We start from the raw sequence: 288,358 nt of genomic DNA, 5'->3' as shown, positions 1-288,358 counted from the left end.
AGGCTGTTTGCTGTTTACTGCAAGAAGGCAAATTGCCAGGAGGCAGAGGCAGATTTTTTTTTCTTGTTTTCATCCCCAAAAGCTAGGTGTGCCTTATAGTGTGAAAAATATGACATTTCAGATGGCTAGGCAGAATGATGGGATCTTATGGTTGGCATCTTGTGGAATACATCATGAAATCTTAGGACTCCAAATAAACTACATTTTAGTGAACCCTGCAAAATAAAGTATACATTTTAAATTATTTTAAAATCAATGTTATTGGCCCCCCTCTTCACCCAAATCTTCAACAAATCACTAGAGTTGTGCTGTGTTCCTTCCTGCTTCAAACACTCTACTATCACCCCAGTGTCGAAGAAGCCCTCCATCAAGGAACTGAATGACTACAGACCAGTTGCTCTAACATCTGTAGTTACGAAAACCTTTGAAAGGCTAGTGATGTTCCACTTGAAAATCATCACGGATGCACTGTTAGACCCCCCCCCCGGCAATTTGCATACCGAGCAAATAGATTGACAGATGATGCTGTTAATATGGCTCTACACTACATCCTACAACATCTTGAATCTCCAATGACCTACACTAGGGTCCTTTTTGTAGACTTCAGTTCAGCATTCAACACCATCATACCGGACATTCTCTTAACCAAACTAAATCAACTAGTGGTATCTGAACACACTTGTTAGTGGATCACAAGCTTCCTAACAGACAAGAAGCAGCAGGTGAAGCTAGGAAAAATCACATCAGATACATGTACAATTAGCACAGCCCCCCCCCCCCCCAGGCTGTGTATTCTCACCACTTCTCTCTATACACCAATGACTGCATCTCAAACGATCCATCTGTTAATCTATTGAAGTTTGCAGATGATACAACAGTGATCAGACTCATTTGAGACAATGATGAATCCATATATAGACAGGAGGTTGAACAACTAACCTTGTTGTATGACCGGAACAATCTATAACTGAACACACTCAAAACCGTAGAAATGGTGGTAGACTTTAGGAGAAACCCTTCCATCTTTCCACCTTTCACAATACTAGACAACACAGTATCAACAGTAGAGACCTTCAAATTTCTAGGTTCTATCATATCTCAAGACCTAAAATGGTCACCTAACATCAAAAACATCATCAAAAAAGCACAACAAAGAATGTTCTTTCTGCGCCAGCTCAGGAAGCTCAAACTGCCCAAGGTGCTGCTGATTCAGTTCTACAGAGGAATCATTGAGTCTGTCATCTGCACCTCTATAACTGTCTGTTTTGGTTCTGCAACCCAACAAGACCGACACAGACTACAGAGGATAATCAGAACTGCAGAAAAAACAATTGCTGCCAACCTGCCTTCCATTGAGGACCTGTATACTGCATGAGTCAAAAAGAGGGTGGTGAAAATATTTACTGACCCTCACATCCTGGACACAAATTGCTTCAACTCCTACCCTGAAAACATCGCTATAGAGCACTGCACACCAAGACTACTAGACACAAGAACAGTTTTTTCCCAAACACCATCACTCTACTAAACAAATAATTCCCTCAACACTGTCAACTTTTTACTAAGCCTGCATTTCTATTTCTTCTATTTTTTTCTCATCATTCCTATCATCCTTTTCCTCCCACTTAGGACTGCATGACTGTAACTTGTTGCTTGAATCCTAAAATTTTTTTTAATGTTGATGTTTCTTCATTGCTTATTTGACCCCTATGACAATCATTAAGTGTTGTGCCACATGATTCTTGACAAATGTATATTTTTCTTTTATGTACACTGAGAGCATATGCACCAAAATAAATTCCTTGTGTGTCCAATCACACTTGGCCAATAAGTAATTCTACTCTATTCTATTCTACGTTATTTATTAAATATGATGGTGTACATATATAGTAAATAAAAGCTAAATGTGGCATGATTATTATTTATTAAGCTACAGTGTTCTCTTCCTAAGTCTAACATGTCACCTAAAATATATATCACAAAGAATTTTCTAAGACAATTGATCAAGGAGTTCTTAATTCAAATCTTTTGAATTAGGTGTTAGGCCTGAAGTCATCTCAGATCTCTCTCTCCCCACAACCTACAATGGTGTGATAACACAGTTCTGCCTTCATCAATAAGCCACTAAAATAATTTGTGTTAGATTGTTAAATATCTGACTGCAGCCTACAGATACTGCTTTCTAAATGTGCAAACCTGTAGTTTTATATATTTATTTGTTTTCTGAGAGATGGGTCTTTTGCCTTTCCAGTTCTGTAAAGGACTACTTAAGACTGCATTAAGAAAAATACTACTTAACTCTAAAACACATCAGGCTATAAGTTCTGGGCTGCAAAAATCTATATCGCCATTAGATGAACTGGTATATCTATAGAACTATTTGCATATTATATTTCTAGAATAATATCTTGACCTATCTATGATGTAGGATGTAAGTAATGTCCAACAGCTTTCATAATGTTGCTCCAAATGTTATACAGTGATCCCTCGATTTTCGCTATCTCGATCTTCGCGAAATGCTACATCGCGATTTTTCAAAAAATAATAAATTAAAAATACCAAGAGTCACTTCTCTTTCTTTCCTGTCATTCTCTGCTTCAATCATTTCCTCATTTCTCTTTTTTTCTCCCCTTTTTTCTATCATTTCTCTCTCTCTTCCTTCCACTCTTCTCTCTCTCTCTTTCTTCCTCTCTCTCACTGTCTTCCTTCCTTTCTCATCTTTCTTTCTCTTTCTCTATCTTGCTTCTTCCTCTCTCACACTCTCCTCCTCCCTCTCTCATCTCTTTCTTTCCTTCTCTCTCTTTCTCTATCTCTCCCCCTCTTGCTCTCGAGCGGCAAACGGCGGGCGGGCGGGTGGGTGAACAGGCGAGCGGCAAACGGCGGACAGGCGAGCGGCAAACGGCGAACAGGCGAGCGGCAAACGGCGGACAGGCGAGCGGCAAACGGCGGACAGGCGAGCGGCAAATGGCGGACAGGCGAGCGGCAAACGGCGGACAGGCGAGCGGCAAACGGCAGACAGGCGAGCGGCAAACGGCGGCCGGGCGGGCGGGTGAATGGACAAGCGACGAACGAGCGGCGGGCGGGCGAAAGGACGAGCGGCGAACGGACGAACGAGCGGCAGGCGGGCGAAAGGACGAGCGGCAAACGGACGAACGAGCGGCCGGCGGGCGAAAGGACGAGCTATCTAATACTGTATTAGTCGCTCCCTGGCTCCACCATCTGCGCATGCGCGGCCATTGAAAAAAGGGCGCGCATGCGCAGATGGTGTTTTTACTTCCGCACCACTATATCGCGAAAAATCGAGTATTGCGAGGGGTCTTGGAAAGTAACCCTCGCAATACTCGAGGGATCACTGTATAGCTTTTTAAAAAAACTTGTATCTTTTTATTGTATTGCATTGCTCTGTTCATAAATGGAATATCATTCATACACTCTCAAACACATGCACAAACCTTTTTTTGTGTGTTTTTTTTTGTTCAGTTCCATCAACTCTCAGGTTCATTTCCCACAATTTTTCCATTCTGGGAAGCCAAAACAAGCTTTCTACACAATCTATTTTTGAAGCCTCATCTGGTTCTGAGCTTACCTTGGCCAATTGGAAAGTATATTTCCTTTACCCTAGTAATGACCTCTCCACAACAAAATACCTCTGGATTGTATTAATATGTTACTGGAGACTTATGAACAACTTTAAACAGATGCTTTAAAAACACAAATAGCCAGCAGCTGTATTTTCCATATTGACAAAGAAGCTAAATATTCAGAATATTTCAATAAGTGAATCATTTTTGCTGCTATTTTCTTCTTAGTGAATACAAATATTTCATGTCATCACTATTTGTGATTATTATTAAAATAAGTAAATATGATATTATTATTATTGTTGTTGTTGTTCACACAATCACTTAGATGTTTAGCCTGGATTTGGCATTTTTATCCACTCAGTGAATGATGTTAAACGTATCATTGTCACAGAATATAAGCTGTTCCAAGTAAAGCTTCCTTTTGCAATTGACTTATGCAGATTTTGTTAACGCTGATCATGTTCAAGTAATGCTTCGGATATTTTGAGATTGCACCTAAGTGTTGTGGCCCATCTGCATCCTGCACAGCTAGTCACAGGTCCCAAGGATAGAGAGAGAGTTGTGGCATAGTATCATAGGCCCATGCATTTGGCACCTGAGTCTGATAGGGAGGAATTTGGAAAGGATGTGGTGTCAGAGGCTGAAAGCCAACCAGGGCCTTCTGTACCTCCCGAGATGCACATGAGTGACTCAGAAGAAGAGGAAAAGCCACTTCTTGATGCTAGGACATGCAGAGCTGATAGAAGGCAGGAATGGTTAAGGAAGAGGAGGTCTCTGCATGAATAGATCTGTAGAACAATTGGCCATGGCCTTAGACTATTTAAGGCTTGGTCACATCATGATTCAGTGCAGAAGTCAACTTTCATGTTGTTCTAGCTGTCCACTCAGATTTCTCTCTTGGATATTATTGTTCCAATGATGAATTACAAACTGACAAGTTGGATTAATTATATCCGGGCTTCCTGCCAATTCAGAGTACCGTATTTTTCGCTCCATAAGACGCAGTTTTTTTCCTCCCAAAGTAGGAAGAAAAATCAGCCCCATCTTATGGAGCGAAGATGCAGGCAGGGAGGGGGGGGGAGGCTGCGAACTCGGAAGCGCCATCCCGCCGGCTGGCTGGCTAGCTGCTGCCTGGCCCCCTCGGCACCACCAGCGGCGCTCCCCCCGCCAGCCAGCCAGCCAAGCCCCGCGCCCGCCAGAACCGGCTCCTCGCTCTTCCCCCGCCGCCCGCCGCGTTTGCAGGAGGTGGGGAGGGTCGGGTGGACCGCCAAGGCCAGGAGGGACCCTGCTGCCCCCCCTTCCCTCTCTCCACCCACCGCTGAGCCTCCTTGACGCCGAGAGGAAATGCCGGCAAAGGTTTTTCTCAGCGGAGGTCTTCAATGTCGGGGGCGCACGGGCGGTTGCGCGCGCTCCCTATCTCCCTGCTAGCCCACTCGGAATATTCAAAATAAGAAAAGCCTTTGCCGGCAAAGGTTTTTCTTATTTTGAATATTCCGAGTGGGCTAGCAGGAAGATAGGGAGCGCGCGCAACCGCCCGAGCACCCCCGACATTGAATATCACCTTCGCCGGCCCCGTCACCGCTGAGAAAAACGGAGAGAGAACGAGAGTGAGTGAGAGCAACAGACAGCAAGATAGAGAGAAAGTGAGAAAGAGAGAGTGAGAGAAAGGGGGGGAGAGAAAGAGATAGCAAGAGAGAGAGAACAAGAGAAAGAAAGAGCGTGAGAAAGAAAAAAGAGAGAAAGAGTGAGAGAGAGAGAAAGCAAAAGAGACAGAAAGAAAACAAGAGAGAGAAAGTGAGAAGAAGAGAGAGAAAGAGGGGGAGAGAGAGAAAGAGAGGGAGAGGGAGAAAGAGAGAGGGAGAGGGGGGAGAGAAAGAGAGAGGGAGAGGGGGGAGAGATAGCAAGAGAGGGAGAGAGAGAAAGAGAGAGGGAAAGGGGGAGAGAGGGGGTTAGAAAGAGAGAGGGAGGGAGAGAGAGGAGATAAAGGAAGAGGAGAGAGAGAAAGGAAGAGAAAGAAAGAAAGAAAGAAAGAGGGATAGAAAGAGAGAGAGAGTGAGAGATGCTCAGTGAGCCTTTCTTTGAAGTTGCCTTTCTTTCTTTCTTTCTTTCTTTCTTTCTCTCTTTCTTTCTTTTTCTCTCTTGCTCTCTTGCTCTTTCATTCTTTTTTCTTTCTCTTGCTTTCTTTCTTTCTCTTGCTTTCTCTCCTTCCTTCCCTCCTTCCATTTCTTTCATTCCCCCTCTCTATTTTTATTTCTCTTTAATTTTCTTTCTTTCTCTCTTTCTTTCTTGCTTTCTTTCTTGCTCTTTTTCTTTCTCTCTTTTACCTTCCCTTCCTCTATTTCTTCTTTTCTTTCTCCTTCCTACCTTCTTCCCTCCCTCCCTCCCTTCAGTCCTTCCTCTCTTACTCTCCCCTTTCATAAGTTTCCTTGCTTCCTTCCTCTGTTCCTGTCCCTTCCCCCTTTCTTTCTTTCTTTCCTTCCTTCCTTCCTTTCCTCCCTCCATTTCTTGCTTTCCTTTTCCTTCCTCCCTTCTTTCCTCCCTCACTCCCTTCTTTCACTCCTTCCTCTCTTCCTCTCCCCTTTTTGGCTTAAAATATTTTTTTTCTATTTTCCTCCTCTAAAATCTAGGTGCGTCTTATCAGCAGGTGCGTCTTATAGAGCGAAAAATACGGTAAGTCCGTGAATGAGATCTGTATGATCAAAGAAATGATCTGTTTCTTTTGGTTTCTGCTTGGATTCTGGCCCACTGTGGGAATACTAATTAACAGCTGACACGGAAAAGACTTATATTTCCTGATTTTCTGAACTTTTAAAACAAACCTCATTGCTCATAAAATGTTATAGTAAAAGCTTAAATCTTGTAAAATCATTGTCTGTGGATCTATTTCCTGGGGGGCTCGTCACTGGGACAGAACAGTAAGGCACCTATTATGAGTAGCAGTATCTTTGCTTTCTTTTGTCATAGTAATTCAACTTCTATTTAGGTCTTTTGTGATTTTTCTTCAGTGGTTTCTACCCCCAATTTTGCTTTCTCCAGGTACACCCACATCCACTTTGCAGACATTTTTGTCTTTCTTATAGACAATTGTTAAAATGGGGGTTAGGGGGCAGGTAATAAGTGTTTGTCTATTTGAATGCTAAAGTCCCAGAGCCCTTTATCTTCGTCACTTTCTATTACTTTGTTTTGTGATCACATTGGTTCTTGTGTACATTCTTGCATACATTCCAATGCACCATTGTTGCTACTTTGTTGTGCTGTTGTTTGTAGTCAATCTGTGCAATCTTCTTGCAGCAGTAACTGTGATCCACTGTTTTTTCAATTTCTTGCTGAGGCAGCACTTGTTGCAATCTTCTCAACTGTTGCTTTGTATGTATGCTTAAGGCATGGTCTTCTGCAGACAGAATTAGTCCATCTATCTCTTCCAAGATATATTTTATGTCTAGCAATTATTCTATCATCTCTCTCTCCGTCCATCCGTCCATCCGTCCATCCGTCCATCCGTCCATCCGTCCATCCGTCCATCCGTCCATCCGTCCATCCGTCCATCCGTCCATCCGTCCATCCGTCCGTCCGTCCGTCCATCCATCCATCCATCCATCCATCCATCCATCCATCCATCCATCCATCCATCTATCTATCTATCTATCTATCTATCTATCTATCTAAACAAACACATAAACAAATGAACAAACAGGTTTTCCCAGGATTGTGTAAGAACTTTATGTACAAAACTCAGCGAAAGAAGATCCAACTGTTCATCTACCCAAATGGCAGACAAAATCACATTCTCTTCCTTTTTAGTTGCTTTCTATAAGAACTTTCAGAATGAGAAATCAATATTTCATGGTTTGAATGCCTCAGTGGTAATGTTGCAAATATCCAGAGCCAGAATTCCCATTGCAGGTTGAAAATAGTAGCTCCAGGTTTTATTCTTTCTCATTCCTCGGTACTCCTTAATATAGGAAGATGAACTAGGAAGAGAGAAAAATGAAGTATGCTGATATTGGAGTACACAATATAATTTTCCATCCATTACAGATGGAGGGAAGGCAAAATCAACATAGCTCATTTTCAAAAGCAATATAAAGCATATAGGGTTCCTTCCACATATTTTGCTAATAGCAGAGGAGAGGTTCAGCCCAAAGATTTGAATTTTAAGATGAGAGCATCTGCTTGATTATTATCATGCTGTCTTAATTATTTCTTAACTTCGCAGATGAACAAAAAGTGCCAATAAATGAAATGTCTTGCTTATGCATCTTTTTCTCTGGGCAAGTATGTGTATATGAGAGAGAAACAGAGAATATGAATAGTTTTTGTTTATATATATATATATATATAATTGAAAATTATATCTGAGGTGTTTAGGATGAAATTTAACTGAGATGTTATATTGGTTTTATTTTGTTTTTGACTCTTGTTTTGGCTGGCATCTTTAAAAATGGAGTTTGGAACAAATGTGCTGAATAAATGTAAGAAATCTTTGCACTTCAAACAGATTCTGACTTGGCATCCAAAGCCATGCATTCGGAGGTGGCAGACGCTGCTAATTTATCAACCTTGCCTAGCTATCCTTGGCCAGATCTTTTTAAGGAGGGATCAAAAACTCAAAACTGTTTCCCCAGACCTCAAACTGATTTAAATCAGACATTGCCACACTGTGGATTTATCTCTCTCTCTCTCTGTTTCCTCCAGAATCCTTGACCACAAAAGAAAATCCAGTGTGTTCTTTTAAAATACACTGTTTAAAAGAAACTTATCCTAAAAGCATATACAGTGTTCCCTCGCTTTTTGCGGGGGGATGCGTTCCGAGAGCGCCCGCGAAAGTCGAATTTCCGCGAAGTAGAGATGCAGAAGTAAATACACTATTTTTAGCTATGAACAGTATCACATGCCTTCCCTTAACACTTTAAACTCCTAAATTGCAATTTTCCATTCCCTTAGCAACCATTCAGATTATTATTCGGCATGTTTATTTATTAAGGTTTATTTTAAAAAATATTTATTAAAGGCAGACGAAAGTTTGGCGATGACATATGACGTCATTGGGCCGGAAAAACTGTGGTATAGGGAAAAAACCCGCAAAGTATTTTTTCATTAATATTTTTGAAAAACCATGGTATAGACTTTTCGCGAGGGAATACTGTATCTTCATAAGGTCTGAGTAAAGGGGAAAAATTACAACAAAACCCCATGCATGAGTCTGCAGAAAGAGGTATATGTTCGATGGGGCTTTCTCCTAAATTTGCTTAAGATTGTTGCCTTTAAAAGTAGCCCTTGATTTATGACCAGAATAGCAACTGGAAAATTCACCATTAAGCAATGTGTTTCTCCCTCAACTGCACCTGATTTTTACAACCTTTGTTCTGCCCTCGTTAAACAAATCACCATGGTCATTAAGTGAGATGTAATATCATTGCAACTTCCCTATCAGATCCCCAATTGATTTTTGCTCGTTGGAAGTTGGCTGGGAAGGTTGCAAATGGCAATCATGTGACCTTAGAGTACTGCAGACATCTTAAATCATGAGTGTGAAACTGGCGAATGTGTCATGTGTGGACTACGCCCACTCCAGCTCCGCAAAGGGGAAAAACAATGCACAACATCACATGACAGCAACATGGCATGTGTTAAATGGTTGTGAAGCACCCAAATCATGATCACATGACTGTGAGAATGCTATGATAGTTGTAAGTGTGTGGAGCAGTTGCAAGTTATTTTGGGGGGGGCACCATCACAACTTTGAACAGTCGCTAAACAAAAAGACAAGGACTATTTGTATGTACCAGAAGCAGGTTTAACTATTTTAATACCCAGTTCATTCAAATAGCTGTCTCTTTTGCTGTAGCTGGGAGTAGTAAAGCTGCCTAGCCAAGCTGAACGAAAGGGGCCAGTTCAAGCAAGAATCACTTTCGACTCTAATACTTTGGGCCACCAATAGATGACTTTTCTCTATATGGAGCTTTAGTAAGCTTTCAGGTAACTGACTGAGAAGCCAGCTAAAAAGTTGCATCCAACTTTGAACTAGGACCCAGCAAGACAATAACTGAATTAACAAAGAGGAAAGGAGTTGTTGCTTTCTTGAAAATGCCTAAGGGGATGGTAGTTATGTTTCCATTGGTCACCTCTTATTTTGAATGAACTACACAGTGAAGGGCTGCAAAAATTTTTACTACCACACTGTGGCCGTGGCTTATTTTGTGGATGTGGCTTGCTGGCCAATTGACAAGATGGGAGTGGCTTGACAATCATGTGACCGGTGGGTGGCTTAAAGGTCATGTGATTGGCTTAAAGGTCACATCACTCACATCAAGAGTTTGGGTTAGGGTTAGGGTGCCTGGCCCCTTCTCGCCTCAAAGAGATACAATTTCCCTATCTATTTACTATTACTGAACATCCAAAATATACTATTTAATTCTATGTATATATGTCATATGTGTACATAGATATTACACACAGGCACCACAAAAATATACATTACCTACAAAAAGTTATTCATAAAATTGAACGGGTCCAAAGATGGGTACAAGAATGGTGGAAGGTCTTAAGCATAAAACGTGTCAGGAAAGACTTAATGAACTCAATCTGTGTAGTCTGGAGGACAGAAGGAAAAGGGGGGACATGATCGAAACATTTTAATATGTTAAAGGGTTAAATAAGGTTCAGGAGAGAAGTGTTTTTAATAGGAAAATGAACACAAGAACAAGGGGCACAATCTGAGGTTAGTTGGGGGAAAGATCAGAAGCAACCTGAGGAAATATTATTTTACTGAAAGAGTAGTAGATCCTTGGAACAAACTTCCAGCAGACGTGGTTGGTAAATCCACAGTAACTGAATTTAAACATGCCTGGGATAAATATATATCCATCCTGAGATAAAATACAGGAAATAGTATAAGTGTAGACTAGATGGACCATGAGGTCTTTTTCTGCCGTCAGTCTTCTATGTTTCTATAATAATGATAATTTGCTGCTCCTCTTTGTGCTTCTTTTCTGTGCCACTTCCTGGGCAAACCAGGTGCCACATCACTAGTATCAAGTAGCAAATTGTCCATAGGACACCTCTGGATAGGTGGAGCAACGGGACCAACGTTCTCTCAGATGTGAAGCTCACTCCAACCACCTTCTCCCAAATCTTATAGCACGAAGGAAAGACACTTAAGTTAGTTTTACTTGTCCAGTCAATTCTTTGGATCCATTCCAGACTGTGATGGGAAAGACAATTTGGCGGAGGTAGAAGTTTGCCATCTACCTTTCCAAGCCTAAAGCTAGGGAACTAATTCTATCATCAGGTAAAGGATAAAAATAAATAAATGCACCTCCCTTAACTCCTTAGGACTTTGCCATCCTTCCTGCTAGTGCTTGTAAATGCCCTGAAAGGAGAATAAACTGTCTGGTATATTACTAGGGATACTGCATTTTAATTTTCAGAAAAAGGGAGTTTTTTGAGTTTCCTGACTCAACTACCAAATTAATATGATCAGATTGTACTCTAATGGTAGGGGGTGAGGGGTATGGGGAAGAATTGCAATTTGCTTTTCTGCCTTAAGCAGCAAAATGTCTGTCTCCAAGGGCACCAGCTCTCCTTCATAGTTTAATGGAGCATATTCCCAATTAAGCATGAACGGGATTACGCGGTAAGGCTAAGAATGTTTACAGAGAAGTAAATCTTATCCCACTGTGTTCACTGGAGCTCATTTCCAATGGCTGCCCCATAGGATTGCAGCTTGATATTTGTATCATAATACAAATATCTAACACATCTATACTTCCTGAGAAAAAAATACGCAATTTTATTGCAGTATTAAAACTCCATTGGAGTTCTTGGCAAACGGTGTATTCCACATTGGTTTCCCACAATCAAGTTTTACATCAAACCATCTGGTGCAAATATTACTTGAAATGACTCAAACTACAAACTATTACACACAGTATACATTATTTTGTCATGTTGGGACCCCCCACGTAATTACCAGACTTAAAGGAAAGCCCACACCCTCAAGGTAGACTTTGCTACTCAAAATTCTTATTTCTCTTGAGTTGGTTGGATTCACTGTTTCCCCTGTTTCTTGTTCATGTCTTGACAGCTTAAATTAAGACAGAATTGACAAAGATGTATGGATGATTTATTCATGGAATAAAGATTTGGGGGGAAAAGCCTCAAAGAGCAGCTTGTCAAGAACTAGGTAGCACCTTCATTTCTAAATAACATCTTCCTCTAATGGTTTTATATCAATATCTAAGTACAGTGAAGATGTCTCCTTTTAATAATCTTTCCTAACACAAGAATGTCTTACACTGGCTTCCACAAGACAGCTATATAAGATTGCAAGCTTTGTACAATACTAGAAATATTTCTCAGGAATCTTGGTGATCCAAGTCAGGAATACCACTATTATTTTCGGTTATTTCTTTTTTCTTTTTACAAGTCCAGCGATATACTTGCTCAGTATATCCAATCTTGAAGCTGAGGGCAGAATGCTGGCTGAGTTGCATGCTTTGCATCCATTCAGTCCAGTGATCCTCTTCCAGTATCTCCAACTAGGCCTAAGAAACTTTGGATTTAGGTGGGATTTTTAAAGTGGGATTTTATGAATGCTCAGAGAGCCATGACAGCATGCATGAGATTCACAGCTCAAGAGTCTGACTTTCTATAAGCAGCTTCTCATGCTGCAATGTCAAGAAAAGGCACAGGACTTTAAAAGTTCATCCTCAGAGGTCAAAAAGATTGGAAGTTCAGGCTTCTATTTTCCTCTTTCTTGTTTTCGCATTCTTTCCTGTTTTGTTCTTGACATCTGATTTGCATTTCAGATATTCTAAACATCTTGCAAAAAGAGGAGTTGCTTCTGAACAAGGCCCTAAATCAGGGGGGAAATTCAGCAGGTTCTGAAAGGTTCTGGAGAATTGGTAGTGGAAATTTTGAGTCGTTCGGAGCAGTGATAGGATTCAAAATGTTTTACTACTGGAACTGTGGGTGTGGTTTGATGGGTGTGGCAGGGGAACAATATTGTAAAATCTCCATTCCCTCCTCACTCCAGGAGAAACTCCATTTCCTCCTGATCAGCTGAGGTTTGGGAGGCAGAGAATAGATGGGGGTGGGGCCAGTCAGAAGTGGTATTTACTGGATCTCCGAACTACACAAAATTTCTGGTACCAGTTCTCCAGGACTGGTCAGAACCTGCTGAATGCCACCTCTGGTTTGGAGAACCCATAAATTTCACCTCTAGTTGGCCCCAGAGTGGGGTGGGAACAGGAGTTTTGTAATATCCTTCCCCCAGGAATGGGGAAGGAATGGGAATTTTGCAGTATGCTTCCCTTGGAGTGGGGTAGGAATGTAGATTTTGCAGTATCCTTCCCATGCCATGCCCACCAAGCCACGCCCACAGAACTGATAGGGATAAATTTTGAATTTCACTCCTGCCTTAAGTCGATTAAGGAGAAAACTCCTCTGGATTTGGGGGGTACTGCGAGTGTTACTACACCAGCCTAGAGTCTTTATGTGTATTTGTCACTGTGTGTATGTGTGTGTGTGCATGTGCACACCACGTTACATTTCACCCTTTAAGTGTATTTTAAGAGAAGTCGCTAAATTATTAAAATTGTTTATACTTGTGGGGAAGGGGAAGTAATCTTTTACTGAATTCTTATTTTTTGTTTTCTATTGTTTCTATTTTCTTTGTCTTTTCTGCTCCTTCTATATTTTATTTTGAATTAGCTTTTTATTGTTATCATTATAACTTTTAATACCATTCATTAGAGGGTTTAAATTAGGTGTCATATGCACATTTTAGTTGTTTCATAGAATTATATGCGTTACAGTGGGTTAAAATAACTAAATGTAGGTGAAATCAAAGCCAATAGGAAAATGGGAAAATTAGAGCCAAGTGTAAGGCATCTGACCAGTTTATTATATTGTCACCAACCCTGACTGATTTCTGTATTAACAGGAAGGATGTGTCAAATACTGAATTTTAATAACTTGTCACAGGCAAAATTGCCAGCATGAACGCTCCAGCACAGATACTTTTTCTCCTGTGCATTCTTCATTTTTTTGCACTCTTCTCTCTGGAATGAGCTTAGGGAACAGATGTACATTCTGGGAATTTTTCCAGGAGAGGTTTCCACATGCATGAGATGCTTTCAGCATTGGCAGTCAGCACTCTAGTGTCCATAGCAAGGCTGTCAAGAGCATAAGTAATGCACTTTGGATGTGTCTGGTCAATGGCCAAAAAGATTCATCTGGAAAGTGGTGAACAGTGCCTGCTTTCATCAATAAGATTTACAGGGCTAGACTTTCTTCTCAGGCACTTTGTGCTGAGTTCCTATACTCAAGAGACAGGAGACTGGTGGCGTGACTTCAGCTCTTTATTGGGTAACAGGGAGTGACTTCCAACACCAGTATACAAAAGGCAGGGGGGTTAAATAGGGAGCTAATCTGGGCAGGGAATCAATCAGAAATTTCCTACTTTACTTCCCTGTCAGACTCGTGTGAAAACTTCCCCAGTTCTTCCGGACATAACACTTTGACTTATCATTGGGATGCTCATTCCTGAGAAACTATGGTTAAAATTGCTGATCAGTACAGTTTGAGCTTTGAAGTTCTTCTACCATTCTCTTGTGAATAATAGTTTGTGAGTGTATGAGATCTAGACACTGAAATCTCTCCTCCAGCCAGATGTTCTCATTAATGTTTTTTAAAACTATGGTACAATGTAAGGTTACCACCTCTCAATTAAAAAGGCAGCATGTCTTGAAATGGAGATGTTTATGTGATGGGCTGCAGGTAGCACACCATGCAATATATGAAATTACAAATGGCTCATTAAGTCCATGATAGGTGCTTTGGTGGCTCCCTGAAGAGCTGGCCATACCTGAAGCAGTGTTTCTTAATCAAAACTCTTCTTTGCTAAACTGGTATTTGTTTTGCAAAACCTCAACTCTCTGCTACTTAAACCTCTGCACTCTCTTTTTTCTAATAGCATGCCATTATTGAACCATTGTGAAACATTTTCCATTTTTACTTTCTGCTATACAGTGATCCCTCGATTTTTGCGGGTTCAAACTTCGCGAAACGCTATACCACGGTTTTTAAAAAAATATTAATTAAAAAATACTCCGCGGTTTTTTTTCTATACCACGGTTTTTCCCACCCGATGATGTCATACGTCATCACCAAGAGTCACTTCTCTCTCTCTTTCTCTTTCTTTCCTGTCATTCTCTGCTTCAATCATTTTCTCATTTCTCTTTTTTCTCCCTTTTTCTATCATTTTTCTCTCTCTCTTTACCTTCCACTCTCCCCCCTCTTGCTCTCTCTCTCTTTCTCCCTCTCCCTCTCTGTGAGAACGCCTGCCCCCACCTCTCCTGCAGCCTCCTCGCTGATAGCTGGGACGAAAGTGCTCTCAGCTAAGGGACTGTGAGAGGGGCGAGGCAGGCATTCTCAAAGCGCTCAGAGTGGCTACCGGCCGAATGAGGAGGATGAGAAGCCGTAGCCGCCAGTGCTGCTGCAGGAGGACCCGTGTCCGAAGAAAGCCGGTGAGAGGGGTGGATCGGGTAGGCGGGCGGTAGCGGCGAGGGGGCCGGAGGCGTTGGGGGGGCGGGGGCAGCCGACATTCAAAGCAATCTTTGCCGGCCTCCGCACTTTCATCGCTCCCTACCCTAATTTCAAGCCCGGCTCCTTGCGCTGCCTTGAAAAAGGGTGCGTGGGGGTAGTTTTTGGCTGTCCATAGCCAAAAATGGTGTTTTTACTTCCGCACCGCTACTTCGCGGAAAATCGACTTTCGTGGGAGGTCTTGGAACGTAACCCCTGCGAAAATTGAGGGAACACTGTACACTGGTCTGTAGGATTTTTTAAATGAAAAAGGGCAAATGCAATCAATAATAAGAGTAACAGTTATAGTAATATAATGCTGGATATGTTTCTTTATGTGTTGGTTGAAAACATGACCAGAGAAATATCTTTGAAAGCTTAAATATGAGCATAGAAGGCAGGGTATTCTTTACAGTTTAATGTAAAGGGGGTCAACTTATTCTCCAAAGCACCTAAAGTCATGACAATGGATGAAAATTAATCAAGTTGAAAAGCATCCTAGAACTATATAGAAATTTCCTGACAATTAGAACAATTAATGTAGATCAACTTGCATCCAGAAGTTGTGGTTGCTTCAACCTTACAAAATGGGAGGTTTTAAAGAAGAGTTTGGACAACCATTTGTCTGAAATGATATAGGGCCATGATGATGAACATATGACGCACGTGCCAGAAGTGGCGTGCACAGCCATCTTTCCATGCGAGCCATTGACTGTTACTCTTCTGGGATTCCAGCATGCCTACCAGCTGGTCTTCACACATACGGCAGCACTGGAAACCAGTAGAGCAGCTGCCCAATATGCATATGCACACTGAGAAGATGATCTTCCAGTTTCTGACGTATGCATGTGTACTGGCCAGCTGGTCTTCATATGCAGATGCACACCAAAAACCAGAAGACCAGGTGGCCGGTGCACATGTGTGCACAAGAAACCAGAAGATCATCTTCCTGGCATGCACATGCACACTGGGCAGGTCCTCTTCTGGTTTCCGGCATGTACACGTACACTCCTGTTCCAGCACTCGGTGCCAAAAATGTTTGTCAACACTGGTATAGGGTTTCCTGCCTCAGGAAGGGATTAGACTAGAAGACCTGCAAGGTCCCTTCCAACTCTGTTATTCTTTTGTCCTTGTTGTCATTGTCGTTGTTGTTGTTGCCATTATGATTATAATTATCATTTTATTATTTATTTATATTATTATTATTTATATTATTATTATTATTTATTTATATTATTATTATTATCATTATATTATTATTATTATTATTATTATTATTATTATTATTATTATTATTATTATTATTATTATTATTATTATAACAGCCTGTGTAGCCCTTTGAGATCTTTGCCTCCAGTGCAAGAATTTTTTTTAAAAAAAATCTTTGTTTGCAAAATTCTACCACCTCCTTTTTTAAAGCAAGAGGGGGCACTTTGCATTTTTATATGTTAAGTATAAAATAATCGGATGGAAATGAATGCAGACTCAGTATTGCAAACTGCAGTTTATTTGGGAAACTGACATTTAATGTGTTAAAATATATATAAATATAAGGATAATGATCCTTAGCCTGCTGTGCCAAAAGGAGGAAGTTCAGTGGTAGAGATAATACATTCAAGCTATTACTGGAATGGAAACTGATAACACAATTTTGGCTGGCGTGCTAAATGTATCCTTTGCTTGAGGCAAGCAAGGCATTTGACTGTGTTAATTTACGTCTGGATTATTTCAATGTGTATATTTGATAAGTGTTCAGAAAGTGCAGTTCAGCCAAAATACTGTGGCCAGAAAGTTGATAAACGCTCATTACAGGGAGCAGGTGATCTTCTTGTTTCAATTTCTGACTATTGATCTTTTCCCAAGCTTAGTCTTTGTTTTGATTCCAGCTTTACCTTCTAAAGCTCTAGAAATGCTTGGAACTGGAGTAGCTGCTGGTTTTCTTTTTCCAGGATAAACTGGTCCAGTCATTACATGCTTTGGAATTTCCTTGGCATTTTACCAGTCTTGGAGGGGCCTTTGGCAGTAAAATCAGGATAGGAATCATATCAAAATTTCATTTTAGGTGTTCATCGCAACTACCAGAGATAATTTTTATATTACACAGAGATGATTTTGTGCTGTTTCTGATTTTTACAAGTAAGATGGTAGGCCAAGATCATTGCATCATCCTATGTAGTTCTGAATAGAATCCAGGTTAAGTGGCTTTAAAATGGTGTTGGGCAATATATATAAGGGGGTTAATTAACAGTTACTGTTCTTAGCAGCTACATGAGGCCACATAGGCTCATTGGCAGCCAGTGTTCTACTGAAATGTGTCCTTGAACGTTCTGAGAAGTGTTCTTTCCCTGAAAAAGAAATCTCTATTTCTGTATCTTATTGTCTTACCAGTGATTTTGAGCTTACTTTATAAGAGAAAAGGGCTTAGGGACTGCTGCTGCTGCTATAGCGCCCCCCCCCCCCCCCCACAATTTTTTAAATCATTTGGAAGTAGTCCATGTAGTTTTCAGTCCAACAGAAATTCTTCCCTTGGGATTTAATTGAAGACAAGAAAGCCAGAGTGAATATACACAACTGAGAGATGCTTGGGCAAAGAAGGGCAGGAGAACCATATGTGGCTCTTGGACACCAACTCACTAACCAAGTGAAGGGGAATTACACCCCATCCATGAGAATTTCATTAATCATATTTTCTCCTTGAAAGGAATTTTCAAAAATAAATTCTCCTTTATCAGACTCCGTGCAATTTGGGGGACTCAAGTGCAAGATAATTTATCTACATAGGTCTTCATGAGTCTAGCTAAAGAGAATATCTGGATTTCAGCTACTGAAGAATATAGTAAAGAAGAACAGAATTATCCCCAGGAACATGTTGAACAAAATAATGAAAGCAGTAATAAACTATGCATTTTTATACATGTGTGTGATGTTACATGGAAGGACTTGAGCTTGCGCTTGGGTTACAAAAGCAACAATTCTGTTTGTGTTGTTCTACTTCCCCTTGAGTACCCTGTCAACTTTGAAACCCTTTTGTTTCTTAGTTGCCACTCTTGGGAGGAGTGGGGAGTTAGAAAGGACTGGAATTCAGTGCTTAAGTCCACTAGGTAAAACATTGACCAAATGCAGGTTGTGAACCAAGATCATGGCAATGGACATCTACTGAGACTGAGGGGAAGCTACTGCTGTACTGATTAGTTAATATGACCCAAGATACCTGAGGGGGGTGGGAAGTTTCTACTCTTTTTATTACTCTGAAGTGTGGGAAATACCCATAGCTAGCTTCACCTTTCTAAGTGCCAATACAATGTACTCAATAAAAGGTCTTTCAAGCCTGAATGCAGCTTTCGAATCCTGATTCAATTGGGTTCATTTCTCGGAACCATGACATACACCCTCAATAGATGTTGTGGAAACTTATCTTTCTTGTATTCGTACAGGGGTTCTGAAATGTCTGATTGGCCTCAGTTGGAAGCAAGATATCTATGTACAATAGATGTACCCTTCACCTGACCTGACAGAGATGCTGTTTTCTTATGAATCTCCAATACTTTTCATCCTCTCATTTTCTACCTGTCCTACACTAATGGGTTAGCATTTAGTTCACCTACACTTACTGAAAAATAGAACTGAAGTAGACCCAGACGCAGGGTTCAAGCAATCGGTACTTTTTATTCAGCTCAGAGAACAAGTGACAGCTCAGCAAGGTAAAGTGACAATTCAGTGAGTACCGACTGACTCTGCCTGGAGAAACCGCTCCTTTTATACATTTGCGGTTCCCGCCAAAGCTAGAGCCGGCCGCGTCTGAGCCAATCAGGAGCGACTTCCTGCTTCGGCTCAGACAGCGCTGGAAAGAGGAACAAACTATTTACAGGAATTACAAGGTAGCCATTTCAGGATACAACACCCCTCCCCTCATAGTTGGACACATCCATCACGAAAGCCATGTGACAAAGTCATCCAATCGGTGGGGCCTCCGTGGAGCTCGCGCTGACCTGCGCAGTTCAATTTCTCCTTCGACACCGACTGTGGAGGATGGCTCGCCGCTGTTCTCCCGGCGCGGCGGACTTGGCCTGGCGGGCCCAACGAAGGCTTCGGAGGACGAGGATGGCTCGGCGTCGCTGGATGGTTCCCCCTGGCCCGATAAGTCTCTTTGCGTGTTTCTTAACTCGGGCAATGTGCTAAAGTCTGTTGAAGGGGGAGAGTCCATGTCAGCGGTTTGTGTCAATTGATTTTCTGTTCGCTTCCGAATGTGGTCTATGTGTCGTTTCCACAAATGACCATCCTCTAGTTTTACAATATAAGTCTTTGGTGCATTTTGCTTAACAACAATTCCTTTCATCCAGTTTACATTTCCATCAAAACTTTTTACATATACATTTTGTCCCAAATACATTTCTCTTTCAGGTTTTACACACATTTGGTTATTATTAACACAGAACCTTGGGTTCAACCTGTCTAGTGGTGACCTCAATTTCCTTCCCATCAATAACTCCGCAGGGCTTACATGTGTGTGCGAGTTAGGGGTAATGTGTTGGGTGAGTAAGAATTGGTCCAAGTTTTGTTGTACATCCCCAGGGCCTGACCTGCGCAATGCCTCCTTTGCCACACGAACGTAACGTTCTGCCAATCCATTAGCCCAGGGCGAATAAGGCGAGATGAGGGCATGCCTGACCCCTAGGCCATCTAGGAACAACTCGAATTGCCTGGCTGTTAGCTGTGGCCCATTGTCAGACACTAAGATATCTGGGCAACCATGGGATGCAAACAGTCTACTCAATACCTTGATGGTGGCACTTGTGGTTATGTTGTTCATTGCTATTATTTCCACCCATTTGGAGAAAGCATCAACCACTATTAAAAAATACTGGGACCCCACTGGACCAGCAAAATCAATGTGGATTCTTGACCAAGGACCAGCAGGCTGCTCCCACTCAGCCGGAGTTGTTTTGGGGGGACTAGGCCGTGACTCTTGGCATGGTTCACACTTTGAAACCCAACTCTCAATGTCAGCATCCAGACCTGGCCACCATAAATGCCCCCTTGCTAGGCTCTTCATCCTGACAATCCCAGGATGACCCACATGTAACATTTTGAGTACCCTTTCCCTTAGGCTTTTGGGGATGATCACTCTATCTCCCCACAGCAGACAACCCTTTACATAAGATAACTCAAGTCTTTTGTTTTTAAAATCACACAATTCAGGTTTCACAGCATCATTTTGCCATCCCTTTAGTACACAGTTCACCACTTGTTTAAGGATTTGATCTTGCTGCGTGTGTGCAGCTACCTCTTTGGCCGTGGTTAGTGGGTTATCCTCGAGTTCTATCATTAGTACATCTGTGGAAGGAACAGGGTCCTCCACTAAGTCTGTTATGGGGCACCTGCTGAGGCCGTCTGCGTGATTGATTTCCTTCCCCCCCTTGTGGGTGAGATCATACTGGTACCCTGAGAGGAAAAGAGCCCATCTGATTAGTCTTGGAGACATAAAAGGCGGAGTGGGCTTGTTGGGGGCTAGCAGACCTAGTAGGGGCTTGTGGTCAGTGACTAGTTCAAAACTTCTTCCAAAAATATAATTGTGAAATTTCTTTACCCCTGCCACTAAAGCTAGAGCCTCCTTGTCTAACTGGCTATAATTCCTCTCTGTGCTGGTCATGGTTCTTGAGAAAAATGCTATTGGGGCCTCTGTCTTATTAGGTAGAACGTGAGCTAGGACTCCTCCTATGCCATACGGCGAAGCGTCGCACGTGAGCCTAATGGGTAGTGAAGCACTATATTGGACTACTACACTTTTAGAAGTTAATAATTGCTTTATTTGAAAAAAAGCTTCACGTTCAGTTTCCCCCCAGGTCCAGCGGGCTTCCTTCTGGAGTAAACGATGAAGAGGCTCTGCTACTGTTGCCTTCTGTTTTAAAAAAACGGAATAAAAATTAAGGAGGCCTAAAAATGCCTGCAGCTCATTCTTATCTCGTGGCTCTGGGGCTTCTCTAATGGCTCTCAGCTTCTCTGTTGTGGGGTGGATACCTTCTTTGTCTATTTTATATCCTAGGAATTCTATACTGTTGGTTCCCCAGACACATTTGTCAGGCTTGATTCTTAAACCTTTGTCCTGTAACCTCTTAAGTACTTCCCTTATTCTTTTGTTTACTTGTTCCTGGTTTTCCCCTGCAATTAAGATGTCATCAAAGTATGGAATGGCCCCATTTACCCCTGACAATAGGCGTTCCATAATGCTCTGGAATATCCCTGGGGCTATGCTTACCCCAAACTGTAACCTCGTGCATTTGAACGCCCCCCTGTGCGTTACAATTGTTTGTGCGTTTGCTGTTCGTTCATCGACCGGGAGTTGCTGGTAAGCTTGCGCAAGGTCGATCTTTGCGAACCTTTTCCCCTCCCCCAGGGAGTGTAGAAGTTGTTGTACAACCGGGATGGGGTAGGGGTGGTGTTGGAGTGCCTTATTCAGGGTAGATTTGTAATCAGCGCAAACCCTTAAAGAACCATCTGGCTTCAGAGGTGTAACTATGGGAGTTTCCCATGGCCCCTGTTCCACAGGGACCAAAATACCTTGGCTTATGAGTTTATCCAGCTGCAGGTCTAGTTTGGGGAGAAGCGGAAGGGGGACCCTGCGAGGTTTTAGCCTGACCGGTGGGACCTTGGGGTCAATAGAGAATGATATAGGGGCCCCCTTATACAATCCTAAGGTGGGGCTGAACACTTCAGGGAACTCTTTCACAAAGTTAGGCATATTATCACAGTTTACATTACACACACCCGAAATTTCGATCCCCAACGGTTCCATCCAAGCTAAACCCAGAAGAGAGTGCTTAGCCCCCGTTACAATAAGCATGGGAAGGGTACATTTAACATTCTTGAATGCAATAGGTACATTTGCTGTTCCCAGGACCGAGATTACCCCCCCTTGAAAATCTCTGATCACTAAAGAGGTTTGATTTAGATCAGCTTTAGACATATTAGGCATATACAGTTTAAACTTCTCCCAAGGCATGATGGTATATCTAGATCCCGTATCAAGCTCCATTGAGCAAGGCTGGTTATTTAGTAACAGTGAAATAACAATTTTAGCCCCCTTTTTTGTTGCCGTGTTATTCACGGAAAATTGAGAGTTACCTCTATAGTAGTCGCGGTTAGCGGTTGAGTAGTTTCTTTGACCCGAATTGCGGAACGGTCTCTTTTCTCGCGATTGGGGGGTCTGGTTTTGTGGTCGTTGGTATTGCGGTGTGGCGAATGTCTCTTCTGGTGCCGTTGCTCTGCATGCGATGGCGATGTGGCCTCGACGGTTGCAGCGGTGGCATGTGGCGTCTCGGAAAGGGCATCGATGGCGCTGGTGGTTTCCCCGGCAGCCCGCGCAGGGGGCTGGGTGAGTAGCTCTGTGGTGTCTCAGCTGGTCTTGTACCAGGAAGCAGTTGTCCCCGTTGTGAGCTGGTTGGCTGGGGTCGTCTGATTCTACGGCGCGGGGAGACGCGGAGTCAATCTTGGCAATGAGTTCTCGCCTTCCGTGCTCTTTCAATTCTCTAGCTGCTGCGTCGGCGGCTTCTGCGGTTTGCGCTAGTTTAATCACGGTTTGTAGAGTCGGCTCTTCTTCGGTGAGGAGTTTATTTCTCACTGTGGCGCTTTTCATGCCGAAGACCAGGGCGTCGGTGAGGCGAGCTTCCGGGTCTTTAAACTTGCATTGAGCAAGTACCGTTCGAAGTCGCGTTGTAAACTGGTTGATTGACTCAGTTTCCTTCTGAGCCATCATGGAAAACTGATGCCGAAAAACCATGGCTGGTTTGGTCGGTTTGAAATGGCTCGCTAGCTTCTCCTGTAGGACGTCCCAAGCTACGGTTCTTGCTGGCTGCGGGTCGGTGAGAGTCTGGGCAAGGCCACGGATTTCTGGGCCGCAGTAATTAAGAAAAATAGCCCATCTGCGATCGGCTTCGGCGTCCTGTATTCCCGCCGCCTCGAGGAAGATCTCGAAGGTGGCCATGTAGTCGTCCCAGGACGTTTTTTCGGGATCGAAGAGTTCCGGAGCCTGGCCGATCTGGACTTTGTTCATGTTGCACGCGATGTTTCTTCCGTCCGTTCGTCGCCAGTGAAGTAGACCCAGACGCAGGGTTCAAACAATCGGTACTTTTTATTCAGCTCAGAGAACAAGTGACAGCTCAGCAAGGTAAAGTGACAATTCAGCGAGTACCGACTGACTCTGCCTGGAGAAACCGCTCCCTTTATACATTTGCGGTTCCTGCCAAAGCTAGAGCCGGCCGCGTCTGAGCCAATCAGGAGCGACTTCCTGCTTCGGCTCAGACAGCGCTGGAAAGAGGAACAAACTATTTACAGGAATTACAAGGTAGCCATTTCAGGATACAACAAGAACTGTAATTTTTTTTAATAGTAATCATTTGTTAATGACCCTTCTGTGGGTTTTAATGATAAACCACCAAAGAGTTAAGTAAGATCATTTTAGAAATCAGAAAATACAGCTTTTTTCTAATGCTACTGAAAACTTAGTGGTAGTCTTGGGGAGATGAATGACTAAAAAATAAAGGAAGTAGCAAAATGCACTGACTAATGAGTTGTGCTGAATTGCTGAAGTCTTTAATCAATTCTTTTCAATCAAGGTCTTGATATGATTAAAGCATGAAAGGAAAGTCCCCCTTAAATCTGGCAACCAAGAGCAAAACATTTTCCTGTTGTTCACATTTTGTAAATTAAACTTGATTTGAGAATGTAATATTGTATAAATAAAATCTTCAGGGAGGAATAATAGAAACATTCAGCGTGCAGTTATGAAATCAAATTGAACAAAGAGCAATTGCATCCACCCTTCCTTTGAACTGATATAGTCAATGGGTGGATTTGCAAAGACAGAATGAGAGAAAAACCATGCGCCTGCCCAGTCATTTCCGTGTTTCTTAATTTTTAAAGAATCCTCTAAAAATGGTGAACAAACCATAAAATTAGTTTTGACCTTTGCTTTGTAGCTGTTTATCTTGGAGATATTAAATGTCAGGTAGACTGTCAATGAAGGCTAGAAAAGTGTGAAATGGCCTTGAAAATTGTGTCTCATTTGATGGATGGCCCAAGGGAAAAAATGGTGGGCACACTCAAGTTGCCAATAGAGCTCTTGGACAGATGCATCACTTGATAAAGCATATTTCTCTGTGCCTATTTAAGCCCTCAAAGCATAAATGGAATAGAAGTCTTGATCTTGAAGTATTTTGATCCCCCTCCCATTGTAGCTTTCATGTTTTTATCATGCAACTCTATGCTTTATCCTGGGACATTTGATGGTGGTGGTGGAACAAATGTCATGGAAGCCCATTAAAAAAGAAGAAAAAGTAGAGCAGCTCATGATGCATTGCATCAAAGGGGGAAGTGGCTTGCATTCTGCTCCCTTTTGTACATATTGAAGCTAATTGTACAAAGAGTTAAACATTATTTCCAGACGGAATTAGAGACAACTCATTGCAGGATGGAAAGATGTCTGACTGCCTTCACAGTGTTTATTGCTTGTATACAGTTTTCCAAGCAGCAAAAGGCAGAAGAGAGCAACAGCATTTTCACTGGTGAATTTCCCCCCCACACTTCAATCTCCCCCCCCAACCTTCCTATTGTTGCAACCTTGAAGAGATCATGTACCAGCCAGTGAAGGTGTCTTAAATCATTCCGGCTATGTGAACTAGGTGAGATCATGTAGGCATGAGGGACCTGCTTAAGGTAGGCAGTATTCTACTCACACCCTCCTCAGGGCCTCATCCCTACATTCCCATATAGATGATGCCATAACTATCTCCAATGCAGGCAACACAGGGTAGATTCTAGGCAAGCTGCATGGTGCATTACGTCCAGTCTTCAGATAGAGGGAGCTATTTAATGGACATCAGGATATTGCTGCTGTCCCACCGTACATGCCACTTGAAACAACATTCTGCTGGATGGCAGTCAGAAAAACTGAGCACTTAAAAGAAACCTTTTGGTGCCAGGAACCTTTCAACTGAAAGCAACTGGAATTTGCTGGAAAACATGTATGGCATTGTAGGATAAGTAAACTTATCTGGGTCCCGTCAACCAAACAATGTCGCTTGGCGGGGCCCGGGGGAAGAGCCTTCTCTGTGGCGGCCCCGGCCTCTGGAACCAACTCCCCGCAGAGATTAGAATTGCCCCCACCCTCCTTGCCTTTTGTAAGCTGCTTAAAACCCACCTCTGCCGCCAGGCATGGGGGAACTGAGATACACTTTCCCCCTAAGCCTTTAAAATGTTATGCATGGTATGTCTGTATATATGACTGGTTTTTATATAATGGGTGTTAACTGTTTTTAGTATTGGATTATACTGTTTTGTTACTGTTGTTAGCCGCCCCGAGTCTGCGGAGAGGGGCGGCATACAAATCCAATAAATGAATGAATGAATAAATTACTATATCTTTTTTAACACTGCCCTTGGAGCAAGGCAAATGAAGACGATCAGATATGCCCTTATTTGGTGCCAAAAAATCTCATACAACTCAAGCAATGCCAGTCAATTCACAAAGACATGGAGAAAATGGGACCACCAACCCAGCCCAGAGTTTGCGGAGAGGGGCGGCATATAAATCCAATAAATCTAATCTAATCTAATCTTTTGGCTGGATATGTCAATGTTCCAATTAACATCCAAGAAATAAGTCAGAGTCCAAACCTTGGCCTTCATCCAAGTTCCAATTGCCACAAACTGTAGGCAACCTGATACTAACTTTTTTTACAACCCCACCCCCCAGGTTAAGGTTCATCCCTTGGCCCCACACCCATCACATGTACCACTCTGGTTCTCTCAATGTCCACGATCCTGATGCTGAAAAAAGATGACTTTGAATCTCTGGAAAGAATTTGTTGTGGCTAGTAATTTTACCTCTCATGCAACACCACCACCACCCCAAATTCCCACAGTATTATTATTATTATTATTATTATTATTATTATTATTATTATTAAGATTTGTATGCCGCCCCTCTCTGTAGACTCGGGGCGGCTAATCTACTTGTGGCAGGCCAAAGTCTTCAACTCAAAAAAATGGCTTTGGCCTGACAGGATGATATCCTCAAGCTCAAAAGCATAGAATGGAATTGGGTAGAGAGCAAGAAGATGAAGGATATTTAAAATCTAGGTTTGGGTACATAAACAAATTCTTGTTGCAATGTTAAATAGCAGCCGAGCATTTTTATGAAGGGAAGTTCAAACCAGTTGGCTGCTCCAAATGTACAATCAGCCTAAAGAAAAGCTGTAATCACAGAAGGGTGCATGCTGGAGGTATTTATCAGTGCAGCTCTTGCCTTGGCAGTTAATTAATGACTTGGAACCTTTCACTGGCTCTTAGGCAGTTGTATGCAGAGAGAGCCTGATGAAGATGTGCCTGAAATATAACGAAGGGTGGAGATCCAAGGTTCTTTCAAAAACTCTTTCAAGACTGTCCTTTTTAGAGGCGCCATAAAATGGTAGCTGTTTTAACTTTCTCACAGAATTTGGCCTATTGTGATGTGAGAAATAGCCAAGCTCTATTCATAGGTGAGGCTTTTTACAGAAATCCACTTCATGGTAGACGTCTTGGCAAAGGATTTAACCATGAAAGCCAGATGGAAGCTTTGCATAACACCTTGAAGGAGCCAGTCTTCTCGCAGGTGATGGAGTGCTGAAGTTGCTGCTGGCAAAAAGGTGTGAGAAGAGGGGGAGTTCAAAAAGAAGCTTATAAAAACTTTAAAAACTGAATTAAAAAGCTTAGTATTAAACGATAAATATTGTATGGACTACCGGTATGGAAAGGCACAATAATTTTTGCTTTGTTTTGTGTTTTGGAAGAAAGGAAAAGCCATTTGGAAGAGTGCCATAGAAGCTGAGACAACAACACAGTAGGAACACATCATTCATCTTTTCCCTATCATTTCTTGTGATCTTTTTTCCGCACTAGAAAGCTTGAATGGTATCCTATATTGCATATGTGAGACCCTAGTCACACTGAACTCTGGAATGGAAACAGTTAAATACTGATTAGCTTTCCATGGTGATGCAGTGGTTAGAATGTAGGAATTCTCTCCCAACTGACTTGAGGTTGATTGAGCCTTCCATCCTTCAGAGGGGAAATAAGGACCCAGATTGTTGGGAGTAATATGCTGTCTTTATAAACCACTTAGAGAGTTCTGTAAAGCACTATGGAATAGCATATAAATTGTTATTGTTGTAAGCTACCCAGAGTCCTTAGGGAGTTGGGTGGCATATAAATCAAACGAATGATAGATAGATAGATAGATAGATAGATAGATAGATAGATAGATAGATAGATAGATAGATAGATAGATAGATAGTGTTTGTCTGGGTCACTCCGGAGGCTATGATCAACCCAAAAAGATAAGCCAGACACACCGGTTGAATCCAAACACAGTTTTATAATGGTAAAGAGAAAAGAAGCCAACAGAAAATGTCATTACAGATCAGGAAAACACTGGAACTCCAAATAGATACACGAAGGCAATTGTTCATACAGAAACACAGGATCCTTAATGCCAGACGAGGCTGTTGAGCTAACAGACACACACACCTCCCACCAGTCTTCAAGGCTGCTGGGCCACAAGCCAGGAACAAAAACACTGAGAGAAAAGGCAGATAACACCAACTCCCCTTTGATAACACTCCACGCTGCCGGAATGGTTCTCATGCCTTATAAGCCCTTCCCTGCTAATGAGGACCACGCCCAACCCCCTGGTGTTCCTCATTCAATGCTGATAATATCTACACAGTTGATTTCTCCTTTGAGCTATGCATCTCTGCCGCATACTAATGATAGCTTGTGCGTCATCATCATCCAGGGACTCCAGGGAATCACAGCTACTTGCTTGAGATAGCCCTTCCCCAGGACTCCCAGGCCTTGCATCACCTTCACTTTCATGACTGCTGTCTGCACTGTCTGACTGCAAAGAACTCTCCTCTCCGCTTTCAGCCTCCCCCGGGCATGGAGCCAGCAGAGACACAGCTGGTCTTTGATCTGGCTCAGGCTGAACCACAACAGATAGATAGATAGATAGATAGATAGATAGATAGATAGATAGATAGATAGATAGATAGATAGATAGATAGATAGATAGATAGATAGATAGATAGATAGATAGATGTCTTTTTCCAGATTGCTGAATCCACCCAGAAATGTTTAGTCTTTGGACAATAGTAACATGCATATGTTCCTAGACATGGATGTACAGCCCCCAACCAAAAGCTGCAGTATCCATAGGGAGGTCCAAATAGTTAAGGTGGTCATCATGACATTGCTGCATATACAAAACTGGTGGGATTTTGATTGTAGGGTTGTGGGTCGCCATCTTGAATTGTTATTTTTTAATCTCTGCCCAAAATTCCCCAAACAGCAATTACATGTGATACAAGTGAAAAGCTATTAAATGTATGGCATGTGTGGAAAAATGGTTAAATATCTGACAGATGAGTAAACCATTGACAGTATTTAGCATTCTTAACCCTGCTGTTCTGTTTAGAAAAAAATCCCAATCTTATGTTCCCGGGTCTATTTGACCCAGACTGCAAATTGATCATTTTAGGTACTTATATTTGGTCTTTTTGAAAGCTTTTTTCACCTGGAAACAAGTTTGAACATTTCTGCACACAATGGAATGAAAATTGAACTGAAACAATTAATCCTTATTGGTTTATTTTGCACATAAATGTGCCTCCCCCCCGTTTTTGTGAAATGTTTTTCAATTTATGGATAGTTTTGCTTGCAAAATGCATTCTATTTTACTGAAGTTGGTGTGGGATTGGTAGCTTGAACATTTCTGCACACAATGATATGGAAATTGAAATGGAAAAAGTAAATCTTATTGGTTTATTATGCTGATATAATGCATACCCCCCCGTTTCTGTGAAATAGTCTTCACTTTATGGATAGTTTTGTTATCAAAATGCATTCTATTTTACTAAAGTTGGTGTGGGATTTGTAGCTTGAACATTTCTGAACATAATGATATGAAAATTGAACTGGAAAAATTGATGCATATTGGTTTATTTTGCACATAAAGTTATTTCAATTTATATAAAAAATATGCTGTTAATTTCAAACTTACATACTTTTTTTTAGTAAAATGGATTTCTTTCATAAAATTAGTTCTCTGGCTACAATGTGGTTGATTTTCAAAAGGATATTCCAAATATTTCTAGCCAAATATGTATAACAAGTGACAATAATGGCACACAGCAAGGCCGAGGGGGGTGGCCCTTTTGTGGCAAAAATAAACCAATAAGAACCATTTTTTTCAGTTTATTTATATTTTTCTTATGTTCAGGATTGTTCAATTTAGTATATCAAACCTTTTGGGGGAAAATTCCTTAGGGATTTGTAGCCTTAAAAAATATAAATTGACACGAAATTCAGAAAGGATGGGGGGAGGGGCTTTTTGATCAAAATAGAAAAATAAGTCTCAATTTTTCCAGTTCAATTTTCATATCATTATGTTCATAAATGTTCAAACTAGTTTTCCAGTTGAAAAAGTTTTCTAAAAGACCAAATTCAAGTACCTAAAAAAAATCATTTTGGTCCGGGTCTATATGACCCGAACAGACTAAACGTGACTTTTTTTTTTGCCCAGAAAAAAAATTTTTTCCCCACCCCCACAAATATTTTTTTGATGATCAGCATTGTTAAATTGAGTAAATGAATGCCTAAGATTTTAAAGAATATTTTGCATTTGGAGCATAAAAAAATAAAAAGTGAAAATGGTTGCAAGTAGCCGGGGGGGGGGAGGCCTTATTTCTGATGTTAAAAAACCAGTAAGAATCATTTTTTTCAGTTCCTTTATATTTTTCTTATATTCAGAAATGTTCAAGCTACCAATCCCACACCAACTTCAGTAAAATAGAATGCATTTTGCAAGCAAAACTATCCATAAATTGAAAAACATTTCACAAAAACGGGGGGGAGGCACATTTATGTGCAAAATAAACCAACAAGGATTAATTTTTTCAGTTCAATTTTCATTCCAATGTGTGCAGAAATGTTCAGACTACTTTCCAAGTGAAAAAAGCTTTCAAAAAGACCAAACATAAGCACTGCAAATGAAGAGTTTTCGGTCCGGGTCAGGGTGACCCGGGAACAGAAGATTTGTAACTTTTTTTGCCCAGCAAAAACTAAGCCCCCCACCCCCCAAAAAAAATCTCATAGAGAGAACTCCTGAAATGATGAACAGTCATGAAATTTCAAGTTTCAGATAGGCAGGGAAATTTTTTTACAGGGACTCAAACTTGGCTTCGGGTCACATACGACCCGAACAGAACAGCAGGGTTTTAAATGAAGGTGTCCTAAAAATAAAATGGTGTCAAATTTATTCCCAACTCCAGCTCTTATTTTTGGAGAGTGGCTTTGGTATGGTGGTCGAAGACATAACAAGGACACCCTTCAGTCCCCCCCCCCCGCCAAAAAAGCAGTGGCCCCTGAGGAAACACGGCTCTTCTATATCTTGGTAGGATACAGAAGCTGGCCTAGACAATGGCACTTTTCACCTCAGAGACAAAAAATGCAGGTCCAGAATAGGAATATAAAAGGAGTGTAAAGCACTTTCCCCCCTCCCACTCATTCCCATGACCATACTCATTGCTCCCTTAGTTTGCATCTACCCACCTGAAATCTGTACAAAGAGGTTTGTTGTGCTGATCTGGACTCAGATGTTCAGAGGTCGAATGGCATGGAAGGTCTGTGTGAGTTCAACTGACTGGGAACAGTTGGCAAGGCCACACCATAGATGAAGACGCAAGCCTCTGGGAGCTAAGGCAGACCTGGACAGAAAAGGATCCCTCAAGCAGAGAGAGAGAGAGAGAGAGAGAGAAAGCGTAGTCGCTATTGCTATTCCATGAACCGGTAAGGAGGGACAGAAAGGGGGGGGAGAAATAGAGTCTCTCTTTAACACACACACACACAACACAGAGAGAGAGAGAAAGGAAAAGAATTAATGAAAAGGAGAGAGTGATGGGGGATGGAGAAAAGAATTGAAAAAGAAGACGGCAATTTCCAAAATGGGCTGCAAGAGAGAAAGCTGGTGTGGAGGGGTGGTCAGAATGAAAATAAAAAGGAGCTGACAATTTTTTCTTTTTGTTTTTGGTTGGTGGTTCATTTATCACAAATCACTGGAAATGTCAAGCTTGCCTTCCAAGAGTTGTCTTATAATCAGAGGTGGGCAGCAGGAAGGACGGGGTGGAACACTGTTCCACCAGTGGAAATGAAGATTCCTGCGCAGCTCCAGCTGATCGGCAGCTGTCACTTCCTGGATTACTAGTCTCAGCTCAGCTCCTTTTTCCCCCTGCTGCTGCTGCTGCATCTGCGCTCCTTGCTTTTTTTCCTCTTTCCTCCTTCCTGGCCTCAAACGAGCTTCCCTCTCTCCTGCCCGGCTCCCGTCCAGCCTCACGTGGCCACTTCCTTCCTGAGGTGCAAGCAGAAGGCATGGGTGGAAGTGGCGCTGGCAGCATTATGCTTCTGGCAGCACCTGTTCACCTAGCTACCCAGCCTGAAGCGGGGAGCGACCCAGGAAGAAGAGCACAGGAAACGCAAAGCAAATTGTCAACCCAGCAAGCAACACTGGTAAGGCTGTAAGTTGAGGACTTAACAGTTCACTTGAACGATGATTGTTCAAGCCACTCCCACCTGATTATATGGTCGGCAAGCCACTCCTACCCAGTCACATGACCATTAAGCCACACCCACAAAATAAGCCACAGAGTAAAATTTTGGCTGCCCATTACTGCACCTAATGTACATGGATCAGGAAATGTGAGGAGTGTACAGCTTTTGGGATAAAAGAGCAGGAAGCCCATCCTATTTTGAATCTCCTTCTGCATGCCACATGGCAAATCTTCCCATTCATAATTTATGACACATATCTGTGGAGCTCTTGTGAAAGGACACAGTGGGTCTCTGAGCTCAAATGAAAAGTCAAACCTCTGTTTTCCTGGTTCTGCTTATATTACAGTAATTCTGGGCTGTATCTGAAAAATGATGGCTGCGTCAGAACATCTATTAGAAACCTTTATTGTTAGAGGTTTATATCCTGGCAATAGAAAAAAAAAAACTATCTGAGTTCTCACACAATAAATTGTATTTGTGAACTGCAGAACTGTTGTGCTTCTAAGCTGACAGACTGGTATTTCAGTTGCTTTATTTAACCATGAAGGGACCAAGCAGTGAAGGGCAGAATATATAATTATCTACCTCTATCTCTATCTATCATCCCTATCAATCAACTATCTTTCTGTCTGTCTGTCCATCCGTCCATCCATCCGTCCATCCACCCACCCATCCATCCATCCATCCACCCAAACACACACCCACCCACCCACCCACCTAAGGGGAATCCCAGCAGCGCAAAAACGGGCGTTTCGGCTGGCAAAAGGTGTGAGTTTTGGGTTTGCACGTATTAATCGCTTTTCCATTGATTCCTATGGGAGACATTGTTTCATCTTATGAACCTATCCCCTTATGAACCTCATCCCGGAACCAATTAAGTTCATAAGACAAGGTATAACTGTATGTTGAAGTATATTATTAACCTTCAATCAAAAGAACAACTATTACTTCCCCTGTTTCTACTTCTCTTTTGGGAAGTCAACAAAGTAAAATTTTCACAGGCTACAAGAGCAGAAATCACTCAACTAGCCCTATAGTTTCAGGCTGCTTCTTTTAAAATAGTAGTAATATTGCTCATTTTTCTTGATTTGATTTGACTTCAATTTTATTCTGTTAGAATATGGATTCTAAATTCTAAATAATCAATTTCTGCCCTCATCTGAAGATGAATGGATGTCCAGTTGCCTTTAGAATGTACTTTTCCTCAGTAAGAGCAGTCAGGAATAAGAAATTCCAATTGTGCCTAAAAGGCCATAGTGTCTGACACCCTTTGCTCTACAGGGTGTGATCAGTGATGCAAATTGAGTATCATCAGAAAAGAAAACCCAAAGACATTTCTTCCATCAAACAACTCGTAGAATTTACCGACTTACAGGTAATTCTCAGTTTGCTGCGGAAGACGGTACCTTAACAGAAATGGAATAGAAAGTGTCATCTTGATATGAACAAATTATGGATGGATGCATAGATGGATATTACATACTTGCATTTAATGCAGTGCCAGAGGTTTCCCAAATGATTGCAGAACTTGTAACCTTTCGGTATCTCTAATACTCTGGTGTAAAGAAGACTATAGCATTAAGGGTGTAATGAGGAAGGTGTCTGCTTCTGAGTGGAAAAGGTTGACTCACTGCATAATCAGGCCACTTATATATTTGAAACCAATTTGGGACTGGCATTTATGTCCCTAATTAAACTGGCAAGAAATTCTTGCAGCTGGTCACATGCCAGACTAGCAGATTGCTAGGCTGAGAGCTAAGCCAAGAGTATGCCTTGGTTCAAGATGAAATTTCTAAGTCTGATAACTGGAATTTTGCATGCGAACAATTTTGAAAGATGCTTGTTTCTGCTTTGGAATGTGAAAACTACAAAAAGGAAAGGCTATTTGTTCTGTTTAAAGTCTGACTACTACTATGGAAGTCACATTTCATAAATGATAGGACAGATACTTTAAGTAAAATATATTCTCCATCTTAACCACTATAGATAATGTTTTTCTTATAAAGAGATTGCTGCTTATACCATAGTTAGATGATTAGATTGTACTCTAATTGCCCTATTTTGTCCCTGAGAAGAAATATGTCTTTTCTGCTGGTTATTATGCCATGTGTACCTATTGGCAGTAATTCTGCCAGTGGTGAAATTCTTTTTTTTTTACTACCAGTGGATGTGGCTTGGTGGGCATGGTGAAGTTGGTGGGCATGGCATGGCAAAATCTCCATTCCCACCCCACTCTGGGCCCAGCCAGAGGTGGTATTTGCCAGTCCCATGAACTACTCAAAATTTCCACTACTGGTTCTCCGAACTACTCAAAGTTTCTGCTACCTGTTCTCCAGAACCTGTCAGAACCTGCTGCATTTCACCCCTGGGTTGTGCCACTACTAATATTAAGCAACTTTGCTTCCAAAATTGTTCCAGATTCAGAGTTTCTCATTTTTAAAAAAAATCTAATTGTTCACAGGATTACTTAGCTACTCTGGCTGTCTATTCAAACAATGAAATATTAATCTAGGAATTCCCCTCAGGTTCTGTTCTGTCTGGCTCTCTGATAGGAACCTCCCGAAAATTCAAGGATACAAATTTCAGACACACACACGTTTGAAAATTTCAAAACAATGTTCTTTATCACAAAAGTAAAAATAAACTAAGCACTCTTTTTGTATTGCAAAGAGCACTCTTCCCAAAACAACCCCGTAGTCTGTACAATGTCCCTTAAGCAGTCATTAAGTACTTAGCCAGCAGCTGTGGAGAAACTTCACACCCCTTCTTCTTTCAATGAAAGGAGACACACACATACATGCTGCTCTGCTTTGGTTTCAAAAGCGTGAAAAAGCAACAAAGTCCAGCACACAAGAGTCCTGATGAAACTGCAACAGATATTCTTCCACAACGGCCAAACCCACATGTTGCTATTTATAGCAGCAGCTCTAATTACTGGAGCCCCACCCAAACACAGGTGGCCTTCCTTATTTCCTGCAATATGTTCTTACTTGGTCTCTTCTACGCATAATTCTGCGCTTGCGTGGGTCCAAAATGTCATCATCTGAAGCAATAGAAGATAAGGAAGATTGACTGCCTTGGCTGTGTGCCAAGTCCTCCTCTGCCGAGTCACTCCCACCTTCTTCTTCGTCCGAGGAAACTAAACTCTGATCTGATTCTGTCGGCAATAACACAGGCCTGTGACATGTTGAATTTTCCCCTGCATCCACCTCCCCATTCCCTGGGGCAGGAGCTGGGCCAGAGCCAACCACAACAGGTTCCCCCTCAGACCTACCAATTAGGGCAAGTGAAAGAGTTATCAACCTAATGCAGCAGTGGGTTCGGATCGGTTCTAAGAGCCTCCACCCACCTGCTCGGGATGCTTCTGTGCACGCACAGAAGTGTCATGCGCATGTGCAAATGCATGCACGAACAGGTAGTAAAGGCTTTTAGAGCCCACTACTGCCCTAATAGTAACCGTCTCCTCTGTCTGTCTTAAATGCCTGTTGAATAACTGGGTTAAGATGAGTGGCTATAGAAATCTATAAATAAATGGCAAAGGTGGAGAATTCTGGAGATGCACTTCTTAATATCTCAAAAGCCTCAGGTAACAATATCCTGGTTGTGGGAGGGGAAAGACAGAATGGGGGAAGCAGAGCCCTTATTAATTAGTTTTAATATATACTTTATACTTGTTTAAAGGCACTTGAAACTTATCTTCAGGTTGTATTTTCTATGTAATGTACTGTTGCTGGAACAGAACAATGAAATTAAACTGAGTCCTTTCTTGGTATTTGTAGATTATGATTTATACCTCCTCTTCAAAAATTAAATATCCTCCCCCTCTAAATAAACAATGCACCCTCCTTCCAAACAGTTGCTCTTGCTTACTTTTATTCTGCCACAGAAACTTCAGTTTTGCAGAGTTTCTTCCTGAAAAAGAAGGGAGAAGAGAGTACATTTTATATCTCATGGACATCCAGGTGAATGACCCTGACCCATCTTCATTTGTCTACAGCAGTTGTGATTGGATTGCAAGAAGTCTTATAAGCAGGTCTATTCAGCACTTTTCTGCCAATTACAAAGCAAATGGAAAGGGTACAGGCTTTCATTGCTAGCAAAGCAGCAAAGTGATAAGAGGAGCAGGTGGCAGCTGTGTCCAAGAAAACCATTGTGCAACTTCAGTTGAGTGTGCCAATTGCACCCTTTTCTGGTCATTCATGCACCCTCCTTCCAAACAGTTGCTCTTGCTTATTTTTTACTCCCTTACTCCCTTAGTCACCTCTCAATTGGGCTACTGCAATGTGTTCTACATGAATTTCCCTTGAAGGCTGCTCAGAAGCTTCCATTGGTCCAGTGTGCCCCCCACACACACACATTGTCCTGCAGTAAATGCTACTTAAAATATTACAAGAAAATGAAGACAAAAATTGTTTATTACATTTATATCCCGTTATTATTCCAACAGTACCAGGCTGCTCATTGTAATCTTCTCAGAACATGGTATTAACATGGTTGATAGTTAGGGGATTATTTATTTATCTGTTTATCTATTTATCTCTTTATTTCAACTTCTATGCTGCCCAATCCTAAAGGACTCAGGGCAGCTTACAACAATGTAAAATACAAAAAACAGTAAAAAGAAATCAAATATAGAATCTAAGCTATAAAACCTTAATTAAAAGCCATAATAAACTAACCCAGGATGCATACTTGACATTCGTACAATTTGGCCGTGATTGTTATTGGTTCATGGCCCCCAGGCCTGCCGGCAGAGCCAGGTCTTCATGGCCTTATGGAAAGCCAATAGGGTTGGAACAGTATGGACATTGGGAGGGGAGAGTTGATTCCATAGAGCCGGGGCGGCAAAAGAGAAGCCCCCCCACCCCATGGTCCCACAAACCTGCATTGCTTAATTGAGTAATGATGATTACTATCTATTGTATTAAATGTCTTGTTAGCCCCCTATAGTCTCTTTGGCAAAAGGATGGGTATATGAAATATGATAAAGAAATAAATGTTCTCTTTTGACATCAATGTCAAAATCAATCTTTTCACTAATGCTAATTAGAAGAGCATGAATTTTAAATCACATGTCAGCTAAATCAGCCAGTAGATAAGTGGAGGAAATAGTACCTACCCACCCACCTACTGAGCAAAATTAGGCAATCAGCATTCATTTGTCCTGAATAAATAAATAAATAGCTCATTTTCTCCTTGTTCCCTAATAATTCAAATTCCGATAAACGGAAAACAAAGGAGAAGTTTTTAAAAAGTTTCTTCTTCCCCGCCCACACACAATCCAGAGATTTGCTTCTATGAGTTGGGGAGCATTTATTGCTTTGCAAAGCATTGTCAAGATGGTCTGCTCTGTAGGTGGGTGTGATGCTTAGGTTATCTCGGGGAACTGCAGCAAATGTTGAGAACACAGACTCAGCTTCTTCTCTTCATGAAAGCAAATCAGTAGTGCTAGGAAAGTGTATTTTCAGTGGAAATCTTGTTGCATTGTTGCCGGCTTTCATGCTCCATGCTCTGAGTTTAATTGGGAAAACATCAAATGAGAGATTGGGGGTATAATGGATAGTCTCTCGAATCAGCAGATGCCAGCAGATGTTGGAAGGACTCAAGCTTGCTCAGAGCAGAAATGAGAGGAAAATGGAAACAATTTCATGTATAAAGAACACTGGCTAAATATAATCATTAAGATTTTACAGCGTGTTATTGTTAGAATATTTTATTCCAAATCTACTTGGGAGCTGAGCTCAAGAAACCAGGCAGATGCGTGAAATTACCATAAATTATTTATTCTTCATTTAATAACGATGACAGTAAGTTGTTAGTGGTCAGCTGCAAAAACCCCTTCTTCCAGCACAGATTATATGCATTACTATCAGCCTCCTTTTCAATATTTTCCCCTTACTCATTCACCCAATTCCATTCTTATCATACCATCTTCTTCCGCATGCCAGGGCCTCTAGGTTTTCTTACAATAAAGGTAAAAGTTTCCCTTGTCCAGTTGTGTCTGACTCTAGGTGGGCAGTGTTCATCTCTGTTTCTTAGTAGAGGAAGCCATCATTGTCTGGAGACATTTCTGTGGTCATGTGGCCAGCATAACTACCTTATTTTTCGGAGTATAGGATGCACCGGTGTATAAGACGCACCAAGATTTCAAAAAGTTAAGTAAGAAAAAAAAAAGTTTCTCTCCTCTTCAGCCCCAGGAGCATTCTGCAAGTCTCCCAAAACTTCTGAGCGGCCCATTTTTTAATTTTTATTTTTTAAATGGGCCTGGTTTTTTGCAAAAAACAGGGATGATTTTGCTTTCCCCCAGCCCCCAGGAGCGCTCTGCAGGCCACCCAAATCCTCTGAGCTATCTGTTTTTTTTAAAAAAATGGATCCATTTTTCACCTGTTTTTGCAAAAAAATGGGGCAATGTAGAGGGTTTGGGAAGCCTGCAGAGTGCTTCTGGGAGAAGGCAAAAGGCCCCCATTTTTTGTAGAAAACCACCCATTTTTCACCTTTTTTACAAAAATGGGGTGTGTAGAAGGTTTGGGAGGCCTGCAGAGTGCTCCTAAGGGCTGGATGAGGGCAAAAATGCCCAGTTTTTGCAAAAAAGGCCAATTTTTCTTTAAAATGGGATGCAGGGGCAGGGCTTCAGGAAGCCAAAAATGGCTGTATTCGGTGTATAAGATGCTCTGATATTTCCATCCTCTTTTAGTGGTGTGTCTTATACTCCGAAAAATATGGTATATGCCAAGGCGCATGGCAGGGTCAAGGACCACTTGGTGCAGCCAACTCGGTACAACCAACCCACCAAGGCTAACTCACCACAGCCAATTCACCATATGGCAACTTGCCACAGGACAAGTAGGAAGGTAACACTATTCCACACATGGAATGGTGTCACCTTCCCACTGAGAGGGTATTCTTTACCTGCTTAATGTCTATAGAGATTGTCAGTCATCCAGGTCATTGTTCTGCTGCTGTGTCTCAACCGCCCGTAATTACAGGGTAATTAGTCCAGGAAGACACACACCACACGATAAAAGGAAAACCCAAAAGTTTTTATAAACAGAAAAACAGAAACAGCTCCCTTTTTAAATGTCAAAGGGATTTTCTGGTACACACAAGGCACAGGTTAAATGCAGTCCAATTGCTCACCCAATAACTGGGAAATTGAGTCCAATTCTAAAGTCCAGAGAGTCCACACACACAATCCTGAACAGCAAAAACCATGATCTTGATGAAACAATGAATCAGATGAACTGCCATGAGGCTGAAACCCCAGGCTGCACTTTTATCTGTAGACTAATTACAGCAGCCCCAGCCAACCACAGGTGGCCTCATTTTCTCTTGTAATAATCCTTCAGTTGTTGTCTCCTATGCATCACTCTATGCATGCGTGGATGTGTCATTAATTCTTGTACAGAATCCAGGGATAATACAGATGATTGATCTCCTCCTGGGCTATCTGCCAAACTCCCCTCCTCCCTGTCACTCATGTCTCCTTGGTCAGAGGAGGCTTCGTCGGCAGTTTCTACTGGGAGCAAAACAGGCCTGCGGCATGTGGATGTCTCCCCCACATCCACCTTCACATTCCTTGGGGCAGGAGCTGGGGCAGAGCTAACCACAACAGATACATAGTGCTTTTTTTTTCAAAAGGCAACTGCCCTTTCTGTTTTGTTTTTTTTTGAAGATGTTTTGCTTCTCATCAAAGATAGCTGAAAAAATTGCCCCTTTGAAAAAGAACTTTTGGGATATTTATCTGCTTGCATTTGCATGCTTGCAAACTGCTAGGTGGGCAGGAACTGGGGCAAATAACAGACACTGACCCTGTCACACAGAGCTCAGGCCTCAGCTTTGCAGCTGACAAGCTCAGTGTCTTTAACCACATTTACCTAATGAAAAGCTATCCTTGGAATATGCCTCTTATCTCACTTCAATAGATAAACTACTTTCAAGGCCTAAGAACAGTGAATAGTAAGGAAGCCAACAAATCTTAGAGTAAAACTGAGACATGGTTACATAGAAACATAGATTGACGGCAGAAAAATACCTCATGGTCCATCTAGTCTGCCCTTCTGCTATTTCCTGTATTTTATCTTAGGATGGATATATGTTTATCCCAGGCATGTTTAAATTCAGTTACTGTGGATTTACCAACCACGTCTGCTGGAAGTTTGTTTCAAGCATCTACTACTCTTTCAGTAAAATAATATTTTCTCACGTAACTTCTAATCTTTTCCCCAACTAATCTCAGATTGTGCCCCCTTGCTCTTGTGTTCCCTTTCCTATTAAAAACACTTCCCTCCTGAACCTTATTTAACCCTTTGACATATGTAAATGTTTCAATCATGTCCCCGCTTTCCTTTCTGATCTCCAGACTATACAGATTGAGTTCATTAAGTCTTTCTCCCTAGGAGTGTAAGTGCTGAAATAAAATATTCTCATATCATAAAACAATATTCTAATTCACCCAGGCTTATTTGCTGAATCTGGTAAAAAATCAAGATGGTAGCTAAAATGATACAATTGAAGTTGTGCCTTTTTTATGTGTAATGCACATACAGCCACCATCTTGAGTTTTGAACAAGATGCAGACATGCCTACCGTGTTTCCCCGATTGTAAGACATATGGGGGGTTTCAGGGGGGTCGGCTAATATAAGCCATACCCCGAAAGTAAGACAAATGTCTTACTTTCGGGGAAACACGGGGGTATTGCGGGGGGGGAGCCCGATGACCCGCCGAGCAGGTGGGAGAGCTCGGCGGCAAGGCACAAAGGATTTCCCTCGAGAGAGAGAGTGGGGGATAGTCGTCGTCGGAGCACTAAAGACCAGGGCAGAGAAAGCGCGAGCTGCATGCGGGAGAAGCGGAGGAGGAGTCAGGCAAGCCGAATGGGAGCCTGTTCTGTGTGAGTCCGGTCCGGGTTTTGCTTACAGCCCCGGGCATTAGCAATAGCAGCGGCGGCAGGAGAGGCAGCCCTTTGCAATGTGGTCCGCCTGTCTCGGCACTTGCAGAGCGAGGATGTAGAGGTGGGTTTGCGGAGGAGTTGCTGGCGGGGAATGGAGCGAGGGAGGGCAGGGGAGGGATTCCCATTCGGCTTGCCTGATTCCTCCTCCGCTTCTCCCGCATGCAGCTCGCGCTTTCTCTGCCCTGGTCTTTAGCGCTCCGACGACGACTATCCCCCACTCTCTCTCTCTCTCTCTCAAAGAAAAGCCTTAATTTCGTAGCCATCGGTTCATCGGCCTTCCGAGGCTGGAGTTCGTCCTTTTGGGGGATTACGATCGCTTAATCCAAACCACCGCCGGTATCCCCCCCCCCACGTGATTCCTTGCACCTTCTTCCCCGTCGAGAGAATTCCGATAGCAATACTAAGTTCTTTCCCTTTAAACACAAGCATAAGCACGCGACCCAAAGTAGAGATGCAAAACTTTGATGCGCTAGTTGCGGGAGGTTAGAGTAGCTGGGCTGTTATTGCACCACGTTCAGCGTTCGTCGGTCCAGTTAGGCAGGTGGGGCTGCCCAACTGCGCAGAGCGGCTCCTCCCCTCCAGACACACGCTTCCCCGACACGCGTCTGCAGCTCCACGCGTGCACCGAGGGAAATCCTTTGCCGCTAAAAGGACCCTTTCAATTTTTTTCCAATGTAAGACATACCCCGAAAGTAAGACATAGGGGGGCTTTTGGGGGTAAAAAGAAAGTAAGACACTGTCTTACTATCGGGGAAACACGGTATCACTATTTTCTACTGGAAATATATATGCATAACTATGGGTATGTGAAGTAACTCATAATTTACTTGTTTGAAAAAGAAGATAGATTTACAGCTGATAACTATGTGAAATATTGCATATAATAAAACAAATAGTTTAGTTTTGCATTCAATTTCAGCTCATTTTGAGTTACCATATTATTGTTGATTTGAATTGTATTAGAATTCCCGACTGGCATCTATCAGCATTTAGCTTAGAGTGCATTTCTATGTATGTCTGCTTACTAAGAACCACTGTTCTCAATTACAGGATTTACTCCTAGGTAAATATCTGTAGGCTTGTAACCCCAGATCATTCAGACACTGGAGCTTGCTGTTTTCAATCAGATAACCCATTCTTCTTAAGCCAGCTAGTTTCCAGTTCTTTTGTGAATGAGCTGGTGGATATGCCTAACGTGTAGCAATTACCAATCATTCGGGTGAAAACTAAATGAAACTGTTACTCTGAGGCACACAAATCAGATTGCACAAATTGCCTTAGGTCTGCTGAATCTTAAACAGATGGGCAGCTGTATGTGATCCTTTGCCTACACACAGCCTCCAAAGAAAATCCTTGGGGCAGAAACCAACAGACGGCAAAGAGCAACATTTGCGTGTCAAGGAGCACACACTCTTTGGAGAGAAACTCTGGTGAATATGACAAAAGACAATGCTGATTTCTGAATTAATTTCATTAGCAAGAACGTGCTTACAAACAGTTCATTGTTAGAGGAAGAGAGGGTGAGTGTTCTTGAAAGGTAAAATGAAATAAATGTGAACCACTCCTTGATTAACTGTAGAAGGTAAAAGAAGAGCAGTGTGTTAGAGAAATTCACATATAAAAGATTTCAGATTATTTATAAATATATTATTTAATATATTGTTATTATGTTTATCTACCTGGTGATTGGACAGGCTGAGAATGAATGTAATTGTGATTTTATTTACTTTTATTTGTTCCATAAGGCCATTTAAATTTTCTAAAAGGTATTCAATCTGACTAACAATAAAAGCTTAAGCAGATGACATGTAAAATAACCCCACCCCCACCAATTTAAGGTGGGTTGGGGGTTTTTTTAGTTTAGGATTATCTTGGAAAGTTTGTAAATATAATCAAATAGTCACATTCACTCTTGGAGCTTTTCAACTTTTTTTTCTTCATCAAGTCATGTCTTGATGGACTGAAGGGCTACAAAATTTTTACTACTACACTGTGGGCGTGGTTTATGCATTTTCTTTCAACATCTTTCAGTGCAAATTGGGTGCTCTGGGATGGAGCTCCATTTTCACTAGCCCACTGCGTGTCCTTCCCACCCCCTGTCCAGGCAGTAGCCCACTCTGCTTCCAGGATTTCTAATCACATAGCATGCTTAGCTAATGTTTTCCATTGCATGTACTGTAAATAACAGTTCCTAAAATCTTGATTTTTTTTTTTTCAGGAAGAAACTTAATTCACAATCACATAATTGCATAGAAAACTGAACAATCGTCTCTATGTCTGACTATAATATTCAGATTTTCCAAAATGTTCAGAATCTGGTTTGGGGCATCAGAGATATTCTTAAGAATTCTTTTGCAATCTCCTCCCTTATTTGTTTAGTTTAAAAGCGAACCTTGATTTGTAAATCACTGAAAACTAATAATGAGCCTTGGCAATAAAGAATTGATATTTAGAATACCTATGAAGGATTCCCCACCATCAGAACTGATAAGGTTTCTTGGATGAGAATTGAATTTTTTCTTCTTCTTCTTCTTCTTCTTCTTCTTCTTCTTCTTCTTCTTCTTCTTCTTCTTCTTCTTCTTCTTCTTCTTCTTCTTCTTCTCCTTCTTCATCTTCTTCCCCTTCCCTTTCCCCTTCTTCTTCCTCCTCCTCCTCCTCCTCCCCCCTCCTCCTCCTCAAGAAAAAAAACAATCCAGTTGCCTTTAAAGGGTGGGGGAAGCACTTTTGAGATAGCTATGACCTGGATGACTGAGAATCGCCAGACGTATGAAGACATAATTTCATATACTGTATGTCAGATGAAAAAACTGTGGGCCTAGTTCAAATAAAAGCCAGAAATAAGAGATTTGGGGCCATTTTGCTCTGAAAGAGATTTATGCTGGACACAGAAAACTGTGCTGGCTTTTTTTATTAACCTATTTAATCTTCAAGGGGAAGTTATTTGAACAACTAGAGTCAGTTTGGCTTCTTCTGATATGGATTGTTATTTTAAATTGTTTTTTAATAGCACTTCTCATTTCTGGCTATTTAGAATGTGCTTACTGCTGTTTTACTTATTGTTTTGTTTTAAATCACTCTGAAATTTTTGATGATGAAAGCTGTGGTATAGCTATGTTTAAAACATTTGCATTCAATAGATTAAAAATAACAATTATTTGATCTGGCCTTTTCTTATATGCTATTTCATCTCAAATATATGGCGTATTTTTCTTGCAATGAATAAATCTCATCTCCTTCAAAATGAAAAATCAAGAGTGAAAGTAATTGCAATGTATTGGGTTAATAGTGTTATTGTGATCTTGTATTGCTGCTAGATTGCTTTGGGTTGTCTGTATGCAGGGGCGGGCAGCAGGCAGGACGGGGTGGAACGCAGTTCTACTGGTGGAAAGGAAGCTGTGTGCCCAGATTTAGCTGACCATAACCATAACCCCTCCCATCCTCCTCCTCCTCGGAAAGTGGCAGTGAGACTAGCACCAACAGGTATTGCAGGAGGTCCATTTCCTCCCCCTCTTTTCTCAACAGCTGATCAGCACCTGTTTGCCTACCCAGCCTGAGGCAGGGATCGACCCAGGAAGGAGAGCGCGGGAAACACAAAGCAAATTGTCACCCCAGAGAGCGATACTGGTGAGGTTGTAAGTCGAGGACTTAATAGTTCACTTGAACGATGATGATCATTCAAGCCACTCCCACCTGGTCAGATGGTCGGCAAGCCACTCCTACCCAGTCACATGACCATCAAGCCACACCCAAAAAAATAAGCCACACCCATAGTGTGGCAGTAAATAATTTGGCTGCCCATTAATGTCTGTATGACACTTGGTTTCGAGGAGTTAACTATTATAGAATAGTTTTTCCCACTCTAGTCAACTTCCAGATAGCTAGACTTCAAAACTCAGAATTCTTAGCCAGCATTGTCATGGCTGAAAATTCTGGGACTCGAAGTTCATATCAGTGGTACTTCCTGGTTCAGACTGGTTCTTAGAACAGGTAGTGGTGGCTCGAGGGGTAGTAGTGGTGGGTTGCTCCCGGTTTGGTCCAGTTTGCCCAACTGGTACCAACCTGCTGGTGACATCACGATGACCATCGACCATGGTATCCTTCTGTGCTGGCTGGAGGGGTTGGGAGAGGGAGGCACTGTTCTTCAGTGGTTCTCCTCCTACCTCTCCGGTCAATCGCAGTTGGTGTTAGTGGGGGGTCAGAGATTGACCTCTAGGTCTCTCCCTTGTGGGGTGCCTCAGGAGTCAGTCCTCTTCCCCCTGCTATTTAACATCTACATGAAACCTCTGGGTGAGATCATCCGAGGGCATGGGGTGAGGTATCATCAGTACACTGATGATACCCAGTTGTACATCTCCACCCCATGTCCAGTCAACGAAGCAGTGGAAGTGATGTGCTGGTGCCTGGAGACTGTTGGGGTCTGGATGGGTGTCAACAGGCTCAAACTCAACCCTGACAAGATGGAGTGGCTGTGGATTTTGCCTCCCAAGGACAATTCCATCTGTGTGTCCATTACCCTGGGGGGGGGGGAATTATTGACCCCCTTGGAGAGGGTCCGCAACTTGGGTATCCTCCTCGATCCACAGTTCACATTAAAGAATCATCTTTCAGCTGTGGCGAGGGGGGCGTTTTGCCAGGTTCGCCTGGTGCACCAGTTGCGGCCCTACCTGGACTGGGAGTCATTGCTCACAGTCACTCACACCCTCATCACCTCGAGATTCGACTACTGCAACACTCTCTACATCTACATTGGGCTACCTTTAAAGAGTGTTTGAAAACTTCATATCGTGCAGAATGCGGCTGCCAATCGTCATCACTCCACAGCCTGCACTGGCTGCCAATCAGTTTCCAGTCACAATTCAAAGTGTTGGTTATGACCTATAAAGCCCTACATGGCATCGGACCAGAATACCTCTGGGACTGCTTGCTGCCGCATGAATCCCAGTGACCGATTATGTCCCACAGAATTGGCCTTCTCCGGGTCCCGTCGACAAAACAATGCCATCTGGCGGGACTCAGGCAAAGAGCCTTCTCTGTGGTGGCCCCAGCCCTCTGGAATCAGCTCCCCCCGGAGATTAGGACTGTCCCCTCCCTCCTTGCCTTTTGCAAACTTTTGCAAGCTCATCTATGTCACCAGGCATGGAGGAATTGATATATCCTTAGCTGCCTTGACTTTATATATGATATGTTTGGGTTGTATGACTGTTTTTAATAGGGGTTTTTTAAAACTGTTTTAACATTGTATTTGTATATGATGTTTTATTGTTGTGAGCCGCTCCGAGTCCTTGGAGAGGGGCGGCATACAAATCTAATAAATTATTATTATTATTATTATTATTATTATTATTATTATTAATTATTATTAATTTGGACATAAGGAACTGGATCAGTCAGTGCCAGTCCATGAATGCCGCCATCTATTTTTGAAATTTTGGGGGATGTTTTTTTATAATGTTTTTCCAGGTTTTTTCCCTCCTTCTGAGCATGTGCAGAAGCTGAGTTTCTGGCAGTGCATATGTATTACCATTTTGTTTTTGGCTTTTTTTTTTAAAAAAAATGTTTTTTTAAGTGTGCATGTGCACAAAGTGCATTGCACTCAAGAGGCCCTGCCAGGTGGCATGGGAGGAAGCGAATCAGCAGTGAGGTAAGTTAGAACCCACTCCTGTGCAGAAGTGCCATGCATATGTGCAAGCACACAAACAAACTGGTGGCTATCTAATTTAGAACCCATCACTGGTCTATATACATCTGAATATTGCACATTTGATTAAGGACTAACTAAGAGATTCATAGATTGGCTAGTCTGTGGAATTTTGAGTAAAAGCAAACTTGCTGCCCAAGTTTACAACAGCATATCGAGATTAATTGATTAAAATGTGCTGTGCCACTGTTGTGGCAGAGGTTCATGCATGACTCAGTGTCAATCTAAAGGAGAAACATGCAATAAATGCAGTAAGAATAGGAAGCCTATTGCTTTGGGAACAGCAAGTCATTTGTTAAAGATAAAAAAAACCCAACTAAGCCCTTATTTTAAAATGCTGCTATAGAGTGTGCCACTGATGAAAAAATGAAAAGGAACTGTTGTGGTTCCGTCTGAGGCCCCTCAGGGGACAGCTGATCTTCTGTCGGTTTCCAGCTCAGAGGGAGAGGATGAGGAACAGGAGGTGCAGGCAGACGAGGAGGAGGAATCCCAGGCTGAAGAAGAGGGAGGACCGCCAGAGTCCCCCCAGAGGGAGCTCTCCCCAGCAAGCAGCCTGGATTCCTTAGAGGAAAATGCACAAGCCATAATTGATCTGCGACAGAGAAGAGCTACACAGCGAAGGGACCAATTGGCTAGGTACTTTCAGCATTAAAGAGGCAACAGCTGGGTTTGGGTGTGGTGCTCTTTGGAAAGGCTAAAAGGCAGACCCACCCTTCCTGGCTTGTGGAGTTTTATCTTTGAGAGTCTTGGGACCTGGCTGTGAACTTTGGCGTCTTGGAATCCTGGTTTGTGCCTTTGACTACTGAAACCTTGGGGTGGGTGTGCCAGCAAGAAGCTTGCTGTATTGTCTGGACATCAGGACTCTGCTGTAAAGTATTATAGCCTGTCTATTAGGAAGAACAGGTTTTCCTCTGTGTTTATTTTTTCCAACTATAAAGTACTTTTGCTTTTACCAGAGTGTCTGGCTGTTTTTTCCAGTTGGTGTTGAGGTCTGGGGGAACCCAGACAGAACAGGAACCAGGGATAACTTGGAAACCCATACTATTAAAGTAAAATTATTATTATTATTATTATTATTATTATTATTATTATTATTAATTAGATTTGTATGCCGCCCCTCTCCGTAGACTCGGGACGGCTCACAACAATAACGAAGACAATGTAACAATTCTAATAATTTAAAATGCACTAAAAAACCCATTATTAAAAGCAAGCATACACACAAACATACCATGTATAAACTATATAGGCCTAGGGGAGATGTCTCAGTTCCCCCATGCCTGACGGCAGAGATGGGTCCTAAGAGCTTTACGAAAGGCAAGGAGGGTGGGGGCAGTTCTGATCTCCGGGGGGAGCTGGTTCCAGAGGGTCGGGGCCGCCACAGAGAAGGCTCTTCTCCTGGGTCCCGCCAAACGACATTGTTTAGTCGATGGGACCCGGAGAAGGCCAATTCTGTGGGACCTAATCAGTTGCTGGGATTCGTACGGCAGAAGGCGGTCTCGGAGATATTCTGAGACCAGTAGTATGATTCTCAATAGGAGTGAATTGGCAAAAACATACAAATGCAAATGGACATTATTTTTGCTATATACCCAGTTATATCACGGTTGTAAATCTGAGCAGAATATCAGAGGTGTTAATTTTTTTAAAAAAATAAATATATATGATTAAAGACTTATATTGAAGAACAGAGAACTTCCATAGAGTAATACAATACCTGTTGCAAAATATAACAGCCAGCAAAGGAGATTGAACTTATAAATGATGGGGGGGGAAGGCTGAACCAGCACTTGAGTTGTGATTGGCTGAGGAAGCTGCCATGGACTGGGACTTAATCAGCAACCTGTGCACTAAATTTCTTATTGTGGAGACCATTGGGTACAAGTATTAGATGCTGTGTCTGTGTTTAAAGAGAGCACTGGCATTTTAATGGTAACATAAATTTATGGGAACATGCCCAGGTGCATGTGCCCAATGGAAAAAGGGAGAGATTGAACAGGATTAGATGGAAACTCAGGGAATTCATTTAAAGGCTGACTGAAGTTGTATCTGTGAACATGGATTGTATCTGATACTTGTAAAAAGAATGAAACTGTTCAAATATGTTGGAACTTAAAGTTACCATCAATTTCTATTGATCAATATGATCAATAGCCTTGGTCTAGAGTAAAGAAGATTTTTTTCCTAACCTGGATGAGGGACAGTATTTCAACAAAATAGACATTGCAGAGGCTTACTTGCACTTAGAAATGGAGAAAAATTCCAAGCCTTTCACATCATAAATACACAAAAATTTGTATCTTCTATATATGCTGCTCAAAAAAAAACCCCAGAATATAACTTCAAGTAAATCAAACTTCTGTGAAATCAAACTGTCCACTTAGGAAGCAACACTGATTGACAATCAATTTCACATGCTTTTGTGCAAATGGAATAGTTGTGCAAATGAAATATTCAGTGAGAATATTTCATTCATTCAGATCTAGGATGTGTTATTTGAGTGTTCCCTTTTATTTTTTGAGCTGTATATATATAAACCAAATACCATTCATGCATCATCACGAAATCTCCAGAACCATAAACCCTATAAACTTAAAACTTGTCATGTATGTTCCTCTTGGCTTCTAAGTGCTTCCTAAGAAAAGATTTTTTAAAAAATGACCGTCAGATCATTAGTTATTTCTTATATTATATACACACTCTGATGCTAAGGAGTTAGACATTCTACTCCCCCTCCCCACCTGAAAAGAACTCTGCTCCAACTGCCTGTGGGCTGGGGGTTTAGATATTCTACCCCATGCTAAGGGGTTCAGTTTTGTAATGAAACACAGGTATCCAGCTGCTAGTTATTATAATATATTGGTATTTGGAGACATTTCTGCCCTAGCAATTTGGCAGAGAGCCATGGACCAAGTACTACAAGCTTGTCCAGGCTCCTAGTACAATTTTGATGACACCCCCACCACCAGAGAAAATGTATTGGCCAAAAACCTCAGTGCAGATGACAAAGGTTAAAGAACAGTGCAAGAAATGTGAATTTTGAGAAAACTTAGTATTACATATCACAGACACTATTGATATAAAAAGCATACACAAGGCCAATGACATGTCACGGCTTTGATCCTCTTTAAGAGTCGTTAATTATGGTAATCAATTCCTGTTAAATTTTGCCCTTGTACCCCATCCCCTTAACATTTGTCTATATATCCTACCAGGTGTAGTGATAGACAAAACTGAAAAATTTCCACATGAGTAACCAGTGACACCAGACATGGGATTCACACCTTATAAGCAATATTTGTCAGTGAAACCAACTCTGGGTACATTACAATAAGGCACTGGCTCAGTTATGTCACCTATTAAGAAAGTTAGCAGGAACATCAAAGGATCTTTGCATTAGGTATGTTAAAAGGTGTTTTAAAAAAGATTTGCATGAATAGGAACACACTGAGATTGTTTGAGAAGCCAAAGGCTTCAACCAACACTTTCGTAGAAAGATATTTATCCTCATCACTGATCATCAGCTACTATTGCCAGTTTTCAGTCTACAAAAAAAGAGAAAGATTCTTTTTACAACAGCTGTTCAAATCCAGCATTTGTCTTTGTTCCTTGGGGACACAGCTACAAAGCAGAATTCAAAAGGACACTCAATCATGCAGATGCAGATAGATTGCCTCATTTACTTCTATAGGTTAACAATCTGAAACAATCACATTCAATGGGTTTCTTTGTATATGTTTTCTCTTACGTAGATCTGGATAGTGGAGATTATTCAGGAAGATTCTCCTAACAGCACTGCACTCTCTCAAGTTTATATGCCACCTGAAATGGCTGTAATGCACAGCAAAATAATTATACTAATGGTCATATTTTGAGAATATAATTTCATTTCGAAATCTAATCTGAGAAGCATCTGAAACAAGATGCGCAATCTGAAAGTACAACATTTTCCACTGAATAAAGTATAGCCATAAACTCTAGAGGGGAGTCCTCGGAGAGGGGCAGCATACAAATCTAATAAATTATTATTATTATATGGATTATCAAAAAGAGCAAAGACACAAGTGGACCTCTTATATTATACAGATTGCTCCTTACAAAATTTTGAAGTAAATATTGACCAACTAAGGAAAATAGAAGTATGCTGGTGTGATTGTCACAAAGCTGTAATTCCTGAGATAAAAACAGTAAGATCTACACCTTCCCCTGAAGTATACACACAACTGGTGGCTTCATGGATGTCAGCACTGGCTGTTGTGACAGATGTTATCCTGTTTCCATAGGAATTCCATCACAGTGCATTTTAAGAATGTTTCCTCATCTAGATGGGGAGGGGGCAGATTGCATTAGGTTATTCTCATTAGCTGCTTAAGCCTGCCTTTGATTTAGTATTGTTGCTTAATTGCCTTGAACTGCCTGGGTATGTTACAACTATTGCAGGCTTTATGGGAGTTAGTTCATCTGGAAATTTTCAGGAATGCAAGCAGCTGTAAAATCTGCTTGTGACTCCAGTGTCTTTGTCTGATCAGCAGAAAAGGCACAACCATGATATTTTAAGGAACTTTGAACAGAAATGATGAAGAATAATCAAGGGTGATATTAGTGGGAAAAAATGAGAAGAGCACAAGATGGAATGTAAGAAGAGATCAAAGATGAGGGGAAGATAAAAGCCAAGACATCCAAAGCTTTAATTAAGCACGGGTGTGATTTGGGTATGAAAGATATCAGTAGAGTTGAAAATGAAGAGGCAAGGCTCAGGAACAGTTCAGCATCTTTATTAGCTAGAACTAATACAGATGGCCGGCAGGTTGCAGGGAAGCCACTTTTAAGGGCTTCCCTGAAACCTGCTAGCCACTGACAGTACTTTATTTAGTACTCTGTACATAAAGAGGTAAGGCATGATCAAAGCCCTTGCTAGACAAATTCAGGCTGCTGAATTCTGAACAGTAACAAAAGGTTTAATGCTGCAAAGACTAGAAACCACAATTTTACAAGAATGCAGCAATGAAAACAATTAAACTTTAAACCAGTATCTTTGCAGTGTAGAGTTCTGGTTAAAATAAGAAAACAAGTTGTTTTATTTTTCTTCAGGATGGTGGCAATGATTTAGGCCAGAGGAGTTGATAATTAATTTTGAATAATATCCAGGAAAAGATAAGTGGAGGCAGACAGGCTGTCGGTTGCCTGTATTAAGTTTAAGATTTGGCTGGATCATGCAGCACCAGAAATGGCAGCCAAAGGAACCAAAAGAAGGCCAAGGAGAGACAGCTCAGAAATGATAATTGAGACCAGAAAAACAGGCAAGTGTGCCAGAATTTCTTTTTTTAAAAAAGAAAGCAAGAGCAGAATTCCAAGAAATGTGTTCATGGAGAAGAAAAATAGTTAAAGTTACGCACCTTTTTAGAGCTGGAAGAATCTGTACAAATCATTTAGTCTAGTCCAGCCTTCTGCTCAGTACAAAATCTGAAATATGCTGATTTTTCTTTCCAAATCCATGACCCACTGCCACACTATGAAATAAACATGGGCCAATATTGAAATAAAAACACAACAATTGGAAGGAGAAAATACAGGTGTCGGTTTTCCAGAAAGAAGGACGAACACATTAGGAGTCTGTAAACATTTAATATGGAGAGTTGATCCAAAGGCAATTCAATTAAATCTCTGCTGAAATTTCTGAACTGAATCAGCAAGTTGATTTAAATTGTCAAGACGACTTGGTTTACTTTGAATCAATTCAATTGGCTTGTTCGGTTCAGACATCCAAATCAAATCAGATTTTCTGAATCAAATTGGATGTCCAAATTAAATTAGACCATCAGTCCAAACTGAATTAACAATTAAGTCAGATTTTGTCCTCTGTGTTCTAAAACATACTACGGTATGTGAAACAGAATAAAATTTGAAAACTTGAGACTTCACTGGAAACAGAAATGCGTTGCTTAATTCCTTTATTACACACATACACAACTAGTGTATATGGAAGATAATGCTGAGAAAACCTTGGGATATATCATTTCTTGTTCTTCTATATTCTTGTCAGCTAGTAAAACTTGTTGCTAGAGTAAAGTGACCAGATTTAAGATTGGGAAAGAGGGACACCATTTTGTGGGGGGGAGGGGGGGCTAAAAAATTTGCAAAAAAAACCCTTTTTCTCTCTCTCACTCCCTCTTTCTTATTGTCTCCATCCCTTCCTCTCTCTTCTTCCTCTCTCTTTCTCTCTCTTCCTTCCTCCTTGTCTCTTTCTTTATCTCTCCCACCTTCCCACCCTTTCGGTCTCTTTCTCTTCCTTCCTCCCTTTCTCTCTTTTTTCTCCCCCTCTCTCTTTTTCTCTCTCTCTCTGTGTCTCGCTCTCTCTTTCTCTCTTGCTTTCTGTCTCTTTTTTCTCTCTCTCTCTTGCTACCTCTCTCTTTCTCTGTCTCTCTCTTTCTCTCTTGTACACCATGTCAGCAGCAGCAGCATTGGGCAGTAGCTGTGGGCGGCAGCAGGGGCAGTCGGCTGTGAGCAGGAGCTCCAGGGAGGAGGCACCGACAGCAGTGGCTGGACGTGTTTCTCGACACCATACATGCTGGTGCTGTGCTGGGCATGGGAGCGGGGCTGGCACTGGGCCGGGAAAGAGGTGCCAGCACCGCGCCCATGCCCAATGCAGCACCAGCATGTACGGTGTCCAGCAACACGTCCAGCCACCGCCGTTGGTGCCTCCGCCCTGGAGCTTCCACTCACAGTCGACTGCTCCACCACTGCCCCACAGCTACTGCTCGGTGCTGCTGCTGCTAACACCCTCCTGCTCCTAGTTCGACCCTGCTTGGTGGCACCACCTTCACTGCCTGCCCTACTGCCCCACGCCTGCCAGAGCTGCCTGGCCCACTGCCCCTGCAGGCCCACCTCAGGCCTGAGACCTTCCTGCTGCCCAAGAGCTGCAAAGCTCACATGCCATTGTCAGGCCCCAAAGCTCACCTGCTGCCGCTGCCAGGGAAACTCCAGTCGGGCGGGGCACTGCAGCTGTGGGAAAGGCCACCTCCGAAGCCAAAGGGCTGAAGCTCAGTGCCTCCCTGGAAGGGCTGTGCACACGTTTGCTCCAAACTTTTTGCAAACTTTGCCAGGCTTAGGGACTGGAGGGGGGGGGAACCAGCTCCAAAATCGAGACATTTTTTAACTGCTGCGGGATGCGGGAAAAATCATTCAAAAGCAGGACTGTCTTGCTGAAAGCGGGATGTCTGGTCACCTTATGCTAGAGCTATCCCTGCCACATTCCTTTTTATCTTTGCACCTTTGAGAAGAAAAGTAAAAGCAAAGAAACATAATCAGATTTGTCTAAATCACTTTTCCTTAAATAAATTCACTATGCTGCAACACTGACCATGGTGTTGATAGAGCATCAGTCCAAATTTTGTCTGGTGTAGCAGGTTGGGGAGATTTCATTGAATGAATGATATATTTGTACTCTCTAGGCCCAGTGTATCCTACTATTGCCATTAGGAAATGCATCTTCCTTAAATCATGCATGGAATGAGACAGGCAAAGAAAAACTGCACAAGAGTTTTAGACAATGATAAAACAAGGGGTGTTTTTTTTGCTTCTTCCTTGCAAATTTCTTGGCCTGGGAGATTGTTGGAATACTTGTCTTTTAGATCTTTCTGATTGATGAGCACCTGTTGCTTCTCTGCATCTTTATAGTGGGAGGTAAGAAATGTTACCCTCACTTGCTTTGGCTTCCTGATCTTCCTAGCATCATCAGGAGGTAAATTAAGGGAGGCCTTTCCTACCATAACTCAGGTTGTCCTCTAGTTTCTGGCAAGCTTAAGAGGAAGGAAGCAGCAGTAGCAAATTATATCCTTGATATCATGCCAAAGACAGTCATGATAATGAATGTTCCACTGTCAGGTGAGAATCTGTCTTCATCAATGCAAGGGGGGGTGACAATATAGGTAGCCATAGGTATAGGAAGAGCATTTAGTCTTCCGTATAGGCTATTCCTATGTAAAATTAGCAACTAAACCCTGTATGGGCTTGGGTTAAGATTTACCTAATTCCCTCTCCCCCCTTTTTAAAAAAGTCATTCATTAGCAATAGTGAAACACACATCCAGACAAATTACCTGCATGCAGATGCTTAATTCTGACAATCATTGCTTCTTTTATCCTCTAGACAAATCTAGTTAACTGCAACACTGAGGAGAAGAAGCCAACACCTGAGCAAATTCTTGATTCTGATTTATTGCCAGGAACAGCAGCGTCAGCTGTTTGCAGAGTTTTCCATCTGTTGCCTTTGATCAAAGCAAGATGTCTGGAAGAAGAATGCGGCTCTGAATGGGGAGGCTGTGCAGCTTAGGGTTTCTCTCCCCCCCCCTTCTGTTCAATCAAGTAACTCGATGAGACACAGCAATACCCCAATTGGGAGGACTGTCAACTGTCCTGATGCAATTCTTGTATTTATAATAGGGGCATGACAGTCAGAAGACAGATTACATTTCAGCTTCCACCACTCATTTCTACAGGGAAAAGCAACTTTTTTTTTTGAAGAACACTTCAGTGGCACATCTCTTCTGCTTGAGCTTGCCTCTCTTTAAGATCCACTTTATTTTTTAATTTGTCAAATTTATATAGCCAGCCGGCTCACAGAACAAGTGACTCCCGATAAGCTAAAATACAGTCCATTGTTCAATACTAAAATATTGAAAACTGTAAAAAGCAAAGTTAAAAAGAAGGAATACAGATAGTCCTCAATTTACAACAGTTCATTTAGTGACTGTTCAAATTTACATCACTGAAAATAAGTGACTTACAACCGTTTAGACCAGGGGTAGGCAAAGTTGGCTCTTCTATGACATATGGACTTCAACTCCCAGAATTCCTGAGCTAGCATGATTGGCTCAGATATTCTGGGAGTTGAAGTCCACAAGTCATAGAAGAGCCAACTTTGCGTAACCCTGGTTTAGACCATTGCAGCATTCCCATGGTCATGTGATCAAAATGTAGACGCTTGGCATAAGTGCACCAGAATGCCTTCCGTCCCCTGTCCTAATGTTTCTCTTTTACTAGTATCATCTATATAAACATTGTTATATCTTTTTATACCACCAATACATACTTGACAAAATAAATAAATAAAATAAAAGTTATATACATATGACAATTGCAGTATCCTGTCAGGAGTGGGTTCTAACTTACCTCACTGCCAGTTCGCTTCATCCCGTGTCATGTGGCCGAGCCTTGCTGGCGCATGTGTGCTTTGCATGTGCACACATGTGCTCTGCCCCCCAAAAAGGCAAAACCAAGAACGGTGATGCATGTGCAATGCCAAATAATCGTCTTCTGCATATGCGTAGAAGAAAAAAAAAACTCAGAAAAAATTTCCCCAGAAAAATATTCCCAAAAAATATCCAAAAAAAGATGGCAGTGTCCACAGACCAGCACTGACACAGAACCAGTTCCATGAAGTCATCGTGACATCACTAGTGGCTTGTTACCAGTTCGGGCAAACCAGTTCAAACCAGGAGGAAGCCACCTCTGGGTCCTGGGGTTACCATTTGCGACCTTCTGATGAGCAAAGTTAATGCAGGAATCAGATTCACTTAACTGTATTCAACAACTGCAGTGATTCATTTAAAAAGAAAAGTCATAAAATGGGGCAAAACTCGCTTAAAAGGTTTCACTTAGCAACAGATATTTTGGGCTCAATTGTGATCAAAAGTTGTTGACTATCTGTATTGAGTGAAGGGATCTTGATAATATTCTTTAATAATAATTCACCAGTTACTTTAGAGATGGGACATGGAAGAAAGCAACTTCAGTGGGAGTACCCTGCTTATAGAACAGTGATGGTGAAACTTGGTTTGCTTGGGTGCGTGCACCCACACCCATAATGCAATGCTTTCCCCCAGGTATGTGTGCGCAACCCCCCTGCACTGCCCCCCCCTTGCATGTGTGCAGGGCTTACTGAAGAATCCGGACTTCCAGTTGGGCTGTTGGGCCATTTTTTTGCCCTCCTCAGGCTTCAGGAAAGCTTCCAAAGCAGTCATGGGCTGCTCCCCACAAAGGGGGTGGTGGTGCAGGGGGGTACGCAGTGGGGGTGGCAAAAATGGAGCTTGCATATAGCAGATAATGTATATTTTTGAGTGCCTGTGTATAATATCTATGTACACATATGGCATATATACATATAGGGAGTGGTGGGCTGCTGCTGGAACAACTAATTGTGCACAGATCCGTGGCTCTGGAACATGAGTGCAAGATCGAGCACAGGGACGCACGTGCGGGTGTGTTTTGGTGAGGTTTTGTGCTTCACCGCATCCAAACCCTTGATATGAATGACATCAAGTTGGACACCTTTAATCCAGTCACATGGCCTTTAAGCCATCCCCCAGTCACATGACCATCAAGCCACACCTACAAAATAAACCACGCCCATAGTGAGGTAGTAAAAATGTTTGTGGCCCTTCACTGCTCCAAAGCATGTGGATGGTGAAAAATGTATCCAAAGGGCCTACTGGAAGTTTGAAAATGAACTTCCGGTTAGGCCGTTGGTCCATCTTTCACCCTCCCCAGGCTTTAGGAAAGCCTCCTGAAATCTGGAGAGGGTGAAAAACAGCCCAATGGCCCAACTGGAAGTTCATTTCCAAACTTCTGGTAGGCCTGTTGTTTCCGTCTTTTGCCATCCACAGGCTCTGAAAGCTTTCCTGAAGCCTGGGGAAGGCGAAAATTACCTTTCCCCCACCCTCTGGAAGGCGAAAAATCAGTTGTCCAGTGTGTACTTGTACGCTGGAACTGACACAGAGCAATGCCTCGCGTGCCCTTAGATATGGCTCTGCTTGCCATCTGTGGCATACATGTCATAGATTTGCCATCACTGGTCTATGAAAAACAGGGGAGTCAGATCCACAGACAAAAAAATAATTTTAACTAGAAATAAGATAGCACCCATCTTTGGGATCCACAGAAACCAGATTTATTTCCAATGATAAGGCAGTATTCGGAATACATTTTGGAAATAGCAAGATAGCTATTATAAACTTGGATTGGACAATTTCAAAAGTACAGACCTGAACACTTTAAAGAAGAAGAAAAAGTACCCCAGCAAAAAAAAACCCTTACAAACTCAGGAATAATTTGTGCTTCTTTTGAATGAAAAAATCTTTAACCAGTTGAGGAGCTACATTGAGCAACATTGACTTGATAGGATAATTGTGTGTTCCAAGATAAGGAGGCCTGGAATTGCACCCCAGACTATTTATAATGTGCATCTGTTCTCTTGGGGTCCTGTTAATTTTCCATTATGTTGTGCAAGAACTAATGATGTAGCTTTTTAATAATTTACTTCAAGTAATTTTTTAGGCCAAAGGAAGCCACTGACCTTAATGACCTTTTCATTCCCATCTGGGAGACAGACCAAATTACTACACCAGGTGCAACAGTTGCCAGGGGATTGATGAAGGCTAGATTTAAGAAGTGGTGACTGATTCTTGGAGGGGCTGCTGTCAAGCTTGAAAGCATTGATGATACACCCCTTACTAAGAATGCAGCCATCTTAGACATTTCTATCTAATAGCAGTCCTCTTCTTCAGGATAGTTGGGTAGAGGGTGGCCATGCAGCAGCAAAAAAAGAATCCTACATAAAGTAGGACCAGCATTCTTTCAGTTTCAGTTCATACAGGATGATGGAGCCTGCGCTAGTCACATTTGTGGGTAACCTGTGGCAGGATTTGGGGAGAGGGAATGCAGTCCTTCTGGATCTTTTAGTGATGATTAATGGCCAGACTTCTGGTGAGGGCTGAAGGTTGAAGGTTTTAGCAGGTGGTTCGAGTTTGTGGTGGGAAAAGAAGACATTGAACCCTTGTCCGCTTCAATATGGAGTAGTTTAGGACGTAGCTTTCTTTTTAGCATAAAACCACAATGTTGAGGTATCATCAGCATACTAGTGATATCTAGCAGTATATTTTCACTCCAAGCCAGGCTGGAGATGCGCTAAAACTACTGACCCAGACTCTGGAGGTTATGAGAACTGGATAGGATAAGAACAGCTGAAGATAAATCCAAATAAGATGGAGCTAATCTTTGCTTAGATGCCCTGTGTCTCCAGGAGCTATCTCCGTTCCTCACCCCCTCAGCAGCCCGAGAAGCCTGAAAAGTATGAAGATGCCTGGGATTATCAAATAGAGAGAAGCATTCAAGACAGAGTCTCTTAGAAGAACCACTGCCACGATCTTATTGCTCCCATTCCCACCCCTTCCCGGCCTTTAATGGGGCAGCCTGCAGCCGGGAAGAGGTGCCCAAGAGGCACATGTGAGGAGAGAGGGGGAGAGGGGGAGAGAGAGAGCTGTTCTCCATCTTCGCTTCTCATCAGGGAAAGGAGGGAATCAGTGGACCTGAGCTGTCTGAGGCACGGAATGGGAACAATGGGAGAGCACACTAGGACTCAAGTCAGTTCCTATGGTGGGGTGTGTGATGGTGACATCACCAGCAGACTGCCGCTACTGATGTGGGCACACCGGACCACACTGGGAGGAACCCACCTCTGCAGAACCAGATCCGTGATGCCAAAACAGGTCGCTAACAGTATGGGCGATCTGGTTTGAACCAGGAAGAACCCACCCCTGGGAAACATAGTGAAGAGTCCAGAGGCAGCAGGGTTAACTGATGGTTCCTTTATTTCAGCTCTTTAGTGAAAGTGACTTCAGCTGGAATGCATCTGAGTTTACAGCGAACAGATGCTCCTTATATACATTTCGGGCTCCCGCCAAAACCGAGCTGTCAGCGCCTTAGCCAATCAGGCGCAACTTCTATTTTTAACCATTTTCCCTTAGAGACAACTATTTACATAGGGATTCAACACCCCTCCCTCCTTAGTCAGAAAAAAAAACAGTTATTCAGCAAGCCATGTGACAAAGTCCTCCAATCGGCTTGGTCTGCGTACAGTTCTTTTGGACCTGCGCAGCTCAGTTGAGTCTTCGCAGTCAGCAGAAGAGGAGGTCAGTTCGCTAGTACCTCCACTGGTCATCCAGGGCCGAGGCTGTGCCCCGGCCCCCAGTGTTGAGTCGGCAGGCACAACACCGACCTCCGATGAGGAAGATGGCTCAGCTTCGCTGGAGGAAGTCCCTCGTCTTGGTGAGTCAATTTTAAAGTCCATAAAAGTTGGTTGCGTGTCGCAGTCTAGCGAGGGGGAAGAATCCGTATTAGTGTTTTGTAATGCAATGGCCTCTTGGTGCCTTCGTATGTGGTAGATGTGCCTTTTCCACACTCGGCCATCATCCAAACGTACAATATAAGTTTTTGGCGCTGTCTGCTGTACAATAGTTCCTTTTAACCAGTTCATTCCCCCATCAAAATTCTTAGCAAAAATACTTTGGCCTAAATACAAGTGTCTTTCAGGATCTACAGACATATAATCATTTGTACAATACATAGGATGCAGTCTATCAAGTGGGGATCTACGTTTTCTCCCCATTAGAATTTCAGCAGGACTTTTGTGGGTGGTAGCGTTAGGGGTGATATGTTGGGTCAACAAGAATTGGTCAAGGTGTTCTTGCACCTCCCCAGGACCTGATCTACGCAAGGCCTCTTTTGCCACACGTACGTACCTCTCTGCCAACCCGTTAGCCCATGGGGAGTAAGGCGAGATGAGGGCATGCCTGACCCCCAACTGATCTAAGAACAATTCAAATTGCCTGGCTGTCAATTGGGGCCCATTGTCTGACACTAAAATGTCAGGACAGCCATGGGTGGCAAAAAGATGGCGCAGGGCTTTAATAGTAGCACTCGTGGTGATGTTATTCATAACAATAATCTCGACCCACTTAGAATATGCATCAACAACTATCAAGAAGTATTGTGACCCCACTGGGCCTACAAAATCGATGTGGATCCTGGACCAAGGCCCCTTAGGTTGCTCCCAATCCACTGGCGTGGTCTTGGGGGGATTTGGCCTTGACTCTTGGCATGGGTCACACTTGGCTACCCACTTTTCAATTTCAGCATCCAGACCAGGCCACCATAAGTGCCCCCTAGCTAAACTTTTCATCCTCACGATGCCTGGATGCCCCACATGTAGCAGAGTTAAGACTTTGGTTCTTAGACTTCCAGGAATTATGACCCTGTCTCCCCACAAAAGACACCGCAGTAGTTCAGGAAGATCGCTCTCTTCTGGTCGTTGTCGGCGTCCCTCATCCCGGCAACCTCAAGGAAGATCTCGAATTTTGAGATGTAGCCGTCCCAGGTGGACTTCTCCGGGTCGAAGAATTCAGGAGTTCTCCCGACAGTCAGGTTGTCCATGGTGCGGAGCATAGGTTCGTCCGTCCGTCGTCGCCAGTGAAGAGTCCAGAGGCAGCAGGGTTAACTGACGGTTCCTTCATTTCAGCTCTTTAGTGAAAGTGACTTCAGCTGGAACGCGTCTGAGTTTACAGCGAACAGACGCTCCTTATATACATTTCAGGCTCCCGTCAAAACCGAGCTGTCAGTGCCTTAGCCAATCAGGCGTGACTTCTATTTTTAACCATTTTCCCTTAGAGACAACTATTTACATAGGGATTCAACACATAGTATACAGGGGGAGAAGTGGGATCTGCTATTAGTCCACCAACCACCTACAGCATGGCACTCACCCATTGGGGTTCCAAGCCAACTGGCAGAGCCAAATTACAGGAAGTCCTTAGAGAAGGTCAAAAGGGTAGGGACAGATCTTGCCCAGGGGGTGAGATGTTCCAAAGGGCAGAAGCAACAACAGAGAAGGCCCTTGTCCTGGACTCCACCAACTGAAATTCCTTAACTGGAATTGTTAAGTTTTGTGTACTACCTAATGACTCTGGTGATTTACAATTAGAAACAAAAAATAGTGCCCAAAGTAAAGAAATAAAATTATTTTAGGACTCTTTGAATCACTTTGTCCTATTGCTTTGATTATGGTGCAACCTGCTTCAGGTCTTGGATGGAGGCAATATACAAAAATGCTAATACATACGTAACAAATAAGTGATAAACACCAGAGCTCCTATGACACTCATGCAGCTCCTATGTCAAACATAGTTTTCTACTGCAAGAACAATAATATCCAGACCTTCCCAGGCTTCTACCTCCTCCCATGTGTACAAGAGGCCTGGAAGCTGCTGCTTTCATGTCCAATTAACCACAGCTTGCTGCATGGCAGCAATTGGACAAACAGGTTAATCTTCATGATCCTTTCTCTGAAACGAGTCGACTTCTTACCATTACTTAGGAACTGAAGCTAGCTGGTTTCAGCAAACTGAAAATTAAGATTAATTGCAGTTAGGGGATAGATGGTATGCTCAAATGGGAGTTTCTATTCTTACATCTATATTAAAAGGGGAAAGAAGAGGAATGTGCAAAGCCAAAGCTCAGTGAGCCTCTTTCACTTACCATGAAGTCATAATTTAGCTTTGTATTGAAATGAAATTATTACTTGTTATTATTGATCATGACCCATACATTTGCTGTTTCGGGAAATCCTCCTGTCTGAATAAACCAGTAGTGTTCTTTAAAGGTTTTACTGTCAGTTAATCACCTGGATTCCTTTCTTTCTCTGGGTTTTATTCTGCTGAAGTACCTTGAACATAACTCTGCCACTTGGCTTTCCACATTCGGCATCAATTAACAGCAAATTCTATCCAACAACACTTTCCCCATCCCATCTCCCTATTTCACATTAAACTAAAAGGCTGTCGGTCAAGTAGAATTATCATAAGATGAACTATTGTCCATTATAATGAGAGTTTTTATGCACTTAGCTTGATTTAGGTGACTAGGGATAAGTACATTTGCTCCTTGTAGAAAATTAAAAAGGAAAGTGGACACACTTGAAACTGCTTTGATATCAGCAAATGTCTGGGGTGGATTGCTCAGAAGAATGTAACCAGAAGTACTTCGTGTGCTGTGCATAAAAAGTGGATGCCAGATATCCAATGGTATACAGATGGTCCAACCACAATTGAGCCCAACAGTTCTATTGTTAACTGAGACACTTGTTAAGTGTATTTTGCCCCAATTTTATAACCATTCTTGTTACAGTTAGTAAGTGAATCGCTGAAGTTGTTAACATGGTTGTTAAGTGAATCTAGCTTTCCTATTGACTTCGCTTGCCAGAAGGTCAATGAAATTATCATAAAAATGAACCCGTTGGCAAGGATCTGAATTTTGATCATGTGACCAGGGGAATACTGGAATGCTCTTAAGTGTGAAACATGGTCATAAGCAGGGGTGAAATCCAGCAGGTTCTGAAATGATCTGGAGAATCGGTAGCAGAAATTTTGGGTAGTTTGGAGAATTGGTAGTGGAAATTTTCAGTAGTTCAGAGAACTGGGAAATATCACCTCTGACTGACCACCCCAGACTCGGGTGGGAATGGAGATTTTGCAATATCCTTCCCCCAGAAATGGAGAGGGAATGGGAATTTTGCAGTATTGTATTATTATTATTATTATTATTATTATTATTATTATTATTATTATTACTACTATTACTTATTAGACTTGGATGCCACCCCTCCCCCCCAGAAGTGGGGAGGGAATGGAGATTTTGCAGCATCCTTCCCCTGCCACACCCTCCAAACCTTCACCCATCAAGCCACACCATGTCCACCAAGCCACGCACACAGAACCTGTAGTAAAAAAAATTGGAGTTCACCACTGGTCATAAGCAGGGGTGGACTACTGCCCGGATGGGGGGGGAACACAGTGGGGTAGCTAAAATGGAGCTCCACCCAATTTGCATGGAAAGATGTTGAAAGAAAATGCAGGGTGTCATAGAAACATAGAAGTCTAACAGCAGAAAAAGACCTCATGGTCCATCTAGTCTGCCCTTATACTATTTTCTGTATTTTATCTTAGGATAGATATATGTTTATCCCAGGCATGTTTAAATTCAGTTACTGTGGATTTATCTACCACGTCTGCTGGAAGTTTGTTCCAAGGATCTACTACTCTTTCAGTAAAATAATATTTTCTCATGTTGCTTTTGATCTTTCCCCCAACTAACTTCAGATTGTGTCCCCTTGTTCTTGTGTTCACTTTCCTATTAAAAACACTTCCCTCCTGGACCTTATTTAACCCTTTAACATATTTAAATGTTTCAATCATGTCCCCCCTTTTCCTTCTGTCCTCCAGACTATACAGATTGAGTTCATTAAGTCTTTCCTGATACGTTTTATGCTTAAGACCTTCCACCATGCCCACTGCATAAGTCACACCCACAGAGAGGCAGTAAAATTTTTGATAGCCCTTCACTAGTCATAAGTCACTATTTTCAGTGTCATCGCAACTTCAAACAGTCTCAATAGTTACAATAGTTCCTTTAAAGTCGAGGACTATCTGTACAGATAAAAACTTCAGCAAGAAACTTTAGAAGAACCTGTGGTTACTGTGTTGAACTAGGAGCTGAAAGACTAAAATTCTAATTTGCTCTCAGCGATAGAAACTCACTGAAAAAGTTAGTCATTTTCTCTTAGCCATTTCCTCCCCGGTGTTGTATTTATGAAGGGAAAAAGAAGGAAAGAGTGTTGGGTATCCTGTGTTTAGCTCCAGAATGAAATGCAGCGTATCAGATAAATAAACCAAAAAGAAATGCAGACAAGATAGAAAATTGGGAAATGCATCAGGCTGAAGAAAACTTCTTCAGGAGCAGGTACAATATATAAATGATGTGTTTATGTTGTTCCACAGTTCTGTGGACTATTTTCTTTTTACAGTCTTCTTGCAGGATGTTCATTTATAGTCTTTCCCCATTTTTCCTCCAAAAGAAAGCTATTCATTCAGAAAGCAGGTTGCAAAGAGAAAACAAAATGTTTTCAAATCTGTTCCTTTCATTTAAGTCATGCTGAATGCTTCCTGCCATTCAACAAACAAACAAACAAAACAAATGCCCCAACATTATGATCTTTAGCAGCATTTTAAAACTAATAGAGCAAACCCACTGGTAGCAGGGAAAAATTCATTTGTTGACTAAGACTTATGCCTGACAGCCCTGTTGACCTTCAGGCCAGAACAAGTTAATTGAAAATAATGTTGATCAGGATTGGTTCCAGCTAATGTGCTGGATTGATTTATTTAGAGGACTGAAAAGACTTCTGTGTATCAGTTTTCTGAATGCAGATGATTATCTGGTTTACCAGTTGTACAGTAGAGAGCTGAGCTCCCCTTGTGTCCTATTAAAGGGAGTTTAAAACTGTTTAAAACCATCTTTTTTCAAATCCATCCTTTTATCAGACATTAGATAGCCGTCAACATAAAAAGATTTGAGTCTGGGATAAAAAGCACGGGGTTTATTGTACATTTTTATTCAAAATACAGTTTAATGACCATTCCAAGTTACAACAACCACTGAAAAAAATGACATGACCATTTCTCACACCATATTCCCCGCATCCCCATGGTTGTGATAAAAATTCAGGTGTTTGGCAACTGGTTCATATTTATGACTGTTGCTGTATCCCAAGATCATTTTATCCCCTTTTGCAACTTTGTGACTAGCAAAATCAGTGGGAAGCCAGGTTCACTCAACAATCAGGTTACTAATTTATCAACTGCAGGGATTCATTTAACAATTGAGGAATGAAAAATCATAAAGTGGGGCAAAATTCACCTTAACAAATATCTCTAACAAAAAAAAATTGGACTTAATGGTCGTCATAAGTGAAGGACTACCTGTACTGAAAACTTTTTCATTTTTCTTCCCTTGTTCAGGGAATGCTTCTACCTCTCTGGGTTAAGGTTAAGAAACATAACCAACCAGCTCAAAATGATAGCATACTATGACTTGGAACAATTTGTTCCCAGTCAGAGATAAAACTTGCATTTCAGTATTATTCTTAGTAGATTCTGAGAAACCTTATTCACTTATTGACTATTGAAATAACCGAGAAACACGGTTGCTAACTTTAAATGTTTATTCTCAGCAGGAGACTAACTAGACGCGGATACACTTTCACTCAGACGCGAGCTAGAGAGAAGCGCGTAAGCCCGGTGGCACTTTCCTTTTATACAGTTTCGCCCGGCAACAAGCGACGCCTGACAGCTCTACAAGATTGGCGCCAAACCGCAGCAGCCAATGAAAAGGAGGTAAACACTTCTACTTTAACACAGCCATTTCTGCTTAACAACTATACTTTAAAACTTTACCCAGTTACAGAATCTTATGGAACCTTCTGGTCATAACACCCCTCCCCCCTCTGGATGGATTTTTACAGGTTTTTATTCGGACAAACAAGTAATAAAGTCCTCAAGCCGAGCAGGCTTCCTTGGGGTGCGTTCTGACCGTCGTGGTTCATTGAGGACCTGGACATCTACTGAGGACGATGGTTCTTCTGATCCTGCGGTTGAATAACTTTCCCGGTTGGAGCATGCTGGAGCTTGAGCAGCGCTGGAGTGGTCACTAAACCCAGGTAAGTCCCAATCTATTTGCTCTTGGGCACGGCTGGGTCTGGTATAACTCCCTGTGGGGAGTGAAGCATTAGAAACAACATTACTATTGTCAGCCATCTTCTCTCTGATACTGGCTGTTTCCACTCTTCCCCTGACATGGTCAATGTGCCTCTTCCAGAGGCGTCCATCATCCAGTTTGACCATATATGTCTTAGGACCTGTTTGCTCAGTCACAATCCCAGTCTCCCACTGTTTGCCCCTGTCAAAGTTTTTTACATAGACCTTTTGTCCCACAAACATTGCCCTTTCAGGGGTGGTTACATGCTCAGGCTTGACCTTAATATAGGAGGGGTGCAGCCTGTCTAAAGGAGACCTCAATCTCCTCCCCATAAGTAATTCAGCTGGGCTCTTATTGGTAGTTAGACTCGGTGTTATATGTTGAGTTAACAGGAAGGTGTCCAGTCTTTCCTGTATCTCCCCAGGTGATGACCTTTTAATGGCCTCTTTGGCCACCCTAACATACCTCTCCGCCATACCATTAGCCCAGGCTGTGTGGGGCGAGACCAAGGCATGTCTCACTCCCAATTGGGCTAAGAACAGCTCCAGCTGCCTAGAGGTGAATTGGGGGCCATTGTCCGAGACCAGGACATCTGGACACCCATGGATTGCAAACAACCTCCTTAATACATGTATAATTGCAGAAGAAGTGGTGGACCCTAGTAATGTAACATCCAACCATTTGGAGTATGCATCCACCACTATCAAAAACATATTGGTGCCCACCGGTCCAGCCAGATCTATATGTACCCTTGACCAGGGTCCTTGGGGTGCATCCCACTGTGCAGGGGTGGTTTTAGGAGGATTTGGCCTTGTTTCCTGACAGGGGATACATGTGGCCACCCAATCTTCAATTCCCTTGTCTAACCCTGGCCACCATAGGTACCCCCTGGCCAGAGCTTTCATCCTGACCACCCCAGGGTGCCCCTGGTGCAGCATGTGCATGACTTGAGGCCTTAGTGCAGTGGGTATAACTACCCTATCACCCCATAAAATACAATCCTGCATTACAGAGAGTTCTAGCCTCTTGGTTTTAAAGTCTAGTACCAAGTGGTCTTCGCCATTGGTTGGCCACCCTTTCAATATATATTGGAGGACCTTTCCCAACACCAGGTCCTTTTTTGTTTCAAGGGCCACCTCTTTGGCAGTAACAAGGGATGGTGCACCTAAGTCAATGAGGAGAATATCTCCTGCAGGGGCAGGGTCCTCCACCCTTTGGCCTAAGGGACAGCAACTAAGACCATCCGCGTGATTAATCATTGAGCCCCCTTTGTGTACCAGAATATAGTCATAACCCACCAGAAATATAGCCCAACGGGACATGTGAGGGGACATGAACGGAGGAGTTGGGTGCCCTGTGGCTAAGAGCCCTAACAAAGGTTTATGGTCAGTGACCAGCTGAAAAGACCTCCCCAATAAGTAGTTGTGAAACTTTTTTTCCCCAGCTACCAATGCCAGAGCCTCCCTATCTATCTGTGCATAATTGCGCTCTGCTAGGGACAATGTTCTTGAATAGTAGGCTATTGGGGCTTCCTGGACATTTGACAAGATGTGGGCCAGGACCCCTCCCACCCCATACGGAGAAGCATCGCATGTGAGCCTAAGTGGTAATGTAGAACTGTATTGTACCACAACACTTTGGGAGGTCAAAAGGTTTTTTACATCATTAAAAGCCTGTTGTTCTGTCTCACCCCATCTCCATGGCGCTCCCTTGTGGAGAAGTTGATGAAGCGGCTCAGCTGCGGAGGCTTTCTGTTTTAGAAAAACAGAGTAGAAATTTAACAGCCCTAAAAATGCCTGCAGCTCTGTTCTAGAGGTGGGGGCAGGGGCATCCCTAATGGCTTTGATTTTCTCCTCAGTGGGGTGTATGCCTACTTCATCTATTCTAAAGCCTAGGAAATCCACTGATGAGGTTCCCCACACACACTTTTCTGGCTTTAGCTTTAACCCCTTAGCTTGTAACCTAGCCAGAACCTGTCGAATTCTACAGTGCAGTTGGTCAGGAGTGTCCCCTGATATTAAAATATTGTCAAAATAGGGGACCACTCCCCTAATTCCCCAGAGCAATCGTTCCATGAGTCGCTGGAATATACCCGGGGCCACACTGATCCCAAATTGTAGTCGAGTACATTTGAAGGCCCCCCTGTGGGTCACAATTGTTTGTGCGAGAGCTGTGGCATCATCCACAGGGAGCTGCTGGTATGCCTGTGCAAGGTCCAGCCTTGCAAAAAAAATTCCAGACCCCAGGGTATGCCGCAACTGCTGCACGACAGGTATCGGATAGGAGTTGTGCTGTAATGCCTTATTCAAGGTAGACTTATAATCTGCACAAACTCGCAGAGAGCCATCAGGCTTCAGGGGGGTGACAATAGCAGTCTCCCAGGGGGCATGTTCAACAGGCACTAAAATACCCTGAGCCTGGAGTTTCTGTAACTGAGCATCTAATTTTTCCAGTAGGGATAGTGGTACCCTGCGAGGTTTGAACCGAAGGGGGGGGACAGTGGGATCCAAGGAAAAAGAAATGGGAGGCCCCTTATAGGTACCCAACCCTGGTTGAAAAACCTCCAGAAATTCTCGGACAAAGTTAGGCTCCTTTACACTAGTCACTTTGTGAAGACCAGTGACAGCTAACCCCAAAGGAGCCATCCAATCCAGTCCCAAAAGGGAATGATTTGCCCCCTCAATAACTAGAATAGGTAACATACAATGTACATTTCTAAAAGTTATAGGCACCCTAGTGCTTCCCAAAACCCGGATTGGATGCCCCTGGAAGTCCTTGATGGCAATGTCCAGTGGTGTTAAAGAGTCCAGGGACAGTGAAGGCACATAGAGTCTCAGTTTATGCCACGGCATTAAAGTAAATTTAGAGCCTGTGTCCAGCTCCATGTGACATGGTTGATGGTTTAACATGAGGGGAACAATAATTTTATTGTCCGTGGATGTGCGGTTACCTCGGTTGTTCCATGGTCTCCGGTTCCCCCGTCCTTGTTGTCTGAATGGCCGGTATCCTCGTTGAGATGGGAACGTGGGCAGCAGGTCTTGATTGAAGGGGATGTCATCGGGTAGGATGGCTCGGCAGACGGCGGCAATGTGGCCTCCTTTGTCGCAGCAGCGGCAGAAAGCATCCTTAAATGGACATCTAGAACGGGCATGCTGACCCCGGCATCCGGCACAGGCTTGGAAAGATGGACGATGTTGTCTGGCAGGCGGTCCTCGCAGCTGGCAGCAGTAGTCTTCATATGGGTCGAATCCAGATGTGTTGTACTCAGGTTGAGGATTGGTGGGGGCTCGAGGAGCCTCGGCGATTTTAAAAACTGTGGTCAGCTTGTCGTTTGACTTAAGGTCAGCTGCAGTGGCTTCAGCGACTTCCGCGGTTTGCGCTGCCTTAATTACATCTTGAAGGAACGAGTCGTCAGCTGCCAGCAGTTTATTCCAGATAGAAACATTCCTCATGCCAAATATTATGGCATCAGTTAACCTAGCCTCAGGATTGTCAAACTGACACTTGGCTAAAATAGTCCTGAGGCGAGTGGCAAACTGATTAATGGTCTCCCCTTCAGCCTGAGCCATTCGGGAGAACTGATGCCTGAAAACCCTGGCAGGTTTCGTTGGCTTAAAATGAGCGGCCAACTTCTCCATCAAAGTTTCCCATGGAACCAAATTTGCAGGTTCTGGGTCAGTTAAAGTCCCTGCCAAATCAAAAATTTGAGTGCCAAAATAGTTAAGAAATAAAGCCCTTTTGCGGCCGTTGTCAGCATCTTTCATGCCAGCGGATTCAAGGAAAATTTCAAATTTAGCCATATAGGCTGTCCAAGTTGACCTCTCTGGGTCAAATAACTCGGGTGGCTAAATAATCGAAGGGGTCGCCATAACGATTTTTTTCTGTTAAAAAAAATCTCCTCAAGACCCTCGTCGCCAGTGAAATAACCAAGAAACACGGTTGCTAACTTTAAATGTTTATTCTCAGCAGGAGACTAACTAGACGCGGATACACTTTCACTCAGACGCGAGCTAGAGAGAAGCGCGTAAGCCCGGTGGCACTTTCCTTTTATACAGTTTTGCCCGGCAACAAGCGACGCCTGACAGCTCTACAAGATTGGCGGCAAACCGCAGCAGCCAATGAAAAGGAGGTAAACACTTCTACTTTAACACAGCCATTTCTGCTTAACAACTATACTTTAAAACTTTACCCAGTTACAGAATCTTGTGGAACCTTCTGGTCATAACAACTATATTATCAGGATTCTTAATCTGATTAAATATGAATGTTTTAAATATCTAGCCAATGTTTTAGAAACAGCTATTTTAAATCTCACCCACTTTGATATCTTCCATGGGTAAAGTTAACCTCCTGTCATATTTTTGTTGAGGATTTATAAGATAATCTTGGAATCAAAATCCACATCCTGGGAGAACATTCAGGTTGGCGATTACTGAATTATCCTATTATTGCCATTATTATTGCCACTTCACAGTTAAAAGTATGGATAATAGGCTATCAATTAGTTCCATTGAATTAACCTCCACCCCCAGCACTGGAATATGTAGTGGAATACCAATAATATGGGTTCATTGTTTTTTAAATTGTTTATTCTTCCCCTAGTTCAAACCCTGGACTTTTACAGCCCACAAGACACATGCAACTCTTCAGGTGTTACTATCTGGCCCGCAGCACTGGTGGCATTGGTGGGAGGGGCAGAGTCACCATCAAGGGGCAGGGCTGCATTATCTGGGAACGGTATTGGCAGTGGGGCAATGTGGATAGGGTGGTTTGGGCAGGTCTGTGTGGTTGGGATGTCATTGGGATGATGGGCATGGGCACGGTGGCATCCTGGTTTCTCTTGATAAAACTAATTGCTTACTCCTGCCATAGTCCCTTCACCTGCCATTTTAAACATGGGAAGTTGGTTTGCTGTCTGCCTTGACAACAAATTTATTAATTACTATTATTATTGATAATTACACAATCAGCCAGATGTTCAGACTGGGTTTGGCATTTTTGTCTACCTATCAAGTTTCTACCAAGGACCTGGAATAGGCAAATCAGAATGTTTGACAGTGTTACAGATATCATCACAGGATGGAAGCAATTCCAAGTAAAGCCGATCATGTCTAGGTTTGTAATCAGTTTGCATGATTTTGCTGCACTCACATATTAAGTGTGAAACAGTTTCAACTTTGTTGTTGCAAAGTCAGCAGTTTGTATTATCAGGGGATTTTTGTAACTTCACTTTCATGGCATTAATTTGTAGTGCTTGTTCTTGAACAGTGAGAATGAATGAATGAATGAATGAATGAACGAACGAACGAACGAACAAACAAACAAACAAACAAACAAACAAACAAATAAATAAGCAAGCTGTTTCTGAAGTCAGGGGTAAAATGGGTCAGTTTTCTTATGAATCTCTAAAGCATCACTTGTGCATTCATTTGGGATTTGGGATTTTTAAAAAAATACATGGAATGTACCTTCCAACATGCCTTGTGAAAGCAAGATTAATCAATCAATTAATTAATTAATCAATTAATTAATCAATCACTTTAAAACACTGGAAGTTTTAAAGGAGAGATTGGACAACAATCAGACAAAAGATATTCGTCTGAAATGGTATAGGCCAGTGATGGTGAACCTTTTTTGGTTCACATGCCAAAAGGGAGGAGCGTGAGTGTGTGCCCACACCCATAATCCAATGCACCACATGCACACATGCACCCCCAGTACTGGCATGCGATGGCACACTTGTTTTTTGCTCTCCCCAGGCTTCAGAGCCTTTCTAGGAGTCTGGGGAGGGTGAAAATGGCCTTCCCCACCTTCTCTAGAGGCTGGAAACAGCCTGTTTCCCAACTCCCAGTTGGCCCAGAAGGCCCCAAAATCACCCACGTGCATGCCGAACCTAAGTTTATGTGCCCACCGATATGGTTCTGCATGCCACTTCTGGCACGCGTTCCATAGGTTTGCCATCATGGGTATAGGCTTTCCTGCCTGAGCAGGGAGTTGGACTAGAAGACCTCCAAGATCCTATCCAACTTTGTTATTCTATTCCATTCTATTCTATTCCATTCCATTCCATTCTATCCCATCCCATCCCATCCTATCCTATCCTATCCTATCCTATTTTATTCTATTGTATGCTAAATTGAAAGTGTGAAAGATTTCTGTTCCTATAACTAATGCATTAAACAGACTTGTTTCTGATGAAGCTCTGGCCAGAGAAATTGATTAAAATGAAGGAGATCACAGTACAGTATTGAACTTTCTAGCTGGTACATTAGTGAGGAAAAACTTTTGGTAATGAAGCTAGGAAACATTTCCCCCCCTGAAAGAGTTAATGAAATATGTGCTTCAGCTTGAAATCTTAAATTCAATCTTAAATCTGGATAGTGTTGCAAGGTTCCCCAAATGGGTAAAATTGTGATAGTGGAATCCAATCCCCATGCACTTAGAATTAAGTACCACCGAAGAACAGGATTACATTTTGTTCTTTTGAGAGTTTGTTTATTTTGCCGTTAATGCTCTCTCCTGCCTTCACGTATTTAATTGATTTTATTGTTTTCATGAGTTGCTTTGAAGTCTTTTCTCAAGTTAAAAAGGACATATATGCATGTAGCGGCTGCTACAAAAATGATCCATTTATGCTTAGATAAATTCTTTGTTCTGTGGTTCTCGTAATTTCATGATCTTAAGTTAATTGGGTAATTGTGTTTGATATGTGTATCTTTTTTATGTTCTGGTTTTGAACTGTGACCAGTAGGAGCAACGAACAATAAACAATATGAATGTAGCTTATGACCCAGTGAATTCAGTGTTGCTTATTTCTAAGTAGATTTTTATTGCATTAAACATAAAACTATAATAATGGTGTCTTTAGGTCAATGGTTCCCATACTTTCTACAGCTGCAGACAAAAAACAAACATTTGGCAAATGTGTAGAACACGCAGTTGAACAAAATCTCCCTCCTACTTTTTTTAAAAAAAATTAAAACCATGGGAACTATTCTATTCTATTCTATTCTATTATTCTATTCTATTCCATATTCTATTCTGCAAAAGAAGTAATAAATGTAGTGGCGATTGTGTGTCCCTTCCACATGCAATTCAATGCATAGTCATAGCATTTTTAAATTAAATATATCCTTCTTGAGTTATTTTTTGTGTCCACTCCACAACAACGTTTGTCATAAACTTCACCTTATAAAACGTTGATTCCTACAGATCTCTAAAGACTGGCAATTAGGAAACTTGGATCTCTAGCCCAATGAAATTTCACTTTTAGGTAATCATTGCTGGATTTTTCTTTTTGGGTTCCTTGGGCAAAATCACAATTCCATTTAGCACAGCACAGATGTGATCTCACAGTAACTGCACTTGAGACCTGTTCCTTCTGTATTATCATTTGACACTTCGATCAGTTTTCAACTGGTGACCCATGCTCATGAACCAGCTAACTTGCAGTAAACATGAAGAGCCTAGGGCTGTGTTAATGGGAGATTTCCAGCCTGGTGAGTTGACTAGTGAAAATATGTGGAGGATCAGGTGGATCACCTGGCAGATGTGATAGACCACAAGTTGAGAATGGCAATAGGGATACCACATCTGGGCTGATAAAATCTGAACAATTACGTACTAGGTAAAAACAAAGGAGGTGTATAAAATTCTACCCTCTGCTGCCATCTAGCATGTAACTGGAGTCCCAAAGTTGATATGGTATATTTTGTGTCTGTAACATTGGAAAATTACTATATTTTGCAAAGATTCTAGAAAATTGCCATTTTTTTATTTCTAAAAGCTGTGGCTAACGAGATGAAAGTATTAGACAACATGTAAATCAATGTCAAACATTTCAATAATTAATACAATATAAGCCAAGATAGATTCTCTAAGCTATACATGAGAAATGTTCCTTTGTGTACCTGACAATGCATAGTATACCTCACATCAAAGAGAATTTAAAATATTGGGCTGAATGTAGAAACAGGGAAGTAAAAGTCCAATTGGTCATTATTAGTGTTGGGCGAACCGAACTTGCGCAATTTGGGTTTGTACCGAATTTTGTGCCATTCATGACACCGAACCCGAACCCGAAATCTTTTAAAAATTCGGGCAAAGTTCAGGTTCGGGTTCGACGTTCGCTCAAACACCGTGAAGTGACGCCACCTGGGAGGAGAGTGGGGAATCCCATCGTGGCATTCCCCACCTCCTTTTGCTTGCCACGCTGCAAGCAAAAGGAGCTGGGAAACTCCACGATGGAATTCCGGGGGCGGAGCTTTGATGTCACGTATATGTCTCCCTGACCTCCATTTACTTGCTTGGAAGAAAGGGCAGAAGCATCACTGGTTCTATTAGCACTCTGGACTTTGAATCCAGCGATCCGGGTTCAAATCTCGATGGAACCTCCCTTTTAATTTTTTTAAATTTTTATTTATTTATTTTATTATTATTATTATTATTATTATTAGTAGTAGTAGTAGTAGTAGTAGTAGTAGTATCATCATCATCATCATCATGCTTCTTTATATAATAAAAGGGGTTTGGGTCCTTTTAATGCTTTGTTAGTGGGGGAAAAAGAAAGCATTAAAAGGACCCTCCAGCTCTTTGGGGGCAAAAGGGAACCTTCCTGATGTGCACATGGAAATAATTAATAAATTTATAATTTATAATTAATAAATAATGATGATAATAATAATAATATAAATAATAATTAAAAAATAATAAATAAAAAAATTAAAATTAAAAAATTAAAAAAATTAAAAAAGGAGGTTCCACTGAGATTTGAACATGGATCGCTAGATTCAAAATCCAGAGTACTAACCATTACACTATAGAACTGGCAATGCTTCTGCCCTATCTTCCAAGCAAGTAAAGGGAGGCCCTTTCAGCAAAAGGACCTCCCTTTACTTGCTTGGAAGAGAGGGCAGAAGGTTCTGGTTCGGTTCCTGGATGGTTTCTCTGATAGCCTGGGAAGTTGGGAAACATCTTAGAAGAAAACAGCAGCAAATGACTCCCTTAACGCTGCCAAGAAAACTGCTGAATAAAGACTCAAGGGATTCTTTTTATCGCATGGAAGAAAATGCAGAGAGACAATTTAATCAAGAATCCATCACTTTCAGATTACAGTTCTATAATGTCAGGCATGACTCCCATTGGTTCCAATTTGGCTTAATGTTTAGCAATAGAAAATTGCTATAAACAGGTAAGTATTTGGGATGGAGAACAACTGCCATGGAAATGCTACCACAGCAGTTTATGACACTGTAGAACTGTAAATTCAATCCAGAACAGGGTTTAATAGATGTACGTATTTCACAAGTAAAGAGATATGGCAATATGACTTTCTAAACCCCTTCTGTGCACACCGCTCTCTAAAACAGTTTATTTTTTTTACAGCTAGTCTGTATTCAAAATCCATAAGCCCCTTTTCAAATGTAAAACAACTCTTTGGAGCACAGGAAATTTTGAATTTGAAAAAGTTCAAATTGCACACCAGTTCTTCACAATAGTAGCCATTTCCAGACATGATGATCACCCCATTGTTAAATATTTTTAAATATATTGTTACAAGTATAATTATATAATTATCACAGTATTTGAAGAGTTGGACATCAAGAATATCTGATCAAAGAATTGACATCTTTGTACTGTAATGCTGGCATAAATTGTTTCATATATCATGGACAGCTTGAGTAACCAAGAGGTGCTGAATTGTGCAAAACCAGACACATCATTAGAAGGCCAAATCACAAATTACGTATGATTTACTTTGGCTATGTCATGCGTGCAAATTCATTGGGGAAGTCAATGACCCTAGGAATAGTTAATGGAACAAGGAGAAGGGGGCAAGCAAAGAACACGCTGGCTTGATAATATTGAAACTAACAAAAGCTAAACATCCAACAACGGAAAAAAGTTGTACTTCACACCAAGTAACATGGAGAATGCTTGCCTATAAAGTCACCAAGAGATGAACACAATTGAATTGTTAAAACAATAACAAAACAGTATTTGTACAATAATTATGCTCAATGCAGTAGATTGCTAGGAGAAAGACTTCAGCTGTAATTGTTTTTAACTATTGGATTTGTACTGTTTTATTGTTGTGAGCTGCTCTGAGTCTTCAGAGAGGGGCGGCATACAAATCTAAATAATAATAATAATAATAATAATAATAATAATAATAATAATAATCGAAAATGAGCAAGCAAAACTACTGTGGGACTTCCGACTTCAGAATGACTGAATTCTGAAGCATAACGCACCAGACATTGTGATCGTGGAGAAAAAGAAAGTATGGATAATCGACATCGCAACCCCAGGAGACAGCAGAATTGAGGAGAAGCAGCTAGAGAAATTAGAGAAATACGTAGATCTAAAAATCGAGCTGCAACGACTCTGGCATAAGCCAGTGAAAGTGGTCCCAGTGGTACTTGGCATGCTGGGCGCAGTACCAAAGGATCTCAGCGGACATTTGAAAACCATCGGAATTGACAAAATCTCCATCTGTCAATTGCAAAAGGCCACTTTACTGGGATTGGCAAACATAATTCGCCGCTACATCATGCAGTCCTAGGTGCTTGGGAAGCGCCCGACTGTTGATGAAATACGAAATCCATAGTGGCATAGCATAGTGATCTCATTTGCTGTGTTGTACTGATAATAATAATAATAATAATAATAATAATAATAATAATAATAATGTAAAAGTTTCATGTCTAGATGAGTTGAAATATAATAATAAATATATATACCATGTATGATTTCATCTTGCACCTCAGTCTTTTGGAAAAGACAAATTTAAAAATTGCTAAGAGAGCAATTATACAAAGAGAATCAATTTTTTTAAAAAAAAAGTACTCTTACTACAAATCTTGTTATGACAACCAGCTTATATACTTAAATAAATGATAGGGCATAATTTCAAGGCTGGGAAAAGCCAGAAACAGGGCATCATTCATTGTATCATGATGACAGAATAAACAGTTTCCGTACAGAGGCAAGCCACATGATTTCTCCCTTGAAAAATAGATCATCCATCATAGTGAAATTATAAAATTATATGTAATCAACCCTGACAATCAATGGGGTGCCAGATGCTGCAGCAGATTGTGCTCATATCTTATCCTCATGTCTTATTTTCATTGTCCCCTTTGTTGTATTTAGAACACAAAATTTAAATACCCACTTCTTACCTGCTGCACAGAAATCAAACCTGCTGATTTTTAATATATATATATTGCAGAATTTCCCTATGACAGTGATGGCGAACCTATGGCACGGGTGCCACAGGTGGCACGTAGAGCCATATCTGCTGGCACACAAGCCATTGTCCTAGCTCAGCTCCAACATGCATGTGTATGCTGGCCAGCTGATTTTTGGGTCACACAGGGGCCCCTAGGAGGGAATTTTTGGCTTCCAGAGAGCCTCTGGAGGGATGGGGGAGGGCGTTTTTACCCTCTCCTGGCTCCAGGGATGCCTTTGGAGACTGGGGAGGGCAAAACATGAGCCCACTGGGCCCACCAGAAGTTAGGAAACAGGCCATTTCTGGCCTCCAGAGGACCTCCAGGGGACGGGGGAAGCTTTTTCGCCCTCTCCAGGCATTGAATTATGGGTGTGGGCACTCACAGATGCGCCATAGTGCATGCCCACACGCTTTTGGCACCTGAGGAAAAAAAGGTTCAACATCACTGCCCTATGAGATCTCCAGAATGTAGCAAAGTTCTATTTGATTAATAGAGTCAAGACCAAGAAAGCCTAGTGGTGGAGATATGGAGTTTGAACCAGGACACTTTCTCCTGAAATCTGCCACCACCCAAAAACACATTAGATTTTAATTTGTTTATTTTAGTACTTCAGGGGGCCGACTGCCACGAAGCGAGCATATTCACAGTCCAAATTGGCAAACTTTATTGAAAACTGAAGCTTCTGAATTGATCTCTATCTATGATGTACAAGTAGCTTCCTTCTTTGTAAAGAACATCATTCACCATCCAAAATTTTGTGAAGTGAGAGCAGTTTGCTTTATTTTATTTTCACTCCCCCACTATACAGGGGTCTCTGACAGAAACTGAAATATAGACATTTCTTCATTTTCTCTAGAGATGAACCCTCTGAGACATCAAACTGTATTGCAACATGCATGCTTAGCTTCCTCCTCTATCTGGCTTCAGACAAAGTGAATGTGTTGATATTAGCTTCCAACTGTTTAAGCAGGGAAGTCGCTTGATAGCCAAATCATTATGTTAGCAGAGGGAGGCTAAATCCATCCCAGTCTGCTAAGTGATCAGTGCTGCCTGTTGGGATGAACAAAAATGTTTACCCACCTAATAAATCTTCCCATAAGCTGGGACGCCCCAGAGCTCAGCAGCAGAATGATGGCAATTTGGCCTGCTGAGAAGCTCATAGTTGCAAGAAGCTGTTAAATCTGAGGTGCCAGTTCTCCCTTGACCTCCTTGTCAGTGTTGATCTCAAGAGGCTGCCTGTCAGCTTGGATGAATAATGGATGGCAAACATTGTGTTCTTACTCTACCATGGATATTTTGTTGTTGTTGTTGCCACGGAAGTACTTGTATGCATACTTCTAATCAGTTCGACAGGAACATGGTGAATGCATTCTTCTGCCTGCTGATTTTCACAGGGTGGAAATTGTGCCCCCCCCCAACCCCTCCCAACTTTCAAAAGTAGAGTGTTGTCCAAATGAGCAACCTCAGCAACCTCATTTTCTGAAAGAATAATAGGCAGATAAGAGATTGTTTGCAAAGTCTGATTATAGGGAAAGAGAATTAAGAACATATGTGGAAGAACAGCTTTTACAGTGATGAAATCCATTAAAGAATTATGTACAACCAAAACTTTAGAAAGCTGGATAGATTTTCTTTCTCCAGGATAATATCAAATTCTATTTAGCTTGGAAAACCCTGAGCCCTGACTCAGTAATGCTAGGGTTTATAATATACTTCCATAAAGTTATTTATTGAGTGAACCAAAACATTAAAAAACCAAACTCAATATTTCCTCTGAAGATCCTTTTCCTTCCTGCAGCAGAGAATATCCTATCAATCCTAATGTGGAATTAGCTTGATTAATTTACTGTGAAAGTCATTTTCACTTTCCGCAGCTTCAATTTTACAGCTACGTCGTAGAGTAGTGCAAAAATATATTCAGTTACTAATTCTTCCCACCCATTGCACAGGAAAGGTGTCGCTAACATTTGTAAAAGTACGCAAAAGTTTCTGTTCTGTTTTACATAAGAAATAAATTATGTGCTATTAGCAATAGACGAACCAGTCAAAATGTTATACTTGTAACTATACTGTAACATGGAAAAGATGGATGGCAGTGAGTTTTCCATGGAACGGGGGAAAATTTAAATGATTTTAGCATTTATCCATGACCTTTTTCATCAAAACGAAAAATCCTGTAATAAAAAAACTATTGGGATTTGATCTGAGCAACTTCTTCAGCAGAGGTTTCTTTATTTTTCTGAGTCTATTCCAGATGATGTAGAATCTAGATACAAAATCTCTTTCCATATGGTCAAGTCCAATTGTTAAATTTGACCTTATCATAATGCTGGCACACTGCCGATGTGAACCAAGAATTTCCAGTGACAGCTAGTTGGAAGTTCTACCAAACAAAGATACCTTGGCAGCTCTTTAGGGAAATATAATTTTGCTAGGTTTATGATAGGATTTCAAAATTGGAGAAGGAAGAAATTCCATAATCATTTGCTTCTTATTTGCTTCTTATTTATGGCACACCAAAATTCTAAATGTACAGTGATTGTGTGCTATCAAATCAGTGCTAATGACCATATAGGTTTTCTTCATCATGACCTTTCTGTAATCTGGTCTTTAAAGTCTTCTAATGGAGCACTCATTGCCTTTGTCGATGGGCCCCTCTACTTTAATTTCTCTAGGGAGGTAAGTCTTCATATAATATGTCTAAAGTAGGATAGTTTATGTTGTTCAATGAATTGGCTTTCCTCATTGTTTTCGCTTGTCCAAAGGTCTCAAAAGGTGATTCAAGTGATCCAGCACACGGCAACGTTCATAAATACATGCCAGTTGCCAAGTGTCTGAATTTTGTTACCATGGGGATGTTGTAATAGTCATAAGTGAGGAAAATGGTCATAAGTCACTTTTTCATTGCTTACCTCTCCCAGAAACACATCCACTATAATGAAGTAACACAGCAGGACATTTGGAGTAAGTTGGGTTAGATAAACTTGTATAACATACTAAAAAGCACCAATGCTGTAACTTGTATATTAAATAGATTAAAATGTAGCTTTTAGTACTGGCCATACTTTCTCAGTTTGAAGACTTCCAGAGATGGTTCAAGAATTGTTCATAGCATGCTGAGGCGATGCTGCCCAGGAATTCTGGAACCTGAACTGCCCTACAACTAGAGTCACCAGGATGTGGACCAGTAATAGAGAACACAATTTCATTCTATCGGGGGGGGGGGGGGGTGACATTCAAATTTGTCCCCTACCAGTTCTGTGGCTATGGCTTGGTGGGTGTGGTCAAGGCACACCCACTATGCCATGCTCACAGAACCAACAGAAAAGTTTGGTCAAGTTTTCTAGCATTCAACCTGGCTGCTTCTCGCCTCCTTGTCATGTTTGCTCTGTGTGTATAAGCTCAAGAAGGAGGAGAGAAGGGCTGAGTGAGAGGCAGGGGTGGGCTGCTGCCCGGATGGGGGGGACAAGCAGTGGGGTAGCAAAAATGGAGACGCACCCAATTTGCACTGAAAGAAGTTGAAAGAAAATGCAGAGCATCCTGCATGAGCCACGCCCACAGTGTGGTAGTAAAATTTTTGGTAGCCCTTCATTGGTGGGAGGGGTAGGATGGAATGGGATAGGACCAGTCAGTGGTACAATTTATTGATTCTCTGAACTGCACATAATCACCACCATCAGTTCTATAGAACCTGTCCAAACCTGCTGAATTTCACTCCGTGTGGAGTCAAAAATCCAGTAGTTTTCTTCAGGATTCCTTTTCTGTTTGTGTCTCTTCCCTTTCTCCATTATCTAGTTTAAAACCACATAACCATACTTTTTGACCTGAGCATGCATCCCCTCTTCATCTACAGTATCCATGCTTTTTTTGGCGCAGGAATGAATTTTTAAATGTTTAAATTATTCTTCTGAGAAAAAAAGTGTTTTAATTTTAAAATTGGTTACTTTCTGTCTCTTCAATATGAAAATGCTTTTAATGTTTAAATGCCATTTCTCTGCATTTGAATTAATCAAAGCAAGGTGGGAGGGAAGAAACAGCCAAAAATAAACTTAATGGATTATATAAGAATGTGCTTGGTTTATATGTTTTTCCCCTCTCTCAAACTGAAGTTCATTCTTAGTTTTTTCAGTGACCCGGAGTACAAAATGTAGGTAGAATCATGAGAAAAAAATAATTTCAATTTCTTTTAATTTAAGTTTTAAATTACTTTACATTCAATGCATCTTATTTTTCTTTCAGTATTGAGTAATTTCCCTCTTCAGGCACACTGCAGATTTCAGTTTGATGGCTGGTTCCAATTAATGGAAGGTTGGGGTTGTACACAGTACATCTCTGATACACAGCAAGATAAAAAACAAGAGACATTTCCTGACTGTGAGCTTTCATTCCCTGAATCTCTAGGGCTTTCTCTAATGTGTAATGATGCCTTCGTGGGAAGTTTGGAAGGCATAAACCCATATTAAATGACCTTTCCACAGTAAGACTCATTCTGCTTCCTAGTTCGGAATGAAAAAAAACAAATCCCTCTGCTCTACATAACTGAAATCATACTAAACTGGAGAGAAACTATGCCAAATGTCAGAACTTAATCAGAAATTCATTAGTAGACTGGGAAATATGAAAGAAGGGAGTGAAAAAAAAAGGATGGAGGTAACACAGAAAATCCCAACTATGCGTAAAAATCAAAGCACCAAACACCAGAATGATGATTCTGATGATGATTAGATTCAGAGATGACTCAGAAAATGGAATCCATGCTAGGGATATGATTGGTTTCTCCTGAGTCCTTCAGAAGATATTCCTTCTCTTGGGAGCTGTCAAATAGTATCAGCTAAGTATCAGCTAAGGATGGATTTGCAAAATTGATGGGTTATAATAATGAGTTGGAAGGGACCTTGGAGTTCTTCTAGTCCAACCTTCTGCTTAGGCAGGAAACCCTACACCACTTCAGAAAAATAGTTATCCAACATCTTTTTTAAAACTTTCAGTGTTGGAGCATTCACAACGTCTGGAGGCAAGCTGTTCCACTGATCAATTGTTCTAACTGTCAGGAAATTTCTCCTTAGTTCTAAGTTACTTCTCTCCTTGTTCAGTTTCCACTTATTGCTTCTTGTTCTACCTTCAGATGCTTTGGAGAATAGCTAGACTCTCTCTTCTTTGTGGCAACCCCTGAGATATTGGAACACTGCTATCAAGTCTCCTCTGGTCCTTTTCATTAAACTAGACATAGCCAGTTCCTGCAACCGTTCTTCATACATTTTAGCCTCCAGTCCTCTAATCATTTTTTATTGCTGTTCTCTGCACTCTTTCTAGAGTCTCAAATGATTGTGGGTTCCTACCAGTGCATCCTGGAGTTCTATTCAGGGAGTGCCCAGCGGATTGTGCAATTCGCATGCGATGGCTCCAATGTTGTCTTTGCCAGTCCGCTGCATGGCACCATCTTTCTTTTTTTTTTTAAAAAAAAAATTCATTTTGCGAGATTTTGCAAAAGCAAAATCTCACGAAGGGACACTCGCACATGATTTTGGCAATTTTTTGTTTTTGTGCATACACAGAAATAAAAATTTATTTATTTATTTATTTATTTATTTATTGGATTTGTATGCCGCCCCTCTCTGTAGACTCGGGGCAGCTAATTTTCCGCTGAAATCGCACACTTGTGCATCCCCTCGTGAGATTTTGGCACTCTTTTTGCTTCCTGTGCATGCATGTAAGCAAAATTGTGTGAGGGGATGTGCGTGCGAGTGCAAATTGTCATGATGCAAATGCAGCGCACATATACTATACCTGTGCATTTTTTTTCTTTCCTAAATGTAGAACCTTACTTTTTTCCCCATTGAATTTCATTTTGATTATATTGCCATTAATTCTGCAGATTGGCCTCTTGCTTTAAAATCAATACTGTTACCCTCCAAATTATTTTTTAAATTGACTTATTCATAAGAATCACAATTCTTTTATTCCTCCATCATTTTGAAATGCTTCAAGGCTACCATACTGTTAACATTAGCATTCAAATCTCATAACGCGGTATGACTATTCCACATTTCCTTTTTTAATGAATTGTCTGTAGTAAGAAAAAAAAAGGCTGAAAGAAATGGGATAGAAAAACTTACAAGACGTTGAAGGTTTGTTGTCTTTACATATGAGCAAGCTGTATTAGCTCTTCTATGGGAAAACCATTAAGAAGGGTTTGGTGATCTGTACAACTACAGCACCTGACTACAAGACAGCTTTTGTGATAACTTCATCCCCTCCCTTCATTTTAATTAATGGGAAGATGCAATATAAATGTCATGAATTAATAAAGAACGTTACAAGCAACAATGGAAAACTGACTACAGTATGATAATGTAAGAACTCTGCAAGACTGAATATATATATATTTGTTTTTGTAGATTTTGTAGATTTTCACGGGTACAGGTCTGATGGTCTTGGTATATTCGGGTTTCTTCTCATGTAGGATTCAGAAATTTCTGGCGACGTTTCGATGAGGTCCCACTCGTCATCTTCAGGCTGGTGCTTCTGTCCTTGTTCTAGGACGAACAAAAGGATCTGTGACGTTCCTTCAATAAACCAGGGTGATCCAACAGAAAAAACAAATAGCCCCTCCCTGGTACAAAGCTGAAGGGATCAGATCTGGTGGCCTAGAGGTTAATTCCCTGCCTTACAAAGGCAGAGGCCCCAGGATCAAATCCCAGTGTGGGTTTCTTCCCATGTAGGATTTGGACATTTCTGGCGACGTTTCGACGAGGTCTCACTCGTCATCTTCAGGCTGGTGTTTCTGAGAACAAGGACAGAAACACCAACCTGAAGATGACGAGTGAGACCTCATCGAAACGTCGCCAGAAATTTCCAAATCCTACACGGGAAGAAACCCGAATATACCAAGACCGTCATACCTGTACCCATGAAAATCTACTGGTAAATGTTTTTAGCTGGAATTTTAAAATTAAGGGAGACTAGGATGGTCCCATTTCGGCCTTGTTCTGGCCTCATCAGCTAGCCACACCCTTCCTTACTGAGATTTATTAATTTTATTAATTTTAAAATTCCAGCTAAAAAAACATTTGACATATACAGAATATAGTTGTCGGCTATAAATAAAATTAACTGCCTTGAAATTGTCCTGGGTTGGGCCTAGAGGCAAAAAGGAGCTGTGACGTTCCTTCAATATACCAGGGTGATCCAACATAAAAAAAAACATATAGCCCCTCCCTGGTACAGAGCTGGAAGGGATCTGATCTAATAGCTCAACTGCTAATTCTCTGCCTTACAAGGCAGAGTCCACCGGATCAAATCCCAGTAAGGAAGGGTGTGGCTAGCTGATGAGGCCAGAACAAGGCCGAAATGGGACCATCTGTCTCCCTTAATTTTAAAATTCCAGCTAAAAAAACATTTGACACACACACACACACACACACACACACACACACACTTTTGTTAAATCGTGAAATGGGCCAGAAATATTATAGTTTCATGACAAGCAATCATTCTCTGATCTAATGGGAGAAAAAAATATCAAGTTTTATTTTTATAATCTTAATTTGTTGTGTCTTAATTTGAAGAATGTTACCAGGATCAGCTGCAGTCTATGTAATATGATGGGGAGAGGGAGAGGATTTGATACTGTTCTCTCCATTATCACAGAAATAAACTACTGTTAAATTTTTAATTCTTTAATTTAAAGTGTTGATTTCTGAGTAGGAAAATGTATTAGAAGTGCATGTAGAATCTCCAATGAAGTGCAGCTTCTACTAGCAAAAGTGATAGATGCTGTAATTACTCCAAGTTACAAAGGGGGAGGGAATGCATGTGCTTAGACTACTGTTAATAATGTTCCTGTACTTAAATTATGATTACAATTGCATATACTCTTTATTCTCTCCTTGTATATCTCTAGTAAAAAGTGCTGGATAAAATAATAATTTACCTTGGGTATTGCAATCTTTATGTAAAAAGACTAGAATTATCACCAGGAAAATGGCTGTCTCCTGGAGACAAATTCACAGTTATATAAATGGTAATTTGTGTCATAGACTTCAGTAAATTGAATCCTAATTTAGTACATTTGGTCTGATGCAGAAGTTGAGCTGAAAAGTGGCAAATGGATTTTACGGAATCACTTGCTTTGAAAACCTGCAGGCCGACTTCAATGATTTCTGAAAATATTGTAATGAAAATGAAAATTGGCTACAGTGATTTGGGGTAAAGCTATTCCTCAAAACATTTAATGGGCCCATAATAAACTGGATCTGTCCCTTCTGGTACTGAGCTTGTGATTTTGCAATCCATGAAAGGCTTCTCCTGAAGTCAGAAGAATAGGTCTCAAGGAGTTCCATAGATTGTAATACTCTTAATATTGATATTCCAAATTTAGAGAGGGCAAAAAGGAAAGACACTTGGAAGTGAACTGGGGAAAAAATTGGATCTACACAAAATCCATGCCTAAACTAGCAGCAAACTAGCAAGCCAGTCCTACAGTATGACGAAAAAGTCTAGGAGAGCCACAGATCCTGTTGCCTAGGAGGCGGAATAACCACACAGACACCAGAGCTGGGTTATAATGGGTCACTTTTTATTGATCATGATAAAGACCTGCAGAGGTCGCTAAGTGGGCGGATTTCCCTGCCAAAACATACTTGGGCAACTATGGGCGAAGCTCCTTGTCAAGTAGTGTGAAGCTATTACTCACCTTCACCCAACTTTCAGCCACGCCCCAGGCATGTGGAAGGGCTCACAAGCCATGACCAGGAACCAGAAGTTGCGTATAGGGCCCGATACCCTGACCTGGTACCAGAAATGATGTGTGTGAGCCCCAGGGACAGCCCCCCTCAGCCCCCTGATTAGGTCAAAACTTGGGTTTCTGGTGAGGGGCTGTCCATCATCTTTCCAAGAAGATGCCCATAGGAGAACACTGAGTTGCATCTGGCATCTCCTTTTCCGCCCATTTCTGCCACAGCAGGGAGTCAGATCTCTATCTTGGCCTGCTGACTCCCCCCTTCATCCTGCACCAGCTCCTGCAGGCACCTCTGCAGGTCTCTCAAGAAAATGTGACTCCTGACATCTGTAAGGTGTACTCCATCCGTTCTGTACAAATCCAGTGTCTTTAGACTAATGGCCAGGTGGCTAATCACTATACTGCCCACCTCCCTGAAGAGTTTTCCAACTGCCTTGTTGACCCGAGTCCTTGCCGGGTCTACTGCCCTTGGTTTCACAGCATACCTCCAAATCTTCCTTGGGAGGATATCCGACCATACCAACTGTGTGTTGGGCCACATGCCCCTCAGGACCTGGAGGTCATTGTGAATTTGACACACAAGGGCCATGCCCTTTAGCAATCCAAGGTCATTGCCACTCCAACTACCAGAGCTGTCCCTGCCACGACCCCATTGATTCAGCAGCGGGAGAAGTCCATCCCAATGAAGTCCTCTCCTGCCAAGCCATTTGACCTTCGCCCATCGGCTCAGCTTCAACTGTGATCCACATGAGGACTTTGCTGCTCTTCTTCCGACCCAAAAGGCAATACTGTGACCAAATATCTATGCTGTGGGTGTAACCTGTTTCTTCTCCCACGTTCATTACATGCCAACTCAGAGCAGAGACAGGATCTGGAAGTGGGGAAAACAAGGCAGATTATCGTCCCAGTCTTATCCATATATTTATTCAGGGGTGTGGATGTACCCTTGAAAGGCAGCGGATCTCCACCTCCCAATGAGCTGAATTTGTTTCGCCAAAAAACCTGTTACTGCTGCCTCCGTAGTTGCACCTATGCAGAAAGAGTGTGTCCCTTATTGGCCCAAAACTGGTATTTGGTGAGCGGGGTGCCATCCTGGTGACAAAAGAGATAACCTGCGCTGGTTCCTCTAATATTCCTAAACTGGGTCAGCACCACCACTGGGCAGATGTCTATGTCTGAGATATTCACAAAACGAACTGTTTCCCCTTTTCCTTCTTGATCAGTCTTAGAGTGTCGCAGGCATATTTGCACTCCTTCCCTGCAAATACCCAGGTCGCTAACTAAAAGCGCTCACTTAAAGCAGTCATGTCGAGAAGTTGCTAGCACTTCGCTGATGCGGAAAGCACCAAAGAAGAGTGTTGTGGCCATGGCATGAAATAAAACTGCCTCGTAAGGCGAGGAAAAGAGCATGTGCCAGACTGCTAATTCCCTTTAACTGTAAAAGGGTCAAAGGCTTCCTTGAGTCAATCCCCCCCCCCCCATAATCTCTCCCTGTGCCATTCCTCCAACATTCACCATATCCGGAAATCCCCAGATGTGTCGTGAAAACTGTTGGCAAAGAAAGCTAGGCCCGCCAGCTTACTTCTTATGGTCCCGGCAGCCAAGCCCTTCCAGTGTTCCGCAACGCAGTATTCTAGCATGTGATCAACTGGAATGGGCCATAGCTGTTGATAGCCTCTCTCCTGCCTGAAAACCCAGAAATCCTTACCTTCCTCCTGATAGGCTTGCCTGGTGCTGGGTGCCATAGACATGCTCACTGTCCTTTGCTTACTTTGGCTTTCCAATATTCCAATGGTGGTGGTGGGGACTCTGCATGGCTTCAGATTTGTCCCGGGCATCAACCTCCAAAACCTGGCCAACTGTCCACATGACAGCGCATCAGCCATGTGCTATAAACAGAGTATTGAGATTGAGGCACCTGCTAATGAAATGTCGAACTAGCAGCATTACATGCTTGTTCGTGGATGACAGAGTGTTAATGATTTGCACCACTGCTAGATTATCGCACCAGAAACGGACCGTCTTGTCCTTGAATTCCTCCCCCATAGCTCGGCTGCTACCATGATGGAGAAAAATTTGTGAGGTCCCTGCAGATTCCCCACTCGAGCCACTGTTGAGGCCAAGCTGAGTAGCAGCAGCCCTGGACAACCCCAAAACCGCATCTGCTGGCCGCGTCAGAATGCACCTGCAGTTCTGCCTCTAGCACCACCCCGTTATGTTGAGTCAAGAAACGCTGCCAAACACAGAGATCTTCTTTCACCACCACCCCAGTTGAGCCGCACCCTGTGGTGCGGCTTGGTTAGCCCCTTCATGGCTGAATACAGCCTCTGGGCAAAAACTCGCCTGGGAGCCACCACCCAGCAGGTGAAGTTCAGAAGGCCCGCAATTTCCTGAATCTGCCTCAGTGTTACCTTGTTGGACCCCAAAGCCTCTTGTATAAGCCCCCTGAGCTTGGAGATTTTATCATCTGGTAACCTAAAAGACTGAGCAACCAAGTCTAGCTTGATCCCTAGAAAAGTGATGACCGAGGAGGGACCTTCTGTCTTTTCTTGTGCCAATGGTACCCCTATTTCAGTGCAAAGCTCACCAAATGCAATCATTAGCTCCTTGCAGCGCCCATTCTGGTGTGGACCTGCAAACAAGAAATCATCTAAATAGTGTATCGCTGCCTCGGATCCAGTCCGTGTTCTGTGCACCCACTTCAGGAAGGAGCTGAACTGCTCAAAGAGCACACAGGAGATGGAGCAACCCATTGGCAGGGCCCTGTCCACGTAGTAATTGCCATTGAAACAAGTGAGTAGTTTGAAATCCCTGGGGTGCACCGGTAATAGTCTGAAAGCTGATTTTATATCACATTTGCTCATGATGCCTTCCCACATCCCCGAACCATTTTTATTGCCTGGTCGAAAGAAGTGTACCTTACAGATGCCAGTTCTACCGGGATGAAATCGTTTACAGATTCGCCAGGCGGCAAGGACAGGTGGTGAATTAAACAAAATTCCCTTCTGGTTTTCTTGGGAATCACCCGTAATGGTGACACCCTGAGAGTGCTAATGGGAGGGGCTTGGAATGGGCCTACCACCCTCCCAGTCATGACCTCCTTGTCAATCTTATCCTTGACTATGTGTTCCAAAGCCGCCACTGACCTTACATTGCATGTTAGGAATGCCTTCTTGGTCCCTGTGTATGGGATCCAGAAGCCCTCCTTAAAAACCATCAATAGCTCACACCCGCGCTCATGCCAGTGATAACCCTGTAGCCAATGCACCAGCCTATCCAATCTAATTGGACTGGGGCCCTTTACCTTGACTCTGTGCAAAAAGCCTGCCTCTGTTGCCTCGATTGTGTGTGTACTTGGTTGCTCGCAGTCTGGGGCAGGACGAAGTGGCGTGCAAACCGCCGCAAGAGCCGCATGCGTGTCGAAAGTGGCATAGTGCCCGTGAACATGACCCTTTGGTGTTGAACTCATGACAGGGCAGGGGAAATCAAACTCCATGCCCCACCCACAGGTGGGGTGATTTGTACAGGGTGGCCTTAGCAGGTACGAGGTGACCACTAAGTGTGTGGTCACCCGCATAGGTAGGGCAGTTGTGGCTGGCGGCTGATAGCATGTCACTGTCTCTTGTGTCCCATCTAAGATCTTTAAGCCTGGATGCCTCTAATCAGAATTTATCATCATATTTAATCCATGCAGGCCTATCAAACTCATAATGAATTGTTAAACGTGTCAGCATATTTCAAAAATTGGAGTATGTTGCTAGTGTCTTTTTCCATGATCACGTACATGTATGTGAAAAATCCATAATTCCATGCGCCAATGGTCTTTTCAACTTTAACATGCTGCCTAATCTCAACTGCAATGCCCTCATCCTTTTCTTTCTCAGGAACCTCCCTACCTAGAAGTGCAAACATGTCTACATACTCACCTTTAAGGATCCTATCCCTTGTGGTGGGGTGCAAATGGCAACCCAATTTGCCAGGGGAAGAGGTCCAGGATGATGACCCGGCCCCATCTCCTACTGAAGTGTCTTTTTTCTGTGGCTTTGATGCCTTTGTCATGGAACCTCCTGACTCGGGCTGTGCCCCGCCCGATTGTGTTGGGTGTTTCCTGTGTTTGGGCCACTGCTGTACCAACCTGAGCCCCAGGTGCGGGGGTCACCACCCATACCTGCGCACATGCTGTGCTAGGCTGCGCTCCTTTCCCCGATGTTCCCGCCACCCAAGGTGTAATGTTGGTGCTCTGGTGGTTTGACACGGACTTACTCACAGCGGGAGCGTTCCCGCCCTGTGACTCATTCCACTGATTATCCCCTCCAGTAGATTGTGATGCTGTTCCATTGCTAAGGTTGGACCCTCCAGAGATTGTTGCTGTTGTTCCCGTAGATGTGCCCGCGACATCTCCCATTGGCCGCCCGTTGCTGGCTCTTCTCCACTCCTCCCATGGTGTCCTGTACTCCATCCACTTAGAGAGAAAAGCCGGTGGGGTAGGTTTTTGTCCCACTTTTTGGCTGCTTTCGCCCTCTTTTCTTTCCTTAGCCCCTCTGCCTGTTTGGCTCTAGAGGAAAGCACCACCACCCGCTTAGGGCACGTTGAAGCCCCTGACTCCAGATGCTTAGTCTTTTGTTTACGGGGAGCCATGGATGTAGCAATAAATGACTTTCGCACCGTATCTTATGCCCCAGTGGTTAAGAAATATTAATTATATAAAATTTAGCAAGCAATCAGAAGGCTTAATAAAATCCCTCCCTTTGAACTAATAAGTTGAAGGGGGTGTGATTTTGAGATGTGTGCCCCGCTAATGAACAAGGCACTTCCGGTCAAAGGAAAAAAGTTCCCTTTTAAAAAGTCCCTTTGATGGGCGATACAAAAGGGGAAAAGGCATGGCGGAGTGCTACCTCCTTAAATAGGTCTCTTAGCACTACCCACCACCCCCTTGCTTATGAGGGACCCCGTAGAGGTAACTGGGAGGTGCCCAAGCAGCTGTAAATAAACGCCATCGCCCCTCACCTGAAGAACTGGTTTCCTGTTGATCCAGCTCCTTCGGCAAATGTTGGCCAGCTGCTAAGGCATGCTGGCCTTTCAATTCTTTGAGGTATGGCTTCCAGACTGCTTGGTAGTCAGTTGGGAAAAGCCTGCTCCATGGTGCTGCTTGTCCTGGAAAATAACTTTCTTTCTACAGAACATCAGGACTTTATGCCACATGTTTTTTTTTTTTAAAGGCTGAGGATGGTAGGATAGTTTGAAGACTCTTTCATAAAAAAGAACTTATTTTTAGCCTTTTATTTAAGAGGGTTGTCTATGCAGTCATTGCCATGTAAACAAAAAACCTCCTTACAACTTACAATAGCTCTATCATAATGAAAGGTAAGAAATTTCTTAAAGTGAAATAAGAGCAGCTAAAAAGGCACGCAATTTAGCTTAATCAGAATAATAAAAACATATGGACCACTATTATCTTTCACAATCCAGGGAAGTGATCATTGATTAAATATTAACAGCAACTGTAGAATGGAAAGTTAATGATACGAGAAAGGGTCTAAGTTCTTGACATCAATGGACTGGTGGCTCTAGAAATAACCTTTTGACTGACATAGATCTCCAGATAACGTTCTGTTCTAAATTCTGCCAGAACCAACATAGTCAATTATGAAGGACATTTGAAGGTAGAATCCAATAGCAGGGCCATATGTTTCTCCCCTCCACTGGGAAATATTTTGCTTCCAAGATTGATTGGAGATCTTGGGTAACAATAGTTACATCCAAGTTTTAAAATAAGGAGATAAAGAATTTATCGGTTGTTTGGAACCAGAGAAGTTTTGTTCTTCCAAAATAATATAGCAATAGAAAACAATGGTTGAGAAAAGGCTGTATCAACCGCAATGTTAATGATTTTTATGTTTTGATATATTCAGGCAGTCAGCAAGAGTTTATAGTGCTCAAATGAAAGCACATTAATGGCCAGAGATTTACATATAAATGCATGATGTCACCTATTCAGCAACATCATTTACTGGGATTTTGAAGACAGAATTATGGATGCAGCTACATCTACAGTCAATAAGTATGCACATCCATGTTATGCTTTATTTTGCAATATGTTAGCATATATTTATGGATTGCTGAAACACGAACAGAAAATTTGATGGACGGCTGGGGGAATTGTTTGCAAGTAGTGCTTAGCTAAACTTCTTTACAAAATAAAATCCAGAACAGTGTCGGAGTTGATGGAGGAATGTGCAAACAGGAACCCAAGGGACAGAATGAAGTTTGCATTATTTGGGAGTTTCTGGGAGAAAAAAAGAGAACCTATTAGGAAAATGTTTTAATAAAAATGGGGTGGGAAATGAAGCAAGTTTTATCATTGCTATTGCTGTTAAAGGATGTGATGATTTCATTAAACATTTAGAGAGCAGATCATGCAGATATGAAGTGCAACTGTACGAATCCAAAGTGATAATAGGTTCATGGAGAAGTGAGTTATTTTAACTGTTTTTGCAAGATTAAATAAAATTGCATAGGATTTATATAGAGTCCTTCAGAAATACTTAACTACATGTTAATCTGTTTCTGAAATGTTCCTGATCTGCTTTTCCAAATTTTGATTGTCATCAGGACACTTAAAGATTAAACATTTATTTCCTCTACTACATTCTCACTAATTAAATTATCAGTCATTTTATGCATTCAATTCTGCAACCCTCAGTTCAATAATCTTATTATTTTAACCCTAAATTTCTTCTCAGATCTTTTACTTGTACTACTTTAACAGTTTCAAATTCTTATTTACTTTATTCTGTCTACATATTTCCTCCAAACTTCAACTTTATTCCTCTATATAACCATTTTTAAAATAGAACAGCTTAAAACGTGTAGTACATAAACCAAAGCATAGCATCTAGAGTTCAATTTCATTTCATTCAGTTGTTTCCTGTATTAAAGCTATGAATACAATAATAATAATATCTTGATTATACATATCTTGCGTTACCAAATCTGTTTAGTCCAGTGGTTCTCAACCTGGGAATTGAACAACCGTTTCACAGGGGTCACCAAAGACCATGGGAAAAGACAAATTTCCCATGGTGTTAGGAACTAAAGCTTCTATCCTGGCACCTTGGAACATATTTTTCCAATCCGGCCAATCAGGTGTTTACAGTGGGTAGGTCTCTCTGACTTTCCTGCCAATCAGCTTAAAGCTCTGTTGGGAGAATTGGAACTAGACTTATGGTTGGGGATCACCACATGAGAAACTATATTAAGGGGTTACGGCATTAGAAAGGTTGAGAACCACTGGTTTAGTTTTTCTTAGAATATATTAGTTTGGTGTAAATGGTTAAAACTTGGCCTAAAACTAGGAAACTTTGAATACTTGTCCAGCTTTGGGTGACTTTGGGCCAGGAATTTTCTCTCAGCTCAATCCGTCTCACAGGGTTATTGTGGGGAAAGTAGGAGGAGAAAGGAGTATGCAGTGATCCCCCGCTCGTTGCGAGGGTTCCGTTCCAGGACCCCCCGCAACGAGCGGGTTTTCGCGAAGTAGCGCTGCGGAAGTAAAAACACCATCTGCGCATGTGCAGATGGTGTTTTAAACTTCCGCAGCGCTAGCGAGGAGGCGAAGATTGGGGGGCGGCGCGGCTCTTTTAAAACATCGCCGCCGACATGGGGGGCTCGCTAGCACCCCCCCGAACCCCCAACCCGGGTTTGGGGGGGTGCTAGCAAGCCCCCCATGTCGGCGGCGATGTTTTAAAAGAGCCGCGCCGCCCCCCAATCTTCGGCTCCTCAGCGGCGAGCGAGTGAAGCCAAGCCGGCAGCAATGTCGCCGCCGCTGCAGCCAACGCGCGCTACGATCTTCCGGGCCAGCCAGGCTCAGTCACGGAAGGCAGCTGCTTGGCCCGGGATGCTGGGCCGAGAGGAGCCGGGCTTGATCCGCTGAGCCTGGCTGGCCCCGGAAGATCGTAGCGCGTGTTGGCTGCAGCGGCGAGCGAAGCCAAGCCGGCGGCAATGTCGCCGCCGCTGCAGCCAACGCGCGCTACGATCTTCCGGGCCAGCCAGGCTCAGCGGATCAAGCCCGGCTCCTCTCGGCCCAGCATCCCGGGCCAAGCGGCTGCCTTCCGTGACTGAGCCTGGCTGGCCCGGAAGATCGTAGCGCGCGTTGGCTGCAGCGGCGGCGACATTGCTGCCGGCTTGGCTTCGCTCGCCGCTGCAACCAACGCGCGCTACGATCTTCCGGGCCAGCCAGGCTCAGTCACGGAAGGCAGCTGCTTGGCCCGGGATGCTGGGCCGAAAGGAGCCGGGCTTGAAGATTGCAGCGCACGTTGGCTGCGGTGGCGAGGGCTTGCGATGGAGGGTGGAGGAAGCGGCCATGGGAGGGCGAGCTGCCTCAGGGAGGAGGATCGGGCGGGACCAGGTGGGGGCTGGAATTTCTCCGCTGGGAAGAAGCGGCCAGGGCGAAGGGCGGGCGAGCGGGTGCTGGGGAGGGCTTCTCGCCCTCCCGCCAGCAAGAGGGGGAGCGAGCGGCGTGGGCAGGCGAAGGGCGGGCGAGCGGCAGCGAGGAGTTTGCGTGGGCGGTGGGGAAACTCCTCGCTAATGCCAGCAAGAGGGGGAAGACCCAGGGAAGCCGCCCAGCAGCTGATCTCCCGGTTGCCATCTACGCATGCGTGCCCATAGAAAAAAAGGGCACGCATGCGTAGATGGTATTTTGACTTCCGGGTTGAAAAATCGCAAATTACCCTGTTCGCAATGGTCGGGGACGCAATAACCGGGGGATCACTGTGCTTACCACCCTAAGTTACTTGTAAATAATAAATATGGGGTAGAAGCTAACAAATATGTAAACAGAATTATTGAAATAGCTAGAAATATCTGGACACATTAATTTCAGAGGGTCCTTTCTATATACAATTAATTTTATATTCAATCCACTCTGATTTTAACCCCACCCACCCCGCTTCTACAGTATCGATGCTTATGAGATAGCTTATACCTGCCCAAAGCGGTATAATCACCTGGGGCAATTAAATCTCCCCCCCGACTAATAATTGTGATACATGGTGTGATTGTATCATTTGATTGAGTAACATATAGGATTTTTAGCTATAGTTATTTTAATGTATTAGATTTGTACTATACGCTATGTTTTTTATATTTACTCTGTGAGCCGCCCCGAGTTTTCGGAGAAGGATGGCATACAAATCTAAATAATAATAATAATAATAATAATAATAATAATAATAATAATAATAATAATAATAATAACAACAACAACAACAACAAGTAACAACAACAACAACAACAAGTACAATCCATGAAATTTAGCCCTGCAGTGTTCTTGTATATTTGTGACTTAAATCTAGTTTGCAACAACTTCAAAGAGAAAAGACCCTTGATACATTCTTCCTCACATTGTCAAAGCAAGAAATATATGAAGCATCTTGTTAAAACTCAGAATATACAGTATTCTCTTTTTAGTTGGAGTTTGGCATGGCTGAAAAAATCATGACTGGCATACATCATGGGCGAAAACTATAGGAATATATCAGTAATTAGATACAGCTTTATTTATGATAATTTATACAAAGCTAGACTTTATTAGGGCAACTTAGAACACAATAACTTAACACAAAATTTTAACACAATTAAAATTTACAGTCAAATGCAGTTATTAAAACACACAATAGTAGAAGAAACTCAGATAAAAGCTTTCTAGGAAATAGTATTCCTTATCCATGTCCAGTCAACGAAGCAGTGGAAGTGATGTGCCGGTGTCTGGAGGCTGTTGGGACCTGGATGGGTGTCAACAGACTCAAACTCAACCCGGATAAGACGGAGTGGCTGTGGGTTCTGCCACCCAAGGACAATTCCATCTGTCCGTCCATAACCCTGGGGGGGGAATTATTGACCCCCTCAGAGAGGGTCCGCAACTTGGGTGTCCTCCTCGATCCACAGCTCACATTAGAGAAACACCTTTCAGCTGTGGCGAGGGGGGCATTTGCCCAGGTTCGCCTGGTGCACCAGTTGCGGCCCTATCTGGACCGGGACTCACTGCTCACAGTCACTCATGTCCTCATCACCTCGAGGTTCGACTACTGTAATGCTCTCTACATGGGGCTACCTTTGAAAAGTGTTCGGAAACTTCAGATCGTGCAGAATGCAGCTGCGAGAGCAATCATGGGCTTTCCAAGATATGGCCATGTTACACCAACACTCCGCAGTCTGCATTGATTGCCGATCAATTTCCGGTCACAATTCAAAGTGTTGGTTATGACCTTCATGGAATCGGACCAGAATATCTCCAGGACCGCTTTCTGCTGCACGAATCCCAGCGACCGGTTAGGTCCCACAGAGTTGGCCTTCTCCAGGTCCCGTCAACCAAACAATGTCGTTTGGTGGGACCCAGGAGAAGAGCCTTCTCTGTGGCGGCCCCGACCCTCTGGAACCAGCTCCCCCCAGATATCAGAGTTGTCCCCACCCTCCTTGCCTTTCGCAAGCTCCTTAAAACCCACCTCTGTCGTCAGGCTTGGGGGAATTGAAATTTTCCCTTCCCCCTAGGCTTACAGAATTTATGCATGGTATGCTTGTATGTATGATTGGTTTTTTAAATTGGGGTTTTTTAGATTATTTTTAATATTAATTTGTTCACATTGTCTTTTTTATTGTTGTTAGCCGCCCCGAGTCTTCAGAGAGGGGCGGCATACAAATCTAATAAATACAAATACAGTGAACCCTCGATCATCGCGAGGGTTCCGTTCCAGGACCCCACGCGATGATCGATTTTTAGCGAAGTAGCGGTGCGGAAGTAAAAACACCATCTGCGCGTGCGCAGATGGTGTTTTTGCTTCCACTGCCGCCCGCCCTTCGCCCGCCCACCCCGTTGCTCGCGCCCGCCCACCCCGTTGCTCACGCTGTTGCTGGGGCCGCTTCCCAGCTGGGGAGCCAAGCTAGGGAGTCCCCACCGCGCGCGCGTTGCTGGGGAAAGCGCGCGCGCTTGGGGACATCGCAGCTCCGCTCCCCAGCTGGGAAGCGGAGCTAGGGATTCCCCAAGCGCGCGCGCTTTCCCCAGCAACGCGCGTGGGGTGGGGACTCCCTAGCTCGGCTCCCCAGCTGGGGAGCGGAGCTGCGATGTCCCCAAGCGTGCGGGCACCGCCCGCCCGTCCACGCTGTTGCTGGGGCCGCTTCCCAGCTGGGGAGCCGAGCTAGGGAGTCCCCACCGCGCGCGCGTTGCTGGGGAAAGCGCGCGCGCTTGGGGACATCGCAGCTCCGCTCCCCAGCTGGGAAGCGGAGCTAGGGATTCCCCAAGCGCGCGCGCTTTCCCCAGCAACGCGCGCGCGGTGGGGACTCCCTAGCTCGGCTCCCCAGCTGGGGAGCGGAGCTGCGATGTCCCCAAGCGTGCGGGCACCGCCCGCCCGCCCACGCTGTTGCTGGGGCCGCTTCCCAGCTGGGGAGCCGAGCTAGGGAGTCCCCACCGCGCGCGCGTTGCTGGGGAAAGCGCGCGCGCTTGGGGACATCGCAGCTCCGCTCCCCAGCTGGGAAGCGGAGCTAGGGATTCCCCAAGCGCGCGCGCTTTCCCCAGCAACGCGCGCGCGGTGGGGACTCCCTAGCTCGGCTCCCCAGCTGGGGAGCGGAGCTGCGATGTCCCCAAGCGCGCGCGCTTTCCCCAGCAACGCGCGCGCGGTGGGGACTCCCTAGCTCGGCTCCCCAGCTGGGGAGCGGAGCTGCGATGTCCCCAAGCGCGCGCACTTTCCCCAGCAACGCGCGCGCGGTGGGGACTCCCTAGCTCGGCTCCCCAGCTGGGGAGCGGAGCTGCGATGTCCCCAAGCGCGCGGGCACCGCCCGCCCGCCCACGCTGTTGCTGGGGCCGCTTCCCAGCTGGGGAGCCGAGCTGGGGTGTCCCCGCGCGTGCCGCCCGCCCGCCCACGCCCTTGCTCGCGCCGCCGCTGGGGTCTTACGGGGGCAAGAGGGGGAAGACCCAGGGAAGCCTCTGCCCGGCGGGGAAACTCCACCATCTACGCATGCGTGGAAGGGCACGCATGCGCAGATGGTGGAGTTTACTTCCGGGTTGAAAACTCGCAAAATAGCCCTTTCGCGATCCTTGAGGACGCGAAACTCGAGGGTTCACTGTAATACAAATACAAAGCAAAATAAGGTATCTCACCAGGAAGTGGTGCTGTGCTTTCAAAGCTTATCTGGATGAAAGACTAACTAACTAATCCTGATATTTAATTTCTGTACTAAGAGTTTTGTACAGGTCCCCGCTAGAACTTAGTTTTATCTTCCATTTCTAGCTCAAAACCCAATATTGCATGCGTACTGCATGCTAACAATGCTGTTTTCTATCTGCATCCTACCTGGAGCTATAATGAAGCTCCCACAATGAGAATGGAGTGGGGGGTGGGGAGGAAAAAAAAGCACTTTATTTTGTTTAGTATAAGATGGAGTTGAGATGAAACTTTCATAATTCTTTTATTCTATCTATGGCAACAAAGAGAATCCCTGCTGCACCTGTTTCTTGACCTTGTTTATCTCAAACAATAAGGAGCCTTTTTATCTGGTCGAATTACCGATGATAGTACAAAGATTTCAGCATTTACAGTGGAGACTTGGTATTGAGGACATGACAAATGAATGACAAAATTTTAAAGATAACAAGCAATTAAACAAAAAAAAATGCATGTACATTTGTGCAAGCATTTATATGTATATGCTGTAAATGTCAATACCATGACAAAGACATTCAAACAATGATACAGGAAATATATACAAAATCTGCCAGAATACAAAGAATTAAGAGATTTGCAAAAGAAAAGGAATAATTGGAATGTTATCAGGTATGCCAAGGTACAGAATATCTAATCAAAACAAAATTTAAGCATGGAAATACAATACCACTCAACTATACTCATTAAACCTTTGATTCATGTTCTGTGAAGAAAGAAAGCAAAACAGGGCAAAACCTCTTTTATGCAATGTTGGGATATAGCTGGTCTTGAACATCTGGGGAAAAAAAATACATGTAGGGATTTTAGCAGGTACCATAACAGAAGATTAGACAGAAAGCAAATAAAGAAAGATTTATGTCTCATCTGCAGGCTTAGCTCTCCATATTTCATATACTGCATGGCATTAATAGCAGCATTACACCAGTTTTGTGTAGTGATCAAGGCATCAGGGTAGAAATCAGGAGAGTGAGTTTTAAATTCATTTTAGACAGGAAGCCAATTGGGTGACCTTGGCCCAATCACTCTCTTTCAGCCCTAGGAAGGGGAAAAAAGACAAACCACTTCTCAAATCTTTTTTTTTAAAGGACTTCTTCAGACAGTTTCCAAGAATCAACAGTGACTTGAAGGTGCTAAAATAATAATAATAATAATAATAATAATAATAATAATAATAATAATAAAAAATTAGATTTGTATGCCGCCCCTCTCCATAGACTCGGGGTGGTTCACAGCAACAATTATAGTAGTAATGATAAGGAGAAATGGAACAACTATAGTGAAGGAATGCAAAGATAATATCAATAATAATAGGTACTGAGAGTGCAATTACAAAACATCTGGAGCAGTACTTGGACACCACAGGCATTGACAAACTCACCACTGGTCAATTACAAAATGCAGCTTTACTTGGAACCTGAGAATACCTTTAATACCATCAAATATCTGTCTATTCCAGGTGGTTGGGAACTAACAGTGGATAAAAATGCCAAATCCAGTCTAAGTGGATTGGAGAACCAACCCAAATCCCATATGTTTCAGAGTATAAGATGCACCTTAGTTTTGGAGGAGGAAAATAAGGGGGGGGAAAAATCTATCTACTAGTTATTCATCTGGCTATTGTCCTTAGTCTGTCCAGCTTCAGCACATTATTTTATGCCCTGGTTAGGTCTGAAAAAGCCTTTTTCAGAGGGAGTAGGAATGAAAACTAGCCTGCAAAGACTTAGGGCTGGAAAAAAGACTTCTTTGGAGGGAGCAGGAAGCCGGGAAGATTGTTAGCACCTAGTTAGGGCTGGGAAAAAAAGCTTTGAAAAAGCTACATTCGGAGTATAAGACACACCAAAATTTGAAGCCTCTTTTAGGGAGGAAAAAGGTGTGTCTTATACTTATGGTAATAATAGTGTTACAAAACCCAGGTTCTCAAATCTTATAGCAGAAAAAAAAACCCCATCCAAATCTACAACCACACAACAGCAATTTCAAAAATTATAGAGGAATACTAATCAGGAAATAATAGAAATTACAAGCCATTCCCTTGCTCTGTTGAAGAGTTGGCAGTTGATCAACAGTGAGACTCTCATCAGTGTAAATGCAAAAATTAAAATTAAGACACCTGAGTAAAATGAATTAGGACCAAAAGTAATTGCAAATTATCCAGTGCTGTGAGCACTGTTAAATAAAAAAACCAAACCAAACCAAACCAAACCAAACCAAATGCAGGTAGTCCTTAGCTAGTTCATTTAGTGATTGTTCGAATTTACAACCACACTGAAAAAAGTTACGTGACCAATTTTCATACTTACAACTGTTCCTGGATCCCCATGATCATGTGATCAAAATCCAGACGTTCGATAATTATCTCATATTTATGATGGTTGTAGCATCTCATGTAATCACCTTTCGTGACCTTCTGACAAGCAAAGTCAGTGGGGAAGCCAGATTAACTTAACAACTATGTTACTAAATTAAGAACTGCACTGATTCACTTAACAACTGCAGTAACAAAGGTTGTAAAATGGGGCAAAGTTCATTTAGCAACTGACTCAGCAACAGAAATCTGGGTCTTAACTATGGTCGTAAGTCAAGGAGTACCTGTATAAAGTACCGGTAGCAAACAATATAGATGTGCCAAAATATAGCAATCTGAGACTAGACAAAACTGGAAAGAGAGAAGTTTTATTACATTATCTAAATGTAATAAAATAAATAGAAATCATGGCAAAACCTCTGCAAAGTAAATGTATATTTCTCAAAGTCTGATGATTCTTTGCATGTGAATTACAAATGAGACTGCTTGAGGCTAATATTTTTAGCAAATTTCAGCAAATTTCTTTGGGGAAAAATGAAGGTGTTTATGAAGTGAAGAAAGTTATGAGGTTATAAGTAGAAAGAAAAAGAAAAGCATCAGCAGCAAAGACCCGGTACAATTTCATAGACAGTGCTTTTTATTGTTACAAATAAAGCACTGTGAAAATAGCTTTTTTTCTTCTGCTTTGTTAATACAAATGTTAATTAAAATGTTCAAAAGTTTATAGCTAAAGCTTTTAAAAATATACAGAATTCAGTCTTTCAAATAGTTGAATACACATTATATATCCAAATTCTCAGTGAGGCTCCAACCTTAAGACATTAGTTGTATTGGTTAAATTACAAAAGCTCAATTTACCATGGGAAAAAATGGCTACATGTTAATAAAAGCTCTAAAATTAAATTTTGTTTTCTGGAAAGCATCACTTCCATACCAATGCTCTTCTTCTAGAAGTGGCTCTGGGATTGTCAACTGGAGAAAATGTCACTTAGTAAGTAAATCCTGTAAAAGGTGCAACATAAGCATAAAATAATATGCTTAAATTTGCATGCACTTATGTCCCATTTTTATGAAGTAGCTTCATCATGACTGTGACCACTAGCAATTAGCAACTAGAATTAGTTACTAGCAGAACTTTTGAAAATATTAATAGAATTATAGCAGATGCCATAATATAGATGCCATTTATAAACAGATCAGAAATCTACAGGGGGTGGACAAACAAATGGAAACACTTGACTTTTTGGCATCATAATGTTTGAACATGTTCAAATCAATCAAAACTTGACATATTTTACTGTTTTTAAAAAAATTCTGTTATTTTATATGTTTTTTTAAACTACCTTTTTTTTTAAACAGAAATTTAAGGAAATTGGTTATAACCTTCTAGAAATGGCAGACCTCTCAGACTTTCAAAGAGGCCAAATTGTTGGTGTTTGAATGGCAGGCGCTAGTGTAGCAGAAAGTGCCCGAATGTTTGGTGTTTCAAGAGGTAATGTCTCAAAAGAAATGACTGCTTTTGAAAGAGAAGGGAAAACGTCCTTAGCCAAGCAAAGTTCTGGTCGAAAGTCGAAGTTGTCTGAGAGGGACTGTTGGGACTCTAAAGCGAATTGTTAGAGCGGATTACAAGACCACAGCTCCTAAAATCACTGCAGAACCCAGTTTCCACACAAACTGTTTGAAGGGAGCTTCACAAATCTGGATTCCATGGAAGAGCTGCAATTAGAAAACCTCTGCTCTCAAAGACAAATGTTTCAAAGTGTTTAGAGTGGTGTACAAACCACCAGAAATGGTCCCTCGAGCAGTGGCAAAATGTGATTTTCTCTGATGAATCATCATTTACCATTTTTCCGACCTCCGGCCGTGTTTACGTTTGGAGACAGCCAAAAGAATCATTTCATCCAGACTGCCTTCTCCCAACCGTCAAACATGGCGGGGGATCAGTGATGATCTGGGGTGCTATTTCTTGGAAATCCACCGAGCCAATGATTTCCCTTCATGGAAGAATCAACAGCCATCACTATTTAGGAATTTTGAGCGACCAAATTCATCGTATGGTTCAAGAACTGTTTCCAGAGGGGGATGCCATCTTACAAGATGATAATGCACCAATCCATAGAGCAACAATTGTTAAAGAACGCCACGAGGAACATTCTAATGAAGTTCAGCATCTCATCTGGCCACCACAATCATCAGACCTCAACGTTATTGAGAATTTATGGTGCGACTTTAGAGATTCAAGTAAGAAGCAGATTTCCACCACCATTGTCTCGAAAAGAACTGGAGGGTGCTTTAACTGAAGAATGGGCTAAAATTCCTTTGGAAACAATTCACAATTTGGATGAATCCACACCTCCGAGAATTGAGGCTGCATTTGCCGCAAAAGGTGGACCAATTAAAAGATATTTTGATGATTTTTCAAGGTGTTTCCATTTTGTTGCCCACCCCTGTATATTCCTAATATTATCTCATTAATTGTAAATCTGGTTTCTTATCTACCGTGCAAGTGGATTTGAGTCTGTGTGGTGGTAGTATGTTGTCAAGTGTGCCAAGATAGTTACTGGAATTTTGTGATACAAATCCTGTCCTAATGTTTCTCTTTTACTAGTATCATGTATATAAATATTATTATATCTTTGTATACCACCAATATGTAGTTGACAAAACAACAAACAAACAAATAAATAAATAAAATCTCACCCTTTTTAGTAGTAGTCCAATATTGATGCACCTACCTTAGAGACATGGATGCTCAGTCAAAAGGGACAAGGGTACAATTGCCATTGTAGATGCATTTCCATATTTATTCCTTTATATTCTTTTTATTTTTAAAGGAGACTGGATTTTTTCCCCAAGGACATTCTGCAAGGTTCCTTTTATACAAGTAACAACTATCTGTCAAGAAAGATGGTTTACCTTTCCAAGCTTTCATATTCACTGTTGGGTATTCATGTTAACCATAGTTACTGATATAAGGAATTCTGAATTTTGATAAATGAAAGATATAATATACTATCGGGCCCCACTGAAATCTTAAGTATTGAGTTCCCTGTTTACTGTGGGCATCAGCTTTAAAACATATACTTAATGTTGAAAGACATATAATATTATATCACAGAGATCATTTTGATCCATTTACCCATTAAAAACCTTACATTATAAGATAATGCCAGTTTAAAAAATGTCATGCAGATTTCTCATAATCTTTTCTCCCCCTTCCTAACTTGTCTATCTGACAATATTATCATTTCAAATTTGACCACCTCAGAAGACATTTTAAAAGGTTTGTAGAATTAAGGACATGGGATTGATTCTGGAAGAGGAATTCCTCTCTCTCATTTACAGTGAGTTAATTTGACAATTTGTGCCCTGTTGAGACATTTCCTTATCTAAACAGAAAACAGGGTGATCACGAGTGGACAGTGGAAGCAAGAGTGACTTCTGACTTAGACTGGGAAATGTAGCTGGAGATGCACAGAGGTACAGTCCTGTAAAGCTTGGTAGAGTTATGGAGGTGGTGATCAAGAAGAATGTATGGGGGTCTCATGGATGCATACAAAGTGCTATCCTGGTTGAGGATGGCGTGTGAGATGGTGGCTTGTTAGTTAGTTAGAAAGTGTGCTTGGGAGTGCTTGAGAGTGTGTAAGAGGTGCCTCGGAGTGCTTGGGAGTGTATAAGGGTGTTAGTGAGAGTGCAAGTCAGGGATGGTACACAGGATAATGGTGCTGTGGGTCAGGAAGGATGAGGTTGTCACACAGGTGCCACATAGACTGGGAAAGGCACATGGTGGGATACTGGTTGGGGAAAATGCGTGGGGTAGTGCCCAGTAGTGAGTTTTAAAACCCTTTACTACCAGTTCACACAAGCGCTTTGGTGCATGTGCAGAAGTGTCTTGGGTGGGTGGAGATTCCTGCCACTGGCGTTACCGGTTCTTAGAACCGTGCCAAACTGGGAACAAACCCATCACCAGTGCTGCCTCCTGGAAGTGGGGAGAAGTGCCCCAAAGCTGTTGAACACAACATTTTCATCATAGATAAAATAATAATAATAATCCACAAAAGTAGTTATTTTGTTATAATACAATGGCTTTGTCTTAAGCAAGGTCATCCTGCTGACTCACTCAGATCAGCTTTTGAAACACAGCATTTCTGAAAACCCTTTGAGGACAACTTCTATGATTAATGTTTATACAACTCTGAAATAAAGGTCTATTAACATAAAGCAGAAAAATAATTAATACAATCAAGATTAACTTTTCCTGAATATAAAACCCTAAAGGCTTGTTGCTTAACACCTACAATTCATTAACCTATGCTCTGTACTCCATAAAAGTGTTCTCCATTGGGTATAACAGTCCTCAAAACAAGTTAGATTCAAAATAATTTGCTTTTCTCAGTCTTTTATTATTGTCTCTATTGTACATCACAGCATTTTTAAAATTTACATTTCTGCAAAATGAATACAGCTGCCTTTCTAAATGTCCTATCTTAAATAAGCCCTGAGTACTTTTAAAGCACATTAGAAATGTAATTCATATTTTGCAACAAAGAATCTGCTAATGGGAAATAGTTATACATTTATGGGGAAAATTGTTTTCAAAAACCATAATACCCGCTGCCTTTTCAATAGTGCACCAGGAACTTTTTTGAAATGTAACACATAGTAACAGTCCATATAATTAGAAAATGTGAAAAGAACCTTGATCTCATCTATTGCAATTGTTCAGCAAACGATTCTGTTTATCTTGGTGTGAAAGACTTCAGGATTTTAAGTCTGTGTGTATATATTTTGTCAATGTTCAAATTTCAACCAATATACCAAAGATGAATGATCAAAATGATAAAGTGCAATTCACAATAACAGTATATTAATCTAATACAAAAAATCTGGAATAATTGGTTTTCACCAAGAAACCTACTTCAGGAAAAAGTTGCTTGCTAAGAAGAGTCAAGTAGAAAAAGAAAGCCACAAGAAAATGTCTTAAAACTTGTATAAGGAACGTCAGCTGTTGAGTGGATTCAAACAACCCGAGGAGTTTTCTTTAGCTATTTCTTCAACCAACGTCCAGTAGCAAAAACGTTTTCATTTTCTTTGGCAGAAAATGAGTTATGTTTTAGATGGAAAATGTCGATTTGACATGGAATATTTATGCAAGTTATTCAGTTTTCCCCCACCTTTTTTTATTTTCTGAGCTCGGGCAGCATACAGAAAGGCAGGAGAATTAATTTTTTCGAATAAGAAGCGAGGTTCCCAATATTCAACTGGTGCCATAGCTGCTGTAGTCAAATACACCTTTCTTAAAGAATGAAGAGAATTCACAAATGTCATGTTTGGACAGGATCAAGCCCTCTTTATTTACATATAGTGGAGATGATGGAGAATTAAGCATTGTGTCAAAGAAGTCTCTGAGGTATTTCTAGAAAAGAAAAGAAAACCAGGACAAGAGTTACATTAATGTTACATAATTAACTATATTATTCAAACATTGTTTGTATTGAAACACTAGAAAACAAAGACAAAAATATGACACCTTTACTTGTGAAGTGGCTGCAAGATCTAAACAATTTACGATTTAAAACTAGTGTGCAGTGAGCCTTCAATGAAGTCTACAAGCTTTTTTTCCTCAAAAATGCAGAACAAGATCTCTTTCTGCTCCTGAAAATGAGTGAAATCTGGAATGCAGTTTGTGATAGGAAATGAATTCTTATATCTATGGGGTCAATGATTCAAAGAAACAAAATTGGTGTTGGCTCTTTGATTTTGTCTAAAAATCAGAGTTATATAGCACTTCAGATTCGATCTCTCAAGAGGGCTTGGGAGTGTGCAGGAGCATGGATGCAATTGTGATGTGATCTCAGAAAGTTACATATAGGAAGATGTCATGGATTGAAATGGGACAATGTGCTGTGACTGACTTGCCCTACCTGACTTGTCCCTGCCGACTTGCTGTATGACAACTTGCTGCGGCTGACTTGCCACAGGACAACTCACAGTGGGGCAATTCAATGTGGGATAACTCAAGGGAAGTAGAATTGTAGCTCCCCAGCCTCAAGGGCTTCTAACTTGAGAAAATTCAAACCTAAAGCAAAACAAGACCTTCATTCACTTGTCCTTCTCTTAAAGTTATCCTGCATTGAATTGTGCTGCAGCGAATTGGCTGGGACGAGTTGGTCACTGTGAATTGTCCTTGTCGTGCCACAGATAAAAATAGTATAAAGATATTATCTGCACTCAGAAGCACATTTTGGAGATGGGTTCTGAAACACTGCATAGTTCTACTTAATAGTGTCTGAATATGCTGAATATGTCAGCATATGCTAGAACATCTTGGCAAATAAGGGGAAAATTATATATAATTTGAAGTTTAAAATAAAGGTAAACTATCGTTGAAAAAAATAGGCTAATCCTAGTCCTTGTTGGTTTTCCAGAATCTATAAACAATTGGGGTTTTCTAGAGGGCATTTGAGGAAAAGAGTGGACACCACTGTGCTGATGGCATTACTGAGTCTTTGACTGATTAATTATTTTGATTTTATGCTTTTCATCAAATTTCATTGTTTTATGTTGTAAACTGCCAAGAGTTATTTTGAGACTCTGGGGTGGGTGGGTAGGAAGGGTAATAAAAATGAAATGAAATACAAAAAGATGAAAGAACAACCCAACAAAAACCTATGGGACCACATAAAGTGTATCAGCTGTGTTATGTTAGCTATTATGTCTTCACTAACAGGAAACAAGTTAAGTGTTTGTCATGCTCTTTTTGATCTTCCCACAGGATTTTTAAGAAATCATAAGAAATCATTAAAAAAGCATGATAGTGTAATATATATATATATATAATTATATATATATAATTTTTCTTGATTTGTTTTCTGAAAGTCATTTTAACTTCAATAGAGCATCAACTTAACTAACTTAAAGTTTTATATGGAATATTTTCCAATATTTAGATGACTAAAACAAAAAATATATATTTTTTCATCCAACAAATGTAACTATCAGCACCGAAATATAGTTTAATGTTTGGAGTGGTAAGTTACAGTTTTTTTTTAAAAAAAGAATATTCTTATTGTATGTTCTCCAGAGGTACACATATAATCTGGATTAAGTTAGCTTTCTAGCAGAAGTTTATTGGCTAAATTGGTTACAATGTCTCTCTCTCTCTCTCTCTCTCTCTCACACACACACACGTATACACATGCAAACACACACACACACAAATTAGAATTTTGTTAAAATATGATTTAGATATAAATAGCTTAATTGTATCATTTCTAGTATGTACAGATTTAATGCTGAGGCAAAATAAGAATAAATATAATGCTGCTGCCAAATATCTCTAAAAATTATAAACTAAAAAATGATGTTCAGAGGCATTTAGAAAGCTATTTAATATGCTTTTCCATTTCCACAGGGCCAAAATTATTTTTTTTCTGTGCCATATCCAAACACATATGCAAGTTTTGAAAAAAGTATTTTAAGTATTTCAAACCTTAATGATTCATTAGTTTCCCCAATATGTTTATATAATAAATACTGCATTTGTTAAATATTAAATAATATTTGCATGAGTTTGAAAACCTATATGTTTGATCTAGATAATTACCCCTCAATAACATCACGTTATTGCAACCAAACAAAAATATAAGGCTTTTTGATCATAAAGAAATATGAATACATAGTATTACACATTTAAAAGTGGCATTTAAAGGAATCCTTCAATTACTAGGAAATTTACTTGTAGTTTTCTCATGGCAATTAGTAAGGACTTTTATTCTAGAGAAGCTGTCTTTTGAACATATTCAATTATTTGTAGAACTTAATATTTTTATTTGTATACTATTGCCTAAAAGGAAGTATAATTTACTTTTAAGATGGCAATGTTATTTTGGATAGGGGAAGAGAGTATATTATGATTTTTAAAGTATTTTTTAGCAGGGCTATATCAAATGGAATCTTTTCTTATTCGGAATCTTTAAGTTAATTACTGCATATAGCAAGCTTATCCTCATACAAAATATGTCTATGGCATTGGTAAATAAGGTAGTCTTGAAGATGGTAGGAATTTCTAGGTTTTTTATGGCAGATCACATTTACTTCTTTTTTTGCCATATCTATATCAGATGTAAGAAAACTGCATATTTAGAAGTTTTGAACCCTATAGTTTCCAAGATGCTGGAAAATGAACCAGAGTTTCTTTTAAAAAATCCAAGATTCACAGCAGATGCATATCAGAACATGTTTTGAATGTCACATATTTATAGACTATCAGAAATCTGTTTTTTAATCACAATAAAAACTCATATGATACACTTTTCCTGCTATCACTACTATGTTATAGGTAGATTTACAGATTTTTTAAAATGTATATACATATACAAATTGTAAATGTAAGAATCAGATGCACACATATTACTCTTGGATGGTGTTACACCCATAGCCCCAAAGATACATATGTGCAGCAGCACCATCTGCATCAACTGGATGCTTATTATAGCTTCTGTACCTAAGAAACCAATTAAGAAAAATAACCACCCACGTCCCCACGGGAAATATCAGTTTTAACCAGGTAACTAATAAGAAAGTTAGGACCACAAGAAAGAATTGATTATTTGTCCCATAAAGTTTTTGTCAAAACTCTTATTAAAAACATTATGATAACTAAATGCAATTAATGAAAGTATTGGATACTGTCCAAATGCATGATACAATGAAACATTATTTTGGTACTAAAAGATTTATGACACAATCAAATTAAAAGTTTTATTATGGTCCTTAGACTAGAGAATACAATAAGAATACATAAAACTGTAATTATCATATTACGATGCAATAAAACCCCCTAATTTCTTGGAATTTGCTTAATGTCTCATATGATAATACAAATTGAAAAATATTTCCATTGTCTTCCAAAGATTTTATTTTCAGCAAGCTTTAAGTAAAACAAATTTAAGCAAATTTTAGATTTCTTAAAGATATTTTGCATTTATTGTGATTACTGTAATTTGTATATACAGTGATACCTCATCTTACAAACCCCTCGTCATACAAACTTTTCGAGATACAAACCCGGGGTTTAAGATTTTTTTGCCTCTTCTTCCAAACTATTTTCACGTTACAAACCCAAGCTGCCGGCACTGGGATGCCCCGCCTCCGGACTTCTGTTGCCAGCGAAGCGCCCATTTTTGCGCTGCTGGGATTCCCCTGAGGCTCCCCTCCATGGGAAACACCACCTCCAGACTTCTGTGTTTTTGTGATGCTGCAAAGGAATCCCAGCAGTGCAAAAATGGGTGCTTCGCTGGCAACGGAAGTCCAGAGGTGGGGTTTCCAGTGAGGGGAGCCAGCAAAATCACAGCATCACAAAAACATGGAAGTCCGGAGGTGGGGTTTCGAGGCCTTCCATGTTTTTGCCATGCTGCAATTTCGCTGAGGCTCCCCTCGGTGGCAAACCCCACCTCCGGACTTCCGTTGCCAGTGAAGCAACCGTTTTTGTGCTGCTGGGATTCCCCTGCAGCATCACAAAAACATGGAAGTCCGGAGGTGGGGTTTCCCATGGAGGGGAGCCTCAGGGGAATCCCAGCAGCGTAAAAACGGGCGCTTCGGCTGCCAAAAGGGGTGAGTTTTGGGCTTGCAAGCATTAATCGCTTTTCCATTGATTCCTATGGGAAACATTGTTTCCTCTTACAAACTTTTCACCTTACAAACCTCATCCTGGAACCAATTAAGCTAGTAAGACGAGGTATCACTGTACCAATGACGGCGAACCTTTTTTGCCTTGAGTGCCAAAAGCGTGTCCGCATACACTATTACGTCTGCGTGAGTGCCCACACCCATAATTCAATGCCTGGGGGGAGGATGAAAATTGCCTCCCCTGCCTCTCTGGAAGCCAGAAACAGCCTGTTTCCCAACTTCTGGTGGGCCTGGTAGGCCCATTCTTCACCCTCCCCAGGCTCCAGAGGCTTCCCTTGAGCCTGGGGAGGGCAAAAACGCCCTCCCCCATCCCCCCAAGGCCCTCCAAAAGCCAAAAATGCCCTCCCAGAGCTTCCGTGCGAGCCAAAAATCAGCTGGCCAGTGCGCACATGTGCTGGAGCTAAGCTAGGGCAACGGCTTGTGTGCCGACAGATATGGCTCCGCATGCCATCACTGGTATATACATTGTCCAAAGTCAGGGTTAGAGACATACATTTAGGTCAGGTCTAATGACTAGATTTCATTTCATGGAAGAGAAATCATGGGAACCTCCACACTATGGATTTTTCTTTATTTCAGCCAAAAGTTCCTGTTGCCATTTAAAAAATAACTAAAAAACAAAAATGAAACAGCTATGTGAAATGTTTGTGGGTTGCAACAGAAAATAAACAGAACTGGGATAAAGCCATTGTCTATTACTAAATTGCTAAGACTCTACTGTTCTCAAGCTATAATAGCAAAAACATTATATTATTAATGTTTTCTGCATCATTTATTACCAAGACTTTTCCAATGAAAATCTGTTGGTATGAATATCATACTGAATATCATCCATCAAATTAACTGTCCCAGCAAGTCAAGTTCAACCTGCAATAATTATTTGCCATAATGCTTCCTATTATAACTTAATACATGAAATCCATTTGGAATCCATAGAATGTAATAATCTTTCTCGTGTTTACACATTTAAAAATAAGGTTATTTGTGCCAATTGAGAGAAAAATCCCTCACTCTTTCACCTGTTGTGGAGAGTAAAACGTATGATTTATAATTCTGCACTCCTGTGAGCTTTTTGAATGTATAAGGGCATATTAAAAAAAGAACAAAATAGGTCTTGATAGTGAAGGAAATCAATCTTTTCTCCTGAGCAATAGTCAAAACAAGTCTTGTCAAAAACTATTCACAGGAAACAACAGAGGAATTGAATTTACTACATGTCTCTAGGTTAGCAGTGACAGGTGTCAATTTCTGAGATGGCTTCGGCAAACAGCTAGCCCAAATGCTTGATATGCATCACTCTTCACTTCCTTGAGTGAAATCAAAAACTGAAGGATGATTGATAAGTTGGCTCTGAAAAGGGACAAGACGAAATGCATCTTCTTTCTATATTTGAGCATTCCAGTCATTGATATACATGAGTTGTGAGCATTATCTGAAAACCTGATACATACAAACTCAGTACAAAAGCATAACCGGAATATCTGCCTTGACCTGACAACAAGAGTAATTAATAGAAAAATTGGATGGTATGTTTTTGTCCAATAAGATGTGTATTGTCCAACTCAACATATATTTTACAAATCTAATATATAAGGTATGTTGTATGAAAAGATTAATAAATTATGATAAAAATAAATATTTAGGAACCTTCCAAAAACTCATTTGGAGAACAGAAAAAAACAGAACAACCCAGCCTACATCTCAACTGTAAAAGTAAGGCTAACAATACTGCCTTTATTCTTGCAAAATTTAAGTACAGTGATCCCTCGATTTTCGCAGCTTCAAACTTCGCGAAACGCTATACCACGGTTTTTCAAAAAATATTAATTAAAAAATACTCCACGGTTTTTTTGCTATACCACGGTTTTTCTCACCCGATGACGTCATACGTCATCACCAAGAGTCACTTCTCTGTCTCTTTCTCTTTTTTTCCTGTCATTCTCTGCTTCAATCATTTTCTCATTTCTCTTTTTTTCTATCATTTCTCTCTCTCTTCCTTCCACTCTTCTCTCTCTCTCTTTCTTCCTCTCTCTCTTCCTTCCTTTCTCATCTTTCTTTCTCTCTCTTTCTCTATCTTGCTTCTTCCTCTCTCACACTCTCTTCCTCACTCTCTCATCTCTTTCTTTCTTTCCTTCTCTCTCTTTCTCTATCTCTCCCCCTCTTGCTCTCGAGCGGCCGGGCGAACGGGCGGGCGAGCAGCGAGCGAGCGGCCGGGCGAGCGGCCGGGCGAATGGTGGGTGGCCGGGCGAACGGCGGGTGGCCGGGCGAACGACGAACGGTGGGCGGGCGAGCGGCGAATGGCGGGCGGGCAGGCGGGCGGGTGCCTACAGGGAACGGTGGCCGCCAGCGCTGCTGCAGGAGGACCCGTGTCCGAAGAAAGCCGGTGAGAGGGGTGGATCGGGCGGGCGGGCGGTAGCAGCGAGGGCGCCGGAGGCGCTGGGGGGGCAGGGGCAGCCAACATTCAGCCAAAAATGGTGTTTTTACTTCCGCGCCGCTATATTGCAGAAAATCGATTATCGCGGGAGGTCTTGGAACGTAACCCCCGCGATAATCGAGGGATCACTGTATCTGGATATCAGTTCATTTTCTTCAATATTCTTTTTTAAAATGACACTTCAGTAGGAACTTGGGCAGCTTTTCCTAACTCTTGCATAAAGCACCACTGAACATTTGCATTGGATACTGCTAGACTGATTGAAAGGGAAGATTGTTTTGACAGACAGAAAACTGGTTTACGAGCAGATAACTCACTTTGGATCAAGGTTTAGTACTTTATCATCTAATCTAAAATATATTGGACTACTCAAAGCAACTGCAAATGTTGTTTTCTTGGAATTTAAGGAAGCTTTTGACTCACCATCAGTGGATACAGATATTGTATAGCTATCATCTTTCTCTCATGTACAGATTACAAAATGACATAATGCAGCAGGGAAACTTTCATAAATCAATGTAATTAGAAAGGAAAAGAAATGAGAATGTATCCTTGTTCAACCACTGCTCAGTTTTTATATAAATTCAACAGTCAGGTTCTTAGAAAAAGAAGAACACCATTTTACACAGGTGGATATTGGTGAAGTACAGGGAGGGAATATGCTATGAGTACAGAGGTATAACAGGTGGACTGGCAGGATATTGGAAAATTGGTACTAGGAACAGGTGGTTGAGAAAAGAGAGGGAAGGTGTTCTGAAGGGATATGTCGCACTGTTAGATAAGATTCAATTCAATTCAATTCATTAGATTTGTATGCCGCCCCTCTCCGAAGACTTGGGGCGGCTCACAACAGTAATAAAAACAGTATCACAATGGAACAAATCTAATAATAAAATATATAAAAACCTCAACAATTAAAAACCATACAGCACATACACATCAAACATGAAATATAATAAGCCTGGGGGAGATGTCTTAGTTCCCCCATGCCTGGCGATATACGTGGGTCTTAAGTAACTTGCGAAAGACAAGGAGGGTGGGGGCCGTTCTAATCTCCGGGGGAAGTTGATTCCAGAGGATAGCTCTATTAGTTCCTGAGGAAAAGGACAACTAAAGTGGTCCAGTTTTCAGCTCTACTGAACCAAATCTGATCCAAAATACTTCAGGAGAACTGCTGGAAGAGGAATATAAGTTCTGGGTTTGAAACAAGAATATATGCCTACTTGCTGCACATACCTATGATTCTAACATACCTATGATTGTACATACCTATGATTTGATAAGATATGATTGTAACACTGATACATGGAAATAATCCAGAATTTTCATCAGAGATCTCAACACTATAGTCTGAGTTTTACATTTTACCATCAAGGTCAGAAATACTCACTATCTTTTCAGTGCTATTGTACTCTTCTATGACTTCTACAGAGATCAAATTGGTTTACTCTTCTAGAACTTCTTCTCAAGCCATTTCTTGGGTGGCTAAATAACTTTTAGGTGTAAATGTCACACGCTGTTAGGTAAAAGCTAATTTTTATCAAAATCATATTGTTAGTCTGCTGGATTCAGTCACTGTTAGCGACACATTAAGCTACAGGAAAATATTTTTCTCAGCTCATTTATATAAGGCAACAGTAGGCTCATTGTATTAGGGTGGCAATTCGTCTTACTCTTAGCATTTCTCTCTCCCTCAGGTGTTGTAACTGGAAAATAAATGTATTTTATTATTTCAGTCCAAGTCAGGAAACATAAAAAATTGATAAAATTCTACTAGGAAGAAATACACACTTGTAACTATTTTTCTAAGACATTTCCCTTTTTCAATTTAGTCCTTAAAAATCCTGATTTATAGAGCTAAGTCATAAGAAAGATTCACATGTTACTAATTATAAATGACAGAAGCTTCATTTTTTTAAAAAAAATATTTACATTTAATCCTAACTATAAAAAGGCACCAGAATTCCTTTTTACAGAAACCACTGGCAAATTTATTTGTAGGAGCATTCATTCATTGAACAGAGAATTAGATTCTGACAATATAAATTTTCATTCATTTCTGTAATTGTACTTCTTTAAGACCATTTATTATGTTACTATCTATAATTACCACACTTTTGGCTCATATAATTAAGCAATCCTCATACCTCTCTGGTCGGTCGCAGTCGGTGTTAGTAGGGGATAAGAGGTCGACCTCTAGGTCTCTCCCTTGTGGGGTGCCTCAGGGGTCGGTCCTCTCCCCCCTGTTATTTAATATCTACATGAAACCGCTAGGTGAGATCATCCAAGGGCATGGGGTGAGGTATCATCAATACGCCGATGATACCCAGTTATACATCTCCACCCCATGTCCAGCCAACGAAGCAGTGGAAGTGATGGGCCGGTGCCTGGAGGATGTTAGGGCCTGGATGAGTGTCAACAAGCTCAAACTCAACCCAGACAAGACGGAGTGGCTGTGGATCTTACCTCCCAAGGACAACTCCATCTGTCCATCCATTACCCTGGGGGGAGAATCACTGGCCCCCTCAGAGAAGGTTCGCAACTTGGGCGTCCTCCTCGATCCACAGCTGACATTAGAGAAACATCTTTCAGCTGTGGCGAGGGGGACGTTTGCCCAGGTTTGCCTTGTGCACCAGTTGCGACCCTACTTGGACCGGGAGTCACTGCTCACAGTCACTCATGCCCTCATCACCTCGAGGCTTGACTACTGTAACGCTCTCTACATGGGGCTACCTTTGAAAAATGTTCGGAAACTTCAGATCGTGCAGAATGCAGCTGCGAGAGCAATCATGGGCTTTCCCAAATATGCCCATGTTACACCAACACTCTGCAGCCTGCATTGGTTGCCGATCAGTTTCCGGTCACAATTCAAAGTGTTGGTTATGACCTATAAAGCCCTTCATGGCACCGGACCAGATTACCTCAGGGACCGCCTTCTGCTGCATGAATCCCAGCGACCAGTTAGGTCCCACAGAGTGGATCTTCTCCGGGTCCTGTCAACTAAGCAATGTCGCCTGGCGGGACCCAGGGGAAGAACCTTCTCTGTGGTGGCCCCAGCCCTCTGGAACCAACTCCCCCCAGAGATTAGAACGGCCCCCACCCTCCTTGCCTTTCGTAAACAACTTAAAACCCACCTCTGCCACCAGGCATGGGGGAATTGAGATCCTCTTTCCCCCTAGGCCTTTACAATTCTATGCATGGTATGTATGTATGTATGTATGTTTGGTTTTTATATTAATTGATTTTTAATCATCAATACCAAATTACTATTGTACACTGTTTTATTGTCGCTGTTAGTCGCCCCGAGTCTCTGGAGAGGGGCGGCATACAAATCCAATAAATAAATAAATAAATAAATAAATAAATAAATAAATAAATAAATAAATAAATAAATAAATAAATAAATAAATAAATAAATAAATAAATAAATAAATAAATAAATAAATAAATAAATAAATAAATTCAATGTGGTATGGTATAATATTAATGATACCTATTTATTATTATTTTTGTAGAGTTTTATAGAAAGATTCAATAGTGATTTAAGGGCAGACCTGAGCATTTTACACCCTATGGGCAGTCCCAGTTTGGCCTGCAGTGGCCTTTCATAACAGTCTCAGTTTTTCATATGGCCCCTTAGAAAAATTAATTGTCCACCCTTGTTATAAGTACTTAAGTTAGCTTTGGGTAAAACTCAACCGTGGAGTTAAAAAAATCTCTTAATTTTTTTCAGCCCAAAGTTGCTTCTACTTTTCTTGTACCAAACCAAATGTAATAGCCATTTCATACAACTTGTATAAAAACAGAGATTAAACCTTTCTGTGTAGCTCTACCCCAAATACCATATTTTTTGGACTATAAGATGCATTGGAATATAAGACACACAAAGATTTCAAAGAGGTAAACAAGAAAAAAAAAGTTTTTCCCCTCCCCGGCTCCCAGGAGCACTTTGCAGGCCTCCCAAACACTCTTTGCATCCTGTTAAAACTGGGATGTACAGTGGGTTTGGGAGGCTTGCAGAGTGCTCCTGGGGGCTGGGGAGGGAAAAAGTGTGACAGGTGGGGGGGGGGGGGGTTGGGGAGGGGAAAGATGGCCCCGTTTTCCACAAAAATGGAGCACATAGAGTGTTTGGGAGGCCTGCAGAGTGCTCCTGGGGGATGGAGAGAGCAAAAATGCTCCCATTTTTGCAAAAAACGGACCTGTTTTCATGAAAACCCTCCCAAGCCCTCCACCAACCACACTTTTTGCCCTCTCTGTACCCCAGGAGCACTCTGCAGGCCTCCCAAACCCTCTTCATACCCCATTTTTCAAAAAAGGGCCTATTTTTGGCAAAAATGGGATGTGCGGGGCAGTATTTCTGGAAGCCAAAAGTGGCTGTATAAGATACACCAACATCTCCACCCTCTTTTAGAGGGAAAAGGTGTGTCTTATACTCTGAAAAATATGATATTTGTATTTGCCATATTGAAAAGAGCCTGCTAAATGATGGTTAAGAAATTGCTGCTGATTTATCAAAAAAAATGCATTCAGGTGTCAGTGCATTTCATATTAATACATAAAACATTTCCATACTTAGCAACGATTTTTTTTCCTTTCCAAAAGAAGTGATTTTAAAATTAAATGTTGATATCCTTTTCTTTTCTTTTTTTAAAATTCCCACAGGGTTTTTAAAAAAGGCGAATAATGACGACATTTCCCTATTTATAGTTATCAAATGCCATGAATGGGTAAACATTAACTTCTATTCATTACTTTAATCAACAAAATTCTTGTCTGTGTCAGTCAAGACAGATTTAATCAAGGAAGGCCCCGCTGTAAAGTTAAAATTGCATAGTTAAACTACTGAATAAATAATTTAGAGGTTTGCTGTGAAATAGGCTATCATAAAGCACTAAATTAACAGCTGGGTTAGTCTTGTTGGAGCCGGTAATCCTATGTCTAAGTGTTGTCACTTATGTTGGAGGCTAAGTTATGGATCTGAGTCTCTTTTAAAAAACAAACAAACCATGAGCTACTTACTATATCCCATAGTTTTTTCTTTAGCAATGTTGATCTGCTAGCCTATTACAGTATTTCCACTTCTGGAATTTGTTTTCTCCTGAGCTGGTATATTCTTTTCAGATATTTTTTTCTTGTTGGATTTTTATTTCAAACTTTATATATTTGTAATGTGTAAACAACTTTTCTTTCAGTAGTTCTACAGCTGCTGGTCTTGGAGTTATATAGTTCATTTGATATCAGGAACTCTAACACCTAGTCTAGTCCCTGTTGATCCAGGTGATGAGTGACGTGGGATGGCTTTTTGTAAATTATGTCTCACCATATTGTTCATGGGAGAGACACACTTCATCTGACTCCACTAATGAGACTTGTCCAATATGGTTGAACCTGATTGTGGGATGTGCATGGACACACAGATACAAATAAACACAGACGTCGGGGGGGGGGGGAGACCTAATATTCTTCCCTATTTTTCCCTACAGAAGTTGAATGTAAATATCTAGCCCCTGTTAATGTTAAATAGTAGATATTTTTCATACTCCAGAAATACTTGATTATGGCTCAGTGATAACATTTTGCAGTAAGCCTCCTGTGCTATTGCCCTTTTAAGTTATTCCTCCAGGTGACAAGTAGAGCTAATATTTCAGCAGCTGCCTGCTGACTCAACAAAGAAATCTTTTCCTGGCCTATTACTTAGATTGACACGATAGCCTGCTTATAGCATAGTGAATTTACGCATACAATCAAGATATGAACTAAACTGTTAGATCTAAAATTCAAGCAATTAACTTGGCTTCAAGATGTAACACAGGGAAGGACATTTGGGCTGGAGTTTCAGCTCTAAATTCTGCTTTTAAAATATTTGGCAAAGCTTGGTTTTTGAAAGTAAAGACCAATAATAAACAGAAGTTATGTACATTTCAAAAACCAGTGAATGAACCAGTATTAATTGGTATGTCTCTTTGCCACATACTCTTAATACGCATGTACTATTAAAATTTCCACATACTGTATAACAATGCAATACGATCTTGTAAATGCATTTTCCCCAAACCCTAAACAATTAAAGGTAAGAGAAATCGAACTTTCAAAATACGCCCACAGAACATAGAAACAATGTTATTGTGTAAGTTAATCTTATGAACTTTCTGCTTAGCATTTATATTAGCTGAGTTCATGATAGTTTCCTCTCCCAGGAACAAAGTTAAAAGGAAAGAATGCATTGGATACAAAATCAAAGATAGTGGTACCTCTTTATCATAAAATTGGAAGTAATTTACAGTAAAAGACTAACAAAAATAAAATGCTAATAGGGACTATACCAACAAAATAAAATGGGAGTTAGCATATTAAGGAAAAGAAAGAGTGGCAATGATTTTTTGGTTATTTACCAAATCACCTAACCTTAAGCACAAGGTAAAATCGGTATCTTTTGACAGCAATTAGTTGGGCAGAATCTAGCAATTCTCACCCCACACTTTTGATAGACTGCTAACACAATAAACAATTCAAAAAATAATTTATTAAATTGCTGATGGTATTGAAACATAGCATATAATTCCAATTCTGAGAATGGATTATTATCCCATTTTTTAAATAACAAGCTTTTTATCACAGTATGAACAATCAAAGAAAGAAGCAACTTAGAGTTCAGGAGAAACTTCCTAAGAGTGAGGACAATTAACTAATGAGGACAATTAACCAATGAGGAAAATTAAAAACACTGGATGTTTTTAAGAAGAGTCTAGACCAAATGTGTCAAACCCGATTTCACTGAGGGCCACATCAAGGTTGTGTTTGACCTTGGGGGTAGGGTGCTGCGGGCGTGGCCAGGGTGGGTGTGGCCAGTTTGTCATCACTCCTGTTGGGGGTGCCTGTGGTGGCCCATGTGCTCTGCATTGAAAACAGGCTCCCCATAAGGACCTCATGGGTCAGATCCAGTCCCCGGGCCTTGAGTTTGACACCCCTGGCCTAGACAGTCACTTATCTAAAATGGTATAGGTAATTGATGGTGAACCTTTCTTTCCTTGGGTGCCAAAAGAGCATAGGCATGCGTTATTGTGCGTGCCCATACCCATAATTCAATGCCTGGGAAGGGCGAAAACAGCTTTCGCCATCCCCCTGGAGGCCAGAAATGGCCTGTTTCTGGCCCTCCAAGGCTTGTGTTTTGCTCTCCCCACGCTCCAAAGGCTTCCCTGGAGCTGGTGGAGGATAAAAATGCCCTCTCCCATCCCCACGGAGGCTCTCTGGAAGCCAAAAATGCCCCCCAAGAGCCTCTGTGCAAGCCAAAAATCAGCTGGCTGGCATACACATGCATGTTGGAGCTGAACTAAGGTAATGGCTTGTGTGCCAGCAGATATGGCTCTGTGTGCCACCTGTGGCATCCGTGTCATAGGTTCACCATCACTACTATAGGTTTTCCTGCTTGAGCAAGGTCCTTTGCAGCTCATTCTGTCCTGTCCTGATTAAATTAAATATGGCAAAAGAAACAGCATTTCAGTTTACATTTTATAAGATTATAGTTACATTATAGTACTGTTTTTGATGTTTACCATTGTAACAGTAGTAGTCAAATGTATGAAAACACTATTTATGAAAACACAGCATTGTTCTTTTCTAGTTTCTACTAGAAAAATAAGATGTGTGATAAATGACAGTGCCGTAATGGAGTATAGTCCCCCCCAGTAAGGCAAAACTGCAATTGTTTATTAGAAATCTTTCCAGCACAGTTAAGCTCATTTCTCTCAACACTTTTTAATCACAACTTTAAAAGCAATTGAAGAAGAATTGTCATTACTCATCTTCACTGGTTTTATTACATCCTCCTACATCTCAGGTTCAGCTCTACCCACAGAATGGAAATGATCAGGACTGCATTAACTGGCAGACATAACATCTCAGAATGCTGAATTCTTCATTTTTGTTAGCATTCTCCATCCACACTGCTCTCCCTTTTGAGTCAAGAATAGGCATTGGAGCCATGTCAACTCACTCTATGTGAATCATTCCCTGTGCCAAAATGCACACAGAATTCTCCATCAGCTGATTGTTTAATTATCATGTGGATAATAAGGGTGGTTGGTGTGGAGGTATCCTGCTGCTATCTTGCTACAAATGTGGTAGGAATGCTGGAATGGAGGCAGAATATGAGAATCTAGCCATCAAACACGAGTTGTTTGAAGCTAAGAAAGCAATGAAGCTTCTATGAAGAAGAAAAGATGATAGAAAGTAGCAACCGCAGGTAGGAGAAATAATGGTAGAAATCCAGTTTTAAGAGTTGAACACTTTAGAAGGTTCTTTAAATAAATACAAAAATATCCTGGCAGTAGGACATTCCATTCAGATTCTGAAACCATAAAATGATTGAAGTAATCTTGGCCAGAGGACAGAAGGTTCTTTTGATGTTTGCCCCTGACAGATACTTTCTTCTCATTGCTTCTTATTAGTGTAATCCTTTTTTAAAAAAAATGGTCGTTGAAAGTAAATGACCCAGCAAATTGAAGTAAAGCAACTCTTGGGATTAAATGTTCACTGTTAGGTTTTTTGCTTAGAAGAAAAAGCATCAAATCAGAAATCACTAACCATTCATTCTGAATAACCTTTTGGGGGATTGTCCATGTTATGAGCCTATGAAAGTAGGTACTTTCTATTGTGCCACCTAAAAAAAAGCATCTGCCTCACCATTACCTTTTAATTTCAGGCTTTTTCATTCTGTATATAATTTTTTGATCAAATTCTTAGCCTTCTATTATAAATATGGTCTCACTGTTGTAGCTATTTTTTGAAAAAGACTTTCTCTACAACAACAAAAAAATTCTGTGCTCTCTTACAATCCCTAACAAATTAAGTAGATGGGCAGAAAGGCAAGATATAATTCAAACCAATAACAGGAATCCCAAATCTAATGAATTGTTAGTATAGGCATTAATCTATATAGACAGTAATACTAATATCAGGTTTGAACTCATGTTGAAAAGGAAATGCAGAAATATGGTAGCACAATTTTTTTTTAAAAAGCTAATTGGAGGAAATAGTAATGTAAGCACCAACATGGCAACTACAACATCAAGACAATTAAAATCTTTTTCAACTGAGATTGTGGCATCACAACAGCCTGCATAAATAACAATATACTGGTGGACCTGAGAATGTGGTGGAATTAGTGATAGAAACATAGAAACATAGAAGTCTGACGGCAGAAAAAGACCTCCTGGTCCATCTAGTCTGCCCTTATACTATTTTCTGTATTTTATCTTAGGATGGATATATGTTTATCCCAGGTATGTTTAAATTCAGTTACTGTGGATTTATCTACAATGTCTGCTGGAAGTTTGTTCCAAGGATCTACTACTCTTTCAGTAAAATAATATTTTCTCATGTTGCTTTTGATCTTTCCCCCAACTAACTTCAGATTGTTCTTGTGTTCACTTTCCTTATTGTTGAACTGAATATTTTGAAGAATGGTATTGCCTTGGCTATGGGTTTTACATATTTTAATGATTGTTTAAGATGCTTTTACATTATTTTTCCTTGATTTTAAATTGTTGTATTGGGGGTTTTTTTGTTATATTTTTAAATAGTTTGTGAACCATCCAGCCACCCATCCATCCATCCATGATTTTCCAAACACAGTTAATATTTCACTCCCATAATTGAATGGAATACTTTGCAACAAAACAGCACTGCTATTGAATATCAGGAATGGAGAGAATGATAAGAAAATTCAGATCAACAAATTTAAATAGTTTCTGCTCTAAAGATTCATCTTGCATATATCTTTTAGCTATGTAAAGAAATAGTTTCTATTGAATTCTACAAAATATTTCAATATAAGCTCAAGACGCTTTTTAATATTTTTCATAGATTTATGTCCTGTGTATCTTATATAGCTTTCATATCCCATGTTAAATGAAGCATGGGGTATCTGATTTTTACAACATGAAATGATTTGTTTGGATCACAAGTATAATTGTGTAAATAAATTGTGTAAATAAAAGAACCTGGAAAAAGTTTTTTTTAAAAAAAATTCTATTACCTCTAAGTGATTCCTCCGCTCCGCAATAACACGTTCATCCTTGTTTCCAAATAGCAATTTTGGAGGAAATTCTAGTATTGCCAGCTGCAACAGAAAACAGATGATGTATCAGCTGAGAAAAGTTTCTTAAAAATAGAACAAAAATGCTAAACGTAAGATACATGTGCTTATAGATGGTTTATTAAATCAGACAGTGTTTGAATTGGTAGGTCCAAGCAGCTTCAAAACAAGTAAAAAAAACCAAATAACAGAGGAAAATCAGCAAATAAACTAGTAGAACTTATTACTTCAGTCTTTGCTCAAAACTCTTCATAAAGTTTAGAAATTTATATCCAAAAATAAGTTGAAATAGGTGTGTTTTGCAATCTTTTCTAAAAACAGAGCCGACATAATGAGCCCAGTTGCCAATCCCCCCCCCCCCCCCCCAAAAGCCACGTAGGAGCTACAGTTGAAGTTTTATTGTATGCTTCCTTTTCAATTTAGGGCAAAATATGTGTTTTATTACCTACCACAGAGCCTTGTGGGAAAAGAAAGCTAAAGAAAAGCATATGTGCTTTCATGTCTCTCATCATTTGATTTAGGCACACTATTTTCAACAGCCACAAATAAAAATCAAAGAATGTCATTTTAAATGTGATTTAGTTTGCCTTATGTCACTAGGTTTAGATTTCATATTTTCATTTTTCCATGTCTGACATAGAAAGAAATCAGATGTAATTTTATTTTTACACTGTCAAGATTTGCTTAATCTATGTTTGATCTAATAATGGTGGTGGGAAAGGAATATACTACTTTCAGATTTTTAAATAAGCTAATACAAAGCAGAAGTACTAGAACTCAAAAGTAAAAGATGCAGATGAATCAATTTTTAAGAGAGAAAAGCACTACACATTTATTGATTTGGAAATATCTTTATTACTTGGAGCATTTCTTCAGTTAATTATTTGAAGACAAAACTATATTTACCCAAAATTTATCCAAAACCCTTAAAGGGCAATATAAAGTTGCTATTAAAAAATGTGAAAAACAAAATGACAGCATTGGCTACAACAATAATATTAACTAAAATGAAAAAAATCAAGGCAAAGGACAATCTTCTAAAACTTTAACCCCAAACCCCTCCTATCCAGCCTATTTATAGGTTAATTTATATTTCCAAAATTCAACTCAAATTCAAACCTTTATTGTCAATGCACAACATGTGTACAATGAGATTGGCTGAGCCGACCTTAGTTCACAACACAAATACTTTTCAATAACTCACAGTGAAAGAAAGAAAATCCCTAACCCACTGGATCATATTAACAAACACACAATCCTATGTACATAATTAAAAAATAAAATTAATTATGGACAATTTACATTCGTTTAACTGAAAATATTTGAATTGTTATTTATTAATTTACACATGAGTTATGCTTATATACAGAACTCATTTGGAATGTTCTAAATCTGTAAAAGCTTCTGTATAGCACACTTCATTAAATACAGCTATGACTGAATGTTTTCTGTTTTCAAGACTTACAAAGACGATATAGACGGGGAATGTCCAGCAAGTAAGGTAGGAGAGCAAAGACTACATGAAGTCATATATCATCCAAAATAAGGTCATCTTGAGAAATAAATACTGGAATTGGTGGAATAGATGGAATAAATGCTCAGCATCAACTTCTCTCAGCAGGACTTGTGACAGCCACTGCTAAGGCATGTAATATCCATTTGTGCATCAAGTGGGATATGACTAAGCTGATTGATCAGTGGCACAGTGGTTAGAATACTGTATTGCAGGCAAATTCTGCACCTAGTCTGGAATTTGATTCTGACCTGCTCAAAGTTGACTCAGTCTTCCAAGATTGGTAAAATGAGGAGCCACATTGTTGGCAGAAATATGCTGACAATGTAAAAGAGTTAGAAGGTGCTGTAAAGCACAATGAATGAGCATATAAGTCTAAGTGCTATTGCTATTCATCATCTGAATTGTAAGGCTAAATTAAATAGATTGAATATCAATGTGCTTTGATATGTAAAACTGTAAAAAAAAAATCACCTAATTTTTAATGCATCATACCACTGTAGATTTGTCTGATACAAAGTGAATTATTTGGATGTGAGAAAATTCTAGAAAATATCATTCAAATTGCAATAGCTCTATCAATACTATACAGCTTAGAGTGGAAAGGGATTTGGTAGTCTAAAATATCTCATAAATAAGGCATAAGAAAAAAAATGAAAAAAGAAAAAAGAATCATATTAAAATAAATAAAACTTAAAAAGGAAAAATTCTAGAATTGACAGGTTCTAAGAACAGACATGCTATCACAGTGGCAGATGAAAATAAATTGAAAAAAATTAACAGGGCCAAACTACAGTGGTACCTCGGTTCTCGACCACAATCCGTTCCAGAAGTGTGGTTGAGAACCGATTTGGTCGAGAACCGAATTAATTTATTCCATAGGAAATAATGGAAATGGATTTAATTGGTTCCCAGTTCATTGACTTGCTGGGAACCAATTAAATCTACAGTATTTCCTCTATTTCCTATGGGATAAAGATCTGAGGGGATGGGGTGAGAGGGAAGGGGAGTCGGAATCCTGACACGCCCCTTCTGGCCGCCCCCTTAACAGCCTCCCAGTCTCTACCTTGTAACTGCTCCAAGCTGCAGGAAGGGTAGGGCTGGTTGCAAAACCGGCAGCTTCGGGGGGCTACTTTCCTCAGCGGTTCAGTTGGTTGCCTCCAAGCAGCTGCACGAATTTTTTCTTTCCTGGCGGCCAGAAACGTCACGTGATGAAGGGAAGCCGCCGCCGCCGCCAGGAAAGAAAAAGTTCGTGCAGCTGCTTGGAGGCAACCAACTGAACCGCGCGATGTTCCCGGCACTGCTGCTGCTGCTCCTCGAGCCACCCAGTCTCTACCTTGTAACTGCTCCAAGCTGCAGGAAGGGTAGAGCTGGCTGCAATACCGGAAGCTTCGGGGGGCTCCTTTCCTCAGCAGTTCATTACCTCCAGGCAGCTGCCTCAACCTTTTCTTTCCCAGCGGCGGCTCCGGCGGCTTCCCTTCATCACGTGACGTTCCTGACGCTGCTGCTGCTCCTCGAAGGGAAGCTGCCGGAGCGGCCAGCGGCAGGAAAGAAAAAGTTGGTGCAGCTGCCTGCATGTAACCAACTGAACAGCTGAGGAAAGGAGCCCCCCGAAGCTGCCGGTATTGCAGCCAGCCCTACCCTTCCTGCAGCTTGGAGCATTTACAAGGTAGAGACTGGGCAGCTGTTAAGAGGGCAGCCAGGAGGGGCGTGTCGGGATTCCAACTCCCATTCCCTCTCACCTCGTCCCCTCAGATCTTACATTTCGGGTAGTAAACAAAATTTTCTGTTCAGTATCCGAATTTTTGTTCGGATACTGAAGCAAATTTTTGCAGAAAATTTTGTTCGGTATCCGAAATGTACGAAAACAAAGGAGTTTGAAAACCGAGGTACCACTGTACTTATCTATATTATTCACAAAGTAGGCATCTTGCCACTGCATTCTGTAGGTTTTGAAGGGTACCAGACAAGTTGGACACCTGTACCTGTAACTATATGTATGATTACATAGAAGAAAGCAAAGCAATAATGGCTTATTCATATTAGTACCATTATAGTTTATACTTCTAAATGTAATTTTTTTCCCAATACTGAATTTATTGTACTCCTCATTCCTGGAATGGTCAGAGATGGAGTTACTCTAGGTCAATGAATAATTACTGTGGTCTTGTACATAAGAATATGTTTGTGTGGTACAGATCTGAACTGCTCTACTTTGGTTAGTGTAGGCCATTGATGGGGAACCTAAGCCACATCTGAAGGCACGCAATGTGTTGCACTATGTCAGCTCCAGCACGCATGTGTGCACAGGCGAGCTGTTTTTCAGCATTCTTTTTGGTCATTTTCACTCTCCCCACGCTTCAGGAAAGCCTCCTGAACCCTGGGGATGGCAAAAAAATAGCCCAACAGGCCAAACGGATGTTCGAAAAAGAAATTGTGGCTGGGCTGATGGGAAGTTTTTCAACATCCCCAGGGTTCAGGAAAGCCCGAGGACAGCAAAAGCGGCCAACCGGAAGTCCAGAGGCTTCAGTGAGGCCTGTGCACCAATGTTCCCTCTAAGATGTGCCCTGTGCTGTAGCGCATTAAAAATTTAAGCTTGGCACACGCTTTTCAAAGGCTGCGCAGAGAGGAGGGTGGCGGAAGAGGCCCCTGCCTGCCGCTTTGGCGTTTCGTGCTTCCCCCTCCTCCTCCTAAGCGGCGGGTGCTTTTGGCTTGCGGCTCCCAGCTGGAGGTTGGTGGCCGGGCGGGGCGGGCACGGGGATTGGAGCCGGCGGTGGCAGGGGAGATAAAGGGTCCTTGGATGGTGGGAGGTGGGAGCAGGTTTTGAGGGGGGAAAGGAGGGGCTCGGTCTGCACTGGAACAGAAGGGGGAGGTGGTGGCGGCAGCTCTGCGGGGCTTTGAGCCGACATCAAGCCCTGCGCACAGGAAAGCAGCACGCTAAATCTGAAGTTAGTTGGGGGAAAGATTAAAAGCAACATGAGAAAATATTATTTTACTGAAAGAGTAGTAGATCCTTGGAACAAACCTCCAGCAGACGTGGTTGGTAAATCCACAGTAACTGAATTTAAACATGCCTGGGATAAAGATATATCCATCCTAAGATAAAATACAGGAAATAGTATAAGAGCAGACTAGATGGACCATGAGGTCTTTTTCTGCCGTCAATGTTCTATGTTTCTATGTTTTCAAATGCGCGTTTTTCAAATGTGCCACTTTCCTGGGCAGCCAGCTTTGCCTCCTCCCCCGCTGCCATGCTGGGGGCTGCCCCTTGCCGCCAGGTCCCCTTCACTGCCCAATCCCATCTTGGTGCCGAGGGCGACGGGCCCGGAACTTATCCCTGAGTTTCACCTCCTCCCCCGCCGCCATGCTTTGGGCTGCCCCCCACCACCGAAGATGAGTAAGATGGTGGCGGCCCAAATTGAGAGCATGGACCCCACCACCGTTGAACATGTAGCAAGAGGGGGGGTGGGAGAAAGAGAGAAAGAGAGAGAAAGAAAGCAAGAGAGAAAGAGTGTGAGAGAGAAAGAAAGCAAGAGAGAGAGAGAAAGTGAGAGAGTGAGAGAGAAAAGGAGAGGAAGGAAAAGAGAGAGGAAAAAAAATGAGAAAAAGGGGAGAAAAAAAGGAGAAATTAGAAAATGATTGAGGCAGAAAATGAGAGGAGAGAAACAAAAGAGAGAGAGAAGTGACTCTTGATTTAAAGCATATGGTAAAAAGCACCCAAATAATAACAGAGAAAAAACCCTAGCCCTCACCTGTTTTTGGAAATGGTTCAAGAGTTCACACACACATGCACACACGGGTGGGGGTGGAAGAGACAGGGATGGAAAAAGAGAGGAGAAGTGAGAGGGGGAAGGAATGAGAGAAAAAGGGAGGAAGAGGGAGAAATGAGAAACAAACAAGAGAGAAAAGGGGGAGAGACAAGAGAGGCACACAGAAATGAGACAGTGGTAGAAATTTGAGGAGGGATGATTGATCATTAAATATGGATTGACTATGGAATGATGGTAACATATATATTTAGGTGTTGTTTAATATTAGGATGTATTAATTCGTAAATTTGGATTAGAATTTCAGAACTATATTGATTTACATAGGTAAAATTAATGGAAGATACATAGGATACAAAGAGTTTATTATATGTATGTATGATTTTATGGCTTTGCATTATGAATTTAAAATATACTTGGAAATGTAGAAGATTTGATGAAAATTAATAATAGTAAATGCTAAGTCCTGAAAATTAATTGGACTTGGAAATATTGAATGAAATTATAGAAAAGTAAATATGGAAATATACAGTATTAATTGATGCATTGGTGTTCAGATAGATTTTCATAGTATTATTAGATTACTATAATACAAAAGAATATAAAAGAAATGAAGATTTTAAAGCATGGATTTATTAAAAGTTGTGTTTTTGATTTTACTGATTGTTTTAGTTTTAATAGTAATAGATTTTGGTTTTGTTTTATTATTAATTTTTTTTAATAAAAAGAAGGGATTTTTTTTTCCTAATTAGGAAAAATTTGTATAAGGGTTTTTTGTTTCTTTTAAGAAGAATGTATAAGAAGGAGGAGTAGGCATGACGGCCTATCTGGATTTATAAGAAGATAATGATATTAATTGAAATATAAAATAACAGAATAACATAGTGGGAAGGGACTTTATTATGTCCCAGCACCAAGCCCCAAATAATTATACAGTAAGTTGTCTTGGGTGACATCTGTGAAAACAAATCAGGCGCAGAGGCATGAAAATTTATTTTATTTTATTTGTTTTTATTTATTTATTTATTTATTTATTTATTTGTTTGTTTGTTTGTTTGTTTGTTTGACTTCTGTGCCGCCCAGTCCCAAAGGGACTGCCACTTAGACACTGTACTTTTCTGCCCACACCGGAAAAAAAATTAGAGGTAACATTGCTGTGCACATGTGGGGATGCAGGGGGTTTGTGTGAATGGGTGGGGGGCAGAACAGGGTTGTGCACATGTGTGCAGGGGCAGGGCATTGCATTATGGGTGTGGGTACACGAGTGCACCCTATCTTGCATGTGCGCACCCTTTTAGCACCCAAGCCAAAAAAGGTTCGCCATCATTGGTGTGGGCCATTGATTTTACTTTGTCCATTTTAATGACTATCTATGTAAAAGATTTTGCTGTGTTTTGCACCACATGAAGATTCAGTCACGAAGCAGAGGTTGAAAATCTCATGAGAATTAGGCCTTAAGTGACTTGGATGTTTCTTCTATACTGTTTCCTAATGTCACTTTCAACTATATGTGGAATCCTTCATCCAATTTATTATATTCTTAAACAAAGTGAGGACACAAAAACAAATAAATGAACATTATTAGTAGTAATACTTTAATCCGTTATTTTCTCCAGCTTCAGTCAGGTATCTCATGGTCCTGTCAGCCTAATTAATTTTCGCAAGTCAACATGTATAAAATACACTTTCAGTTGCCTACATGGTAAAAATTACTTACTGGGTACAACACCTCAGATGATTCTCTTTCTATTAATGCAACCAAATATCAGACTGAGAAAAGTAGGCAATTGTATATTCAACAAATACAAGGAATGACTTCCAAACTTTAGGTAGTTTCATTTATCATAGATCTAACAAAAGGCTCACCCTTTTCCATTGAAACAGGCCACACACCTGATTCAGCTTTTCTATTCTTTGGCATGGGGCATTATTTCCCATTCCCTTTTCCTAATGATCCTGTCTTCATTTTATTTATCTTTTTACTTTTATCCTGCCTTTGTTACTTCATAAGTATCTCCAGGCAGCAAACATATCTGATACTCCTTCCTCCTATTTTCCTTAACAACAACAATCCTGTGAGGAAAGTTGAGAGAGAGAGATGCCTGGCCCAAAGACATCCAGCTGGCTTTCATACCTACGGTGGAACCAGAACTCATAGTCTCCTGGTTACTTAACCATTTATAATTCTTGATGAACGTATCTTTTCTTTTATGTACACCGAGAGCATGTGCATCAAGACAAATTCCCTGTGTGTCCAATCACACTTGGCCAATAAAATTCTATTCTACTCTACACCAAACTGCCTCAAATTAGTCTTAATAATTGGAAGGGAATATGTGTAACCCTGGTTCTCTCTGAGCTTGGTTGTTTTCTTGCAGACATTTCATTACCGAACTAGGAAGAATAATTAGTGCTAGGTTTGTTCTCATTTTATATTGCCCTGTCACTATTGGTGGGGGTAGTCTTGGTGGTTCTAGCACAGATGATATTACCTAGTTTGGTAATGAAATGTCTGCAAAAAAACACAACCAAGCTCAGAGAGAACCAGGGATCCTATAGACTTAATCTGCTATCAATAATAGGCAAATAAGATTTACCTCTCAGCTCAAGGAGACTCTTAATATTTTTAAAGAAAGACAATATGGTTAATTTCTGCAGCAATAATTGACTGGAATCCCATCCAATATTATATAGGCATTTGGGGGAGATCTAGGCAACATAATTTATTGCATTATTTTAACACCAGTCTGTCCAATGCTATTAAAGAAGCAAATTAAACTCAGCAGAAAATATTTATCTAGGTTAGGGGAATCTTTCATTCCCAAAAGTAATTTTTGGATCTAGTTGGATACAGCAATAAACTCTGGAAATATGAGGCATGAGAGGTAACATAGTATGATAAATTACTCCAGCATTGTGTTTATTGTACATAGTGTAGTAATATTCATATGCACAATGTTAATAAAAATGGAATGCACTGTAATTTAAAAGTTTATGAAAACATTTTGAAATATTATAAACTATATGTAGCCTTAACTCAATTTTAAACTCTTTTCTAAATAAACACATAGGGCCAGTAAAGAGTTTACTAATTAGTTACATCTTTCAAAAAGTATTTCCAGAAAATGTGTTTATTGCTACTCACACATTCAGTTCAATACAAGATGCTCAGTGATATTCATCAGATTTCTTAAATGTATTTAAGATTCAATATTTAAAAGCAATATATTATGCTTGCAGCTGCATACAGCTTTCTACAAGAGTTATCACTGAGTAAGTTATATTCAATTTATACTTTCTAGCAGAAGCCAAAATTCCCAAGTAAAGTTTAATTGATCCATTAATATGATAACCAATCAAATGGTACCTTACTTTTATACTTATGATAGCCTGAAATTAATTTCTTTTTAAATTTCCTGATTATGCACAGAAAAAGCAACATTGTTAGAAGGCAGGGTTCAGCTATTTTCCTGGGTAACAAATAACAAAAACAACAGCAACATCAGGAACCTTGAAACTGTAATTTTTTAATGTAGGAATGGCATATGGGAAGACACATTTCAATCTACCTAACTATTCCATCCCAAATACTGCTACTTTTATCAATAGCCTTTTACGGGAAATTGGGAATTCAATTGCCATTCAGGTATGCTATGATCTGAGTAAGCCCTCCATAAACAGCTGATATGATTTTTAAAAGAATCGCAAAATAGCATTCTTGAAGTGTGTACTTAATAGGACATATAATCTGATTCTGATGTACATTTAGATGAAACTTATGTACTTTTTATCTATGACATGAGGTAAGCTACCAACATACTAGATCCCTGTCTAGTTCTTGGCCTAATGTTATGTAGCCTTCTAAAATAATGATCTTTCTCTTCCCTCTTTGACTGCTTATTGAAACAATAACAGAGCTAATATGGTGTCATGCCATTATTAAAGTCCTTCCATAGTTTGTTCTAGCTCTAAATGTCATTTTGGTGCAATGAATACTCAGACACTCAGATGTGTATTTATAAGAATTTCAATTAGAAAAAGTACATTCCACATTCTTAGGAATTATGTTAGAAATGCCATGTTGTATCCCTACTATAATGCTACAACTGAACATTGGTCAATGTTCAATAAAACTGAGAGCCTAGATTAGTGTTTTTAATTACAAGTTCAACTTAATTGTTCTTATGAATTAAGATTGTTTGCCTTCTCAGAACCATAATTTTAATACATAATATGAATTAATTACCAATCTTCTTGAAGGAGGAAAAATTTCATTTATATTCCTTTAAGTCCTAGGACTGTGGCCCCTCTAAGATATAAATAGGTATGTTGTTCAATGTACTGTATGACTCATTGGCAAGCAGAGATATAGTCTCTGATCAAGATTTTATGGCTGCTAACTATATTGACAATTTCACAGTTACCAAGTAAGAGAAGCATCTTCACACTGATCTGCAGCCCTTTGGGGTGGCATACACTATCTATATGGAGCTGATGAGGTTGAAATGGCTGGATTTTTATTGCCATGCTAGTTATAACTTTAAAAGGTACACTTTGGTGAAATTGTCCCTGTATTTGGTAAGTGTCCAAGAAAGTTGAAGGCAGATTCACAACACGCTCCTTGACTACTGGGCACATTTTGAATTTCCTACTATGATTTCTTTTTGTTTGTTTTTAACATTTGATTTTAATTTATTTGCTGCCCAGAGTCATGTTGAGTTGGGCAACCGTACAAATTAGATGAACAAATGAACATTGCACAAAACTGTTGTCCAAGCTGACTGATCACTGAAGGGAATGAAAATTATGGCACGGTTTTATGATAATATGTACAATGATTACACATTGCACATTAATATGTTTTTCTACAAAAAGTGTCTACAAAAAGTGTCACATAATAAATGTCCATAACCAATATTCTTTTCACCATTCTCTCTCATCTACTTAGCAAAACTTTACAACTTATTCTTGAGTGTGTGCTGTGTGGAGACTGAATAACATTAGAGCACTTAGTCCATGCTTCAATGAGGCCACTGAGAAAGCCTTGCATGTCTTGCTGTGTTGCTCCATAAACTAGACTTGGTACTCTCTGTTAATGTTCCCTCTCCTTGATAAATGTATGGATTAGCCTGAAATTAAGGTTATCTGCTTTTTATTACAGAATCAATCTACTGAAAACTCTAGGAAAGTTGCTTAATGCTACTTAGTCATGACTGTTGTTAAAAGATAATGGAGATGAATTACACATAAGCTTGGATAATTACACCTGTGTTAGACGGTGATATTACTATTTCTAACTAAATTCAATCTTTCTGATATCTAATTTGTTATTGTAATTTTTTTGGTCTATACCATGTTACTATTATTATCTTTTTGAGCTTTAACCATGAATCAAATAAACATATAAATAAATATATATAAGTACAGAATAAGATGTTGAAACAATATTACATTGTGAATAAATAAGTGGACATGATTGCTTTACAGATATAAAAAGATATTACCTTGAAATATGAATGCACAAGTGGCTATAATCATTTCCCTGATATTGCCTGACAATGAAGCTTTTAGAAGATAACAAAAGAGATGGTGAAAAAGAGATAAAAATGTGCCAGATAAATAAAAAAAATGGTATTCCCATCCTTTTGGGGTTGGCTCTATATACTGTTGCATGCGATGGGGTGCCCCACTGGCAATATGACCCTCAGCAGAAAAAAAAAATCCACTCCAACTGATGTGAAATACCGGTAAATATAAACATTTTGGAATGGTGCTGCTCATACCTCTGTTTCAGAGATGCTCAGACCTTCTCCGTGAGACTGTACAATTGGGCATTGCAAATCTAATTACAAGTCACGGCTGCATGAGTAAATCCACAAAGGGAAAAATCTAAATTGGCCACTTAAAGCCCCAACAGGGGAAAAAAACAGCTTGAGTACAGAGCATTACAGCTAGCTAACAAGTTACCAAAGAATGTGACTACTACAATAATTTTCATTGGCAATCTTTTTTTACCACCTTTCCTTTTTGTTATCAGAATCTGCAGAAATAAAAATGCAGTAGATTATGACCATCTAAGACAAATATTTAAAATTAAATCAGCTATATAACTATAATGTCTGTCGAATTCTGAAGTTGAATCTTTCAACCCATGCCCAAGAGCTTATGATAAGAATTAACACTTAAAAAAATAAACTAGAAAAATAAAAACCTCTAACAAATTCATCAGTATGTACATAACAAGAGACAGATGTTTACATGACAGAGTGAGAGCCAAAGCAATGGGACTTCAATTACCCAGGAGAGAATATCACATTTTTCTTCTGTATTCTGTATTCCCAAAGAGCTATACATTCCTAAACAGTACCTTTATTTCATTTTCAATAATTTAAATAACTCCTATGGCCAAAATTATATATATATATATCCTAAAAACATACTTTTTGAAATATCTTTCTCTATTCTGTAGTAACCATCTTTTTCTAGAAGGTATTCACCTGACATTTATGTTTTAAAAATCATCTTTTACTTAAGCTTTTTTCTGTCTTATCTTTTCTTGAGAAAGCTTGTATGGTCTAGTGCAATGATGGCGAACCTATGGCACAGGTGCCACAGGTGGCACGCAGAGCCATATCTGCTGGCACCTGAGCCGTTGCCCTAGCTCAGCTCCAATGTGCATGTGTGTGCCAGCCAGCTGATTTTTGGCTTATACAGAGGCTCTAGGAGAGTGTTTTTGGCTTCCAGAGAGCCTCTGGGTGCGACAGGGAGGGTGTTTTTACCCTCCCCTAGTTCCATGGAAGCCTTTGGAGCCTGGGAAGGGTGAAACACGAGCCTACTGGGCCCACCAGAAGTTGGGGAACAGTCCGTTTCCAGCCACCAGAGGGCTTCCAGAGAGTGGAGGAAGCTGTTTCCACAGGCATTGAATTATGGGTGTGGGCACTCAGGCATGCGTGATAGCACATGTGCACGCTCTTTCGGCACTCAAGGAAAAAAAGGTTCGCCATCACTGGTCTAGTGGTTAAAAGAGCTATTAAAAACTTGAAGCCCATGACTTCTATTCTTGTTTTAGTACAAAGATGGACTACTTTGGACCAGTCTCTCTCTTTCAGCTCTAGCCATTGGCAAACCACTTCCAAAAATGTTGTTAAGAAAACAGCAAGGATTTGTCTGACGTGAAGGCACAAACACTGCCTTCAACACTTTTCTTATATTTTTTCTATAGCTATTTCTATAGTTATTTATCTTCATCCTCACAACTGAAATTTTTTTTCAATGTCCAAGTGCCCCAAAACCTTAGATTGCAATGCCAATTTATATCAATGTGTGTTACACCTTTAAAATGATTTTGATCATGAAACTCCATGAGAGGAATAAACTACATGTACCACTAATAACCACCATGACCAAGGAAAACAAACTACTCATATCAATAAGGAAATTATAATAGTAATAAAAAAAAACCCAACCCCTCTGGAGAAAAAACACAGCAGGCTATGTAGCTAACTTCAAAAACCACTACAAAAATATGACACTAAATAAAGCTGGAATGCTCCAACTATCACAGCAAATGAGGAAAATCTTCTGTGCATATTTGTAAATAACAAACTCAAGGACTCAAGATCCTCAAGTCATTTCAATACTAATGAAGAAGAAAAATAATAGGTCACAAAAGAAACCAGCATGGCTGCATAAAAAACTCTCTGACAAATTGAAAGACAAAAAGGACAAGTATAAAAAGTGGAAAGAAGGGGAAATAACTAAGGCAGAATACCAGCAAATAACCCGAGCCTGTAAAGATGAAGTGAGGAAAGCTAAAGCCCACATTGAACAAAGGCTTGCAATAAGAGTAAAAAGTAACAACAACAGAAAAAGCTTCTTCCAACATATTAAAAACAAGAAAAAAGTCAAGGAAACAATTGGTCCATTGCAGGGAGAAAGTGGCAAAAAGATGACAAGCAATAGGGAGAAAGCGGAGCTACTTAACACATTTTTTTGCATCTGTCTTTACACAAAGAGAAAAAACAGTCCAACCTATCAAAAACAGCATCACAAAAAACATATTGGGAGCACAAGTTAAAATGGTGAAGAAAATGGTAAGGAACACCTATCTACCCTGATTCAAATCACCAGGACCAGATGGGTTACATCCCAAGGTTCTGAAGGAACTGGCACATGAGATCTCAGAACCACTGAACTATATCTTTCAAAGATCCTGAAGCACTGGGAATTACCAGAGGAATGGAAAAGAGCTGATGTAGTTCCCATCTTCAAGAAAGGGGGAAAAACAAACAAACACCCAGATCCAGGAAACTACAGACCTATCAGCCTGACCTTAATACCAGGGAGGATTTTGGAAAAGATAATAAAGCAATGAATCAATGAACACCTAGAAACAAACAAAGTAATAACCAAAAGTCAACATGGGTTTGTCAAAAACAGATCATGCCAGACTAATCTTATTGCATTATTTGACAAAGTGACAAAATTAGTGGACCAGGAGAATGCTGTCGATGTGGTTTACTTGGACTTCAATAAGGCTTTTGACAAAGTAGACCATAACCTACTAATAGATAAAGTAAAAAAAATGTGGGATGGACACCAACACCACCACATAGATTCAAAACTGGCTAATCAACCACATCCAACGTGTAGTGCTCAGTGGAGTACCCCAAGGCTCTGTTTTAGGCTCAGTACTCTTCAACATCTTCAAGCATATTTAAGTATGGTGCAGTTATTTCTGTTTTCATTCTCTGTAATATTTCTCACTAATTTTCAAATGACCTATCGCTTCACCTAAGGCAGGAAATCAAGCATAGAAAAACATACAGTCTAAAGGTAAATATTTTTAGAGAAGTTCAGAGAAGAATGCAAACACAGCTGCATGAAACATGGATAACTGTAAGTCTAGCATTTGTAAACAGCATGGTTGCTCTCAGTTCATGAATAAACCTTTTAGTCCTTTACTTATTGCACAAAGGTAGCAAATGTAATGCATTACCATTTAAAATTGTTTTCAAATAGTAAATTTTCATCTAGAATTATTCTGAAAAGCATAGCCATTAAATTAAGCTGGCTCGGGCACAATTATTAATTCATTAAAACAAATGCAGATAGCAAATTAAGAGTTGCATAATGCTTCAAATTTAAAGGCAATACTGTACAAGGTATTTTGGAGCAAACATGAATACACATAGAACAGAGATAAAGAGTCTGCAAACTCCAAATGCACGTTTTCCTGGCATAATGTGGCAACTGTAAAGGATTCCAATGTGATCCTAGGAAAAGATGCAGCTGCTTTAAGAAGCTGCAGACTAGTGCTCTGTGATAAGAGTGTGAGAAAAGGAGGTTTTATTCTTGTATGAAGTTAACACAAGAGCATAAGTGCATCCATGTTTTTATATGACCATTTTAATTTGTATAATAAGTTGAACCTTTGTAAACTTCTGTAAAATTGTAATCCTATAAAAACAGGGTGACGTATAGAGAGAAAGTGGGCAGATGGACGAAGCTGAGATCAGATTCTAATACATTTCCAGACTGCCAGGACACCAAGCGAGGGTTTGGGATGATATCGGAGGAGGTGGGAAGACTAGGGTGGAAACATGTTGTATGTATAAATAGTAAATATACAATTGGTGGGCCACTATGTGACACAGAATGCTGGACTTGATGGGCTTTGGCCTGATTCAGCATGGCTCTTGTTATGTCCTTATGTCCCTGCCCCTTTCTATTCAGAGACCATATTCTCTGTCCCTTAAGGGCTTAAGTTTTTCTTAATAAACTGTTTTTATCACATAGAGGTAGTCTATGTGATAAAAATTCACACTAGTCTAGGAACTATGCAGGTAGCACGCCATTTACAATCACAACTGAATTTATGTTGCTAAGTGAGAAATTTGTTAAGTGAGTTTTGCCCCATTTTACAACTTGTCTTAAGTGAATAGCTACAGATGTTAAATTAGTAACATGGTTGTTAAGTGAATCTGGCTTCCCCATTGACTTTGCTTGTCAGATCACAAAAGGTGATCACATGACCCTGGGACAGCGCAACTGTCATAATTATCAAGTAGTTGTATGTAAATCACATGACTATCAGGATGCTGTAAAGATTGTAAGTGTGAAAAATGGTCATATCACTTTTCTCGGTGCCCCTGTAACTTTGAACGGTCACTAAATGAACTGTTGCGAATTCGAGGGCTACCTGTATTAGGCAACAACTTCATTCCTAATTCTATTCCTTTCCTCTATGTAGAATTGGGAAACTGAATTGTAGAATGCCAAGGAGCAGATTTAACCTTTGGCTATTCTCTGTTTCTCAGATGTTTTGGTGCTCAGTAGTGCCCTAAGCTCTGTTTTAGGGACAGTAGGATTAAAGGGAAGCTGGAAGCACCATAAAACAAGTTGCACTGATTCTGCAGAAAGGCAATCATAAAATGGCAGAAGGTTGGTGGGGAAGGTATTTATTAGGGTTTTTTTAAATCCCATCTTTACTACTGACAGGATCCAGGAACAGCCTTTTCTGCTAAATTCCTTGTCCTTTGGAATATTTGAAATACCTCCTGGTAGAGATGATGTATCCCCCCCCCCCCATATTCCTAACAGTGTTAACATCTGGTCTGCCAGTTGGCTTGAGGCACCGACAGAGGCACTTTATGCTGGGAGTAGTTGACTGAATAGAGAAAATATCTCTTCCACCATGTTGCCTGTTTTCCTGTTTTAAGTGTCTTATTTTTAATCTTTTTGTTTTTGTACATACTTTTAAAAACTTTTTTTATCATTCTGTAAGCTGCCCAGAGTCACTACAACAATAATATGGGTAGCATTTAAATTTAATAAAAATAAATATGTAAAATTAATTTTACAAGTAACTCAAGGTAGCAAACATACTTAATACTCCTTTTTCCTCCTATTTTCTCCCCAATAACCCTGTCAGATGTGTTTGGCTGAGAGAGAGTTGACTGGCCCCAAATCACCCAGACAGTTTTCATAATGAAGGTGGAAGTAGAAAGCACAATCTCCTAGTTTTCTAGTCCAGTACCTTCCCCTTTTGGTCCCCTGCAAGGGAGGGTCTGCTAAGATAAAGGGTGGAGGAACTGTAATTAAATAACTCTTCCTCAGTACTTGCTTGCTTCCGTACCTGACCAAGCTATGCTGCCATGCTAGCCCTCATCCAATTCTACTAGGTACCTCTGGATTCAACTTCAAGCAGTCATCTCTGCTAGCCTCCAGAACTTCAGTTTAAGCAGGGACACCAAGAATTTGTGCATTTTTGCATCACAGCAGCACATCAGCAAATAAGATCTCTGTCTGAATAGAATGTAGCCAATGGGATGGAAGCAGCAAAAGTACAGAAGGCGCAGCCCAGGCTTCTGGTTGGAGGTAATGAGCTCTTTGTTCAATTTCAACCCACTGGGCATCTAGACCAAACCATGGGTCGGCATACCCTTGCTTTATATGTACTCCTGTATACTCTGGTGTATCTTTTTGCCTTCAAAGCTGAAGTGTGCACTAATCTTTGAATTAATCAAAGTAGCTGAAAAGTGAGTATCTTTTATGAAGTAAACTAAAGAACAAACATTAATATCACAATGCATGCAAGACATCAAGATGGAAAGATAGTCCAACTGTAAAATAGTCCAAATGGTTTATAATACTGTCTTTCATTCAACCTGAAAACACAAATATGAAAGGCAAGCCAGTCACCTTCTATGATTTTGGCATTATACAAATTAAATAAGTGAAAAATAATGAAATACTTTTAATGTATGTAATTTGGATACTTGAATTCTCTATCTTCATCGTGCTTCATTTGAATGTTTTTGAAAAAGTGAAAAAAAGGAAAAATGCATTCCTGTATAGTCAGTAGTCCATTTTCAATGGCTGATCCAAAGAAAAAATCCCACAAATTCTGAATTTCCAAATTCTGAGTTTTAACAGGCAGATTATCTTCCGTTAAAAAACATGGTATCAGAATGTGTGATTTAATGGATAGTCTTCAATAAATCAGACTATAACTTTTCCAAATAAATCACCAAGTGTCTGAAACATATTTAAGTTGAAAACTTGAGTGCGCTCAAGTATGCCGTTTTTCTATCCTTGATCACTATTCTTGTCATACTTCTCCTCAGATGGCTCTCTGAAACAGGAGGCTCTTCTATTTGGGGAGGTTCTTTAAATAAATGATTAAAAATAATAAAAAACAAAGTTCACAAAGAACTGAAGACTTGCTATGAAGCTTTGAAGAGAGGAAGCCACCCCCCCCCCCCCACACACATATGAAAAGCAAGAAGAGGAGGAAGTACTAGTTAGAATAGAAATGAATGACAAAGATAGATACTCAAGGCATTTCAATCCTTAAAGCAGGTGTAAATAGAACCAATTACAGCTATGGCTTCTATAATCTGTAGAGAGGTGAAAGGTCAGTGTGGAAAATTAAACAAAAGAAAAGAATGTTAAGGGAGGATTCAATCAGTCTGAGTGTTTTTATAGCTTGATTTTTTAAAAACTGCTCTTAATTAAGGTACTTTTATTTTCTATTGGCAAGAAATGCACATTTATGCATAGCAAATTCATTTATAGTCTGAACTTGGAATGTGCAGCTAATGATAAAATACGTATAAAGCACTGTCAAGAGCCATATTTAGAATATTACCAACTAATTCTCAAGAAGATTGGAGTACCAGCTGGAAAGAAGAACAAAAATTACCTGCAACTCAAGCAGAAGCTAAATACTGGGAATATGAAAATCCTGGTTACAAATGATTGTCAGAGGTTTGTCTTCTGCAATAGTATTTTATTTCAAAAGTGTTTTAGGAACAAAAATCCATGCTAATTCAAAATACATAAACTTCAAGAAGTTCAGTTCAAATTTACTTTAGAAAGAATTGTAGATCAAAAATTAGAATTAGAAGACAAACCACAGATCTATAATAGCACAATTTAATTTTACATCAATTAGCGATACGCCATTTAAACAATGGCAGATGGATATTTCTCAGTTTGAATGAATGAATGAATAAATGAATGGATAAATAAATAAATAAATAAATAAAAATAAATTACTGCAAAATGTTATGGAAAAAAGAGGTTTGTATTTACCAGATTTGAAATTGCATTTTGGTGCTTGCTGTTTGGTTTAAAAGAATGGGTGAAGAAGAAGCTACTTGATCTAGAGCAGGGGTGTAAAATGGATGGCCCATGGGCCAGATGCATCATATGCAGACCATGCCAACCCTAGCTTCGCAAATGCAAATAACATCACGATATGTCACATGATGTGATCGAGATTGAAATCCATGGATCTAGTGGGCCATGATGGCACAACATTTTATGGTATGAGAAGGTTAAAGTAAATGTTGATTTTAATAACCATTTTATTAGACATGCCATCCTAATCATTTGGAATACTGTAAATATAAAACATGTAAAAGATGTAAAGATGCCTCTTTGGATGTCCCTCGGGAAGCTTTTTTAAAAAGTAATGAGGGCAAATCCAGACTGGTAGATTTACAGTCAAATAATCTTTTAATTTTGGTGATCCTATCCTCAAATCTAAAGAAGAGTTACAATCAGAACGATGTGATTACATATTGAAAAATTGGAAAAAAAAGATTTAAATCGGGTAAAAAGAGTTATGGCTTAGGCTCTGAAAAATGAATTGGAAATCTTAGTGTGTAGTAGTGATGAACATACGCATTATTGCTGAGGTCTATAAATCATTATTGAATTTGAATTTGGAAAAGGAATATGTAAAGCATTGCATGATTCAGTGGGCAAGGAACTTTGTATATAATGTTATATTTGAACAATGGGAGAACCTGTGAACAAAAAGTCAATCATTTATGCTAAATTATAATCTTGTGCTATAAAAGAGAACTTTTATAAGGTGATGTATCATTGATATTTAATACCAGATAAGCTGTCAAGAATGTATAACGGCCTTTATCATTTATGGTGGACATGAGTAGTGGGTTGCACCCAATACGGGTGTAAATGGAGATGCACATGTATCTCCACACCCTGATGTGGGCTCACATGCTCCTACGTGAGATTTGAATTCTGTATGTGTGCTGGAAGCGAAATCTCATGCAAGGATGCTCTTGTGTGCAAGATTTCACCCATTTTCAGCGGGGGGTTTGCTTCTGCGCATGTGCAGAAGCAAAAATATTGGCGAAAATTGCTGGAATCTATTTTAAATTGTGCATTTCTCAAAAATTGCTGAAAATTGCGTGTGTCCTCACATGAGATTTGGCTTCCGGCACATGCTCAGAAACCAAATCTCATATCGACATGCACATGTGGCCACCAGACATATACCCGCCAGCCGGACATGTACCCGCCCAGGCCAGCTACCCCGAGTGTTCTGATAGTGCTGACGAAGAGGAACTCTTGCTTGGTGGACATATGACAAGCAAAGCAATATTGGAGTAGGATTCACATCTTAATACAGAAGATTCTCAAATGTAATATAAAGATAAAACTAGAAACTCCTTTTGGGTTTAATGGAGAAGACTTAGGGGGAAAAATGGAACTTTGATGTTATACATGTTGACGGCATCAAGATTTATACACAAACATGAAAAGGCAATTTGATTCCCACAATGCATGAATGGTTGCAAGAGTTGGTGGGAGTTAGCAGAAATTGCTAAATTGATTGCTATGATTAAAGAAAAAAACACAATTACTTTTGTTTCTGGTTGGAAACCACTTCTGGACTTTGTGCTTTAGATGAAATAAAAAAGAAATTTTGATATTGGGTTTTGCCAATTAGCTAGGTTTGTTGCTATAGTAATGGCTAGTTTATATTACTATGTAAAAGAAAAAAAGGTGAGTTTTGATACTATTCCACTGCACCAAAATCGTTATGGAAGTCAACACCTTTTCTTTTTTCCCTTTCCCTTACACTTTTCCCTTCCCTTCCCCTCTCTCTCCCTTATTTTCCTAATATTTTCTTGTATTTTATATTATAAAGAAAAAAAGAATGTCAGTTAAGTAAAATTAGGAGTATCACTAATTGCTTATTAAAATAAACTGGCAACAGTCAGAAAAACTATGCAGTATTAGGTGCATGAGTGGAAACCTAATACATGAAATAACAGAATAGCATGCATTCCTAAAAGCTACCCATGAACTCTGCAAGTATTTTAGATTTTATCAAGTTAACTCTGAAGACCTATTATGCAATTTCTTATCAGTTAAGTGGTGAGCCATTATTATTTGCAGATACCATATGCACATCTGGTCAGGGTTTTCACCTCACTTTTTCTGGGACATCAAGAAAAATGTGGGATGGAAAGAAAATTTAATTTCCACTGAGTTGAATAGTTCAATAATAACTATTCCGGGGGGGGGGGGGAGATTTTCCATCAATTCAGATTGTTGCTGAATCTGAAAATGCCACTCTGTTTATAGAATAGTGAGTTGGTTATATTGGCAACAGATCATATAAATATCTTGAACATTAATGGAATTTAAGCATCTTTATTGCATACCGGTAGTCGTCAAGATATGACCATTGACAGTGTTGAATTGTGATTCTATTTCACATGTCATTTTTCCATACAGCTTCAAATTGTCATAAAAAGTGGGATATCCACGGCCTGACTTTTTCAGTGTTGTTGACGGAAGAATCAATGCAATAACAAACACTATTGGTGATAGAGAGTCTTCTTGAAAGATTTCTCTCTTGAAATTAGCTTCTTCCAATCTGTCACCAATGACCAGCAAATGTGTCATGTGTTGTACCATTGATCTCTGCATAAAGCTTCTGATGTTTTTACTGATGCCTGTTATTTCTACACACAATTATCTAAGGCAGGGGTCCCCAACCACTGGGCCGCGGACCAGTACCGGGCCGCGGGGCATGTTGCACCGGTCCGTGGAGTCAGCAGCTGCCGGCCCTCATGCCGCCACCCCCTCCCTCCAGTGCTTCACCTCCCGCCGGGCAAGAGGCCTCAGGAGGCAGGTTCTGCCGGCCACAGGACGATGGACGGGACAGAGGGGTGGGAAGGACCGAGAGGCTCAAGCCTCTTTTGGCTTCTGCCGTGGGGCGCTTTTGCGTTTTTGGCTGGGGAGAGGCAGGAGGGCCAGCCTGACCCCCTCTCTCCAGCGCTTAGCTCCCGCTGGGCAAGAGGGCTTGGGAGGTAGGTTCTGCCAGCCATAGAGCGATGGCGGTAAAGAGGGGTGGGGAGGACCAGCACCCCCATGCTTAATCCTGCCCCCAACCACACCCCTTTCCGCTCCCACCGGGCCATAGAAAAATTGTCTTGCTGAAACTGGTCCCTGGTGGAAAAAACGTTGGGGACCACTGATCTAAGGAGTTATAATCAATTCAAACTACATTCAAGTTGGTCTTCTTTATCTTGGAGTTTATTACTATTTCTACTACCACTAGTAGTATGATTATAATTACTATCTGTACATATCAATTTGAGAGTTAGGTTCACATCACAGACACTGAGTGAATTCTGGCTGGATATAGAGAGGCAGTATCCACTCTTAGGGCAGAAGATCATGGGTATTCTTCTTCTTTTTGCAACATCTTATCTTTGTGAGACTGGCTTCTCTGCTGTTGCTGTACAGACCAAGTACAGGTCCCAGCTAAACATTGAGCAGGAGCTGAGAGCTGCAGTATCAAGCTTCAAACAGCGCTTCAAAAAGCTGTGCACTGCAAAACTGTGCTCATTGTAGCCATTAATCCTAACTTCTTCATTTTGATTAAAAAAAAATCAGCACAAATTGTTTTATTCCTTTTTGTGTTATATTTTATTTTATTATTTATTTATTATTTGGATTTGTATGCCGCCCCTCTCCGAAGACTCGGGGCGGCTCACAACAAGTGAAAAACAATCCAATACAATCCAATTAATTAAAATATTACAAGTTTAAGAGAATCCCCAATACTAACATACACACATACAGGCATAACATATATATATTCAACGTGCCCAGGGGGAGATATTTAGTTTCCCCATGCCTGACGGCAAAGGTGGGTTTTGAGGAGTTTACGGAAGGCAGGAAGAGTAGGGGCAGTTCTGATCTCCGGGGGGAGTTGGTTCCAGAGGGCCGGTGCCGCCACAGAGAAGGCTCTCCCCCTGGGGCCCGCCAACCGGCATTGTTTAGTTGACGGGACCCGGAGGAGGCCCACTCTGTGGGACCGAATCGGTCGCTGGGATTCGTGCGGCAGAAGGCGGTCTCGGAGATATTCTGGTCCAGTGCCATGAAGGGCTTTAAAGGTCATAACCAACACTTTGAATTGTGACCGGAAACTGATCGGCAGCCAATGCAGACTGCGGAGTGATGGTGAAACATGGGCATACCTGGGTAAGCCCATGACTGCTCTCGCAGCTGCATTCTGCACGATCTGAAGTTTCCGAACACTTTTCAAAGGTAGCCCCATGTAGAGAGCATTACAGTAGTCGAACCTCGAGGTGATGAGGGCATGAGTGACTGTGAGTAATGAGTCCCGGTCCAGATAGGGCCGCAACTGGTGCACCAGGCGAACCTGGGCAAACGCCCCCCTCGCCACAGCCGAAAGGTGGTTCTCTAATGTCAGCTGTGGATCGAGGAGGACGCCCAAGTTGCGGACCCTCTCTGAGGGGGTCAATGATTCCCCCCCCAGGGTAATGGACGGACAGATGGGATTGTCCTTGGGAGGCAAAACCCACAGCCACTCCGTCTTATCCGGGTTGAGCTTGAGTCTGTTGACACCCATCCAGGCCCCAACAGCCTCCAGGCACCGGCACATCACTTCCACCGCTTCGTTGACTGGGCCTGGGGTGGAGATGTAAAGCTGGGTATCATCGGCATATTGATGATACCTCACCCCATGTCCTTGGATGATCTCACCCAGCGGTTTCATGTAGATGTTAAATAGCAAGGGGGAGAGGACCGACCCCTGGGGTACTCCACAAGGGAGAGACCTCGGAGTCGACCTCTGACCCCCCACTAACACCGACTGCGACCGGCCAGAGAGGTAGGAGGAGAACCACTGAAGCACAGTGCCTCCCACCCCCAACCCCTCCAACCGGTGCAGAAGGATACCATGGTCGATGGTATCGAAAGCCGCTGAGAGATCGAGGAGCACCAGGACAGAGGATAAACCCCTGTCCTGGGCCCGCCAGAGATCATCCATCAACGCGACCAAAGCGGTTTCCGTGCTGTAACCGGGCCTGAAGCCCGACTGCTGGGGACCTAGATAATCGGCTTCTTCCAAGGACCGCTGGAGCTGGAGTGCCACCACCTTCTCGACAACCTTCCCCATGAAGGGAAGGTTGGAGACTGGACGATAGTTGTTAAGTACTGCTGGGTCCAGGGAAGGCTTCTTGAGGAGGGGGCGCACAAGCGCTTCTTTATAGAGTGATGGAAAAACTCCCCTCCCCAAGGAAGCGTTGGTAATCTCCTGGGCCCAGCTCCGTGTCACCTCCCTGCTGGCCGAGACCAACCAGGAGGGACACGGATCCAGTAAACAGGTGGCGGAACTCACAGCTCCAATGGCCTTGTCCACTTCATCAGGTGTCACCAGATCAAACTCTTCCCAGACAGGTGGACAAGTACGTGCCCCAGTCACCTCGACTGACTCGTTGTCAGCCGACTCTGTTTTACAATTGGAGTCGAGGTCGGCCCGGATCTGAGCGACTTTATCAGCGAAAAACCTGTTAAACTCCTCGGCACTACTCTGCAAGGGCTCCCCAACTCCCCCCTGGTTAAGAAGGGAGCGGGTCACCCTAAACAGAGCGGCCGGGCGGGATTCCGCTGATGCAATCAAGGCGGCATGGTACGCGCATCTTGCCGCCTTGAGCGCCACTTTGTAAGTCTTAATAAAAGCTCTTACAAGTGTTCGATCAGATTCAGACCTACTCTTCCTCCATCGCTTCTCTAGACGTCTCTTTTGGCGTTTCAACTCCCGGAGCTCCTCGTTGAACCATGGAGCTCTACGGGGTCTAGCGCCACGGAGAGGTCGCAAAGGCGCAATCCGGTCGAGAGCCTCCGCAGCAGCCGTATTCCAGGCCTCCGCAAGAGACTCTGCCGAACTGTGGATGAGTGCCTCTGGAATAACCCCAAGCGCCGTCTGGAAACCCTCTGGATCCATTAGGCGTCTGGGGCGGAACATCTTCATTGGTTCCGCCTCCCTGCGGGGAAGGATTGGAGCCAGGAAGTCAAGCCGTAGTAGAAAATGGTCTGACCATGACAAAGGCACTGCTTCTAAGCCCCTTAGTCTCAGACCATTGCTCAGTTGCTCGGAAAGGAATACCATGTCAGGTGCGTGCCCCCCCTCATGAGTTGGACCCCGTACTACTTGAGTCAGGTCCATGGCTGTCATGGTGGCCATGAACTCCTGTGCCAACCCCGAGGTTTCGCCGAGTGACGGCAGGTTGAAGTCCCCCAAGACAATGAGTCTGGGGAACTCCACCGCCAACCCGGCTACCTCCTCGAGTAGCACAGGCAGGGCTTTTGACACGCAGCTGGGAGGCAGGTACGTGAGAAATAAGCCCACCTGAACCCCTAAGTCCAACCTCATCAAGAGTGACTCGCAACCCGCAATTTCCGGAGCAATGAGTCCACGTAGGCAAAGGCTCTCCCTGGCTATAATAGCCACTCCTCCCCCCCTTCCCTGGGGTCGAGGTTGATGCCATATCTGAAACCCAGCTGGGCAAATTTCGGAGAGAGGAACACCTCCCTCCGGGCCCAGCCAGGTTTCAGTGATACATGCCAGGTCGGCCTCCTCATCCAGGATCAAATCCCGGATGAGGAGAGCTTTATTTACCACCGACCTGGCATTAAGGAGCAGCAACCTGAGTCCAGGGCCAGAGTTACACTCATCACCAGTACCCAAGATTGGGCTCACAGAGTTGGAACAAGGGACCGTTATTAAGCAACGGTCTCTCGTTCCCCTGGAACGGCTAACTCTGTGACCCCCGCCATATCTGCCTCTCCCCAGCAACACAGGGATATTCCGGCCCTCTGCCACCCCAGAGATCAATGCCCCTTCCTCCCCTGCCTCCCGAGCGTCAGGTGGGCCAATTCTGTCACTCATACTACTGTCACTCATCCCATCCATACCATATTCCCACCCACCCCAACCATCACACTCATACTCATTCATTCCATATACAACATTGAATCTACTCCAGTCATCCATTAATTAGAAACCCCCCCCAATATTAAAAGAGGATTAAATTAATAATAGATAAAAATGCTGATAGAATATAGCACAGTATAATACATATAAATAGAATAAAAAGTTCACAAGATTAATAATTGATAAATAGTATAAAATGTTAAAAAATGGTATAAATCAGTTCTTAATATTAATTATTAGCTAATCGTCGGTTAATCAATCGGCCCAGGTGTAGTGTCTTTATAGGTCTTCAATATAACTTAGATCTTTAAAAAGTCTTAAAAAGCTGTTGTTGTTTTTTCCAGCCGGTCCGCTAGGGGGCATGGATCTTCTGTAAAGTGCATAGACGTGCATAGAAACCAGGGGGGGGGAGGGGGGGGGAGGGACAAACAAGATAGTCGTTTGCAAAGTTAGTATAAGCAATGTCCCTGGCCAATTGGCCATATTGGTCCCAGGCAACCAGTCAACCAGTCCCAGGCAACCAGTCCCATCCTTCTCACTCTCCTCCATGGTTCATCGTCCAGCAAGCCCGTCTCCACAGTCTTTCCCACCTACTCCTCCCTTGGCACCAGCAGCTCTCACCTGCTGGTGCCATGCAGGAAGGGGGGGGGGGGCGGGGAGGTTGTTATTCCAAATATGTTTTATATATTGTGCTCCTGAGTTGACGTTGCTGATCAATTTGAATTTCTGATTACATATTGATTATATTTAATGTTATTTTTCAGTATCAAATGGTCAAAAATGTTTACAGTTTAAATAAGGATTGATTTTTTTTAAAAAATTAGGCAAATTAAGTCTTTTCTGTTACAGACTAAAACAATGTTAATAAAGTTATTATTTGCTGTAAATTGATTTATATTTTTCTTTGTATGTTATTTTAATGTTAATAAGGATACAATGTTATACAGAGGTGTACTTATAACAATTTTATAGACAAATGATACTATTTACAATTGCAGTGGAGAATTGGAGGATGCAAAATATTTACTTCTTCCTGGAGGGGGAGGCGCATAACAAAATAATTGAGAAGCATTGGTTTAACTGAAGGCACTTGGAGAATGCCGACCCTAGAAAGATTGAATCACCTGAACTTTAGGAAAAATCAATGAGTTACATCTGCAGAAAAATAAATCTTGATTGCTATCAGGATATCTTATATATTGGTTGTAACTTTGGAAAATGGAGTCTACGGAGAGGGGCGGTATACAAATATAATAATAATAATAATAATAATAATAATAATAATAATAATAATAATAATAATAGTAATATTGCACAATCTCAGTTCAGAACATTTTTTAAAAGAAATTACTAATAGAAAATTACAACAGTTGCAGCTGGGGACAGCCAGGTATGGTGGGAGACATCCTTCTACACCAGCTAGAGGGTTTGGGAGTGGGAGGCACCATTCTATGGTGGTTCTCCTCCTACCTCTCTGGTCGGTCAACTGTTAGCAAGGGATCAGAGGTCAACTCTGAGGTCTCTCCCTTGTGGGGTTCCACAGGGGTAGGTCCTCTCCCCCCTGCTGTTTAATATCTACATGAAACCACCGGGTGACATCATCCGAGGGCATGGGGTGAGTTGCCATCAGTATGCTGATGATACTCAGCTATACATCTCCACCCCGTGTCCACTCAGTGAAGCAGTGGAAGTAATGTGCAGGTGCCTGGAGGCTGTTAGAGTCTAGATGGGTGCTAACAGACTCAACTCCAACCCCAACAAGACGGAGTGGTTGTGGGTTCTGCCTCCCAAGGACACTTCCATCTGTCTGTCCATTACCCTGGGGAGGGAGAAACTTTTGACCCCCTCAGAGAAGATCTGCAACTTGGGCGTCCTCCTCGATCCAAAACTGACCCTAGAACATCATTTGTCAGCAGTGGCGAGGGGGGCATTTGCCCAGGTTTGCCCGGTGCACCAGTTGTGACCCTATCTCAACAGGGAGTCTCTACTCACAGTCACTCATGCCCTTAGCATCTTGAGTTTTGACTACTGCAATGTTCTGTAAATGGGGCTATCTTTGAAAAGTGTTTGGAAACTACAAATTCTGCAAAATGCAGCCTCGTGAGCTATCATGGGACTACCCAGATATGTCCACATCTCTCCAACATTCTGCTGTCTGCATTGGCTGCCAATTGGTTTCTGGACTCAATTCGAAGTGTTGGTCATGACCTATAAAGCCCTACATGGCATGAGACCAGATTACTTATGGGACTGCTTCCTGCTGCATGAATCCCAGCGACCAGTTAGGTCCCACAGTCGGCCTTCTACAAGTCCCGTCAACTAGAGAATGTCACTTGGCAGGACCTAGGGGAAGGGCCTTCTCTGTGGGCCCCCTGGACCTCTGGAATCAGCTCCCCCCAGTGATTGGTATTGCCCCCACCCTCCTCACTTTTCGAAAGAGTCTAAAACTCACCTATCCTGCCAAGCTTGGGGTTATCAGATTCTGCCCCCTGGTCAATGAAAGTATAATGAGTTTGTTCAAATGGATATGTGTCTATTACAATAGGTTTTTTAGCTTTTAAATGTAACTTTTTAAATGTAACTTTTAATCTAATATTATCTGTATCTCGATGTATACTACCTTTTTTATACGTTGTAAGCTGCCCCTAGTCCTCGGACAGGGGTGGAATATAAATCTAATAAATAATGATGATGATGATGATGGTGGTGGTGATGATATATGTTATTATGATAGACATTCTGGTAAGTATAAAATATAAAACAGATTTCCCGCCTTTTCCTTCTTAGTCTATTTTGTTTTGGTACAAAAAATAAATAAAATATTAAAAGAAAAAGAAAAACAATAGAAGATTGGTTCAAAAAGAAAAGTCATTTTCATTGTGTTCAATAAATCCTTAAGCACCTTATGTTTTACAGTTAATATATTTCAATATAAAACATAAATACTAGTTTAACTTTACCTTTTCTTTCTTCAGTGTATTGCTTGGATTCTCTAAAAGTGTTATTGATTCATACCAAACTAAGGGCTAGGGTTAAGGTTAGGGTTGCTTATTCATTTATGTGATATTTGCTATTCTAGATTGTGGGAATTCAGGAATGAAAAAATTATTTCATCTCATTACCAAGATTTATTCTTGATAAAACTTTAAATATTAGCATTTCTCAGAAGTACCATACATATTTTTCAGTGTATAAGACGCACCTAGATTTTAGAGTGGGAAAACAAGGAAAAAAGTATTCTGAACCAAATAGTGTAGTATTATATTGTTTAATAAAATACCAGTGTAGCAGAATACTTTTTACAACCATGTATACTTTTAAAAACCAGGTACACTTTTTACAAACTTCAAACTTGACAGCTTCAAGACTTGTGGACTTCAACTTCCAGAATTCCGCCACCAGTCATGCTAGCTCAGAAATGAGAATTGAAGTCCACAAGCCTTAAACTTGCCAGATTTGAAGACTCTTGCACTCCTAACCCCTAACTCAAACAAATAAACAAAACAAATGAGAACAATTCATTTTGTTAATTGTTCCTTTAGTCACAGAAATGGCTAGTGATAGAATCATTTACAATTAGAGTTCCCTGCTGAGGTTAATATTTTCCTATTACTTAATATATTACTATTATACCATGAGGTTTTCAAAGACCCCTCTCTTGACTACACTAATTTTCACAAATGAAGTGCATGGAAATATATGGGGATGATGATAAACCTGAAATACTCCTTAAAAGGAGTGTTTCTAGAGCAGGGATCTCCAAATTTGGCAACTTTTAAGAGTTGTGGACTGGAACTCTTCCCAAGGTTGGAGACCCTCATTTTAGAGTATTAAAGATTCAGCTAAACTCACCCAATTTTGAAACTAGGATAGATAATTGTCTATTTTATGGGAAGTTAGCTACATCATATTTATTAGTGTTTATTTAATAAAAACTCCTGTAGGAAAGTAGAATATCTTTCTAAATTGCAAAATTTATCGAAGAATTCCAAATATGGTGTGGAACACACTTGGTTTCTCTCTCTCTCTGCTCTTGATTGAATAATTTTTGTTTGAAAAATTGTATTTGCAATTCTTTAACATTGCAAGTAAAAAAAATATCCTAGAAATAACATAACTACAAGTTATGGAGAAAGGCCTGTTAAAGATATAAATTGGTTTCTGAATAAAAGTTCAAACAAATTATGATCTGGGCTGTTTTTTCCCAGCAATGAAAACAAATTTAAGATGCGCTTGTTTGCATTAGAAATGACAATCAATTGTCATTGTGGGGACTAAGCGATTTATCCAAATTTGTGAATGGCAGTTTATTTTTGAGAGACTCAAACTGAGGAGTTGCTCTCTACAAGCTGCATATATTTTGCTGACTCTTAAGAGCTTGGTAAACTTGATATCTGAAAGAACAGAAAAAAACTGAATAATGTAACACAATTGATAATAACAAAAACAACAATTGAAGGTTTCAAGAGCTACTTCATTTACAGGAATGTTTTAGTGAAAAGAATGCCTGTCAATCATAAAATTACTTGATAAACAGAAGATGTGAGTACAGGTAGTCCCCGACTTACGACGGGGATCCATTCCCATGGCCCGTCGTAAGCCGAGTTTGGTGTAAGTCGGAATATTCCAATTTACACAAATATTCCGATTTACACGGTGGTGGCGGCGGCAGGAGGGGGGTGGCTTCTTCAAGGAACCAACAGCCGTCGAAGCCTCCTGCTGAACGTTTTGAGCGAGGGGATCTCTGCAGTGAGCGGCCTCGGAGGCTACAGCTATGTAGCGCCGAGAAAGACCGGCTTCAAGGGACCAACAGCTGGTCCTTCTCGGCGCTGTGTTGCTGTAGCCTCCAAGGCTGCCCACCGCAGATATCCATCGCCCGAATGGAGGTGGTGGCGGCGGCAGCCTTGGAGGCTGTAGCAATGCAGCGCCGAGAAGGATTGGGTTCAAGGGACCAACAGCCAGACCATCTTGGGGCTGCGTTGCTGTAGCCTCCGAGGCTGCCCACCGCGGAGATCCCCTCCGTGAACGGAGGGGGCGGCTGCCGCCTTGGAGGCTGCAGCAATGCAGTGCCAAGAAGGCCCGGCTGTTGGTCCCTTGAAGCCACTGCTGCCTCCGTTCGGGCAAGGGGGTCTCTGAAGCCACCACCCACCGCGGAGATCTCTTTGCCAGAATGGAGGCAGCGGCGGCAGCGGTGGCTTCAAAGCTGTCCCCGGGTCATAGAAACATAGAAGACTGACGGCAGAAAAAGACCTCATGGTCCATCTAGTCTGCCCTTATACTATTTCCTGTATTTCATCTTACAATGGATATATGTTTATCCCAGGCATGTTTAAATTCAGTTACTGTGGATATATCAACCACGTCTGCTGGAAGTTTGTTCCAAAGATCTACTACTCTTTCAGTGAAATAATATTTTCTCACGTTGCTTTTGATCTTTCCCCCAACTAACTTCAGATTGTGTCCCATTGTTCTTGTGTTCACTTTCCTATTAAAAACACTTCCCTCCTGAACCTTATTTAACCCTTTAACATATTTAAATGTTTCAATCATGTCCCCCCTTTTCCTTCTGTCCTCCAGACTATACAGATTGAGTTCATTAAGTCTTTCCTGATACGTATTATGCTTAAGACCTTCCACCATTCTTGTAGCCCGTCTTTGGACCCGTTCAATTTTGTCAATATCTTTTTGTAGGTGAGGTCTCCAGAACTGAACACAGTATTCCAAATGTGGTCTCACCAGCGCTCTATATAAGGAGATCACAATCTCCCTCTTCCTGCTTGTTATACCTCTAGCTATGCAGCCAAGCATCCTACTTGCTTTTCCTACTGCCCGACCACACTGCTCACCCATTTTGAGACTGTCAGAAATCACTACCCCTAAATCCTTCTCTTCTGAAGTTTTTGCTAACACAGAACTGCCAATGTAATACTCAGATTGAGGATTCCTTTTCCCCAAGTGCATTATTTTACATTTGGAAACATTAAACTGCAGTTTCCATTGCTTTGACCATTTATCTAGTAAAGCTAAATCATTTACCATATTACAGACCCCTCCAGGAATATCAACCCTATTGCACACTTTAGAGTCATCGGCAAATAGGCAAACCTTCCCTACCAAACCGTCCCCTATGTCACTCATAAACATATGAAAAAGAATAGGACCCAGAACAGACCCTTGTAACCTGTCTCTGCTCAGAATATTCGCCATTAACAATAAATCTCTGATGTCTATGCTTCAGCCAGCTTGAAATCCACTGAACTATCCAGGGATTAAGTCCAATCTTCACTAATTTATCTATCAGCTCTTTATGTGGAACCGTATCAAAGGCTTTGCTGAAGTCCAGATAGGCAATATCCACGGCACCACCTTGATCCAACACCTTTGTGACATAGTCAAAGAAATCAATGAGATTAGTCTGACATGATTTGCCTTCAGTAAAGCCATGCTGATTTGGGTCCAATAAGTTATTATTTTTTAGGTGCTGATTTATCCTCTTTTTGAGTAGAGTCACCATCATTTTAACTATAACTGATGTCAAGCTAACTGGCCTGTAGTTGCCAGCTTCTTCTCTACTGCCCTTCTTGTGGATAGGCACAACACTGGCCATTCTCCAATCCTCAGGAACATCTCCTGTTAACAGGGATTGGTTAAACAAATCAGGGGGGGTAGCAATGACAGATCTGAGTTTTGTCATCGTAATGACAAAACGTCGTTCGTTGGGGATGACGTAATCCGGGGACTACCTGTAATGGACACTTGAAAATACTCGATATGGAAGTAGATATTCCAATCAATGCCTGCCTTGAAGCTTAAGATCCAAAACTTGGCATCTTACACATTTTATTAAATTCCAAAAAAGCAATGGCAATGACCTTTCCTCCATCATATCTCAGGGAAAATTTATTTATTTTATTTATTTTGTCAAGCACATATTAGATAACAGATATAGGTATAAACATAGTTATTAATACATGAAATTGATACGAATAAAAGGGGACATTAGGACAGGGATGGTAGGCATGTTGGTGTGCTCATGCCATGTTCCTTACTGACCTCTTAGGAATGGGCTGAGATTTACAGTAGATAGTCTAAGGTTAAAGTTGTGAGGGTTTGGGGAAGAAACTACAGGTAGTCAGGTAGTGTATTCCAGGCACTGACCACTCTATCATATTTTTTGCAATCAAATTTGGTGCGGGTTACCTTAAGTTTGTATCTATTGTGTACTTGTGTATTATTGTGGTTGAATCTGAAGTAGTCATTGACAGATGGGACATTGTAGTGGATTATTTTATGTATAATGCTTAGGTTAGATTCAGATCAAAGATGGTGTAGTTCTAAATTGTCTAACCCAAAGATTTTAAATTTGGTGAATAAGATATTCTATTACGAGCGAAGGGGTGGAGGACACTTCTTGTGACATATTTCTAGATTCTCTCAATTGAATTAATGTCCGACATGTAGTTTATGTTCCAGACAGATGAGCTGCATTTGAGAATTGGTCTAGCAAATGCTTTGTATGTTCCTGTTCAACACATAGAAGGCAACCTGTTTTTACCTCCATATTTTCCATTTAGTTATTTCCTTCCCTTCCTCTCCATTTGGTTTTGTTCTCTTTTTTCCCTTTCTTTTACTTTCCAGTGCAGTTCCCCTCTTCCATAATCTCATTCTGAGCCTACTTCTTGGGGTTACTTTGCTGGATGAAGAAAACGAAAAGCATGTGGATATGTGGCATAATTATTTCAATACGTAGAGGCATAGGAAATCAATTTCAAAAATGGTTTATCTTACTGGCAATTAATTCTAACTGAAATATATGAATTTAGCTATTACTAATCTAGTTCTAGTTCTTGCCTTCACTTGTTTGCAAATTATCTTCTGATATGCCTAATCACTTACATACCCTCAAGTGTCTCTCTCACACACATATGCAGTTGTCAATCTCACCAGGACTGGTTTGAAATAGAGCTAAAAATACTAAGTTAGCTAAATGTATAAATTGCCCATTTTATAAGACTGTTGTTGATAGATGGTATACATAACCTATTCTTTTTGCTATAGGGAATTATTTTAAATTTGAAAACATCTTGATTTCAGGGAAATATATTACCGTATATACTCGAGTATAAGCTGAGTTTTTCAGCCCAAAAAATGGGCTGAAAAACACAGCCTCGGCTTATACTCGGGTCATTGACAAAGTCACCACACGAGGGCGCCATTGCTTGAGCCAGAGCGAGGAGGCACCAGCTTTTGTCCCCTCTCGCACGCCGTAGTTCCTCTCCCTAGCTCAAGCAAAGGAGGCAGCCATTTGCTCCAACCGAGAGGGGGAAAAAGCAATGGTGAGTAACTATTCCTTGCTCTCTCTGCATTGCCCTTAGTCGGATTAAAAAGGCCCCCTGCTGTCAGATTCTCCTCCCCCTCCTTTGAAAGGATTTAAACTGTTTAAAAAATGGTATTTTGTGGTAGTTGCTGTCCTTGCTTGGATAGGATCTAATAATGTGTTATGAGGCAGAGCTAGACAGGAATTCTTTTTCTATCTGTCTATCTTTCTATGTATCTATCTTTCTATCTATCTATTTTTCTATCTATCTATCTATCTATCTGTCTGTCTGTCTGTCTGTCTGTCTGTCTGTCTATCTTTCTATCTATATCTATCTGTCTATCTATCTATCTATCATCTATCTATCTATCTGTATCTATTTCTATCTATCTATTTTTCTATCTTTCTATCTATCTATTTTTCTATCTATCTATTTTTCTATCTATCTATTTTTCTTTCTATCTATCTATCTATCTATCTGTATCTATTTCTATCTATCTATCTATCTATCTTTCTATCTGTCTGTCTGTCTGTCTATCTATCTTTCTATCTATATCTATCTATCTATCTATCTATCTATCTATCTATCTGTATCTATCTATCTATCTATCTATCTATCTATCTATCTATCTATCTATCTATCTATCTATTTTTCTGTCTGTCTGTCTGTCTGTCTGTCTGTCTGTCTGTCTGTCTGTCTGTCTGTCTGTCTGTCTGTCTATCTATCTATCTATCTATCTATCTATCTATCTATCTATCTATCTATCTATTTGATTTTCTATGCTGATAACCTCACAGCAGCTAATGCTGAAGCTCTTCTTTGGATACACTTATTTATTTGTTTGTTTGTTTGTTTATTTATTTAATTGGATTTGTATGCAATCCCTCTCCAAGGACTCAGGGTGGCTCACAGCATATATAAAAACAGAACAATAATGTAAATCCAATTAATGATGAGAAGGAATCCAGTTTTGAAGGATTTTAACTCTTAGGTTTTAGCTTTGTTCCTGATCGAGCTACTTTTTTTACTTTTTAATTTATTGTTAATATTGTTAATTTGTTTACCCTCTTTTAAATTTACAGAGCTAGTTTACTGGTTTTCTTTAAAATAAATATTCTAAAACATGTCTCAATTAATGTAATTTTATTGTTTTCCATTTTTATAAGTTACCAGTAGCCACTGCATTTTCTAACCTCGGCTTATACTCGGGTCAATACGTTTTCCCAGTTTTTGTGGCAAAAATTGGTGCCTCGGCTTATACTCGGGTCGGCTTATACTCGAGTATATACGGTATTCCTCACAGTACGCAAATAGGTGTGCTTTGATGAATAAAATTCTTAATTTTAGTCTTCAACTTAATCTTTTAAAATTGTGCACCATATTTAGAGAATTAATAATCTGAATGGATTACCAAGAGAAATATAAACATATGCAACCCTTGTCATATAGGGTCCCACAGGACAGAAAATTACTGCAAATGTAAGTAACTCCAAAACTAAAGTTCTTTCAAAATGCTAAGAGTTTTATGCAAATAATTATTAGAATACTTTTAAACTAAATTTGTAGGAGGAAGATTCTAGACTTTTAACTTCTCTACATATTTCATTACATCCCCACTGAAAGAAGACTGAAAGAAGAAATAGCCGTATTAAAGACAAGACATTCACTGGCTCACTAAATTGTTTATATAGAAGATGGCAATGTACATCCTTAGAAACAATAAACAACATACAGGTAATCTCAAATTTCTCCCTTATATTATTTATTTTTATATGTAGCTCACCCTATTTTAAATTTTGATTTTATTGTAACCATACACACTAATCGTTTGGCATTGGAATTATGTTGTGAAACAATACGGTTGTATCAAATACTAGAAGGACAAGTACTGAGCACTTAAGATATCCACTTTATAACTAGTTGTGGTTAAATGTCCAATGCATAATTAATAGTGTATCAAGTGCTTAGTGCCTATACCTACGATATCTCAAGTACAATCATGACTAATTCCAAAAGTTGATGGTGTTCCAGTTCAACATATTAGCTATACATTCTTTACAACAATAGTTTGTTTTTAAAGCTAAGCAGGTCAATCTATTGGGTAACTTCTTCATAATTGTTGTTGACAGGCTTCCTGAAATACAGTGAACCCTCGAGTTTCGCGTCCTCAAGGATCGCGAAAGGGCTATTTCGCTATTTTAAACCAATTGTTACCATCTCGATTCTCGCGAGCGCTACATCGCGATTTTCCGGAAAAAAAAATTAAAAAAAAAAAAAAACTGCTTGGTTTTTCCCGCCCGATGACGTCACGCGTCATTGCTGATTGGCCGAAATCTCGGCCAATCAGCTTTGCAATTGCAATCAGCTTTGCAATTGCAATCGGTTTTGCAACTTTTGCAAAAGTTTTTGCAGCCGTTCCTTCGAGCCTTCGAGCCGTTCCTTCCAGACGTTTCTTCGAGCAGTTCCTTCGAGCAGTTCCTTCGAGCCGTTCCTTCGAGCTGTGTCTTCCATCTGTGCCTTGGAGTTGCTGTGGTTTGCATCTGTGTCTTCCATCTGTGCATCTGTGTCTTCCATCTGCCTTGGAGTTGCAGTGCTTTGCATCTGTGTCTTCCATCTGTGCATCTGTGTCTTCCATCTGCCTTGGAGTTGCTGTGGTTTGCATCTGTGTCTTCCATCTGTGCATCTGTGTCTTCCATCTGCCTTGGAGTTGCTGTGCTTTGCATCTGTGTCTTCCATCTGTGCCTTGGATCTGTTTGGATCTTCTTTGAAGATGGCACCTAAACGTTCAATCCGGAGTGGAGGCGATGCTAAAAAGACCCGGAAGATGTTGACAATCAAGGAAAAGATTGAACTGTTGGACATGCTGAAAGCGGGACATTCTAATGTAGAGGTTGGTCGCCATTATGGGCTCAACGAATCGACTGTGCGATACATTAAGAAAGATGAGAAGAAGATAAGGCAAACTTCTCTGATATCATTCAACAAGGCTGCCAAAAGAGTAGTGACGCCTAGAAACAAACGGCTTATGAAGATGGAAGCTGGTTTGTCTGTGTGGCTAGAAGACTGCCGAAAAAAGAGCATTGCTTTGGATACGAACACTATCCGAACCAAGGCGCAGCAATTGTACAACCGTCTTGAACACACAGATGCAGATGGGGTAGACCGAGGTAAGGAATGGTGTTTTTTATAAGTGTATTTAAGTGTTTTTTAAGGAAGGAGGGAAGGAGAGAAGGGAAGGAGGGAGGGAGGGAGAGAAGGGAGGGAGGAGGGAGGGAAGGAAGGAGAGAAGGAAGGAAGGAGGGAAGGAGAGAAGGGAGGGAGGAGGGAAGGAAGGAGGGAAGGAGGGAGGGAAGGGAGGGAGGAGGGAGGGAAGGAAGGAGAGAAGGAAGGAAGGAGGGAAGGAGAGAAGGGAGGGAGGAGGGAAGGAAGGAGGGAAGGAGGGAGGGAAGGAGAGAAGGGAGGGAGGAGGGAAGGAAGGAGGGAAGGAGAGAAGGGAAGGAGGGAGGGAGGGAGAGAAGGGAGGGAGGAGGGAGGGAAGGAAGGAGAGAAGGAAGGAAGGAGGGAAGGAGAGAAGGGAGGGAGGAGGGAAGGAAGGAGGGAGGGGAGGGAGGGAGGAGGTAGGGAAGGAAGGAGAGAAGGAAGGAAGGAGAGAAGGAAGGAAGGAGGGAAGGAGAGAAGGGAGGGAGGAGGGAAGGAGGGAGGGAAGGAGAGAAGGGAAGGAAGGACTGTATGCTTTCATTCAAGTCACTTCTCTCTCCCTTTCCTGTCATTCTCTGTAGATGAAGGCACTGATGACCCTGGAGACCCCCAGCCGTCAACATCTGCTTCTTCAGCCTCAGCCCCAGCCACATTCACAGCAAGCAAAGGGTGGTTTGAGAAATTTCAACGGCGCTATGGCCTGAAGAGTGTGTCATTGCACGGAGAAGCTGCCTCAGCAGATACAGGTGCAGCCGAAAACTTTGTCCAGGGCACGTTTAAAGAGCTAATTGCAGAAGGGGGCTACCTTCCAGAACAGGTGTTCAACGTGGACGAAACAGGCCTGTTCTGGAAGAGGATGCCTTCAAGGACTTTCTTGATGCAAGATGAAGCCAAAGCCCCTGGCTTTAAGGCCATGAAAGATCGGGTGACTTTGATCATGTGTGGGAATGCAGCAGGCTTTTTGCTGAAGCCAGGGCTAATCTATAGGTCACGAAATCCAAGAGCCCTCAAGAACAGAAACAAGAATTCATTGCCAGTGTACTGGATGCATAATCCTAAAGCATGGATTACAAAACCCCTCACGCGGGACTGGTTTAATCAGTGCTTCATCCCACAGGTGCAGGTTTATTTGGCTGGCAAAGGACTCAATTTCAAAGTGCTTCTCCTAATGGACAATGCGGGAGGCCATGATGACCTGGAACATGAACATGATGGGGTGCAAGTCGAATTCTTGCCACCAAACACCACATCGCTTATCCAGCCGATGGATCAAGGTGTTATCCGCGCATTTAAGGCACTGTACATGCGCAATTCTCTTGCAAGCATCGTGGCAGCAATGGATGCTGATGCAAACTTCACATTGAAGGCCTACTGGCGTCAGTACACAATTGCATCTTGTCTGACGAACATTCGGAGTGCCTTAATGGATATGAAGTCACAGACAATGAATGCCTGCTGGAAGAAATTGTGGCCAGAAGTGGTGCATGCTCACAGGGGGTTTGCTCCCGAAGAAATTCAAGATGCTGCAGTCCAGAACTCTGTGAAGCTGGCACAGGCACTGGGTGGAGAAGGCTTCGTTGACATGACACCAGAGGAAGTCAATGGTTTGCTTGATGAGCATGGCCTACCGCTGACAGACAAAGATCTGGAGGAGCTGACCAGGTCAGCGAGTGAAGAAGAGGAGGAAGAGGGAGCTGAACAAGGTGAGGAACAAGAAGATGTTGGCCTAACGCTGGAGCGGCTTGCAGAAATGAACAAAGCTGCTGCAAATCTCCAACGCATGGCGGAACTTTGGGATCCCCACATAACTCGCTATTTTCAATTTAAGGCCTCCCTTGACAACACCATTGCACCATACAGAGCCTTGTTAGCCAAGGAAAAGAAAAAGCGCCAACAACTGCCCATAACTATGTTTGTCACGAGAACCAAGAGGTCTGCCACAACATCACCTGCAGCGTCCATTGTAGACATGGTGATAGAAGAAGATCCCGATTTATCCTAGTTATGCTAACCCCCCCAAAAAATGTAAAAATGTAAATAAATATTTTTGTTATTTCTATCAGGATGACTAAGTGTGTTATTCAATGTGTACAGTACAGGTACAGGTAGAGGTACAGTACAGTACATTAAGGGGATGGGAAATGGTAATTTGTGGGTTGACAGTGTTGGGACTGAGTGGCATAGAGAAGAATGAATGAATGACTGAGTGAGTGAATGAAATTCAAACACAGGTGAGGGCTGGGGGGTTTTATTCTAGCAACTTGGTTGGGCAGTGCAAGAAACCAGGTTTAAAATGAAGTCTGGGATCAAAAAGGTAAATTTCCTCACTGAGGACTAGCAACTTGGTTGGGCAGTGCAAGAAACCAGGTTTAAAATGAAGTCTGGGATCAAAAAGTAAATTTCCTCACTGAGGACTAGTAAATTGGTTGGGCAGTGCAAGAAACCAGGTTTAAAATGAAGTCTGGGATCAAAAAGTAAATTTCCTCACTGAGGACTAGTAAATTGGTTGGGCAGTGCAAGAAACCAGATTTAAAATGAAGTCTGGGATCAAAAAGTAAATTTCCTCACTGAGGACTAGCAACTTGGTTGGGCAGTGCAAGAAACCAGGTTTAAAATGAAGTCTGGGATCAAAAAGTAAATTTCCTCACTGAGGACTAGCAACTGAAGACTAGCAACTTGGGCAGGGCAAAAAAACGGGGCGAATAGGGGAGAGGGGCGAATCGGGGCGAATCGGGCGGGCGGCGAGGAGCTCGGAGGCGCTGGTGGGGGGTGGCCGGCATGGAAAGTAAACATTGCCAGCCTCCGAACTGCCGTCGCCCCACCATCTGCGCATGCGCGGCCATTTTTTTTAATTTTTTTTTAAAAAAAGAGATCACGCATGCGCAGATGATGCTTTTACTTCCGCGCCGCTACTTCGCGAATAATCGACTGTCGCGAGGGTTCCTGGAACGGAACCCTCGCGAAACTCGAGGGTTCACTGTACCTCAAAAAGCAGCTTAGTCTGCACTTCAGAGAGATGCATATGCTTCAAACATGATTAGGAAGAAATGCTTTGGATTAAAGGCAGTCCTTGCTTGCTGATTGCTTCATGGAATAATTGTTAGTAGTTATTACACATAGACCTCGACTTAAAACAGCTTTGTTTAGTGACCATTCAAAGTTATAACAGCGCTGAAAAAAGTGACCTATGACTAATTTTCAACTTATGATTGTTGCAGCATCCCCATGATCAAAATTCAGATGTTTGGTCACATGACAGCTGCAGTGTCCTGGCGTCATGTGCTCCCTTTGGCGACCTTCTGACAAGCAAAGTCAATGGGGAAACTAGATTCACTTAAAAACCATGTTACTAACTTAAGAACTGCAGCGATTCAGTTAATGTAACAACTATTGTAAAACAGGGGGAAACTCATTTAATATCTCATTTAGCAACAGAAACTTTGGGCTCAATTGTGGCATAAGGCGAGGACAACCTTGGTTTACTGTTGAGGTGCTAAAGATAGAGGTATGGCGCTAAAAAAAACCCCATTTGAAAAACCAATCCTTGCATTTACACTGCAGCATCTCACAGTGATATGATCATCATTCAGATGCTTTGCAAACAGCATATATTTTTGCTTGCAGAGTTAATACTGTACAATATGGAAGGTCGGAGTAAAATTGTAAGTCATAATCATGTGATTTTTCACTTAACCATCATGTCCCTTTGCTAAATAACTGGAAGCCATTACAAAGCCATTGTGAGCCCGGTGGCAGTCATGTGATTTTTTTGCTTACAGCTCAAGCTGGCAGTCTCAATTTTGATTGCTAAGCAAGGCTTACCTGTACATATAATGACAACACTTCTCTAGTATTCATTTGAAAAAAGATGTTGCTGCTTTTTGAACAGCAGAAAAGTGCTGTGTTCAATGCAAGCTCTGAAGTATTTCTTTTGAAGCATTCAGGAAGCATTCACAATCCAACATATAATGTTTAGTTGGAATTAATGATATGCGATTCCTGAGAAACCAAGATCTTGCGAATAAGAAAAGAAAACCTCTTTCTTATTTTTTTGAATTCGATGATCAGTAGTGACATTTGCAAAAATGACATTCAAAGGATTTTTGAAGCAATGGGAAAAATGCTTGTAGATACCATGATAGCAACAATATCTGAGAAATGCACAATTTAAAAAAGAAATGAAAGGTATAATGGAGAATAATTCAAAAGAATTCACTGATTGACAGAATTGAAAAGAAAAAACAAACTCCAACATAGGCAGAAACACTGAAAATGAAATAGAAGTTGTGTACTATAAGACAGAGATGAAATTAAAGTGGAAATACAAACTATAAGCCAAGAGATGAAAAATGACCCTGTAATGATTCATTACCGATTTAGAAAAGAGAGCTGTTAAAACTGTAAAAAAAAACCTCCTGAGATGGGAGAAAGAAATTTTTTGATGGAGATCAAATCTTATGACAACATGTTAATGAAGCAAAGATTAAGAATGTTATAAGCCACAAAGGAATATAAAACTGATCTGTTTGATTAGGGTTAAGAAATATGTTTTAGGAAAGTTCTGGGAAAAATAAAACTTTATTTTTGCTGATAATAGATAGAAATGTTAATAGATTTTGAATTTATTTATTTATTTATTTATTTATTTATTGATTGATTGATTGATTGATTGGATTTGTATGCCACCCCTCTCCGGAGACTCGGGGCGGCTAACAGCGACAATAAAACAGTGTACAATAGTGTACAATACAGAATTTGTGGAAGATAAGCATTGAGATATAGGAATAAGTGATTTATCCTTCCTTTCTTCCTTCCTTCCTTCCTTCCTTCTTCCCTCCCTCCCTTTCCTCCCACCATCATTTATGTTCTTTTCCATTGCTAAATCTTTAATAAACAGTAATTTCATTTTTTTCTAAAAAAAATAATAACAAAAATACAATCCCACCCCCCAAATTTTTCATTATCGCCTGCATCCTTTGAATATGCTCACAAAGATGAAGAAAGACATTTTCATTATCAACTGTTATACTGACATTGATAACCAGATGGAAAATATAACTTTAATGAAGAAAAAGTGTGCTGTTTTAAATTCAGATAGCTCATGACAATAGATACTTACAGAGTTGACTTACACACTATGCACAATAAATGACAAAAATAAGATATGATAGTGTTTAGATGGATAAATTACTATCCTCAACATATATAAATATTATCCATTTATCTCTGGATAATGCTGATGAATAGGAAAGAGAATCTATGTGAAAATACCAATATAATCTGGCTAGGTTGCATCGTGGGACGCATATTCTTCCTTGGGTCTTACAATATTCATCTAAGATATAGATTAATTTAATTATATTTATTAATATAATGTAATGATTAGAGAATTACTTTTGGACTGGGGTGATATGTTCCTTCCACCGTTTCTGTATTCATATCTGAAAAGTGAGCTGATCATTAGCTCTCAGCCTAATGTATCTCATAAAGCACCTGTGTGAATAGGATAAACGATGATCCTTTAAAATATTAGTTATAACTGTGATAAATTGCAGAAGTAACTGTATTTGCATATTCAGAATCCCATAAAATTATACATGGAGAGTTTTTGGATGAAAGACAATGAAATATATTAAAAAAAAGTAACAACAAGAGAGAAGTAACGATTCCAATTCAGAATTATGCAGAACAAAACTGTGTGCCTTGGATCTTCACGGGGTAGGGGGGCAAGAGCCGGGGTGGCGCAGCAGGTAGAGTGCTGTACTGCAGGCCACTGAAGCTGACTAGATCTGAAGGTCAGCGGTTCAAATCTCATCACCGGCTCAAGGTTGACTCAGCCTTCCATCCTTTCGAGGTGGGTAAAATGAGGACCCGGATTGTGGGGGCAATATGCTGGCTCTGTTAAAAAAGTGCTATTGCTAACATGTTGTAAGCCGCCCTGAGTCTAAGGAGAAGGGCGGCATAAAAATTGAATAAATAAATAAATGAATAATAAATAAATTCTGCCCATTTCTTCTGCCCTTTGCGCATTAGGATTTTGGCTCCAAATTGCTGAGAACACAATTAGTGGGAGGAGTTGAAGAAAGGAAACAAGTTAAAAGGAAAAACATTGCCTCTGCTTTTTTCAACATATAGAAGTATCATCACTTTCCAAAAAGATCTCTGAAGATCCCATTAAAAATATTTCTTTGTAAAAAAAAAGTTTGACAATTTCAAAGAAACGTAATAAAGACAGAAAATCTTGGAACTAAGAAGTGACTTTTTCCCCTCACAAAATATAGCATAAGAATCCCTTTGAAAAGGTCTTCCAAATAGGTAGCAACACACACACAAAAACCCCTGCCAACCCCCCCCCCCAAATATACACAACAATTTCTGCCACAAGTGTAATAGTTTTTTAGAAACTAAATAGGAAAATTCACCAGTATTTGCCATTGGTATAAACCAAAAGGACATAATCATAAATTTACATACTAAAATTAATTAGTAACTCACCTCTGGAAATTTTAATTTTAATGTCTGATGCATTTCCCTAAAGCGGCTATATCTCCTGAAGATAGCCCATGTCTCATCTAGGACTGATATCTGTTTTGTAAAAGTAAACAATATAATTAACAGAAAATGAACATAAAGATTTACAGTATATTACAAGGCTTCTCATAATGGATAATTTTCCTTGATTAAGCATAAACACATCAAAATTTGACTTGGAGCAGAATAAACCAATGTTTTCCGTTTGCTGGTAGAGACTGAAAATGTAATTGCATTAGCATGGAAGTCATTTTCCTATGAGGTAATTCTATGGGCACATTTGTTGTAAGGAGGGCTATTTTTGTGACTTTTTATCACTTGACATTACCTCAACCAAGAGGAAAAGTGCCAATTATCTGGATAAGTTATGCAAAACAAATGGAATAGGAATACTACTGTATTAGATCATACAACGGAAATCATATGCATCAGCATTAACTGATTAAACAAAGTATTTGCAAGTGAACAGCATTATCAACAGAATCTTGCTGCTTTCGCTCAAAATGAGGAAAGAAGGAATTGCCCCTTCTAGCAGCATGTGTGATGCCATGAAGCATGAACTAAAGGATTAGGATGCAACGAGAGGCTACAAAGCTGCTATCATCAGTCTCATCTCCTTTTTATTTTCACCTCTGGGGATTTTCTTTTGAGAGCAGGCATCAAAATTTCATTTTTTAAAATGTGTGCCAGTATATTCTCAGAAAAAAGTGACAATAATGGTTATCTTAACTCATCTCATCCCTCCTATCGTATCCTCCGTCAACTTTGGATATCACTTCAAGAGACCTGGTATGATACACTCAATGGAGTAAAACAGTGGAGAATATACAGCTGAAGACTGGAATGGAGATTCTATACTTAGTAAATAAAAGGTAAAGGTAAAGGTTTCCCCTGTCCAATCATATCCAATTCTGGGGGGTGATGCTCATCTCTATTTGTTAGTCGTGGGAGCCAGTGATGTTCGAAGAAAATTCGGTAGTCAGTATGACTATATGTCGAGATGCAAGGAACACTGTTACCTTCCTACAAAACAATTTGTATTCTTACTACTTAGCATACTATACTTAGAATACTTCTTAGATGTTCTACTTATACTTGTCAAGTTTTCCTATTTGTATCTTCTTTAGTCTCTCACTTCAACTATTTCTAACACTCCCTGCATGATTATGTTTCACTCTTCGCTTTCCAAACTGAACTTTTTCCAAAAGAAGATACAAAACATGCAAATTTTTCACATGTACACAAATAATGCATGCCAACAAAAAATAAAATATTTAAATATCTTACCTTGATTTCATATTTATAATGCTCATCCTTTCCCCGTCCACAAAGGACATAACGTGGGATGCTAATTTTAACTGGATTCTTTACATCATCTGGATTTGTTGTAATGGGGTGACAGAACATGCGCTATCAAATGAATATTAAAAGTAAATTAAATACTGCATCATTTTGTACATAGTATTGCCTGAAACCAGAATATGTTATTTAATTGGAAAAAATAAGGTTTCATTAGATAATTAAGGATTTATGCAGTGATGGGCTACCAAAATTTTTACTACTACACTGTGGTTGTGGCTTATGCATTTTGTTTTAACATATTTCAGTGCAAATTGAGTGCTCTGGAGTGGAGCTCCAAATTTTGCTACTGGAACTGCATTCCTGACCGTACCCGTGGGAGCCCATCACTGGATTTATGTCATAACAAAGTATAATTCTCTCATGAAAGGTTAACATTACTTTTAAATATAAAATAACTACTGAAGAATACCACTGCAAAATGTGTCTTATGATTTATGTAACTTCAGCAGAAGTAAAAGGCTTGTATCCACATTTTGCATAGCAGGAATTGCACTAATAGTATAACCACCAGTAGAAGGAGACATATTTCTTTCTGTCCTGGAGATTGGGTGACATTCTGAAAACAGAAGGTGATAGGAGAAAAGGAAGAACTGGAGAAAACTGGATAATGTGAATTCTACAGGACCTCAACTATTTTAGATAAAAGAGGAACTTTCTTGTGTAGAATAGGTCTGGGTACAATTCACAATTAAAAGCTTTTAAGATCAGAAACAAGTTTTTTATGGTCAGAAAAAAAAGTTAGTATGTAAGAAATATCAAGCAACACTTTTAGTAATCTGGAAATTTTGCAAACATTTTATTCCTTTAAAAAAGCACTTTGCTATCTGTAACTTAATTACATTCTGTTAATATTTCATCATATACAAATCTAATAAATTATTATTATTATTATTATTATTATTATTATTAATCATATAGCAAACAACAAAAATCATACATCCTCTGCAGATCAAGCTCCATGTATTCCAAACTTTGAATCTAACAGTGAGCAAGAGGATCTGATGAGTGGAATCTTTAGATTTTTTTCAGATATTATACTATTTACCCAAGTTGTTCATGAATACAGAAGAATACAGAGACAAGCTTCCCATTAAACATTTATTGCAAAAACCTATGTTTGAAATCCAGGGGCAAGATCAAAACCAACAAAATTATATAGTCATTTTCTATATTTATTGACTAGAGCAGTATCAATCACTGACAGCTTAGCAAAATTAGATGTCACTGAAATGTTTATAGCTCTAGAACAATTCCACTAGTTTTAAACAAGGAGAAAATTTATTGTAAAAGTGACTCTTGTAATCACATCAGATCCTAGAAAGACAGCCTTGAAAATGTGTTATCACAGGGAATAAGAAATAGCATTGTTCTATTACTTGCAATATCAACTTTTGCCTGAATAAACATTTCTCAGGAATGGTGGCTGGTTCTAAATTAACATTTGGTTTAGGAATACACATTCAGCAAGCGACATGATTTAAGGTGTAGGATGCACCAACAAAAAGTAATCTTAGATTTTTTTTTTAGACACTAAAATGTGAATATGAAATAATATATTGTATTTTTTGGAGTATAAGATGCATCGGAGTATAAGATGTACCTTAGTTTTTGGAGAGGAAAGTAGGCGGAAAAATTTGCCTACCAGATATTCATCAGCTTCAACACATTATTTTAACCCCTGGTTAGGGGTTTTAAAAAACCTTATTTGGAGAGATTAACAATAAAAGAGCTTGCAAGCAAGTAAGAGCTAGGAACATCGTCAGCACCTGGTTAGGAATGGAAAGAAACATTTGGAGCAAGTAAAGCAATGAAAAAAAAACCCTACGAAGACAGGGTTTGGAAAACATTCTTCGCAGAGAATAACAATGAAAGAGCTTGTAAGCAGGTAAGAGCTGGGAATATCATTAGCACCTGGTTAGGGCTAAAAAAAAAAGTTTCGAAAAAAGCTACTTTCAGAATATAAGACACACTCAAATTTTCAGCCTCTTTTTCTTATACTCTGAAAAATATGGTAAATCTTATATTACTATTTAAAAGAAAACAGTTTTAAATCATAACAGATTTTAAAATTTCAAACATCTGGTGGAGAAGAAAAAAACCTTAGTGACTAAGCAAGGAGATAAAAAAAATTAACAACAGCTGATTTCCCTCAATAGGTATGCCCATGTTTCGCCATCACTCTGCAGTCTGCATTGGTTGCCGATCAATTTCCGGTCACAATTCAAAGTGTTGGTTATGACCTTTAAAGCCCTTCATGGTATTGGACCAGAATACCTCCGAGACCGCCTCCTGCCGCACGAATCCCAGCGACCGATTAGGTCCCACAGAGTGGCCCTTCTCTGGGTCCCGTCAACTAAACAATGTCGGTTGGCGGGCCCCAGGGGAAGAGCCTTCTCTGTGGTGGCCCCGACTCTCTGGAACCAACTCCCCCCGGAGATTAGAACTGCCCCTACTCTCCCTGCCTTCCGTAAAGTTCTTAAAACCCACCTTTGCCGTCAGGCATGGGGGAACTGAAACATCTCCCCCGGGCATGTACAATTTATGTTTGGTATGTTTGTGTGTGTGCTTGTTAGTATATTGGGGTTCTTTTTAAAAACTTTTTTAAATATTTAAATTTATTTGAATCTATTTGGATTTGTACGATTTGTTTATGCCTTGTTGTGAGCCGCCCCGAGTTCGCGGAGAGGGGCGGCATACAAATCTAAATAATAATAAATAAATAAATAAATAAATAAATAAATAAACAGTTCTAGCCATTTAATTTCAAAAAGTTGGGAAAAGCCAAATATATATCAAAGAAAGGGCAGGTTCATATATGGATAGATGTTCCTTCACTGGAATTCTTTTATAACATACATTAAGGCTCTCTGTATCTTTACTATTAGTAATAGTAATGCAGACTTAGTAATTAGTTTGACAGTGGTGAGAGAATTATTTGTTTAGCAGAGAGATGGTGTTTAGGCAACAACTGTTATTGTGTCTAGTTATCTTGGAGTGCAATATTATAAAGTGTTGTTTCCAGGGTAGGAGTTGAAACAACTTATGTCCAGGATGAGAGGGGTCAGTAAATATTTTCATGGCCCTCTTTCTGACACGTGATGTATACAGATCCTCAATGGAAGGCAGGTTGGCAGTAACTGTTTTTTTTCTGCAGTTCTGATTATCCTCTGAAGTTTGTGTCTGAATTATTTATTTATTAATTCGATTTCTATGCCGCCCTTCTCCTGAGACTCAGAGCGGCTTACAGCATGTTGGAAATCTACATAGAAACAGTATACTAAAAAACCCACAGTTAAAACTAAATAAACATATTCACACATCACACATCCAACATTCATTCATTGGGGCAAGATGTCAAAATTTCAATGGCCCCAAGCCTGCCAGCAGAGGTGGGTGTTCAAAGCTTAGCAGAAAGCCGGGAGAGTGAGGGCAGTACAAATCTCTGGGGGGAGCTCATTCCAAATGGCCAGGGCAGCCACAGAGAAGGCTCTTCCCCTAGGCCCCGCAAGATGGCATTGTCTGGATGACGGTACCTGGAGAAGGCCAACTCTGTGGGTCCTGACCGGTTACTGGGATGTATGAGGCAGTCTTATTGTCTTGTTGAGTTACAGAACCAAACCAGACAGTTATAGAGCAGTAGATGAGACTCAATAATTTCTCTGTAGAATTGTATCAGCAGCTCCTTGGGCAGTTTGACTTTCTTGAGTTGGCACAGAAAGAACATTATTTGTTGTGTTTTTTGATGGCATTTTTGATGTTAGGTGACCATTTTAGGTCTTGAGATATGACAGAACTTTGAAATTTGAAGTCTTTACTGTTGATACAGTGTTGTCTAGTATTGTAAGAGGTGGTAGAATGGGAAGGTTTCTCCTAAAGTCTACCACCATTTATATGGTTTTAAGTGTGTTCAGTTCCAGATTGTTCTGGTCACACCATGTTCAACCTCCCGTCTGTATTCAGTTTAATCTTTGTCTTGAATGAGAGGAATCACTGTTGTATTATTTGCAAATTTCAGTAGTTCTACAGATGATTGTTTGAGATGCAGTCTTTGGTATATAGAGAGAAGTGGTGAGAGCACACAGCCTTGGGGGGAGGGGGTCTGTGCTAATTGATCTGAAGTGATTTTGCCTAGCTTCACCTGCTGCTTCCTGTCTGTTAGGAAGCTTGTGATCCACTTACAAATGTATTCAGGTACCACTAGCTGATTTAGTTTAATTAGTAGAATGTCCAGTATGATGGTATTGAATGCTGAACTAAAGTCTACTAAGAAGACCCTTGTGTAGGTCTTTAGAGATTCAAGATGTTGTAGGATGTAGCACAGAGCCATATTAATAGCATCATCTGTCTATATATTTCCTTGCTATGCAAATTGCAGGGGGCCTAACTGTGGATCTGTGATGGATTTCAAGTGGGACATCAGTAGCTTTTCAAAGGTTTTCATAGCTATAGTTCTATAGATGTTAGAATGACAACAGCTGTGGAGAAAATTAATTATTCTAAACCTATACTTATTTGTCCTCTATTCCATTTTAATTAATATGCTAATTTTGTACATGTTATAACTCATTTCCTATTTTTTTGATCAAAAGTTGATGTTTGAAAGGCCTATCATCACAGTGAGCTTCCAAGTTTTCAAAACTTACACAGTGTGTTTTAGTTGGGTTTTCCAAGTTTTCTCTGTGTTAATATTTCTTTTTAACAATCTTTTTGTTTTCACAAAAATTTCTTTGGATTAGGTCTTTGAATAATGTGGATGGTCTAGAAATCCCTGACAAAGGAAAACAAACCTTTGTTAAAACTCATGACTCAAGATTCTTGCATCTTTGCAAGAAACATATAACTACTGATGATAAAGGTTAGGTAGCAAAAAGATTGGATGGGCTAAGTTTATATTAGTAGTTTTAATCCCTCCCTCCAAAAGTATGACCCTTTTAATAAAGGCACTTTATTTTATGTTGAAAATGCTAACAGATATAAAAGGCCATTATCATTATGATAATTAAGTGTTTTAAAAAATAATTCCCTCCAGCTAATACTCATGTTCCTAATTTAGATATTATTGGTGCATTTTATAATTGTCTAAGCCATCTTGTTTTGATTATCTTCCAATGTTTTGATAATTGGTAGATATTTTAATCAAATTCTTGATCCAATTTTAGGCAACGTTCATATAAAATTAGTATTCAGTTCAGTTTAACACTGAATGATCAAATGTAAAAGGCTAGTTTAATTGATATGACTACTTAATAAAAGACATTACACTCCCTTACATTGGTTATTCTTGTTTGCATTTAAAAGTAGAACATATTTTCTTTAAAATATAATATTCCATATTTTTGGACTATAAGACGCACCAAGATTTCAAAGAGGTAAGTAAAGAAAAAAAGGGTTTGTCCTCCCTGGTCCCCAGGAGCACTCTGCAAGCTTCCCAAATGCTCTGTGTCCTGGTTGTTTTCGTTTTCAAAAATAGACCTTGTAAACGAAATAACACTTGGCACGAATAGAAAGATTAATTGGTTGAATGGCTTAGATAATACTAATTTATTGGTACTGAAATGAATACCCTTGGGGAATTGTCCTTTAATTTTCCATATTTAAGTTTCTATTATGTATCTTCTTTCTTAGGTAAACTGAATACAGTGGAACTTCGACATACGAGCAGCTCTACTTACGAGCTACTCGAGATAAGAGCTGGGAGGGGAGAGACATTTCTGTTCGTCTCCCGAGCTCAAATCCGGGATACGAGCTGAGAAGAGCCGGGCTGGTTTGCTTTCCTTCCTTCCGGCGCTGATGCAGAGCAAAGCGTCAGGCCCCCCTGGCGCTTTCAGCGGCTTCCGAAGCAACGCTGGGCTCTTTTGCCGCCAAAAGCATCAGGGGGGCGTGACACTTTGCTCTGCATCAGCGCGGGAAGGGAGGAAAGCAAACCAGCCCGGCTCTTCTCAGCTCGTATCCCGGCACTTGGTGAGTGGAGAGGCAGTCGCCTCCCCTGCCGCCCCACTCTGCGGGTCCTTGGCTTCTGCTGGGGGTGGGGGGATCTGAACGCTTTCCTGAAAGGGACGGAGAAAGCCCTCTCTCGCAGCGAAAGCGCTCCCAGCCAGGAGGCTGCGAGAGAGGGCTTTCTCCGTCCCTTTCGTGAAAGCGCGCCGCGCCCCTCTCACAGCTCGGAACTGACAGGGCGCTGCTCTCTCTCTCTCTCCCGTGAGGTGGGGAAAAAAAGCAAAAAACCCCTTCTTGGGGGCTGCGAGAGGGGCGCGGCGCGCTTTCCTGAAAGGGACGGAGAAAGCCCTCTCTCGCAGCCCCCTGGCTGGGAGCGCTTTCGCTGCGAGAGAGGGCTTTCTCCGTCCCTTTCAGGAACTTCCCCGCTTTAGGAGTCAGCGGAGAAGCCCCGCGCCTGTTTTAAAACATCGGAGCCGGCCTGGGGGGGCTTTCCAGCAACCCCCGAGCCCGGGTTGGGGGTTCGGGGGTTGCTGGAAAGCCCCTCCAGGCCGGCTGCGATCTTTTAAAACAGGCGCGCCGCTTCTCCGCTGACTCCTGGCGAACTTCCAGCTCCTCCTCCTCCTCGCCGGGAAGCACCGGGCACCCCTCAGCCGACATCTTTTCCCCTCAGCCCTCGGGCTTGCACGCATTAATCGCTTTTCCATTATTTCCTATGGGAAACAATGTTTCGACATACGAACTTTTCGACGTACGAGGCTCCTTCCGGAACCAATTAATTTCGTATGTCGGGGTTCCACTGTACCAGGTTTTGCCTTCATGTAAACTTGTCCTCATGAGCCATGCTGGAATTGATGAAAGATACCAGTAATAAAATGAAGGTTACTAGATTCCAAATTCCTTGAAAATAATGAACTATTTATTTTTTTATACTCATTGTTACAAAAAGCAATAATGCAATATTTTGCCAAATATCAGCCCTAATCATACTTAATTAACATTCTGAAAAATAAAAGCTTGAAAATACCAAGATAATCCTTTTTTGGCAGAGTAAAGCTATACTACTTTTCCTCAGGCCTGTTGAAAGATGCAGTGGAAATCTTGACCCCGTGTCTGTAGACTATCAGACTTTGGATGGAGAAAAACATGTTCATTCAACCCAAACAAGTGAAAGTGATTGTTGATGCATGGAATGACTTGATTCCAGTGCTGTAACATTTCTGGCTTTTGATGGCCATGCTCCTGTAGAGGGAGGCAGCATAACCATCAATTCCTCCTCCAGGACTCAGACAGCTTCCTTGCCAAAATTTATTTAGCCCCTACCTCATAGCCTTCCAAAACAGATAAAAACATGGCTCACCTAGGAGGTGTTTGGGAATTAATTGATATATCACAGTCCAATTAAACACAATTTCTGTACATTTTTCTTTTTAAGAACAAAGGAGTTCATGTTTCTCAGAGAATAAGATAATTATTACATTTGTGTATATCTTTCCATCCCTTTCATTTTTAAAACTTTTATATTTTTTCCACTAGACCCAAATAACGTATTTTTTTACAACTTGAATTATTTTATGTATACAGTAGTCCCTCACCTATCGCTGGTGTTACGTTCCAGACCTGGCCGCGATAGGTGAAATCCACGATGGGAAATTTATCGACTGATAGTACTTATTTAAGTATTTATATTGTAATTGTTCGGTAAGTTTTCATTATTTTAAGTGTTTATAAACCCTTCCCACATAGTATTTATTTTAGATACAGTATTTAAATACAGTATTAACAATTTTAGATTTTTATTTTTTTTTTGGAGAAACCTGCCGATCGAGTTCAGCGGGCTGTTTAAATCTGCCGATCGACTTCCTCAGAAACCCGCGATGAAGTGAAGCCGCAGTAGGTGAAGCGCGGTATAGCGAGGGACTACTGTACTATGAAATACTGTAGTAACACCAATTCTTAGCACAGACATACTGGCCAGAATCTTCTTGAAGAGAAATCTCTGAATATTAATGGATTAGTGATGCATGGATCTCCAGTTAAATAAAATTCCATTTTATTTAAATAGAACTTTGCATTACTTATTTGCATGTATTTTGGAGCTTGGTTTTATTCATAGCTCCACAATTCCATTTGGCATGTGTGAACTCATGGTTAATAATTGAACTTAAGACCTGTTCACTACTGCCAGTGTTCTGAATTGGATTGCTACAAGTATTAGTGCTTATATGATGCAATTAATCAGTTTTCACCAGGAAAGTGTTTTCACAAATTGGCTAATGGTGAATGTGGGGAGACTTGTATATATGGAGTATATATAGAGATATGAGGTATGGGTTTGAAAGTGAGCTTTGGCTAACATCCTTTTGATGAATGGGCACAGTAAGGTCTAAATTGGAGAGCAGCCTAAGTACAGCCAACAGCTGGACATTAGCTAACAGGGAATCTCTGCATAGATTCTCAAAAGTGAACAATGGGGAGACTGTTGTATATAGCACAAGATAGATCTGTACAAACCACCTATTATCAGACCATGTTTTGACAAGCACTCAGACATCAATTAATAGGGTTAAATTACTGTCTACTCCTGGGGACTTTAGGCAGCTTATAAAAATCCAAATTCTTGATCCTGCCTTTTGTCACCGACAGGCAGTTAAGAGGCTTCCCCACCCCCCTCCCAGCCCTGACCCTGCCTTTTGCCATCAACAGGTAGGCTGCTTTCCTCCCAACAACTCTTGATTCTGATTGTGGAAGGAGACGTGTCCAAATTTACATGGATACCTGAAAGATCCTCCTCTGTTACAGCATCGTGTTGAAGGAGTAATACCTCATTAAAGTCCCGTGACAGATTTTAATAGATGGGGCCTGGAGTTGTAATATCCTTGATCTATGGCTATATGTCAGTTGTACTAAGTGCTTTGGAGCCCCTCTAGTACAAGAAAATGTAACATTTTTTTTCAAAATAAATAGTTATTAAAATAGATTCAAAGGTTCAAGAATAAAGAAAATCATGGAGTATCGAAACATGAAAATCAGTAGGAAACCATTTTGGCATCTAATGTTAAATTTGTTTACATTTAAAAATTAATTGTAGACATTAAAAATTAATTCAATAAAAAGAATATCATATCTAGGGGACTTTTAACAGAGGCACTATACTCAAAATACAACATGAGAAGTCATCCTGTGTTATAGGAGCATTTTTGGGACATAAGTTCTTTAAAAATTAATTTTATTTTGGGTTTCATTAATGAGACAATTCTTTTAAATTACCTTCCAGGGGGCAAAGTTGTAAAACTGTAATTGATCAGATCAGTTATAACAGTTTTTTCCTCTTTCCTTTTTTTATATATAAAATAAGTGAAACTGAAGTAATATACATGTGCATTAATTTCTTTTAATGAAGATAGAAGATTAAGAAGCAGGTTAAGATTTGGAGACAAAGGCTGTGCTGTAAACAGTCTTGCTATATTATTACAAAAATGGAAAGCCAGCAAAATGTCAGGTTGCATTCTTGAAACAATATCGAAACACAGGCAGTCTTTAGTGTCTTTAGCTCTATCTACTCTACATGCTATCTTATATTCCCCCTTTGTATTTAAACAAAGTCAAATTTTTCCCCCGTTCTCCAAGAATTTTGAACCATACTGTAACAATAAATTCCCATTATAACTTCAACGTAGTAATTCCATTTTTAAAGGCCATTACAAATATTACAGTTTTGATGTACATTATAACAGGATTGCTTAAGAACAAATTTAATAAGACAACCATAGAGAATTTTATTAAGAAGATGACATTTCAAAGAGAAACATCATGTCTCTGTCTCTCTCTCTCCTTAAAAGCTAACTATATTTTTCTGTCAAGACCCATCTATACTATATACCCGTGATGGTGAGTCTATGGCACACATGCCACAGGTGGCACAAAGAGCTATCTCTGCAGGCACATGAGCTATTGCCCTAGGTCAGCTCCACCACGCCTGTGCACACACCTCCCACTGGCCAGCTGATTTTTGGGTCTCTGCTGCACATGTTGGAGATACGTGTGCATGACCACACTGCCCCTCCCCTCCCAGGAATTTCCACACAGCCTGCTTTGGATGCCAGGTTAGTACAGGGCTCGTGTGGAGGCACTGGGAGGGTGAAAAATGGGCCTTCCGGAGGTCTGGAAACAGGCCTTTTCCAGCCTCCGCAGGGCCTCCAGAGCCTGTGGGAGGCTGTTTTCACCCTCCAGGAGGCTTGAGAAAAGCCTCTAGAACCTCGAAGGGCAAAAAACAGGCCTATCAAAAGTCTGGAAACAGGATCATGTCTAGCCTCCAGAGGCTTCAGGAAGGCATGTGAGACCCAAAACTACATGCGCATGCACAGGGGTCATATGGGAGGACCATGCGTGCATACACAGGGCAGGGTGTGCATGGGGGGAATTGCATATGGGTGTGGGCATGCACGCACATGCAATAGTATGCAGATACATGCTTTTGACACCCGAGGAAAAAAAATTAGCTATCACTGCTATATACTTTTACATGTTTGTATTTTAAATCTTAAAATATACTACTGTTCAGTGAAATAATTATTAAGGCAGTCTCTAAACAATACAAGCAATTCACACATAACAGGTGAAAAATGGGCTAAGTAGTCTTAATTTGCAGCATATATTCAGAATTCAGCCTTTATATATGAAAAACAAATTATACATTGGTAGTTTCAAATAACTTGTAAAGAATAGAAAAAAGAATTCAAGTAATCAGAACAGACAATGATTTATTATTAAAAGGAAATAGGGCAATAAATGTGGTGAGAAGGAGAAATGGTAGATTATATTAAAAGACAAGCAGTTGTCTTTAAGCTAAGTGTTTTTTGACCAAGGACAGAGAACACATATTCATCTGGATCTATGACTAAGCCATTTATTTATTGCAAGTTCAAGACTGATCTCCCTATTGCAGATGTATGGACATGTACCACAACTGATTGTCATCATAACTCAACCTTAAAGTCATGTCCGAATGGAAGTGTTCTAAATGCAAATTGTTTAAGATATATGCAATAAAGAAGTGAGTCTAAATTTAGTTCCTATATTTTTAACTAGAGAATTCTAGTCAATTTTTTGTCACACAACAAGCAAAAAGGTTAAACACATATTGATGCATGAATCTGGTATTTAGCAATAGTGATCAGAAATATTTAAGGTATTATAAAACTACTTAAGTTGAAATGCTGGTACAATTTTTCACCAAGAGTCACTGACACAAAACAGAAACATACTTGTTTTATGCATATTTTCCCCTCCTCTGAAGACTAGGTTGTATTTGAACTCTAAAGAGGACTTAAACTTAACTGTCCTGTCAAATGCAACATTAATCTAACAGCATCTTCATCTGAACTGAAAATTAGTCTCCAGATATCAGGCTGACTGCTAGGTTGGTTGTGACAAAAGGATGAAACAGATTCCAACTGGGTATTTTTTTCTCCTTGAGAAGCACCCAGTAAACTACTGGATGAACCAATCTTACTTGTTTTTGAAAATGCCAACTCGATTTTTCTTAGATTCTCTTTCTCTGGGACAATCACACATAAGAGTTCACTTAAAGAGTGCAGCTGAATTTTGGCACAGGGTGACTGATTGTCTGTGGAATGCAGTATTCTAGATATTGGGCAGAAGGCATTGTTTTCCTTTATAAGACCAATATGAGTATTAGTAAGAACCAGGGATCTTATATCACCTGCTAATTTCACTGTTGTATAGAGCACTATTTGAATGTCACCTAAAAAAGGTTTGTTGATGTCCATGTTTTCATGGAGTAAATAAAGCAGGTCAGCTAAGTCACTCTCAAAATTGCACAACAGGCACACACTATTTTCTAAAATTAAGTTGGTGACTGCTGAAGTCCAATCAACAGAAAGTTTTAACAGATCATCATTTAAGAGTGGGTGATTTAAGCAATCATGATCTAATGGAGATATTATAGTGCTAAGTATATCATGGCATATTTTTTGAGTAAAGTATTTGTTAAAGGTGAATAATTTCATTGCATTTTCTGCATGTGGGCCCAAAAGTGAAATGCTTTGTCCAGCATAACCAATATGGATTTCTTTTAAAGTATTGATTGAAAAAACATGAAAAATATCCAAAGAGTTCTGATTGCTTTCCAACTGATTGGTTGATGGAATAATGGCGTATAAAACAGAATCATATAAAAGCAAGCAAGCAGGCTCTGGTCCAGATTTTTTATAGTTGCCCACTGCAATCCAGTATATTCCTTTTAATTCATTTGTCTTGGCACAAACTTCTGGCAAGATAGAAGTCAAGTATTGTAGCAGTTCTTCCAAAGAATATTCTTGCAATTTCAGAAGATCTTCTGAAAAGTCCACAAATTTTTGCCTAAGCACCAGGCTACTAATCAATGTATCATTTCTGCAAAGGTTACTAGATTCTATGGCATGATTTACTGTACGCATATCAATTGAAATTTGTGATGATAAGTAATTTGTGGTACTTTCTTTTCCTAAAAGCCTTCCTGGGCCAAGGCTTGCACTATTGACCTTCAAACCTAAACTCAATTTTAGTTGTACATATTTAATAAGTGGAAAGTTTTTGATAAATGATGCCAGTTGTGTGCATTTCTCATTTTTGTGATAGACACTGACTAGATCTTTGATCCATTTAGAAAATGAACCATTTCTAAATTCTTGACAAACAATACCATGGTAAGAATTGCAGAATAGGTTAAATAGATGCCCTAGCCCATAATTCTGCTTTGATCCAATAAGTGATTCAGGTAGTTGTCTCTTGATTTCATTTGTTGCTTTTTCATCTAGCGTTTGGTCTGAAATCAGCTGATTTATTTGAGAAATTCTGTTACAATATTGGAGAGACCAAAAATGGGACGTGCTGGGCTGAACTACAGAAGAAGATATGGGCTCTGAAACTGGCATGTGGTGGTAACTAAATGAATCAAGCTCTGTTTCCATATTCTTATGCTCCCAAAGATTACTGAGAAGACTTTTGTTTCTAGGATGAAGAAATGTTGATTTTTTACCTAATAAATCAAATATTCCAGATCTGTCAGAAAGTGTTTTTGTGGGATTGTCAGAGCATCTTCTTTTGCTCTTAATGTCTTTGGGTTGATTCCAGCCACATTCATCAGAATACCTCCAGCTGTCATATTCTTGTTCTATCTCTTTCCTTTGATTTGTATTTTCTTGAGTCATGACAAGATTCTGAATAGTTCTTGAGAAAGGATTAAATGTTCCTATGACTTTGTCCTGTCTACTGATTCTTGATGCCCCCGTGTCTTCTCCAGCCTGATTATATTTGCTGTCATCATTACACAATGTCAGAAAGCCATGAAAGGACATCCAAGGCTCTCTTTTCTGTTCAAAATGTAAAAAAAAAGTGTTTTTGTATATTTAATAGGAAAGTTACTCAAATTTAAATTGTTAAAGGTGGATTTTGTCATTTTATGCAAAAATCAAATTATGTTGAGCAGGATCTGATTCAAAAAGCAAAGCCATGATTCTTCTTTTCCATCATCTTGCACTTAGAACAGTATCCTTTTCTTTTCTGTAGCATCATCCATACCCTTAAATCAGCATCTGACCCTATGAATCAGGACTGTATCTATAATTCCAAGTTTATAAAAGTAATTAGGAAGATATTTTGGTAAATATTTACTCCATTTTCATTTGGAATAGGGCACATGAAATCCATTGGCAAAAAACTGATTATGTTTTGTTGTAAGTAAGGATGACTTATAACCAGCATTGTGCGAATATACTTTTGCTTGTATCATGAGGCTTTTTCTTTGTCCTTTCCCATGCTGAGTTCCATTCCACTCTGGAGATTTTGAATTTTGATTTGGGAAATTACAAATATTCCCCCCTCTCTTTAATAAATGTGCTGCTAGCAGAAAAACATCTACAATATTGCACATGATATTTCTGCATTATGTTCTAAATCTGCTATCTTGCTGAACCTTCACTTGCCTTGCTTTCAGGTTCTAATCTCTAGATCAGAACAATGACCTCTCTCAATCCATGAGTATAATATTCTAACAATAAATTTCTTATCTGAAAACATTTGAAAGGGATACTGTTGCAGCATCAATGTTAGTAAATTATTACCACAATCACAACCACCCAAATCTTTACCATATTAGAAGATTTAATTTTAAGGCTTTTCCCACCGCCATTAATCTTGCTGGAATACAGAATTATAATTATGCTGTGAAATGTTAAGAAATTTAATTAGAGAGCATGCCATAATTTAATATTAGCACTTCTTCAAGCTGACAAGCTATAACTTACCTCATACTTCAACTTGCGTTGAACAGCACCATTATGAAACTTCTCGTTATTCTGAAAAGCAAAATTTCCAATTTTTAAAAAAGATGCACAAAGGAAGATAACAAGTAGCTTGGTTCACTTGTATATTAGCAATAAAAAGCAATTTTAACCATAAACCATAATAAAGTAGACTTAAAATATCTAGAATTAGACAGGAGAAAATGTACTAGCTAACTAGTAATTACAATTTCTAATATTTAATACTTTGAATTAGACTATGATCTGCCATATACAGATAGTACTTATGACTATTTCTTAAATAATCATTTGAAGTTAAGATGTTGGTGTAAAAAATAACTTAGGACTGATCCTTGCACTTGCAATCGTCGGAGCATCGCAATAGTCAAGGAATTCAAATTCAAGTGCTTGACAACCAACATGTATTTATGATACCTGCAATATCCTAAGGTCACATGATTGCAACCTTCCCATGGGAAGGTCAAAGTCAATGGGAAAACCAGATTTGCTTAACAACCAATTATTCATTTTAATGACTGTGTGATTAATTTAAATCACTCTGATTCAGTTATTGACTATAGCAAAAAAAAAACCCAGAAGATTGTAAAATGAAGCATGACTCATTTAGAGACATAGGTTCTGCTCCCAACTGTGGTTATAAGTAAAGGACTGTCAGCATTCACTTATTAAAATGTCTAGTAGGTCTCAAAAGTACAAAACAACATATAATCATTCCATTAGATCTATAAGTTAAATATATGACATATCCATTGGAAGATCCTTTATTGGCTTTAACGGGAAGATGGAAATTTATCCCAAGGAAATTACATATTTCAGTTTACTAGTCCTGATCTTCAACATGTGAAAAAGTAAACAGAAAAACCCTGTGTACCAAATGAGGTATGCAGGACTTCAAGTATACCACACATAGTCCTAAATCAGAAGCATGTGTAAATATATGCCTGCTTTACCACAATCCGATTTAGAGGAAGATACTTACCCATAAATCGCGACAATGATATGCTGGGGAAGGCATATTATTCAAACTAACAATTAATTAGTTAGTTAGTATATGTTGTGGGTGAATGAAATTGGAAAGATCCAGGAAAATGAATAATAACCTCCTAAATATCAAAACTGAATGCTGGTCATACATTCAGACTGGCAATAGGGTGGTAAATTCATCCCATTAGCTCTGGCCCCATCTTACAATCATTAGTAAATGAAGCCATTCAATTGGTACTGCACTCCCAAGCCACGAATGCTCCTATTTTCTCACTCATGCAATTTCTGGCCAGTGTTTTAGAAGTATATTTATTGCTACATATTGACATTTAGCTATATATTAGCTAATATTATTATTTATGATCAAGCTTTTCCTGGCTGATATTAGAAGAGAAGACCTATAGGTCAGTCATTCCTGGATACACCACTTCAATTACTACTGTATGTTCAGTACAAAACCAAAACGAAAGCTGTAAAGAGGCAATCTAGCAATTTCAAATTGTAAAATGCAAGACGCAATGTTTAGTTTTGCATCTCTTTCTCCTGCCAATGTACATAACGGTCTTGAAGCCTCACACTTTTGGGAGAATGTGAGGGTAACTATCATAGCATGTACTGTATACTGTACATATATATGTTTCTTAGATTTTCAGAGATCAGATAGCATAAGATAAAGTATATTAAAATAGATTTTCAACACCAAATTGAGAATAGGTAAATTCCGTTTTCAAACACACATACAAGACGTAGAGACACCACCCACATAATTTAATCTTCAATATACTAAGTAAAAATCAAGAAATGATCTTAATATTTCTAAATTACATGGATTTTGATAACATGAAGCATTACTCTTACTGTCATCATCAAGATTACATTATGTTTAACATCCACCGTGACAACATGTTTCATTTATGAGGAGTAATCTTGCTTTTTTACATTATGTTAGAAGACATCAATTCTCTGAAGAAAATGAAGGAAGTGATTTTAAACTTTATTACCTACAATTGCATTTTCTTACCCTCATGCTTTCTGTAGACTGTAAGTGACTGATATTGTTTTCTTCAGAGCTGTACTGAATATTTTGAAGGCGTCTTTGAACTTCTTCTTCAATAAAGGTATTTATTCTAGAAATGTTAAACATCACACATTAACAAGAAACAATTTATTAGGAAAGCACCTTTGGAATACTGCTATTCTGGTAATGTAGAGTACAGAACGAAATAATCATTACACTATTTATTTTCATAAACCAGATATTGATCTCAATGGCTTTTGGTGTTTAGGTATAGGACATGATGAGTGTAGTTTAATAACTAGCAGATTTATAGCATTCATATATTTCTACCTGCTTTCAATAGGGTATAAAACCCATGATGTCTCTAAAACTACAGCAAAAACAGCTTAAGCTGGTAAACAGCTTAAGTTCACAACAATTATTAAGGTATTCACAAAAATAAATAAATAAAGGGTAACAGTCAATTCTCCTAGTAGGTTAATGCATACAGTGAGAGCCGTCAATACCAATTCTCTATTAAAATTCAAAAGGGAATTTATTACTATATTGTTTTCAACAGCAACAAGACTTCAGGCAGCACAGATTCCCACTGTGATATTTACTCATTTATAATAAAAAGAGACAGCATTATCTTATACTTGATAGAGAGGAGGAAGGGATATATATACTACGCGTGGATCATTTTTATAAAAGAACCTCAAGAGATGGAAAGGTTTAGCTCTTTATTTATTAGGGTTATTTCATGTGCCCTTGATTACATGGCAGTAAACCGAATTTTCTCAAACTGTAAGTTATGACACGCTGGGGAGGCTGTATGTAACTTTGAAGTTGCAAATTTCTAGGTGACCAGAGGGTTGAAAAGTCGGTGGACCGAGAACAATATTATTTGCGGAGCTCTGGTTCTTGAGAAAGGAAGAAAGCAAGGTGAAAGAATGGCAACAGGAAAGGGAGATACATCTGGTTACATTTGTCCAGATTTTATTCAGAATAAAAAACGATGGAGTCAGAGTCCAAAACATTAAACCGAAGCGAATAATGCATGCAGGTAGGTTGTTTTTCCTGTTATATGAATGTTGCCAAGGGGAAAAATCAGTGCCTGTAGCATTAGGGGACTACAAGGTATGTATGGTGAGCAGGCAAGCACATTTTCTAAGTACAGTGGTACCTCTATTTACAAATGCCTCTACTGAAGAACTTTTCGAGATACGAACCCGGTGTTTAAGATTTTTTTGCCTCTTCTCATGAACCATTTTCCATTTATGAACTCGAGCCGCCGCCACTGGAAAGCCCAGGGAGGGAAGGCTCAGGGGAATCCCAGCAGCGCAAGGACAGGCGCTTCGGCTGGCAACGGAAGTCCAGAGGCGGGGATACCCAGTGGCGCAAGGTAAAAGGGGTGACTTTTAGGATGGGTTTACACACATTATTTGCTTTTACATTGATTCCTAAGGGGAAAATTGCTTCTTCTTATGAAATTTTCTACTTATGAACCTGGTCACGGAATGAATTAAGTTTGTAAGTATAGGTATCACTCTATTGGGTGGAGAAAAGATGATCAGTTATAGTTATAGTTTATTAAATTTGTATGCCGCCCCTCTCCGAATACTCAAGGCACAATTTCAAATGTTTCAGCTCAAATCCAGTTCAAAATTTTTTGGGAGGAAACATCTCAAATTTTCAAAGCCAATCAGCCATGTGTTTATAACATTATTATGTTTATAACCATTCTAGGAATAATATTTTAATAATCTAAACGTATTTTAGAATTAAACATAGTTTCAAATCTGTTTAAAGTAGAAAACTGGATATTCTTACCTGTCATCAACCAATGGTATAAAAGATTTAGATTTTGAAATATTTGAAAGAGAACTACTACGAGTCAGTCTCTCTTCTACAGCTCCAGGATATCCCTTTTCAACTCTATCACCTTCATATATCTTCTGTTTTAACTGCTGTATTTGCAAGTCCAAACTGTTAAGAAAATTCAACACATATTTTTAAGTTTCGTCAACACAGCGGAATTTCTCAAACTTACATGCGAAATTAGGGGGTTATATAACAGTCCTTACCACAAATAAGATGAGTTGGGTAGGGAATGTGCCACCACACAAAAATAAATTGCTTGTAAAATGTTTATACTGTCTTAAACAGATTATTTTTCTTTTGCATTACTTTTAGTGTAGTGTTTCAAAACACGTTTAAGTATAAATTGACAGAAACAAAACTGGAAACAATACAAATAGATTAGATTACCAGATGAGGACATTTCTTCAATACATAAACATATTATTAGAGTTATTTAAACTGCTTAAATATCAAATAATTATTTGTCAACAGGAAACTACATTTGGATGTGAATACTGTATTACTCTAACGATTAGTAGCTACTTTCAAAGGAAATAGCTCGTTAAACGCAGATCATTAGTAACATCCGTCAAATTTGCTTTATTTTAGAACTTAAATCATGATTTTAATTATTTTACAGGAACTGGCAAAAGTCAAATTACTGTATTTAAATTATAGCAGATGTAATTTAAAATGTTTGAAGTATTTCAATTACTAAGGAATGTAGATTTTTTAAGTATATCTGAAAGTCTATTGTCAATTGATACCTCATTGAAATCTACCATAAAATTGTATTTTGTATTGTTAAATTTAAAGAAAAAGATTATTTGTTTTGGAGGAGTAACTTTCAGGATTTTCAATGGTTTTTTTTTCAAATATATACTAGCTCATATTTGCAATAGTGTAAAATGAAATAACTTGCACATCTTTCTGCATATGACACACACGCAATCATTTAAAATCTGCATTAAAATATAGTAGGGAATTTTTATTAATACAAACGTTTTTTGAATTTGGCTTTTCCAGTTCCATCAAGCTACTAAGGATATTTGCAAGAATGTGTTTTCTACAGAAATGATTATATTCATTATTCAGGTATGAATATTCAACCTCAAAGATAAAAACGGGATCACTCATTCTTTTCTGTAGAATAGCCACATTTACATAAATCATTTTCTGCCTAAGCCCATATTTCTTCAAAGTAGTCAAAATATGAATAGATTTTGTTCTATAATATTTTGGGGCTTTAGATATTTCCCCAAAAGGATGAAAAAAAACCTCTTCAAAAGAACTTAATGATTTTGTGAACAAAGGAGAAGCCAAGGTACTGAATTAAAAATGTTTGAGGGCAAAACTTTACACAATATTGGAAATATTATTATATTTAACACATTTGATTTTAAAATATAAATGGGATGAGGGGATTTTCTTCCTCCGATGCAGTTACATAGGAAGCAATACTGCATTGCCTTCTTGACCCAACAACCTCTGGAGAAGTAGGACAATTATAATAAAATCAGGATAATTCCATTTATATTGCAGCACTAAAACTATTTTCAATGTTCAAATACAGTAGTACCTCGTGATATGAACCCCTCGTCTTACGAACTTTTCGAGATACGAACCCGGGGTTCGGGATTTTTGTGCCTTTTCTTACGAACTTTTTTCGCCTTACGAACCCACCGCCGCGAACGCCAAACCCGAAAGTTCAGCAAAAGTTCGCATTCGGCACTCAGGTTTGTCCGAGAAGTGCCGCCGCCCAGCTGTCACCATTTGAAACAGCCGGGGGGCTTCTCGGCGTTCTCCTGAATGCTGAACCCGGAAGTTTGGCAAAAGTTCGGGTTCGGCGTTTGGGTGGCCGCCGAGAAGCGCCGCCGCCTAGCTGTCACCTTTGCAGAAGAGCTGCGGAGCTGTCGGTCAGTCGGGAGGCTCAAACGGAGGTGGGGAATCCAAATAGGGAATTCCAGGGGCGGAGCTTTGAAATCATGGAGACGTCCTTCCTGGCCGGCCGAAACCTGGACTCCAGGAAGGACATCTTCGTGACATCAAAGCTCTGCCAATGGAATTCCCTATTGGGATTCCCCACCTCCGTTTGAGCCTCCCGACCAGGCGACAGCTCCATGGCTCTTCTGCAAAGGTGACAGCCGGGCGCCGGCGCTTCTCAGCGGCCTCCCGAACCCGAACGCCGAACCTGAACTTTTGCGGAACTTCTGGGTTTGGCGTTCAGGAGAATGCCGAGAAGCCCCCCGGCTGTTTTGGAAGGTGACAGCTGGGCGGCGGTGCCCAGCGGAGCGCCATTTTTGCATATATTTTTTCCTTGCATGCATTAAGCCGTTTTACATTGTTTCCTATGGGAAACATTGTTTCGTCTTATGAACTTTTCACTTTACGAACCTCCTCCCAGAACCAATTAAGTTCGTAAGACGAGGTATCACTGTATAAGGAATGTGAATATGTGCTTGTATGTAATACATTTAGGGCAAAATTGATCTTCCTTACTTTTCTCGGTCTTGTTCCAGGGCTTTTTGCTGGGCCTCCACTGTTGCTTGCAAGCCTGTCTGTTCACTACAACTGTTGTTCAAAGTTGCGAGTTTCTGCTTTTGCTCCTCAATTTCTAGGGTAGAATGACGCTGTAAAGCAGAGTGCCGCCTTTCTAACTTAGCAACTGCTTGTTCCAGTGCCTCCCGCTGCTGTTTTTGCCTTGATTCGAGAATTTCTTTCTCTTTTTTCCAAACCTTTTCTTCTTGACGAGCTACGTTGGCCGTGAATTCAAATGTTTCTTGAAGCTGCTGCAGCTCACTGGCACTAGCTCTGTATTGGGCAAGCTGTTCTTCTTTTTCTTCCATTTCTTTTTCAACTTCATAAAGTGTATTGTCCAAGCTTTGCAAGCCTCTGTCTAAAACTTCAGAAGCTCTTTGTTTTTCTTCCAGCAAAGCTGGTAAATGATTATTAATGTGATACAGAAGTTGTCGTTCCTTATGGCGCAACCTACATTCACATGATCTTATTTTGTTATATTCTTCCACAGCTAATACAGTGTTGGGTGTGTTTTTGTCAAAATTTAAATGCTCTGGGTGTACCTGTTTTAAATGATCCAGATTTTCTTGTTCCTCGATCATCTCTTTTTCTAGATGATTTCTTTCTTGAACAAAGTCTCTCTCTAAACTAGTCAATTGTTCTAGCTGTTTTCTCTTAAAATCCATGAAATTACATTGTACCTTTTCTAATTCTTCACAATCCTCCTCTGCTTCAGATCTAGCTTCTTTGACTCGCAAGAGGGATTCTCTGATGTTTTCCAGGTCCTTTTTCTCTTCCTCAACTCGTTGCAGATCCCCTCTTTTTAGCAGCTGTATCATGATTTGTTTGTTTCTAAGCTGCTCTTCTAGATTTGCCACCAACAATGTTTGTTCTCTTTCCTGGGCTTCCAATCTCTTTTTCTCCACTTCTAATTTTAAATATTGTTCTTCTTTTTCCTTTTTAAGCTTTTCCAGTTCGTGAAAAATCTGCATTTTCTCCACTTTTTCATTTTGATTAAGCTCTTGTAATCGCTGAAGTTCTTCTTTAACGCTATCAAAAAATTCTTCTTCTTGTTTCTTTTTCTGAAGCTCTATTTCTTGCTGTTCCCGTAATCTCTCCTCTTCAAATTTTTCCTTTTCTGCCAATAAATCTTTCATCCTGTTTTCTATGTGAAAGCTTCTCTTCTTAAGATTCTCCTCTTGTTTTCGGATTTCAAGCTGAACTATTTCAGTTTCTTTACGTTGTGATTCTACTTCTTGTTGCATTCTTTCTAGTTCAGCCTTGTTAGTTTTTTGCTTCTCCTCCATTTCTTCTATGAGTTTCCTAAAATGTTTTAATGAAACAGATTTTATTTATCTAAAGATATACCTAAAAATATAACATCGGCATATTTGAAGAATTACAATGATGATGATTAAAACAACTAAACATTTCATCTTTGATTCTAGATAAGGTGGCACTTAATGGACTGAACTAGTACAGAATTGGGGGAATCACTTGGACTCATGGCTCCTGCTTGAGGAGCAGGTAGTAGCTGAGAATAAGGGGGGGGGGGGGTTGCAGATTCATACAGTGCACCAACTGTCACCTTTCTTGGACTGGGAGGTCTTGCTCATAATCATTCATACCTTCGTCACCTCCCATTTGGATTTCTGCGGTGCATTTGGGGTTGCCCTTGAAGAACATTTGGGAACTGTAGCTAGTCTAAAATGAAGCAGCATGTATAATGATGGGTGCTCTTAGGTTTATCCATGTGACATCTATGTGGTGAGTCCTGCACCAGCTTCTAGTTTGCATCTGGGATGCAATTCAAGACGCTGGTCATCATCTTTAAAGCCCTCTATGCTACAGGGCTATGTTATCTGCAGAACAGTCTTTTCCCAGGGATATCTACCTGTCCTGCCAGGTCAGATAGGATAGGCACTTCTTAATAGGGAGACATCTTATGGCAGGTAGGAAGCGCACCTTTCTCATGCGCTCTACATTCGTCCCCCTGATGTTTGGCAGGTCTTTACCAACCTAGCCTTCCATAAAGTTTTGAAAAGCTGGGATGAGATGACTTCATATTGGAAGCTTGACTTGGTTTTTGTTTTTAATGTGATTAATTTTTAGCTTTAATATAGTTTTAATTTTTGATTGAGAGCCACCCAGAATTGTTATAAGATGGATGGCTATATAAATGTTTAAAATAAATAAGATGTTATATACTGTATATATATATATATATCAGCAGAAGCATTCCAATGTAGAATTTAATTCAGAATGCTTTTAATATTCTCCATACTGCCTTCTCTTTCCATGATTCTTATCTAAATAAAGTCTCCCTCAAATAGCATTCATGTTCTGGTGAGTTTACGAATATTGTTGGGATGTTTTGTTTTGTAATAAAATTACAGTGATTTGCCAATGGGTTCGTCCACAAGGGTTTTTTTTGTTGTGTTGTTGTGTGCACCAAATTTTCGGACTACATACCTTGACTTAAAAAAAAAAATCCCTGAGAAAAAAAAGTATGGAAAATTTGTGGGAGACTTTTGCATGATCAGTGACATTTGAAAGAGAGATGAACATCTTCAAAATTAAAGTGTACAATGTATGCATGTGTTTGCATGTGGGTTTAGATCACACCTTCATGGCTGCCACTGCAGATTTTGATCCCATTCCATGACTCAATAAATCATAAGCTCATGTGTTTTTAAATAAATATCAAATATATTAATATATATGGGATACAAAATTATAGCAATGAAAGTTACGTATCCCTGAAGCAATATTTTCTGTAGATTTAGCCTCTATCATGTAATTATGTTCTCATAATTGATTTTCTACTGCGATCATAGAAGTAACATTGTCCTAATGGAATTATGTTTTATCTGTTCTTCATAAAAGATAGTTAAAATTTTCTTGTGCTCAAAGAGCAAAATATCAAATGTATTACAACTCAATTAAATTAAAATTAAATGGTGGAAGTAAGTCCAGAGAAGTAATAGAATTACAGAGTGCAAAAATCAGGCAATGATAATATTAAGTCAGTGTTCTCATGGCAATTATAATCAAACAAAATTTAGCAACCCTTCTGAATATTTCTATAAACTGTCTATTACCAAAATTAGAATAATGTACTTATTGAACCAAACATAACATGGGTTAAAGGGTGCACAAATAAATCAAAAGTTTATGTTTGAAAAAAGGGCGGTCCAATAATATATGCAAAATGGTCCAAATTGTTCCATCTAGACAAGCGTCCAGGTTACCTTGTATATTAGACTTCATCTCTAAATCACTGATACAACATTAAGTTGCTATAGAAATTTGTTCCTATTACAAAGCTCAAATAAAATCAAATTGAATTAAAACACAAATGCCATTAGATCTCTCTAAAAGAAAATTGTTAATATTATATAGTGAAATCTGCTTATTTTCAATCTCTAAGCTTTATAATTAAAACATTCTAGCAAAATCAAAAACTCTCTTATCACTTTACAAAGAAATATTAATATAAGTTACCTTTTACTTTCTAATTTTTCTAGTTCTTCTCTTTGTTGTCTCTCAAATTCTAATCTGTTTTTTCAAAATGGAAAAAGCTACATTAATTTTATGTAAGAGAATTTAGATTCACTGAATGATTAGAACTGCATGTCTATAATTTAATATATTCAACAAAATGAGTTTTATGTATAATCTAATTTGTTAGAGAAACATTAAACATGAAAAAAGAATGATGAGCATTGGTTCTAGATGTTAGATCCATGCAAGTAAAACACTCAATATAAAGAATGTAATTTTTTTCTACCTTAAAAAGACTGGTCCTTTTATAGGGAAAAGGCTGCCAGAAGATGTGGAGAGAAATAAAGTACAGTAATCAATTAAGCAAAAAGAAAAACAGCAGTTATACTTATAGAACAGAAATGTTTCATGGATAGATAAAAATAAAATAAAAAGGGCATTATTAATAAAATACCAGCTATTGTATTTGGAAACCCATTGCAAAGGGTTCAGATTTCCCAACTTTCAGGGGCAATTTTCCAGGGAAAATTGCAAATAGCAAACGGATTAAGATACAATTTATATATTATTGGAAATTTAATGCAAAGAGGATGGATTTTCTCTGTAAATCGGGAACAGATACATGCAACTAATACTTCTTCTACTTTCAGTGTACAGTGATCCCTCTATTATCGCGAGGGTTCCGTTCCAAGACCCCTCGCGATAATCGATTTTTCGCGATGTAGGGTTGCGGAAGTAAAAACACCATCTGTGCATGCGCGCCCTTTTTTCTATGGCCGTGCATGCGTAGATGGTGGAGTTTGCGTTCCCCGCCGCCCACGCAAAGGGGAAACCCCGATTCGGTTCCTCGCTGCTGCTGCGCTACCGAGCAGATCAGCTGCTGGGCAGCCAAAGGAACCTTCCCTGGGTCTTCCCCCTCTTGCTGGCGGGCGGGCGAGCGGCGGGCATCAGCGAGGAGCCGGGGTTTCCCCTTTGCGTGGGCGGCTGGGAAGACCCAGGTTGGGGGTTTGGGGGGGTGCTGGGAAGCCCCCCAGGCCGGCTGCGACCTTTTAAAACAGCCGTGCCGCTTCCCAGCTGAGTCCTGAAGCCAAACGCGGAAGTTCGCCTTTGGCGTTTGGCTTCAGGACTCAGCTGGGAAGCGGCGCGGCTGTTTTAAAAGGTCGCAGCCGGCCTGGGGGGCTTCCCAGCACCCCCCCGAACCCGGGTTGGGGGTTCGGGGGGGTGCTGGGAAGCCCCCCAGGCCGGCTGCGACCTTTTAAAACAGCCGCGCCGCTTCTCAGCTAACTCCCGAAGCCAAGCCCGGAAGTGGTTTTTTTTTTAATTAATATTTTTTTTAAAATCGCGATATAGCGTTTCTCGAAGATCGAGATCGCGAAACTCGAGGGATCACTGTAATTGTATTATACATGATCACTTTTTAAAATCTCAACTCAGTTGGAACTTAGAATTGTGAATCAAAGATGAAGAAAAATTTTAGACACACATAAAAAGATGGGAAAATAATTTATATTTAAAAACTATCTTTATAAATACGCAATCATTTTATTATACTTTAGATTATATTATTCATATCATAATTCACTTGTTGAATATTTAAAGTCAAAATATACTTCATTCAGAAATGTATAATTGCTAGCTGAATATTTTAAAATATGCTTAATTTTTACTTCTAATATCCTCAAGCTCCTGAGAGTCTTCCTTTTTTAATGTGTTCAGTCTTGAGGTGCCTACAGAGTATATCCAGAGAGAAAGATATCATCTATGGCCGATGTTCCTTGGAGGAACAAAATACCAAAGAAGTGAATATATTCCCGAAAAGAGACATCTGTGTCCTTCACTTTCCAGTCAGGTATGTGCCAATAAAGAATGGAGATTGAACTATCACCATAGGAGGGTTGGTGTCCAATACTTCCATTGATGATCTAGTTAGCTTCATATGTTCTTCAATATCAGCAAATAAGAGTATTTGAAAAGATTGCTTTCCAGGAACAGAGAGCTAGGAGAAACATGACCTCACAGAGGAACTGGATGTGTTGATGCACAGTTTGATGTATATTAAGACTGTCCAATGGTCACTACAAAATGTAATATCTCTGTGAGGTATGGAGCTATGTGCAATTATTGCCCTTGCCTATTTATTTCAACTTAAACCATAAAATATGTTAATCGTCAGAGTCACCTAACTAGTGATCCTGGTTCCTGTAGTCTGCAATTTTCCTCTGGAAATCCGTTCCTACTCCCATACCAATCAAAGGGTGTTCATCCCAAATTGTATAGCTAAAAGTCTTTTCAGCGACCCTGATGACACAGATAAACCTCCAAGTTAAAGGGAGATTACTGGGACTGCCAAGTGAGAAGGTTTTGGAAAAAGAGATGGTTAAAATCTTATGGGATCTTAAGATCCAAACAGACATGTGTCTTGTTCACCGTCTGCTGGATATAACATTTGTCAAAAAGAAAGATTGCTTCATTGATATTGCTGTACTGGGTGATGTTAGGATTGAGGAAAAACAAGTGGAAAAAGTTAAAAAGTTAAAAAATTTATGGAAAAAGAAATCCATTGTTATACCAATTGTGATTAGAACCCTTGAAACAATACCTAGAGCAGTGTTTTTCAACCAGTGTGCCGCGGCACACTAGTGTGCCGTGGAACATGGTCAGATGTGCCGCGAGAGGGGAGAGAGAGAGAGAGAGAAAGCAAGAGAGAGACACTGAGGGAGAGAGAGCAAGAGAGAGAGAGAAAGAGAGAGAAAGAGAGAGAGAAAGAAAGAGAGAGAGGGAGAGAGAAAGAAAACAAGAGAGAGAAAGAAAGCAGAGAGAAAGAGAGTGAGTGAGAGAGAGAGAGAAAGCAAGAGAGAGAGAAGGAAAGGAAGGGAGAGAGAGAGAGAGAGAAATGAGAGAAAAAAGGGGAGGAAAAAAATGAGAAAATGACTGAGGCAGAGAATGAAAGGAAAGAGAGAGAAACAAAAGAGAGGAAGTGACTCTTGATTTAAAGCATATGATAAAAAGCACCCAAAGAATAAGAGAGGAAAACCCCCAGCCCTCACCTGTTTTTGGAAATGGTTCAAGAGTGTGTATACACACACACACACACACACAAGGGGGAGATAATATGTATAATATGTATTGTCTTAGAGTGTCATTTTGGTTGGTGGAGTGCCCCAGGATTTGTAAATGTAAAAAATGTGCCGCAGCTCAAAAAAGGTTGAAAATCACTGACCTAGAGGATTTCCTCCACAACCGGAATTACAAAATTGATCCAACCTGAACATCCTAATTTCGCCAAAAAAAAGAAAAATGAAAATCCCAAACAAAAAAACACCACCCAAACCTCATCCTACTTAGAATTGCTTATATTCTTAGATGCTACCTTAATAAATGTTAAGTTCTTGATGAAAGATTATTAAGTTTCCACCAGTCTTTGAGTATAAATCTAACTGTAAGTTACCACACATAACAAAAAAACAACAACACAGGACTTTATCTTCTACACTATGGAATAGAAACAGCAACATTAATTTTCAGGATGAAAGTTGTGGAACAATGGAACAAGATTCTGAATAAATGTCTAATAAGTCTCATTTGCTGAATCTGAAATACTTTCTATCAGCCGATTCTTCCGGTCATGACACTCACAGGGCATGAATGAATGGCAATCATCTCTGTAACAGTCTCCCTCTCCCACCTTATGGAATACTCTCCCTCTTCTAGAACTTTGTGCAACTTCCAATTTGCTACAGTTGCACGAACAGGTTAAAGCTGTTCTATCTCAATGTGCTTCCAATTCCAACTGATTGACTAAGTGTATCCATCCGGGGTTTTATCTTTGCTTGCTAGGGTTCTTTTTTGGTAATTACATTTACTCATCCATTATTACGCTTTTGGGTTTTTTTCTTTTTTATATTGTACTTCCCGACCACTCCAAGCCTTTGGAATTGGGACAGGTTATAAATACTGTAAAATAAATAAAGATTTGCCACACTTTCAAATGTAAGTTTATTTCTTGGCAATAATTGTTTCTGCACTTTAACTTATGCTTCAATTGAAAATCAAATATTAGGAAATAAGCCAATTTTTCAATGTCTCTGGCAACAAAAATAAGCCTTGCAGGGAAAAGGTCCAGAGAAAATTCCATTTTTTTTTCCTGCACAAGATTTTCCAGACTTTTATTGGGCCATCACTCTCAGAAACATATAGCTGATTAATGCCTGTTAATGACTGCAGCTACGTAAGGGTCAGAAAAAAAGAGAATTTCAATTCCAAACAATGAAAGACAAACTATGCCCAGGCCTGGCTGATTGTGTGCTTCCCAGAAATCATCTGTGGCTACTCTTGAAGAAAGAATGCTGAAGTAGACAGACTTTGGTCTGACACTGAGGGGCCATTTTTCTTGGGAGCAGATTACCTGTCATATTAAATGATTACATTTAATATGTCTTTTGCCATGGTGGTGGTTTAATTAAATAGCAAATCTACTCTCAAGCAAACTGCAACTCTGGGAAATGTAAGTGAACTTCAAGAACTTATATGCCTGCCTCCACCTCCTGCCCACCAAAAGTGGCAAAAATAGAGAGTGAATATAGAACATTTTTTATAGTTAAAAGAATAAGCAACTTGGGGGCTAGAGAGCAAAATTTGACATTTTATTGAATGTCTTATTCCCCACTACCACCATTTGAAGTGACAGATATATCTGCTCTGCACAGTAGAGATCGAAAACACATTAAGCAGAAGTAAATTACAGACATAGCTGCATAAAGTTAAAAGAAGACTGTATTAGGTTAAAAGAAGTAGACTGAAATACTAACTAGATTATTGAGATACAAGCAGTAGCTTTGTAAAAGACCCTACCTATGAAAGTGCAAATAGTTAAAGAGTTGAAAGCTTTTTTTTTTCACCCAGAAGAGGGAAGAGAATATTTCCGATCATCTGAACTGTGCAAGAAACAAGTACTGTATTATTAGAAGAAATCGTTCTAACCATCTATGTAGTGGTCATACATGAAACATGTAAGTTCATACATGAAACAAAAGAATTCTTTTAACAATTGGCAACTGCTATTTTGCAGTTATACTACAACCTGGATCACAGTAAATGTTGCACAGCTTTACACTTTAATATAGTTACATACAATTACAATTAATTCAATCAACTGCACAAAATTTTAAAAATATCATTTTAAATAAATCCCATATAATTATGTATTCCTTTATAATCATATTTTTTAATATTCTGCATTTCCCCTTTTCTTTTAGATTTTACATCTTCAAACTTTTGGGACCACTTCTTCAAAATATTTTTGTTGGGGGATACTTACAACATTCTAAAAACAAAGATTACATTTATTTATAATTTGAAGTAAAATGATAGTAGTCTGTTAGTATTCATTGTAGTAAAGACAGTTCTGCTGTTAGAATATTTATGAAGCAGATTTTTTTTCTATATGATTTTCACATTTGTCCATTTTCTCTGAACAATACATATTATTTGCATACTTGCAGGATGATTAAAAATAATTATATGTTCATATATATATACAATATATTGATATCAGCCATAAAAATATTTGAGAAAAAACTCACCCTGGATTATACAGCATAACTGTTGAAAGGTTTTCACAAGATTTTGAAAGATCTGACATGGACAAACTGAAGGAAGAAAGCAATCCACTCTGTTAAAGACAACAGAAAAGTTAATGGTCATTTGACTAACTGATTGATCATTTATATGCTATCAAGTTGGTTTTGACTCCTTGTAACTACATAAATAATTTCCTCCAGAACAATAATTGTTGCATGATAAAATTTTGGGATGGGGAGTATAAACATTGTACTTTAATCTCATTCAAATTATTGTATCAAAATCAATCAGGTACTTTAGAAGTAATGGAAGCTTGCTATGAATTCAATAACCTCACCTTTCTTTTCTCCCTCAGTTTGGCTGCTTCCTTAGGATGATTGAATCGAAACATATTTGTCCGCCCAAGTAATATTACAGCACCTGGTAAGAAAATCATTGAAGCCATAAGCAAACCAAAGGCAGAGATATTTCTTCAATTGAGACTAAAACACAATTAGTTTACTCCATCATGGAATGAAAAATACATTTTTTAGAAAATGAGCTGTAGACTGCCACTTTTAAAAATGAAATGTATGGTGTTTGTATTCTAAGCTGGATAAAATTGCTTACTCAGATGTTTTGAGAGCAAGAAAAAACCATTTCTAGGCAATAAACTTTTCTCCCAATTTTAAAAAAATCCTCCAGGCTTTTTGAAATGATTCAAGTGGAATATAGTGTACTTTAGTTATCATAACAATGTTTTTTAATATTTATTTTTCAACAAACAAAGAAATACAGATATATTTGAAAAGAAAAAATGTGTGAAAGCTCACAAAAACTCACACAGAGAGCACTGTTTTTGTACCAGATTATTTTGAATAAATTGTCCTATATAATAGCAACCATATTAATTGCTGCATTAACTGATCACCTGCAGTAAAAGTCTGGCAGGACAAAATTTCTCACAGCCCAATCCATGACATTCTGCCTCAGAAATAGTATTTCCACCCATACTTTACTAATTACATGCAATGACATAATCATACAAGTTGAAAGGGTATTATGAATTAACAAGACCAACCTACAGAGGTGAAATGCTATCGATTTGGATCGGTTCGTCTGAACTGGTAGAAAAAAAATACTACCGGTTCACTTGAACTGGTAGTAAAAAAAAATGCTAGCGTAGGAAGTCTTATTTGCCTAGAGATTTATGTGCCTGTGTACATATCAAGCTTAACACAAAATTACTCACTTGACAAAAGAGGATGAGTAGAAGCAATAATGAATAAATAAATAAATTATTTTTTTATTCCAGACTGAATATGGCAGGGAGGTGACTGAACATCTAAAATCCTGTGAAGTTTATCAGAGGGTGGGGAATAACAGGAATAATTGCATCTTATAATCAGTAGTGGGTTGCTCCCGGTATGGACCAGTTCTTAGAACTGGTAGGTCTGGCGGCAGGAGGCCCCACTCACATACCTGGAATACTTCTGCACATGTGCAGAAGTGTTGCCCCCATGTGCACGAACCAGTGATAAAAATTTTTACAACCCACCACTGCTTATAATCCTTGCTGATCATAGAAGCTCTATACCAGAGACTGGCAGATATAGTCAACATAAGACCAACTAGATCCCTCAGGGCAACTACTTTGTATCAACTTTTGTGGCCTTTACCACTAAGTAAACTCTGGCAGCAGTTCTAAATTGAATTTTACTAACTATATTAATCTTTTTGCCAGAATGGGTTGAACAGTGGAGATTCTGAAAGATGCAGAAACTTATTTTCTTGTCAGAGATTCATATGGAAGTTGTTGTTGTTGTTGTTGTTGTTTTTGTTAATTATTATTATTATTATTATTATTATTTAGATTTGTATGCCGCCTCTCTCCGAAGACTTGGGGCGGCTCATAGAATAGATACAAACATAAGCATGTAGCACAAATCTAATAATTTAAAATATAACTAAAACCCCTAGTGTAATATACAATCATACAGTCCAATCTCACCATACATTACATCTGTTGAGTCATGACCTAGTTACAGCCTGGAACATTTCATATCCGTTCCGTGTTATCATCAAACAAATAGATTAATGGGAAATCTGAATGAAATTTGGGGCCCATGTTTGAAAGATGTATAGGAGAACATTTCAACAAATTGGAATTTGATATTGCCACAGCCTGTTTCCATGCAGGGCTGTGGTATAGCCTTGTCTTGGATTTCCTCTTGTGTACAGAAAAGATAAGTCTGAATTAGTGCAGTGATGTCATTCAGATATATGATTTATAAGTATCTTGACCATGATCAGAATGCTTTTTACTATACTATTATGTTTACACTCTCACAACCAGGAGACAGTAGATGAAGTGGCAGAATAGACTGAACATCAGTGATCAAGAACAAATACAACCAAACATGAGCACAGATTTCGGTGTCTACTATAGCAATCAGAGTGGCAAAACATTAACACTTTGCATTTATTGCTTTCATAGGTTGCCATCCATTCAGCCCTATTTAGAGCAATCTGAACTATTCTGGGTAGGAAGGTTAGTTTTTTGGGATGCTGTGATTATTTTTTCCAGACATTTGGGGGGAAAACATGCATATTACAAACTGCTGGGCAAATTTAAAAGGGGTGACAGGCACGCAGTCTTTTAAAATTATTTGCAAAAAAGTAAAAAATGAACAGGATCTTCTGTAACATCAGCACAATGGATTAAATATTTGTCCTATCCGATTGGTGAAAACTGAAAAAGGTAACTTCATCTTGATGAAGTGCTTGTGACTAAATGCATCCTTGAGTGATGGGATCATGCTACCTGACTTGAAGAAAGTGGCCAGTTTTTTCAAATTGTCATTGCTCGACCCAGCTATTAGCCTTTTTCCAACCTTCTCTTTATGGGAAATGTTCTTAAAAAGGCAGCAGATCTGTACTTACCCATGTGCTTTCGATGAAGCAGAATATCTAAATACTTTTCACTTAAATTTCAGGCCAAGGAATGAGACTACATTGATTGCTCTTGGGGTGACTTGTGGTAGGACAGGGGATGGAAGGAATATGGCCTCCTTGGTCCTGCTGGATCTCTCAGTTACCTTCAGTAATGGGCATGACTCCCTTGTGAGGTCAGAATTGAAAGTATGTTTTACAGCAATTGTTTCTGATGGGAAGTTTCATTTGAGGGTGATGCGTAGAATTTAATTAATTAAATCATTATTAAATTAAAATTAAATTAAAGAAGAGAGATCAAATCTTGGAGACTATGTGATGTTATGGGACTTGACCCCTTTTCAGTCTCATTTCATTTCCATATGAGGTGAAAGGAGGGGGAAGAACTCCTCTTGGAATCACAGCTTATTGTAAGGGGAGGTGGAGGCCCTTGCCTAGAAGACCCATGGGGTAGAGCCTTCTCTGTGGCTACCCCAACATTATGGAACGAACTACCCCCCGATGTCCATATTGCTTCCACCCTACTGTCCTTCCGAAAGGCTGTGAAGACCTGGCTTTGTTTTTATTACTAATTATTTGACTTTGTTTATTGTATGTGCTATTTACTCTTGTAAGCCGCCCTGAGTCCCATTGAGATTGGGCAGCATATAAATCACATTAATTAAATTTAAATTAAATATGCATAGCTCTGTATTGTGTATAGGTTGTGTTCATTCTCGGACCTTATAGCTTTGCAAACCATCACTAATGCCTCTATTCCTTCACATTTGCTCTATATATTTCGGGATGGATTACTATTGTCTTGTTCTCAAAGAAATAGCAATTGTTGTGAATTATGACAAATATGACTACACAGTGTCTTATGATAATAATTTTATTTTGGAGTCAGTTTTGGTTCAACTGTTTTTTCATTCGGCCCAGAACTTTTTAATATCTTCATAAATGACCAAGATGAGGGAATAACAGGAGAACTAACCAAGTTTGCAGAAGATATCAAGCTGACTGGAGTAACAAGCACCCTAGAGGACAGGCTCAGAATCCAGAGGGACCTTGACAGAGTCAAACACTGGGCCCAAACCAATAAAATGAAATTCAACATGGAGAAAAGTAAAATCCTACAACTAGGTAAGAAGAATAAAAAACCACACATACAAACTGGTCAGAACCACACTCAAGAGCAGCAACTGTGAGAGGGATCTGGGAATCTTGGTAGCCAACTAAATACGAGCCAGCAGTGTACAGAAGCAACCAAAAAGGCCAATGCAGTCCTGAGCTGCATAAATAAGAGCAATACAATCAAAGACTAGAGAGGTACTAGTACCACTCTATAAAGCCTTGGTCAGATTACACCTAGAGTACTACATCCAGTTTTGGTCACTACACTACAAAAAGACATTGAAATTCTGAAGAAGTGCAGAAGAGACCAACCGGGATGATAAAGGGTCTGGAAAATAAAACATACAAGCGCAGTTGCAGGAACTGAGCTTGTCCAATATGGCGAAGAGAAGGAGCAGGGGTGACATGATAGCAGTGTTCCAATACTTGAGGGGATGCCACAGAGAGGGGGGGGGGGGTCAGGCTGTTTTCCAAGGCACCAGAAAGCCAAACAAGGAATAATGGATGGAAGCTGACCAAGGAGAGATTCAGACATGAAGTGAAGAAAAACTTTCTAACGGTGAGAGCAATCAACCAGTGGAACAGTTGCCAGCGGAGGTTGTGAAAGTCCCCACACTTGCAACAATCAGGGGGAGATTGGACTATCATCTGTCTCAAATAGTATAGGAACTCCTTCTTGAGTGGGGGGTTGGACTAGATGACCTGCAATGTCCTTTCCAACGCTAATAAAATAAATAAATAATGCTAGTCTTATAATGAAGGAAGCAAGTTGCATAGTGTGATTTTATATTTGAATTTTCTGAATTTATATCTTGAATCTGATCTGTCTAACCCATACCATACCATAGTTCCAAGAGAATTAGCTTCCTACGTTCTGCTCTAATTTACTCAAATTTCAGAATAGCTCAAACATTTCTTCTTGACTTGGAGAGATAAAAATTATCTGGAGATTCAAATTAAAAATTTAGATTCTATTCTATAAATATTATGAACCATCACATCTATTGAAAAGGCTGAAAATTAAATAGTTCAGCAGGGCAAGAGAAGCATCAAGAATTAATTTTCAAAACGAAAAGAGAATACGGTTTACAAATGAGGATGCATAAGATTTTCTGTGCTGTATCACCTAAATGATCTTGAATATAGCCAGATGATTATATTTTGTTTGGTAAATTGTATCAATTTTCTTGTTCCAGCATAGTTCTGTCAATAGACTTATAGATAGAAATCAGTATCAAATAAATGTAATTTCCAAGTGACATGGCTTACACATTTCTTCAAATACTTGTACTTCAGCTTGTCTTTAATTTCATGTAAATATTTCTGTCCACTATAGAAATAAAAATGTAATAAAGCTGGTAGCACCCTTCCGCATTGATTCCTAGAGAAAAAGGATCTAGTGCTCTCTTTTCATTTGAAACTATACTAACAATTCTTACTAAACTTTATCCCAGCTAATATGAAAGATTTACTGTTCATATAACTTCCTACTCTAAAGCTATTTCAATACTTTCACTGTAATTTATGTGATGCATTGGATTGAGTTTTCCCCCTAATTCGTATACTCCCTTTGCAACTACTAGGTCTGAAGTTACAATTCCAACAGCTATGCCATAAAATAGTTTCTTTTGATGCTTGTTACTTAACACACTTGTTCTGAAAGTTAATTTTTTTATTTTCTTTTTGAAGGATATTAACTCAATGAACTGTTTCAAATCAATGGGAAATAAGTCTCTGTGGGACATTAATATTACAATATTATTTTTAAAAAGCACATTTTACCAAGTGTATACAGAATTTACTGTATTTTGCAACGAATAACTTTAAATATTTAGAAAACTTTTGTAGGATTTATTTCTACAAACAAGCTAATTTTAGAGTAATTAAACAGTTCAAAAGAAGGTATTTCAGTACTTCCAACTTCATTTGAAGGAAATGTCGTTCTGCTCAAAGTCAACTGCACAACCAAAAATGATTTAAAGTTTAAAAGTATTTCTTAAGGGCAAGTAAGCTATGATACCAATTACAGCCATACAATTAATAAAATGGGGTTTTTTTTGTTTGTTATCTGAATAGTAGTTAAGCAAAGAATCTTATGATCTTTGGTAATATTAGGGAGCAGGAGGAAGAAGAGGAGTTGCTTAATGCTCATTGCCCTGTAACTGATGTTAGTCCATTGTAACTGAAAATATATGCATGATTGTCATCATAACCAGTTGCTCTGAGTCAGAATAGAAAACTGGGGTGTATTTTTTACTAGATTAGTACTGTAAATTCATGTTTGGCCAACATACTGCAAGTGCAACCAAACCCAAACATATGTTTTTTATTCCAAACATATTTATATTATCCAATGTAATCTAGGTTTCTCATCTAAAGGCCACCTTGTAAGTCAAATAAACCATATGTCAACTCTCAAAACGACTCTAGCTGAAGCCATATGTTTCTTGCTTTGTGTCTTAGTTGCCATATTTATTGGGGGGTGGGGCACTTATGGAATGTAGAATGTTTTCCTTCAATGTGTCAGACATAACAATGATAAGGCTCTTGAGAATCAAGGCTAAATCAGCGTGCTCTAGCAAGAGCAGGAGGGAGTGCTGAGAAGTTCATCACCTGCTTGGGTGGCTGATGTGACCTGTGCAATGAGGGGGGTGGATAGTATCTATTCTTTAATTATACCAAAAACATGGGAATTAGTCAGTGCTGGTTTCACCTCTGACCATGCCAATATGATGTACCCAATAAACCAGATTTTTGATGAAGCCAAGACCTCAGAGACTTGAATTGATTGGGAGAACTACTCGGAACCATGACACCACTGTCAGCTTCCCATTACTTACATATATGTGATAAAATAAAAGAAATAGAGTAATATATGGATAACGAATGTGAATACAAAAGTTAAATGACACTTTTTTCACGCTTGAGTTTTCCCATTCATAACTCTTCTAGTTCTCTTTCATATAAATTACATGTATAGTACTTGTTTCATTGCATTGATCTTATATTCTGACTCTAAATTCTGTAGGTCAAATTTCATTATTCCTGGATACAGTTTCATGACCTGAATAGTACCACATGTATCTGATTTAAAATGGCTCATTTCTGACAATTTCAAATTTTCCTTGGTTTATGCTTCTCACATTCCATTTTCCAATGATATATCTCCTACTTAGAGATGAATTTTTCTTTCAGTAGTGGTTCCTTTGTTGATAGAATTTATTAGGGCTTTGTTCAGGCCATATTTCTGTCTTCAGATCTGCTTGTTAAAAGTTCAAAGCGCTTCCCCTATAATTAGAGGAAAGTCTTCCAAATTGTGAGTCTTAACATCTGGCATCGCTAATTCATCCAAATATTATATATATAGGCAGAGTGAAACACAAATGGTTTGTTATTCCAAGTTTGATTTAGAATTTAAAGTTCTTCTCCTATATAAGTTGGTTTCTCTGATGTTTGCAAAGCTTACCTATTCTCCTTCCACCTGCGGTAAATTGCCCAAATATCTTCTCTCTTTTCAATCTCACTCAGAGGATAACCTAGCTAAGAGTTCCCATTCTTGAAAGCATCACTGTTAGTCACCAATGCTATTGAACTCTCCCATCACAGCAAAGTGATAATCGATGCTCTCTGAACTTGGTTGTTTTCTTGCAGATGTTTCAATATCCAAACTACGTAGGTAACATCATCAATGCTAGTGTAATTGCCTAGCAATATTGCTTTCAAAATTAATGGTCATCCTTACAACTTGAAAAAGAATAGAACATTTTTAAAAATCTGAATTTGCATTCCTATATATTTTGGTAAGCAATTTCAGTAAACTCAGTGAAATCTACAGGTGAAACTCAAAAAATTAGAATATCGTGCAAAAGTTTATTTATTTCAGTAATGCAACTTAAGAGGTGAAACGTAATGTATGAGAGAGACTCATTACATACAAGGCAAGATAGTTCAAGCCATGATTTGTCATATTGTTCTATGTACAATCCTTGTTTTATTGATTGAATGTAATATTCTCATTTTCTAAGATTGTGGATATGGGGTTTTCATGAGCTGTACCCCATAATCATCACAATTATGACAAAGTACAGCTTGAACTATCTTGCCTTGCATACAATGAGTCTCTCTCATATATTACATTTCTTTAAGTTGCATTACTGAATTGAATGGACTTTTGCACAAATTTCCAATTTTTTGAGTTTCACCTGTACAGCCATGTCTAAAGTAACAAAGTGCTAACAAGATAAATAAAATGCAAGCAAGCAAGTCATTAAGGGTTAAAGTAGATGGCTGGAAATATTTAATGCTGGAAACCAAAGTATTTTGATTTAAGTTAAATAACATTTATTAGCTACAAGTTCCTAGACATTGTTTGGGGTAAGAGTTACATTATGTTTAGGAAAGTGTGATGTCTTTTGACCCACCCTTTATGTAATATTTTAATACACATATAAATAAGCTAGTCAGTAAGGATAATCTTATTAATCATCCTGACAATAATATTCCTTCTCCTGATGTGAGGCTTAATTTCTTTAAGATAAGCAGGAGGTACTTGCATGCATTATATTCCAATGTGTGGTTAGAATGACTTAATTTCTGTTCACTTTGCATTGAAATCCCAAACTGTTTTAGTCACCACTAAAATAAATTTCTACTACCACCAATACACACATGTAAATACACACACAATGTCTGACTATATTTATCTACTAATCTGTCCTCATAGCCTGACAGTTTTCAGATGCATTGGTATTGAAAGCATGATGGCTGGTAATGATAGAAAATGCAACCTAAACACATTTGAAAAGCACCAGAGAAGACTGGATTGGGCAAATACAGTAGATGCATCTCATTAATGTATCATCTGTACAGCTGAACTGCAATAAAATATGTAGAAGAGAGCTGAAATGAGAAAAGGCAAAGAAATGTCTAGAATAATACCTTGATTGAGTTGCGTAGCCTCTGTGATTTGAATTCCATTTATAGAACACTGTGCTCCATCGAGTGGTATTAAATGAACCGTTCCATTGAAATGTTCAAAAGTGCAGTGCTCGCTTTCCAAATCAAGACCATGAAGTACTAAAACACAAAAACAGATTTGTAATAACTATTACAATACGATTTTTACTTTTCTAATTCTGAAGTTTTAATTTATTTAACACTTAGCCCATTAATTCCCAGATTTCATATTTTCTTTGCATTGCTTTTATACAGATAAAAAATATTTAAAATAAGTAAGATAAGTAAACTAGCCTACGTAGAAGCAAACAAATAGATCAAAATGTATACATTTTTAAAATAATAATTCAAACAAAAAATTGATTAGATATCAGTGGACATTGAAAGTTGTATTGTATATAGAGCAGGGGTCCACAAGGACCGCAGCCCACTACCAGGCTTGGAACAAGGCCACGGAAGTGGGAGGCAAGAACACACTCATTCTCACATGTGTGAGCATCAGGCAAGCATGTGCACACACACTCCATTTGTGTGAGTGGTGGACCTGCATCCCCCACCACTCAGGCGGAACCATCCCCTCTCCCCCTCCCCCAGGCTGTTTGTGTGTATACTGAATATCATAATGTAAACATAGCGAAATTTGGTCCTATTAGCATGCAATGTCAAATCCTTTAGAATTACAAAATGTCTTATCCATTCAGTTGTGGAAACAGCACCCTTCTTCTTCTTCCAAACATGACCAGCACCTGCTCCTACTCCTTTAGTGCCTTCACTCTTTTTGAGAATCAGATGCTTCCCTTTGAAATGGACAGACAGGTTCTTCAATGGTATATTTGGAAGGATGATTTTCAAATAAGTCTAAGCCTGGTTTCAGACTCACAATTCATAGGATTTTCTCTAAAAGGTATGTTCTCAGTTCGTACCTTTTTTTTTACTGGGAGTGTTTGATTTATGACCATGTTTTCAGTAACTGTTCAAAGTTAAAGTGATGCTGAATGAAGGAACTTGTGGCTGATCCCTGAAGTTACAACCATTGCAGCGCCCCCACAGTCACATGAACAAATTTTGCACTTAAAACTGCAAGGGTGCTTTAATTCCCTTCAATCTTTCCCCCGACTATGTCCTTTCGACCCCCTGAACTCTGCAGCCCTTGCTGCCATAGCTGTCCTTAGCTAACTACTTCTGTCATGCCCCCATTGGAGTCTGACTATGCAGTGGAAGGTGAGCTGGAACAAGAATTGACAATGAGTGAGGGGGCAGCTCTGTTGGCCTTGGAGGAAACTGGGGAAGGGCAGTGTCAGTCCAGACAAGGCTATTAAGAATTAGCAAGGCCTGCAGGCTGGGAGAAAGAGAGCTCCGCCAAGGAGCAAGAACCACCGTCTTCTGATGCAAGGGCATGGAAAGTGCAGAGGATCAGCTCAGATGGCGGAGGTCACTCACCAGGAGAGTGCCCCACCCAGCTTCATCGGGCATACCTGGGGAATGAGACTTAAAGAGACACTGGGGAGGGACATTAGTTGGGAAAAAACACTGAGTTCCTGAAGTGTTGTGTGCCGAAGTTTGAACTTGCCAAGAATCCGTGCATTCCTGTGTGGTGTTCTGGACTGATTATCTGGATCTTTTGCTCCCTGAATTCCTTGATTTGTTCTTGTTTTACTAAATAAATTTGGGATTTGTTGCCATGCAGCCTTGATGCAGATAGTGCTTGACTGGACTAATTGTGACCTGAGGATGTTTGAGGTTTGTTTGGGGGAGATTTGAAGCACTAAAGGGCCAGATTGAACTGCCAGTTCTTTGTGTTATCTCTGTGCCATGCCCTAGTCATCACATCTTGCTTCTAAGCATATACACCCTGGCCCATTGCGAGGCAGTTGCTGGCCACACATGGGTTATTCTCCCCAGGTTGCACATGACAGTTTCCTCAAGAGAATTGTGCGCCTCAAATGACTGATAAAGGGCCAGAGCGGACATGCCTCATCAGCAGTGGGAGCAGTGGGAGCATGATCCAGCATAGAAACATAGAAGACTGACGGCAGAAAAAGACCTCATGATCCATCTAGTCTGCCCTTATACTATTTCCTGTATTTTTATCTTAGGATGGATATATGTTTATCCCAGGCATGTTTAAATTCAGTTACTGTGGATTTATCTACCACGTCTGCTGGAAGTTTGTTCCAAGGATCTACTACTCTTTCAGTAAAATAATATTTTCTCATGTTGCTTTTGATCTTTCCCCCAACTAACTTCAGATTGTGTCCCCTTGTTGTGTTCACTTTCCTATTAAAAACACTTCCCTCCTGAACCTTATTTAACCCTTTAACATATTTAAATGTTTCGATCATGTCCCCCTTTTCCTTCTGTCCTCCAGACTATACAGATTGAGTTCATTAAATCTTTCCTGATACGTTTTATGCTTAAGACTTTCCACCATTCTTGTAGCCCGACTTTGGACCCGTTCAATTTTGTCAATATCTTTTTGTAGGTGAGGTCTCCAGAACTGAACACAGTATTCCAAATGTGGTCTCACCAGCGCTCTATATAGCGGGATCAAAATCTCCCTCTGAACACAAACCGGTAACACCTCTGAGAAAGTCACTGAATCAGTTATTTTACCCAGCTCCACACTTAGACATTGAAAATCTCTTTTTAATACATTAACATTTCTCTGGGACAAATCATTTGTGCCAAGATGCACCACCACATCAACGTTATTACCTTTACTCACAGCCTTGACAATGTTTGTAATTCGCCTCCTGTCCCTGCTGGCAGTGGACCCTGGGAGACACCTCATCACCTTCACCACATCCTTACTCTGTCCCAAATCAACACCTCTAAAAGTCGAGAGGTGTCATAACGGTCATCCCCAAATGTCATAACGGTCCCCCCCAACTGTCATAACGGTCCCCCCCAACTGTCATAACGGTCATTCCCAACTGTCATAATGGTCGTCCCCAACTGTCATAATGGTTCCCCCCAACTGTCATAATGGTCATCACCAACTGTCATAACGGTCATTCCCCAACTGTCATAATAGACGCCGCCAACTTTCATAACGGTCAGCTCAAACTGTCATAACAGTCGCCCCCAACTGTCATAACGGTCGTCCCCCAACTGTCATAACGATCATCCCCAACTGTCATAACGGTCATCACCAACTGCCATAACAGTCACCCCCAACTGTCATAATGGTCATCCCCAACTGTCATAACGGTCACCCCCAACTGTCATAACAATCGTCCCCAACTGTCATAACGGTCATCCCCAACTGTCATAATGGTCATCACCAACTGCCATAACGGTTCCCCCCAACTATCATAACGGTAATTCCCAACTGTCATAATGGTCGTCCCCAACTGTCATTATTGTCGTCACCAACTGTCATAATGGTCATCACCAACTGCCATAATGGTCGTCCCCAACTGTCATGACGGTCGTCCCCAACTGCCATAACGGTCATCCCCAACTGTCATAACGGTCATCCCCAACTGTCATAATGGTCGTCCCCAACTGTCATTATGGTCGTCACCAACTGCCAAAACGGTCATCCCCAACTGTCATAACGGTCATCCCCAACTGTCATAACGGTCGTCCCCAACTGTCATAACGGTCGTCCCCAACTGTCATAACGGTCATCCCCAACTGTCATAACGGTCGTCCCCAACTGTCATAACGGTCGTCCCCAACTGTCATAACGGTCATTCCCAACTGTCATAACGGTCGTTCCCAACTGTCATAACGGTCGTTCCCAACTGCCATAACGGTCCCCCCCGTCATAACAGTCATCCCCAACTGTCATAACGGTCCCCCCCAACTGTCATAACTGTCATCCCCAACTGTCATAACGGTCGTCCCCAACTGTCATAACGGTCATCCCCAACTATCGTAACGCTTGCCAATAACTGTCATAACGGTCATCCCCAACTGTCATAACGGTCCCCCCAACTGTCATAACGGTCGCCCCCAACTGTCATAACGATCGTCCCCATTTGTCATAACGGTCCCCCCAACTGTCATAACGTCCCCCCCAACTGTCATAACGGTCATCCCCAACTGTCATAACGATCATCCCCAAGTGTCATAACGGTCGTCGCCAAATGTCATAACGGTCATCACCAAATGCCATAACGGTCGTCCCCAACTGTCATAATGGTCAGCCCCAACTGTCATAACGGTCGCCCACAACTGTCATAACGGTCGTCCCCAACTGTCATAACGGTCATTCCCAACTGTCATAATGGTCATCCCCAACTGTCATAATGGTCATCCCCAACTGTCATAATGGTCATCACCATCTGCCATAACGGTCGCCCCCAACATAGAAACATAGAGGTCTGATGGCAGAAAAAGACTTCATGGTCCATCTAGTCTGCCCTTATACTATTTTCTGTATTTTATCTTAGGATGGATATATGTTTATCCCAGGCATGTTTAAATTCAGTTACTGTGGATATATCTACCACGTCTGCTGGAAGTTTGTTCCAGGGATCTACTACTCTTTCAGTAAAATATTTTCTCATGTTGCTTTTGATATTTCCCCCAACTAACTTCAGATTGTGTCCCCTTCTTCTTGTGTTCACTTTCCTATTAAAAACACTTCCCTCCTGGACCTTATTTAACCCTTTAATATATTTAAATGTTTCGATCATGTCCCCCCTTTTCCTTCTGTCCTCCAGACTATACAGATTGAGTTCATTAAGTCTTTCCTGATACGTTTTATGCTTAAGACCTTCCACCATTCTTGTAGCCCGTCTTTGGACCCGTTCAATTTTGTCAATATCTTTTTGTAGGTGAGGTCTCCAGAACTGAACACAGTATTCCAAATGTGGTCTCACCAGCACTCTATAGAGTGGGATCATAATCTTCCTCTTCCTGCTTGTTATACCTCTAGCTATGCAGCCAAGCATCCTACTTGCTTTCCCTAGCACCTGACTGCACTGTTCACCCATTTTGAGACTGTCAGAAATCACTACCCCTAAATCCTTTTTTTCTGAAGTTTTTGCTAACACAGAACTGCCAATAAAATACCCAGATTGAGGATTCCTTTTCCCCAAGTGCATTATTTTACATTTGGAAACATTAAACTGCAGTTTCCATTGCTTTGACCATTTATCTAGTAAAGCTAAGTCATTTACCATATTACAGACCCCTCCAGGAATATCAACCCTATTGCACACTTTAGAGTCATCGGCAAATAGGCAAACCTTCCCTACCAAACCTTCCCCTATGTCACTCACAAACATATTAAAAGAATAGGACCCAGAACAGACCCTTGTGGCACACCGCTTGTAACCTGTCTCTGCTCAGAATACTCGCCATTAACAATAACTCTCTGATGTCTACGCTTCAGCCAGCTGCAAATCCATTGAACTGTCCAGGGATTAAGTCCAATCTTCACTAATTTATCTATCAGTTCTTTATGTGGAACAGTATCAAAGGCTTTGCTGAAGTCCAGATAGGCAATATCCACGGCACCACCTTGATCCAACACCTTTGTGACATAGTCAAAGAAATCAATGAGATTAATCTGACATGATTTGCCTTCAGTAAAGCCATGCTGATTTGGGTCCAATAAGTTATTGTTTTTAGGTGCTGATTTATCCTATTTTTGAGTAGAGTCTCCATCATTTTAACTATAACTGATGGTAAGCTAACTGGCCTGTAGTTACCAGCTTCTTCTCTACTGCCCTTCTTGTGGATAGGCACAACATTGGCCATTCTCCAATCCTCAGGAACATCTCATGTTAACAGGGATTGGTTAAACAAATCAGTCAGGGGGGTAGCAATGACAAATCTGAGTTCTTTAAGAACTCTGGGGTGGTTGCCATCTGGACTCATTGCCTTAGTTATCTTTAATCGTTCAAGTTCGCCCAAGACATCAGCTTCTAAGATCACTAGAGCTGAATCCGTAAGCTGGAAGCAATGCTATATCCATCTATAGTATTATATTGTAAGGTGTCTTGTGAAAAAACTGAACAGAAGTAGCTAGTGAAATGGTCAGCGATCTCCTTATTCTCATCAATGCATGTATTATTCCCGGTACTAAGCTTTGTGATGCTGCAGTTTTTCTTCTTCCTATCACTAATATATCTGAAGAAGATTTTATCCCCCTTCTTTACAGATTTGACAATTTCTTCCTCTTTTGAGGCTTTAGCAGCATATATTATCTGATTCGCCTCATTCTGCCTCATTTTATACACCTATCAGCTATACTTCCAGACTCTTTATACCTCCTATAGGCAGCCTTTTTTGCATTGACTATAGCCCTTACATCATTGCTAAACCATAGCGGTTTCTTCTTCCTTTTACCTTTAGTTATTTGCCTTACATACAGTCCAGTGACTTTTAAGATGGCCTTTTTTAATACAGTCCACTGGGTGCTCGCTCCTGCCATTTTATTCCTCCCCTTTAATTCATTATTTAAATATTCCCCCATTGCATTAAAATTTGTTTTTATGAAATCCAATACTTGGGTTGCAGTATAGCATCATCTGGTATGGCGGAATACTGGACAGCAGGAGTCTCAGAATACAGGTGAATGTGGGCAGCTGGGCTGAGCTGACTGGGGCTTTGTGTGTGGCTATTTTGTGCCAGCTGCTGGGCAGCTACTTTATGCCACATTGCTGGGCAGTGGCTATATGCTGCATTGTGGAGTGGGTGTTTGCTTCATACTTTTAGATTGTAGTGTCACTCCATACTGCTGAGGTTTTCTGGACAGCTGGGTTTCCTGGGTGGCTGTTTTATGCCATGCTGCTGGGACTTCCTGGAGCAACTGGGGTTTTCTGGGGTAGCTGAGGTTTCATGCCATGCTGCTGAGCTAAGGCTCTACACTGCAGTTCAGGAACTTCCTAAACCCCAAAGCCACAGCATACCAAGAATCCCAAACAACAATGACAAACAACTAAGTTCTGGGGTTGTTTCCACCTCTGAACAGCCAAAGGGCAGAGGTGGGGGAGGGGCACTATGCAGTAGCAGGGGATGAAGGAGAAGCAATCCCTTACCTTAGAAGAACTAAGGCTCAGGGCTGGGATAGACCAAGATGGGAATGGCTTAAATTAGGATGGATTCTTGGCTAATGACTGGTGGAATTCAGTTAACAATAGCAACAGGATAGGATTGCTCTCGCTAAGCAATGCAGTCACATGATGTTGTGACCGCATCACTTTAACAAAAGAAATTCTGGTCTCAATTGTAGCCCTAAATTCAAGACTACTTGAATCCTTGAATCACAATTCCAAAATTTAATCAGACCTGTGCTTTAGGCAAGTTGGAGGCATTGCCTCTGTTGCTTTGTTAGGATGTTATAAAAATGCTTCTTTTCATCAGCATAGATATCCACATGGGGGTGGCTCAGTAGAGTCCCTGAGCTATATGCACCTTTTCTACTCAACTCTGGATGACTTCTTTGTAGTCTATGCTAAAGAAATTCCCTGTAGTCTATGCTAAAGAAATTCCCTGTAGTCTATGCTAAGAGAGTACAACTTCTATTCACTACTTCTTTTGCTCCAACCAAGATTCTGATATATTGCCCTGTTTTGTGCTTATGTATATCTACCGTGCATCTTTACTTGAGATTCAACAACTGTATTATTTTCCTCTTTAACTTTTAATGTTGAATTCTATCTTTTAATAAAACTATATACACATATGCAGGGGCACAAAACAGAGAGATTTATATATAAGACTGGTTTAATTTGAGAGCTATAGAAGTATAACCAAAACTATAAATTTGCATTGCTATAAGAACAGAGACTTTTATTCATGTGCGGTATTATGCTGAGAGCAACAGGGGGTGGAATTCATAAAGTAGTAGAAAAGGGCCAGGGATAAGAAGTTTATAATATAATGGCTTATTTCCAATACCATAAACATTAGTAAAAAATAATGCAGTGTTCTATTTACACCAGCCATTCTTCCAAAAACCACAGGTATGATTTCTTCTATAAGGATCATATAATAGATATATGCTCATGGCAATAAGTACTATATGCATAGCCCTAATCCATGGATGGGGGAAATGAAGAATGTGTGTGTCAGCAGCTCGTATGTGTTAGAATAGTAATTCTAAAGCCCCTTTCAAGTTTATAAATTTAGAAATCATCCCCCTACCCCTGCAGCCAACAATTGTTGGAACAGCTATTCGATTAAAAGAGAAAGAGAGCACAATTACCAATATCTTGTTCTCTTGCAGCATCATTTCTGCCAACATGTGTTTGGCCCTCCTAAGGAAGAAAAAAATGACATGTCACTGCAGGTAGTCCATTGCAATGGAAGTGGATTTCTGGTCATAAGTTGTTACACTCCTAAGTTGAGGCACCAAAATGACTAGAGTTGATTGTACAATATTTTTTGAGGTAGTTGTTTATTGAATCACTGTGGTTGTTAAGCAAATTTTGTGGTTGTTAAGAGAATGCCAGAGTCATAAGTGCAAACGCAATATTCCGAACAGGGTTGTTTTTAGTAAAAATCAGTCCAAAAAATGTTGCAAATTTCAGTCATGTGACCATGGGACAATGTAATCAATTGTAAAGATGAGCTGATTCCCAAGTACCTGAAATGTGTTTATGTGACAGTTTATGGTATGGCAGACATTTTATGACAGCCATGGCATCTTTTATCAGGCCACTTGTAATTTTGAACTGTTAAATTAATTAACTGTTAAATGAACAGTTGTATGTTGAAGACTACCAGTATATAAATTCATAAAATTATTAAAAAGTTATAATAAAATTTATGCTTTTTTCCAAATATCCTTGGGGAATCTTTTAAATCTTCCCAAATATCTTTGGGACTTACATCATCAAGTTTGTTGAGTCAAGATTGTTACTGTTTTTCAGCTATTAAGAACCTTTGGATTGAAAAATCTGAAACCATTGGGTGAGTTTCTTTTAAATCTTAATGCAAAGGTTCCCAAAACCAGTCCGTGGAATGGCACCACTCTGTAGCAGGCCAGAAATCAGCCCATTAAAATAAGCAAAGCCCCATCCATGGGATGCAGGCAGCACTACACACACACACGCACGCACACACACACACACGAGACACCAGTCCACTGAAAAACCTGTCTACGTGAAACTAGTACTGGTGCCTAAAAGGACCCTAATGGCCACTGCCAGTGAACAAAATTGTAAATACAAGTTTAATCACTTGAAAAAAATTGGAGTGGGAGGGTTGTGATGGGAATAAACAGTAAAGGGAGTTTTGAACTTTGGTTTTGGAAAATAGCAAACAGACTAAATGCCCATAGAGTGGAAATAAGATTTTGGAATTAAATATAAGAATTCTTTCTCTAGAAAAATGCTTTGGTTTTAAATTCTTTTTTTTTTTAATGATAGGATGGGACCTTGAAGGTTGGACTTTGGAGAGAACCAGAATGAACAAAAAATTACAATTAAAGGAGAAGAATACTTAAATTTGAGTTACTACCACAGAGTCGGCCTTCTTCGGCCTTCTTCGGCTCCCGTCGACTAAACAATGTCGTCTGGCGGGACCCAGGGGAAGAGCCTTCTCTGTGGGGGCCCCGACCCTCTGGAACCAGCTCCCCCCTGAGATTAGGATTGCCCCCACCCTCCCTGCCTTTCGTAAACTTCTTAAGACCCACCTCTGCCGTCAGGCATGGGGGAACTAAAACATCTCCCCCTTGCCCATGTTGTTCTGTTGATTGACTGACTGTGTGCCTGTTTTTATATATATATAAAACAAATATATATATATATATATATATATATATATATATATATATATATATATATATATTGGGATTGTTTTATGAAATTACTAATTTTAAATTGTAATTAGATTGGTGGGCATTGGATTTGTTATTATGTACTGTTTTTTATTGTTGTGAGCCGCCCCGAGTTTGCGGAGAGGGGCGGCATATAAATCCAATAAATCTAATCTAATCTAATCTAATCTACTAATATAGAAGATTTTTTTTTCTCGTATGGCATTTTGAAGGATATTTTGAACTCTGGACCCAGTAAGTTAATTTTAAGATCTCTGTCTCTATAGAGATGATGATGTCCGTCCATCGTGTTCAAAGAGGACCTTGACATCTAATGGGTTGTGGGCTGTATGTGATGTGTCCACAGGTAGCTGGTAAGGCTTATATGGGCAACAAATGTTCTGCCACATGTTTGGAAGACATGTGTGGCCACCATTGTTGCAGCATTTGCAGCTCTGGCTTTGCGGAGTGCTCGCTTCTCTTCAGCTATGAAAGTTCTTCTGTCCTCAGATGTCTGACAGCCCTGGTGGATAAGCATGCGCCATGTTGGTCGATCTTGTGCCAGGGTTTCCAAGGAGGTGGTGTTGATAATCGAGAAACTTGAAAGAGCTTTCAACATGTCCTTGTATCACTTCCTTTATCCCCCATGCGATCACTTTACTTTAAACAGCTCACCACAGAGGAGCTGTTTAGGGATATACAAGCTTAAGGTACATTTGCCTGGAAATGGAGATCTCATTTGATGTATTATTTTTTCATGCTTCCCATGACAGCTAGTAATATTTGTTATTTAATTTACTTAGATTCATTTTAAAACCATATGGTTTCTAATATTATTAGAAATTATGTTTTATTTCTAGTTCTGTGCCTATTAAGGAAAACAAAATAAATGTTTCAAAGCATCAACAAGTCATAGTCAGAGTAAAATGAATAAAGAATACAATTAAGAATGTTATTTATCTATCACTAATCCTCAGGGAAGATATAGGCAGTGAATGACTGATAAAAGAATATTAAACAAGTTAGAATATTCAGTAATTGATTTCCATTTTGCAGAGAAGTAACAGATATTTAGCTTATTGAGACAATAAAGTACAGTGGTACCTCGAGATACGAGTTTAATTCGTTCCGGACCTGGGCTCTTAAGTCGAGCAGCTCTTATCTCGAACGACTTTTCCCCATAGGAATTAATGTAAATAATTTTAATTGGTTCCAGCCCTCAAAAAACTCACAAAGTTAGTCTAAATTATGCAGAAAGACATGTTTTTAATGAAGAAATGTACATGTACATATAAATGAATAATGAAGTTTCTTTCACTTAACTTGTAAACTTTCTTAAACTTTTAAATTTACATATGTTCAACTTCTCTGCCACCCAATCCTGTAGGACAGAGGTCCCCAACCCTTTTTGCACCAGGGACCGGCTTTAAGCGATCAAGAGAGGAATGGGTGAATGAATGGACGGAGGGTGGGAAGGAAGGAAGGAAAGAGGGAAGGGACAAGAACAGAGGAAGGAAGCAAGGAAACTTATGACAGGGGAGAGTAAGAGAGGAATGAGTGAAGGGAGGGAGGGAGGGAAGAAGGTGGGAAGGAGAAAGAAAAGAAGAAATAGAGGAAGGGAAGGTAAAAGAGAGAAAGAAAAAGAGCAAGAAAGAAAGCTGCAAGCCCCCCCCGAGCCCCCCAGGCCGGCTGCAACCTTTTAAAACACGCGCGCCGCTTCGCAGCTGTCTCCTGAAGCCGAACGCGGAAGTTAGCGTTTGGCTTCAGGAGACAGCTCCTTGGCGCTTGTATCTCGAATTTGGGCTTGTAAGTAGAACAAAAATATCTCTCCCCTCCCAGCTCTTATCTCGAGTTGCTCTTAAGTAGAGCAGCTCTTATGTCGGGGTTCCACTGTAGTACAAAAACACAAGTGTCTTTTTAGAAAAAAGCAGATAAATATTGAATTACCTTCAAATGATACAAGATGATACCTGTGCTCAGAAGATCGTCATCGATGCCTATTAAGTGAGGCAGCTCAGAATCTAACACAACTCCAATTCCTTCTTTCCGCAGAGCTAAAGTTTGCTCCTGTAAACACAAACATGATAAAGCCCTCTTAAAGAAATTTTTGCATATTGATTCAACAGTTATATAATTTAACTGAGGATAAAATTATCACAGTGTTAAAATAAATATTGGAAATGACTATAATTTCTACAAAATAGTGCGAACCATCATAAATCAGTTGAATGTTAATTTCAATTATTTAATGTAAAAGAAATATAACAAATAAAATAGCATGACTTAGCATGTAAGTATCAAAGCTTTAGTATTTACAGTATTTTTCGGAGTATAAGATGCGCCTTCGTTTTTTAGGAGGAAAATAGGAGAAAAAATCTGCCTACCAGATAGTCATCTGGCTAGCACCCTTAGTCTGGTCAGCTTCAGCACATTATTTTATCCCCTGGTTAGGGCTATAAAAAAAATCTTATTCGAAGAGAGTAACAATGAAAGAGCTTGCAAGCCAGTAAGAGCTAGGAACATAGTTACCACCTGGTTAGGGCTGAAAAGAAACATTCAGAGCTAGTTGATCAATGAGAAAAAAAAAGACTTATGGCTTGGAAAACATTCTTTGCAGAGAATAACAATGAAAGAGCTTGTAAGCCAGTAAGAGCTGGGAACATTGTTAGTACCTGGTTAGCGATGGAAAGAAACATTCAGAGCAAGTAGAGCAATTAAAAAAAAATCTTGCAAACACAGGGCTTAGAAAACATTCTTTGCATAGAATAACAATGAAAGAGCCTACAAGGTAAGAGCTGGGGAGATTGTTAGCACTTAGTTAGGGCTAAAAAAAAAGTTTCCCTCCCCTCCAAAAAGGGCTACATTCAGAGTATAAGACACACCAACATTTTCAGCCTCTTTTAGGGAAGAAAGAGGTGTGTCTTATACTTTGAAAAATACGGTAGAAACTTAGGAACAAGAAGACTGGTGCAGTGTATAATTAATAACATCGTTCAATTTTTGAACTCATAATTTCTGACCAATGAGTTCCATAGATCCATAAAAAATAAAACTGCAGCTCCTAGATGTAATTTTAATTTGTACATTTGTACCATTGATAACAAATATACAAATGAATAGTATTCCGATTTTTTATAAAACCTATCCCAAATATAAATTTGATGGTTACATTTTGTTGCATTAAAGTTTTTAAAAACTCTTCAATAAAACATATTGCAATAATCCAGTTTATTTGTTTAAAGCATGGAGCCAGACAGGAAAATGCCAGAATATTACTGATGTAAGCACTAGCTAAAATATGCTCACAGCGGATCAACAAAATTTCATACATTGGAAAGAATCTTTTTCTCCATCCTTATGAAATACACTTCTCCAGTTTAAAGCTATAAAATGATTGTTCGATTCATAGACCAAGTTTAAATTAACAAGAAATATTCATGGACAGGCTTAGCTAGATTTGCAATCTTATAGCTAAAACCTCCATACAGTATTATGCTCATGTGCAAAAATGCATATGATATAAAATTTACAGCAACTAAATCAAGTAACTAGCATTACTAGCATCAAAGAACACCAAAAGAAAAGAAACAGCTGAATGCCATATAGAAAATATTTAATGTTAATCTACTTATATTTTTTTTAAAAATGGAATTGAACATTAATGTTTCCTACACTCTTCATGCTTCATTTTGTCTTAATTGGTACAAATTAGTTTCTAAATAAAAACAGACATTCTAGATATGCTGACCTACAATTCCCTTTTCCCTTCAACCAGCATGGTTGATTATGTATATAGAGTTCAGTGCATCTCTATGCCTGAAAACCAATATACTGTAAATGAAAAAGTCTCTAACACCACTAAACACAGTTGATTGTGTTTTAAAATATTACATTACCTAGAAGAGCAACAAAAATTGAACATGAGAACATACTCATCTATGCCTCTTTCACCCATCGAGACAGAGTCCATTGCTCCTGACAGATTAATTTCAGTCTGTCTAGCAACAGGCAATTTTGGGGGAACTTACCTATTATGGCTTGGCACTTGAGCAACTGCTCCTTCACTACAGGATATGTTTTATGACATTTTCTATTATGTCACAAAATGTTTTATGATAATTGTATGTCATAAAATGTTTTATAACACTTGTTAAAGTTTGGGGTTTATTCCATGGGAGTCATGGATCATAGACTTAAACACATTTTATATAGGTTAGCCCATTTGAGGTACCTTGGTGCAAAGGTTCTTGGCCTACAATGCACTGTTTTGCCCAGTAAAAGATTATACACAAAGAGGACAGTTTTTAGCAGTTTATAGATATATAGAGAATATCAGCTTAGAAAAAGGTTGGTTCTCAATATGTGACTGAAACATAAGTCAACTCACATACACTGCTCAAAAAAATAAAGGGAACACGTAAACAGCACAGTATAACTCCAAGTAAATCAAACTTTTGTGAAATCAAACTGTCCACTTAGGAAGCAACACTGATTGACAATCAATTTTCACATGCTGTGGTGCACATTCAACTTTGTACAGAACAAAGTATTCAATGAGAATATTTCATTCATTCAGATCTAGGATGTGTTATTTGAATGTTCCCTTTATTTTTTTTGAACAGTATATATTTAGAAAAAAATGAATATTGTATAAATATAAAGGATGGCTTGATCACATGAGGGGAATTAAAAGCTATAAAATTAGATTAGATTAGATTAGATTTATTGGATTTATATGCCACCCCTCTCCGTAGACTCGGGGCGGCTCACAACAATGAGAAAAACAATACATAGTGACAATTCTAATATTTACCAATCTAATTACAGTTTTAAGTTAAAAAGTTCATAAAAGCAACCCCAATATATATAAAAAACAAGCACACAATCAATCAAACACCAAAACAACAAGGGCAAGGGGGAGAAGGGCAAATCTAAGTTACGGGTGAATGTAGTTTATAATAACCCCAACATCAAAGAAATGCCAAATTTAAATAACAGGCAACCTACAAAGCAACGGGCATAGTGGAAATAAGTACAATTAAATATGGGAAAATATATTGTGTTGTTGATGTCAACCAATTTATCTAGGTTTCATTTTCTTGTTCTTATCACATGCCTTTCATGGTAAAATTAAAGAAAAGGGGCTTGGTCTTACCCAACATGCCTCTTCTCCTAGAGTGGAGCTAATCTTCAGAATAGCCTTCAGGATGGTTTGTCCTCTTCCACTCAGAATGAGGACAGAGTCTGTCACTTCTGACAGGATCTGCCCTGCTGTTACTCAGCTTTGACAAATTCAAAGGTGTAGGCTCGACGTGACTTTGAACTGGAAACAAGCATTAATATGAAGGCTCCCGACTGAGGTGCTGCAGCCAAAGGAAACTGAAAAAAGTTCGACCAAACAATGGACCGCAGCCAAAGGAAACCAAAAAGTCCTTCTGGCCCAACAATCACTACAAGAAGATGCTCTGAACAGAACTCTGTGGGGCAGGTCTGAATGTTAGCTCCATTCTATGAGAAGAGGCATGTCAGATAAGACCAATACCCCTTCTCCATTGTGGGTGGAGCTAGCCTTCAGGATGGGACCTACCAAAGCCCCAAAGTCCACCCAGATGGCAATACCTGCCGATCAAAGCCCGCATATGAATCAACTTTATAGTGCTGGATGAACTTGGAGGGTGACGCTTAAGTAGCCTGTCCGACACACCTCCTCCAGTGACGCTTGACTGGCCCAGGATGCAGAAGTCACTGCACTTCATGTAGAGTGGGCAGTGATGCTCACCAGCCTAGCTACTGAAGAGAACTCATACGCTTTAACGATGGTACCATGGATTTCACGCCCAATCATTGAAGACAAAAATGTAAGACCCAGGGACTGCAGTTGGAAGGCCACAAAGAGCACCTCCATTTTATGTATCTGGTGCATCCTGTCAATGTATATTCGGAGAGCTCTCTGCACATCCAATGTGTGCCATAGTCATTCCAATGGATGAGCCAGGTTGGGGCAGAAATTAGATAGGATAAGCTCCTGGCCCCTGTGAAAGGAGGAATTGAAGGTATAAGGAGGAATTGATTTTAGGTATAAATCAGAGAACCACCCACTCCACATGGAAGAAACACAAGTCCTTCTGGACAGAGTGCAGAGAGCTCTGACATGCAATGTGTGATATGATCTCCACCAGGAAGGTGACCTTGTATGACAGGAACTGTAGGTAGCAGATGGCAGCAGTTCGTATAGAGGTCCTGTTAGAGACTTCAGCACCCTGAGAAGATCCCAGGTCTGATAGCGATGTATCATGGGGGGTGGAAGTTAGATGCCCCCGTAAAAACATCCAAATCATAGGATAATGAGCAAGGGAGTCGATGTGGAAATATGAGAGAACTGATAAAAGTGATGCCATCTGTCGGTGAAGAGTGCTTGGTGAAAAGCCTGTTTAACCCCCACTGGAGAAACTTTAGGATTTTTGGAAGGAAAACTTGTAAGGGCGAATAACCTTTGGGAGTGCACCAAGCACAGAAGGATTTCCATATCGTAGATACACTGGGTAAAAGGCCACCGGGATGCTTGGATAGTAACTATTACCTCAGGGATGTAATCCTATTGTCTTAGAATGTGCCACTCAACCACCAGGAAGTCAGTTGATACAATAGAGCAGTGGTCCCCAACCTTTTTTCCACCAGGGACCAGTTTCCGCAAGACAATTTTTCTATGGCCCGGTGGGGGCGGAAAGGGGGTTTAGCTTATCGTTCCATTGTCTCTCTCCTCCCCCCCCTTTTTAATTTTGCGGGGGAGTTGAGGTGACAGAGGGAGGAAGGGTAGGAGGGGGCGGTTTCCTGTCTCTTTCCCCTCCTGTTCACTCGGGACCGCCGTTTGCCTTTCAGCAGTTCCAGAGGACATCCCCCCCCCCGTTCCGGCTGGGATTGCAGCAAGGAATCCCAGAGCAGGGGGAGGTGCCTCCACGGACACAGTCACCTTCCTTTGCAATCGCTGCCTGCTTGGAGTGCCCACCACTGCCAGGTCTGGTAATTTTCTTGCAGCAAGGAATCCTTCCAAAAGAAAATTACCAGAGCTGGTGGTGGGGGTTTCATGGTCACCCCCCCCCTGGCTTCGCTCCCACCCAGGACCCCGGGAATAGGGTGGGGGAGCCTAGCAAAAAAAGAGCTGCACAATGCCAAAGCCTTTTCGTTTGAGCTGCAGGCAGAGCGAGGGCTTTGCAAGGGCTTCGCAAGGAGGAAATAGACCACTTTCGACGAGAGAAGAAAGACAGGAAAGGAAGAAAGCAAGCAAGCAAAGGTTTTCTCAGCCCGAGGCAAATGGCGGTCCCAAGTGAACGTGAGGGGAAAGAGACAGGAAACAGCTTGGCACTCGCCGGCTCCACAGCAGCTGCTGACTCCGCGGACCGGTGCAACATGCCTTGCGGCCCGGTACTGGTCCGCAGACCGGCGGTTGGGGACCCCTGCCATAGAGGATCTTGGTGTACCAATGTCCCCTGGCTGACCAATGACTTGCTTGAGGGAAGCCACCATGGCAGGGATATAGACAGGACGTGAAATGGAGTGGGGTGGGGAGAGAATGGTAGTCCCCCTTTTTGGCCAGGAACCCGAGCTTGAGACTCAGGAAATGGTGTTAAGTGGAAAGAGCAGTTCATATTGATAGTCGCCCTCTTCTGACATCCAAATTGCAGCTTTGCTGGCTAAGCACAGTTGTCAGGCCAAAACCATAATCACCGGTGACAAGGGGAGCCAGGGGAAATAAGCTGAAACTGCTCAGGCCACAGTTGCTGAAATAATGCCTCTGCCCAACTGGGAGATCATGACTCCGATAGCAGATCAGGTGAAGGCCGTTAAGGTCAATGCCACATGAGGCATGGTAGCCACAGCAGGAACAGAGACTCTGATGATGAAAAGGCCCACGATCCTCCACCAATGGAAACGATTTGATGACAAGAAATAAGTGTAACTAACCTTCAATAAGGGAGCAAACAAAGCCACAACCATCCTGTCTGAAAACCAAGTCTAAGCTGGGTCATAGCAGGGCAGATCCTGTCAGAAGTAACAGACTCGGTCCTCATTCTGAGTGGACGAGGACAACCATCCTGAAGGCTATCCTGAAGGCTATCTCCACAAACGATGGAGAATGGACCATCTGATTTTTGCCAATCCATCACTTCTCATGTAACAACCCTAAAGCTGTTTCAGGAGAAAGAAACTGTCTTGAAAGCATAGGATAAAGGATAGCTAGAATGGAATGGAAATAGAGAAACAATGCAACTTGTTTTGCTCTAGCAAAATATTGATAATTAATATATTACTACTAGTTTGACTCTTTGAGTACATATGAGAATTTTATACTACCAGAGATGAAGACATAATACGCTAATATTTTCACACAGGAATAAACGTATTCATTTTCAGTGACATGATGTTGAAATTATAAGTTATAGGAAAATTAATACAAAAATGAGAATGACCAGCTAAAGGTCAAGACAGTACAAAAATACTCTCACGTTTTTCTCAAATAAAAAAGATCAGATGTTTTTGCAAAGACAGATGAAATGGCCTTTGAAAACCAATCAGTTTGATTTTGTGTGCCCCACCATAAAATAATTAATGCCTTGCTCTCTCAAATGTCATAGGTAATTGGCTTTGGTCAGATAGCTATGGATTTTGCTACGTGTTTTATATTTCCATAAATGTGTGAATTTTGCTTCCCAGTTAAGAACTTTGCTGATATGCTTTATATTTCCACAAATGTGTGAATTCTGCTTGCCACTTAGAAATGTTTATTATGAGTATTTTTTCTCCAAGATTAATATACTTCTTAGTTCACTGCCTAATACAACATTATTGGATCTTTCACAAAATCTTCCCAGTGGATATGTAATATAGTATATAGAGGTGGAGGCAGAAATCTAAAATAAACCCATCTTCTAGGACTGTCTTTTGGTATATTTAATAATCATCTTAACTAAAGCATTTCCATCATCAAATTAACAAGTACACAGCAAGGAAAGCAACTAATAAATAAAAGTCATAAAACTTTGAAATGCTATTTGACACATAATCCATATTAGAGTTTAATAATACTTAAGAACCAATAGCACGTTTGTTTACAACCCAACCCAACATATTTTGCCTGTATTCATTCTCACCCAAAAAGTTCTTCTGACTGGTAAACTCTAAAGTTCAAAAGAAAAGAAAACCAACATCAGTTTGCATCATGAAATATACTCCATATGCTATTTCTTATTGAAGCAGCAAATAAATGTGACCCCCATGTTACATACCAGTAAATTCATGTTAACTGTATTGTACACTAAGGAAAGCTGACTCAACTCAATGAGGTATGTGTTGTGCCACATAGATGATCTCTTTTGCAAATATATATCCGTTCTTTTACATTATATTTTATATGAATGTAAAATTTCTTAATGAAATCCTAAATGTGATTAGGCTTTCATATCATGACCAAAGGAGGTCAGCAATAGGTCAAGCAGTTAGGTGTCTTGAAAGAAAAGCTAACATAAGTCCTCTAACATGAAAAACAGCTCTCAAATACATGAGATTTTGGGTAATGTAAACAAAATTTGAAAGAAATTAAGGTATTTTATTTTTTAAAAAGGACTCAATGATAGCAATTTATTCAAAAATTGTTTCATGGAACCAGTAATTTCCATGAGTCTCAATTTCCCAGATGAAACAATCTAACAAACCCCAATGGGTTAGTACCAACACAACCAACCTACGAATCTTTGCGCCAGTCACTCTATCTCATCCCAACTCAACTCACAGGGTTGCTCTTGTGGGGAAAATAGGAGGAAGGAGCATTGAATATGATCACTGCCTTGAGTTTTTTGTAAAAATAATAAACACAGGATACAAATAAATAAAATAATAAAATAAAACAATATATTAGAATTTCCTTTTCCACCTTCATTGAAGTATGGATATAATTATGTGCTATGAATTCTTTTTCCTGTTCGTATAAAATGTGTCAAGAAAATAAGTCGTGGAAGAACTTATTATAGGGCTTGTTTTTAACAAATCCTTCCAGTCATCCATTCAGGATTTAGATGTGTTAGTACCCCTTTAGTGTTCATCGTGTACTTAGAATACAGAATAATGGAGTTGGAAGGGACCGTGGAGGTCTTCTAGCCCTTATATCATTTTTTTACAGTTGAAATAAAATTGATTTTGGTATTTTAAACTTTAGCCTGCTTTTCTTTTATTTTTTGCCACTTCCTACTGCTCCTCACTAAAACTTTTCCTGTCCTTGCTACCTCCTAGGTCCCTAAAGTAAAGCTCCAAACCTGTTACAGCAAATCATATACAGTATCTGAAGACCCGTACATATGAATATACTGTTTTCATTTACAAATGGTAGAATATTTATATGAACACCAGAGTGCGGTGTATTGTATTCCTTAAAAAATAAATTGAAAACCACAGCAACATGGAGAACAGTAATCCAAATCCCGATACAGCAGGCTTAAGATCTTCCAAAAATTAATATTTTACTATCTAGAGACTTAATTTTTGGAAATTAACTTTTCATTGATCTAATTACTGTACTAAATTTGGAACAAAAGTATCAAGTTGAGAACAAAAACAATGTATTTTTAAAAGGAAAGGAAACAATTAAAACACTGTGTGATATATTTAAAAAGCGAGGCTTATAGACATAAAAATATGTATTCCACACACTGCTGAGATTTTCTAGTAAGATTTCTCTTTCTCTCTATACTGTAAATAATGTTATCCTCATCAATCAAGAAAACCCATTAAAAATTATGCTGCAAAATAAATAGGGAACGTGATGTTACACCACAAAGACTGTAAATAGCTTACCATGAAAAACAGATGGTACTAAAATACATCAATAGGCTTCAAAATTGAATGTCAGTTTGAAAAAGGCAGATGTAACATGCAGTTCTGACCAACTGAGCAACTACTGGCATAGAAGTTATAAGGATGTGGATTCATTAATTATGCTATTCATTTCATGATGGCGAGAATGTGAAAGAATTACAACTATTATAGATGCTGCAATATGCCCTTTTTCTTTTATTACTTTTCCCTCCTATGAACTGTTTATTAATTTCACCTCAGAAATGCAGACATTTATTAACATACAAGGAAATTAGCAATTCTATTCTGGTGAACAGTAGCATAATTAATGATCTATTAGCAGTTTTCATTGTGAAACATTTTACAGATTCAAATGTACTGTATCTCTTTAATTTTTTTAGAATATGTAGCATTAGCTTTTAGTAAAGTGACCAAAATTAATAAATTCTTTCAAAACAAATATCTATTTAAACATCTGCAAAGATTCCATCAATTGCTCTAACAATATTGCCTAGTTCTGCTCACAATAAAAAATCTGTTGTAGATTTTTTTAAAAAGACAGATAAAGGAATTTTATGCAATAGCAGCTAAGTTGGAAGCATTTGGTCTTTCTATGCACATTTGTGCTTTTTCGTTTTTTGTTTAACTACTTTGCCAAAGTGTAGCCATCTGCATCGCAAGAGAGGCTTTCAATGCTAATATATTGGAGAATGGAATAAATCTCAATCTAAACATCAGAACAATGACAGAACTTAGAAAAACAAGCATATGTAATTTATTTTAATGGGAAAAGGAAAGAGAATTTGCTGATAATTAGAATGAGTGGTATAAACATAGCATCTTGGAAATAAGATTTAAAAAGTAGAAATTCTATCTTAGATTTAAAGTAGGGAAGGGCATGTGTGTTTATTCTCTCTGTGATGTTATGGGAAATAACAATGACTGGAGATATTCTTTAATTAATCAGCATAGGATTTTCTTTAGAATGTGATACCTTCCTTTTCACTGCTTCCTAGCCAGGTCATAATAAAAGGTAAACTTGCATAAGAAATTAATTGGTTAAAAGCCAAATTATACTAATTTACAACAGTTACTTTTCATTGCCAATCACATGAAAAGTATGTGTGTGTCTGTGTGTCTCCATTTGTTTAGCAACCATTAGAAATCACAATGCCATTAAATGATTGTTCTTATGATCAGTTCTTGAAGTTCAAGATGTCTCAGCAAGCCAGTGGTACGAGATTGTGATCTGGAAGTTTAACAACCAGCTTGTACTTACCACAGCTGAAGGATCACACAATGACATGATTACCGTTTGTGAGCTTCTCTGCTGGCTTCCCACAAACAAACTCAATGGGGAAGCCACAGCGAACATTACAAGTTGCTCTGACAAGTCTCCTGCCCCTAACAGCAGCCACCTCTCGCCCACTGTACTTGCACCATGCTGGTCCTCACACATCTTTGCACACTTTACTGCAGCAGCCACTCCTACCTGCCACATTTGCACAACACCAGTCACCTACAGCCAGCAGCAGTCACTCACCCAACTGTTGACTTGCTTCTGAGCCACCTGGGTCTTGCAAGTTCCTGCCCTCTGTCCCACTAACTTATTTTAGGGGAAGCCAGCACAATGTTGCAAAGAGGCTCTCGTTTAATGAAAAAGAGGTTCTAGTTTAATAAACAAACCACACATAACAATGGCAACAGGGACTGCTAGGTTTGCCATTGCTGTGCGATTTATATAGCATTTGATGATGTCATTGCTTAGCGATGGAAATTTTGGTCCCAATTACTTTCATTAACCAAGGACCAATTGATTAGTTATATATTTTATTTTCAGAAGGAAATGAAAAAACAATTTTGGTAATTCAGTGAATCCAGATTAATTATTATTAATTATTGTCAATTGGATTTGTATGCCGCCCATCTTTGTGGACTCGGAGTGGATACAAGGAAATATCAAATATCTCACTTGTAATTTATAAATGAGTCTAATTCATCAGAAAATATTATTTCAGCTATATTATATCCAACACAGAATGCTTAAATGCTTGGGTTTTCTTTGTTTTTTGTTTGGTTAAAGCATTCTGTCTTGGGTAGTAGTGCCATTAGCTTGGTGGATTTTCAACGTTGTGGCTTATTTTCTTTTGAAAGCAGGCATCAGAATTTCATTTTTTAAACGCGTGCCAGTGTGTCCACAGAAAATGACAATAAAGGTTATCTTAGCTTACCTTACCCTATCTTATCTTATTAATAGCACTTAGACATATACTGCACCATAGTGCTATGCAGCATTCTCTGAGTGATCAACAATGTCAGCCTATTGCCCTCAACAATCTGCAACATCCTCATTTTATTGACCTTAGAAGGATGAGTCAATTTTGCCCCGGTCAAAATCAAACTTCTGGCAGTGGGCAGAATTATTTATTTATTTATTGTATTTATATGCTGCTCATTCCAAAACGGACTCAGAGCGGCTAATAAGTAAGACAAATACAAATAGCTGCCCTGAGTCCTTTGGCAGCATAGAAGTCGAATAAATAACATAAATGAATAAATAACAATAGTAAAATAGAGAAATAGTAAAATACAATCAGAATGAAACCCATAATATAGTAAAACAATAATGTCCTGAAAAAAACCATATGTACACTACAGTCAATCTAATTCCAGGCAGCAATTCTGCAACATTGCAGAATTAGTCCGCAATACTTCATTTTAATTGCATTCTAAGAACTGTACCATTAAGGAGATCAACAATGGACCTCCATGTTGCCAATCTGTGAAATGTGAAGGGTTTTTTAAACTAACATGATTTGGTCATCAATGTAACTTTTAGAAAAAAACTGAATGTAAATATTTCAATTTAGTTTAGAATGATGTTCCTGAAGTATGTTATCCTATTAAAACCTTTTAACTAACCTGGGGGCATAGCAAAGAGGATAGTTTTAGATAAGTGGAAAGAAATTTACTAGCAATTAACTAGTTTGTTATCTATTTTTTTAAAGTCCTTATATTTTAAAAATGAGATTATCTGCTGTCCAGATTTAATTCTATTATATTCAACAGAAAGGATTAGAATGAATTCATTCTATAAAGATATTTATGTTACCATACCTTTATTAATCTTTTTAACAGATTAACAGAGTTGGAAGAGACCTTGAAAGTCATCTAGTCCAACCCACTGTACAAGCAGAGGGATCCTACATCTGCGTCTACTTAGGATTGAACTCACAACCTCCTGATTGTTTGACTCTATTTAATTTATTTAGCCACAATATTTAGGGTTTTTTCTTCATTGCATTATCCCTATTCAGTGTAAATATCATAAATTAAAATTACCTATTTTAGCATAGATTTTTAAAATTTAAAAATAGCCAATTTTACAGTCACTGAAATATATTTTTCATAAAGGTTATCCTAGATCTACAACTACAATTCAGACCAGAATCCTCTATAGTTGAACAAAACAGTCATTACACAAAACACCAAGGTGACTGCTTTGCATCACAACTGCAATCTCTGCACTTCCGATTGTAGTTGAGAATATTTATAGTTCAGGGTTGTCATGAGGGACTCTTGGTGCTCTCTGAGCTTGCTGGTTTTCTTGCAGACATTTCCTTACCCTAACTGGATAATGCCATCAATGCTGGTAAAGAGTGCTGTTTGCTGTCAGTTATTTTACTGGCTTGCCTGTCAGTGCTGGTGGGGATCGTCTTAGAGATCCTTTGGTTGGGCTGTTTGCTGTTGGATTCTTTGGCCGTTTCTTGGTTGGAGTATTGTTTACTTGATTGTTGGTGTGATGTTAACCTTGGAGTTAATCTGTGCTCATCGAGGTGCTGATTGCTGGTGGAGAGATGCTTGGGTCTTTTTGTTCCTTTTTGGGTTAGGTCATGCATAGTCTATCGATGTTGTTCATGTTTGTGTGTCTATTTATGGTTGCTTTCTCTGAATGCCAGTCTTCTAGAAATTCCTTGCCATTTTTGGCCTTGGCTTGGTCTAGAATGGTCACATTTTTCCAATAGAAACTATGGTTAAATCTATCTATATGTTCTGAAATTAAAGAGTTGTACAATGCATTCGTTGCATAGTGGTTGACTGCAACAACCACTATGTAGGGCAAACGGGCAGAAAACTGGCAGGATGCATCTACGAACACCAACTACCAGTCAGAAGACGTGATGAAAAATGTTTAAGAGACCAAGGACTACTCAGGATTAATTTATTTGTTCATGTTTCCGATCTAGTGTACTGGGAAAGATAACATTTACAGGAAATTATTTCTAGTGGACAATTTCTACTAGAAAGAGAGGGTTTTTTTCCATTTGTCTATCATTGTTAGTCCCTAATCAAATGTACTCTTCCCATAGCCATGGCTCTTTTTAAGCAAAGAATTCTATAGAAGCAGCCATAGATGTTGTACATACTATTAGGCCAAGCAATGGCACACTTCTTTGCTGTTATTGCAAGTCCCGTAGTTCTAGTCAATCTTCTATTCAACTAATCAACAAGCTTTTCAATTGCCAGTAAGAGGGAAATATCCCCAAAGGATTCAAATCTACCTAGATGTGCACATCTCTGAAGCAAATCAGTCATACTAATTCATCAAACCAACTTAGAGGTTAAAGCACAAACATTTGCACTAAGGCTGGCATCCTAGAGACCGTACTCCAAAAGTAGTTATCAGAAGTAAGAAGTGGGCAAAACCAAAATGAAAGTTAAATTTGATTTAATGCAATTGAAATGAAATAATTGAATAGAATTACAGTGATCAATTATTTAATAGGTAGGCTCCATTAATCTCAATCTAACAGCCAATTTTCAAGGGGCTCAGTAAAACACAAAGGTGTTAGACCAGTACTGGGAAGATCTAAGTTCAAATCAGTCATCAAAACTGACAGGATGATTTAGGGCAAACTACTGCCTTAACCTAATGTCCCTCCTGGTATTGTTATAGGGATAAATTGTAGAAGTGTTCTGTATATCACCTTAAATACCTAGAGGGAAAGTAAGACATAACTATAACAAAATAAATAATTCCTTCTCACATTTGACCATCTAAAAATGCTGAAGTCCGTTAAATCAGACATTCGTTAAAATACAATTTAAAAAGCTTCTTACATTTTAATTGAAAACCAAGATTTATATAACTGTCAAGGTTCCATGTAGCATCTAACTGATTTAAGAAAAAAAAACTTAGATCTTGTATGTCATTCAATAAATATAATGGATTGCCTTTTTAGGTTCAATATTATAAAAAATAAGAACAAGATGAAGAATATTTTTTTAGCAGTTTAGAAAGGTAGCTGGACAAATATATAACACAAAAGGCCACACTATACAACACCGTCAAATCTTTTCATTTAACATGCATATTTTAAAAAATTGAGTAAAGCTGATAATTATCAGAATTATGGCAGGCAAAAAGGAAGAATTTAACTCTTTCTTTTTCACTGCAGTCACTGGAGATTACTCCTAATGAAAACAGCATCTTCAAAAAAGAAAAGTGGAAAATAAGCTTCTTATGCTTAACACTTTTGCTCCCAGTGTAATTTGAATGAATGACAAAGGAAACTAATTTTTAACTCTTTGTGCAAGTTTCTGTGCATCCGCAAACAATAATGCTTTATGTGCTATTTTTAGCTAGAAGTGCATTATTGTGTTACAATCTGCAGCTATTACAATGTTTGCAGTTCTTCAAATTGCTATCTAGATAAAATATGAGGCTTGATTATTCCAATTTATTTTTTTCCAATATAACCAAAGTCCCACATACAAGGGAAGCAAATTTCTGTATCAGCAGTGACATCTAGTGATCAGAAGGGAAAAAAATCAAGGACAAGTATTGTGAAACCAGAAGTTAACAAATATTTTCTTTTTGGAAAAAGAATGCAGTCTAAAATACAGTCCTGATGTCCTTTTAGATGTTGTCTGAGCATCTTAATACTTATAAAGGATTTTTTCAAAAGATAGAAGCGATTATAACTTCATATGACAGAAAAGGTTTACATCTTTGGAGGATGTGATCCTGATACGAGGGTTAAATACTGTAGTCAGAAATTGAATGGTGTTCAGAAGAAGAAGCTAGACAAGGTCATCAAAGTTCAGTATGCCAAAGAAGGTGCATGGTGTAGAGGGTTACTTAATGTTGCTCATTCTGCAACTAAGAGATATTTCAGGCTGAATCTGCATTTCCACAGAAGAGCTAAAGCTATATCAAGTGCTATTCATGAGCATTCCTTTAAATTCTTCCAATCTCTGCAGAGAGAGATACTGCAAATGTAAGTAGAGCTTTTATCACTTGTAAGGTTACAATAAACTGAATGAAGCAATGGAACAGACAAGCTTGTAAATAAAAGGTAACAGTATTGTTCGTAACTCAGGCTTGAAGAAACATATGCCTTTAAATATACTGAACATACAAATGTATTTATTATTTCTTAAGAAAATTTAAATGGCCACCATTCTCAGTGTCTCCAAGATGAAACCCCAAATATAAAAACCAAATAACACACACACTCTCAATCTGATGACAACAATCAGACGAACCACTTAATAGGCTCCATATCACTCTGGGGTCTCCAGGCCCATTGGCAGAACCATGTCTTCAGAGCTACTAGAAAGAGTTTCAAAGTGGACACCAGTCAACTCTGTCAAGATGATGTTCCACAGGGAGGAATCCATTGCAGAGAAGGCTCTTTTTGGAACCACTAGATCCGTGATGGCGAACCTATGGCATGTATGCCAGATGAGGCACGCAGAGTCCTCTCTGTGGGCATGCACACAGTTGCCTCGGCCCAGCTCCAATCATGATTCTCCATCACGTTTCAATTAATCATTTCCAATTTCTCATGAAAGAAAAAGATCTCACGAAGTTGGAATTGATTGAGTGAACTTCTTCATGAATGCTTTACTATAGGGGAGACAAGGTTCCATCTTCCTCCTGAACCCTATTATACTGCAGAGCCACAATGCGACCCTGCGTTGGCTTGGCAAAATAAAAGCAGTTTCTTTTCCTGCAGAGCCGCCTGTGTTAGGATGCCCCACCTCCCCGCCAGCCAGCTGAGCACTGGTGTGCTGATCATGGGCTTGTTGGCCTTCAAGAGTCATTCGCACCACCCAGCAACAGTTCAGGGGTTCCTTCCCCTGCTGTGGGGGGGGGGGGAGAGAAACAGAGGGAGGCAGAGAGAGAGAGGCGGGGAGAGGGAGGGAAGAGAAATGATATTACAAAAGTTTTTCTTTTTTATTGTTGCTAAACGTAATATTTCCAAAACAGAAAAAAATGAAGGGGCATAAAACAGCATTTATTATGTTTTTCTTAGAACAATTAGCTGAACTCTGCCTTGTTTATCATTATTTTAGGTAGTACAACCTCAGTATTCAGGTTAAATTGCCCTGTTGGCACTTTGCGATAAATAAATGGGTTTTGGGTTGCAGTTTGGGCACTCTATCTCTAAAAAGTTCATCATCACTGCATTAGATGGATCTCCTTAGTAAAATCCTTACTGCCCTATGAACTCTGTTATCAGCTTAGATAAACCAAGACTGTTCAACTTAGACAGCTTATTCTTTATTTCTTTCATTTTGTTCTGAGCAAATTTGAGAAAAATATTCCCAACTATAGTTATCCCACATAAACAAGCAATCAAGAATTGTACAAATGTCACATAGACAATGCCATCTTAAATTGTGCATTAAATCACATATTATGTTCTTGGTTTCATTATGTATTCCTTGGTCATCATTCTTAACCAGCTTGCTAGATTTGTATTTCTGAAAAAAATGCCCAAATTGTGAGTTAAAACTCCCTTAAAGGACTACATGGATTTGGAGACAAAATGTCAACCTGTTAGTAGACAGAAATTAATAACATGACAGTCTAAAAGAAAACATTTGAGTCTACCCCACACTATAATCTTGCACCATTTTTTAATTTTCTAACAAGTGAACAAAAGGCATCATGAAGGTTAATTTAACTTGAACATACTAAATATAAATATTTGTACATTTAATTGAAAAGATGAAATAGCAATAGCACCTAGATTTACACTGCTCAAACAAAAGAAAGGCAACAGTTAAATGACACAATATAACTCCAAGTAAATCAAACGTCTGTGAAATCAAACTGTCCACTTAGGAAGCAACACTGATTGACAATCAATTTTACATGCTGTTGTGTAAATGGAATAGACAACAGATGGAAATTATTGGCAATTATCAAGACCCACTCAAAAAAGGAGTGGTTCTGCAGGTGGGGACCACAGACCACATCTCAGTACCAATGCTTTCTGGTTGATGTTTTGGTCACTTTGTTATGCTTTCACACTCGTGGTAGCATGAGACGGACTCTTCAACCCATACAAGTGGCTCAGGTAATGCAGCTCATGCAGGATGGCACATCAATGCGAGTTGTGGCAAATCAGCATAGTGTCCAGAGACTGGAGGGGCTACAAGGAGACAGTCTAGTACTCCAGGAGATATGGAGGGGACCGTAGGAGGGCAACAACCCAGCAGCAAGACCGCTACCTCCACCTTTGTGCAAAGAGGAACAGGAAGAGCACTGCCAGAGCCCTGCAAAATGACCTCCAGCAGGCCACAAATGTGCATGTGTCTGTACAAATGATTAGAAACTGACTTCATGAGGATGGTAGGAGGACCCGATGTCCACAGAGGGGGGTTGTGCTCATAGCCCAACACCATGCAGGACGCTTGGCATTTGCCACAAAACACCAGGATTGCCAAATTCGCCATTGGTGCCCTGTGTTCTTCACAGATGAAAGCAAATTCACACTAAGCACATGTGACAGACATGACAGTCTAGAGACATCGTGGAGAGCAATCTGCTGCCTGCAACATCCTTCAGCATGACCGGTTTGGCAGTGGGTCAGTAATGTTGCGAGGTGGCATTTTTTGGGAGGGCCGCACAGCCCTCCATGTGCTCGCCAGAGGTAGCCTAACTGCCATTAGGTACCGAAATGAGATACTCAGATCCTTTATGAGACCATATGCTGGTGCGGTTGGTCCTGAGTTCCACCCAATGCAGGACAATGCCAGACCTCATGTGGTTGGCGTGTGTCAGCAGTTCCTGCAAGATGAAGGCATTGAACATCACCTTTCGGCTGTGGCGAGAAGGGCGTTTGCCCAGGTTCGCCTGGTGCACCAGTTGCGGCCCTATTTGGACAGGGAGTCTCTGCTCACAGTTACTTGTGCCCTTGTCACCTCGAGGTTCAACTACTGCAACGCTCTCTACATGGAGCTACCTCTGAAGACTGTTCGGAAACTTCAGATCATGCAGAACGCGGCCACAAGAGCAGTCAAGGGTCTTCCCAGATATAAGCATGTTTCGTCAACACTCTGCGGCCTACATTGATTGCCACTTGGTTTCCGGATACAATTCAAAGTGTTGGTGATGACCTATAAAGCTCTAAAGGGCATCAGACCAGACTACTTATGGGACCGCCTTCTGCTACATAAATCCCAGTGGTCGATCAGGTCCCACAGAGTTGACCTTCTCCAGGTCCCGTCGACCAGACAGTGTCATCTGGCAGGGCCTAGCGGAAAAGCCTTCTCGGTAGCGGCCCCAGCCCTCTGGAAGCAGCTTCCTCTGGAGATTCAGACTGCCCCCCCTCCCCACCTTTTGCAAGAGCCTTAAGATCTATCTATGTTGCCAGGCGTGGGGCAACTAGCATATGCCCCCCCTTTCTGACCATTAAAAGTTCTGTGTGGGTAGGATTGTAATATTAAATATTTATTGGGTATTACTGTTTGTTTTTAAGATAATGGGTTTTAGCCATAGTTTTAATTATTAGATTTGTCTTTATATTGTGTTATTGTTGTTGTGAGATGCCTTTTATTATTATTATTATTATTATTATTATTATTATTATTATTATTATTATTATTATTATTATTGAAGCTATGGACTGGCCCGTCTGTTCCCCACATCTGAATCTGAGACATCATGTCTTGCTCATCCACCAATGTCATGTTGCACCACAGACGGTCCAGGGGTTGGCGGATGCTTTAGTCCAGGTCTGGGAGGAGTTCCCTCAGGAGACAATCCGCAACCTCATCAGGAGAATGCCCAGGCATTGTAGGGAGATGGAGACAGATACATGCAGGCCACACACAATACTGAGCCTCATTTTGACTTGTTTTAAGGACATTACATCAAAGTTGGATCAGCCTGTAGTGTGTTTTTCCACTTTTATTTTGTGTATGACTCCAAATCCAGGCCTCCATTGGTTAATAAATTTGATTTCCATTGATGATTTTTGTGTGATTTTGTTATCAGCACATTCAACTTTGTACAGAACAAAGTATTCAATGAGAATATTTCATTCATTCAGATGTGTTATTTGAGTGTATATACCTGCTTTACAGTGTTTTATATCTCTCTCTTAAGCAGTTTACAGAGTCAGCATATTGCCCCCAATAGTCTGGGTCCTCATCTCCCCGACATTGGAAGTATGGAATGCTGAGTCAACCTTGATCATTCAGAATCAAACTCCTGGAATGAGCAGTACTGCATTCTAACCACTGTGCCAGCCCAGCTTTAGATGAAAAATGATAGTCTAAATATGAAAAACAATGTGCATGCCTGAAAATTTTCCTTCTGTAAGTGTGGCTTTCAATACAAGACCTTGTTTAAACAGCAGTCATATTTTCCCATCCCACACTTTTTTACTTACTGATCACAACTTGTCTAACAAACAGTTCTTGGCAACTCGTACATTTAGGAAAAAAATTGTAAAGTTCTCATTGCTTAATAAAAAATATTGTAGTATGGATTTTAAATATAATTTATTTTACTTTTTAGAAAAGAAGCAGAAGTATGTGTGCGGTATATAACACTAACTGCAAAATGTTATTCCTTATCTTTCTCTCAAGCCAAAAAAGTATTAAAAACTGTAGTCTTTCCCTGTTACGGAAATTGCACCAGCTCCTGTCTTCCCTTTTCTGCACCAATGCAGCTATACAGGAAGTTCTCGAATTACAACTGTTCATTTAGCCACCATTCAAAGTTACAAAGGCACTGAAAAAAGTGACTTATACATTTTTCACACTTACGACTGTTGTTGCATTCCTAGGGTCACGTGGTCAAAATTCAGATGCTTGGCAACTGGCATGTATTTATGATGCAAGTCATGTGATCACCTTTTGTGACGTTCTGACAAACAAAGTCAATGGGGAAGCCAGATTCACTTAACAACCGTATTACTAGCTTAACATCTTCAGTGATTCGCTTAACAATTGTGGCAAGAAAGATCATAAAATGGAGCAAAATTCATTTAACAAATGTTTCGCTTAGCAACAGAAATGTTGGACTCAATTGTGGTAGTAAGTCGAGGACTACTTGTATGATATCCTGAAAATATGTCAACCAGAAGTATATATATTAGTGCAGAACAGACTAACATCACCTTTATTTGCATGAGATCATCCATACAGAGGGAAGGTTGTTTTTTTTAAATCTTTTTCTTAACTTAGGAGCTGTCATTTTTATTCAGGCATATATTGGGCAATTTTTATTAGACACTAAAGTTAGTCAAATTTACTTTTGGGATTCCTCTTGGAGCTCCTTTACATTTTTTTTCCTTTTGTGTTACCCAGCTTGGTTCTGATTGGTCAGCTTGATATCCTCAGGGCCACCATCACTTCCAATTTCTGCTTATTACCAATGTCTCTCTCCCTTCACCAGAGAATACAATGGATACCATGGATACCCTGGTAATATAATAGATATCATGGCTTAGCAGATCACAAAGTCTTTCATCTTTTACATGGAAGACAGCTAATTATTTAAGCTCTCTGGCTAAATATAATTTCCTGATAAAGATTTCCTTCTTTTTTTAAAGATAAACACTAATCTCCAGAATTCCTTTTGCAAATTTCAAATTACTGTTATTTCTCTCTGTATGGATATTCTGCTGCTCAAAGCTATTCCAGCAGTTCTTGTTTATCCATTCAAATCAATCTGAAGAAGTCCCTTCACAGCTATTAGCAATCCTTTTTCACTTTTACAGCCCTGAATAATTTGGTGTCATGTGCAAATCTGGAATTAATCTAATTGTTCATTCATTTTGAGTCCAAAGGTTTCCTCCCCTGAATAGAGCTTCTTTTGACTGAAAGAATCCTGGACGATTAGCTTTAGCAGAAGAATAGAAACTCTGAATCCAATAAAACTTCCCCAGTATAATACAGTAAAATCTCAGCGAAATTTGCACAGAAAAATGCAAAAGTTTGCACAGAAAAATGCAAAGGTTTGCACAGAAAAATGCAAACCTAACAAACCAAATACTTAGCACCACTCAACAATTACCACCTCAAATAATATATCAGCAACAACTACAAGAACCTACCAATTCAACCACTAACATCTCCATTATAGTCAGACATCACAATGCAATCCTATTTAGAATAGAGAAAAATAGTGAGCCTCAACATAGTATGCAACATCATCATCAGCCATCATACACAAACCATTACCCCCTGAGCACAAGAATAACAACAACTTGATGCCCCTCCGATTCTGCAGAGTGGTTTGTAAAAATGAGTTCGGCAAACAGAAATTTATTTACACTATAAACTCCATTGCCAGAAACAATGTAAGAGATGCATACACTTCGTGTTCGTTTTCTGGAGCTTTAACTCTTGGTGTTCTCGTGTCCTAAATCATAGAAACATGTTACATAACCTATTACTAAATAAAGTAGAAAAAATTGGGATGGACAGCAACAGATGGATTCAAAACTAGCTAACCAACTGCACTCAACGAGTAGTGCTCAATGGAACTACATCTACATGGAGGGATGTATGTGGTGGAGTACCCCAAGGCTCTGTTTTAGACCCAGTACTCTTCAACATCTTCATCAATGACTTGAACAAGGGGATAGATGGGGAACTCATCAAATTTAGAGATGACACCAAACTGGCAGGAATGGCTAACACTTCAAAAGATAGGCACAAAATACAAAAGGATCTTGACAAACTTGAGCATTGGGCGCTATCTAACAAAATGAAATTTAATGGTGAAAAAAGTAAAGTTCTACATTTAGGCAAGAAAAACAAAATACATAGGTATAGGTATATGTGGTATGTTGCTCAACAGTAGTAACTGTGAGAGGGATCTTGGAGTCTTAGTGGACAACCATTTAAATATGAGCCAGCAGTGTGCAGCAGCTGCCAAAAAACCCAACATAGTTCAAGGCTGCATTAACAGAGGGATAGCATCAAGATCACGGGAAGTGTTAATACCACTTTATAATGCCTTGGTAAGGCCACACTTGGAATACTGCATTCAGTTTTGGTCACCACGATGCAAAAAGGATGTTGAGACTAAAACATATGAAGAACAGTTGCAGGAATTGGGTATGTCTAGTTTAGTGAAAAGAAAGACCAAGGGAGACACGATAGCAATGTTTCAATATCTCCAGGGTTGCCACAAAGAAGAGGGAGTTAATCTATTCTCCAAAGCACCTAAGGGTAGAACAAGAAGCAATGGATGGAAACTAAACAGAAGAGAAGTAACTTAGAATTAAAGAAAAATTTCTTGACAGTTGGAACAATTAACCGGTGGAACAGCTTGCCTCCAAAAGTTGTGAATACTCCAACACTGGAAGTTTTTAAGAAGATGTTGAATAACCATTTGTCTCAAGTAGTGAAGGGTTTTCTGCCTAAGCAAGATCCCTTCCAACTCTGTTGTTGTTGTGAAAGAAAGAGAGAGAGAAAGAAAGAAAGAAAGAAAGAAAGAAAGCTCTTATTGGAAAGTCTTATAAGCCAAGATAATTTAATACATTCATAAAGAAACAGCAATATGTTAGATTTATTTTAGTAAACTAGACAGTAAATATATGGAAGAAATGATGTGGCTGAACTAACAGGAAAAGTTTTGGTACACATACGTACAAATTATATATATTCAGTGCATTCCCACATTCCTTTTTCTTTATAAAAAGTCCTTTTTCTGAAACAAGTTCTTTTATTATGTACATCGGATACAAAGCTGATATAAATAAAGCAATACAAATATTCATGAGACTCTTTTTAAAATGGCACTAAGGAATCATCATTTCTACATATTCCATATCATACTAAAGTCTATAGAACAAAAAAGATGTGTACAAAAATTATACAGCTTGAATAAAATGCTGCATTTGAAATGAATATTGTTAGCTGTACCCAGCTGAATATGCAAATGGAAGTAATCCATGCAAGAATTGTTGCCAAAAATTTGGAGCCTCAAACGGTTTATTGGAATTTGAAAGAGCGGACTCCTGTCAACAAGTTATAGTCTGTTATTACAACCTAGAAAAAGATATGTTTTCACACGCTTTTATGATATATTGAGAACACAGCAATTCTACCAGTTTACAACAGGACCTGTTTAATTCAGAGATAGGAGGCAAGCAAAAATCTTAGTTACACGCACAGAACATGAGCTATCCTATCTTTGCAATTCACATTTTCAAGAGTGCGAAGGGAGGATGACACAAACTGCATTTTGTGTTGGAGGAGGAACAAACAAATTGAAATTCAGCCAGGTCTTTATTTTTACTTTGTCAAGTACGTTTTTGTAGTATACCTAGATATAACGCTGTTTATATACATGAGTTGGGTACTAATAAGAGGGAAACATTAGGACAGGGATGGTAGGCATGCTGGTTCACTTATGCATGCCCCTTACTGACCTCTTAGGAATTGGGTGAGATCAAGAGTGGATAATCCAAAGGTAAAGTTTTGGGAGTTTGGTGATGAAACTACAGAGTCAGGTAGTAAATTCTAGGCATTAACTATTCGATTTCTAAAGTCGTATTTTCTACAATCAAGTTTGGAGCTTTGAGTTTGTATCTGTGGTGTGCACGTGTATTGTCGTGGTTGAATCTGGTTGTTGACAGGAAGGATGTTGTAGAAGATGATTTTATGGGCTATGCTTAGGTCGTGTTTAAAATGACGTAGTTCTAAGCTTTCTATGCCTAGGATTTCAAGTCTGGTTGCGTAAGGTATTCTGTTGCGAGTAGAGGAGGGCTCTTCTCGTAAAGTATATCTGGATGCTTTCTAATGTATTTATGTCCAAAATGGGGTGTGGGTTCCAGACAGTTGAGCTGTATTCAAGGATTGGTCTGGCGAAAGTTTTGTATGCTCTGGTTGATAGTGTGATATTACCAGAGAAGAAGCTACATAAGATTAGGTTAACAATTCTTGAAGCCTTTTTGCCGATGTTGTTGCAGTGGGCTGTGGCACTTGGGTCATTTGATATGAGTCTTCCAAGGTCTTTTACAGAGTGAAGGTTGTCTGCAAGGTCTTTTCTCTTCAGCTTGTATTTGGTGTTCAGATTCTTTTTGCCAATGTGTAGGGCAATGCATTTGTTGGTTGAGATTTGGAGTTGCCAGGTATTTGACCATTATGACATAAAGTCAAGGTCTTTTTGGAGGGTACCAGTGTTATCAGTGGTGCTGGAGAGATTTATATCATTGGCGAAGAGAATGCAGTTGCTTGTAATGTGATCGCAAAGGTCATTTATATAAAGTATGAAGAATTTTGGTCCAAGTACACTATCTTGGGGTACACCACCATTAACAGGAACAGGATTAGATAGGGTGCTATTTATTCATTTCATTTCATTTCTATGCTGCCCCACTCCGAAGACTCAGGCGGCTATAAAACATATAAAAACTGTGATCTACAATAAAATGTATCCAATTAATATAAAATTACATGACTATCTAAAATCTCCAATTGATTAAAAAAAATCAATTACACCCATTCTTACAACAATCACACAATCATTCATTGGCCAGGGGCCAAGATCTAATCAGTCCAAGCCTGATGACATAAATGGGTCTTAAGACTCTTACGAAAGGCGAGGAGGGTGAGGGCAGTACGGATCTCTGGGACAAGCTGATTTCAGAAGGCCAGGGCTCCCACAGAGAAAGCTCTTCCCCTAAGTCCTGCAAAATGACATTGTCTAGTTGGCAGGACTTGGAGAAGGGTGACTCTGTGGGACCTAACCGGTTGCTGGGATTCATGTGGCAGTAGGCAGTCCCACAAGTAATCTGGGCCGATGCCATGTAGGGCTTTATAGGTCATAACCAACACTTTGAATTGAGTCCGGAAACAAATTTGCAGCCAATGCAGACTGTGGAGTGTTGGAGAGACAGGGGCATGCCTAGGCAGGCCCATGACCACTCGCATGGCTGCGTTCTGTACAATTTGAAGTTTCCGAACACTCTTCAAAGGTAGCCCCATGTAGAGAGCATTACAGTAGTTGAACCTCGAGGTGATAAGGGCATGGGTGACTGTGAGTAAAGACTCCGTGTCCAGATAGGGCCGCAACTGGTGCACCAGGCGAACCTGGGCAAACGCCCCCCTCACCACAGCTGACAAATGATGTTTCAAGGTCAGCTGTGGATCGAGGAGGATGCCCAGGTTGCGGACTCTCTCCCAAGGTAATGAATGAACAGATGGAAGTGTCCTTGGGAGGCAAAACCCACAGCCACTCTGTCTTATTGGGATTGAGTTTGAGCCTGTTTTGATAACTTGTTGTCTGTTTGATAGGAACACAGTTATCCAGTCATGTTGGGGTCTAGAAATGCCGTAGGATTTCAGTTTTGGAAGCAGTTTATTGTGAACCACTGAGACGAAGGCTTTACAGAAATCTATGTAAATTGCATCTATTGATTGCCCTGATCAAGATGTAATAGTCCATGTTTTTTGCAGTGTGGGAGTTGCAGGTTACAGGACAATTTTTTTCTGAAACCAAATTGTTTGTTAAAGAGTAGGTTGCTAGTTATGGGTAATTTATTTATTATTTATTTATTTATTTATTTTATTTTTATGCCGCCCTTCTCCTTAGACTCAGGGCGGCTTACAACATATTAGCAATAGCACTTTTCTCAAAAAACAGAGCAAACATATTACGCCCACAATCCGGGTCCTCATTTTACCCACCTCGGAAGGATGGAAGGCTGAGTCAACCTTGAACAGGTGGTGAGATTTGAACCGCTGACCTACAGGTCTATAGTTAACTTTAGTGACCTGCAGTACAGCACTCTCCCTGCTGCACCACCGCGGCTCTTATGGATTTGGTTTATGATTGCTTCCATTACTTTGCATGTGGTGCAGCATAGAGAAATTTGTCTGTAGTTTTCTACTAGACTGGGATCTCCTTTTTTGAAGATTGGGACGACTGTGGCTAGTGACCATAGATTTGATAGGAAACTGATCCTGAAGGATTTTTCAAAGATTATGCTTAATGGTTCAGCTATGGCTATGTAGAACTTTTTTAGGAAGTACGTGCATAGTCCATCAGGCCCAATTGATAGAGAAGGTTTTAGGCCACATAGTGCTTTTTCAACATTGTCTTCAATAAAGTCTATTTGTATTAAATCAATTAAGTCTTGTGAGCAGAGTAGCCAATCTCCCAATATGCTAGAATGGTGGCTTAAATTTCCCCTCAGTTTCAGCACAAAGAAAGAACCAGTTGCGTTTATTCATCATAAGAGACAGCTATTCTTTAAGAAACCTTGTTAGTTTGGCAAAGAAGAATGTACAGAAACTCAGCCTAGGATTAAACAGTTGACCTAATGACAACAACAAAAAAGCCTTCTGTAAGAACAAATTGTATTTGGGAGAAGAAATCTTTTGATTGGGGAGCAAGTAGACAAAAGGTTGAAGAAATTGGAGGGTTGCTGTAAAGCTTTAAATCCTGCTTGATATTCCACTTTTTTGGCGTTGCCGTCATAGTTATTGCTACCATTGTTGAACAACAAAGAGAAGTAGCATGCTGGTGGGAGGACAGGCAAGCATGCAGAACTCCCTAAGGCGATGATGAGAAGGTGGTGAAGTGGCAAGGCAAATCACTAGACATACTAAATCAGCAGAGAAAAGGATAAGGATAAGAAGAGGAAATTAGATGTGGAGGCTTAAGAGAGAATTGAAGAATGTAGCTAACAGAGTGGGGGGGAAAGATGATATAAGAAAAACTCAATATGAAATCAGCTTTGCTCAAATTCAGGAACCTGGGTGTAATTTTAGAGAGACAAAACAACAAAGGTTACCATACAATCATAGGCATCAGCAGGAACATGAAATGACATGTGGGGATATAAGAGAAAGGTTGGGATTTGCAACATGTCATGATACGTATTTTATCTATTTTCCCCTAACCTTGATTTGTAGAAGACATCTGGAAAGACATCTGTAAAAGACAACTTGGAAAGAAATCCAACATTTTTACTATATATCCATGGGTAAAAGTAAAAGAAACCAAAAAGGTTTTAAATAAAGAACTAAATTTTATTTCTGTGAAATTAGATGTAACACTTCTGAAATACTAAAAGACCATAATGGTTTTGTCCATTTTTAAAATTCTTTTCTCTTTACCTCTTCATAACTTTCTCTTTTATCTATTAATATAGAGATGAATAATGCATTTCTGAAAAACAAAAGATGATTTGAGGTTCTGATCATTTAAGCACTAGGAAACTCCTTTCAATATTGGGAGGATGAACTCAGACTAAATGAGGACATATGAGGAAGGAATGAGTAGCAACATCATATGAAGATACTACTTAAGGATGATTTAGTCCACTATCATTTAACCTAACATAACTCATTTTGAATACAAAAAGTATAGGCAGGTTAAAAAGATCATATGGAAGACCAGAACACATTTGTTTTATTCTTTTAATTCTTGTTTGTTGGGAATCGTAAATAGAAATGTTGACTGCTAATCAACATTTTTAAAATCTTTTCTTTGTAACAAGGCCCATTTGAAATAAATAATATTCTAGAATAGAGGAGACAATGTGCTACTTGATATTTTGGTTTTCAATTCCTGCTAGTTCCAACCAGCACATTAAGGAACTGATGTAGTCCAAGACAAATGGATATTAAATTATACAAGTAGTCTTCAATTTATAATAGTTCATTTAGTGACTGTTCAAAGTTACAACAGCACTGAATAAATGTGACTTATTACCATTTTTTCACACTTACGACTGTTGCAGTATCTTCACAATCACATGATCAAAATTCAGATGCTTGGAAACTGACACATATTTATGACAGTTGCAGTGTCCTGGGGTCATGTTTGTGACCTTCTGGCAAGCAAAGCCAATGGCGAAGCTAGATTCACTTAACAACCATGTTACTAACTTAACAACTGCACTGATTCATTCAACAAATGTGGTACAAAAGATCGCAAAATGGGGCAAAATTCACTGAACAAATGTTTCACTTAGCAACTTTTTTTTGCTTAATTGCGGTTGTAAATTGAGGACTACCTGTACTTCTGCCTCCGTCTTGTTGGAAAACTAATCAAAAATACTAGGAGGTAGTCAAAATATTCTGCACAATTCAGTATTTTACTTATCTGATGCATTAAGTTTCATTCAGATTTCTCTCTCTCTCTCCCCCCCCCCTCTCTTTCTGTATATGTATGTGTATATATGTTTATGGGTGTAAAATCCAAACTATTCATCAGACTTAATAGTCAAATGTGCTGTAGGAGAACAATTATACTTCTGCCTTTTATCTCAATATAATTGCAATCTTCATTAGATAGTCTTGAGTTTAAAAATCCATTCAAAACTAAATTTAGCCTATAATTTTGTATAAATCATTTATCTTCAGGGAATAAGACCTTCTGAATTCAGGTTTTATCTCTGAGAATGGTTGCACAGGACTGAATGTTTAAATAGTTTAAAACAAAATGTTAGATCCCCTCTAACAGAAAATCCTTTTGCTGTAAGGGAAGTGAACTGAGCAATTTTAATAAGACACCTGCAAATAAGGCTGCCTTGTTTTTTAATGTGCAGATTTTTTTTATTGACAAACTTGGTGACATTTGAGATGCTGTACACAGCAGATGGGGTCAAAGCAGTCAACATCTTACAAGACTACAAAGCTAAGCAGCTCTCCACACAAATCTAAACAAACAGATGCACAAATTAAAGTAAAACAAATCTGAGTAGTTAGATAAACTCACAAGGCAGAATGAGTACTAAATCATGATGCTCAAGCTGCAATAATAATAATAATAAATACCATAATATATCTGCCTCTGCAAAGTAAAATATTGAAAAGAAACCTCTCTCTTTCCAGTGAAGAAATTGGAAATATAATTTTGCCTTCAAGTTCCCTTACATGTAAACTTGATTTTCATATGCATATAATTGAAAACAAGTGTCTTAAAAATAAAAATTAAATTTCCAACCAAAATGTAAAATATTCAATATAGAAATTTCTATTAGTTTTTAAATGTTTTAAAAATCATTATTAACCTCCTGTATACAAAGTAGCAAAAATATGATATGTTTCTCAAAATATTTCTCATGTAAAGTTTATGTAATTTCCATATATCTAAACATATTAGATCACAGGATCCAAAGCTGCTTTTCCCCAAAAGACAAATGGACTTTCTTGTTCTTTTTCTTTGAAAATGTTTTGCTTCTCATCCAAGTCAATAAAAGGTTTAGTTGTAGAACTGAAGAAGCTTCTTGAATGAGTAGTGAAACATTTTCAAAGGGGGACACCCCCCTCACCCAAGAAAATTAAATTTCTTTTTAAGAAAAAAAGCACTTTAGGACAATCATGACCTGGATGATCGAGAATCTCCACAGACATTTAGACTGTAAGATTGTAAGACCAACGTTGCGCCTTCAAATCAGGTTTTGACTTCTGATCACTGCCTATTTGGCAAGTACTTTTTGGAAGTGATTTGCCTTTACCTGCCTAAGGCAGAATGAAAACTCAAGGTCTCCGAGTTTCTAGCCTGATGCCTTAACCACTACTCCAAATTGGTTTTCATTTATTTCATTTCATTTCATTTTTATTTACTTGGGCAGTATAAAATAAAATAAAAGAAATAATTTTTATTTTATTAATCTTTATGCCACCTGGGTGGCTTATAAATAGAAATAATTCAAACATTAAAATAATATTAAAATATATAATATAATATTAAAAGGTGAAAGCCCCCCCCACCCTTTGACTATGTGTCTAAATGATCAAACAATTGGCAACTCCAATTCTCCATTGCATCTGGAAGGAGAGTCCAACATGGGTAATACTCCAATTCTATTGGTAGAGACTGAGTTAAAAATTTACATATTATTTGAGCACCGCCCCCTCTGCTCTTCCCATGAGCCAGTTTTAAAAACTCAGTCTAAGTGTAGAGACATACTGAGTTGTAGCTTAAAGAGTTTAAGTATTTAAAATAAGGAAATTAGTGAATAAATGTTTTTAGCTTGTTGTTACCGTTTTAATCCTCTTCTTTGTATTTCAGATGCAGAAGACTGAAGTGGATCAGACGGTCAGGGGTCTCTGTCCTCAGCGGACAAACACCCCCAACGAACCTTCTCAGGGGTTGTTTGCCTTCCCCCAGTGGGAGCACCCCGTAGAGAAGCACCCAGCCTGGGGGTCCCTGGTCTCCGAGACCATACCGGGGCTGTCAGCCGAAGGTGGGGGGGTCCGCCCCCCCCACTGGGAGGCTTGAAAGCCGAGCGCTTGAAGCGGACGGAGCCGAGCGCTTCACAGCTGACTGGGAAGTCAGCGGAGCGGCCGTTGGAGCCGCCGCGGTGGCTGCAGAAGCCGAAACCGCCAAGCGCCCCGAAAGGACCCATAACGGGTGCGGGCACCCTCCGGAGGACGAGAGGGGGCAGGAAGACACCCCCCGGTCGGCGGAGGGGCCCGAGAGCGGCCGGAGAGCCGCGCGAACTGGGCGCCGCCATCTTGGAGGCGGCTGGAACAGCAAGACGCGTTTTGGCGCGCAAAAGCTTTTTTCGGGCGGCAAACAAGCGCGAACGGGCGAATCGGCCCTAGTGCGCAGGCGCGGGCCCATGGAGGCTAAAGACGCCATTTTTGGGAGCGCTTCTGACGAGGATAGCGAGAGCCAAGCTACCGGTGGTCAGAAAGCCATAATCCTGGGCCTTTGGTGGAAGGAAAGTTTCCAGATTACGCAGCAGCCGTGAGTACTATGGAGGAACATCAAGGGAAGGAGGCCCCCAGCTCCCCCGCCTCATCTAAGGACAAGGCAAAGGGGAAGGCTAAAGAGAAAACAAAGTCACACTCTTCTGCCTCCTCCTCCTCCATTAAAGAGGCTGAAAAACGTATTAAAGCATTGGAAAAGAAGCTGGAAGCAGCATTACAGGCATCCCCAGTGGGTCTCCCTCTAACTCAGAGGCAACCTTCAGACCCTATGTCACCCCCATCTACCTTTGGGCCTACAGGGGTTACACCAGAAGGGGACTGGTCACCAGATAGGCAGTTTCTGCCCCTACCCCAGGCCATGCCATCGCCCAGCACTTCCTGGGCCAGGCCAGGTTCGGCTGCCCAGACAACAAGGGGCCTCCAGGGGCCAACAGCCACCTTTACGCCCACAGCGGCGGGCTTGCGTTCCCAGCCCGGGGCGTGGCAGAATTTACCCCCAGACCTGCAGGACCTTATCGCTAATGCGTACTCGCAGAACATGGCGCCAGGGGTGCAACAGTATGGTGGGCCTCCTCAACAAGCGGCAGGTTCGTGGTCGGCACCGCCCCCCTCGGGTTTTGGTTCCCTATTGGAAGAGCAAGAACAATTTGAGGACAGTGAACCGGAATATGGTTTTTCCGAGGATGAGACTACTCCTGAACAAGTCCCCTCGGTTGGCCTGTTCAAACCGGCGCTCTTCAGAACCTTACTGTCTAAGGCCAAGCAAGTAATGAATCTGCCGGGCTCAGAAAAGGCTACAGAAACCGCTGAGTCGGGGCAGACTTCGGCCTCTCTCCTAGACGAGCCTCAACCCGAGTCCGACCATTTTCCTGCATCAGGCATTTTCGTAAAAGGGGTAAAACGACCTTGGCAACAGCCAGCGGCAGCTCAAGGGCCATCCAACCTTGAGAGGAAATTTTATACCTTCGACGAGGAGGTGGAAAAGCTGCTCGAATTCCCCCCTATAGACCAGCCGGTCGTCACGCTAGTCTCTAGCGCATTGGTACCCTCGGAGACCGGAGAATGCTTACGGCCAGAGGAGAGAAAAGCGGAGACACTGCTGCGTAAGGCACACCAGATGTCTGGCTGGGGATTCCGGGCAGCGGCGGCAGCGTCGTTCATCAACCGAGCATCGCTCATGTGGATCAAAGAAATGCAATCCCGCCTGGGGCCCGAGGACGGGCGTCTCCGCCAGGACTTGAGTAAGCTATTGGCGGCGACGGAATTTTCGGCGGACGCCACTCTTCATGCGGCCAAGTTCTCCGCCAGAAGCATGGCAACCACTTTGTCATCGCGCCGCCTGCTGTGGCTAAGGAACTGGCAGGCGGATCTTAAGTCTAAATGGCGCCTAGCCTCAGGCCCCTTTCAAGGCTCCACACTCTTCGGAGACCTGTTGGAAAAAGTCTTAGTGGAGGACAAGGATAAGAGGAAAGTACTGCCTAGGGCTAACAGACGGCCGGACAGGAGGTTCACTCCTTATTCAAGGCGTCAGTCCTTTCGTTGGGATTCCTCCACTGGGGCGCCTCAAAACCAACGGTCCTTTTCACAGGGACAATATGGCCAGCAGTCCTATAGGAGTGACCGCGGCTCCTTCCAGGATAGGACAAGGGGCTATCACCAGTCTAGGAGACCCTTTCGAGGAAACACCCAAAGGGGGTTCAAACGCACCAAATGACGCGACCGGCCCTCGGCCAATCGGAGGGAAACTTCAGGAGTTCTGCACGGCTTGGCAGGCAACATCCTCCGACAAATGGGCCATAGCAACAGTCACATATGGACTTCGGCTAGAATTCATCCATCCACCCCCCAGCCGGTTTCTGCGCTGTCCCATACTAAAGGACATGGCAAAGAAACTACAATTACGCCAAGAGATCTCACACCTGTTGGAGATCCAAGCCATAGAGTTGGTTCCGCCACAGGACGAGGGCAAGGGATTTTATTCCATGATTTTCATCATCCCCAAACCCTCAGGAGGCTGCAGGTTGATCCTCAACCTGAAACAACTGAACCTATTCATAAAATACCGAAGGTTCAGGATGCACTCCTTGCAGACCATTTTGGCTTCCATACGACACCGAGACATTTTAACATCCATCGACCTCAAGGAGGCATATCTGCATGTCCCTATCCATCCGGACCATCGCAGATTTCTCAGATTCTTCACCGAAGGCAGGCACTACCAATACAGGGCCATGCCATTCGGCCTATCATCGGCCCCAAGGACATTTACCAAGCTCTTGGACGTACTGACCGCCAGCTTAAGGGCAAAATCCATCAGACTGATGGCGTACCTGGACGACATAGTCATATTGTCCAGGTCCCAGGCAGTGGCGCAGAAAGATCTCAGCGAGACAGTTCACACGTTAGAACTTCACGGCTTCACGATCAACGTGGCGAAAAGCCAGTTAGTACCTACTACCAAGCTCTTACACTTAGGAGCCATCATAGACACGCTGGAGGGCACAGTGTCGCTATCTCCAGAAAGACAGGACAACATCCGGCGATTGATTTCAGGCCTCCATGCGGGGCCAATACCATTGTCACTGCTGTCAAAGATATTGGGGACTCTGGTGTCCGCCATTGGCATAGTTCCCTGGGCCAGGTTTCACATCAGGCAACTGCAGTGGTTCCTACTTCCTGCTCAGAGGATCAAGGTGAGCCATTCCCACAGGCGAGTCTACTTGTCACAGAAGGTCCGGGAGTCCCTAAGATGGTGGACTTCGGCAGCCATAAGCAGAGGATCTCCCTTCCGGGTAACGGATCAGGTCATTTTGACCACCGACGCCAGCCTTACCGGATGGGGAGCTCACCTTGGGGTCCACATGGCTCAGGGTCTGTGGACAGCGGAGGACCTTTCATTGGTCAACATCAACTTTCTGGAATTAAAGGCTGTGTTTCTGGCACTAAAGACATTTACCCCCTTGGTCCAACAACAGCATGTGTTAGTGCTCACAGACAATGTGGCGACCAGAGCTCACTTAAACCACCAAGGGGGCACACGGTCGCAACGTCTCATGGAGGAGACGGAGGCACTATTACGCTGGGCCGAACAACATCTGCGGTCCCTGGCAGCGGAGCACATTGCGGGAGTATCCAATACGCAGGCGGATTGGCTGAGCCGCTCCACCTTAGACCCATCGGAGTGGAGGCTGGATCCGGCCCTGTTTCAACAGGTGGTGAGGCGGTTTGGACTTCCATTAGTGGACCTGTTCGCCAGTCCCCTGAATGCTCAACTTCCGAGATTCTACACAAGGTTTCCGGCACCGGGCGCAGAGGAGGTCAACGCTCTACTAACACCCTGGCCGCCAGGACTGCTCTATGCATTCCCACCAACGCCTCTTCTCCCAAGAGTGGTGGAGAAGATCCTGAGGGAAGGAGCGGAGGTATTGCTGGTAGCCCCACACTGGCCTCGCCGTCCGTGGTTCTCCGACCTAGTGGCATTGTCGGTGTCCACCCCTTGGAGGATTCCGGACCAGATGGTCTCCCTCAGCCAGGGGAACCTACAACATCCAGATCCACAGTGGCTTCAACTGACCGTTTGGCACTTGAACGGGTCAGGTTACGAGGATTGAAGCTACCGGAGAAGGTCATTGACACCATGCAGGCGGCAAGGCGTCCATCTACCTCCCGAATTTATCAGACGACGTGGGCGGCCTTTTGCGGTTTCTGCGACAAACAGCAAATTGACACGGGACAAGCCTCAGTGATTACGGTTCTGGAGTTCCTGCAGGCGGGTCTCGATCGTGGCCTAGCCCCGAATACACTAAAACGCCATGTGGCAGCCCTCGCAACTATGATACAAGTCGAGGGAGTCCGTTCCTTGGCTTACCATCCTTGGGTTAAGGATTTTTTACGGGGTGCTACTAACCAACATTCACCACCGATCCGGAGATTTCCCTCATGGGACCTTCAATTGGTCCTCAAGGCATTGACAAAACCACCATTTGAGCCTTTGAGATCAGTATCGTTACGACTGCTGTCAATCAAAACAGCCTTCTTAGTGGCTATTACGTCGGCACGGAGAGTGTCAGAGTTGGCTGCGTTATCAGTACGCCCTGACCTTTGTATCTTTTACCCAGACCGAGTGGTGCTGAGGTTGGACCCTTCCTTTATACCAAAAGTAAATTCCGAATTCCACAGGAAACAGGAGCTCATCCTGCCTGACTTTTGTACCCATGGCCATCACCCATCGGAGTTGCGATGGCATAAGATCGATGTACGCCGGGCGGTCAAGATTTACATTAGACGCACAGAGACCTTTCGAAAGACGGAAAGACTGTTTGTATCGTTCTCGTCAGATAAAAAAGGACTTGGACTTTCATCGGTTTCCATTAGTCGTTGGATCAGGGACTGTATTGCGGAGGCATACAGAGCTCGTGAGCAACCGGTTCCATCGGGAGTGACTGCCCATTCGACGAGGAGTGCAGCGACCTCAGCAGCCTGGGCCACCCAGGCGTCCATAGATGACATCTGTAGGGCTGCAACGTGGTCAGCTCCGTCAACTTTCATACGTCACTATAAGTTGGACTCCTTCGCCTCTGCAGAGGCGGCTTTTGGGAGACGTGTGTTACAACGAGTTTGTTTATCTCCAACGTCCCTGACAAGACCTTCTCCCTCCCATGGGCAGTAAATCTCTGGTATATCCCATGTTGGACTCTCCTTCCAGATGCAATGGAGAAGAACCGTTGTACCTACCTGAACGGTCTTCTCAGTGCACTGGAAGGAGAGTCCAAACCCACCCGGTTTAGTTGGGGTGCAGGGACGCCGGAGTATGCAGTTAATCAGTTATTAGTGTTATCAATAAAAATTGGTTATCCTCTTACTCTAGTTCTTTCGTTTTTAAAACTGGCTCATGGGAAGAGCAGAGGGGGCGGTGCTCAAATAATATGTAAATTTTTAACTCAGTCTCTACCAATAGAATTGGAGTATTACCCATGTTGGACTCTCCTTCCAGTGCACTGAGAAGACCGTTCAGGTAGGTACAACGGTTCATCTCAAAAACAAATGCTCTGTCTTACACATTGGGGGGAAAATTAGAAAACAAAATACAAGCTGGGTGGATACCAATTAGTAGATGACCCTCACTCCGTCAAAGACCTTGGCGTCTTTGAATCATCTCAAATTATCTAAGTGCCAGTGCTCACTCTAACAGCATTGCCAAAAAAAACATTAAGAGTTGTTAACCTAGTGTTGCATAGTTTTTTTTTCTGGTAATATTGGACTGCTAACTAAGACATATAAAACTTTTGCTAGACCAATTCTTGAATACAGCTTATCTGTCCGGAACCCACACTATATATAGGACATTGTTATAATTGAATGAATCCAGAGATATTTCATGAGAAGAGTCCTCTACTCCTCTGCTCGCAACAGCGTACCTTATGCCACCAGACTTAAATTTTGGGCTTAGACAACTTAGAAATTCGCCATCTTCATTCCAACCTAAGTGTAGTACATAAAATTATCTTCTTCATTGTCCTTCCTGTCAATGAATATTTTAGCTTCATCCACAACAATACAAGAGCACACAATAGATACAAACTTATGTTAAACAGCTCCAAACTTGATTGAAATTTGGAGTTGTTACGACTTCAGCAACAGAGTTCTCAAAGCCTGAGTGCACTACCTGACTGTAGTTTCTTCCCCAAACTCCAAAAGTTTTAATCTTAAACTATCTACTGTAGACTTACCCCATTCCTAAAATGTCTTTAAAGGGCATGCATAAGCATATCAAGCATGCCTCCCATCCCTGTCCTAATGTTCTCTTTTATTCATATCCATTTCATGTATTCATAATCATGTTATACTTATATCTGTTTTCTAATGCATGTGTGATATAAACAAACAAACAAACAAGCAAGCAAGCAAACAAATAAATGGGTGGGTGGGTGGATAAACAAATGAACCAACCAACCAACCAACCAACAAACAAACAAACAAACAAACAAATGCGAGGTTCTTATAACCTTCCAGAAGGCCAAAAACGAGGGGTAGATGTCAATAGTAAACCTAGTATTTGGGTATTCCTCACCTTTGTTTTAGAGGGCTATAAGAGCAGAAATTTTAGCTCTTCTCTTTGACTTACTGAGTTTGACCTTTCATTCACAGCAGAAGTTACCGGTAATCTTAACAGTTTGATGTTAAGCATACCAATTGACTAACTAAAGGCTGATATTCCTATATTTTATATCATCTATTGGGATGTTTTAGAAATTAAGAAAGTAAGGATATGTATATGTCATCTTAGAAAGAATTAGACATATGTCTTTCCATTTTAACATAAAAATATAGTGGAAAATAGATAGAAAGAAAGTACTGATTTTCTACTGCAAATACCTAAGAATTCAACATAGTTTTTGCAATGCCAGAATTTATAGCTTATTTCATATATTGGATGAAGTATATTTTAACCAAATACATAAAATCAGTTTCTACCAATGACAATTAAAGCATGTAATAGTGAAATTGAACACATATATTAGCTGATGTTTCAATTTCCCCCCAAACAATCATATTGGTGTTATATCAATATAAGTTAAAATGTGAAACATAAGCTGCCACATCAAAATGAGGAGAGAGAAACCAAATAAGTTAACCAGCTTATTTTTAAAAGGAGGAGGAGGAGGAGGAAGACGAGGAGAGGGAGGGAAAATATTATAAATCTCCTCTAATGAAGAAATTGCACATTTCTGAGCTATATGGATATTTTTATTCCCAATTCAATTTTAGACAAAAATTAAATTAGTACATTCTGCTATGCCATCTGCCAGATAGTTTTCAGTTCAACATTGCATTTCCAGACTCTGTATCTTGAAGTCTGAAATCATTATGTTGCTGGCAAGTAAGGTAGTGCAATACACGTGATTATGGCAGAATTGAGAGCAAGAGAGAGCAAAAATGAGGAAATGTCACTTGTTATAAATATGGAACCCAGCTCAATCCTTGAGGTGAGCATAGCAGACTACATTTCTAGATATGAACAGTGGTGATTTGACATATGTGAATGAAGGAAGTGCTTTTAGAGCTCTTTCGCCTACCTATAAATCTAATGGGGGGATGTATAGAACATCTTTTCCCTTTGCCTTTCCTTCCCTTTCTTTCCTTCCCTTCCCTTGACTGAATAAACAACATGCTAATACTAAACAAATATTTCAATTCACTATTATTTTGATCAATTTATAAATGCAATCCTATAGACCTCCTGTGACCAGATAGACCTCCACAGTAACTGGAAACAATCTATTCCATATACTAATAAGAATTAATGGGAGGATTTTATCACCACAATCCAACACATAATATATTTTGTTATTAATATAAGTCATGATTTTATTTACCTGCTGTGACTAGTGAGAAACTTTTAAATATATTTTCTAGGAGAAAGTAGCCATCTATCTTTATAATTTGTGGTACAACGACCATTTAGTATCAGGTTTATTCAGCCTACTTAATTCAGCTGATCACATCCATCATTATAACTTTAATTATTACAAACTGTAAGGGAGTAAACCCTTATTAAATCCAGCCATACCTCTTGTTCCTTTGTTTAAAAACTTAGCATAAAGCCTGAAATTGATAATAGTGAAAAAAAGAGCTCGCTCACTCTTGTAATTTAATAAAAGTTTTGCTACTGCTCCATTGGATTGATATATTTTTTTATTCATTTCACGGTATTAAAATCTACTTTAATAATACCTGATCATCTTTTAACAAAAATCTTGAACTTTTATTTCTGAACATATTTAGATATAATTATATTATACAATACTTTGAACAAAATTTAATTCTACAAATCATAAGTAAAGTTCATAAACAAGCACATAATACACTTTAAGAACTCACTCCTAAATTCAAAGTTTGAAGAAAATAAAATGTTTTACTGCTTACCTTTAAAATATTTTGAGTTTCATTCCACTTATTGGTCCACTCTTTGGTAAGCTCTTGCACCTACAAAATAAACCAAAATAATACACATAGATTACATCCAAATTTGAATTGATTACCAATTATTTTCTAACTGCCTCCCAAGTATTTGGATTATCCACAACATTGCTGTATCATGAGTAATCATATGGATCTTATTCAGTCCCAATATTTTTAGGCAATAGTATTAAAATAAAATATTAAAATACAAAAGTCTGTTTTTATTTCAATATGGACACTAAAACTTTGCTGCAAAATTATTCTTACTACATTAAGCAGAAGACTTTATAATGTAAATACAAATTGTCAGCAATTATCCCTGCTGGGGTTATTTTGAATCAATGATGAAAGATTATTTCATAGCGTTTATTTATATTTATAGTGAATTAATTTATACCAATCAGTATGCATAAATTACTAATTAATGCAAGTATCTTTTTCTTACTCATGAAAGCACATAGAATTAAATCCTTCAAGTTAATGGGTAAAGCAACTGTATAGAGATCTACACCTGGATCATCTTGCCAGGGCTCAGAAATTAAGTGGATCAAAGATGTGCTTACAAAAACATTTAGAGATTGCCAGGAGAAGCACCAAAGCAGCCAAACAAGCCTGGAAAATGAGAAGGCTATTATCAGTTTGAAAACAGGCTGTTTTTTGTGCTTTGGCACATATCTTCTCTGAATGGTTTTGCACCACCCTAATGATGGATAAGGAAAGCTACCAGAGAATCTCAGAGTTGAAAGTTACATTGGGAAGTTGAAAAAATATCTCGAGAAAGGGAATGGCAAACCACTTCTGTATTATTGCCATGAAAATAGTCACACACATACACACAGAGAGAGACTTCAGTTTATCTGCAGGGCACAAGATTGGAGAAAGCTATGTTGAAGTGATGAAATGGATAAGACACTGAATCAATTTCACCCAAATGACATATTAATATTTGATTTAAATGAAAAGTTGAAAAGCTTTTTTTTTAATGAATTCAAATATTGTGCTTAATTGCATTGTTGTTCTGTTTGTATTTTTGGCTTTCATATTATGAACACATGGTTTCGTGTTTTCACTGGATTGAATGGCAACATAAAAACCAATAATGAGTAAAATAATAATTTTAAAAAGCTTGTTAAAGTGGAATGGGAGAGTTTATAATCTTAGGTATTAAATTTCAGTGGGATTTATCCTGAGAATTTAAGTAGGCCTCACGTGCTGACAGCCTCATGCAGTGGTCACTCAAAGTTATAATGGTGCTGAAAAAAGAACTTTGTGAATATCCTGCTGATTTTTTATCTTTAGTTTCTCAGTCACATGTTCACCATTAGAGCCAGGTAGCACACATTATCCAATGCCTCATCTAGTTTCCCCATTGTCTTGGTTTGTCAGAAGGCTGCAGAAGAAGATCACATGACTCTGGGACATTGAAACTGTCATAAATGTCAGTTGTGAAGCATCCAAATGTAAATCATGTAACATGGGAATGCTAGAATGGACATAAGTGTGAAAAATAGTCATAAGTCACTTTTTTCAGTGTTGTTGTAACTTTGAACGGTCATTAAATAAACTGTTGTAAATTGAGGATTACCTGCTCATAAGTGACACTATATGGAAGCAAAAAATTGACTTTGAAGAAGCAGGGTAGAAATACTATTTATATTTTTGAACTATGATCTGGGAAAGACCTTGAGAATGCCATGGATAGCCAATAAAACAAACAGAACACAGAATAAATCAGTCTAGAGTACTCACTTGAGGGACAACCAGACTCAAATTATATTTTGGTTACATTATACAAAGATCGAGTTCACTCAAGAAAGCTACAATGCTAGGAGAGATGAAAGGGGGGGGGGAGCATAATTCACCATCAATTTCAGGAGTGGGCAATTAATTTTTCCAACGGACCACATGAGAAACTGAGACAGTTATGGAGGGCCTCAGCTGCTAGCATCCTGCCTGCCACCACTACCCTGCCCCCTGCCACTGCCGCGGCCCAGATAGGGCCAAACAAAAGGCTGGATGTGGACCACATGCCATAAAATGCCCAGGTCTAATCAAGATGGATGGACTTCATTACATTAGGAATAGGTGTACTTTGGGTGCTTACGTCTAAGTTGGTGACAGGTCGTCCTCAAGAAGGTCTATTTACATTGAGACTTCACATTGACTTGTGGTCACAAGATCAATTTATATACCCATAGGGACTGTTGATGTTTGAAGTACTGACAAAGTAAAACTTACTCGTGCTTCATTCTGTTGCAATTTTTCTTCCATACTCAAAGCTGTTGGAGAATCCAGAAGTGCAATCTAGTTAAACAGATAAAATAAACTATTAGAATAACAAGAGAGATTAAATGTGCTGCATGGCATTCAGTGTTACTGTTCTGAAAATAACCGTACAATTTAAATGGGAGAGAAGAAGATTTATAGCATATGATGTGCATGATTTTTGATATAGGCTACTTTTTGAGAGGCACTCAACACATCTATAGCAGTGTTCCCCAACCTTCCTGGCTTTGCAGACTAGCAAAGTGTGTGTGGGGGGGGGGGGGAAGATGGTTGCGTGGCAATGGCAGGAAAGTGCACACATATGCTCTCGCCAGTTTCTCACAGATGGGGATGCATGCACACAAACGTGCTCACCCACCACTTTTGTGGCCCAGTTCCAAACACCTCAAGGCCTGCTAGTGGGCCACAGTCTGTGAGGTTGGAGACTCTGATCTACACTATATTTCTGCATAGTTGTGGAACTACAGATATTCTTACTACTTTTTCTAGACTAAATTAACTAAACTGATTGGATTATCTAAGATGGATGTGTTCTTCGGTATCGAATGCAATCCTTATTTTGAAAGCATAGTCTATTGGAAATCCCTTCAGTAACCCTGCGGAAAAAAGTGTACTATTCTTTAAAAAAGCAAAAGTTCTGAAGTTGTCCATCAACAGTCAGCAACTAGGCAGCAAATTGAACAGACTTATATCAGCAAGGCAAAACAATTTGGTTACAGTTATTTGTCTTAATGTATTTCATGTTATACACCACCCTGAGGACTCTTTTTAAGACTGAAAAAAGGGATAAATCAAAATTATATAAATGGCAGATTAAAATTTAAATGATACACGAAAAACTTTCAAATTTTTAGTGGTATCTACTACAATGTTTTATTATCTTGAAATAACAAGTACTGTATAACACACAAAACACAGGGGTTTGGTGCCCACTTCCAATGCAATCTTCTACTTGCCATCACAATCAGCTTCTGAAGATTGTACCTATTGTTTAATACTTGGATTGAAATGACCTGATGAAGAGGAATAAAGTTCATCTAGACCCAGTCCCTAAAGGATTTTAATAACTAGATTTTCAAAAATTTCCCCAATCAATTAAATTTTGCTTTATGATTTTGTTTCTGTTACGATTTTGAGATAAAGTTAAAAATGCAAGTAGCAGCAACTTGTTGTTGAAAAAATGGACATGTATGCTTGCTCACACTGCATCTTTCTCTACTGCCCACTGAATATGCATAGAAACTCTAACATAGTTTAATTCATTCAAATTCTCTACAAAACATCAATTACTGCCTTATAAGAAAATAAATGTTTTTCAAGCCTAGACCTATCAGCCAGCAAAAACATTGAGGCATCAGAGATTAAGATGTAAAGAATTAGTGAGATACAGATGTAAAGAATTACAGAACAAAGAATAGTAATGTTTCAATAAAGAGTTATGAAATCAAGATTTGGAATAAGCACAACCATCATATTATTATTTTTTTATCCTGAAGAAAGACTTGGTCAAGCTTTTTTTAACAGATGACTTTTCCTTACATGAAAGATAAAGAGCTCATGGCTAAAATTGCTTATCTCAAATGACGAAGGCAGAGGGCCCAAATCTATTCCTTTTCTTTATGCAAAGCACAGACCACAAAAGATAAGCCTCAGTGTTTAAATTTCAAAAATGTGAGGTTATCTATTTTTAAATGGTTTGATGGCTGATTAATATATACAGTAATATATGTATTTTGGGGATTAACCTAACATTTAACACTGCCCTAAATTGTCTCTTATCCACAGGCAAATTTTGTCAAGAAACATTTAGTCTATAACTAATGTATACACATTAGTGAAATTTAAAACACAAGATGCTATTTGAGATTTTGAAATCACTGCTATCTCTAACCTGGTTCCCCTGAGCAAGCAGAGTTTTCAGTCTGGCAATTTCAGCTCGTAGTTCACGAATTAACTTGACGTTTGGATCTTCATTAATAGTAGGTTTGTTGATTATGTTTTTAGCTCGGTTTGCATAGCGAAGGGTGCTTAACGTTTCTCCATAGTTGACATCAGCAGGTGATATAGCTGAAAAAAAAGTTTCAAAATTATATCAACACCAAGTTTCATTTAGAAGTCTTAAAAGCTCCTTATGAGTAGAGAAAAAACAAATGGTTTCTTTTGCTTCTATGGCCAGAATGGCATTTATGAAAAATCATTAATACAGTTGCTCTAATGGAAACTTTATTATATTTCCCTAGCTTGGAAATGACTTCAAATGTCTAGGAAAAGATGTGATTTCCTTAGACTTTTATAGGACTAGCAAATTATTATGAAGAGTATTATGACATAAACGGACTCTTCATTATTTGTTCTCCACTTCTATGTAGGCTCATATTAAAGCTTAGACATAAAGGTTACATTATTAAAAATAATTTAACAATATTGTATTCTCAGTTCAACTGTTTAATGATTATACTGTATGCCATGCTAGTCAATTTAATCTACAGATTTTTTTTTCTAAAACAGATAGAACAACATTTGGATAAATGAAAACACACTTACTTGCAATCATTATTGTTTTAGAATTTCCTCCTAGGCTATCTTTCAAAAGCCATGTCAACACAGAATCCCTGTAAGGCACAAATACTTGTTTTTTCTTTATAAGAGGGTTTGAGGCATCCTGAGATATATCAGCTATGAAAAAAGAAACATGCCATTTTTATAGAGGTATAGATAATGAGTTAATTCAGTTTTGCAATGAATTAAACATAAAGCAGGGGATATACCTAAGGCAGAAATTACATTTCCCAGAGTAACTAGGGATTTGTTTATATTTCCTCCTTCTTTTAATCTGACACCTGTGGCGCCAGTGGCATCTGCTCTCTCACTTCCAGCTAAGTCTACCAAATGTATCTTGCTGACAGTCTCGCATGGCATTTCAGTGTCAAACTTAGCCTACAGAAAAATAACAAGAACAAAATACAGTCAATACTCTGAATATTAAAAGCAAGAGTTGCAGAGGTGGTAGCAAAACATTTTATATGTTTCAATTTTAGTGTACTGTATATGTTAGTATTCTAAAGACATCACCTTTGAATAATAGTTTAATCCTCTTAATTTGTACTTTTAATTTCAAACATATTAAGTAAGATAAAAAGAGGCCAAACATACATTGTTTTTCTTTTCCAAAATATACTTACTTCAAAAAGGCTTGTGATTTTTCAGCCCTAACCAGGGGAAATTGAAGCTGAACAGACTAAGGACGCTAGCCAGATAAATAGCTGGTAGGTAGGTTTCCCCCCCTATTTTCCTCCCCAAAACGAAGCTGTGTCTTATACTCTGAAAAATACTGTATGTATGTACTGTATGTATGTATGTATGTATCTCTCTGTGTGTGTGGGTGGGTGTCATATTTATTTATTTATATTCTTGTAAGATTTATATATACAAATTTCCCATAAATTATTTCAAAATTCTTATTATTTTTTTCCAAACCACATTTCAAAAAGCTGGAATTGAACAAAAAAATAGAATGTGCTGGAATTCCTTGAAAAATTTATAGAATAGAATTTGTGTATTTATATATCTGTAGTAATAAGTCTACATTAATTAATTAATTAATTAATTAATTAAAATAATAAATTAAGTCTGCGGAGGGGGGCGGCATACAAATCTAATAAATAAATAAAATAAATAAATAATAAAATAATAAAATGCTATGTATTCAATCTATTAAAAATGCTGATTGATTTATTTCCTTTTTTAAAAAATACCATTTCCTCTTGTTGATATAATCAGAATGGATACTGAAACTCTGATTAGAGGTCCCAACAATTTTTTTTGGTAAAGCATACTCTTTCTTCAAACTGAGGCGTATTAATTATCATGTAGAAAGACAATTATAATTGTCTTTCTTAGCATTTGTCCTGCACAGTTATAGGGCCCAAGTGTTTTATACACTCAGTTCACCCAGTTCTTACAAAGCAAATGCCAGATGCAATGGAGAACATTAATTTTTATCTGACTTGTAAATGCTGATGCTGATTAGGACCAAGAAGGATAGCCTGCTGTGTTATCATCTAACTAGCTTACATGCTTAAGGGAGGACTAGAACGTGGATCTCCACACTCTTAATATGGCCCCTTAACCACAGCACCACACTGGTTCTCGTTCCCCATTTCAAATATTAGCCCAATAGTTCTTTAAAAAAAACCCACAATGTAATTAACAATAGGATTAAACAGACAAGCAGGCATGTTTAGAGTTAGGGAAAAGGCCTCAAAGAAATGCTATCATTTTTCCACATTCCTATCAAGTGTGGTGTTAAAAGTAAAACTAAAACAAATTCTCATATCCAGTCATAAATTGTATACATACTATACAGGTTACACAGATCAGGGAAGAATGATGGTCATTTAATTTATTAAAAAGCCAAACATTTTTCTTCCTCAAATTAAATGACAATTGAACTTGAGTTGCAATTCCAATAATTCAATGTAAAAAAAAATCACCAATATTTTTTTCCCCTTACCTGAGTGAAATTGATTGTGAAAATGGCATGGGATCTGCTGCTAACATCATTCATTCCAGTCGCAGCAGTGGTTCGATTTATATTCCCTCCTTCCATAAGTTCCTCTACATCACTATAATTTTGTACTAAGTGTTTTGAAAGATCTGGGGAAAAAGATATTTAGGTATTAATCAAATAAACATAAGATACAAACAGAACTCAAATTAATAATACATTTTAAAATCTGTTAATATCCTTATAATTATTGCAGATGAATACAGAGTTTCCTCTTATTCTTTCCTACATGCCCCCAACCTCCTTGCCTTCCGCAAGAGTTTTAAGACTCACTTATGTTGCCAGGCTTGGGGCAATTAGATCTTGGTCCCCCTGCCGATGAATGTTATGTACGGCTGAGTCTGAATGTGTATGATTGCTTTTAAAATATTGGGGATTTTAGGCTAGTTATTTAGTTTAATTAATTTGATTTGCCATTGTATCTTATTGTTTTTATTATATGTTGTAAGCCACCCCTAGTCTTTGGAGAAGGGTGGCAAGCAAGCAAGCAAACAAACAAACCCGAAGTGGGTTCCAAACGTTCTTAAATATTGGCAAAAAGTTAGACTTTATTGTATCTCTTGTACCCTACTACTCCCCCCCCCCCTATAGCTCTTTCCCCTCTTGCTTCATCTTCATTTTCTTTCTTTTTTTGCTTGAAGAAAGCTAATTCCTTTTTGTGGGTCATCTTAAGTTCAGTATTCTCTTACTATTAGTATTTCTAATTTAGTGCTACTACACAGAAGTAGACAAAACAATCTAATAACTATATGGATGAACATATATACTGCTCAAAAAAATAAAGGGAACACTCAAATAATACATCCTAGATCAGAATGAATGGAATATTCTCAATGAATACTTCATTCTGTATAAAGTTGAAGGTGCACAACAGCATGTGAAATTGATTGTCAATTAGTGTTCCTTCCTAAGTGGATAGTTTTATTTCACAGAAGTTTGATTTACTTGGAGTTATATTTTGTTGTTTAAGCATTCCCTTTACTTTTTTGAGCAGTGTATAATATACATATATACATACATACATACAAACATATGTATACTGTATATGTATTGTGTATGTGTGTGGCTATATGTATATATAGAGATAAATTTCAGAAGAAAGACTGCTGTGAATTCAGATTCACAACCTGAAATGTAGGGATCATGAACCTGAAAAGAAATCTCAATTCTTCCTAAACATTTTTTATTTTTAATGCACCATGACATAAACTGGAAAAAAATATATTATGCCAATTATATTCTAATAAGTGCTCTTCTATCACAACTGGCTAATTCATATGGGAAACTCATCAGTCATTTACAATCATTTAACAGAACATCAACTCCAGAATTTTTTTTAAAAAAACACTGAAATTCACCAAGTAATTAGGATGAAGCTACATAAACTTACTATGGATCATAGAGGTTTATAAACAGAATTCTGTGTCCATACATACACACAGGTATCCAAGAAATGGAACCTACCTTCAACATAAGGTCCCTCCTTTGGATGTTCACGAATTCTTAAATTATTTGTTTTTGAAGACTTGCGTCTCAGTAAATCCCTGACACGCTCATTGTAAATTTCCAGGTAACTGAAATAAGATATAAATGTAATATATATTAAAACATTATTAAAGTTTAAAATTCCATCTATTCCATCTGAATCAAATTTAATAGTTTAGTTGCAGCTCTCCAAGGAAAAAGGCTGGGCTGATTTTGGCCTTCCCTATGTAGCCTCTACTGTATGTCATCTTTCATACTATTCCAGAGAAACCATCAACCCTCTAGAGCAGATTTTTCAAAATGCCCGGTTATCAGAAGAGACTCAGTTCCAACTGTTTCAAAGAGGTCAGAAATAAAAATCAGGCTTTCTAATTAGTTAGTATTTTTATACATTAGGGAAAATAATAAAAAATGGGCTAAAGTGTTGATCAGTTCTCATGGGCAGTATTAAAAAAAGAATAAACAGGACTGCAGTAGATGGAGCAAAATAATCAGTGCATTTATAGATTCTAAACAAAACAGAATTTGTGAAGAGGGTGCTTTTTTCATTTTTAAATAAAGGTATAGAATGGTAACTCAGTTAAAAGATAAATCAATTCAGAAACCTTTGTTTTATTTATTCTTGAACTACATGCTGACTGTTAAAAATTCTTCCCTCCCCCTGAATAAATATGTTGTCTTGAACTAATCTTCTAAAGAAGAAAGAAAAATGCAGCAAACAAGGAGAAAGAGATGTTGATGATAATGACAAAATCAAACAAACTGCTCTGTTTATATATAGTCTTCATATCACCAGGCAAACATACCTGACCTCTGTTCGAAAGGAGGCTTCATTCCATCTTGTTTTCTCATTTACTCGTTTGAATAATCCTTCACAGATCCGAGGTATTAAACCAGTATCTCCCTACAAAAAATAATACATTGATAGACATAAATGTCATCGATACAAAAGTATTCCATTAAAAAATGGTGAACACTTGGGTTTCAACAAGACCTTTCAATCTGCAATTATTTGTATCTCTCTAAATTGTCTTCTGGGTAGTGGGGAGAATTTATTTTTCCATTAGAGGAGGTTGAGCAAATGAATGAACAAATGTCACTTCCACACTTTCCTTATCAAGTCCAGAAAACCAGGAGTCCAGGCAGTTCCAATACATATATATACATGTTTATTTAAAGCTTAAGATCTCTACAAAAAGTTGAACTACTAATGATCAAAACAAATTGGGGATAGGTAAGAGTCAACAGAATTCAAGGTGGGCAGAAGTTAGATAACTTGTGGGACCAAAGTGAATTGAACTGATGTCATATTTGACCCTTCCCTTGGGTTCATCTTGATCATTCATTGTTCCCCATGTACACAATTTGGGGAAGCCGGTATCATTAAATAGCCAGTATCACGTAGACTCATTGCTCCGGAAATTGCGGGTTGCGAGTCTCTCTTGATGAAGTTGGACTTAGGAGTTCAGGTGGGCTTATTTCTCACGTACCTGCCTCCCAGCTGCGTGTCAAAAGCCCTGCCTGTGCTACTCGAGGAGGTAGCCGGGTTGGCGGTAGAGTTCCCCAGACTCATTGTCTTGGGGGACTTCAATCTGCCGTCACTCGGCGAAACCTCTGGGTTGGCACAGGAGTTCATGGCCACCATGACAGCCGTGGACCTGACTCAAGTAGTTCAGGGTCCGACTCACGAGGGAGGGCACGCACCTGACATGGTATTCCTTTCCGAGCAATTGAGTAATGGTCTGAGACTAAGGGGCTTAGAAGTGTTGCCTTTGTCATGGTCAGACCATTTTCTACTACGGCTTGACTTCCTGGCTCCAATCCTCCCCCGCAGGGAGGCGGAACCAATGAAGATGTTCCGCCCCAGGCGCCTGATGGACCCAGAGGGCTTTCAGACGGCGCTTGGGGTTATTCCAGAGGCACTCGTCCACAGTTCGGCGGAGTCTCTCGCGGAGGCCTGGAACAGGGCTGCGGCGGGGGCTCTTGACCGGATTGCGCCTTTGCGACCTCTCCGTGGCGTTAGACCCCGTAGAGCCCCATGGTTCAACGAGGAGCTCCGGGAGTTGAAACGCCAAAAGAGACGTCTAGAGAAGCGATGGAGGAAGAGTAGGTCTGAATCCGATCGAACACTTGTAAGAGCTTTTATTAAGACTTACAAAGTGGCGCTCAAGGCGGCAAGATGCGCGTACCATGCCGCCTTGATTGCATCAGCGGAATCCCGCCCGGCCGCTCTGTTTAGGGTGACCCGCTCCCTTCTCAACAAGGGGGAGTTGGGGAGCCCTTACAGAGTAGTGCCGAGGATTTTAACACGTTTTTCGCTGATAAAGTCGCTTGGATCCGGGCCGATCTCGACTCCAATTGTATAACAGAGTCGACTGACAATGAGTCAGTCGAGGTGACTGGGGCACGTACTTGTCCACCTGTCTGGGAAGAGTTTGATCTGGTGACACCTGATGAAGTGGAGCTGTGAGTTCCGCCACCTGTTTACTGGATCCGTGTCCCTCCTGGTTGGTTTCGGCCAGCAGGGAGGTGACGCGGAGCTGGGCCCAGGAGATTACCAACGCTTCCTTGGGGAGGGGAGTTTTTCCATCTCTCTATAAAGAAGCGCTCGTGCGCCCCCTCCTCAAGAAGCCCTCCCTGGACCCAGCTGTGCTTAACAACTATCGTCCAGTCTCCAACCTTCCCTTTATGGGGAAGGTTGTCGAGAAGGTGGTGGCGCTCCAGCTCCAGCGGTCCTTGGAAGAAGCCGATTATCTAGGTCCCCAGCAGTCGGGTTTCAGGCCCGGTTACAGCACGGAAACCGCTTTGGTCGCGTTGATGGATGATCTCTGGCGGGCCCGGGACAGGGGTTTATCCTCTGTCCTGGTGCTCCTTGACCTCTCAGCGGCTTTCGATACCATCGACCATGGTATCCTTCTGCGCCGGCTGGAGGGGTTGGGGGTGGGAGGCACTGTTCTTCAGTGGTTCTCCTCCTACCTCTCTGGCCGGTCGCAGTCGGTGTTAGTGGGGGGTCAGAGGTCGACTCCTAGGTTTCTCCCTTGTGGGGTGCCTCAGGGGTCGGTCCTCTCCCCCCTGCTATTCAACATCTACATGAAACCGCTGGGCGAGATCATCCAAGGACATGGGGTGAGGTATCATCAATATGCGGATGATACCCAGCTCTAAATCTCCACCCCATGCCCAGTCAACGAAGCGGCGGAAGTGATGTGCCGGTGCCTGGAGGCTGTTGGGGCCTGGATGGGTGTCAACAGACTCAAACTCAACCCGGATAAGACGGAGTGGCTGTGGGTTTTGCCTCCCAAGGACAATTCCATCTGTCCGTCCATTACCCTGGGGGGGGAATTATTGACCCCCTCAGAGAGGGTCCGCAACTTGGGCGTCCTCCTCGATCCACAGCTCACATTAGAAAAACATCTCTCAGCTGTGGCGAGGGGGGCGTTTGCCCAGGTTCGCCTGGTGCACCAGTTGCGGCCCTATCTGGACCGGGACTCACTGCTCACAGTCACTCATGCCCTCATCACCTCGAGGTTCGACTACTGTAATGCTCTCTACATGGGGCTACCCTTGAAAAGTGTTCGGAAACTTCAGATCGTGCAGAATGCAGCTGCGAGAGCAGTCATGGGCTTACCTAGGTATGCCCATGTTTCTCCATCACTCCGCAGTCTGCATTGGCTGCCGATCAATTTCCGGTCACAATTCAAAGTGTTGGTTATGACCTTTAAAGCCCTTCATGGCACTGGACCAGAATATCTCTGAGACCGCCTACTGCCGCACGAATCCCAGTGACCGATTAGGTCCCACAGAGTGGGCCTTCTCCGGGTCCCGTCAACTAAACAATGTCGGTTGGCGGGCCCCAGGGGAAGAGCCTTCTCTGTGGCGGCACCGGCCCTCTGGAACCAACTCCCCCCGGAGATTAGGATTGCCCCTACTCTTCCTGCCTTCCGTAAACTCCTTAAAACCCACCTTTGTCGTCAGGCATGGGGGAATTGAAACATCTCCCCCTGGGCATGTTTAATTTATATATGGTATGCGTGTGTGTATGTCTGTTAGTATATGGGGTCTTTTAAATCTTTAAACATTTTAAAAATTGTTGGATTATTTATGATTTGTTGTTACATGTTGTGAGCCGCCCCGTGTCTTCGGAGAGGGGTGGCATACAAATCGAATAAATAATAATAATAATAATAATCACTAAATAGCTCTTCACATGTCTAGTTATACTAAAAAATGTAAATAAACAAGTTAACTTGTTTAAAATATTGGTATGGCTACCCAGCTCGATCAAAATAACTCTGGGAAGCATCTATAAAATTCTACAGAAAGAATATAACAACCAATACACAATAATAAAATGGTGATCCAAATAGAAATAACATTCTCATCTAATTGGGGCTCCAAGAGATCATATCTCAAAGGTTTTGACAGCATTTCTAAATGCCGTTGGGATCAGGACCAAACATATCTTGGGAGGAAGGATGTCACATAAGATAAAGATCACCACCAGGAACATGCATCTCCTTGGTCTCACTATATGATTTGTTTCAGTGAGAGGATCTGGAGTGCAGCCTCCCTATAGGAAAGTATGGGGTGGACAATGAAATTGTTTTTTTAATTCTTGCTTTTATCTGTGCCAGATAAACAAATGTAAAACATTCGTTAAAGTTATCTTTATCTTTTTCTAAGGAAAACAAATTGGGAAATAAATATAATACAACTTACATCAACTTATAAGAAGTATATTCTAAAATGAATAACTTACAGCATTTCCCATCATTGTATAAGACTTCCCAGATCCAGTCTGTCCATAGGCAAAAATACAAGCATTATAACCTTCAAAGGCAGATTGGAGGACATCAATTCCAAGGTTGTTAAATACCTGGGGACCCAAGAATGACAGGAAGTAAAATACAATTTCAAAATATAATGTAAAGTATGTTTCTCAATCATTTCTGTAAGCTATTACAATCATTTTAATACAACAGTAATACTGTAAGAACACCAACCTAGCAATCATTTATTAGAGCTTGTCCGTTCAAATTTATTTAGAAAAATAATTCATATATTTCCCCAAGTGCACTATAAACAAGGTACAATATTTTATCATATAATTTTGGATGTTCTTCTTAAGAATCAGGTCAGGTTTTTCTTTTTTATTGTTAGATTTATGGGTCTGTTTAAAAATAATAGTTATTTTTTAAATTACAATAAGGATGTGAAAATATTACAAGGAATATGTCTTAATATTCACAACTTGTCACCCAAGAAGCCTATATGAATATTATACAGGTTAAACTTACGATCATTAATGTGGAAGTAACAATTTATCCTTTTGGACTTATGCCCAGGTTAATTATTGATAAAACTGAAACATCTGTTCAAAAACCATAAGCATGATTTATTTTCCTTTACATACACAAGGGAAAGAAAAATCCAATGAAACACATCAGATTTTTTAAAAAAAACACACAATAGTTTTCTAAGCAAAATTTAAAAGTAGTTAAGAGGCATTTTGTGTTAGAATTGCAGGTTTACATGATTTCATATTGCTGGCCAAATAGAGCAGAAGATCACAGTGAAAAAGAATGTGTATATATGCCTAGGAATGGGAATGTATATTACCTACAAATATGCATGGCCAAAAGGTGTAGCTAATTTTGTATATACTAAACAATTGAAATAAGCAGTTTTAAAATCATCTTCAAACATTCACACAGTAAACATTGGCATTAAGTTTTCATTTTGAATATCATTAATGTCAGCAGCCTACCATTTCCTGAGATGCGTAGTTTGAACTTTCAGGATCAGCTGAGAAGTAGGAGAAATCATATGTAAATGTTTTTGTTCGTTCTCTTCCTAAGTCCCCAGTTCCTCCCTCTGGGATCTAATAAGTGGATGAACAAACAAATTATCACTGCATTCTATAGTAAGATAATCACTGTACATTTCTTTTTAAAATGTGAGGTGGATATGTAGTGTGCTGAATATGGTAGTGCATATCTGTTTTCTAAATATTTAAAAATACTTCAAGAAAAGCAATTTTCAAAAATTTATCCTCCACTACTCACCTCCTATATTATTAATGTATCCATTAATTTTATTCCATAGAGTCCCCACCTGCACTTGTTTATCCATGAGGATTGGCAAATCACTCCTACCATTTCCAATAATATAGCAAAACTCAGAAGAAGAGAATGAAGTAATCGAGTTACATTTCTTTCAAAATTAATGGGCCAATTCAATAGATATTCCAGCCTTCTATCATTTACGTTAAGATTACAGAATTAACAGGAGTAAAATAGAAAACAAAACAAAAAGGAGAATTAAAGTTCTAATTATTACAATTAAAATGCCCTTTGATTAATGGGGGAAAAGTGAATTTTAAAAAGGATATAAAATTAACATGCCATATTTTTAGTTGCTCACTAAATGCAGATTAAATATATTGTATCAATTTCTAATTGAATTCACCAAGATGGGCAAGATGCAATCCGCATGGGGCAGCCAATTCTCTATTTTGTGGCCATCGACACATATTACCCAGTTTCTCATGAGTTATTGATATGAAACAAGACATAGGATATGCTAATGTCCCTGGCTAAATTAACTGCATCTATAATAAAGCACCATCTCCCAAATGAAAAGTCTCAAGCCTATTTTTGTTTGATATCCTGGTTATCATAATACTAGCCTTTATGCCTTCCAAACATCAAGTCAAGAAAGAAAGGGGCCGTCTAGAATTTAGCAGGAATATAAGAATTTTAAATAAATAAACTATTCGTATATAAAAATTACCACTTCCATATAATAGTTACTACTAAATTCTTTAAATCTTTTTTCTTTTATGATAGCAATAGCACTTAGACTGCTGAAGGGAGACCATTACATAAAACTTCACAGTGCTTTTCTGCCCTAAGAAGTTTACAGAGTCAGCAACAATTTGAAGTCCTCATTTTATCAACCTTGAAAGAATGGAAGGCTCAGTCAACTTTTCTAACCCCTGCATCACCATGGCACTCATTCTGATCCTCTGTGTTTAGATTCTGATGATGATTTGTCTACTACGTTTTGTTAAGAAAAGAATCAGAATGATAAACTAAAATAAAAATGTTTCTATTGTGGATCAATATACTCACCTTTAAATTTATGATTTGTGTTTGATTTTTCTGCATTGAAATAATAAATTTAGCATCTAGCTCCTGTTCCCTGCAGAGCAAAATACTATAGTAAATTAACATCATGACAATTTTATTATGCCCATAGACCAAACTTAATGCATTTATAAACATTTTATAATCTTCAAGTTCATCCAAATATATTGAGATAGTTATCTGATACAACAGTTTTGGTCTTCTAAGCAGCACACATGTTGCTAATAAGCCAAAACTGACAACTAAAAAGTAACTTTGGAATCTCTATCTGCTATAAAATAACTTATATAAATTAATATAAATTCTCAGTTTGTCCAGACAATTTCTTAAAGAACAGCTGAAGTAGCATAGAAAGACATGTTCCATAGATTTAATTTCACCTGAATCACATGGGCATAACATTTAATAGAATTCTGCTGAATCTGCTCTACAAGACTGCTGAGGGGAGACTATTACATAAATCATAACATAAATTGTATGAAGCAAATCTGTTCTTCCGTGTCTACTTAGTTTACATTTTTTTCACTATGATGTCCCTTAGCAAATCTTGAGAAGTCTTCACTTGCTTTGATATACACTACAATGAGGTCACTGTCTAAATTGAATCAATAGTACATATCAATAGTTTCTCCACCCAATCTGTTCTAAGGTCCCCTATTTAGTATGCCAAAATACAATTATATCTGCCTTACGGTTTCTACTCACTTTAACTTCCCTAAAAGATTAGGCACATGGTTTCAGACAATCAAAAACAGAGGACCAAAGAACGGAATTTGGTTATTTAGAATTCTGTCCATACATCAAAATATTAATATTGAATGTAACACCAAGATATTATTATATATGCATGGAATACCACAGGAAATACAGAGAGGAGGAATGTGCAAGAGTAAGAAGGGTATATTATTGTTAGTATCCTGATTATATTGATTTTAGTTCTGTGTATTTAGATTAACTGTACTATTCATTTATACAAATTACCTGATCTTGCTAAAAAAATAAGCCTTCTTGAAAATGGAGAAATGGGATTGTCCAGATATAACGTCATTAGCAATGCTATGAGACAGCAAGGAAGAATAAAAGATAAGAGCTCAGGCTGTGGCAGGACACTGTCATCACTGAGACAAGGTTGCAATTTGCTTCAAGGTTAAGAGCTTTGTGTGTTTGCCAGATGTCATGCAAATAGCTAGAAGGTTCTTAGATTAATTAAGACGCCTGTGAGCAAGCACATCTGTCTTCTGGTTCAAGATCTAGGAGGAGCAGTCACCAGAGAGAAGAGTTCTTATCTGTTAGTCCATGTGTTTTGGTGTGGAATGAAAGCACTATATGATGTTCAAGAAGCAAGAATCAAAGCTGTGGTATAAAGCAGACAATGTGGCTGGAAGGAGGATACCCGAATGAAGAAGGAATGTGCATCTGAAGACCCAGCAGGAGAAAGCAGTGCTAGAAAGTGAGATTTGCAGAACAGACTGGCTGCTGCAAGTAACAGAGTGGTGTGGCCAAGGTACTGGCTTTTCAAGAGGCTCAGGAAAAGCTCTTTTTTTCACTTTCTCTCTTCTGTAGCCAAGAGTGGAAAGGAAAAGTACTACTAAGCTAATAGTGTTAACAAAGGCATGATTAAATCAAATAACACATCCTAGATCTGAATGAATGAAATATTTTCATTGAATACTTTGTTCTGTACAAAGTTGATTATGCACAACAGCATGTGAAATTAATTGTTAATCAGTCTTGCTTCCTAAGTGAACTGTTTGATTTCACAGAAGTTTGATTTACTTAGACTTATATTGTGTTGTTTAAGTGTTCCCTTTATGTTTTTGAGCAGTGTATATTACTTGACTAAGATTACTGTATACAGAAGTATATGCACCATTTATTTTATTTGCCCTGTAACAATAACACATCACTTTGACAGAACATTGTGTATGTCTGCATTAATTCCTGTGTCCTTTCTACCCTCTGACACAGACCATCAGACGCATAGAAATATAGAGTGGCTGGTGGATGTTCCTTGCTCTGCCATGTTCTTTTATTAACAATTATACTTGAGTAAATATAGCATTGGCATAAGCCATAAGAATGAATGGGAAGAATTTACAGGTGATCCTTGACTTATTGTTTGTTTAATGATAGCTGAAAGTTATAATGGTTTTGGAAAAAGTGACTTATGCCCCACGTTAGGATCATTGTACCCCACTCACAGTGATGTGATTGCAATTTAGATGCTTGGAAAGCAGCTTTCATTCATTCATTCATTCATTCATTCATTCATTCATTCATTCATTCATTCATTCATTGGATTTGAATGCCGCCCATCACTGAGGACTGGGGCAGCTCACAATATATCAAACAATTTACAATGAACATATCTAAAAAATACAATTAATATCGCTTTAAAAATTAAAAAACTCTAATAACATTTAAATTCATTCATTATCATACTACACTTGCCGGCCAGGGGGCTAGGGTCTAATGGCCCTAAGCCTAGTGGCACAGATAGATCTTTAAACTTTTACGGAATGCATGGAAGGTAGGGGCAAGTGTCTTGTGGTCACAGGATCACAATTTATAACTTGCCCAACTGGCTTCTGACAAGTAAGATCTATTGGGGAAGCCGGAATCCCTTTATGACTGCATAATTTGCTTAATGACTGCAGTGATTCACCCAATGATAAAAATTAGATCCAGTCATTGCAGCACTTAGCAACCAAAATTCCATTCCTAACTGTGGTTTAGGACAGGTACCTATACTCCAGGCATTCATATTTGTGGCTGTTAAGATATAACAAGTAGGGTCTCTATGGGTATGTACAGGTAGTACAGGGAAATGAAATGAAAGAAATTAGAGTAATAAAATACTGACTGCATTCTTTATTGAAAGACAGACTAGGAAAAAACATTTGTTGAGTTTTTAAGACACTGGAAGAATAAAACTGCTCAAATATACTTGGAGATCAAGTCCCAATTGGAAAAGTCCTATGGAGATGATTCAGTCTACATTTTGTGAGATTCTCTATATAGAGCTCACCACTCAGCAGCTTTTGATATTGTTCATCTGTTATTCCCTGGAATATCTCCAAGGGTTGGAAACAGTAGACACTCTTTTACATGACTTTTCCCTGAGGGAAAGTATCCAATTAGTGTTAGTTGAGAGAAGTAGTGTTTTCTTGGTTACAGCCCTCTTTCTTTGGAACAGCATATTTCCTGAGATCAGAGTTGCTCCTACCCTGTTATAACAGATTTTATGAAATCTGTTATCATCTAATTTTTTTATATATGGGAATAGTGATAATAAGTAATCTGTTCCTGTCATAGTTTCATGACACTTAGGGTACCAAAGTTTTGTAATTATAATTTGTCATGTTTATTTTGAATTTTAAGTTCACTTGTATAAGTGAGGTATATAAACTGCTCAGAGTCCATTTAGGTTGGAGTGGCATATAAACGCTAATCATTTTTTAAAAAAGTGCTGGCCATCCAGATACAAACATATGTGGAAGAAACCAATTATCTATATCCATTTCACTCTTGCTTTAAGGTGGAAACAGCCCAGAAACTGCTTAGTATCCATATCAACCACCATGCAGGGAGAAAGCAAAACATGGAGTTTGCTACAGCATTGACTGTCAGAGCTCTTTAACATGACTGATTGTGGCATGTGGCTGGAGCAACTTAGTGGTATGGAACTGGAAAGACAATATAATCTGGCTTTACCTGCAAAACTAGAATCAAAAAGTTGTAATGGGAAACTTATATTTGGACACTTTATATTTAAATTATTATTTTTTAATTTGACCTGATGTTCAAATCGCTGGAGGTGTTTATCCAGATGTTAGTTTCATCAACCAGATGTTGGTTTCATCAGTGTCATAGCTCAATACCCAACTCCTTTCTACTTTAATAAGGAAAGACTAAACATGTGCTTAAAAGTTGTTTGGAAACATTAATGGAATGGATGGGATCCAAAAAACACAAGCTGAATCCATATTAGATGGAATAATTGAGTAATTTTGTTTTTGGCTCTAAGCATTAGGAAAGTTTCCTCTAATAGACCAGAGTGCTTTCCTTCCAAGAGAACAATTATATATTTTAAATATTTCCAACTCTTATCTGTTACTAGAGGGACAGTTGGCCTCAATACCAAAGAGACCCTATGTTTATCTTGGCTAAGGAACCACCTTCAACTCTGTGCTATATCCTGAAGGCTAAATCCTAGCCTCCAGGATATGTGCCCTGGTAAATTATCTTGTTAGCTTATTTTTATATTCAGTATATAGGATTAGAAGATATTTCAAAAGCTTCAAATGGTGAGTGATTCTTAAAGGGGATGTCTAAATGAAATCACAGAACATTAATACAAGTACTCCTTCCATAAAGCTTAATCTATGCATTGATCATCTTAATAGATGTTACTTGTTGTTCTACCAGAAGGTTTGGTTCACCAGATCTTGAGCAGTGTCTCCTCAGATGATGTTAATAAGACTGGACTATAGAAATAATGTCTTAATGACAATTAATTCCAAATTTAATGACAATGTACATATAGTTAAAGGAAGAATAAAGAATGTAACTGTTATGTATGCATAAGCATTATCTATCTATCTATCTATCTATCCATTTATCTATCTATCTATTTGGATTTATATAGAATATTAACGATGCTGGAGCACTGTAAAAATTGTAAATGTGATATAAAATGATGAAATATGTTCAATAAAACTAATAATAATTTAAAAAACTGGACTATTAATGGTTTTAAAAAATTAATTATAGACTTCCATAATTGGAGAGACAATTATGGAATTCTCTCCTATGGGACATTCAACTAGTTTCTATGCAGTCTTCTTTATAAAAACAAATGGAGATAGGGATGTATAACTATTTGGTTCTAAAACAGAAAAACATTGCCAACACTTCCTTTAAGAAAATACACTTTTCTAGCCCTAATTAGAATAAAAGTACAGATCTGTTATTCTGTTTGAGTAACAGAGATTTGGAACCAGAATCAGGATACAATTTTCTTGCACCTGTCAACACCTCCTTAACTCAAACGTGTATTTTTCTGTGACCCTGCAGCTGCTATGCGAGTCAAGGAAAAGACAGCTTCTTTAAAGAGAGGCTGACAAGTACAATGAGCATGCTCACATCCTACCTCCTTTGCTTTGCATTAGAACACTGGTACAACACTAATTAGATATCCCTGATTATCCAGGCATTTTTAAGAGCCATTAAGAACTAATAATTTGCTTTTCTGTATAATACATAAAAGCTGCCTTGAATTTTTGTGGGTATTATCTTTAATCATTCTCTTGTGATGATTTTGCATTCTTGTAAACTGATCAAACCTCTACTAAAGGGAATGATATAAAAAAAGAAAAAGAGGTTAATATCTAGAAACTGTTTCAAAGAAATCAAGATAACAAAGTCCTTTTCTTTTTTAGAAAAAAAGTTCAAAGGTATAGAGATAATGCCTGTCATATTTATCTGAAAATCCTAAACATAAGTTTATCTAAAGTTACATGTGACATTGTTATATAGAATTTGCTCCAAGAGATACTTTTCACTTGTTGCAACATACATTTCTTTCCCTAATAATTAAGGTAAATAAATAAGTCTGGGAAAAGCAAAACACAATCATGAAGTTGAATCTTAATCTCATTCCTCTCACAAAAATGTCTGTCTTCTCTTTCCTTCAGCTCCCTGTGTTCACATTAACCTTTTTAGAAAAGGATAGGAAGAGAATTGGAATAAAAGAAACATTGAGAGAATTGGATTTGGTCATCTGAGGAGTTTCAAACCTCTTACAACACTCTACCTGACATATTTAAGAAATTTTTTTTGACTTTTTAGAGAGCTTTTGGATGGCTTGCAAGTAGCTATGCAATATAGCAGAATTGAAATTTTCTTTTTAAAATTGCTGTTTATAAATTTAAGGAACCAAATCATGGGAATTATATTGCTTTCCTAATTTTTCATACAGTTCTCTTGGAGGGGGGGGGGGTTATAGCCAATTTTACGTTTCAATGATCTAATTTTCTTTTGACCTATTTTGTACTCCTATATAATCCTTCAGAAATTGAGATAATATTCCTACTATAGGTGTTTTCTTGAGCCACTTTGAAACCTTCCTTCTTCAAGGAATAGGAAAACAGTTTATGTTACTTCATTGTAGTAACATAGTTGACTTTCAAACTGAGTTGTAAATGTCTTTCTGCCACCATATAATTTGCAATACTGAATTCTGTAACCACCAGAATACAACTGCCCAGTTTATAATCAATATTATAATCAATGGGCAAATTCCTCAAGGATAACCCGCCTTCACACATTATAATAAAGTAGTATTTCAAAAAGGTTACAAAAGCAACAAAGCTTTAGGGTTACAATTCCAGTTAATTTTATAATGGATAAATAACTTCCTCTGTCTCCATTACAGACACTGCATTACTAACAAGGCCATAAAGACTAGCCTTGACCTTTTACTATTGATTAGGAAAGACTAATAAGATACTGGATTGCAATTGAAAAATTAAATGGGTAGAAAACCAACAGACCAAACACCAACAATGCACATCCCAAACCCCATTTATCAAAACTACCAAGAAAGAAAAAAGAAATTAATACAAGATATACCAAAAGATAAATGCATCAAAATGCATATTTACAAAGTAGGCTTTTTGTAAAAAGAAAAGGCTATGGGAGCATTTACAACCTACTATTATATAAGGCCGATGCAAAAGTATGTTGGCTAAGAAACTCCATAATAGTTTTCTTTGATTTGATCCTATTGACTTTAAGAATACTTTTTCTTAGCACTGGAAAATGTATTTATTAAAATGTCCAATTGCAGTTTAACCTCTATATTTTCTTTGAGTCTCTCATTCAAGTACTAAGCAGTTGCTACTCCCTCACTGGGCATGTTCTATATAAGATCAGTAAAAAATGTTACCAGACCTTTAGCATACAGGTAGCCCTCAAGTTACAACCACAACTGAGTCCAAAATTTATGCTGCTAAGTGAAACATTTGTTAAGTGAGTTTGCTCCATTTTATAACTATTCTTGCCACGGTTGTTAAGCGAATTATTGTATTTGCTAAGTTAGTAATATGACTGTTAAGTGAATCTGGATTCCCCATTGATATTGCTTGTCAAAAAGTCACAAATATGTGTCAATTGCCAAGCCTTTGAATTTTGATCACATGACCATGGGGATGCTGCAACAGTTGTAACTGTGAAAAATGGAAATAAGTCCCTTTTTTCAGTACCATTGTAACTTTGAGCAGTCACTAAGTCAAATGTTGTAAATTGAAGACCACCTGGCTAGGGACTGGAAATATAAAAATGGAAAGAATAAACCATGTACATAAAATAATGGTGACTTTAATAAATGTATTTACAAGCAGGTGATAATTATTAAAGAATTACATTAATAGAAATTAAAATAATCATCTAAATCTGACGATTTTTAAAGCAATTATGTCACAATTTGTAGCACAATTTGATACTGTACCCAATTAGCCTGTTGTCCTTATTTTTCTATGACTTAAGATGTCAATAGTTCATTATTGGCTTATATCTAATTACCAGTACTGTATTTAGGATATTATTTGATTGAACAGTAAGATGAATTTGAAAGGTTCAATAAATCAGATACTTCTGTTGCGTCTATACACGTATACGCTGCTCAAAAAAATAAAGGGAACACTTAAACAACACAATATTGTAAATCAAACTTCTGTGAAATCAAACTGTCCACTTAGGAAGCAACACTGATTGACAATTAATTTCATATGCTGTTGTGCACATTCAACTTTGTACAGAACAAAGTATCCAATGAGAATATTTCATTCATTCAGATCTAGGATGTGTTATTTGAGTGTGGAAAAAAAATATTTTATTTTATTTATTTGTCAAACATGCATAGGATTGTAGTAATTTGTATAAATATAACATAAGTAAAAGGTAACGATAAAAGAGGACAGTAGGACAGGGCAGTAGGCACAGTGGTGCGTTTATGCTCGCCCCTTACAGACCTCTTAGAAACGGGGAGAGGTCAACTGTAGACAATCTAAGGTTCAAGTTTTTGAGGTTTGGGGAGGAAACCAGCGTCAGGTAGTGGTTTCCAGGTACTGATTGGTCATAGAAACATAGAAACATAGAAGTCTGACGGCAGAAAAAGACCTCATGGTCCATCTAGTCTGCCCTTATACTATTTTCTGTATTTTATCTTAGGATGGATATATGTTTATCCCAGGCATGTTTAAATTCAGTTACTGTGGATTTATCTACCACGTCTGCTGGAAGTTTGTTCCAAGGATCTACTACTCTTTCAGTAAAATAATATTTTCTCATGTTGCTTTTGATCTTTCCCCCAACTAACTTCAGATTGTGTCCCCTTGTTCTTGTGTTCACTTTCCTATTAAAAACACTTCCCTCCTGAACCTTATTTAACCCTTTAATATATTTAAATGTTTCGATCATGTCCCCCCTTTTCCTTCTGTCCTCCAGACTATACAGATTGAGTTCATTAAGTCTTTCCTGATACGTTTTATGCTTAAGACCTTCCACCATTCTTGTAGCCCGTCTTTGGACCCGTTCAATTTTGTCAATATCTTTTTGTAGTCATAAGCCCCTTATTTCATCTTAACTTTTGAACAATCCCTGAACAAACTGTTGTAAGTCGAGGACTACCTGAATAACGTATGCTTTGAAGTTCTGCCCATGTGAAATCAGACTTTTTGAAAAAGCAACATTTCTTGTGCCTTTACTGTTTAATTATGTGGGTGGCAGCTTTATCCTACAAGAACCAAGAAACAAAACACCCATTAAACGCTACAAGTAGAACAGGGATTTCATTTCCACCTGCTCACCGGCAGGCCTGGAGTCGCCTTATTATTTACTTGGCTATCCAGTGTCACGCTGGAAATACGCCAGTTTAAAAGCAGCCAAGCGAAGCAGGCAAATCCAGCCCAGGGTAGCCTATACAAAGTATCCCCCTCGGAGGTGCTCAGTCCCTGCCGGGCCAGAAAAAAAGATAAGAGACACCCGCCGAGGCTCTCCTCCCGTGGAGCCTGGGGGAGGAGGAGGAGAGAAAAGGGACTCGCTCTCTCACCTGCGGTTTATGGGCCTGACTCTGACAGCCACCTTCACCGAGGCCATGGCGCTTGCCCCGTTCGCGAGCCAGGAGTCCCCCCGCGCCTGCTCCCCCGATGGGGAGACCCACTTTCCCCCAGAGACGGGCGCTTCCCCCGTGGCTCAACCGGTCACATCCCTGCGAGGACCGGGGAGGCGGGTGTATGGGAAAGTCTCCGGCTCCGACTCCCTTCGACGCCCCGAAATTGGGAGCGGGACACGTGACTGCCCTCCTGGCGCCCAAGGAGCGGCGCTGCTGACGCGGCGGCTCCTCTCCGCGGCCTACTTCCCCGCGCAGGGCTGGGTGTAAGGATGCCGCCGAGGCACAAACAGCGAGCGGATGGATCGGCCCGTCCTTCGCCCTCATGGAACTCTTCCCTTCTAGCGGATTCGGATGATTCTAATCCCCCACATATACACACTCGGTTTTATTCGTTCAGGGGTCCGCCGGAGGCCACACTATAAATAAAAGGGGCTTCTTTTTAACCACACGTCCCCTTTCAACGGAAAAGCTCAGCGAGAACACCTGTAAAAACACACTATTCCCAGTTCCTGTCAAGCAAACCGGCTACTACATCATACAGCGCACCGGGCGGAGAGGCAGAAAGCGCTATTCCGATCGGAGATTTAGTCAGGGGCTAAGAAGAACCGGACGCTGTTGTGGCTGAATTGTGCGTTCATCTTTAGGTGCCTTTGTATATGTGTCGAATAAGACTATTTACCTTGGTAAACCCGGGAAAGCATCGTGTGCATTGCTGATGTAAGAATGTGATAATCGAGATTTAAAGAAGAGAATCTGGATCCTTATTAGAGGTGGTAGAAGTATTGTGCAGTCTTGTTGAAGAACTACAGTATAAACCCACTGGGAGCTTCTTATTGGACCAAATGGGCACATAGTTAAATGTGCATATATACAGTAATGCTATGCCAAGCAAATTATAATGTTCTGTGTCCCAGTTTCAAAATATGACAACATGCATATTATTATAAGAGTTAATCTATCAAGTATTACATGTACAAAACTGATATGTTAATTATGTCTTTATTATGAAAATGACCTATTATGGCCTATAAAAACATAGCAGTGCGATTTTCATTGTAAAAAAGTATTTCTATCTTTCCACCAGTGCTAATTTTAATTGCAATCCTGAATTTATTAGTTTTATGCAGCTAACTTATTTTAATTGGGAAGCCTACTGTGTAAGTAAATGTTCACTTCCTCCATTCCACAACTCCAAATTATCCAGTTGTGCTGTACTACACATTCCCCCTCCTGTGATGCTGGGAATGTTAGGAAGGAAGCAGGAGAAGTTTTTTATATCTCACTTTATATCACTTTTTCAACCTCAGAAACTTTAAAAAATCTTTGAACTTCCACCACCCAGAATTCTCCACCCGGCATTTCTTGATTTAGATCCAGACTCCGCATGATTCCTTGTGAATGAAAAACTAGATAGAAGAGGCTGGAAAGCAATATCTCCAGACAAGTATAGGGAAAAGAGAGAGAGAGAGAGATTGAAGACCTTCAGACAGTCATACCTTGGTCATGCGATTAGATTACTGCAGTGTGCATTACATGCGGTTGCCCTTGAAAAGCACCCAGAAATTATATATTGTTCAATATACAATGAAAGCAGTAATGCACACCTCTCATTCTGCCCATTTATCACCATTGCTACAAAAGCTACACTGCCTGTTGAGTACAATACAAGATGAAGGTCATTACCCATAAAACCCTATAAGACAGGGGGCCTAGATATCACACACTCATTTTCTCTAATACTTTCTGCTCATCCAGCACATCCAGCAGCAGAGTGAGTGAACTCCAGGTCGCCTCCATAAAACACTGCCATCTTGTGGGTCCTAAGAAACATGCCTTCACTCTCTGGGTCATAGCCTTCCACCCTCTGGGTCAAAGCCTTCCACCCTCTGGAACAGCATCCCACACAGATAAATACTGTGCCCTCTCGCCTGAAACTCTGGAAAGTTTTGAAAGCCTGGCTTTTGTTCACTGGACTCTGTTTTGTTGTTTTGCTGACCATTAGATTATTTTAATCTGGCTGTCTATGTGATTCAATGTTTTAGCTGTTTTTATGCTTTCTCTGCTTTTGTACGCCTCCAGAGTCCACTGGAGTTGGGCAGCCAATAAATTCAAATAAATAAGTAAAGCCCATTGAGATAAAGAACTAGGTAGATTAAAACAGCAAGGTTATGCAGGTGGTTATATCTCTGTGAGTTCCATTCTCAAATGTTCTCAAACCTTATAAAGGTAGACATGGGACATCTGAGGTAGAAGTGTCCTAAAAGACATTCTTTATTGTCAGATCTACAATTATCAGTAATTCTGGATGTCTCATAAAATCAAAGAAATTACAGCATAACAGCTGTAATATCAGTGAAACATAAAAGAGGGCAACTATTACAACTAGCAAAACAGATGTCTTTTATGGGTGAATTGAAAGATGCACATGACTGCTCAAAGTACAGCATTCTGGACCAGTTCTGTGTGGTCTTCAAGGATAGATCCATGTAGAGAGCATTGCAATAGTCAAGCCACTAAATCAGGGGTCAGGAACCTTTTTGGCTAAGAGAGCCGTAAACGCCACATATTTTGAAATATAATTCCGCGAGAGCCGTACAATTTTTATCTTTCTCTTTCTCTCTCTCTCTTTCTCCCCCTTCTCTCTGAAGTGGGGAGGGCCGGGTTGGCACCAAGGGAGCTCGAGACGGGGTGCAAAAGCAAACTACTCTGCTGGCCCAGGCCCATATCGGAAGGAAGGAAGGAATGGTAAAAGGGGCGATCAAGAGAGGAATGGGTGAATGAATGGACGGAGGGTAGGAAGGAAGGAAGGAAGGAAAGAGGGAAGGGACAGGAACAGAGGAAGGGTGCAAAGAAAGCAAGGAAAGGTGTGAAAGGGGAGAGTAAGAGAAGAAGGAGTGAAAGAAGGGAATGAGGGAGGAAACAAGGGAGGAAGGAGAAGGAAAGCAAGAAATGGAGGGAGGGAAGGAAAGAAAGAAAGAAAGAAAGAAAGAAAGAAAGGGGGAAGGGACAGGAACAGAGGAAGGAAGCAAGGAAACTTATGAAAGGGGAGAGTAAGAGAGGAAGGACTGAAGGAAGGGAGGGAGGGAAGAAGGTAGGAAGGAGAAAGAAAAGAAGAAATAGAGGAAGGGAAGGTAAAAGAGAGAAAGAAAAAGAGCAAGAAAGAGAGAAAGAAAGAATGAAAGAGAAATAAAAATAGAGAGGGGGAATGAAAGAAATGGAAGGAAGGAGAGAAAGCAAGAGAAAGAAAGAAAGCAAGAGAAAGAAAAAAGAATGAAAGAGCAAGAGAGAAAGAGAAAGAGAGAAAGAAAGAAAGAAAGGCAACTTCGAAGAAAGGCTCACTGAGCATCTCTCACTCTCTCTCTCTTTCTATCCCTCTTTCTTTCTCTCTCTTCCTTTCTATCTCTCCTCTTCCTTTCTCTCTCCTCTCTCTCTCCCTCTCTTTCTACCCTCCTTTCTCTTCCTTCCTTCTCTCCCTCCCTCCCCTCCCTCCCTCCTTCCTTCCTCTCCATTTCTCTTTCCCTCCCTCTCTTTCCCTTTTCTTTCTTTTGGTCCACTTCTCTCTCTCGCCGCTTCTCCACTTGCCTCCCCCTCGCGCCTCGCCCTTCCCACCCGGCCACCCGCGCGCGCTTACCAGCAGCAGGAATTCAAGTAAGCCCAAAAGAAGCCATTGGCTCCGGGCGGCGTTCATGGCCCCCCCGAACCCCCAGCCCAGCTGGAGCTCCCTCTCGCCGCCGCCATCTCCCTATGACTGCCTACGGCCGCTGCAGCTCCCCCCCCCCCCACCGGGCCACAAAGGACACTTGCCGACGCCAGTGAAGCTTCAGCTGGGCGGGGCGCTGCCGGTACTTCCCTCCTGGGGCTCCCGCTCGCAGCTGTCCCCCGGCTTCTGCTCGATGCCGCGGTTTTCGGCGCTATCCTGCTGTGCCCCAAAGACGGAAGGCGGGAAAAAGGCGAGAAGAATGGAGCCGGCGCTGGGTGTGAGGGAGGATGCTTTCTGTGCGGGCGGAGGACTACCCTCGCCGGAAGAGCTGCCCATCTAGCAGTCCCGCTGCCCCATTGGCCGGCAGGGGATGATGGGCAAGGGACGCCTCGGGGAAGGTGGGCAGGGTGGGAAGGGAAGGAGGGGGCTGGCGGGGGTTTAGGGAAGGGGAGCCGAGGCCAGCCTTGCAGCTCCTCGGCGGGAGGAGTCGAAAGCCACCGGGAGAAGACTGGGCTCAGCAGCAGAAGCGCCGGGCCCGCCCCCCCCATTATCCCATAGACAGGCAGGAGTCCTGTCTGCGAGCCAGATACGGCCATCAAAAGAGCCATATCTGGCTCGCGAGCCATAGGTTCCCGACCCCTGCACTAAATGATTAGGGCATTGTGACAATGTAAAAAGCCCTCTGATCTAGGAAAGGGTGCAACAGACATACCAAATGGAGTTGTGCAAAGGCCTTCCTAGGCACAACCTAGTTGTAATAGTTGCTCTCTTTTATGTTTTACTGATGTTACAGCTGTTATGTTGTAATTTATTTGATTTCTTGATTTTCCTTTAATTTTAAGGAAAAGCTACAGGTCTAGGGAGACCCCTAGGTTGTATACCAACTTTGAAGGGAGAACTATTACTGCAAGCAAGGTTAAATATGGAATATCTCCAGATTTGAGTGGCCCAAGTACCACAATCATATAACAGCAAGATGTTTACATATGTTTGTCACGGAAAGAGAAAAGAAGTAGAAAAATACATTGTCCAATACAGATAGTCCTCACTTAATAAATATTTGTTTAAAAAGCAACAGCAACACTGCAGAAGAGATCATCCTCGCATGTATGATCATTAGTGTCCCCACAGTAATGCCATTGCAATTCAGGTGCTGTTGCACATTTACCAAACCTTCCTGCAGTCACATGATTGCAACCCATGCAGCCAGCTTCCAACAAACAAAGTCAATGGGGTTGCAATAAATCAGTGACTTGATTTCTAACAATGATCCCAGGTGATTTGTTTAATGTCTGTAACCAGGACTGCCAAAACTGCTAAGTCTCTGAAGTCATGTGATGTTTCACTTAATGACCACTTTGCTTAGTAATGGAGTTGTCATGCCAATTAGGATAGTTTGGTGACAACTACTTTTAGATAGACAGAAAATAGTAAGAAAGGAAAAGAAAATCTTAAGAGAAATTCAAATAATAGCAGAATGAAAGGGATAGAGATAGTGAAATGTGTGCTTTTACTGTAGCTGCCTTTAGGTCTCCTAAAGCCCTAACAAGGCAATAAGTTGTATAATAGATAAATATTAAAGATGACTGATGATCCTCCTTTTGTGAGATTAATGACTGGTTGATTGATTCTGTGCTATCAAGTCAATACTTTGGAAGCTATATTGATAGACCCTCACATGGATGATATGTCCCCAACCTAGTCCTTCACAGCTTCCAGTGATTCATCCATCATAGCTATAATGGAATCCATCTATCTTGCTGCATTGTCAATCATTTGTGCTTTCAGTGACAATGCTTGGTTTACTTTTTTAAAGAACTTTTTTTTTCTTGACCATCCATGGTATTTCCAGAGTATTCTCTATAACCAAAGTTCATCTTCCATAGGCATAGGTCTATGGAAGAGGTTGGATAAAACTGGAAAAGAACTTGTGTCTCAGTAATATGAAGAATTCTGACAGTGGCATTATCTATGTGTCTTAAAATACTATTGTGCAATTTTGCAAGTTTTGCACACATGGTGTTGGACCAAACAGGGTTTGCCTGCTCTTACAAGTTAGTCTTCCTCTGGCTTGGATGGTCCTGGATTAGTGAACAGCAGATCTCGGGATGGAATTTCTTATGTTAAATTCTCATCTAATTCTCATCAAGGCTAAACCAGAAACTTGCTTACCTAAGTCAGTGCTTTTTCCTTTTGATGTCCATTTCTGGAAATTTGGGGAATAGAGATTTCTGGTTTCTTCTATATTAATTGCTATCCATTTTAATAGTTCAGAATTGCATCAATTTAACATGAACCGTATGACATTTGTGCTTGCGGGTTATATAAGTCCCAGTGGGGGAAAGATTAGCTGCTTTTTCCAAAAGAAAGGCTTTGTGCACCAAGTATTATCCCATCTATGAAACATGATGTCAGAACTGGTGCTTATGTAATTTAGATAACATCTTGGTAGTATATAACACTTGCATCTCATTTAGATTTGTCTTCCAAACCCAGGTCAAAATGTGATTATCTCTTTTATGTATAGCACAGTCAGGTTAACTCAATTCATACATTTCTGCTGTAAGTAGAAACTAATAGTTTGCCTGTCTGTTATGTCTACTGTTGCTCCATAAGCATATATATTTTATATTGTTTTTTAGGTTTTATATTGGGTTTCTTAGATTTTGTATTTGCATTGACTTTATCATGTAAGCTGCTCTGAGTCCATTGGAGAAGGGCGACCTAGAAATCTAAGAAAGAAGGAAGGAAGGAAGGAAGGAAGGAAGGAAGGAAGGAAGGAAGGAAGGAAGGAAGGAAGACAGAAGGATGGATGGAAGGAAAGAAAGAAAGAAAGAAAGAAATTTCAGCATCTATGTAAGTAAGTTAGAAAGGATGTACAGTACTGTACTTACAACAAAGTTATCACTATAGAAGTATACAGCCATGGTTTTGGATGTCTGTTAACTATTCTTGCCCTTTTTAAAAAAAGAAAAAATGGGACTAATTCTTTAATCTGTAATTAAGTAGGATTTTGATATCTTAAACAGAGTTATGAAACAGAGGAAATAGACGTCCTTTGGTATGTATGCAATGAAGGGCTACCAAAAGTTTTATTACCAAACTGTGGGCGTGGCTTATGCAGGATGCCCTGCATTTTCTTTCAACATCTTTCAGTGGAAATTGGGTGCTCTGGGGTGGAGCTCCATTTTCACTACCCCACTGCATTCCTCCCCCCAGCCGGGCAGTAGCCCAACCCTGCATATGTGTACATATATATTACACACAGGCACACAAAAATTTACATTATCTACTGTATAAATTGTATGTAGATGTACACAAACGCACACACAGCTCTTCTAAAATTATATACATTCAACCTCATTTACTGCAATAGGAAAGAAATACCCAGAGCCCAGAAGGGAAAAAAAGAAAAAAACAAATCAAAAATTTTCTACTGGTTCTGCATATCTGACCGTACCTGTAGGAGCTC

General features: G+C 40.0%; 1 protein-coding gene and 1 long non-coding RNA gene across 11 annotated transcripts in view; both read right to left on the bottom strand.

Moving 5' to 3' along the window:
- LOC139156688 (uncharacterized) overlaps positions 1 to 78,341 on the bottom strand; it is a 150,751-nt gene extending 72,410 nt beyond the window's left edge. The window contains exons 1-4 of one of the 2 annotated variants that reach the window (XR_011557367.1): positions 78,190 to 78,341; positions 51,851 to 51,964; positions 35,679 to 35,720; positions 34,406 to 34,851 (exon numbers count right to left, since the gene is read on the bottom strand). This is a non-coding gene — a long non-coding RNA (uncharacterized lncRNA). Of the gene's footprint in view, positions 1 to 34,405; positions 34,852 to 35,678; positions 35,721 to 51,850; positions 51,965 to 78,189 lie in introns of those variants that run through there. The other variant, XR_011557366.1, reaches the window with a different exon arrangement.
- A 26,407-nt stretch (positions 78,342 to 104,748) lies between these two features.
- Positions 104,749 to 281,526, bottom strand: KIF16B (kinesin family member 16B). Of its 9 annotated transcripts, none has more exons than XR_011557365.1 (27): positions 281,124 to 281,516; positions 270,631 to 270,744; positions 269,623 to 269,739; positions 265,670 to 265,767; positions 264,843 to 264,952; positions 263,325 to 263,467; positions 261,580 to 261,748; positions 261,356 to 261,487; positions 260,703 to 260,878; positions 258,764 to 258,829; positions 256,490 to 256,549; positions 217,733 to 217,852; positions 214,232 to 214,283; positions 206,047 to 206,184; positions 197,399 to 197,481; positions 197,064 to 197,152; positions 191,768 to 191,800; positions 191,482 to 191,535; positions 187,960 to 189,300; positions 185,431 to 185,586; positions 183,622 to 183,727; positions 181,599 to 181,649; positions 180,332 to 180,665; positions 167,281 to 167,403; positions 165,958 to 166,047; positions 122,527 to 122,610; positions 104,749 to 105,782 (listed from the first exon to the last, which is right to left on the bottom strand). XR_011557365.1 is itself a non-coding variant. In XM_070732600.1 (27 exons), the coding sequence occupies exons 1-27, from the start codon at positions 281,168 to 281,170 to the stop codon at positions 105,624 to 105,626; spliced, it is 3,981 nt and encodes a 1,326-aa protein (XP_070588701.1). In that variant the 5' UTR covers positions 281,171 to 281,444; the 3' UTR covers positions 104,749 to 105,623. The 9 variants fall into 9 exon arrangements, 8 of the variants coding, with proteins under 8 accessions (XP_070588701.1, XP_070588702.1, XP_070588698.1 ...); XM_070732600.1 differs by lacking the exon at positions 180,332 to 180,665 and adding an exon at positions 271,997 to 272,066 and having other exon boundaries at positions 281,124 to 281,444; XM_070732601.1 differs by lacking the exons at positions 180,332 to 180,665; positions 191,768 to 191,800 and adding an exon at positions 271,997 to 272,066 and having other exon boundaries at positions 281,124 to 281,526.
- Between the last annotated feature and the right edge of the window lie 6,832 nt (positions 281,527 to 288,358).

This window comes from Erythrolamprus reginae, chromosome 1 (assembly GCF_031021105.1).
Source record: "Erythrolamprus reginae isolate rEryReg1 chromosome 1, rEryReg1.hap1, whole genome shotgun sequence".
Taxonomy (NCBI): domain Eukaryota; kingdom Metazoa; phylum Chordata; class Lepidosauria; order Squamata; family Dipsadidae; genus Erythrolamprus; species Erythrolamprus reginae.
Note: the sequence above shows the minus strand (reverse complement) of the source record. Positions and strands in the feature narration are given on the sequence as shown.

Coding starts and splice junctions, on each gene's coding strand:
- KIF16B (XM_070732593.1), bottom strand. CDS start 281,510: ATGAGGGCGAAGGACGGGCCGATCCATCCGCTCGCTGTTTGTGCCTCG. Junction 265,768..269,622: donor ATACAATGATGGGAAATGCT/GTAAGTTATTCA, acceptor TATTTTTTGTAG/GGAGATACTGGTTTAATACC. Junction 206,185..214,231: donor TGCAAGAGAACAAGATATTG/GTAATTGTGCTC, acceptor TTTGTGTTTTAG/TACTTCATGGTCTTGATTTG.